Source organism: Callithrix jacchus, chromosome 10, assembly GCF_049354715.1.
Source record: "Callithrix jacchus isolate 240 chromosome 10, calJac240_pri, whole genome shotgun sequence".
Lineage (NCBI taxonomy): Eukaryota > Metazoa > Chordata > Mammalia > Primates > Cebidae > Callithrix > Callithrix jacchus.
In genome coordinates this window covers 29,609,515-29,885,358 of record NC_133511.1, presented here as the reverse complement: position 1 = coordinate 29,885,358, position 275,844 = coordinate 29,609,515, and the positions used below count along the sequence as shown (strand labels likewise).

The 275,844-nt window shown below is 42.6% G+C and overlaps 5 protein-coding genes and 2 pseudogenes across 43 annotated transcripts; 4 read left to right on the top strand and 3 right to left on the bottom strand.

The window, feature by feature from the left end:
* The first annotated feature begins 43,578 nt into the window (after positions 1–43,578).
* LOC100411096 (elongin-B pseudogene) lies at positions 43,579–44,561 on the top strand (annotated as a pseudogene).
* Positions 44,562–67,797: 23,236 nt separating this feature from the next.
* On the bottom strand, positions 67,798–73,175 carry LOC144578063 (putative uncharacterized protein encoded by LINC00167). Its single transcript, XM_078339823.1, has one exon. The coding sequence runs from the start codon at positions 73,046–73,048 to the stop codon at positions 72,629–72,631; it is 420 nt and encodes a 139-aa protein (XP_078195949.1). The 5' UTR covers positions 73,049–73,175; the 3' UTR covers positions 67,798–72,628.
* Positions 73,176–73,248: 73 nt separating this feature from the next.
* PRDM10 (PR/SET domain 10) lies at positions 73,249–171,428 on the top strand. Of its 8 annotated transcripts, none has more exons than XR_013523134.1 (22): positions 73,249–73,381; positions 112,326–112,511; positions 115,696–115,860; positions 117,720–117,779; positions 127,317–127,542; positions 129,566–129,807; positions 131,672–131,875; positions 136,589–136,661; positions 138,749–138,866; positions 142,082–142,211; positions 142,706–142,948; positions 148,696–149,043; positions 150,481–150,636; positions 154,785–154,964; positions 156,241–156,351; positions 157,947–158,147; positions 158,792–159,106; positions 161,267–161,368; positions 162,525–162,705; positions 165,436–165,539; positions 167,551–167,678; positions 168,282–171,428. XR_013523134.1 is itself a non-coding variant. In XM_035265087.3 (21 exons), the coding sequence occupies exons 2-21, from the start codon at positions 112,443–112,445 to the stop codon at positions 168,483–168,485; spliced, it is 3,432 nt and encodes a 1,143-aa protein (XP_035120978.3). In that variant the 5' UTR covers positions 73,249–73,381; positions 112,326–112,442; the 3' UTR covers positions 168,486–171,428. The 8 variants fall into 8 exon arrangements, 4 of the variants coding, with proteins under 4 accessions (XP_035120978.3, XP_002754628.4, XP_035120980.3 ...); XR_013523133.1 differs by having other exon boundaries at positions 161,267–161,407; XR_013523136.1 differs by lacking the exon at positions 148,696–149,043.
* Positions 73,594–74,722, top strand: LOC144578064 (uncharacterized). 3 transcript variants are annotated; one of them, XM_078339825.1, is made up of 2 exons: positions 73,594–73,916; positions 74,434–74,722. In XM_078339825.1, exons 1-2 carry the CDS (start codon positions 73,596–73,598, stop codon positions 74,494–74,496), a joined length of 384 nt encoding a protein of 127 aa, XP_078195951.1. In that variant the 5' UTR covers positions 73,594–73,595; the 3' UTR covers positions 74,497–74,722. The 3 variants fall into 3 exon arrangements, with proteins under 3 accessions (XP_078195951.1, XP_078195950.1, XP_078195952.1); XM_078339824.1 differs by having other exon boundaries at positions 73,594–73,946; XM_078339826.1 differs by having other exon boundaries at positions 73,594–73,908; positions 74,434–74,592.
* Positions 171,429–177,434: 6,006 nt separating the features above from the next.
* On the bottom strand, positions 177,435–178,017 carry LOC100410366 (small ribosomal subunit protein eS24 pseudogene; annotated as a pseudogene).
* A 5,040-nt stretch (positions 178,018–183,057) lies between these two features.
* On the top strand, positions 183,058–218,218 carry NFRKB (nuclear factor related to kappaB binding protein). 25 transcript variants are annotated; one of them, XM_035265085.3, is made up of 29 exons: positions 183,058–183,139; positions 184,172–184,251; positions 184,555–184,640; positions 186,021–186,176; positions 190,853–191,054; positions 193,332–193,459; positions 194,167–194,341; positions 194,915–195,016; positions 196,197–196,270; positions 197,125–197,209; positions 197,726–197,906; positions 198,156–198,264; positions 198,506–198,632; positions 198,881–198,946; positions 201,820–201,899; positions 202,008–202,054; positions 202,982–203,042; positions 203,459–203,633; positions 205,138–205,244; positions 205,684–205,807; positions 206,020–206,099; positions 206,264–206,484; positions 206,585–206,855; positions 207,517–207,729; positions 210,670–210,751; positions 211,019–211,437; positions 215,547–215,653; positions 216,438–216,573; positions 216,689–218,218. In XM_035265085.3, exons 4-29 carry the CDS (start codon positions 186,042–186,044, stop codon positions 216,812–216,814), a joined length of 3,633 nt encoding a protein of 1,210 aa, XP_035120976.1. In that variant the 5' UTR covers positions 183,058–183,139; positions 184,172–184,251; positions 184,555–184,640; positions 186,021–186,041; the 3' UTR covers positions 216,815–218,218. The 25 variants fall into 25 exon arrangements, with proteins under 25 accessions (XP_035120976.1, XP_078195945.1, XP_078195942.1 ...); XM_078339819.1 differs by having other exon boundaries at positions 184,546–184,640; XM_078339816.1 differs by having other exon boundaries at positions 184,546–184,640; positions 194,879–195,016.
* Positions 218,219–222,441: 4,223 nt separating this feature from the next.
* Positions 222,442–268,964, bottom strand: TMEM45B (transmembrane protein 45B). 6 transcript variants are annotated; one of them, XM_078339821.1, is made up of 7 exons: positions 268,686–268,736; positions 260,533–260,623; positions 228,000–228,188; positions 225,908–226,114; positions 224,827–225,011; positions 223,882–224,027; positions 222,442–222,799 (listed from the first exon to the last, which is right to left on the bottom strand). In XM_078339821.1, the coding sequence occupies exons 3-7, from the start codon at positions 228,178–228,180 to the stop codon at positions 222,694–222,696; spliced, it is 825 nt and encodes a 274-aa protein (XP_078195947.1). In that variant the 5' UTR covers positions 228,181–228,188; positions 260,533–260,623; positions 268,686–268,736; the 3' UTR covers positions 222,442–222,693. The 6 variants fall into 6 exon arrangements, with proteins under 6 accessions (XP_078195947.1, XP_078195948.1, XP_009005351.1 ...); XM_078339822.1 differs by lacking the exons at positions 260,533–260,623; positions 268,686–268,736 and adding an exon at positions 268,842–268,964; XM_009007103.5 differs by lacking the exon at positions 260,533–260,623 and having other exon boundaries at positions 268,579–268,736.
* Between the last annotated feature and the right edge of the window lie 6,880 nt (positions 268,965–275,844).

The following is a 275,844-nucleotide window of genomic DNA, read 5'->3' as shown; positions in this document are numbered from 1 at the left end:
CTCCGCCACCCGGCGCGGTTCTGTGTCCCCGCCGCGCTCGTCCATTAGCCTGCCGCCTCCCGATACCGGTACGCCCCGCTTCCCCGCGCATTCTTCAGACTCCTTTGGGTACCGCCCTCTTTTGGGTTCTGGAGATGGTTTTATTGAAAACAAAATGAATTAGGAGTCCGGGACAGTCTGCCAAGGGCCGTCCCCTAAGGCAGGGGAAGGACGACAGGAGGCAGCTGCCCTCCTCCCGCGAGCCCGGCGCAGGTCGCGCCTTTCCGGTGCTGCTCCGCCCAGCCCGCTAGGCCGGGTTCTCGCCACTGAGCCGGCCGCGCTCCTCAAGCTCGGACTCCGGTCCTTAGGCCTCTTCCCGACCCTTCCTTCCCAGCGGCCGCCCAGGTCAGGGATGGAGACCAGGGGTGCAAGGACCACGCCGGCCTCACAGCCCAGGCCCCCTTCTTCGTGTGTTTTAGGAAGATGTCACGCTGCTCCTTCTGTTGAGGCGCACTGGCGGGAGACCTGCTTCTCTGCCTTCCTGCTCCGCGGCATTTCCACTTCACTGGAGAAAAACGTCCTGCTGCCCCATTTAGCAATTGGCACAGCCTCGCCGCCGCCAGGGCTCCGCTGGCCTTGTTTCCTTTCAGTAGCCTGTGAGTTAGGTACCGCCTCTGAGAGACCAGGACTTGTCCCTTCAGGTTCCACTAAATACGTAGAGAACACAGTCCCTACTTCCAGGACGGTGACAATAGAAAGGAGGAGATGTCCATGGAGTAGACAGAGTGCGGCTGTAAGAAAAGCCCGGGATTTCCCAGCCTTAATCTGCACCACTCCTACGTGCCCAGTTCCCTGTGGGTAAACTGGCTCTGCCCCATTCCTCCAAGACGACACCTTTCCATTTCACAGCCCTTCCTGACACTGTTCCTGCGCCTGCAATGCCCTCTCCCCAACATCTACCTGTTGGAAGCATTTTCACTCTTCCTTGCTCAGTTGGCTGTAACATCATCGCTTTAGAAGGCTCAGAGGGCTGTCTCCCACTGTTGCACTTGCTCCCTAGTTATTTCCATACCTCTCTCAGGCGGCTGACAAGACTCAGGTGTGTCATGCTGCAGGGCCCCTCACAGTGCACTCCTCAATAAATGCTAGCCCGGTGTTATTGAACCCAGTTGTCTTGGGCGCTGATGCTAGTTCTGGAACCGGATGAAGTTGGCTCTTGCTATGGTCGGAATTTCGTCCCCACTCCTAACGTGTGTGCCGAAGCGCTGAACCCCAGTGTGATGGTATTTGTAAATGGGGCCTTTGGGAGCTAATCAGGTTTGGATGAGGTCGTGGGGGTAGAAGGTCATGACGGGATTAGTGCCTTTATAAGAAGAGACACCAGAGAGCTTGCTTTTCTCTCACACTCTCTGTCCCCTACCTCCAACCTCAGGGACTCTCTTCTCTGTCAAATGTGAATATTAAAACCTGTCTCACTTCACCACTTTGTGTGATTCAACTTACAATGAATGTACAATAGTGAAAAGCATGAAGTGACTTAAATGTAAGGGGCAGGAGGATAAAGTGATGTATTAGCAAATGCAGGTTCATCTGCAAGTATGTGGGAACGGTATCAAGTGACTACCTCGATCTCCTTTCTGTTGTGGAGCCTGGGGTGGGACATGTAGCCCCTCAGGGGCCGATTTCGTCACCTACAAATTCAGGGATCTCAAATTCTGTGAATCTAAATGCTCAGTGAAAAGCAAGTGAGACATCTGAGTTTTAGAGCAGTGGCGTGGATATTCATGCTTTGGAGACTATATCTTCAAGACTGAGCTCTAATATCATGGGGATAGTACAAGGAAATACAGGAACATGATCTAGAGGGTCTTCAATCTAAAATTAGATCTTGAAAGAAGTTTATTTGTATTTTCAAATTATGGAAGGATCATTACTGAGAGCTGATAGTCCCATTCATCAACATTCTGGACTTCAAAATGTTACTGTCTTTTTATTGAATGACACTGACAGGAGCATACCTGGTCTTGCAATTCTCAAACAATAATTTTTCATCCCAAATATGCTCATGTCAGTTACCAAGGCTTATGAGTAGTATGTTTTTATTTTATTTTATTTTGTGCATAAAAGCAAAAGGCCCCAAAATAACCTCCTGGCTGGACGCGGTGGCTCACACATGTAATCCCAGCACTTTGGGAGGCCAAGGCGGGCGGATCACGAGGTCAAGAGATCGAGACCATCCCGGCCAACATAGTAAAACCCCATCTCTACTGAAATACAAAAATTAGCTGGGCGTGGTGGCGCGTGCCTGTAGTCACAGCTAGTTGGGAGGCTGAGGCAGGAGAATTGCTTGAACCTGGGACTCGGAGGTTGCAGTGAGCCAAGATTTCGCCACTGCACTCCAGCCTGGTGCCTGGTGACAAAGAGAGACTGTCTCAAAAAAAAAAAAGAATCAGACTTTCTCCTAAATCAGCTCTCTTCTATGCACACTTAAGATGTGTGCATTTCCTTGTTGAAAAAAAAGCACAGTTAATTTTCCTAAATATATACTTAACATGAGCAGAACCCTCACATTAATTTCATGTTTATTTATCTAATATCTATTCAGGCTAGGTACACTTGGCTAGGATAATTGCTCCCAAATCAGGATACTTTTCAAAATAAACTAAGAAGTTTGTTTTTATTTTATTTTTGAGACAGTCTCACTCTGTCGCCCAAGCTGGAGTGCAGTGGCATAATTATGGCTCACTGAAGCTTTGACCTCTTAGTATCAAGCAATTCTCTCGCCACTTGGACCACTACACCCAGCTAATTTTTTTTTAGTTGATTTTTTTTTTTTCCACTATGTTGTTGCCCATGCTGATCTCAAACTTCTGACTTCAAGTGATCCTCTTGCCTTGACCACCCAAACATATTTGGATTAGAGGCATGAGCCACTGTGCCCGGCCAGGAGTTCATTTTTAACACACACATTTTGGCGGGGCATGGTGGCTCACACCCGTAATCCCAGCACTTTGGGAGGCCAAGATGGGCGGATAGCAAGGTCAGGAGATAGAGACCATCCTAACATGGTGAAACCCTGTCCCTTCTAAAAATACAAAAAATTAGCCCAGCATGGTGGCACATGCCTGTAGTCCCAGCTGCTCACTAGGCTGAGGCAGGAGAATTGCTTGAACCTGAGCTGAGATTGCGCCACAGTCCTCCAGCCTGGGCAACAGAGCAAGACTCTGTCTTTTTTAAAAAAAAAAAAAAGGCATATTTAAAAACCCAATGTCAGAAATTTTAAATCTCTAATGCTAGGGTGACCTAAGAAATTGGTGTACATTTTTCAGCCGGGCACGGTAGCTCATGCCTGTAACCCCAGCACTTTGGGAGGCCAAGGTGGGTGGATCACCTGAGGTCAGGGGTTCAAGACCAGACTGGCCAACATGGTGAAACCCCGTCTCTACTAAAAATACAAAAATTAGCCAGGCGTGGTGGTGGGCAGCTGTAATCCCAGCTACTCAGGAGGCTGAGGCAGGAGAATTGCTTGAACCCCGGAGGCGGAGGTTGCCATGACCAAGATCACACCATTGCACTCCAGCCTGGGCAACGAGAATGAAACTCTTAAAAAAAAAATACAAAAAGATAAAAAATAAATTGGCATACATTTTTAAAGCTCTCTAAATAATTCTAACCCACAAATATTCTTGAGAACTGATGCTCTAACATAGTGGTTACTTAATTCTTGAATATCATGACTGGGAAAAAACACTTTTTAAGTGGAATAATTAATTTTAAGTTACCAGGTTTTGTTTTGTTTTGTTTTCCAAATAAATGCGTTAAATTAAAACATAACGGTATTGGCACCACCATTTCACTAAAGAAAGAACATTTAACAACAACAAAGTTAGGATAGTCATTTTTTTTTTTTTTTTTTTTTTTTTGAGACGGAGTTTCACTCTTGTTACCCAGGCTGGAGTGCAATGGCGTGATCTCGGCTCACCGCAACCTCCGCCTCCTGGGTTCAGGCAATTCTCCTGCCTCAGCCTCCTGAGTAGCTGGGATTACAGGCACGCGCCACCATGCCCAGCTAATTTTTTGTATCTTTAGTAGAGACGGGGTTTCACCATGTTGACCAGGATGGTCTCGATATCTTGACCTCGTGATCCACCCGCCTCAGCCTCCCAAAGTGCTGGGATTACAGGCTTGAGCCACCGCGCCCGGCCGGATAGTCATCTTTGAAATTTAAAAATTGGATAACAACTTTCTGGCAACTTAATACGTTGCCTTTTTTTTTGTTTTTTTGAGATGGAATCTCACTCTGTCACCGAGGCTGGAGTGTAGTGGCCTGATCTTGGCTCACTGCAACCCCCATCTCCCAAGTTCAAGCAATTCTCCTGCCTCAGCCTCCCAAGTAGCTGGGACTACCGGCGCACACCACCACGCCTGGCTAATTTTTGTATTTTTAGTAAAGACAGGGGGTCTCACTATATTGGCCAGGCTGGCCTTGAACTCCTAGCCTTGTGATCCACCCACCTCAGCCTCCTAAAGTGCTGGGATCATAGGTGTGAGCCACCGTGCCCGTCCATTGCCGTTTTTTTTTTTCATTGCAAATCAGAATTGTGAATACTTAATAATGGAATGTCCCTCGTTTAGTACATGTGTTAGAACCCATGTGGTATGGGAAATAAGTATGAATCAATTCTATGCTTTGGCCTATAGCTGATAGCCTTTAAATATTTCCTTCCTTCTACCCAGATTGCCGTTCCCCGTCATCCACAGCTGACGCAGTATTTAAGACTTGGTTCAGATGTCACCTGCTCATGGAGGTTTTCTGCTCCTCCCTTTCTTCTTCTAAGCTGAGTTTGGTGCACCTCCTTTTTGCTCCCCTAACATTCTATATATACACAACTCTGTCACACTGTGTGTAAACTAAGCATTAATTGTTTATTTTCTTTTCAGTTTGCTTAATTATATCACAAGTCCCTTGAGGGGAAGAACCATGTCTTGTTCATGTCTGTACGTCCACAATCTAGCATAGTGATTGTACTTAACAGGTGTTCAAAAAGTATTTCCTGAATGAACACAGAACTGAGTGAAATTTACAATCTGTCAGAGAAGCTAAAACTTGGGCGTGCATAAGCATAGCAGGAGGTGGAAAGTCATAAGTGGCTTAAGAGAAGTGAAGTTTTTTAGGAAGAGCAGAGGAAGTTGGTTACATCTGTGTGAGGACACCAGGTGAGGATCATAGAGGAGAGGCTATCTGAGGTTTCCTGGGAATACATACAGGATGTGCTCATGCAGCATCAAGGAGAGGACAAGAAGCATGGAAGGAACAATGCAAGCAAAGGCATAGCACTGGAAAAACATGATAGAAGAGAACATGCCAGTCATATTTCACTTAATTGGAGCCCACGCTTTGCAATTCATAATTAAGGCAGGATGGTTGGTGGGTTTACCGAAAAGATATTGAGGAGCCATAGAAACCTTTGGACAAGAACATAATTAGAGTTGGCTTTTGGGCAAAAAAAAAAATTAGTGTGAGAGCTACAGGAGGGGTGCCGTAGAGCCTGGAGTCCAGGAGGCAGCTAGGAGCCCACTGTGATCTTGGGGAAAGAGAAAATGTGGGCAGAACTCAGGGAGATGGAGTGGAATTAGAAAGGAGATGGTTGGAAATGGTAAGGTGTATTGTCTTGGCCAGTCACTGGACAGGGGAGTCAGCGGAGTAGAGTGCAGGAGAAGGAAAGAGGGATAAAGAGAACTTTAACCTCGGAACATAGGCCTGGGAGAATATGGTGGTGATGATGATGATGCCATTGGCAGAAATAGGAAAAACAAGAAGATTATGGGGATGAGAGGAAGGTGGAGATGTGAAATGCTAGCAAAATCTTCAGCATGAGATGCACCAAAGTAAGAGGTTAAAATCAGAATTAGAATTTTGGTAGTTACCTTACCTTCCGAACGGTTATCAGTTAAATGTATGAGATAGCCAACAGGAAATGCAACAAGAGAGGTAGAAAGAAACCAGAAGGATACATTACTGTTCTGTTCAACCAGTATTTATCACCACGGCCTAGAGTCAAAAACTAGAAAAGGCCAAATAGAATGAGGACTAAGAAAGAACCACTGAACTTGGAGATCATTGAACTTGGTCATTGGTCATTTCTTTGAGAGGGTAAAAGCTATTTGCAGGATGTAAAGGTGTAAGTGGCTAGGAGGAAGGAGAGCTAACAAGTACAGTTGTCTCTTTCCAGATATTCCCTGTTGAAAGAGCAAAAACCAGGAGAGTAGCTCTTGTGGGGTGTGGGTGGAGAACTTTGTTGTTGCTCCTGTTTGTCACTGATAAGGAAGCGCTGGTGGAAGGGGAAAAATTGAAAATGAAAGAGACACAGGTGAGATTTGTAAAATGTGTATTAACCCCATTTTACAGATGAGGAAACTGAGGCTCGAAGAGGTTAAATAACTTGTCAAAACCAGTACTAGCAGAGAAGGAAACTGAATCCTGGTTTTACTGACTTAGAAATATATGGTCTCCTGATCACATCATGCTAACCAACTCCCCACCAAATATTGGAAAATATTAGTCTGAGACAGCCTTCAGTGGATACATGAAAATATATCAGTGGCTTGCCATTCTTTTTGCTTGCATTTTAAGATTTTGTGATATTCTGTAAAATCACATGCTTAACAATAAACAGAGTAGTCTCTGTAAAAATGTGACTCAAGAGGAGTCAAAGAGTTATTTAGCCATCACATCTTTCTCTCCTACTTAGAACACTTTTAAAAAAAATCAGCCTCAGGCTGAATTTTCTTTATGTTCTATTTTTTCTTCCCTGTTTTATTGTTGTTGTTGTTTTGTTTCATTTTGAGATAAGGTCTCACTCTGTCACCCAGGCTGGAGTGCAGTGGCAGAATCATGGCTCACTGCAGCCTCTATTTTCCCAGGCTAAGGTGATCCTCCCACCTCAGCCTCTGGGGTAACTGGGACTGCAGGCATGTGCCACCACATCCTGCTAATTTTTATATTTTTTAATATAAAACATGAGATTTTGCCGTGTTGCCCAGGCTGGTCTCAAACTCCTGGGTTCGAGAATCCACTAGCCTTGGCCTCCGAAAGTGCTGAGGTTACAGATGTGAAACACCATGCCCAGGCTTTTTTTTTTTTTTTTAAACTTATTAGGTATGGGGTCTCACTATGTTGCCCAGGCTAGAGTGCTGTGGCTATTCATTCACAGGCATAATCATGATGCAATACAGTATCGAACTCCTTGGACTTCAAGAATCCTCTTCATTCTCCAGAGTAGCTGGGATTACAGGTGCGTACCATCACACCCAGCTCTTTAGGGTACTTCTGTGTTCTGTTTGCCACCCATGCTGAGCAGGTGGAATCACTTCTCAGAGGGACGCAGTGCAGTTGCTTGAAGCAGAACAGGTTTAACTTTATACAATACACACGTTTACCACATTAACAGGTAATTAAGATTTAAATAGTTTATAATGCCTTTCTTCTACCTCCTACTGATCTAAACTAGAACAAGGATCTGATTTTATCAAATAAGTTAAATAGACAAAAATCTCAAGTACTTAAAATCAATCGAATTTGGGTCCCCAAATTTGATGCCAAAGCAGGGATATGGAAAAGAATCTGACCCAAGAGTAGCTTTTGGTTTCAAGGATAATATTAATTTAACTGATTACAATCTGGGTATGTGGACATGTCTAAAATTAAATGCTAGGAAAAAACCTTTAAACATCTTGTGCATATACTAAGTTTTGTTTTGCTCATAAACTGGTTTACAAGTTTGAAAACAGGTTTGGCAAGTCCTAAAACTTACACATGTCAGGTGCCTTCTTAAAGACAAACAATTTGAGATTGCTAGGGTCCCTACCACAGCTTTGGAAGAAACTGGGGCAAAGAGTGGCCTGGAAGCTTACTCTGCGTTAGTTCTGTGGAAAAATCACCTCTGGTTGTGAATCCCTCCTAGAGAAACTGTCCTTGTATACAGCCCTGCCTAGTTAGCTTCCTTCATTTCCTTCATTTATTGTTGTTCCTAAGTCTTTTTTTTTTTTGAGACAGAGTTTTGCTTTGTTGCCCAGGCTGGAGTGCAGTGGCGCAATCTTGGCTTGCTGCAACCTCTGCCTCCTGGATTCAAGCAATTCTCCTACCTCTGCCTCTGCCTCCTGAGTAGCTGGGATTACAGGAGCCCGCCATCAAGCCCAGTTGATTTTTTGTATTTTAGTAGAAATGGGGTTTCATCAGGTTGCCCAGGCTGGTCTCGAACACCTGAGCTCAGGCAATCCGCCCATCTCGGCCTCCCAAAATGCTGGAATTGAGGCGTGAGCCACTGCACATGCGCAGTCCTTAAGTCTTATCTGAAAGAAACCATCTCATTCCCTGTACTTCAGTCGGTTTGTTCTGCCTCTATGTTGTGGCTGTTTTCTCAGCTACCTGTAGTAATGCTACGTTGTTTGGTATTCTTGTTTGGTCCTTCTTTGAATGATTTCTTCACCTGCAGTGCAGAAAATACAAAATAATGGTGAAAAAAAAAACTCAGCACTGGGAGCTGCCTATGCAGAAAGTTACTGTTGGTGATTTTTTACATGGTACTTGCTTTTCAGAAAAGTTGATGTAAAATTGCTTCTTGAGATACCTCACATGAAAGAGTTCGAAGGTATTTGGGTCATCTTTCTGCTAGTGTGAAAGTCTTTTACTACAATGGAAAGATAGAGAAGTTCACAGCTCCATTGGCTAGACATTTTGTCTTTTTATTGAACTAATCTTCATCACATACTGAAAGATGACTGTTATGCCCCATTCTGCAGCCCCACCCCCGCCACTATCACCTGCAAAGTCCTTTCTTTTCTGTTCTGTTCTTTTTTTTCTTACAGAGTCTTGCTCTGTTGCCCAGGCTAGAGTGCAGTGGTGCTATCTCAGCTCACTGCAACCTCCGCCTCCTGGGTTCAAGTGATTCTTGTGCCTCAGCCTCCCAAGTAGCTAAGATTATAGGAACGCACCACCATGCCAGGTAATTTTTGTATTTTTAGCAGAGATGGGGTTTGGCCATGTTGGCCAGGTTGGTCTTAAACTCCTAACCTCAGGTGATCCACTCGCCTCAGCCTCCCAAAGTGCTGAGATTACAGGCATGAGCCACCACACCCGGCCATACAGAGTGTTTTCTTTAGTGTAAGTAGATTCACTTCTTTAACCACATTACTTGTAATACTGTTTCCATTCTTACCATCCTTATATCTCTGTATACATTCCAGTTTACCAATCAGCCTCTACAAGTGTATAATCCAAAACTGAACACAATATTTCACATACTAAACACACACTACCCAGAAAACCTGTTCTTTTTCTGGACAATGTGTATTTCAATAATGTAACCAACATTTCCAGATGAGATATCTACACCAAAATCATGTAATATTAATTCATCGAAGAGCCGGATGCGGTAGCACTCCTATAGCCTTAGCTACTCAGGAAGCTGAAGTGAGAGGATCTTGTGAGCATAGGAATGTGAGGATTTGAGGCCAGCCTGGGCAACACAGCAGACCCCGTCTCTTTAAAAAAAAAAAAAGAATTAATTCAATATTTATATGGCACCTACAATGTTCAATATAATTTGCTTGGGCTTCCTAATCTCAATTTGTTTAATAAAGGCTCTTCGTTTAGTGTTTAAAAGTGTTATGATAACAGGAAAAACTTCTCAAAGGAAAAAATGCTTTAACTGAGTTTGGAAAAGTGGGAGCCACCTGGACAAAGAAGTGGTTATGGTTAACAGGTGCTCAGCCGGGCAGAGGCATCTGTGTGGGTATTAACATGGAAGTAGCTTGATGCCATACAAGAATGACGAGAGAGAAGAGGATTCCTAAGGGACATTGATTTTGTCCTTGACAGCTATGGGATACCAGCTTTTTAGCAGGCATCTTAGAAAGACTAAGTGGAATAAATAAACAAATAAATAAAGTGCTTACATGTTTAGTTCAGCACACAGCATATAATAAGGGCTTGGTACAGAACAGTTGGTAGTTCTGGTTGGTTATTTACGGTTGTGGCGCAAGTTGAGGGAACGAGAAGCTCATGTTCATATAATGCTTTTGAATTTTCAAATTTCTTCTGTATCCATCACTTCATTTTGTATTTAAAAGAACTGCGCAAGACTCACTTATTTCATTTCTAGGACTCTATCCTAGGAAAATAATTCAAATGAGAATAAATTATGGGAAAATGTTTATAAGATAATAAAAATTTGAAAGTCATAGTAGAAATTACATATGTAGAATAATTTTTGTTATGCATTTAAAGTCAACTGAAAGAAAATGAACCAACATATTTTTGGGGCGATAATGGGATTATAAGTGATTGTTTTATTCTTTTAAAAATATTTCTATAATGGATATGTGTTTATAATGGAGGGAGTAATGTTTCACTTTTATTTTGTTTTTCTTGATTTTACCAACAATAACTTAGCCTGGGCAACAAAGCAAGACCCCATCTCTACTAAAAATAAAAATAGCAGCCAGGCATGGTGGTGCACGCTTGTACTCACAGATATTTCGGAGGCTGATTGGGAGAATCCCTTGAGCCTAGGAGTTCAAGGCTGCAGTGGCTCTATGATACCTGGGTGACGGACAAGACTCTGTCACATATGTATGTACATGCATACATACATATATACAACCTTGTTAAATAGACAGGGCAGTCGTTACTGTCTTCATTCTGTAACACTAACATTTGTATCGATAACAATAACTCTTATTAGCACTCATACATGCCAGGCATCGTCCTAAGCATCTTAGTAGATATTAACTCATTTAGAATGAATTAATGAGAATTATAGATAGTACTTGTCTCATCAGGATGTTTTTGGCTGTAAATAATAGAAATGTCTACTCAACCTGATCTAAAGAAAAAGTGATTATTGGCCCACATAACTGGAAAAGCCTAAAGGGGTAGGGATCAGGCATGGTTTCTGTTAGGACCTCAGCTGACGGCTCTGTGAAGTTCTTGCTCCTCCTGGGAAAGCTTCACCTACAGACTGATAGCAGATCATTCACAATAGTTGCAGGCCCCATCCTACATCTGCACAGGAAATTATCCAGAAGAAAAGACACCTTCTTGCCCAGTCTTCCCAACAAGAGTCCTGACATTCTCTGATTGAACAAGGTTACATAGTCACCCCTGAGTCAGTAACTAGGTAATGATGGTGGGAAGAGGGGGTGCAAACAAAATGTGCTGAGTGCCTTCAGTCAACTGGGACCTCCCAAGGAACTGAGGGTGGGAGCAGTGTGGGAAGGGTGGATAACAAAATCAAATAGGAAGGGGGACTTGGGGAAAGGGTGTCAAGTAGGCAGTGAGCAATGTTAATTACTGTATTTCCCAACACTAGTTTAGTTTAGATCTTACTGCCAGGCTAGCCACCAGTTAATCTTTCCCCCTCTTTCCTAAAAGTCCTTCATAGCATCTTTATTTTTGCTTCTCTATGGGTTATTCTGTGCGTTACTGAATATTTCCTTATTAAGTAGAGTTTATGAAACCCTTCAGATTTGAATTACTTTGAAATTAAATTTGAAAATCTTTGAGTTGAAGGTAAGATGCAGGTCAAACTAACACATCATATTATTTTTTCGTCTTTATTGATGGTGTTTGTTTAATTAAGAAATATAAGAAGGGCCAAGTGTGGTGGCTCACACCTGTAATCCCAGCCTTGGTAGGCCAAGGCTGGAGGATCACTTGTGTTAGAGACCAGCCTGGGTAACAATGCGACCCTGTTTCTGTTATTTTTTTTTAAATCAGCCAGGCATAGTGGTGCATCTGTGGTTCCAACTACTCGAGAGACTGAGATTTTGATCCTAGAAGGTGGAGGCTGCGGTGAGCCTAGATCACACCACTGCACTCCAGCCTTAGTGACAGAGTGAGGCCCCATCTTTAAAAAAAAGGAAAAGAAATGGCAGAGAGTGAGCCCAGCTTACTTCTCAGGCAGAGATTCATAAGGTAAATGGGGTTTGGGGAGACCCCAAGGTCTATTCCTGCTTTGTTGTTTGTTTTGTTTTGTTTTTTATATAGCAGCTTTATTGACATATACTATACATTTTTTTTTTTTTTTTGAGATGGAATCTCACTCTTGTTGCTCAGCCTTGAGCACAATTACACAATCTTGTCTCACTGCAACCTCTGCTTCCCAGGTTCAAGTGATTCTCCTGCCTCAGCCTCCTGAATAGCTGGGATTACAGGAGCCTGCCACCACGTCAAGCTAATTGTACTTTTAGTAGAGACGGGGTTTCACCATGTTGGCCAGGCTGGTCTCAAACTCCTGACCTCAGGTGATCCACCCACCTTGGCATATACCATACTTTGTTTACATATTCATACCATATGATTCACTCATTTAAGGTGTACAATTCAATGTTCAGAGTTATGCGGCCATCACCACAATCAATTTGAGAACATTTTCTTCACACCAAAAAGAAGAACTGTACCCATTAGGAACCACTCCCCATTTACCTCCAACCCTCCCTCCTCCAGCCTTAGTCAACCATGGATCTTACTCTCTGTATCTACAGATTTGCTTTTCTAGACATTTCATAAAAATGGAATCATGAAGTATGTGGCCTTTGTGACTGGCTTCTCTCACTAAGCATAATGTTTTCAAGGTTTAACTATGTTGTACAATGTATCACTATTTTATTCCTTATCACCAAATATTAATAATATTTCTTTTTTAAATATATGGCTAGACCGCATTTCTCTCTTTTTCTCTAAGATGGGGTGACCATCTGGAGTGCAGCAGCGCCATAATAGCTCACTGTAACCTCTAACTCTTGGGCTCAAATGATCCTCCAGCCTCCGTCTACTGAATAGCTAGGACTACAGGCATATGCCACTAAACCCAGCTATCCTGCCCTGGCTGGTCTCAAACTCTTGGCACATGAGCCACTGTGCCCAGCCTAGACAACATTTAATTTATCTGTTCAGATAAACATTTGAGTTGTTTCCACTTTTTGGCTATTAAGAATAATGCTGGCCGGACTCGGTGGCTCACACCTGTAATCCCAGCATTTTGGGAGGCTGAGGTGGGTGGATCACAAGGTCAGGAGTTCGAGATCAGCCTGGCCAATATAGTGAAACCCCCATCTCTACTAAAAATACAAAAAAAAAAAAAAAATTAGCCGGGCATGGTGGCAGGCGCCTGTAATCCCAAATACTTGGGAGGCTGGGGCAGAAGAATCGTTTGAACCTGGTAGGCAGAAGTTGCAGTGAGCCGAGATTACACCACTGCACTCCAGCTTGGGCAACAGAGTGAGACTCTGTCTCAAAAAAAAAAAAAGAAGAATGATTCTGGCTGGGTGTGGTGGCTGGTGCTTATAATTCCAGCACTTTGGAAGGCCAAGGCAGGAGGACTTCTTGAGCCAGGGAGTTCAAGACCAGCCTTCACAACATAGTGAGACCTTGTCTCTAAAAATAAATAAATATAATAATAATAATAATGCTTCTATGGACATTTGTGCACATGGGGTTTTTTTGAGACAATATCAGATCTGTCACCCAGGCTGGAGTGCAGTGGCATAATCTTGGTTTACTGCAACCTCCATCTCCTGGGCTCAAACAATTCTCCTGCCTCAGCCTCCTGCTGGGATTACAGGCATGTGCCACCACACCCAGCTAATATATATATATATATATATTTTTTTTTTTTTTTTAATAGAGGTGGGGTTTCACCAGGCCAGGCATGGTGGCTCATGCTTGTAATCCCTAAAAGTAAGTACTTTAGGAGGTCGAGGTGGGCAGATCACTTGAGGTCAGGAGTTTGAGATCAGCCTGGCCAACATGGTGAAACCCCAAATACAGTAATTAGCTGGGCTGGTGGCAGGCACCTATATTCCCAGCTAATTGAGGGGCGGAGGCAGGAGAACCAGGGAGGCAGAGGCTGCTGCGAGCCAAGATCATGCCACTGCACTCTAGCTTGGGCAAGAAAGCAAGACTTTGTCTCAAAAAAAAATAGAGATGAGGGTTCACCGTGTTGGCCAGGCTGGTCTCAAACTTCTGGCCTTAAGTATCTGCCTGCCTCAGCCTTTGTACACATGTTTTTGTGCAGGCGTATGTTTTCATTTATCTTGGGTATATACCTAAAAGTGGAAATTCTGAGCCATATGGTAGTCCTCTGTTTTGAAAGTCAGAAATCTGATCTCATGGGATCCCTTGAAGTACTATGTCAAGATAGTCAAAATCAAAAGAGATTGCCCTGTAGAACTAAAAGACATACATCAATTAACAATGTAGTTACACATTTTAAGAGACCAGAATATGGGGTCCAAAGTGGCTCCCGCCGGAGCTCATGGCGCTCGCAAAGGCGAGGTCATCAGTTCAAGGCTAACCTGAGCAACCTCATTAGCTCAAACTGATTGGCAAAAAAAAAAAAAAAAAAAAGAGACCAGAATATGCACACTAGCTATTTGGCAAACATCCTTTCCAATATCAAGGTATCTGAAAAAGTGAAAAATTAAATTACTTTACTTAATTAAATTTTTTATAGAGATGAGGTCTCGCTATATTGCCCAAGCTTGTCTCAAACTCCTAGGCTTAAGCAATTCTGTCACCTTGGCCACCCAAAATGCAGAGATTACAGGCATGAGCCACTGCACCAAGCCCTTAATTAAACTTTAATTTCATACTCACAATGACTTCCTAAGGCTTATTAAGACTAAATAATTTGTTTCACATTAAGTAGCAAATAGGTAGAAATAACAGCATTTGAACCCAGGTCTTCCTCTTTTCAGAACTGGCCCTCTAAGTACTAGACTAGACACATACTGCTTAAACATTACCACATACTTTACTGTTTATTTGTTGGAAATGACTGTTTCCCCAATTTTTACTACTACTTCTGTAGATGATTACTTGAAAAAAGTATATGTTAAGCCAGACATGGTGGCTCATGTCCGCAATCCCAGCACTTTGGGAGGCTGAGGCTGGAGGATTGCTTGAGCCCAGCAGTTTGAGACCAACCTGGGAAACATCTCTACAAAAAAATTTTAAAAGAATTAGCCGGGTGTGATGCTGCACACCTGTGGTCCCAGCTACGTGGGAGGCTGAGGTGGCAGGATTACTCGAGCCTGGGAGGTCAAGGCTATAGTGAGCCATGATTGCACCACTGTACTCCAGCCTGGGCAACAGAGCAAGAACCTGCCTGAAAAAAATTAAAATAAAAACATTAAAAAGTATATGCCAATTCTCAGCCATACTCTCAAAGACTGAGTTGGTATCCAGACTTGGTATCCAGCTACATGAAAGAAGGCCCTTTCATGTAGCTCTCTCTATCCTGACTTCTTATGAGAAGTTGTTCATGATCCCATTTCTGGTACATCTCCTTAAAAGCACAGTCAGCAGCATTCAAAGCTGCTCCTGGATGCCTGCCCTACAGGGACTTTTGATAATGTCTGTACTATTTTGAGATAAAAAGACTTCTGCATCCAGCAGTCCAGAAACATTCATCCCAACATCAGCTTTTAAATTCCTTGGTACATTTACATGATGGAGGCTGCTGAAGACTTGAGATGTTTCCAGATCTACTGTAGCAAGTGGCGTTTCACTCCTTTTTCAGATGAGTTGCAGATGAGGCAAGGCACTGATCACTACGTGGTGACTAACACCACCATCACGCCTTCAGATACTGCTAATTTTGGAATACCCAGATTTGCTTCACATCTTTTCAGAAAACCAGGGTTGTTGTCACCTGCGCTTGCTGGTATTCTCACACTAAATTACGTGGTCAAGGTAAAATATTATGGAATTTACATCATTGTTAGATGTAATTATGTGATAAAATATTCTTCTTTTTCCCTTTGAGATGCATACTAAGAAGCGTTTAGGGATGAAACTGAAGAGTAAGAGGTTGCCCCGAAAAGAAGAGACTATGAGAGGCAGACACAATTGAATATTTAACATAAGCAATTAAAAAATGCATGCCCATTACTCAAATAACTGAGATTTGTGCAACCTTTCAGATCTGAAAAATTATTTACACTAAAGTGCACAGAGAACAGCAAAGATAAACTATACAGCACATGTGTCAAGAAGTGACATATTAGGTGAGGATAAGTGATACTTGAATATCACCAGATCAAGTTAACATCACCAAATAAAAAGATTGTAACGGTTTCAAGTCATAAAGACTGATATATGGAGCAATAACCCATCCTTGCAAGGAGAAGTTATTCTTGCAGTGGTTGTTTTTAATCTTTGCTCTTGGCTGCTGCCCTAGATAAAGTAAGGTTGACGCTTTCGGGATGTATGAGGTTGAATCTACAGTGACAGAGGGTGCAGGGCATGCAGACCTAAAGATTGCTGCCTTCAAGAATAGGTAAAGGGCCGGGTGCAGTGGCTCAAGCACTTTGGGAGGCCGAGGGGGGCGGATCACGAGGTCAAGAGATCGAGACCATCCTGGTCAACATGGTGAAACCCCGTCTCTACTAAAAATACAAAAAATTAGCTGGGCATGGTGGTGTGTGCCTGTAATCCCAGCTACTCAGGAGGCTGAGGCAGGAGAATTGCCTGAACCCAGGAGGCGGAGGTTGCAGTGAGCCGAGATCGCACCATTGCACTCCAGCCTGGGTAACAAGAGCAAAACTCCGTCTCAAAAAAAAAAGAAAAAAGAATACCATCTGATTCTTTATCTAAATAACAGTTTGCTTAGTTCTTTATAAATTTTGGTCGGGAAGGGGTTCAATCATGAGTTCTGTTGTTTTCTATACTCAGCTATGTTATGTGTCAATTCTAATTTAAGTTCAGTGTCTTATGAAAACAACAACAACAAAAAATCAGCTCTCAACCATTCATCTACTTTATGTGTTATCCAGGACCTCTGCCTTGGTTTCTCAAACCGCTAACCGTCTTTTTTTGCCACTCCCTTGAGGAAATACAAGGACATATTTTTTTTAAGTCCCTTTTACCCCAGCTTGAGCAATCTAGCAAAAGGACATTTGGAAGTAAAGAAAGAAAACAAAAGACAGCTAAGACCTAGAAAAAATCTTGGTGACACAATTTTAGTAGTTTAAATGAAATTTGGAAGCTGTTCCTGGCTTTTTATGATTTATGCTTCACCTCTTTTCAAAAACAAACCCAGTGTAATTGGCTCGTGTATGTTCAGTAAATACCTCAAAATCTTACAGTTAGTAGTAATTTCTTTCTGCCACTAAGTCACTTTGACTCATTAGCACTAATCAACAATAAAGAAACTGGGAATTCTCAAGCAATTGAGAATATCTGACCCTCAAATGCTGATAGGCTATAGTTACCAAATTCCAGGGCCAAAAATATTCTGTATTTGTATGGTGATTGTATTTTCTAAAGTTAAAAGTGAGACATATGATCTGATAATGAGATGAAATATTTTAACTCACAACATTTTGCCACCATACACACTTGACAGTTAAAAAAATATTTTGGCCAGACTTGGTGGCTCATGCCTGTAATCCCAGCACTTTGGGAGGCTGAGGCAGGCAGATCACTTGAGGCCAGGAGCTACAGACCAGCCTGGCCAACATAGTGAAACCCCATTTTTATTATTATTTTTTTTTTGAGTCAGAGTCTCACTCTGTTGCCCAGGCTGGAGTGCAGTTGTGCCATCTCGGCTCGCTGCTACCTCCACCTCCCGCATTCAAGCAATTCTTCTGCCTCAGCCCCCTAGTAGCTGGAATTACAGGCACACACCACCATGCCCAGCTAATTTTTGTATTATCATTAGAGACAGGATTTCATCATGTTGGTCAGGCTGGTCTTGAACTCCTGACTTCATGATCCATCCACCTTGGCCTCTCAAAGTGCTGAGATTACAGGCGTGAGCCACCACGCCCGACCAAAAACCCAGTTTCTAACAAAAATATGAAAAAATTATCTGGGTGTGGTGGCGCACACCTACTCGGGAGGCTAAGCATGAGAATCACTTGAACCCGGGAGGCAGAAGCTGCAATCACACCATGCACTCCAGCCTGGTCTACACTCTGTTTTGGGAAAAAATTTATCTATTTTGCCATTCTACTCCCTATTCATAATTGCTTTCATTGCTGTATATTGGGCAGCCTTGATCTTAATCAAACCCTTTTGATATGGTTTGAATGTCCCCTCCAAAACTCATTACCAGTATACCAGTATTGGAAGGTAGGGCCTTTAAGAGGCGACTTGGCCCGGGACTTATAAATGGATTAATGTTTTTTGGGGGGAGTGGGTTAGTATCTCAGGAGTTGTTTCCTGACAAAGGATAAGTTCAGCCCCCTTTTGCTCTGTGTCTCACAAACCTACTTGCTCTCTTGCCTTCTGTCATGGAATGCCCCTCGCCCAATGCTGGTGCCATGCTCTAGGACTTCCCAACCTCCAGAATCAGAAGCCAAATAAGCTTATTTTTTACAAAATAAAATACCCAGTCTGTAGTATTCTATTGTAACTATAGAAAATGGACTAAGATGCATTACATTCCTTAAGATGGGAACCAAAACAAAGAACATGCATATTAAAGAGAAAAAAACCTAAAATGAAATAGAAGTAAAGTAACTGGAAATCCTGGTACTCAGATGTTTAATATTCAGCAATGTTAGATCATTATTTTTAATAAACTTATTTTCAGGAACAGTCATTAGGACATTTTTTAAAAGGGCTTACAATTCTGGCAGATCTGATTTGTAAGAACAAAAAGGGAGAAAAGCAATCCTGCTGTATTTAGCACTGGGCAGATTATACTTAGAGTATTGTGTACAAATTTGGTTTCTCTAGTTAAAGAAAGATGTGCACAACTTGGGAACTGTACCAAAAATTCAACCAAAACATTCAGAGGCTAGAAAATAATCCATATGGAATTTATCATACAGATATCTTCACACAAATGGAAGATAATGAATGTTCATGTTTACTCACTACACTATTTGTAATAGCAAAATATAGGACTCCATCTAGAAGTTCATTAATATGAGATTGGTTAAATGAATAATGGCACATCTATAAAGTGAAATTTACTATAGCTGTAAAATAGATTGAGAAAACTATGTTTTGTTGTGGAAAGATTTCTAAGATTCATCGTTAAGTGAAACAAGCAAGGTACACAACTATGTATGTAATACATGCTACTATCATGTTAAAGTAAAAAGAGGAATGATATATATATATATATATATTTTTTTTTTTTTTTTTTTTTTCTTTTTTGAGATGGAGTCTCACTCTGTCGCCCATGCTGGAGTGCTGGCAATCTCGGCTCATTGCAACCTCTGCCTCCCGGGTTCAAGCAATTCTTCTGCCTCAGCCTCCCAAGTAGCTGGGATTACAGGTGTGTGCCACCACGCCCAGCTAATGTTTTGTATTTTTTAGTAGAGATGGAGTTTCACTGTGTTAGCCAAGATGGTCTCAATCTCCTGACCTTGTGATCCACCTGCCTTGGCCTCCCACAGTGCTGGGATTACAGGTTTGAGCCACCATGCCTGGCCTAGTGATACGTATTTATATCTGCTTGTGTATAAATAAAAATAATCTCTGGAAGTACACACATGAAATCAATAACAGTGATTGCCTATAAAGGGTAGGCAGGAACTAGATGAACAGGTAATGGAAGGATAGAGAAACTTTTTATTGTGTAGCTTTGTTTTTTGATTCTTTCAAATGTATTACTTATTTAAGAACCCAAATAGATAATTTTAAATGAACAACAAAAGGGAAAGGAAGAGTTATGAAGAAGACTTGTCAGAGGGATGAGAACTTAATTGTGTCTGCAGTTATGAAGAACCCTAAGTAACACATCTTAGCTGAGTATCTCCACAATCAGTATTAATTACCCCATGGTTAAGTCAATTGCAAAGACAAAGAATAAATAAATTGATTGTACCATCATGTAGTTCACTCGTAATTGAAATACATGGCTGTAATTCACAAAAGAGAAGACCAAATTAGTAGCCGATTTTTCAAAAATGTCAAAGAACTAGTCAATAAAAGAGTAACACAATTCAGTACTTTCTACACTTAATAATGGTTGAAAGCACTTTATAGTTTGCAAATTGCTTTCACATGTATCATCTCATTTGCTCTCTTTTCTTTTTTTAAGAGACAGAGTCTCCCTCTGTCACCCAGGCTGGAGTGCAGTGGTGGCACAATCACAGCTTACTGCAGTCTTGAACTCCTGGGCTCAACTCCTGATCCTCCCACCTCAGCCTCCTGAATAGCTAGAACTACAGATGCACACCACCATACCTGGCTAATAAAAAAAAAATGTTTTTTGTAGGAATGGGGTCTCACTATGTTACTCAGGCTAGTCTTGAACTCCTGGCCTCAAGCAATCCTCCCATCTCAGCCTTCCCAAGGGCTGGTGTGAAAAGTGTGAGCCACCGTGCCTGGCCTGATCCATTTTTATAAAAACATTATGTGATATATAGGACAGAAATTTCTATTTTCATTTACAAATGAGAAATGGAAACAGAAGATGAATACTTGCTGATGGTCTCAACCACTAGAACATGTTATGTGAAATTGAGACTAGCTTGAAAAATGGGAGGCATATGATCACCAAGGGCTTGCCCAGTCACTGGTCTCCTTAGAAGTACTTATAGTGTTTAAATTCATCTACTTCTGCTTTTTGCCCTGATTTTATCTCTCAATTGTTAATTTTTCTCTACTCTGGCCCAGGGATTTAGCTGAATTTCTGGCTTACCTTCTTTTTTCATAGCAAAAGGCACAGAAATGAATTCTTTTTTCTTTTTTTTAGAGACGGGGTCTTGCTATGTTGCCCAGGCTGGAGTGCAGTGGCCATTCACAGGTGCGATCCCACTACTGATCAGCATGGGAGTTTTGACCTGCTCCATTTCTGACCTGGGCCAGCTCACTCCTCCTTAGGCAACCTGGTGATCCCCTGCTCCCGGGAGGCCACCATATTGATGCTGAACTTAGTGTGGACTCCCAATTGGCATAGCCACTATAGCCCAAAACTCCTGGACTCAAGGGATCCTCCCACCTCAGCCTCCCAAGTAGCTGGAACTACAGGCACGCGCCACCGTGCCCGGCAGAAGTTCTTTTTTATCCTCCATCCATTCTATCTTAAATATTATTGCACATAAGAATCACAAGCAAAGTTTATTAAAATGCAGATTCCTGGCACCTCTTTCCAAAGATCCTAGATCTTGACTCACTGGTCATCAGTGGAGCCCAGGAATATGCTTTTACATAAACATGTAACTGTCATACCAGCAGTCTGACCCTAAATAATATATTCAACAAGTGAGATTATTGTAACTAGTAACTCTGCATGGCTAATTTAAATCAAAGAGGTTTCACAGATCCCCTTGCAAACTCATTATTACTCCTACAAAGAGACAAAGATGAGGAGCTGGGAATGATGATTAGCCCCTAGTGAGTTAAATGAAGCCCATAAGGACAGCACACCATGCTAATATTTGCCTGGCATTCAGGAGAAGCCATAAAATTAAATTAAAATGAATCAGATTTATATCCTTTACCTCTGAAACTCTGAAAGTATAAGATTAAAGTTGTCTTAGGGGGCCTTCATAAGCTGCCTCTTTGCTTCTAAGGAGAATTTCAAGTATTGACTATGTCTACCAAAGACTTAAGTAGTTTGAGATTTGGTTACCCTAGTGACTGCCTTCTCCCTCTGCAGTGCTGCAGATACCTGAGATCTGGCTTGGGACATCTCCTTACAGTTCCTCAATTCCACTGATGGAAGAGGGACAGAAACAGCAGAGGCCTCTTCATGGCAATGCCTATTTACATAACTTTCTCCTCACTCCAACCCTGGGGAAGCCCCTAGTGTGCCTTTTTTGAGAATTTTGGCCTACATTTATCATTCTTCAGCTGCCCTCTCCATAAGAGATTATTTTGTGAAAGCTGCTTTAAAATTATTTAAAATGGCTTAATGCCTAAAGCACACATTTGTCATCTGCTAAAGGCTTTTATAGTTTTACATAACTTACTCAGTGTTTTTCACTTTGTACTTATGACCCAAGGCAATTATTCCAAAGGACATACTTTTATTAATTGAAATAATAAAATACTTTATAGGTGTTCCAATAAAATGTGGTGATTTAAAGTTTAAATGGTGTACTGAGTCTTTCTAGAATACCCGCAAAGCCTACCTTGGTAAAAGCCAAATGGAAAAATCTGGAGGGAGAATGAAGCTAATGAAGAATTCGATAATGGTGAGATCACAGAAACAATGGGGAGAATTGTAAGAGAAGTCTCGTGGGCTTTAGAAAGACATATTCACCAGAAATTTCATTTGCTAATTGCTTTTCCTTGATTCAAAGATTAGCAGGTGTCATCATAGCTCCTTACCCTGTCTTTCATTAGAACATGTCCTCTTCAAAAGTAGGAGTGGTTCTGAGCTGGACCACACACTGGCCTTAGGTAGTCACTTAATGCCTATTAGCTAATTTCTCACTTTCTGTACTCTGCATCTATTACTTGACCATTAGTCTTCTTTCCAAGAAGAAAACACGTAGATCCAGTAACTAGAAGTTTGTTTAAGGATGAAACTGCATTCTCTATGACATTCACCTCAAACCTCTAAACTTTCACAAATAAACATAACAAGAAGGCTTAGATTAGTGGATCTACTTCTGTCTCTTGGTAAGATCTTTATCTGAAGATTTTATAACATTCTTATTTGGGTGGATCATGGAAAAATAAGTAACAGATTTTATAACAGCTCAAAAGTGTAGGCCAGGACAGAGCCTGAGTGACTGACCAGAAAGAACGGTCTCCAGGAAAAAGCAGAGAGGTATCTAAAAAGTTCGGTCTTTATCATCCATGTGTTACCCAGTTTCCTTATCCAGAGTTGCATCACTAAGAGTTCTTTCTGTCCTTCCTTCCTTTCTTCCTCTCTTTCTTTCTTTCTTCCTCTCTTTCTTTCTTTCTTTCTTTTTCTTTCTCTCCTTTCTGGAGTTTCACTCTTACGGCCCAGGTTGGAGTGCAGTGGCGAGATCCCAGCTCACTGCAACCTCTGCCTCCGGGTTTCAAGCAATTCTCCTGCCCCAGCCTCCCGAGTAGCTGGGATTATAAGCATGTGCCACCATGCTCAGCTAATTTTGTATTTTTAGTAGAGACGGGGTTTCACCATGTTAGCCAGGCAGGTCTCAAACTCCTGACCCCAGGTGATCTGCCCACCTCTGCCTCCCAAAGTGCTGGGATTACAGGCATGAGCCGTTGTGCCATGCCTGTAGTTTTTTCAAAACTAGGAGATAGGTGGGAAATTTGGGAAGCTGTGACCGTAGCTGCTGCCACTTAATTATAAAACAGAACTACCAATCATGATTACCAAGGCAGAGACGTATTTTATATCTGTGCACCGAAACAGTAGCCACTAGTCACACGGGACTACTGAGCACTTGCTTGTGCCTTGCATGACTGATGATGTAAATTTTCTTTTCTTTTTTTCTTTTTTAATTATTGTAGGGGCGGGGTCTCAACATGTTGCCGAGGCTGGGCTCAAACTCCTGAGCTCAAGCAATCCTCCCACTTTGTCCTCACAAACTGCTGGGATTACTAGTGTGAGCCACCGTGCCTGGCCACGGAAGTGAATTTTAAATTTTATTTAGTTGTAATGAATTTGAACGTAAATAGCTACATGCAGCTAGTGGATACTGTGATGGACAGTGCCGTTCTAGACTTTCAGGTGACTTTTCTAGATAGTAGACGCCAAGTCCAGATTTCTAGACTGGTTGAGGCTTCACCTTAACCAACTCCTGAGCTTGGACCCAAAGTAAAAAAAATAGGTGGTTGAAAGTGAAAGAGTGGAGAGAAAAAAATTACCCTAATCTATTATTAAGGTGAAAGAATGACACGTATACAATTCTAAACCAAGTAGATAAAAAAGAAAAACGTAGTTGATCATCTCAACATTTAGTATCTACACGAGACCAACAAACAATTTTGCTTTTTTTTCTCCCTTAACTGAATGGAGAGAATTGGCAGATGAATTTGACATTCTGTAGTACAGTGAAATATCAATGAAACACAAACACCAGGCAGGCCTAAGTGGATGTGGATTGAATTAAATATTCACACGCTGTACAGCACATCTTTTGTAAAGAGCAAGTTTATAAACCAGAAGTTTCAATAATAAAAGGGGGTGTGAATGGTTTTATTTATATCAACCTGCTACTTGACACCTAGGCCACTGGCAATCTATCCCAGCCAGCAGGTGACTTAAGTATCACAAAACAAAGTTATTCAATTGCTTTTATTTTTTTGAGACGGAGTCTCGTTCTGTCGCCCAGGCTGGAGTGCAGTGGTGTGATCTTGACTCACTTGCAACCGCTGCCTCCTGGGTTCAAGTTCTTCTTTTGCCTCAGCCTCCCGAGTAGCTGGGACTACAGGCATGTGCCACAAAACCTGACTAATTTTTTTGTATTTTTAGTAGAGACGGGGTTTCACCACGTTGGTCAGCTCCCTCCTGACCTCAAATGATTTACCAGCCTCGGCCTCCCAAAGTGCTAGGATTACAGGTATGAGCCACCTTGCCCAGCCTTCAGTTGTTTTAAAACTGCACTTGTATGTACAAATAAACACAAAAGATGAGACGTATGTACACCAAAAAATGTTTACGGTGGTTATTTATATTATTTTAGTTAGGTTATTGTTATTATTGCCTTTAGACTTTTCTGTTTTCTCCATATTTTTAGCATTGAGCTGTAACAGGTTTTTGTTTTCATTGTTTTGTTCTACATTTATTTATTTTTTATTTATTTTTGTTTTTGTTTATTTATTTATTTTTTTTTTTGAGACGGAGTTTCACTCTTGTTACCCAGGCTGGAGTGCAGTGGCGCGATCTCGGCTCACCGCAACCTCCGCCTCCTGGTTTCAAGCAATTTTTCTGCCTTAGCCTCCCGAGTAGCTGGGACTACGGGCTCGTGCCACCATGCCCAGCTAATTTTTGTACTTTTAGTAGAGACAGGGTTTCAGCATGTTGACCAGGATGGTCTTGATCTGTTGACCTTGTGATCCACACACCTCGGCATCCCACAGTGCTAGGATTATAGGCATGAGCCACCACACCCAGCCTTATTTTTATTTTTTTATTGAGATGGGGTTTCACCATGTTGGTCAGACTGGTCTCGAACTCCTGACCTCAGGTAATCCACCTGCCTTGGCCTCCCAAAATACTGGGATTACAGGTGTGAGCCACCACACCCAGCCCCCCCCTCCTTTTTTTTTTAAGACAGGGTCTTGCTCTGTTACCCAAGCTGGAGTGCAGTGGCTTGATCATGGCTCATTGTAACGTTGAAGTCCTGGACTCAAGTGATACTCCTGCCTCAGCTTCCTGAACAACTAGGATGTCTGGCTAAAAAAAAAATTTTTTTTGTTTATAGAGACAAGAGTCTCACTACGTTGTCCAGGCTAGACTTGAACTTCCGACCTCAAGTGATCCCCCAGCCTTGGCCTCTCAAAGCCCTGAGATTATGGGCCACTGCAAATGCCCTAAAACATTTCTTAAGAACACATTTTTTTCAATAGAGGAAAGCACAGAAAATGATACAGTAAACACTCACATGCCTACCATCAAGGTTGAGCAGTTAGTTGTTCATAGTTTGTTATATTTGTTTTGCACATTGTTTTGAAGAAAGAAATAAAACACTATAACTATAGCTGGACCCTTTTGTGTACCTTTCCCCAGTGCCATTGCACTTTCTCCCCAAGAGCAACCTTTAACATGAATTTAGAATGTTTTCCTATCCCTTTTCCTATCCAGGCAGGAGATTTTGTAACCCAGTGCACTGCCTCTCTCAGTGCCTTAGATAGCCCTGGTCTTAGATTTTCATTCTGCCTCAAGAGCTGCCATTCTAAGTACTTTTCCTACACGTGTGTGTATTTATATACATGCATTTATTGTGCATTTTAAAACACACAAAGCATGTACATATGTAATACATAAGCAATAGAAGGATCCAAGGTGGCTGATTAGGAGCAGCTCAGGATTGCAGCTCCCAGTGAAAGCACGGAGGGTGAGTGGATGCCGCATTTCCAGATGGATTTTTATTGCCCACAGACCAGGAGATGCCTAGGCGGAGGAGCCCCACGGGTCGCCAGCGCAGCTGTTTTGGCCGGCAGCTGTTTTACTGGCACCCCAGCGTGGCGGTTCTCCGTACAAAATACATGGGTCTGGACACCATTTAGCTGGTGATTGGAGCTCCGGGAAGGAAGGCAGAGTCACCCATTCATCTGATTAAACAGAGGACTGAAACAGGGAGCCAGGCCAGGAGATTCCCGGGTAAAAAAGCACCACAAATCTCAGTGCCACTGTTTCAGCTGGCACAGTGGGTCCCCACACGGGAAATGACACAGATCCAAGCACCTTTTCAACAGGCAAATGGAACACCTGGGAGAGAGTCAACCATTCAACTAAAAAAATAAAAAGGCTCTGAGGCAGGGAGCCAGGTGATCAGGCTCAGCTGGTCCCACCCCCATAAAAAAACAGCAAGTGGAAATACTCTGGGTTGAGAGTTTCACAGCAAGCACAGCTGAATCCGGGAAGGTCCAGCTCTGTGGGGGAGGGGTGTCTGCCATTACCGAGGCACTTCACCACTACAGAGGTAGTCCACCATTGCTGAGGCAGCCCACTGTTGCTGAGGCAACCCGTGATTACAGAGAGATTCCGCCATTACAGAGGTGGGCCACCACTGCCAAGGCAGTTCTAACTACACCCATGTAAACAGGACTGCAGGGAAGTTCACATGGCAGCTGGGCAGAGCCCACAGCAGCTCAGCAAAGCCTCTTCAGGCAGACAGTGACTAGACTGTCTGCTTGCTGGGCAGGGAAGCCCTGAAAAAAAAGGCAGCAGCACAAAGGAAACTCATAAATAAAGCCCTAACTCCCCAGGACAGAGCACCTGGGGAAAAAAAGGGGGTTATGAGTTCAACTGCAGCAGACTTAAACATACCTGCCCAGAAGCTCTAAATTAACAACAGAGCTCATAGCTCAGCACTTGAGCTCCTATAAAGGACAGACTGTCTCCTCAAGCAGCTCCCTGACCCCTGTATATCCAAAGAGTCACCTCATAAAGGAGAGATCAGACTGACATTTGGTGGATATCCTTCTGGGACAAAGATAGCAGAAGAAGAAACTGGCAGCAACCCTTACTTTTCGGCAGCTGCTGCATGTGATCCCCAGGCAAGCAGGGCCTGGAGCGGATCTCAGCAGTCCTACAGCAGAGGGGCCAGACTGTTAGAAGAAAAACTAAGAAACAGAAAGAAATAACTTCATCATCAACAAACTGGACATCCACTCAGAGACCCAACCTGAAACTCAACAACTACAAAGACGACAAGCGGATATATCCACAAGATGGGAAGAAACCAGCACAAAAAGGATGAAAACACCCAAAACCAGAACACCTCTCCTCCTACAAGGGATCACAACTCCTCACCAGCGTGGGAACAAGGCTGGATGGAGAATGAGCGTGATGAATTGACAGAATCAGGCTTCAGAGGTGAGTAATAAGAAACTTCTGTGAGCTAAAAGAACATGTTCTGACCCAATGCAAAGAAACTAAGAACATTGAAAGAAGATTTGACGAAATGCTAATAAGAATAGACAATTTAGAGGAGAATGTAAGTAAATTGATGGAGCTGAAAAACACAACACAAGAACTTCGCGAAGCATCCACAAGTTTCAACAGCTGAATTGACCAAGCAAAAGAAAGGATATCAGAGGTCGAAGATCAACTGAATGAAAGAAAATGAGAAAGGAAGATTAGAGGAAAAAGGGTAAAAAGGAATGAACAAAGTCACCAAGAAATATGGGACTATGTGAAAAGACCTAATCTACGTTTGATAGGTATACCTGAATGTGACAGAGAGAATGAATCCAAGCTGGAAAATACTCTTCAGGATATTATCCAGGAAAACTTCCCCAACCTAAGAAGACAGGCCAATATTCAAGTCCAGGAAACACAGAGAACACCACAAAGATATTCCTCAAGAAGAGCAACCCCAAGGCACATAATCATCAGATTCACCAGGGTTGAAATGAAGGAGAAAATGTTAAGGGCAGCCAGAGAGAAAGGTCAGGTTACCAACAAAGGGAAGCCCATCAGACTCACAGCAGATCTCTCAGCAGAAACCCTACAACCCAGAAGAGAGTGGGGGCCAATATTCAACATCGTTAAGAAAAGCACTTTCAACCCAGAATTTCATATCCAGCCAAACTAAGCTTCGTAAGTAAAGGAAAAATAAAATCCTTTGCGAACAAGCAAATACTCAGAGATTTCATCATCACTAGGCCTGCTTTACAAGAGCTCCTGAAAGAGGCACTAAATGTAGAAAGGAACAACCAGTACCAGCTACTCCAAAAACATACCAAATGGTAAAGAGCATCAACACAAAGAAAGGTCAGAAACTGCATCAACTGATGGGCAAAACAGCCAGCTAGCATCAAAATGGCAGTATCAAATTCACACATAACAATATTAACCCTAAATGTAAATGAGCTAAATGCCACAATCAAAAGACACAGACTGGCAAATTGGATAAAAAGCCAAAACCCATTGGTGTGCTGTATCCAGGAAACCCATCTCACATGTAAGGACACACAAAGGCTCAAAATAAAGGGATGGAAGAAGATTTACCAAGCAAATGGAGAGCAAAAAAAAGCAGGAGTTGCAATTCTCGTCTCTGATAAAATTGACTTTAAAGCAAGAAAGATCAAAAGAGACAAAGAAGGACATTACATAACGGTAAAAGGATCAATGCAACAAGAAGAGCTAATGATCCTAAATACATACCCACCCAATACAGGAGCACCCAGATGCATAAAACAAGTTCTTAATGACTTACAAAGAGACATAGACTCCCACACAATAATAGTGGGAGACTTTAACACCTCATTGTCAATATTAGACAGATCAATGAGACAGAAAATTAACAAGGATATCCAAGACTTGAACTCAGACCTGGACCAAGCAAACTTAATAGACATTTACAGAACTCTCCACCCCAAATCCACAGAATATACATTCTTCTCAGCACCACATCACACCTACTCTAAAATTGACCACATACTTGGAAGTAAATCACTCCTCAGCAAATGCAAAACAACTGAAATCATAACAAACAGTCTCTCAGACCATAGTGCAATCATATTAGAACTCAGAATTCAAAAACTAACTCAGAACTGCAAGCTTCATGGAAACTGAACAACTGGCTCTTGAATGTTGACTGGACAAATAATGAAATGAAGGCAGAAATAAAGATGTTCTTTGAAACCAACAAGAATGAAGACACAACATACCAGAATCTCTGGGACACATTTAAAGCAGTCTCTAGAGGAAAATATATAGTAGTAAATGTCCACATGAGAAGCAAGGAGAGATCTAAAATTGACACCCTATCATCAAAATTGAAAGACTAGAGGAGCAAGATTAAAAAAAAAACTCAAAACCTAGCAGAAGACAAGAAATAACTAAGATCAGAGCAGAACTGAAGGAGATAGAGACACAAAAAACCCTTCAAAAAATCAATAAATCCAGGAGCTGGTTTTTTGAAAAGATCAACAAAATAGACCACTAGCCAGATTAATAAAAAAGAAAAGAGAGAATAATCAAAAGGATGCAATAAAAAACAATAAAGGGATATCACCACAGATTCCACAGAAATTCAAACCATTATCAGAGATTATTACAAACAATTCTATGCAAATAAACTAGTAAACCTGGAAGAAATGGATCAATTCCTGGGCACCTGCCTCCTCCCAAGCCTAAAAAAGGAAGAAGTAGAACCCCTGAATAGACCAATAACAAGGTCTGAAGTTGAGGCAGCAATTAAGATCCTACCACACAAAAAAAGCCCAGGTCCAGATGGGTTCACAGCCGAATTCTATCAGACATACAAAGAGGAGCTGGTACCATTCCTTCTGAAACTATTCCAAATAATCCAAAAAGAGAGAATCCTTCCCAAATCATTTTATGAGACCAACATCATCCTGATACCAAAACCTGGCAGAGACTCAACAAGAAAAGAAAACTTCATGCCAATATCCATGATGAACATAGATGCAAAAATCTTCAATAAAATACGAGCAAGCTGATTGCAACAGCACATCAAAAAGCTTATCCATCATGATCAAGTAGGATTCTTCCTGGGGATGCATGGCTGGTTGAACATACACAAGTCTATAAACATAATTCACCACACAAACAGAACCAAAGACAAAAACCACGTGATTATCTCAATTGATGCAGAGAAGACCTTTGACAAAACTCAACAGCCCTTTATGCTACAAACCCTCAATAAACTAGGTATTGACAGAACATATCTCAAAATAATATAATCTATTTATGACAAATCAACAGCCAATATCATACTGAATGGGCAAAAACTGGAAGCATTCCCTATGAAATCTGGCACCAGACAAGGATGCCCTCTCTCACCACTCCTATTCAATGTAGTACTGGAAGTTCTAGCCAGAGCAATCAGGCAAGAAAAAGAAATAAAGGGTATTCAAACAGGAAAGGAGGAAGTCAAATTGTCTCTATTTGCAGATGGCATGATTGTATATCTAGAAGACCCCATCGTCTCAGCCCCAAATCTCCTGAAAATAATAAGCAACTTCAGCAAAGTCTCAGGATACAAAATCAATTATGCAAAAATCACAATTATTCCTATACACCAATAACAGACTTAAAGACAGCCAAAACGAGAACGAACTGCCATTCACAATTGCTGCAAAGAGAATAAAATACGTAGGAATACAACTAATAAGGAACGTAAAGGACCTCTTCAAGGAGAACTACAAACCACTGCTCAACGAAATAAAAGAGGACACAAACAGATGGAGAAACATTTCATATTCATGGTTAGGAAGAATCAATATTGTGAAAATGACCATACTGCCCAAAGTAATTTACAGAATCAACACTATCCCCATCAAGCTACCAATGACCTTCTTCACAGAACTGAAAAAACCCTTAAACTTCATATGGAACCAAAAGAGAGCCTGCATAGCTAAGTCAGTTCTAAGCAAAAAGAACAAAGCGGGAGGTATCACACTACTGGACTTCAAACTATACTACATGGCTACAGTAATCAAAACAGCATGGTACTGGTACCAAAACAGAGATATAGACCAATGGAACAGAACAGAGGCCTCGGAGCCAACACAACATATTTACAACCATCCGATTTTTGACAAACCTGATAAAAACAAGCAATGGGGAAAGGATTCCCTGTTTAATAAACGGTGTGGAAACTGGCTAGCCACGTGCAGAAAGCAGAAACTGGACCCCTTCCTGACACCTTACACCAAAATTAACTCCAGATGGATTAAAGACTTAAACATAAGACCTAACACCATAAAAATCCTAGAAGAAAATCTAGGCAAACCATTTGGGACGTAGGCGTAAGCAAGGACTTCATGACCAAAACATCAAAAGCATTGGCAACAAAAGCCAAAATAGACAAATGGGACCTTATCAAACTCCACAGCTTCTGCACTGCAAAAGAAACAGTCATTAGAGTGAATCGGCAACCAACAGAATGGGAAAAAATTTTTGCAGTCTACCCATCTGACAAAGGGCTGATATCCAGAATTTACAAAGAACTCAAACAGATTTACAAGAAAAAAACAAACAAGCCCATTCAAAAGTGGGTGAAGGATATGAACAGACACTTTACAAAAGAAGACATACATGAGGCCAACAAACATATGAAAAAAATGCTCATCATCACTGGTCATTAGAGAAATGCAAATCAAAACTACATTGAGATACCAGTTAGAATGGCAATCATTAAAAAATCTGGAGACAACAGATGCTGGAGAGGATGTGGAGAAATAGGAACACTTTTACCCTGTTGGTGGGAGGGTAAATTAGTTCAACCATTGTGGAAGACAGTGTGGCGATTCCTCAAGGACCTAGAAATAGAAATTCCATTTGACACAGCAATCCCAATACTGGTTATGTATCCAAAGGATTATAAGTCATTCTACTATAAGGACACACGTACACGAATGTTCATTGCAGCACAGTTTACAGTAGCAAAGACCTGGAACCAACCCAAATGCCCATTGATGATAGACTGGACAGGGAAAATGTGGCACATATACACCATGGAATATCATGCAGCCATCAAAAACGGCGAGTTCGTGTCCTTTGTAGCGACATGGATGAACCTGGAAACCATCATTCTTAGCAAACTGACACAAGAACAGAAAATCAAACACCGCATGTTCTCACTCATAGGCGGGTACTGAACAATGAGAACATGTGGACACAGGGAGGGGAGCATCACACACTGGGGTCTGTTGGGGGGAAACAGGGGAGGGACAGCGGGGGGTGGGGAGTTGGGGAGAGATAGCATGGGGAGAAATACCAGATATAGGTGAAGGCAAGGAAGGCAGCAAATCACACTGCCATGTGTGTACCTATGTTCTTGCATGTTCTTCACATGTACTCCAAAACCTAAAACGCAATAAAAAAATAATTTAAAAATTAAAAAAAACATAAGCATATATGTTGCAAAGCATATAAATAACTATTATAGATAAGAAGCATGTGCTTTATGTTTTTATTTTATTTTTGAAGTGGAGTTTCTTTTTTTCTTTAATTATTTTTTATTTTTTTCAAGGCAGTGCTGAAGGAATGAAGTGGAGTTTAATTCTTGTCGCCCAGGCTGGGATGCAGTGGCTTGATCTCAGCTCACTGCAATGTAAAAATAGAATGAAAAGAGTAATTTGCAGAAGCACATGCAGTATAATTTATTGTGCATTTTGAACACACAAAGCATGACTACCTGATGGTCGTGTGTGTGTGTGTGTGTGTGTGTGTGTGTGTGTGTGTATAAACACTCAGGCCAGGCGCTGTTCATATCTATGTGTGTGTGTATATATCTATCTATCTATCATCTATATAGATATAGACATAGCTATATAAACAGTCAGGCCAGGTGCTGTTCACACCTGTGAGGCTGTGAGCACTTTGGGGGGCCGAGGTGGGTGGCTCACCTGAGGTCAGCAGTTCGAGACCAGCCTGGCCAATATGGCAAAACTCCCCTCAATACTAAACATAAAAAAAAAAAAAAATTGCCGGTGTGGTGACGGGCACCTGCCTGTAATCCCAGTTACTCCGGAGGCTGGGGCTGGAGAATTGCTTGAACCTGAGACTCTTTTCATTCAATTTTATGTTTCTGGAAGATGCTAAAACATAGACACATATCTTAATTAGAAAAATTATTTTTTGGCTGGGTGCAATGGCTCATGCCTGTAATCCCAGCACTTTGGGTGGCCAAGGCGGGTGAATTACCTGAGGTCAGGAGTTCAAGACCAGCATGGGAAACATGGTGAAACCCTGCCTCTACTAAAAATACAAAAATTAGCCAGGCATGGTGGTAGGTGCCTGTAATCCCAGCTACTTGGGTGGCAGAGGCAGGAGAATCGCTTGAGCCCGGGACACAGAGGTTGCAGTGAGCCAAGATCTCGCCATTGCACTCCAGCCTGAATGACAGAGTGAGACTCTGTCTCTAAAAAAAAAAGAAAGAAAGAAAGAAAGGAAAAAGAAAAATTATTTTTTAAAAGGTGTAACATCAAAAACCATCAACATGGCCAGGGACAGTGGCTCACACCTATAATCCCAGCACTTTTGGAGGCTAAGGCAGGAGGATTGCCTGAGCTCAGGTGTATGAGACCAGCCTGGGCAATATAGTGAAACCCCATCTTTACTAAAATGCCAAAAATTAGCCAACATGATGGCTCTCATCTGTAGTCTCAGCTACCTGGGAGGCTGAGGCAGGAGAATTGTTTGCCTGGAGACAGAGGTTGCAGTGAGCTGACATCTCACCACTGCACTCCAGCCTGGGTGACACAGCAAGACTCTGTCTCCCATAAAAAACAAAACAAAACAAAACAAAACAAAACGCAATAATAAAAGGAACACTTTTTTTTCTAGAACTCTGTGGTGTATCTTTTCATTTCACTTCATTTGGGCTTCCTAGCAAGTCTAGGAAGCAGGTATTATTATTAATCCCACCTAACAGATCAAGAAACATCATTCAGGAAGTTGAGACTTGCTCGAGGCTAAATAGGTAACAAGAGGCCAAACCTGAAATCGCACATGGCTTTCACCCCCTGGCTTTGTAGGCGAGAGATTGTGGACCCTGATGCACTGCCTCTTACCATGCCTTGGGGAGCTCCGGCCTGGGGTTTTCATTTTGCCCTAAGAACTGTCAATGGCGAGTAAAAGCTGTTGGGCAAACTTCTCCCTTGCTGACCAAAGAAAGGCAAGAGTCAAGAAATCAGAAAGAGGGAAGAGAAACAGAGTAAATGAGGAAAAGGAAGAGAAAATAACAAACTGGAACGTTGGTGGCTCCGTGGTAAAAAGAGAGGAAAAAATAAATAGAGAGATAATGGTTGTTTTGGTCAAGTATATGGGGTGACTAAATTTTGCCCTGGATGTTCACAGCTTGGAAAAGACGAACCAAGGTTGATGAAGGTGGAGAAGAGAAACAGGTTAGACACCATTCTGCCTCACATCTTTCAGTGCCTCTGCTGGCAACCCCAGGGCTGGAGGGTGGGGCTGAGAGCAACTCTTCACTTCCCCTGGAGCAGTTTCCCAAAGTATAGCAGACACCAAAGATAATGTTAGATATTACAGTAACAGGAATTAGTTGAATGGCAGAGTACAAAAATGAGATCTTTTGCAATTGTTTTAATCCCTGTCTCCCCAGTTGGCTGAACAGTCTGAATCAAGTGGAGTAGCAAAAGAAATATTTTGTTTTCTTTAATCACCACCTTTCACCACACCCAATCTCTCTCTCATTGTAGGGAAGAAAGTTTACTCCCTCTTTCCCAATATTTTCCATGTTCTCGGTAAGCCATTAACTTGAAGAAAGGAAAGTTTTCCTTAACTACCTCTTGGTCAGAGCCCATAAGGGCCTGATCAGTTTTAGTTACCAGAAAAAGCCAGTGTAATTTAAATTTTTAATTTCGTATCAAAATTAGTGTTGGCCTGGTACCCTCCTGCATCCCTCTAGGTTCCCTTCTCCTCCGGGGAAGGGAACACATGCCTTCCCTCCACAAGAGATGCCCTGTGGTCCTCTTGGCTGCATGGCCTCTCCCTGGCTACTGATGCCCACCTGTCCAGGAATCTGAGTTCTAACTCTCACAGAGGGTGAGGGTGAGTTCTTTGGTGAGCTGTGCAGTTCCCTGACATGGGAGGCTCGCCAGGCTTGACCACTTCCACTGTCCCTCAGCTCCCATTCCTTGGGGTCACAATTAGGGTGGCACACATCCAAACTCCACAGGGTGTACACTGGGCTTCCCAGATCTGCTCGCATTCCACCAGTTTCAGACTGCGCCCTTTCGACTATCCCAGTTTCAGCCATTGTCCCAGGCCCCTCACCACCTCAGGGGAGGGAGGCTCCTGAACCTCCACATTATGCTGCCTCCCACCCAACTCCAACCCCTCTCCCCAGCATCTCCAGTTCCACTTCCATGGAATCTGAGTGGATGATGATGAAGCCACAAGAGCGCGGCGATAAGCTCTGAGTAAGTGTCTGGTCTCAGTCTTTCAGCTCTGCAGAATAGCGGGGAGTGCAAAAGTACTCTTTCTCACCCATGGACCCCAGTCTCCAGTGTGATTACATCTAGTGTGGCTAAGCCGCCTCTCTCATGCTTAGTGTCCTTTCTATCCCTACTCTAGAGAGAGCAAGTCTTCTTTAGGCAATAGCATCTATCCACAAACTAAGACCATTTGGCATTCCTTGTGCTTATTTTCACTGTACAGTCATGCATTGCTGAACAACAGCATACGCCTGGGAAATGCATCATTAGGTGATCTCATCATTGTTCAAACATCCTAGAGTGCACTTACGCAAACCCGGATGGCACAGCCTACTACACATCAAGGCTGTATGATATAGCCTGTGGTTCCCAGGCTACAAACCTGGATGGCGGGTATACTGCACAGTGCTGAGTACTGCAGGCAATTGTAACACAATGGGAAGTATTTGTGTATCTAAACATAGAAAAGGTACAGTAAAAATACACTATGAAAGGTATTTTTATAAAGGAACACCTGTCTAGGCACTTTTAATGAATGGAGATTACAGGACTGGAATTTGGGTGAGTCATGAGTGAGCAGTGAGGCAATGTGAAGGCCTGGAACATTCTGTGCACTACACTTGTGCTACACTAAACTTATTTGAAAATTTTTTCTTTTTTCTTCTGTTTTTAGAGGGAGTCTCGTTCTGTCGCTTAGGCTGGAGTGTGCAGTGATGCGATCTTGGCTCACTGCAACCTCTACCTCCTGGATTCAAGCGATTCTCCTGCCTCAGCCTCCCAAGTAGCTGCGATTTCAGGCACACATCACCATGCCCAGCTAATTTTTTGTATTTTTAGTAGAGACAGGGTTTCACCATGTTGACCAGGCTGGTCTCAAACTCATGACCTCAGGTGATCCATCCGCCTCAGCCTCCCAAAGTGCTGGGATTGCAGGCCTGAGCTACCTTGCCCAGCCCTCTTTCTTCAATAATACATTAGCTTTTTAAAAATTTTTAAATTTTTAAAGTTTTTATTTTTTATTTGAGACAGTCTCTCTCTGTTGTCCAGACTGGAGTGCAGTGGCATGATCTTGGCTCACTGCAACCTCTTCCTCCCGCGTTCAAGTGATTCTCATGCCTCAGCCTCCCAAGCAACTGGTATTTCAGGTGCCCGCCACCATGCCCAGCTAATTTTTGTATTTTTAGTAGAGACGGGGTTTCACCATGTTGGCCAGGCTGGTCTAGAACTCCTGACGTCAAGTCATCCGCTGGTCTCAGCCTCCCAAAGTACTGGGATTACAGGCGTGAGTCACCGCGCCCGGCCTTTTTTTTTTTTTTTTTTTTTTTTTAACAGGAAGTTGGATTTGTTAATGGGCATTTGGAGGGGACAGCACAGTGGAAGCCCTCATGAGCCCAGAGTCCGCTACTTGCCTAAAAGGACGCGAGTATGTGAGGGGATGTATCGTACCCCACAGCCATCTGGGATAAGCCGCTTCTCAGCCACGTGTCTTCAAATTTATCCAAATCGAAAGTGGTAAAGCCCAGTCTCCCACACCTGGGTCTTCAGGCGCCGGGAGCCTGTTCTTGGCCCTGCGCAGTCAGTCACATGCTCCGTGTTCTGCGGATCGGTGCGCACGCACTTGACTACCCGGCCGCCCCTATGAACCCGGCCGCCCCTATGAACCCGGCCCGTGCAGCTGGGGCTTTCTATAAGACACCCGCAGGCCTGTCTGGAGCCTGCAGCCCTAGCGCAGGACCAGACCTCTACAGTCGCTGACGCGGACGGGGTGGGGCAGCGCTGGGAGGTGAAAGCGTCCCTGCCACCACTTTGACCGTGCGCTCCGCATAATTTGTGCGCAGCCTACCGGGATGTAGAGGGGAGCATCTCCCGTTCATCAGACACCAGGTGGCCGCAGAGGGGGATCTCACCACGTGGCCAGAGAGGGGGGAAAGCTTTTGCCTTCTTCTGTCGCAGGTAAAAGATACACATGTTGGCAAGGGGGACACCCCCAGCCCCCAGCAGAAGCAAGGCTTGGGGTGCAAGCGCGTTCTTGCAATTCCAGCAACACCAGAGGCGCGGCCCTTGGCAACGCCGTCATCTTATAGGGTGCAGAAGGGAAAGATCCCTCTATAATCTTATGTGACCACCATCGCATACACGGCCTGTAGTTGACTGAAACGTTATCTGGCGCCTGACTGTAGTAACTTTGCATTTACCATAGAGATCTGATTTTTATTTGTAAGGTGTTTTGTTTGTTGGTTTTCTGAGACAGGGCCTCACTCTGTCACCCAGGCTGGAGTGCAGTGGTGTGATCTTGGCTCACTGCAACCTCGATCTTTCGGGCTCAAGCAGTCCTCTCACCTCAACCTCCCAAGTAGCTGGGAACACAGGTGTGCGTGCACCGCAATCCGTGGCAAATTTTTGCATTTTTTTTAGAGATGGGGGTTTCGCCATGTTGCCCAGGCTGGTGTCAAACTTCTGAGCTCAAGTGATCTACCTGCCTCGGCCTCCCAAAGTTCTGGGATTCCAAGTGTGAGCCACAAGCACTTGGCCTCATTTATAAGTTTTTTTAAAACCAAGTTGGTTTTAATAAAAATATTAGCTTAATAATTAACTGTACAGGTGGTAAGAAGCCATTATGGAAAAATAGTGAAAGTGCCATTTGAAAGACTGAAGTTTCTGAAACACTGCTTAAGAATGAATTAAGGGCCGGGTGCGGCGGCTCACTCCTGTAATCCCAGCACTTTGGGAGGCCGAGGCCGGTGGATCGTGAGGTCAAGAGACGGAGACCATCCTGGTCAACATGGTGAAACCCCTGTCTCTACTAAAAATGCAAAAAATTAGCTGTGCATGGTGGCGCATGCCTGTAATCCCACCTACTCAGGAGGCTGAGGCAGGAGAATTGCCTGAATGCAGGAGGCGGGGGTTGTGGTGAGCCGAGATTGCCATTGTACTCCAGCCTGGGTAACAAGAGAGAAACACCGTCTCAAAAAAAAAAAAAAAAGAAAGAAATGAGTTAAATCCAGCAATGGGATGTGGCGTAAAGTAGTGCTTGCTTACCAGTAAGCACATACTAAATAGCTATTTGCTGCAGTACTGAGAGCCTCCTATGTGCTGGTGGGTTTTTAAAAACAGTTTTATTGGGGTATAATTTCTTTCTTTCTTTTTTTTTTTTGAGACTGAGTCTCACTCTTTCGCCTAGGCTGGAGTGCAGTGATACCATCTTGGCTCACTGCAAACTCTGCCTCGGTGGCTCAAGCAATTCTAATGTCTCAGCCTCCCAAGTAGCTGGGATGACAGGCTCATGCCACCATGCCCAGCTAATTTTTGTATTTTTAGTAGAGATGCGGGGAGGTTTACCGTGTTGGTCAGGCTGGTCTTGAACTCTTGACCTCAGGTGAGCCACCTGCCTTGCCCTCCCAAAATGCTGGGATTACAGGTGTGAGCCACCGTGCCCAGCTGAGATATAATTTCTACACCATAAAATGTCACTATTTTAAGTGTACTATTCAATAACTTTTAGTCCATCTACGGTTGTGCACCCCTCACCACAATCCAATTTTAGAATATTTTCATCACCCCAAAAAGATCTCTCATGCCCATTTGCTGTTCCTTTCCTATTCCCCAGCTCCAGACAAACCTAAGCTACTTTGAGTCTCTGTAGCTTTGCCTTTCCTCATGTAAATGGACTCATTCAATATGACATCTTTTTTATCTGGCTTCTTTCACTTAGCATAATGTTTTTGCAGTTCAGTTATGAATAATGCTGCTATGAACATTCACACACAAGTCTTTGTGTGGACATATGTTTTCATTCCTCTTGGGTAGATGCCCAGGCATAGAATTGCTGGGTTGTATGGTAAATTTATGTTTAACTTTTTAAGAAACTGCCAAACTGTTTTCGAAAGTGGCTGCACCATTTTACATTTCTACCAGCAAAGCATGAGAGTGCCAGGTGCTGTACATCTATTATTTTGAATACATGCGTGTAGGCATTTCATAACCACTGTTTTAGAGGTGAGAAACCTGTGGTTGCAAGAGGTTAACTAACTTGCAGAAGGCCATTCAGCCTGACAAAGCCCGTATTCAACCCTATCTAGTTCCAAATCCCATCCTTTTCTCCTGGGGACTAGCTCTGTGCTGGGTGTTTGTGCTTGTTGACAGGGTTGGGGGAGGGCACTGCGGTAACTTCCAGCTCACTCTGTGGAGCCATCCAACCAATCAGGTGAACCATGGCGACCGTGGCCATGGAAAAAGGAAGGAGGGCTAGTCTTCTTGGACCAGATACAAAGCCCCAACAACGATTTACATGACTCATTTATCTCTTTATGTATAGAATGAAACTTCAGTTCAGATTAACCAGTGACACAACAAAGAAACAAGCTGAGCACTATAAAGGGTCCCCATCACTGTGGACTTTGACAGCCTCGTAATCACTTGGCTGGCCACAGAACAGGGAGAAAAGATTTTTGCTTTCCTCTGTCTCTGAGTCAGCAAGTAGTTAGTTACTGAAATCACATCTGCTAACAAGTCCAGGCAACTGCTGACTGCATTGTTCCCGTTGCCTTGTTTTGTACGGTTAGCCACAACACAAACAGGAGGGTGCATAAATTGATTATATAAAGACATGGGAAATGGCATAGTCAAATTGAAAACATAAAGCAAAAATTATTGCTTTCTATAATCTTTATCTTCAGCAGGATTTTAATGTAAGCCTATCTTCTCCTATCCATATCTTTCTATATCACTGGCTCCAGAGGGACGATGTTAGGGTAAACAAGCATGGAGCTGGCATTTTCATTCATCCATCCTTGACAGCAGGGGTGTGTCTTGTTCAGCTTCCTATTCCCCACAGTGCACGACGTCATTTAACACCGACCTTCCTATCTTGCCTGGACTAGTGTCGTCTGTCTCCCACTAGCCATCCTTCATCCATAGCTCCTCTATCCAGGCCATTTTCTACACTTCTTTTTGAATCATCTTTCTAATATGCATTTTTTATTCAAGAAGAAATGACAACATTGCATTATTTTTATTTTTAGAGACAACCTTGCTGTGTTGCCCAGGATGGAGAGCAGTGGCGGGATCACAGTGCACTGCAGCCTAGACCTCTGTCGCAAGAGCCATCTCCCACTATCCCCCACTCCCACCTCCTAATAGCTGGAACTATAGGTGTGCACTACCACACCCAGCTAATTTAAAATTTAAAATTTAAATTTTTTTTTTTTTTTTGCAGAGACAGGGTCTCACTATGTTGCCCAGGCTGGTCTTAAAGTCCTGGCTCAAGTGATCCTCCTGCCTCAGCCACCTAAAACCCTGGGATTACAGGCATGAGCCACTGCACCTGGCTAATGACATTTTATTATTTGATTAGATTCATGGTGCTGCCAATATAACAAAAGTGATATCAAACATGTCCATGTATTTTAAAGAGGCCTATTGATCTATGGGATGGCCAAAATAAAAGAAAAAACAGTTTAAGTCTGTCAATTGCTATGAAACAAAGTCCATATTCTTTAGCAGATCATGAAAGATCATTATATAACCTGGCTTACCGACCTACAGCTCTGTTTCTCACCATACAATTCCCCCTTCTCTTTCTAGAAGGATCACTATTCATTCTTCCTGTATTTTTCAGCAACTGCCTCAGGCTTTAACATAGAACAAGTGTTCAATAAACATTTCTTGTTAGACTGAGAGGTGCTTTGACCCACTAAGAGCTATATTAATTCCATAAGTCTTCAAAGGAGACTTCTAATTCCTAGGACATTCTTCATAGCAGAGGAGGTGTGAGAATGGTGAATAAATGACTACCTATTTTTACTCTTCTTCTCAGAGTACAATCACTGATTCATTCAACCTAAGTCTTGAATGCTTTCAAAGGTCAAATCTTTATTTTGAAATTGTACAAATGGGCCAGGTTCAGTGGCTAATTCCTGTAATCTTAGCACTTTGAGAGGCCAAGGTGGGTGGATCACCTGAGGTCAGAAGTTTGAGACCAGCCTGACCAACATGGAGAAACCCTGTCTCTATTAAAAATACAAAATTAGCTGGGTCTGGTGGCATGCCAGTATTCCCAGCTACTTGAGAGGGTGAGGCAGGAGAATTGCTTGAACCTGGGAGGCAGAGGTTGCAGTGAGCCGAGATTGCACCATTGCACTCCAGCCTGGGCAATAAGAGTGAAAGAATAAACAAAAATAGTACAAATGGCTGTTCCTCAAATTAGAAGAAATTCATAAAGAAATAGCAACTGAGTGTTAATTTTCCTAACATTAGACAATTTAGTGAAATGTAATTTGAAAGGTTTTAATGGTCGTTTAAACTCAAACTGCTAATTATTTCCTTAAGAGAACATAATAATAAATGAAGGAAAGAAAACATAAATGAAAGATCTCCACAGGCTATTAAAGGCTGTCTATTCTTTACAAATATCATGGAGGTTAACATTTAGCAGTTCTGTCAATGCTATTCTGGGAATTGGATGAGTCAAAACTATCTAGAGAATCAAAAAATGTAGCCAATTTCAAATTAACATATCCATTTGTAAATTTAATGATATATTAATGATTTTACAATCATACTGTTCTATGCTATTATATGTATCCCAGCCATATAAGGAAGTTGACATAACAGAATTACTTATCAGACCCTTTAATTATATACATATAGACATTATTTTAAAACTAAACCAGGTACCAAAAAAAAAAAAAAAGCTAGGAAAAGTATCTGTAGCTACTTTAACAAGAGTTAGTATAGTGTTACATATAAAAGCTATTAAGATAAAACACTGTCTCCAACAGTACTGATGGGCAAAAGGTATGAAACAACAAAGGAGTTAATATGATTAACAGATAACATGGAAAAATTTTTCAATTTCAACTTCACCAGAAATCAGTAGACCAGTTTTCGCTAAGCAAATTAGCCAAAGTTGAAGAAAGAACTAGTGATATCTAGCTGCTAAGTATGTGATAAAACAAGGAACTGATATATGATTGGTGGCAATATAAAATTTGTACAATCCTCCAGTGTGGCAATAAGTATGTGCAAGGGCCTTAAAAATGTTCATGCTTTTTGGTAATTTAATACCAGGGAATTATCCTGTGAGAAAAATGTATGTATTATGCAGAAAGACATTTGTTAAAACATTATTTATGGCTGCAAACCACCTGAATATTGAACAGTAGGAGAACACAAGAGAAATTATTATATATTTATTTGAGGATATATTTATATAAATATATACATGTTTATTAAATATTAGAGCAAATATGAATCAACACGGGCAACTTCCATAATCATAATGTTGAGCAGGAAATAAAAGCGAGTTGTAGAATACTTTATACATTTCATGATACTAATTATATAAAGTTCAAAACATGCAAATATTGTATATTACTTAGCAAGACATATATATGTGGTAAAAGCATAAAGAAATGTATGAGCTGAATAATCACTAAATTTCAGAAAGTGGTTACATATGTTACACTGGAGGGAGCTGCAAATGAGGATGATTACACAGAGGGTATCAATTGCATTGATAATGTTTGTTTGTTTTTGAGAAGTTGCTTCTCTCGTTGCCCAGGTTGGAATGCACTGGAGCTATCTTGGGTCACTGCAACTTCCGCTTCCCGGGTTGAAGCAATTATCCTGTCCCAGCCTCCGAGTGGCTGGGATTATAGCCCTGCACCACCACGCCTGGCTAATTTTTTTTGTATTTTAGTAAAGATGGGGTTTCTTCATGTTGATCAGGCATGTCTCGAACTCCTGACCTCAGGTGACACGCCCACCTCGGCCTCTCAAAGTGCTAGGATTACAGGTGAGTGAGCCACAGCGCCTGGCCTGATAATGTTTTATTTCTTAAGCTCTGTGAGATACATCGATGTTCATTCCATTATTCTTTTTATCTTCTTGTATGTCTTAAATCTTTCATGGTAAATTTACAATATTATGCAGCTATAAAATAGTTTCATAGAAAGCCAATATGATAACATGGAAAAAAGGGCCTTCGCTAGAGGAGGCGGGCAGCGCGGGGTCCGCCAGGCCGCGCGCGGGCTGCCGGGAAAGGGGCGGAGCGCGACTGCGCCGGCGCATTGACGGGAGAGTCTGCCGCGGCGATGGACGTGTTTCTCATGATCCGGCGCCACAAGACCACCATCTTCACTAACGCCAAGGAGTCCAGCACGGTGTTCGAGCTGAAGCGCTTCGTAGAGAGAATCCTCAAGCGGCCACCCGACGAGCAGCGGCTGTACAAGGACGACCAACTCTTGGATGATGGCAAGACACTGGGCGAGTGCGGCTTCACCAGCCAAACAGCACGACCACAGGCCCCAGCCACGGTGGGACTGACCTTCCGGGTAGATGATACCTTTGAAGCCCTGTGCATCGAGCCGTTCTCTAGTCCGCCCGATCTCCTCGACATGATGAAGCCCCAGGACTCGGGAAGCGGTGCTAATGACAAGCTGTGCAGTGAGGGCCCCCCAGAGGCCCATGCCCCCCAATAAAAGAGTTTTGGGAGTCTGAAAAAAAATAACCTGGGAAAGGTTTGTACTATGACATTAAGTTAAACAAATTACATATTCAAAATGATTACAACGACTTGAAAGCCATAAAAAAATCTTACAAAGAACCCCCAAAGTTAACTATTTTTCACATTGGAAGATGATGTTATTACCTCCTTATTCCTTTAAAACTTTTCCTCTTTGTTCTCTTACGATTGACGTTACAAACATAATTGAAAACCAATAAACCTACTTTAAAAAAAGCATGGCGTATTTATTAGTTATTAAGCCATTTGTACTGTTATGTCACATTTGATTTGTAAATTACTGTTCCGCTTAGCTTTGAGTCTAGCATTATGTGTAAGATGTGGAAGGATGGAAAAGACCGGAAAGAGTGGAGGTTGGCCGGGACCTGAGTTAGTTGATGAAGGGGTATGAAGGCAGGATGGGGCCGGGCGCAGTGGCTCATCCCTGTTTTCTTAGCACTTTGGGAAGCTGAGTAGGGAGGATCACTTGAGCCAACATTTGAGACCAGCTTGGGCAGGGTAATGGGAGCCTGTCTCTACAAAAAAAAAAAAAAAATTAGTTGGGCATGGTATGGTGTGCCTATAGGCCTAGCTACTCAGGAGGCTGAGGCGAGACAATTGCTTGGGTACAGGAGTTTGAGGCGGTGGTGAGCTATGATTGCACCATTGCACTCAAGCCTGGGTGACACAGTGAGACCCTGTCTTAAAAAAAAAAAAAAGAAAAAGAAAGCAGGGTGGGTCAAGGCTTGCTGTTCCAAATTCCTGAAGTGTTTGAGGAAGATTATTCTGATTGTTATGGTAAGGTTGGCTTCCAAAATGAGACTTGAAGTGGCAGCAAGGTTCTTTATATGAAAGTAAGCAACGTAAAATGAATTCACTCTGTTGAGAGAAAGAATAAATGAATGGAAGAATAAGTCAGAGCTAATATTAATTGAGGCTCTTAATTCTTAGATACTGTTCATTAGATACTGTTATTTCAATGATTTCCCATGGATCTTAGAATTTTAGAACTGGCATGGGTCTTTGAGAGCATTTAACTTCTTTATGTTGTAGTCAAACAAACTAATTTCCAGAGAAGCTGAATAACACTACCAAGTAAGTAAAAGAGAGTATTTGGACTTTTCTTTCATCCTACTATTTCCTTTTTTAAAAGAAAGGTGGGCCGGGCACAGTGGCTCATGCCTGTAATCTCAGCACATTGGGAGGCCTAGGTGGGTGGAGTTCGTGGCCAGCCTGGCCAACATGAAACCTGGTCTCTACTAAAAATACAAAAATCAGCCAGGCGTGGTGGCAGGCGCCTTTAGTCCCATCTACTCAGGAGGCTGGCCTGAGTCCCAGGTACTTGGGAGGCTGAGGCAGGAGAATCACTTGAGCCTGGGAGGCAGAGGTTGCAATGAGCTGAGATTGCACCACTGCACTCCAGCCTGGGAGACAGCACGAGACTCCACCTCAAAAATAAAAATAAAACTAAGCAAGTGGGGGCCTAATCTTTTAACAAGAAAATGTACTACAAATTCCTTGGCCTGCTCTTTGCCACTTACAGAAAACCCCTGACAATCTAGCTCCAACCTATCTCCCACTAATCCTCCAGAACAAGCATGGGATTTTTGGCATACTCACCAGTAAGACCCTCCACCCTTCTCTCTGCCTATGTAAAACAATTCATCTTTCAAGGCACAACTAGAATACTTTGTGGGTTGATTATAACCAAGAGTGTAATCCAGAGGTAATATCATGAGAGCCCGAATTGGAAGTGTGTGGAAATGAAGTAGAATAGAAAAAACTTGCACGTAAGAAAGAGGAGAACAAAGAAGGCAGGGAGAATAATAATAATAACAGTACTACTAATAATGGCAGTGATAACTACTAACATTAATGCATGTTTATGATATGCTAAACCCTGCGTTAACCATTTTTATGTTCATTATCACACTTAATAATGTTCTCAGTAACTCTGAAATGGTAATCAGGATTGTGTTACGTGTAACAGAAAATCCTATTGGCCCAGGCGCGGTGGCTCACGCCTGTAATCTCAGCACTTTGGGAGGCCGAGGCGGGCGAATCACCTGAGGTCAGGAGTTCAAGACCAGCCTGGCCAACATGGTGAAACCCTGTCTATAAAAAAAAAAAAAAAGAAAAAAGAAAATCCTATTATAAGAAGTGAGGTTTTTATTTCCCTTCCATTCAATAAGGAGGCCAGTCCAGTTTTGTGTGACTTCATGAGGAGTCACCAAGAACCCAGAGTCATTCTATCTTCTTTCTCCACTATTCTTAGCATATGTCTTTAATTTTCAAGATCATAATATAACTTTTCAAGACATTACAACTGCCTTCCAGAGAGAAATGCAGTGGGTATTTCTTTTTTTTTTTACGATATTTTGGATATGTTGAGTTAATTAAATTGTTATAATCCATTTTACCTGTTCTTTGTTGTTTTTTTTTTAATGAAAGAAAGAAAGAGAGAAAGGGGGAGAGAGAACAGGAGTCTTGCTCTATTGCCCAGGCTGGAATGCAATCTAAAAATAGGTATTAAAAACCTCTTTTGGGCCGGGCGCAGTGGCTCAAGCCTGTAATCCCAGCACTTTGGGAGGCCAAGGTGGGTGTGGATCACGAGGTCAAGAGATCGAGACCATCCTGGTCAACATGGTGAAACCCCGTCTCTACTAAAAATACAAAAAATTAGCTGGGCACAGTGGCGCGTGCCTGTAATCCCAGCTACTCAGGAGGCTGAGGCAGGAGAATTGCCTGAACCCAGGAGGCGGAGGTTGCGGTGAGCCGAGATCATGCCATTGCACTCCAGCCTGGGTAACAAGTGAAACTCCATCTCAAAAAATAAATAAATAAATAAATAAATAAAACCTCTTTTATGCCAATAATTGTGCTTAACAGCAGAGCAGGAAGGAATAAGGAAAGAAAATAACAAACAGCCAACCAATATTTCATTTAAATCTGTGAAATGCTATGCAAATGCTGAAGAGTGATTTGCTTCCATTTATGGGGTCACTTTCAAAATAGGTGTAATGTGATACTGAAAAAAATGTATGTTCTGTGGACCTGGGGTGAAGAATTCTATAAATATTCACTGAGTTTACTTGTTCCAGGTCTGAGTTCAAATCATAAATGTCCCTGTTAATTTTCTATCTCATTGATCCGTTGAATATTAACAATGTGGTGTCAAACTATCCCTGTATTATTGTGCGGGAGTCCAAGTCTCTTTATAAGTCATTGAGAACTTGTCTTATGTATCTGGGTGTTCCTATACTGGGTGTATGTATATTTATGATCATTGACTCCTGTTGTTGCATTGATCCTTTTACCATTATGTAATGTCCTTTATTTCTTTTAGTCTTTGTTACTATTAAAGTCTATTTTGTCAGAGACGAAAGTTATAACTCCTGTTTTTTTTTTTCTCTCTCCATTTGATTGGTCTATCCTTTTGAGTCTTTGTGTGTCCTTGCTTATGAGATGGATCTGGATACAGCGAACCGATGGGTGTTGACTTTTTATTCAGTTGCGTGTCTGTGTCTTTGATTGGGGTGTTTAATCCATTTAAATTTAGGATTAATATTGATATTTGTGAGTTTAATGTTGTCATTTAATGCTAGCTGGCTATTTTGCCCATTAGTTGATATAGATTCTTCATTATGAAGATACTCTTTGGTAAGTTTTTGGGATGACTGATACTGGTTGTTCCTTTCTGTGTGTAGTGCTTCTTTCAGAAGCTCTTGTAAAGCAGGCCTGGTGGTGGTGAAATCTCTGAGTGCTTGCTTGTTCATGAAAAATTTTATTTTTCATTCATTTATGAATCTTAATTTGGCTGGATATGAGATTCTGGGTTGAAAATTCTTTTCTTTGAGGATATTGAATATTGACTCCCACTCTCTTCTAGTTTGTAGGGTTTCTGCTGAGAGATCTGCTGTACGTCTAATAGGCTTCCTTTTATGGGTAACCTGACCTTTCTCTCTAGCTGCCCCTAGAATTTTCTCCTTTATTTCAACCCTGGTGAATCTAACGATTATGTGTCTTGGGGTTGCTCTGCTTGAGGAATATCTTTGTGGTGTTCTCTGTATTATCTGGAGCTGAGTATTGTCTTGCCTTACTAGGTTAGGAAAGTTTTCCTGAATAATATACTGAAGAATATTTTCCAGCTTGGATTCATTCTCTTCATGACATTCAGGTACACCTATCAAATGTAAATTAGGTCTTTTCACATTGTCCCATATTTCTTGGAGGCTTTGCTCATTCCTTTTTACTTTTTCTTCTCTAATCTTGTCTTCTCATTTCATTTCATTAAGTTGGTCTTCGACCTCTGATTTCCTTTCTTCTGCTTGATCAATTCAAGTGTTAAAACCTGTGCATACTTCGCAGAGTTCTCCTATTGTATTCTTCAGTTCCATTAATTCACTTATATTCCTCTCTTAAATTGTCTATGCTTGTTAGGATTTCGTCAAACCTTTTTTCAAGGTTCTTAGTTTCTTTACATTGGGCTAGAACATGTTCTTTTAACTCACAGAAGTTTCTTATTATCCATCTTCTGAAGCCTAATTCTGTTATTGGAACACACTTGTTCTCCATCAGCCTTGTTCCCTTGTTGATGAGGAATTGTGATCCTCTGTAGAGGGAGAGGCATTCTGATTTTGAGTATTCTCAGCCTTTTTGTGCTGGTTTCTTCCCATCATTGTAAATTTATCCACCTGTCGTCTTTATGATTACCGACTTTCAAATTAGGTCTCTGAGTGGACGTCCAACTTGTTGATTCCCAGCACCAAAATCTGAGCAACCCACTGTGCCAGCTAAAACAGCGGAGTCAAAATTCTTGGTGCTTTTCTGCCCGGGAATCTCCCATCTGGCTTCCCTCCTGAATCCCTTCTTCAGTCAGCTGAATGGGCAACTCTGCTTTTCTGGACCTCCAAACGTCGACCAAAAGGGGACCCAGTCCCATTTACTCTGCACTGAGAACCGCTGCGCTGGCCACAAGAGTTGCGCTGGTGTCCCGTGGGGCTCCTCTGCTGGGAATCTCCTGGTCCCTGAGCAACAAAAATTTGTCTGAAAGTGATTGGCCATCTTGGATCTCTCCAGTGGGTATTTCTTTTGAAGGACTTCTGTCAACATCTCTTTGGTCAGAGCTATGTTACCAGGCCACTGCTGGTAAGGAGTTGTGAGGGAGGCTGGGAGACCACCAAATGAAATTCTGTTAATAAAGAGGAAGGAGAGAGGGATATTTAGGTAGGCAGCCTGCAGTGTTATGTGATTGTTTTATAGATGAGGAAAAATGGGGCATAAGAAGGCTAAGAGCTGGGCGTGTGGTTCAAGCCTATAATCCCAGCACACTGGGTGGCTGAGGCGGGTGGACCACCTGAGGTCAGGAGTTTCAGACCATCCTAAACAATATGGTGAAAAGCTGTCTCTACTAAAAATACAAAAATAGCCAGGCGTGGTAGTGTGTGACTGTAGTCCCAGCTACTAAGGAGGCTGAAACAGGAGAGTTGCTTGAACCCAGGAGGCAGAGGTTGCAGTGAGCCATGTTCGCACCACTGCACTCCAGCCTGGGTGACAGAGGGAGACCCCATCTCAATTAAAAAAAAAAAAAAAGCCAAGAAACAGGCCAGGCATGGTGGCTCATACCTGTAATCCCCCAGCACTTCGGGAGGGCGAGGCAGGTGGGGGAGTTTGAGACCAGCCTGGCCAAATGGCAAAACCCCATCTCTACTAAAAATAGAAAAATTAGCTGGGTGTGGTGCCACATGCCTATAATTCCAAATACTCTGGAGGCTGAGGCAGGAGAATCGCTTGAACCTTGAATGCGGAAGTTGCTATGAGCCAATATGCCACTGCACTCCAGCCTGGGTGACAGAGTGAGATTGGGTCTCAAAAAAAAAAAAAAAAATGCTAAGAAATAGTGGGACAAGTAGATCTGAGAGCATTGCCTAAGTCCCTAGTCCCTAACAGTTTGCATTATATGGTGCAATTGTTTGTTTGTTTTGAGACGGAGCCTTGCTCTGTCGCCTAGGCTGGAATGCAGTGGCACGATCTTGGCTTACTGCACCCTTCACCTCCTGGGTTGAAGTGATTCTCCTGTATATGGCATAATTTTTTAAATGGTTTAGTCCTACTCTCTACTTAAGATGTGGTTTAAACAATATCAGAATACGTTTTATACTACTGTTTCCCTTCTTTGGTAGCTTCTCTTCCTCTTTCCTGCTGTCTTTTCCTTTCAGATCTCAGAGGAGAGGCTGCGGGGTTTGGTTAAAGCTGGAAGGAAGCTAGTGTTATTCTTTTGTTTCCCATTTGAAATTGTGGCTAACTCTAGGAAACAATAGACAGGATGGTTTAATAAGATTTGGTAAATGATTAAGTGTGGAGCTTGACGTAGAGTCAAACAAAATCTTAAGGTTTTGACCACAAGGTTTTCACGTGGACAATGGTATTAGTAAAAGAGGAGAATTGTTGGTTTACTTTTCTGCATTAAGTTTCAGATGTTGGCAAAAATTCCTGATAGGTATCAATAAATCTTGTGTAAATCAACCATAATGAGCAAGGGAGAAGAAAAATAAGGTAAACGTACTTAAAAAAAAAGACATGATGATCCTGTCCTTAGTGGAATAATAAAATGTGTTTGTTTTACCTATTTTGATACCTGTTTATAATAAGATGCTATGGGCCGGGCGCAGTGGCTCACGCCTGTAATCCCAGCACTTTGGGAGGCCGAGGCGGGTGGATCACGAGGTCAAGAGATCAAGACCATCCTGGTCAACATGGTGAAACCCCGTCTCTACTAAAAATACAAAAAATTAGCTGGGCATGGTGGTGCGTGCCTGTAATCCCAGTTACTCAGGAGGCTGAGGCAGGAGAATTGCCTGAACCCAGGAGGCAGAGATTGCGGTGAGCCCAGATTGCGCCATTGCACTCCAGCCTCGGTAACAAGAGCGAAACTCCGTCTCAAAAAAAAAAAGATGCTATATGCCTAAAGATGAAAGAAAAGTATTTCACAGTTTTGAAGATAAGGCAACAATGACATTTTTAAAAACATGACCAGGAGCATATTCAGCTTCTATTTATGTCTGCACTTGGAGGACAGATGGCATTTTATTAAATTCCTACAAACCAGGTCTATAATTTGGGTAGATGGAATAAACATTTAAAAATTGGGAATTCAGTGCCTCTGTGACATATGACATTGGCAAAAATCAGCTTCAGACATCTCAATAGTGGTGAGTGCTATTACTTTTCATCTCATGGATACACTGTTAATTCTAAGTGTGGCAAAGGCCAATGCCAGATAATGTTTAGTCTTTTCTTTGCTGAACATCAAGGTGTATTGGCAAATTTGGTATTAGAATCTTCTTAATGGGTGAAATTTTCTGAACTCTGCACACCCTCCTTGGATGTGTTATATATTTTTTGCTCTGACTTAAAGTGTGGTCCATGGACCAGTAGCAACATCACCTTGGAATCTGTTAGAAATAGAGCGTCTCCGGTTGGTTGCGGTGGCTCACGCCTGTAATCCCAGCACTTTGGGAGGCTGAAGTGGGTGGATCACGTGAGGTCAAGAGTTCAAGACCAGCCTGACCAACATAGAGAAACTCCGTCTCTACTGAAAGTACAAAATTAGCCTGGTGTGGCAGCACATGCCTATAATCCCAGCTACTTGGGAGGCTGAGGCAGGAGAATCATGTGAACCCAGGAGACAGAGGTTGCAGTGAGCTGAGAACGCACCATTGCACTCCAGCTTGGGCAAAAAGATCAAAATTCCACCTCAAAAAAGAAAAAAAAAAAAAAGAAGAAATGATCTCTCCTCAGAAGAAATGCACATATAAATTTGAACACAGTACTTTGCATACATTTTAGAGGAATTCAAGGTTAAAAACCAGGGTCTTATTTTCGTCTCTAACCTGGGGGAACACTTTTAAACAAATCACATGTGGTCATGAACAAGTAGGTCATGAACACAGCATGAATAGGTGAAATGTTCACATGTCTGTGTGACTTTTGTGTGAAGAAACAAACAAAATTTTAAAATATTTCTTCTAGAAACCTAGTCACCAGCAATGATTGCATTTTTAGGTATCAGTGATTAATGCTTCTTCCTGGTGAGGAAATAAAAAAATTAAACCTAGAAAATTTGATTGTATCTTGACTACAATGAAAAGCATATTGGAATTTGAAGAGAAGACTTGAAAGGGAAGATTCTTAGTTCTCAAACTCTCTGTTGTTTTTTTTTAATATGATAAGAAAGAGCAGTTAAGAGAATATTTGCGTTCGTGACCACATGAGTAGAGTAAATAAAAAACACTGCTAAGGAGGAGAAAAGGTCTTACTTAAGAAGAAATCCATACAGAACCAGTCTGTCTCTTGCTGTTTGCTGAGAGGGAGCAACAAGCTCGAGCAACTTACAGTCTAAACATGAAGTATCTGCCAGGCACGGTGGCTCATGCCTGTAATCCCAGCACTTTGGGAGGCCAAGGTGGGCAGATCACCTGAGGTCAGGAGTTCGAAACCAGCCTGGCCAACATGGCAAAACACTGTCTCTACTGAAAATACAAAAATTAGCCAGGCGTGGTGGCAGGTGCCTGTAATCCCAGCTACTTGGGAGGCTGAGGCACGAGAATCGCTTGAACCCAGGAAGTGGAGGTTGCAGTGAGCTGAGATCATGACACTGCACTCTAGCCTGGGTGACAGAGTGAGACTGTGTCTCAAAAAAAAAACAACCAAAAAACGAAAAACAAAACCATGAAGTATCATGGTAGGTTATCGGGGTACAGTGGAGTTTCTCCTCATTTCTTGCTGTCTCTTTTAATGAAATGTGGTCTTTACTAACAGAGAAGGATTATTTCTCTAACCAATAGCACTTAGTTTCCTCTTAGTCTTTAAAACTTTGGATCCATGGCCCTAAAGAATGTCACTGTTGGCTAGGCATTGTGGCTCACACCTGTAATCCCAGCACTTTAGGAGTTGGCGGCAGGCGGATAACCTGAGGTGAGGAGTTTGAGCCCAGCCTGGCCAACATGGTGAAACCCCATTTCTACTAAAAATACAAAAATTAGCTGGGCGTGGTGGTAGGTGCTACTTGGGAGGCTGAGGCAGGAGAATCTTTTGAACCCAGGAGGCAGAGTTTGCAGTGAGCTGAGATCCAGACACCATACTCCAGCCTGGGTGACAGAGTAAGACTCTGTCTCAAAAAAAAAAAAAAAGAATATCACTGTCTCTTTAGTCTTCTCATAGGCTTTATTGCCATATGTGCTGGAAAAATCCATCCAAATTTTTTTCATCTGATTTGCATGAGCAATATCTATTTCTGAGGATTATTCATGGATTACCCATAAATATTCAGAACAATGTTCCTGTATATCTTAATCTTTGCTATATTTGGCTTAGGGTTTTGTTTTCTAAAAAATTTTCCATTTACTTTATCCCATTCAGCATAATATTCCCCCTAGTTTACCATTTGGTCAACCACGATATTTGCGATCTCACTTGAATCAAATGGGACTATCTGTATGAAAGGCTCTGTGTGTTTTAGAACACTACACAATAAGAAGAGTTTTACTTAAGATAGAAATATTTTGCCCTATATTGAGTTTTCTAAATTAAGCTTTAAGTAAACAACAGAAAAAGATGTCTGAATGTTTTTTCAGTGAAAATTCTTAGAAAGTATTTTCTATAATGTTTTCTGGGAGCTGTCATTTAAAACACGAGTCATTCATCTATCTTCTGAGACTACTCTACTAAAGGTTTTGTGCTTTTTTTTGTTTTTCTCTTTCCATGTTGCTTCCCAGTAGTACTTCTCTGCTCTTGTTTGTAAGAAAAGCGAGCAAACCACTGGCTCAAAGTCTACAACTGTTTTTCTCTTCCATCCCTATTATGTTCTTTTGTCATTTCCCCTATTATTCATCAGCTAGCCAAATCATACACAGAGGAGAAGAAGATGGCAAAAGGCCATAGTTTGTTTAAAATGGGCTGGAAAGCGGCCTTCTCTAACAAACAGGTATCAGTCCAGCACAGGTGAATGCACACAGAGGGGCCACTGGGCTTCGACCCACGCACGCCCTTGGGACCAACTGGTGTGATCAGAGGAAGGAGAATCACAGATTGCTCAGCTGTGTTTCCTGCTGTCAGTGAGTAGAGAGAATGAAAACTAGGCTTGGTGAGTGAACAGACCACAGGCAAAGTGATGGAGTCAGTCAATGTGTTTGGGGAAGAAACCTTGACGCCAGGCATTCCAGAAATCATTTCTAATAATTGAGTCATATCACACATCTTTTTTTTTTTTTTTTTTTTTTGAGATGGAGTCTTGCTCTGTAGCCCAGGCAGAAGTGCAGCAGTGTGATCTTGGCTCACTGCAACCTCCACCTCCCAGGTCCTGGTTCAAGCCATTCTCCTACCTCAGCCTCCCAAGTAGCTGGGATTACAGGCACAAGCCACCATGCCCAGCTAATTTTTGTATTTTTTAGTAGAAATGGGGTTTCACCATGTTGGCCAGTCTGGTCTTGAACTCCTGACCTCGTGATTCTCCTGCCTTGGCCTCCCAAAGTGCTGGGATTGGGGCGTGAGCCACCACACACATCTCAGTTTTTGAAGGATCAAGTTAAGTACATAGTAGCCTTACCATAAACTTGTATTTTTCTATGGTGTTTCCTATAATTATTGTTACTATTTAGGTAAAACTGTTAATCTGTATTTATTTTATGTCTGGTCACCAAACTCTCTTGTAGACTTAATTGTATACCAATAATGGCCCCCACTCTCTTCTGGCTTGTAGGGTTTCTGCTGAGAGATCTGCTGTAAGTCTAATAGGCTTCCCTTTGTGGGTAACCTGACCTTTCTCTCTGGCTGCCCTTAGTATTTTCTCCTTCGTTTCAACCCTGGTGAATCTAACGATTATGTGCCTTGGGGTTGCTCTTCTTGAGGAATATCTTTGTGGTGTTCTCTGTATTACCTGGGGTTGAATAGTGTCCTGCTTTGCTAGATTGGGAAAATTTTCCTGGATAATATCCTGAAAAGTATTTTATCAAAAAAAGTGGGGACCATTATTCAACATCCTTAAAGAACAGAACTTTCAGCCCAGAATTTCATATCCTGCCAAACTAAGCTTCACAATTGAAGGAAAAATAAAATCTTTTATGAACAAGCAAGTACTCAGAGATTTTATTACCACCAGGCCTGCTTTACAAGAACTTCTGAAAGAAGCATTACACACAGAAAGGAACAACCAGTATTAGCCTTTCTAAAAATATACCAAAAAGTAAAGAACATCAACATAAAGAAGAATTTACATCAACGAATGGATAAAATAGCCAGTTAACATCAAATGGCAGTAACCCTAAATTTAAATTGACTAAATCCCCCAATCAAAAGATACAGCCAAAACCTAATGGTATACTACATCCAGACCCATTTTATATCCAAAGATACACAAAGACTCAAAACAAAGGGTTGGAGAAAGATTTAACAACCAAATGGAGAGCAAAAATAAATAAATAATCAAAAAGCAGGAGTTGCAATTCTCGCATTTGATAAAATAGATTTCAAAGCAACAAAGATACAGTGGTAAAAGGATCAATGCAACAATAAGAGCTAACGATCCTAACACCCAGATACATAAGACCCATAAAGAGATTTAGACTCAATGAGACAGAAAATAAATGAGGATATCCAGGACTTGAACTCAGATCTGGAACAAGTAAACTTAATAAATATTTATAGAGCTCTCCACTTTAAATACACAAAATATACATTCTCCACTTTAAATACACAAAATATTGATCAGCCATTATTAATACCCATTTTTAGAATAAAGCAATATTCCTGTTCTCTCTCCCTCTTTTTCTTCCTCTCCTTCTCTCCTTTCTTTTCTTTAAAAAAAAAATTGTATACCAATGCATCTCCTTTGGATTTCTGCATGTAACGATAATTTGGTTTTCTCTTTTCTAATAATTATCTCTTATTTTTGTTCTATATTCTATTGCATTGATTTGAACTTCCAAGGCAGTGCTGTTCATTTGTTTGTTTGTGAGACAGGGTTTCACTCTGTTGCCCAGGCTGAATGCAGTGGCATAACCATACCTAACTGCAATCTCACACTCATGAGCTCAAGCGATCATGGCCTCAGTCTCCAGAGTAGCTACTACCACAGGCATGTGCTACCACGCCTGGCTAATTTTTCAATGTTCTGTAGAGAGTGGGGTGTAGCTATGTTGCCCAGGCTGGTCTCCAACTCTTGGGTCTCAATCAATACTCTTACCTTAGTCTCCCAAAGTGTTGGGATTACAAGCATGTGCCTCGAGGCAGTGTTAAATAATTGCAATACATGGGGCATCGTTGTCACCTCCTTTAAAAAAAAAAATAGAGACAAGGTCTCACTATGTTGCCTAGGCTGGTCTTCAACACCTGTACTCAAGTGATCCTCCTGCCTCAACTTACCACAGTGCTGGGATTACAGATGTGAGCCACCATGCTTGGCTCTATTTTCCTTTTTATCATGTCCTTTTTATAGGAATGCTTCAGTTGATTATCCTAAGTAGGATATTGTAGGGGGTTGAATTTTATCCCCCTAAAAATATATTCAAGGTCTAACCCCCCTACTCATACCTGTGAATGCAACCTTCTTCAGGAATAGGGCCTTTGTAGCTTTAATAAGTTAAGGTGAGGTTATACTTGATAAGAGTGGACCTTAAGTACAATGATCATTGTCCTTGTACGGAGAGGGAGATTTGGAAATGAATACAGTCCAGGGAAGACAGGCAGGTGAAGGCATAAGCAGAAAGTGAACTGATGAAAACTGCAAGCCAAGGAATTCTAAGGATTGCTGGCGAACACAGGAATTTAGGAAGAAGCAAGAAAAAATTCCATCCCAGAGACTTCTGAGGGAATACAGCCTTGCCAACAGCTTATTTCAGACTTCCAGATTTAGAGCTAGGAGAGAATGAATGTCTATTGTTTCAATCTTCCAGCTTATGGTAGTTTGTTTCTAGGAAACTAATACATATATTCTTTATGTTTGAAAATAAATATTTAAGAACATTTCTACTTCTCTTTGACTAGGATAGTTTGTAAAATTAATAGGGAATGAGCACTCTTTAATCAAATGAGTTGTTAGCATCTTGCTTGCTAAAATGTATGCATTTTTTAAAAAAGTATTTTCATTTAAAAATTGTCCATATATGCATATGCACATAAATTTCATATTTCATATAAATCCATAAATGCAATCATGTCATATATCTTGGATTTTATGTTTTTCTTTTTGTTTTATGACGGAGTTTCGCTCTTGTTGCCCAGGTTGGAGTGCAGTAGTGAAATCTCGGCTCACCGCAACCTCCGCCTCCTGGGTCCAAGCCATTCTCCTGCCTCAACTTCCCGAGTAGCTGGAACTACAGGCACACAGCACCATGCCCAGCTAATTTTTATATTTTTAGTAGAGACAGGGTTTCACCATGTTGACCAGGATGGTCTCGATCTCTTCAATTGTGTAACTGAATTTTCTTCAACAAATCCTTTATGATGTCTCCTGCTGTTTCTGTCTTCCTACTTGAGCCCTGAATGATAGAACAGACTTTTTCTCATTTTGCCTTTTTCATTTTCAGCAATATATCTTGGAAATTATTCCTAGTCCACTGACATAGCTATTGTTCATCCACTTTAATTGCTGTATACTATTTTATGGTGTAGATGTGCCATTATTTTTTCACTGTCTCCAGTTTCATGCCATTATGGAAAATGCTGAATTAAATGCCTTATATTGGTTCTTTTATTTCCTCAAGATAGAATCCCAGAATGGAAACTTTTGAGTTAAACAATTACACAAATATCTCCTATAATATATAATTTCCCCCCTTGGTATCCTTGAGGATAGGTTCCAGGACACCTGTGGGTACCAAAACCCACAGATGTTCAAGTCCCTTATATAAAATGACATAGTATTAGCATATAACCTACACATATTCTGCCATATACATTAAAGTCTTCTAGATTACATATTACAATGCCACATAAAAGTGATCGTCAATTTTATGTGTCAACTGATTATTCCATTGACTACTAATCTAGGTGTTTCTGTGATTAAAATACATAATCAATGACTTTTAGTAAAGGAGGATATCTTAGATATTCTGGGCAGGCCTCATCCAGTCAGTTGAAAGGCCCAAAGAGCAGAACTGAGATTTCTGGGAAGAAGTTCCACCTGTGGAGAGTAACCTCAGCCCATCAGCCTCAACAGCAATAGAGTGTAAATGCTATGTAAATGGCTGTTATATTGTGTTGATTCTATTTATTTTTTTTTTTTTTTGAGACAGAGTCTCACTCTGTCATCCAGACTGAAGTGCAGTGGAACAATCTCGGCTCATTGCAACCTCCACCTCCAGGGTTCAAGCGATTCTCTTGTCTAAAGATCTGGAGTAGCTGGGATTACAGGTGTGCACCACCACAGCCAGCTAATTTTTGTATTTTTAGTAGAGATGGGGTTTCACCATGTTGGCCAGGCTGGTCTCGATTTCCTGACCTCAAGTGATCTGCCAGCTTCACCCTCCCAAAGGGCTGGGGTTACAGGCATGAGCCACCACGCCCGGCCTTGATTCTTAGTTGTATTATTTTTATTGTAGTATTATTATTTTTAATTGCTTTTTTCCAAATCTTTCAAATCTATGCTTGGTTAAATCCATGGATGGGGAAACTACAGATGCAGAGGGTCCACTGTATACCTTTATACATAGTTAATTTTAACTGATGTTACTGCCTTCCTTCCTAAAGAGCTGGAACAATTCATAACACCGCTAATATTATATGAAAATACAAAATCATAGGTGCTACAGTTCTTTTTAACTTTTTTCTGTATGATAAATGTAAACCGATATCTGTAATAATAATTAATTTCCATGTCCCTAATATGTAAAGTTTGAGCATTTTTAATACGACATTTGTATTTGTTTTCCCCAAATTTTTCTTTATATTCTGTGTCTATTTTATCATTGGGTTGTTTGCCTCTCCTTCTTTTTTTATTTTTATTTTTTGAAATAGAGTCTTGCTCTGTCACCAGGCTGGAGTGCAGTGGCGTGATCTCTGCTCACTGCAACCTCCGTCTCCTGGGTTCAAGCAATTCTCCTGCCTCAGCCTCCCCAGTAGCTTGGACTACAGGCGCCACGTCCAGCTAATTTTCATATTTTTAGTAGAGACAGGGTTTCACCGTTTCTCCTGACCTTGCGATCTACCCGCCTCGGCCTCCCAAAGTGCTGGAACTACAGGCGTGAGCCACCATGCCTGGCCTGTTTGTCTCTTCTTATAAATTTGTAAGAAATTCCTCTCTTTTCTCTATCCTTGCTCGGTGGCTCCTGCCTATAATCCCAGTATATTGGGAGGCCAAGACTGGTGTATTGCTTGAGCCCAGGAGATAGAGACCAGCCTGGGCAACATAGCAAAACCCTGTCTCTACAAAAAATAGTCCTGGCTCAGTGGCTCATGCCTGCAATCTCAGCAATTGGTAGGCCATGGCAGGTGTATCACTGTTTCGTTTGGCAAGTGCCAAAGCAAAACTTTTGTTTTGCCCAGGAGTTCCAGACTAGCCTGGGCAATATGGTAAAACCCTACAAAATAAAAAATGGTAACAGCATGCACCTGTAGTCCCAGTTACTTGGGAGGCTGAGGTGGGAGGTTTGCTTGAGCCTGGGAGGTCAAGATTACAATGAGCTGTGATTATGCTACTACACTCTAGCCTGAATGGTAGAATGAGACCTTGTCTCAATTTTAAAAATAAATAAAAAAAAAGAAATTACTCTTTGTTCTCTCTGTAGCAAAAATTGTAATGTACTATTTATTGAATTTGTTTATGGTATGTATAGCTAACATACATCTGTTTAAATGTATGTAAATATGCTTACTGTCTTCATTATAGCTTTTTTTTTCAGTTACAGCTTCTTGGTTTCAAAACTTGGGTAAAGAAGGTCATCCATGTCCCTAGAAAAGATGGTCTAGGTGGTATTTTAGATTGTCCTGCAAGATGTTTATTGCTTTCTTGTTGTATTTGTCTTTAATTTAGTCTTTTTGTTTATGATATATTCACCTAAAAAAAATCCCAAGAGGCTGTAATAAATCTTAGTCATATTATAAACAAAGGGAGAAGTAAATTCTTCTTTTCAAATTCTTAGCCAATTTAAAAATGTTCTTGGCTTATTATAATTTTCAGAAATTCCAAAGCAATTTTAATAGCACATTGACTTATAATTTACATATAATTTCAAAATGTTTCCTTTGGAACTTTTGTAATCCCTCTCCTGCCAACCTCTCTTCACTCCCCAGGCAACCCCTGATCTGCTTCCTATCACTACAGATTAGTTTGCATTTTCTAGGATTTTTTACAGATGGAATCATGCAGTGAATACTCTTTTGGGGAGTCTGGTTTGTTTTACTTAGGATAATTATTTTGAGATTGTGTTGTTGCACATATAACTAGATCATTTCTTTTTATTGCTGAACAGTACTAGATTTTATGGATATACCTCTTGTTTTGGTCTGTTTTCATGCTGCTGATAAAGACATACCCAAGACTGGGAATTTTAAAAAAAAAAAGAGGTTTTATTGGACTCAACAGTTCCACACAGCTGGGGAAGCCTCCGATCATGGTGGAAGGCAAGGAGGAGCAAGTCTGGTCTTACATGGATGGCAGCAGGCGAAGAGAGGGAGAGCTTATGCAGGGAAACTCCCCCTTAGAATACCATCAGATCTCGTGAGACCCAACCACCACTGCAAGAACACCATGGGAAAGACCTGCCCCCATGATCCAGTTACCTCCTGCCAGGTCTCTCCCACAATACGTGGGAATTCAAGATGAGATTTGGGTTGGGACACAGCCAAACCATATCACCGCTATACACTTACCCATTCAAATGCTAATGAACATTCTAGTTTTTGGCTATTACCAAATACAAACATTCATATACAAGGTGGGTTTTTTTTTGTTCGTCTGTTTGTTTTGAGATAGGTTCTTGTTCAGTCATCTAGGCTGGAGTGCAGTGGCACAATCATGACTCACTGCAGCCTCAACATCCTGGGCTCAAGCAATCCTCCCAACTTAGCTTCCTGAGTAGCTGGGACTACAGATGCATACCTCTATGCCTGGTTGATTTTGTATTTCTTTGTAGAGATGGGGTTTTACCATGTTGCCTAGGCTGGTCTTGAACCCCTGGGCTTAAGGAATCCACCTGCCTCAGCCTCCCAAATTGTTGGGATAACAGGCATGAGTCACCACGCCCAGCCTCATATACAAATTTTTCTATGGACATATGCTTTCATTTTCTCTTTGGTAAATACCTAGGAGTAGAAAGATAGGCATATCAATACCAAGGCATGTGATAGGTCTGTTTAATATTTTAAGAAACTGCCAAGCTTTTCCCAAATTGCTCATACCATTTATATTCCCACTAACAGTTATGACAGTTCCAGTTGCTCCACATTGGTCAATACCTAATGTAGTCAGGCTTTTTATTTTTGGACATTCTATTAATAATAGGTACACACCCATTAGGGGTACTGCATGTGGTTTTTTATTTGTTTGTTTATTTGTTTCGAGATGGAGTTTCGCTCTGTTGCCCAGGCTGAAGTTCAGTGGCACAATCTCAGCTCACTGCAATCTTCGCCTCCCAGGTACAAGCAATTCTCCTGCCTCAGCCCCTTCTGAGTAGCTGGATTACAGGCATCGGCCACCATGCCCGGCTAATTTTGTATTTTTAGTAGAGTCAGGGTTTCACCATGTTGGCCAAGCTGATCTTGAACTCCTAACTTCAGGTAATCCACCCTCCTCGGCCTCCCAAAGTGCCAGATTACAGGCGTGAGCCACTGTGCCCAGCCTGCATGTGGCTTCAATTTGCATTTCTCTAGTGACTGATGATGTCCAGCATCTTTTCATGTGATTATTCATCATGCATATATCTCCTTTGGTGGAAGGTCTGTTTATTTGTGTTGCTTCCAGTGAGAAGCCTGCTGTGGTTCTTACTTTGGTCCTCTTATACATAGTTTGATCACTACTCTGCTGAAGATTTAAGGGGGCCTTCTGTACCTCTCCAGGGCTCTCTTTCTCTTTGTGTAGCTCTCTTCTGACACTGAGCCCTGCAAACTCCAGCCACCCTGGAAGCCCAGATGTGTCTCCTCAATTCAGAGAAATTGCTGAGCTCCTGCACAGGTTTTAACCCTGCACTGCAGCCTGTCATTTTCTGCAGCAAGCTTACTAGAGTTTCTAGAGCTTACTGCAGAGAGCAAAGCATATTGCAATGCTTGTTAGCTGGAGCAATTGTGGTGCACGTCTCCTCTTTTTTGGTTTCTGTCCTTTGTTCCCTTATGTTCACTTTTTTAAACACTGTAATTTTAAATACTTTGTCTGATTTTTTTTCTTAGTTGTTTTAGGTGAGAGAATAAATACAGTCCCATTTTTCCATCTTGGCTGGAAGCAGAAGTTCTTTACCAAAATGTTTCTGAATTTACCTAAAAATAGAACAAAACAGTGTATATGTTTTCTCATGAATTAAAAACTTTTTTATCTTTCTGTAGTGGCTCGATTTATCTCCGGCAGCACTTTCTGTCTTAAGATCTATTTTGTCTGACATGAATTCTGGTTTTCCTTCAGTTAATGTTCCCTGATGCCTTTTTCTATATTTTGACTTTCAGCCCTTGCTGTGTCTTTTTTCTTTTCCTTTTTTAAAGTTTCAGTTTTTGTTTGTTTGTTTTGTTTTTGAGACAGAGTCTCACTCTGTCACCCAGGCTGGAGTGCAACGGCATGGTCTCTGCTCACTGCAGGCTCCGCCTCTGGGGTCCAGTCGATTCTCCTGCCTTAGCCTTCCGTAGTTGGGACTACAGCATGCCACCACATCTGGCTAATTTTTGTATTTTTAGTAGAGACGGGGTTTCACTATGTTGGCCAGACTGGTCTTGAACTCCTGACCTCGTGATTTGCCCACCTCAGCCTCCCAAAGTGCTGGGATTACAGGAGTGAACTACACCGCACCTGGCCTTTTGAAAGTTTTTTTCCCCATGACACATGCCCAGGAGGTCCTGAGAACATGTATCCCTGTGTCTTTATTTTTTAGGTGTCTTTTCAAAAACAGCTTGTAGATGTGTGTGTATTTGTATATATATTATTTGTGACAATCTTTTTATTTTTGTTGTATTCTTTAGTTGCTTTATATTTATTATGATCTGGATTTATTATTATTATTATTATTATTATTATTTTGAGACAAAGTCTAACTCTGTTGCCCAGGCTGGAGTGCAGTGGTGCCATCTCGGCTCACTGCAACCTTTGCCTCCTGGGTTCAAGTGATTCTCCTGCCTCAGCCTCCCAAGTAGCTGGGATTACAGGGTGTGTGCCACCATGCCCGGCTATTCTGTATTTTTAATAGAGATGGGGTTTCACAATGTTGGCCAGGCTGGTCTCAAACTCCTGACCTCAAGAGATCCGCCCACCTCAGCCTCCCAAAATGCTGGGATGATAGTTGTGAGCCACCACACCCAGCTTCTATTATTATTATTATTAGACATAGTTTCACTTCTATCACCTGGGCTGGAGTGCAGTGGCGTGATCTCGGCTTATTGCAGTCTCTGCTTTCTGGGCTCAGGTGATTCTTCCACCTCAGCCTCCTGAGTAGCTGAGCCTACAGGCACATGCCACCACGCCCAGCTAATTTTTGAATTTTTTGCAGAGACGAGGTTTCACCATGTTGCTTGGGCTGCTCTTGGACTCTTGAGCTCAAGTGATCTGCCTGCCTTGGCCTCGCAAAGTATTGGGATTTCAGGCTTGAGCCACCATGCCTGGCCTCTAATATACTTTTTAATTTAATTTTTTAATATAAAAATTGTTTTAGAGACAGGATCTCACTGTGTTGCTCAGGCTGGAGTACGGTGGCTATTTACTGGCATAATCACAGTGCACCGTGGCCTTGAACTTCTGGGTTCAAGTGATCCTTCTGCCTCAGATTCCTGAGAAGATGGGACTGCAAGTGTGAGCCACCACACCTGGATAGTTCTACAATTACATGCTGATCCTTTGCTCTACGTTTTTTTCTCGTCCCTGTCTTGCCTTTTTTGCATTATTTTTAATTTTTCTCTTCAATTCTACTTTTACTGTGCTGTATTGGAAATTATGCCTGTTTATTTGCTTCCTAGTATCTCAATTAAACATGTATTACTAATAAAATAGACAATGAAATATTTACCTTTCTCTCAAATACTTCAAGACTTTTAAGATACTCTACCTCTGATCATCCCCCTCTATAAGTGTGTGCTATGCTGTCTAGTACCTTAGTTCTATCTTGTCATTTTATTAATGCTCCAGATAGACATTATTATTTTATAAATTCAGTATTGGTTTAGAATTACCTACATATTTTCTAATGTTCTGCCTTACAATTCATATATATATATATATATATATATACACACATATATACATATATATACGTATATATATGTATATACACATATATACATATATATACGTATATATATATATATATTTTTTTTTTTTTGGTGGAGTCTCATTCTGTCACCCAGGCTGGAATGCAGTGGTGCCATCTGCCTCACTGCAACCTCCACCTCCTGGGTTGAAGTGATTCTTATGCCACAACCTCCCAAGCTGCTGGGACTACAGGTGTGCACCACCATACCTGGCTAATATTTTTGTATTTTTAGCAGAGATGAAGTTTCGCCATGTTGGCCCAGCTGGTCTTAAACTCCTGGCCTCAAGTGATCCTCCTGCCTCCGCCTCCCAAAGTATTGGGATTACTGGCATGAGCCACTGCACTCAGTTTAAAATGATAATCTTTTTAAAAATTTAGGCTGGGCGCAGTGGCTCACACCTGTAATCCCAGCACTTTAGGAGGCTGAGGTGGGTGGATCACCTGAAGTCAGCAGTTTGAGACCAGCTTGGCCAACATGGTGAAGCCCTGTCTCTAGAAAAAATACAAAAATTAGGTGGGTGTGGTGGTATGTGCCTGTAATCCCAGCTACTTGGGAGGCTGAGGCAGGAGGATCACTTGAGCCCAGGAGGCAGAGATTGCAGTGAGCCGAGATCTTGCCACTCCAGGCTGAGAGACACAGTGAGACTCCATATCAAAAAGAAAATTGTGTTAATTTTGGTAAAACACACATAGAATTTACTATTTTAACCATTTTGAAAGGTCTCACTTAGTGGCATTAGTATATTTACATTGTGTAGCCATCACCACCACCTATCCTCAGAACTTGTCTTAAAAAGCTGAAATCACAATTCCTCCTTGCATTCTAAATCTTCTACCTGTGACTGTATTTGTTCTGCCTCATTTAGCACTAACTCTAGAGTAAAACATTTTGGTAGTCAATTCTTGTAACTCTCATTTGTCTGAAAATGTTTGTATTTTACGCTTGGTCAAGAGAAGCAAGTTTCTCTGATGGATCTCTCTTCGGGGCCAGTTTACTTTTTATTCACCCAGACACTCATTACATAATTCAACGTGATGAAAGTATCTTCTCTTAGGCTTTATTATTTTGAGTGGGCCCAAGACTCTATCACCTGTCTCCTACCTACACCCTGTATATCCTTAAAATAGAAACTCAAGGCGTTAGCGTTCTGCAGCATCCCTTGATGAAAGCCAACTTTGATGCAGGTTCATCTCTTAGGAGTTCCACTTTGACTTTAAATTTTTTAATGATCGTAGATATATAATATTTGTTAGCAGATTGTATCCTCAGAAACCTGCAAGTTTGTTTCTTCTTTCCTAATCCTTGTCTTCTTGCATTGGTTAATCTCTCAGGACCGTGTTAATTAGAAGTAGGGTAACAGCATTCATCACTTGTTCCTGACATTCAATTGGAATGCTTTTAAAAGTTTAGCATTAATTATATTTGCTGTGATGGCTTTTTGGACCCAGTCGCTTTTGAGGCAGGCTCTCACTCTGTCGCTCAGGCTGGAGTGTAGTGGTGCTATCTCTGCTCACTGCAACCTCCGCCTCCCAGGCTCAAGTGATTCTCGTGCCTCAACCTCCTGAGTAGCTGGTATTGCAGGTGTGTGCCACCAGACCTGGCTAATATTTGTATTTTAAGTAGAGATGGGGTTTTGCCATGTTGGCCAAGCTGGCCTTGAACTCCTGACCTGAAGTGATCTTCCTGCCTTGGCCTCCCAAATTGCTGGGATTACAGACATGATCCACCATGCCTGGCCTTTGGACCCAATTTCTATTATACTGATGAAACATCTTCTTGTTAAGAATCTCTAATATTATAAAATTTGGGCTTCTGCTTAAGGCTTTCTCATATTAATTGAATTTTACTCTAAAATTAAGTATCTGATGTGCTATGAAATATGAATTCCTGCTAACGCCTTTCCTAAATCCAAGGTATTGATAAGGTTTTAATGAGTATGGATTCACTGGTTTTTTCATTGGTATTGATTCTCTTATGTAGAGCACTGCCTAAAAATGGAAAGAAGGCTTTGTCACACATTTTACATTCATACTGTTTACTACCCGTATGGGTTCCTACCTGTGCAATAAGCAGCATGATTAAGAGAAAGCTTTTCCGCCCTTAGTATATTCATAGGGTGTCTCCCCTGTCATGAATGCTGTAATATTTAATAATGAATAGCTTCTGCCTGAAGATTTTTGCACTTTCTTTTGTTTCTTTGTTTGTTTTTTTGATAACAGAGTCTCGCTCTGTTGCCCAGAGTGGAGTGCAGTGGAACAGTCTCCACTCACTGCAACCTCTGCCTCCCAGGCTCAAGCGATTTTCATGCCTCAGCCTCTTAAATAGCTGGGATTATAGGCACCCGCCACCATGCCTGGCTAATTTTTGTATTTTTATTAGAGGCAGGGTTTCACCATATTGGCCAGGCTGGTCTCGAACTCCTGACCTCAGGTGACGCACCCACCTAGGCCTCCCAAAATGCTGGGATTACAGGTGTAAGCCACTGTGCCAGCCAATTTTTTTTTTTTGCTATATGGATGAGAGGTTTCTATGTTGCTCAGGCTGGCCTTGAACGCCTAGCCTTGCCTCCTTGTTCCGCCAGAACAACACTCCTGAGCCACTGCGGCTCCCTGCACTTCATTATCTTTACGGGGCACAACTCAGATCTGAATTTTCTTTTCTTCCCCCTCCCATTTTTTTTGAGAGACGATGTCACTCTGTCACCTAGAGTGCAGTGGCATGATCATGGGCTCACTGCAGTCTTGGCCTCCCAGGTTCGGGTGATCCTCTCACCTCAGTTTTTGTATTTTATTTTTAGTAGAGATGGGGTTTTGCCACGTTGGCCAGACTGGTCTTGAACTCCTGTGCTCAAATGATCCACCCATCTTGGCCTCTCAAAGTACAGGGATTATGGGCGTGTCTGGTCTCAAATCTGAATTTTCTCTTGCCCAGTGAAATTTGATTTGCCACTGAATGCTTTCTCACCTTCCCCCCTTGCATAGGATTTAGCTCCGATATGACCTCTTTGGTATGAAGTTTGACTTCTGAATAAAAGCTTTTTCATATCTACTACATTCGTAAGATTTATTTTTTATATGGATTATCTGATGAATAATGAAGATTTCCTTTTGGCTAAAGATTTTCCACATCTCTTCTTTTTTTTTCTTTTCTTTTTTTTTTTTTTTTTTTATTTTGAGATGGAGTCTCATTCTGTCTCCATCTCGGCTCACTGCAACCTCCACCTCCCAGGTTCAAGTAGCTGTGACTATAGGCGCCCACCACCACACCCAGCTAATTTTGTCTGCAGCCTATCCAGTCCCCATATCAGACCTTCGCTTCTGTCATCTCCTTTCTTCACGGTGCAGATCTGAAGACAAATGACTGACGCTTTTTGGTTTTGTTTTGACTACTATCTTGTTTTATTATTTTGAACTTACAGAAAAGTTCCAAAAAATAGTACAAAAATTCCCATATACTGCAACATAGAATCCCCATATATTAATATTTTAACAATTTTTTTTCTTTTCTTTATCCTACAGATAGGCTTTTGTGAACTTGATAATGTTTGGTTTTTCATTTTCTCTCTTTGCATGTATGTGTGTATACATACTTCTTTCTTTTTCTGAAAGGTCTGACTGTAAATTGCAGATCTATATCCCCTTTGCTCAGTGTGTTTTTTCCTAAAAGCAGATATATTTCTATATATTCATATTACAATGACCATAATCAGGAAATGAACATTTATACATTATTCCAGCATCCTTTAATCCACAGACCTTATTCCAATGTGACCAGTTAGTTGATCTACTAACATCCTTTATATCTATAAGAAATGCTTTTTCCTGATCTAGGATCCAATCCAGGGCATATCTTTCATTTAGGTGTTTTTTTTGTTTTGTTTTTTATTTTCTTGAGACAGGGTCTTGCTCTGTCACCCAGGTGGTAGTGAAGGGTGCAAACATGGCTCACCACAGCCTCCAACTCCCAGATGCAAATAATCCTCCCACCTCAGCCTCCCAAGGAGCTAGGATTACAGGTACATGCCAGCACACCTGGCTAATTTTAAATTATTTTTGTACAGGCAGGGTCTCACCATGTTGCCCAGGCTGGTCTCCAACTCCTGATCTCAAGCTATCCTCCTTCTTCAGCCTCCCAAAGTGCTGGGATTATAGGCGTGAGCCACCATGTCTGGCCTAGTGCTGTCTTTTTATTTTCCTTTAAGCTGGAACAGTTTTTTGGGCTTTCTTTGTGTTTCATGACATAATTTTTTTTCTTTTGGAGGCGGGGTCTTGCTCTGTCATCTGGGCTGCAGTGAAATGGTGTGATCATAGCTGGCTGCAGCATATTAGCTGTTTTTGTTGGCCTCTCTTATCTGCTATACTATTGGCAACAGATGTGACTCTTCACCTCCCATGCTTTCTTCAGGCAACTCCCAGTAAGCTTCCTCGTTCTCCCTTGAAGGCACTATTGTCAAAGTTAGCAGGGATTTTCACCTCCATCTTTCCAGATCCACAGGTTAACTTGTTATCATCAGCTCTCAGCAACATTTGCTACAGCTGGCCACAACATCCTTCTTGAAACGCTGTCTTCCCTTGCCTTCTCAGCCATCCTCTCCAGGTTCTCCTCCTGTGTTATTTCATTCTCAGACTTTTTGATGGCTGCCTTCCTGTTATCCACCTCTAAATTCAGCAGCTCCCAAGAGCTTAGTCCTGGATACACTTGTCTTCTCTATATACACACTCCTAATTAGAGGATCACATCTAATCCTGTGTATTTAAATACAATGTAGAATCTGATGAAGTGTATTTCTACAATTATATTTCCAGCCCTGTTCTCTCTTTTGGATTCCAGCTGCCAACGTGTTGTATCTAGTTGGATTTTCCAAAAGATATTTTAAATTTAACATGGCTACAATACAACTCTTGATTTTCTAACCATTTATCTCCCAGTGTTCCTAATCTCATTTTAGGCATCACCATTTATTAGCCACTCAATTTTCAACCTTATAAATCATTCTCGATGACTCCCTTGTCACGAGCAACTCCCATTCTGTTCCGTATCTTATCCGTTTGCAAGTTCTGTGGCTTCACCTCCAAAATATATCTGGTGTCCATACACTTCTCCCCATTTAAGCGACTTCTATTTTAGTCAGGATGGGCCGTTTCTTGTTTAGAGCATATTGCCACAGACTCCTTGTCTCTTGCCCTCTCCCCTAACAAAATCAGCACGCTAGAGCAGCCAGAGTTCTTTTGAAAGAAAAAGCTGTGTTACTCCCTTACTTAAAACCTCCAACAAGTTTAAGTTGCACTTTTTTCTTTTAATTCCCACACTTAGTCAATAATCCTATTAAACTGCACTTTAAATAATAATTCCAATACCATAGGCTTCAAAGCCTTATGTGGTCTGTCCCATACGTAGTTCCCCAAGTTTTCTTGTATCACTGGATCCTTGTAGCACTACACGCTTTCTTGTATCACTCTGTCCTGTGTTCCAGCACCTCTGGCCTGCTTGCTGTTTCTCAGTGTGTTAGTCTGAAAGCTCAGTCAAGGCATGGATTTCTGTGTTGTGTCTGTCCTTTTGTCTATAGCGTTAATTGACAAATCCCAGAGCATCTAAGACAGTGTCTGGCATTTGGCACACATTCAATGAATATCTCTTCAATAGAATAATAAATATGTGCATGCCATACTAAATTTTTTGTTTTTGACCTCACAGTCTTTACTTTTGCCATTCTCTTAGACTGGAATGTTCTCCAAGATCTTAACATGGCTGGCTCCCCCACTCCCTTCAGCCCCATAACTCAAGGATCAGCTCAAATGTTGGTATCTTAGAAAAAAACGTCCTTGGCACCGTATTTAAACTGCCAGCGTTCTCTGCCTTTGCCTTTTCCTAGTTTACTTTCTTTACAGCACTTATCACTACTTGGAGTTATTAATTTTCTTTTTGTTACCTACACTAGAATGAAGCCACATGAGAGCAGGGCCTTTTTTTGTTGCTGTTGTTCCCTATTCTATTTTTTTTTGTTTAGAACAGTGAGGGGCACACAGTATGTATTCAAAAAATACTTCTTGTACACCCCAATGAGTGAATTTTACAGTGCAAACTTTAAAAATCATTTAAAAATCCACATAACAAGCAAATTCCTGAGGTTCACTCCAGACCCTCTGAATAAAAACTCTGTAGGGTGGAATCTCCCTGCACATATTTATGTACTGGGAAGTTTGGGAACATTTCTGTAAAGCCATGAGGGTAACTCAGGCTTTCCAGTTTGAATAGCCCCATTCCTCATGGTGCGTTCTCTTTTGGGTTCTGTAATGTTGTTTCTGGTCAGCAGACCAGTTGAGACCATCTCAGTTCATCAGCAAGGATGTAATAATGTTAAATCTAACAGGGAGCAGTTCTCACTGAGGCCAAGGAATATGGGGAGTGGCAGCTTTTGCAAGGCCACCGAAGGACCTGCCAACCAGTGGCATTGTCCTTCCACTCACAGCACTAAAAGAGAATGAACATTCAAGTGACTCTCTCAGCCAATATGACCTAGGCAGCTGACTTCCATGTCTATATACCCAGAGAAGAGCTACTGGCATCTCTCATTAGCTGTGTCAAGGTCAGCCTCATCTAAGTCCAGTGCTATCTATAAAGGGGTTTAAGGAAGAACAAGACATGGCCCAGACATGAAGTTGTTTACAAGGTAGTTAACTGTCTGAAGTTGTTGTTTTGTTTTCTAAAGTCTGGGGCTTGCTCTGTCACCCAGGTTGTAGTGCAGTGGCACGATCACAGCTCACTGCAGCCTGACCTCCAGAGCTCAAGCAACCCTCCTGCGCAGCCTGCCAGTAACTGGAACCCAGAAATGTACTGCCATGCCTGGCTAATTTTTTTTTTTTTTTTTAATGTACAGAGTTTCACTATTGCCCAGGCTGGTCTCAAACTCCTTAGCTCAAGCGACCCACCCACCTCTGTCTCCCAAAGTGTTGGGATTACAGGCATGAGCCACCCTCCCCTGCCACGAAGTTACCAAAAAAAAAAAAAAAAAAAGGCTCTCTTCCACATTGTTTCCAACTTTTCTTTCTTTTTCTTTTTCTTCTTTTTTTTTGACATGGAGTCTCACTCTTGTCACCCAGGCTGGAGTGCAGTGGCATGATCTCGGCCCACTGTAACCGCTGCCTCTCAGGTTCAAGAGACTCTCCTGTCTCAGCCTCCTGAGTAGCTGGGATTACAGGTGCGCACCACCACCCTCCGCTAATTTTTGTATTTTTAGTAGAGACGGGTTTCACCATGTTGGTCAGGCTGGTCTCGAACTCCTGACCCAGTGATCTGCCAGCCTAGGCCTCCCAAGGTGCTGGGATTACAGGAATGAGCCATTGCGTCTGGCTGTTTGCAGCTATTTAAATAACAAAGTGGTAGACTAGGCACGGTGGCTCACGCCTGTAATCTCAGCGCTTTGGAAGGCTGAGGCGGGAGGATCACTTGAGGTTAGAATTTGAGAGGACATGGTGATGGGCGCCCGTAGTCCCACCTACTCGGGAGGCTGAGGCAGGAGAATCGCTTGAAACCGAGAGGCTGAGATGGCAGTGAGCCCAGATCTCACCACTGCGCTCCAGCCTGGGCGACTGAGCGAGACTTCGTTATCAAAAACAAAAAGCAAAAACAAACCAGTGAAGAGAATACTATTGAGTTAATTTTACAGTTTTTCCTGCTATGGGTGTTTTCTATTTCCGTCTTTTGCTTAGTTGTCCTGTCTCCCTCTTTTTCTCCGTTAGGCAATCGTTTAGGCTTTTTGTAGCTAATTTCGTCAGTCCTTCTCATTTAAGTTCCAGACAGTGTGCTAAGCAAAGCACTTTACTCGGTACTTTAAAGAACTCATTTAATCTTCAAAATAACGTAGCAAGGTAGGTATCATGGAAGGGAGGGTCGCTCCCTGAAGGTCCGAAGATCCAAGGGCTCTCTGCCATCTAGCTGCCATGCGTACTGCCTACCAGTGGGTACACACCCACTGGAGAGCTGGGTGTCTCTCCAAAGCTGGGCTCTTGGCTGCCCTTTGAGAAGGCAATTTTAAGGGACAGCAGGATGTGGAAGCCAACGGTTAAGGAGTGAGCTGAGTCACTGGGTAACCAGTGTTGAATAATAGTTCTCAGTGTCTGAAATGACAATCACTTCCTTTCCAGAGTGGTAGAGGGGAAAGGAGAGGCGCAGTGAAAGCGCTCTCAAGGTGCGGTGGGTCAGGGTGATTGGCGGCGGTGAGCCGCTCCTTGGGGGTTCTGAGGGCGAGACCCCGGCAGTCGTAACCCGGCCGCGCCGAGCCCGGGTTGCGCTGGACGAGAATTCGGTTTTCGCCGGCGCTCCGCGGCCAGGCCGCTTCTGACGCAACCCGTGATGGGGCGGACGGACGCGAGGGCCGCCTCACTCGCGCGCGCTTCCCAGGAACCCCAGGCCCTTGGGACCAGGAGGCGGGACCAGCCTCGCGGCAGCAGCGACAACAACTCCCGCGTCTGGCAACAGCAGGAGCTTGACCCCAATGCGAAGAGCCGGGCTTTCTGATTGGCTGAGAGTAGAAACGCAGGCGAGCGCCGCCTGAGACCCGCTCTGCGATTGGGTTTTACACGAACCGCAGAGTACGAAATAAAGAGACCTTCAGTCATTGGGCCATTCTGTGAATCTCCTTTTGGCTTCTCTGCACACTGAATAAGCGTCTCAGGATCTTCGTCATGACTCCTAAATCTGGGCCTGTCAGTTCGCCCCAGCGTTTCTCGTCTCTAGGCACGGCATGGGGCTTACAGAGTTTAACCAATCATATAACATCGAGATCAGGTTGCCAGGCAGATTATGCTAATAAGACCCCGCCTTTTCTGCTGCTCCCACTCTGCGGCGGGAAGAACCACCTGGAGGTGGCGGGGGGGGTTTGATTTCTATCACCCCTAGGGAGAGAGGATCGGGGACCCGCTGATCTTCCAGCTCCCCTCACCCAACGTCGTGTAAGTACCTAAAGGATTGAGGGAACCAGATAAGCCAGGGTCCAGAGTACCCCATAGACTGGGAGGGTGTTTCGTCTTTGCTTAGTCCCACCCAAAATGGCGCCCAGCTCTTTCCGCGTCTCAGAGCCCGGCCGGGGCCAACCGACCGCGGACCCGGGTGGGGGGGGAAATTGATGGTGGTGGTGGGGGGGAGAAATCCCGGCGGCACCGCCCGATGGTACAGTCCAGCCGGGGCTGGGACGAGGCACCTCACTCGGGGTGGGGGGTCAAACCATCTGCACCTTCCTACGGGAAAGGGGCAAAGCCCACACAAGCAGGCCCTCCTGGCGCCGCGTTCAGCGCCGGCCTCGGCGCCTCCTTGCCCCTGCCTCCGCCGCGCGCAGCCTCCCCCTGCGACCCCCGAGTGGCTCGCACGCTCCGTCGGCCGCGCGCACCTCTCCTCCCCTGCCCGCGTTGGTTGGGCCGGGACGGCGGTTGGACGGCCTGCGCGCTCCGGCGGCGGCGGTTGCGCTGGCGCTCCGGGCGCGGTGGGCAGGTCTTCGCCGGCCGGGGGCCGAGCAACGGGGTCCGGGGGCTGGGCGCCGGGCCGGGGGTGGCGGCGCGGGCCGGGCTCCGGGGCCGACCGGTTGCGGGCGCGTGGGGCATATGGTCTTGTCCTGTCTGCTGGGGTGCCTAGCTTTGTCTGCGGAGGCCGTGCCGCCCACCTGCCATTGATGGCTAGGCCCCCGGCCTGCCTCCCCAAGCTGGCGTCCGGGAATGGGGCGGGGGGCCGGCCCGCAGAGGTGTCGCCCGTAGGGCTGTGGGGTGGCCCTTGCGGGTCTGTCCGGTAACACCGCGTTGGGGTCGGCCTGGCGGAGGCTGGTGGCGGCCCTGCCCCTGTCCGCCTGCGCCCGGGGTGCAGCACAGAGGCGGGGCGAGGCCGATCGGCGCTCGGGAGAGGGCTGATGGTGTGCATCCAGTCCTCTGCCAGCTTTTGTTAAGCAGGTTTAAGCCTACAGCTAGGTGTTGGTACACTACTAAGTAAAATGGAATATTCCCCGTCTGCCCTCCAGCCACGCGAACGCAGCGCTGTTGAATTCCACGTGTGCGCGCCTTTAGCCTTGCTTGGTGGATGAGTTGGATTTCAGTACATTTTCAATCAATGTCCGTGTACACTCAAGCACAAGGAGGGGTGGCTTTGTGCTGTCATCGAGGATTAGAAGTGTAATGAGACCCACCCAGCTCTGCTCTGTGCCCTAATTCTGCTCTTTTGCCTGTTGAAATCTTCCCTGGCTTGTCACTCCAAATTCTTTAAAGGCAATAGTACTTAACCTTTATTAAAAACAGCAAAATCACTCATGACTGTTTTGTGGCCTCTGTTTATATCACTCCACCATTGCTGTAAGGAAAGAAGGTGTATTATTACATTGTATTTTTTTGTACCTTCCTACTCATTCCAGCACCGCAGTAGCTTCCACATTGATGAGCAGTACTTATTTGTTGCTCTAGAATAGAGAAAACAGGAGTTTTCTTTAAAAAAAAAATTGGATCGATTGGGGGTAAAGTAGTATTTAAACAGTGTTTATTCAATATGGGGTATTTAGAAAGTAACGTTGCTAGATTTATTTAGGACACAGGGTCTCAGTGGCTCGATCTAGGCTCACTGCAGCCTCTGCCTCGCTCAAGCGATCCTCCTGCTTCAGCCTCCCTAGTAGCTGGGACTACAGGCGTGCACCACTACGCCTGGCTAATTTTTCTACTTTTTGTAGAAATGGGGTTTCACCATGTTGCCCAGGCTGATTTCTAACTCCTGAACTCAAGCGATCCTACCGCTGTGGCATCCCAAAGTGCTGGGATTGTAGGTGTGAGTCCCTCGCCCGGCCTTTAGGTTTACTTTTATAATTAATTAATTGAAGTGAAATTGACATAGAATGAACTATTTTTAAAGTGAACAGTGGTGTTTAGTGGAAGACTTACAGTTTTTGTTTTGGATCAAGACAAATGTCTTGTGCCTTCTCTTATTCCGTGAGCCCCCACTCATAGCTGTTACTTGTTTTGCAAGGGTACAAAATTGTTCTGCTTTTTCAAAGAAGACATATTAATGTGTGCATCATATATTATTGTATATCTGAATGTAATCGAGTATGTATTTTAGAAAAGCCAAGGTTCCTTTCTTCAAGGGCTCTGAATGGTTTTTCCTTAGAGGTTATGGATGAAGGATAGCACAATTCAATATAATCCCAAACTGATTGGTACTACCTCAGTTCCTGCTTGCCTGTTTTGTTTTTCCTTCTAGTTTTAAGAATAATGTGTGATCATTGCAGAAAACATTAAAGTTAAGTCAGGCTAGTTGGCTCATGCCTGTAATCCCAGCACTTTCGGAGGCGGAGGCGGGCAGATCCTCTGAGGTCAGGAGTTTGAGACTAGCCTGGCCAACTTGGTGAAACCATGTGTTTACTAAAAATGCAAAAACTGGACGGATGTGGTGGCAGTCGCCTGTAATCCCAACTAGGAGGAAGGCTGAAGCAAGAAAATCAGGAACCCAGGAGGCGGAGTTTGCAGTGAGCCAATATCACACCATTGCACTCCAGCCTCGGTGGCAGGAAAAAAACTCTTGTCTCAAAAAAAAAAACAAAAACCATAATTACCTAGAGATAATCCTTGCTGTATTTCAAATTGGTTTTCTGTGTGTGTGTAAAATATTTGTACAAATGACATAATGTTGGTTTAGTATCTAATTTTTAAAACGTAAATAGGTGTCAAAAGACTTCACTGATGATTTGCCACTTTAATTACTTTCATTATTTGAAGTGGCCATCATGAAGTCCACTGAACTAAAAGAATTATAATATTTTGATTTCTTTTTAACTTTTTAAAAGTGTAATCTAATTGATAGGGATAGGTTTCTGGGTAACAAACATAACTCATCAAAGGGCTGAGAACTACTGAGCTGTAATTTTGGTTTCCTCAATTTTTCATTTTAAGCAATGGTAAACACTTTGTAACCGCGTAATTATATTTGGCAAAAAGAAAGTGTTAAACATCCTGTTGTTGCAGTGTTTGAGTTGTTGAGTTTGTTTTAAACTTGAACCCTGATGTACTTTGACTTCTTTCGACTAAAATACATAGTCTTCTCCCATCACACTCCACCCCAGATAGTGTAGCCACACGCAGTTCAGCAGTTTGTTTTTTCACAGGCAGAATTTATTGTCTGGTATTTTAACTTATTAGGTACTTTAATAGATTAACGAAGGAGAATTTGGTCTGGTGTCTAGAAAGAGCCAGTCAGTTAAAGGAAATACTTGGCTATAATCAAATCTTTGGAGAATGATCCTACTCAAATTCTCCTGAGGGATGGGGTAGAGAGGCAGGAGGGTGAGAGGGGAGCTTTTCGTGACTTATTTTGGCCCGCTTTCCTCTTCCCTATTCTAGCATTAAGCTGTTTGCATGGTTTAGTTGAATCACGGCTTAAGAATATCTGGCCTCTGTTCTTTTTTATTAATGTTATAACACAGCTGGGTGTGGTAGCTCACACCTGTAATCCCAGTACTCTGGGAGGCTAAGGCAGGTAGATTGCTTGAGTCCAGGAGTTTGAGAACAGCCTGACCAACATAGCAAAACTCTGCCTCTACTGAAAAAAGTTAGCTAGGTTTGGTGGCCCACACCTGTAGTCCCAGCTACTCAGGAGGATGAGATGGAAGAATCACCTGAGCCCAGGAGGTCGAGGATGCAGTGAGCCAAGATTGCGCCACTGCACTCCAGCCTGGGCAACCAGAGTGAGACCCTGTCTCAGAAAAAAAAAAGTTATTTTACCATTTCAAGACTTGTGTGGAATTCTCTGGACATTTCTGTCCACCTTCCAGAATTTTTCTGTGCCTTACCATTGACCCTCCCTGTGTCAATTTTAAATATGTGTTGTAGAAAGCACCACCTGAAGGTAGGTTCTTTTTCCGTAACTTGAAATAATTTAGGGAAGGGGAGCGGGTGAGGAAGTGGAGTGGAAAAGGGAGGGTATGGGTAACCCCAAGTACCATTACAGCTACACTAGTTAAAATGTGGTGAAAACGATCATAAACTCAAAAGTGCACAATACTTTTAGAATCCTAAACATGTAGATTACTAAAAGGTTATTATTGTCTGCTAACATAGCCTGTTACTCTTTGCTATTCATTTAAACTATTGTTTATTGCAAACATGAGAATACTGGAGACAAATGCTCGTCCCCCTCCCTGTGGCTTTGAGCATTTGAAATGTGGCCAGTGCTGTGAAGTGTGAAATACAGATACTCAGATTTTGAGATTTAGTAGAAAAAAATTTCAATGTATAGAATATTGATTAAATGTTGAAATGACAATATGTTGGATAGACTGGGTAAAATAAAATATATTATTACAATTAATTTTACTTGTTTCTACTTTAAAAAAAAATGTAGCCAGGCATGGTGGCTCATACCTGTAATCCCAGCACTTTGGGAGACTGAGGTGGGTGGATCACCTGAGGTCAGGAATTCAAGACCAGCCTGACCAACATGGAGAAACCCCTTCTCTACTAATAATACCAAATTAGCCGGGCATGGTGGTGCATGCCTGTAATCCCAGCTACTTGGGAGGCTGAGGTAGGAGAATCACTTGAACCTGGAAGGTGGAGGTTGTGGTGAGCTGAGATCCCACCATTGCACTGCTGAGTGAAACTCTGTCTCAAAAAAAAAAATGTATATACTAGAACATTTTAAATTGTGTATGTGGCTTGCATGTTTCTTTGAACAATGCAGCCTTAGTCTGCTAGGGATAGGGTGTTTCTGGGTGACATTAAGATGTATTGTTTTTGGTTTCTATAATTTGAATGAATAGATACTGCTAGTATGTAGATGGCTGTTTTTTTAGTGCTTATGATAGCTCTCACAAAAGCATGATTATTATTTTGAAGAATATCTTAATCTCAAAACCACTTCCAGATAATTGAGTTAACTGTTATTGAATTAATGTATTCAGTGGATCACTAGAATTTGAAATAATAAAATGACATCGGTAAACACATAATTCATTAAAAAAAGTTGAGCTAAGCATAATCAGCTAAATTTTCCCAAACTTGGCCTGTTACACACTGATTTTTATAATTCACCATTTTTCAAATGTTTAAGAGAAACCTGAAATTGAGAACACTGAACTTACATTTTTTTCTCCTGTGATTTAGAAAAATACCATAATACTTTGATTCTAAAGGTGGAGGAAACCCTTTGGACCAGCTCATGGAAGAACTGTCTTTTTTTTTTTTTTTTTTGAGATAGGCCCACATTCTGTCACCCATGCTGGAGTGCAGTGGTGCTATCACAGCTCACTGCAGCCTTGACTTCCCATGCTCAAATAATCCTCCAACCTTGGCCTCTGGAGTAGCTGGGAGTACAGGTGTGCACCACCATGCCTGGCTAATTTTTGTATTTTTTGTAGAGATGGGGTTTGCCACATTGCCCAGGCTAGTCTGGAACTCCCGTGGCTCAAGCGACCCACCAGTCTCTGCCTCCCAAAGTGCTGGGATTACAGATGTGAGCCACCACACCCAGTTGGAAGAACTGCCCTTTTTAAAACACATTTGGAAAAAACCTACATATAAAATCCATATATTTTTTTACTTCCACGTTTGTAAACATTGACAGTTTGGCCCTAACCTGCCTTTGTTGATGCCTTTCCTTTTACTGCCCTGTGTGGAGATTTGATATGGTGTAGTATTCACAGCATGGCCTCAGGGGCAAAGAGATTCGCTGCTGTGTTCAGCTTGCTGTCTGTGATCTTGGGCGATTTACTTCTGTAAGCCTTGGTTTTCTTATCAAAACTAGTTTCTTAATATTACTAGGGATAGTGATAGTATTCAACCTCATAGATTCTGAGGGAGGATGCCTGTTAATCACTCAGCACAATTGTATAAATGGCTCAATAACAAAGCACGCAGTGCTAAATGTTCAAAAATTGTTTATCTCTTTTGGAACCCCCATTTCAGCCAAACTGGTCTTCCCACTGTTCCTTAAATATTTGGGATTTTCTCTCTGTGCTGTCACGCCTTCCTTTCCCAAGTGGAATGTTTGTTCCTCTCTCTCTTCCCTCCCCTCCTCTCCTAGTTCTGCCTGCCAGAATCCTGTCCATCCTGCTAAAGAGCAGTGGCTGGAAAACTTTTTTTTTAAAGGACCAGGTAGTAAATGTTTTTGGCTTTGTGGGCCCTATGGCCTCTGTCAAAACGATTCCCCTTTGCCATGGAGTGTGAAAGCATGGCTCTATTCCTAGCAAACTATTTTGGACCTTGAAGTTTCAATTAATATAACTTTCCTGTGTCAGGAAATATTATTATTATTTTGAGTCTTTTCAAATATTTTAAAATGTGAAAACCATTCTTAGTGCATAGGCTGCACAAAAACAGGTGTTGGCCATCCACGGGCTAGGGCTCACTATCACCTGTGCCAGAGCACGCTGACTCCACACTGCCCTGTTGGAGCCTTGAGACCATCTCATTTGAAAGAAAGCCTTTTTGTCCCTGAAGATCCTGCAGGATTTCTGTACTGCTGTGTAGTAACAGTAATGTTTACTGAATGCTTACTTTGTATTGTACTGCAATTATTTGTGCTTGTTTCTTGCTTCCTAAACAGATTTTAAATTTCTGGAAGCTACAGGTGATTTTTAGCCCCCTTATGTAGAATGCAGCATAAATGCGTGCCTTTTACCTACTGGATTCTAAAATGTTTTGAGGGATAACTGAGTGAATTAAAATACTTGAAGTTGTTTGTAAAGTTTTTCTCCCTTTTAAAATTTTTTTTTTATTTTTACTTTTTTTTTTTTTTTTTTTGAAACGGAGTCTCACCCTGTTGCCCAGGCTGGAGTGCTGTGGTGCGATCTCGGCTCAGCAACCTCTGCCTCCTGGGTTCAAGGGATTCTCCTACCTCAGCCTCCTGAGTAGCTGGGATTACAGGAGCCACCACACCCAGCTAATTTTTGTATTTTTAGTAGAGACGGGGTTTCACCATGTTGGCCAGGCTGGTCTCAAATTCCTGACCTCAGATGATCTGCCTGCCTCGGCCTCCCAAAGTGCTGGAATTACTGCTCCCATCCCCTCCCTCCCTTTTTTTTTCTCCCAAGATTCTTATTTTTGTATGCAAATTCTACCATTGTTCTTAGGATTGCTTGAAGATTTTGAGGCCAGTTTATTGGGGGTTTTTTCAGTCCTTCCACAAACCATGATTACAGGCTGTCTTAATAGAGTGCCCTTCTAATGGGGACTAGCTATTACTCTTAATTATTGCTCTTTGTTTGACTTTTTAACTGTCCTCTCCAAGACACTTGTTTACATTTAGTCCTTAACACAGAACACTGACAGGACCATGTCCAATTTTGCAAAGGAGAGAAAGTAGGTAGAGAGGGTTAGGGAATTACACAAGTAGGAGACAGGGCTCAGAGCGAATGGGAGAAGGGTCTGGATCCTCAGCCCCAGGCAGGGGGATGTATATTAATAAGGTTTCAGTGTCTCCCATCATTTCTTCTTCTTCTTTATTCTTTTTCTCTTGAAGTTGATGAATTGAAAATTATTCTGGATCGTGTAAGTATTTCATCACTTGATAAATATAAGGACCCATGAATGGTTAATATTTAGGACGCCATTTTATGTGACATGCAAGTTCTCTCAAGTACTTTAGTCCTGTGGAAGTGAGATATTACATAACTACAAAACAGTAATTCTAGAAGTAAAATGAAATTATGTAGTAGTAATTGGACTTTGATGAACTTTGTTTCACTTAAACATTTTAAGAAAGTTTATGTTAACTTTTTTTTTTTGAGATGGAGTTTCACTCTTGTTGCTCCACCTCCTGGGTTCAAGCGATTCTCCTGCCTCAGCCTCCTGAGCAGCTGGGATCACAGGCATGTGCCACCATGCCTGTCTAATTTTGTATTTTTAGTAGAGACAGGGTTTCTCCATGTTGATCAGATTGGTCTTGAACTCCTGACCTCAGGTGATCTGCCTGCCTTGTTCTCCCAAAGTGCTGGGATTACAGGAGTGAGCCACTGTGCCCGGCCCTATGTTAACTTTTTAATATTCTTAATATTTTTTTAGAGACAGTGTCTCACTGTGTTGCTCAAGCTGGTCTCTAACTTCTGTGCTCAAGCAGTCCTCCCGTCTCAGCCTACCAAGTAGCTGGTGTTACAGGTGCAAACCACCACCACCAGTTTATTTTCTTTCTTTTTTTTTTTTCTTGAGATGGAGTCACTCTCTGTCACCCAGGCTGGAGTGAAGTGGTGCGAACTTGGCTCATTGCAACCTCCGCCTCCTGAGTTCAAGCAGTTCTTTCTGCCTCAGCCTCCTGAGTAGCTGGGATTACAGGTGTCCACCACCACGCCTGGCTAATTTTTGTATTTTTTTAGTAGAGACAGGGTTTTTCCATGTTGGCTAGGCTGGTCTCAAATTTCTGACCTCGGGTCTTGTGACCACGCTGGTCTCGAACTTCTGACCTCCCACCTTGGCTTCCCAATGTAGTAGGATGACAGGCGTGAGCCACCACGCCCAGCAGCTTATTTTCACACTTATGTATACTTATCCCAAGTTCTAGGTATCTCACGAAAAATTATGGCATGTGTTATTTTTAAAATATACTTTTTTCAGATTCATGATTTTAAATAAACTGTAGCAGATATAGAAAATTCTAAAACTTTATTGAGGGGCTTTAAAGAAAAACTAAATAAATGGAGAGCACAGTGGCTCAAGGAGTGGAAGATTGAATATTGTAAATATGTCAATTCTCTGGAAACTGATTTATAGCTCTAATGTAATCCCACATTAAAAAAAATTAGACAAGTTGATTCTAAAACATTTGTGAAGGCCCCAGAAAAGGCAAAATACTCTTGAAAAAGAAAAGTTAGGAAAACTTCTCTACTAGAGATCAAGAAGAGATATAATAATTAAGGTAGTGTAATATTGGCACTGGACAGACTAATAATGATAGACCATTAGAACACCATATAGAGTCCAGATATAGTATCATGCATAGCCAGACACTTGATTTATGACCTGGAGGTACAGCAGAAAGGCAGGCAAAACAATAACACTTTTAGAATTAATACAGGAGAAGATACGCATGACCTCAGTGTACAGAGGCATTTCTTAAACAAGATGCTACAGGCACTAACAGAATAATGGGCAAAAGTCTTGAACAGGCACTTCAGAAAAGGAGAAATCCAAATGTCTAACAAACATGAAAAGGTGTTCAACCTTGTTAATAATCAAGGAAATGCAAATTTCAGCCACAGTGCCAGAACACTGTACACCTCAATTAAAGTTGGATGTTGAACAGTAGAGACTTTCATAGATGGCTGGTACAGATACAAATTCACATGACTACTTTGGAAAACAGTTTTATCAAGAAAGTCCAAAATATGCATACTCCAGTGCCCAGCAATGTCAATATCAGAAACGCATATGCCTGAGAGAACTAGAAAAAATATTTGGAGTGATTTGTTTTTATGGTGTTGATTCAAGTAATATTTCAGGATTGCTATGTCATGTTCTGAACACACAGGGAACTTTGTTTCTGGAACAACAGTGAATAAATGTTATTTATATTTTCCTTCTCTGTTGAATATTTAAATACTCCATCCAATGTCTTCCTCAATTTTTAAAACAATGCTGGAAACAGAATAGGCAATTAATGAGTATTCTTGTGTTTTAAAAACTATTTGAATTCTTATAATGCGAACCCTTCATCATGGCTTTGTAGTTACCTCAACTCTCGCTGTTGAGTAATTTGCTCAATTAAATCTGTTTGTGGGTGTAGTGAATTACAACTTCCTCTGGTTCTCTTGAGATCAAGTCTAACCTGGTGGGAGACTATGGCGACAGCAGCAGGTGGAAACCATGCTCGGGTCCTGGCCACTTTGCCTAGGATGAAAGCTGTTGTGGCAGAGAGGTGAAAGAGCTTCAAGCTTCCTAGTAAAAGGAACCTGGGCTTAAATTCCACTTATCAGCCCTGTGACCTTGGAGAAGTAACCATTCTTGGTTGTGGTGAGGATTAATTGAGATCAGGTATTTAAAGGACATCTGCCAGTGCCTGACATGGGACAGGTGCTCGGTAAATGGCTGTAGCTGTAATTATTACTGTTCTATTAGCTGTTTACTTAAGTAACATTGAATTTCCACAGAATGCATTTTGAATCAGGTGGAATATGATTATGCTGGTTTTGAAAATAAAGAGCTGCATCTGTTAAAGGGTTCTATTTTTGTGGTCTTTAATTCCTTCAGGGAATTTGCAAATGAAGCTAACATATTGTAGGTACACCTGAGTGAAAACGTTTACAAAGAATTATGGCAAAGATTTCAAAACAGGAATGCTTCTATTTTGTGTCTCCTGTGGAAAAAAATCCTAATCACATAGTTTTTATTTCTGCATTTTTTTTGAGACGGAGTTTCGCTCTTGTTACCCAGGCTGGAGTGCAATGGCGCGATCTCGGCTCACCACAACCTCCGCCTCCTGGGTTCAGACAATTTTCCTGCCTCAGCCTCCTGAGTAGCTGGGATTACAGGCACGCACCACCGTGCCCAGCTGATTTTTTGTATTTTTAGTAGAGACGGGGTTTCACCATGTTGATCAGGATGGTCTCGATCTCTTGACCTCGTGATCCACCTGCCTCAGCCTCCCAAAGTGCTGGGATTACAGGCGTGAGCCACCGCACCCGGCTGCTTTTTTTTTTTTTTTTTTTTTGAGATGGAGTCTCACTCTGTCACCCAGGCCAGAGTGCAATGGCACAATCTTGGCTCACTGCAACCTCCACCTCCTGGGTTCAAGCAATTCTGTTTCAGCCTCCGGAGGAGCTAGGATTACAAGCATGCACCACCATGCCCAGCTAATTTTTGTATTTTTAGTAGAGACAAGGTTTCACCATGTTAATCAGGCTGGTCTTGAACTCCTAACCTCAGGTGATCTGCCTGCCTTGTTCTCCCAAAGTGCCGGAATTACAGGAGTGAGCCACCATGCCTGGCCTCAGTTTTCTTCTTACTCTTGTGTCTGAGTCATGGTTCAGTCTATTTTTACTAAAAACTATGTGTTTCAGGAGTTGCAGAGTGAACAAGTAGTTATTACACTGTTTTATATTACATACTGTAGTGTTAAATTATGAAAATTATTCTCTAGAATGATTTTCCTCTAAGTAATTTTAATAAGTTAAAAAGTTTTCCCTAGTTAAAACATTTTAAAGCACATGGGTTTATTGAGAAAACAGCTCACTACTTGAGACTGTGCCTTATACATTAACCAGGAGTTTATCCTAACAACTTGGGTTTGTGATTTGTTGAGTCATAGATACCACCCAGAACCATCTGTAAGGAAGGCTTTTCAGGCTGAAAAAGAACCACCTGAAAGTCTCCTAATTACTGCTCTGGCTGATTCGACCAAAGAGCTTGCGATATGGGGACCAGTTAGTGTTGGGTGCATGGGTGAAACAGGGCCTTACATTGTATCTGTACCTTCCACCAGCTGTCTTGTGACCAAATACCGCTGTTCAGAAGGGAACTGGAGGATGTGTGCTGGGAGCTTTCTAAATTCATTATTCATAGCTGAGAAACATAGATGCTTAATGATTCCCACTCCCCCCCACACCCCCAACACCCCATCTCAGAAACCCAGAGACAGAGTCTGGATGTTGCCCAGGTGGAGTGCAGTGGCATGATCACAGCTCACTGCAACCTCGAACTCCTGGGCTTAAGCGATCCTTCCACTTCCGCGTCTCAAAGTGCTGGGATTGCAGATGTGAGTCACTGTGCCAGCCTGGAATTTGTCTTTCACCTAGCTTTCTTTGTTACTCTGGTACAACCAGTTCATGAACTGTGGGAACTTTAGACCAATTAAATAAAGTTTAAATTCTTCCATTCCTCTGTGGTCTTTTATAGTCCCATCCTTATTACTGTTAGAGGCTTGTCTCTCTCATAGTTACTTGTCCCTAAGCATGGCCTCAATTTCTCTTGCCTCTGGAATTTTCTAGAAAGTTTGCCTCGACTTAACTTCCATCTTTTTTTTTCTAAGAACAGCTTTATTGAAGTAAAATTTACATATCATACAATTCACATATTTAAAATGTACATGATTCAGCCAAGTGCGGTGGTTCACGCCTGTCATCCTAGCACTTCAGGATGCTGAGGCAGGTGAATTGCTCGAGACCAGCCTGGGCAACATGGTGAAACCCATCTCTACCTGTAATACAAAAATTAACCAATCTTATAACCTGGTCTCAAAATAAATAAATAGATAGATAAAAAATTTCTTTTAATTTAAAAGTGAAGTGTACAATTCAGTGGCTTTAATACATTCACGGAGTTGTGCAGCTGTCGCTGTCACCACAGTCAATTTTAGGACATTTTTATAACCTCCAAAAGAAACCTAGGACATTTTTATAACCTCCAAAAGAAACCCTGAACCATATAGTTGTCACCATTGATTATTCTATCTCCTCCTAAGCCCTAGGCAACCACTGTTTATTTTTTGTGTCTATTAATTTGCTTATTCTGCAAATTAATATTTCATGTAATATTTTGCATAAATGGAATCATTCAGTGTGTATTCCTTTGCGACTAGCTTCTTTCGCTTAGTGTAATGTTCTCAGGATTCATCCATGTTGTGGCATGTATCAGTTCTTCATTCCTTTTTATGGTCAAATAATATCTTGTTATATGGATATACCACATTTTATTTATCTGTTCTTCAGTCGATGGATATTTGGATCATTTCCATTTCTTAGCTGTTATGAATAATGTCACTGTAAACCTTCATGTACAAGTTTTTTTAGGGATATATGCTTTTATTTCTCTTGGGTTTATTACACCTTGATGAGGAATTGCTGAGTCATTTGGTGTGTCTGTGTTTAGCCTTCTGTGGAATTGCTGGGCTGTTTTCCCTATTGGTAGCAGTGTTTTACATTTTCACCAGTAGTGCATGAGGGTTCCAGTTTCTGCTCATCCTCACCCACACTGGTTATTATCTGTTGCCGTATTAGAATTTTGAATGAAATTGAGAAAATGAAAATGCACTACAAAAGTAAGCATAATAGAAACCAGAGTATCATTAATAAAGGCAGTTTTGTGTAGTTTGTTGACATGGCATGAAAGCTGTTACCTCGTGTTGGGTTTGGAGCTCTCCAAACAATAAAGGAGACAGATTAATACTGTGCTGAAATTGAGGCCATAAAAGTATGATTCTGAAGCTATAATACATTGTAACTTTTCTTAGCTGGACAAACCTTTTCTATTAGTGGAGAGTTTATAATCTGTGTGATTTGAATTTCAGGTATATTTTGCCTACACAATAGCAGATGTGAAGCTGAGGTGCTTATTTTCATTCTTTTTAACCCTGGGAATGAACATGAACTGTTAGGGTGAATTAATAAGGATATATTAATAAATACAAAAACCACAACAATGAGCATTTTTGAGTGTTCTGCGGGCCAGGTGTGGTGTCAAGCACTTTCCATGGGTTTTCATTTGCACGCGGATTTTATTTATTTCATAGTTCTACCCTAGGGAATTGGAACTATTGATACAGCTGTAACCATGTTATAGATGAAGTCATGACACCTTGAGAAGTAACTTCACTCACCTGGGTCATAGAGCTTTAGCTGGCCCCTGAGGAGTCTCAATCCAGGCCCCCGACCCTAGAGCTCTGTTGTCCTCCACTCAAAGTGATGCAGCAGGCTTGACGCAGTGGCTCATGCCTACAATCCCAGCACTTTGGGAGACCTAGGCAGGTGGATCCCTTAAGGCCAGGAGTTCGAGACCAGCCCAGCCAACATGGCAAAACCCCATCTCTACTAAAAATACAAAAAAATTAGCTGGGTATGGTGGCGCACACCTGTGGTCCCAGCTACTTGTGTGTCTGAGGTTCAGTTGTTTGAACCTGGGAGGCAGAGGTTCCAAGTGAGCCAAGATTGTGCCACTGCTCTCCAGCCTGGGTGACAGAGCAAGACCCTGTCTCAAAAAAAAAAAAAAAAAAAGCAAACCAAATTCAGGCAACATCATTAGAGGTGGGGAGAAGTCTGGTCAGTAGCAGGCTGCTAGAAGGTCACATTAAGACACCAGCTATGACATAAGGACTTGTCACAGCCCGCCACACAAGGGAGCACTATGTGTGATTTCCAACCATTCTCGTTGCCTTCCTAAGCCTCCGCCCCCTCCATTAGTTAATACAGTTTGGAGGCACAGGGTGAGGAGAAGATCTACATTCTGGTCCCAGAACCACACTCCCCAGACTATGCCATGCCACCTTGAGCCTGCTGTTACCCACCAGGAGCCCAACACCTCTGTGTACACAGGAAATGGAAGCATTGGGACTGATCTTGCAGTGCTGGTGTGGGAGGGTCACAGCTCATAAATAGAAAAATATTCAGACAGTGTATACAAACCTCAGGATCTATAGCTAGGGTTATAAGAATTGGACTTCTTAAAGAATTTCTTTTATTACTCTATTTTATTGATTGATTGATTGATTGATTGAGTCAGGGTTTGGCTCTGTCACCCAGGCTGGAGTGCAGTGGTACAATCTCAGCTCACTGGGAAACTTCCTCCCAAGCTCAAGTGATCCTCTCACCTCAATCTCCAAAGTAGCTGGAACAGACACATGCCACCATGCCTGGTTAATTTTTTGTAGAGACGGGGTTTTGCCCTTTTGCCCAGGCTGGTCTGAAACTTTTGAATTCAAGCAATCCTCCCGCTTCGACCTCCCAAAGTGCTAGGGTTACAGGCATGAGCCACCATGCCTGGCCCAATAGCATATTTCACTTACAGTGTATTCTTTGCTTTCAAAAAGACTTATTTTGATTTTGTATGGCTTTGGAGCAGCTGGGTTCTATGTACCTTGACAGCTGTATTGTACCAGATCATGTCATCTATCAATTGCATATTCCCCCAATAGTGTTTTTTCTTTTCAGCTCATTAAAATTCAGTTATAGGCCGGGTGCGGTGGCTCACACCTGTAATCCCAGCACTTTGGGAGGCCTAGGTGGGTGGATCACGAGGTCAAGAGATTGAGACCATCCTGGCCAAGATGGTGAAAATTAGCTGGGCATGGTGGCACGCGCCTGTAGTCACAGCTACTTGGGCGGCTGAGGCAGGAGAATCTCTTGAACCCAGGAGGTGGAGGTTGCAGTGAGCTGAGATCATGTCACTGTGCTCCAGCCTGCTGATAAAGTGAGACTCCATCTCAAAAAAAAATTTGGTTATAAACATTTATACACACACACACACACACACACACACACACACGTTTTAATACACACACAGACACTTTCTTAGCAGTGGAAGAAGCAGTTAAATACCATTATATTTAATGGCAATGCTTTTTTTTTGTTTGTTTATAAGAATTCATCCTAAGAGGGTTTTTGGGAAGTAACAAATTGCCTCCTAAGCAGAAGACTGCACTACATTCGTTCCAGAAGATCTCCTGGGCCAGTTATGGCTTCAGGTGCTGGGGACACTCCCTCATCAGCTCCAGTGAGGTGATGCTCCTGCAGCTGCCTTCCAGTGGGAGGACAGGTAGTACACACATCCTGAATTTGCCTAACTGATGGTAAATGCTTTGCAGAGCATTACAACAGAATCCCATGAGAAAGGATGATCAAAAAAGCCTACTGAGGGGTAGCATTGACCCTGAGATCTAGAGATTGAGAAGGAGATAAGTGGTGGACAGTGGCGGAGAAAGCATCCCAGCAGAGGAGACAGCTGTTGCCACCCTAAAGGCTGGATGAGCGGAAGGAGAGTATGAAGCCAAAAACAAGAAGGAGGACCCAAGGGAGCCCAGCAGCACAGCCTGTGGAGGTCCAGCCACCAGAGGAGTTTGCAGAGGCGTTGCTAGGGAAAAATCAGGAAGGCGTAGTATCAGGAACTGAAGGGAAGAGATTTGCAGAGGCTGTGAGTGCCATGTGAGGTCAGGGAGGGTGGGAGCTGTGGGGGAACCCTGGATTTTGCAGTTGACACTCTAGAACGTGCTGTCTCAGGGAGTGGTGGGGATAGAAGCCTGAGTAGGGTGGACCGAGGCTGAGGCAGGGAGCGGGTGAGGCCATGGGGCTAGACTGCAGGCCTCACTGCAAAGTCTCAGTGCATGCAGGGAAGAGCAGAAAGGTGGCGGGTAGGTGAGCGGGAACTCGGGCTCAAGGGAAGGTTTCATTTAATGTAAAGATTTCTTTGAAATATAAGTCTAGAAAAGTGCACACTTTTTTATTTTAATTAAGATAGGAGATTCTAGCACATGTTATCTGGTGCGCAGAGAAGGCCCGGAGGGTCCCAGAAGTCCTGGCACCAGCCGCCCAGGTGGAAAGCCCACCTCCATTGTCCCGGGAGGAGCAGTGAGTGCAGTGAGGGCGGGGCGCTGGTGTGGGAGCTGAGAGAATACCTGCCTGAGTGGCTCCCTTTTCCCAGGGAAGCCTGAGGCATCAGCTGGAGTCAGGATAGTTAGTGGAGGGAAGCCTAAGAGAAATGGGAAGGGAAAGGAGTAGCCCTTTTTGGAGATGAAAATCCAAAGTTAATTCCAAGGCAGAATAGGCGTGGGAGCCAATGTTCAATGCTCCTTTGAAATCAGTGGTTCTGAATTTAAAGGGAGACCCAGCAGCACCCACGTAGGGTTCCCTCTGATGTCAGTGGGAGGAAAGTGGTCACAGGAGGGTCACATAATGATGGGCTTCAGAAGCTAATTCAGTAACAATGTTTATGTTGCTTTACTCTAGGCTACCTTGAGGATTATGTTCTTCTCGTAGTTTAGTCTAGTGCCATACTCAGAAAGTGGGAATGAAGGTCTCTTCAGTTTCACTCGGAGGAATGCATTAATCTATTCCATCTGAAACCTTCTCCTCCCCTATATACACTAAGCGAACTCTGGAAAGATTAGATCACTAGGAATGAATAATTACAGTATAATATTTTGTCAAAATAAAAATATATTTTCAGACCAGGTACAGTGCCTCACACTTGTAATCCCAGCCCTTTGGGAGGCAGAGGTGGGTGGATCACCTGAAGTCAGAAGTTTGAGACCAGTCTGGCCAACATGGTGAAACTTTGACTCTACTAAAAATACAAAAAATTAGCCAAGTGAGGTGGTGAGCACCTGAAATCCCAGCTACTCGGGAGACTGAGGCAGGAGAATCACTTGAACCTGGGGGGCAGAGGTTGCAGTGAGCAGAGATGAGGCCACTGCACTCCCACCTGGGTGACACAGTGAGACTCTGTGTCAAAAATTAAAAGAAATGCAAAAACTTTAATTGGACTGTTTCTTCCCTGCTTCCCATCACGCTTATGTTAAAAGATAAAGTGCTTAACTTCCCCCACCTCCCCAAGGCCCGCAGGACCTGCCCAACCTGGTGTCCTTCCCTCCTCCCTCTCTCCCACTCCTCACTCTGCTCAAGCCACAGGGACCCCCTCACTGTTCCTCCAACATGCCAGACACAGTCCTACCCCAGCCTCCTGAGTGGGAGAATCCCATTGCTATGTTGCCCAGCCTGATCTCAAACTCCTGAGCTCGAGTGATCTTCCCACCTAAGCCTCCCAAAGTTCTGGGATTACAGGCATGAGCCACCTCTCCTGGCTAAAAATAGCTTTTTGATTATTAAAAAAATACAACTTGAATACTATTGAAAAGTATTCAGAAAACATCAAAAGTTAAAAAGATGTAAAGTTACTCAGATTTAACTTTTCAGAGGTAACCATGGTTAACACTTTGGTGACTCTTTCCTAAGACATTTCTTTATGTGTGAATGTATAGGTATCTATCTACATCATAAATAATTAAATACATGTCTATATATATATATAGTTGAATGCAGCCAGCCCACCAGGTTCTACATCTGGTGGAAATAAGAAAATACTGTATTTTTCATCTGTGATTGGTTGAATCTGTGGGTTTGGAACTCATGGAAACAAGGGCTGACTGTAATTACATTTGCAAAAACATCTCTGAAGGAAAGGTATAGGGTGATGTGCAAACAAGCAACAGGGAGACATAAATCAAAGTGCAGATGCAGTCAAGGCTTCCTGTATATATATATATACACACACACACACACACACATTTTTTTGAGACAGGGTTTTGCTCTGTTGCTTAGGCTAAGTGCAGAGGCACCATCACAGCTCACTGCAACCTTGACCTCCCAGGTTCAAGCAATCCTCCCACCTCAGCCTCCAGAGTAGCTGGAATCACAGGCACATGCCACCACAGCCAGCTAAACTTCTGTATTTTTTGTAGAGATGGGGTTTCGTTATCTTGCTCAATCTGGTTTTGAATTCCTAAACTCAAGTGATTCACCAGCCTTGGCCTCCCAAAGTGCTGGAATTGCAGCTGTGAGCCACCACACCTGGCCATATTTTATAATTTTTTTAATGAGGATAAAAAATAAAATTTCTCTCAGGGGAATATTTATTTATTATATGTTTTTTGAGACGGAATTTTGCTCTTGTTGCCTAGGCTGGAGTGCAGTGGGGCAATCTTGGCTCACTGCAACCTCTGCCTCCCAGGTTCAAGCTATTCTTCTGTCTCAGCCTCCTGAATAGCTGGGATTACAGGTGCCCACCACCACGCCCAGCCAATTTTTGTATTTCTGGTAGAGATGGGGTTTTGCCATGTTGACCAGGCTGGTCTTGAACTCCTGATGTCCAGTGATCCACCCACCTCCCAAAGTGCTGAGATTGCTGGCGTGAGCCACTACAGCTGGCCCATCAAGGGAATATTTAAATAAATGACTGGCACATCTATCACATTGAAAGCAATTAAATTACTGCAGATACTTTCAGTGTCTGAAAAGGTGTCCGCAGCTTATTGTTAAGTTAAAGTATATTTCTACATATAAGATAATGGAGAAAAAGTATGGTTACATTTCTGCATGAGTACATGTATGTGTAAAGACAGCTAGTTTATATGTGTTGTGTTTCTATGTGATAGAACGGTGGAAAGACAGACACTAAAACATCAGCAATGGCAATATCTAGGGAATGGGTTGGGGTGGGAGAGAGTAACTTTTACTTTTTATTTCAAATAATTCTGTAATGTCAGAATTTTTCCCCGATTCACCGGTTTTTAGCATACTTAGAGATATGTACAACCATCATCACAAACAATTCTGAAACATTTTCATCACCTCAAAAAGAAACATCACAGGCCGGGCACAGTGGCTCACGCCTATAATCCCGGCACTTTGGAAGGCCCAGGCAGGTGGATCTCCTGAGGTCAGCAGTTTGAGACCAGCCTGACCAACATGGTGAAACCCCATCTGCACTAAAAATACAAAACTAGATGGGCGTGGTGGGCATGTCTGTAATCCCAGCTGCTTGGGAGGCTGAGGCAGGAGAATCACTTGAACCCAGGAGGTGGAGGTTGCAGTGAGCCAAGATGGCACCATTGCACTCCAGCCTGGGCAACAAGAGTGAAACTCTGTTCTGAAAAAAAGAAACATCATACCTCTTAGCTATCTCTCCATCTTCCCCTCCTCTCCTGACCCTAAGAAATCACTAATCTTCGAGTCTTTATAGATTTTCCTCTTTTGGACTTAAAAAATATAACACGTGGTCTTTTATGACTGGCTTCTTTCACTTAGCATAATATTTCAAAGTTCAGTTACGTTGGAGTATGAATTAATACTTTGTTCCTTTATTGTGGTCAAATAATAAATATTCCATTGTATGGATATACCACATTTTGTTTATTAATGCAGTGGTCCCCAACTGGGGGCTTGTTTTGTGGGAGACAGTTTTTCCATGGACAAGGGGTTGGGGGTGGTTTTGGGATGAAGCTGAGACTCTAATGCCTCAGGTCATCAGACATTAGTTAGATTCTCAAAAGGAGTGAGCACCTTGATCCCTCACACACACAGTTCGTAGCAGGGTTCCTGCTCCTGTGAGAATCTAATGCTGCTGTTGTACTAACAGGCCGTAGGACTGGTACCTGTGTGCGGTCCGGGGCTTGGACAGTCCTGCATTAATGTGCATTTGGGTTGTTTCCGCGTTTTGGCTATGATGAATAACACTAATATAAATTTTGTGTTTAAGTGTTTGTGTGGATACATGTTTTTCTTGCTCTAGGGTCTGTATCTAGCAGTGGAATTGCTTGGTTATACAGTAACTCTATGATGTTTAATTGTTCCAGAAACTGCCAGATCGTTTTCCAAAGTGGTTGCACCCTTTACATTCCCACCAGCAGCCTGTGAGGCTCTGATCTCAGCACATCCTGGCCACATTTATCTGACTTACTGATTCAAGCCAGCCTACTATGCCTAAAGTGGCATCTCATTGTGGCTTTAATTTACATTTCCCTGGGAATGGAATTCCACTAGGAAGTAAAATCAACAGTTTTAGTTAGGGGTCATGTGCCTAAGAAATTGAAGGTTGGAAGGGGCTGCTGAGAGGCAGAGAAGCCTGCAGAGTTCCAGGCAATCTCCTGGGGCAGAGGAGGTAAAGGATGGGGCGTGAAGGGCTGGGAAGGCAGTCAGCACAGGAGGGGTGGAGTCCGAGGTGGGGAAGGGACGGGAATGGGAGCCTCAAGTCCAGCACTGGTTTCTCCTCGAGGGCTCTGCTTACGAGGCTGTGGTGGTCAAAAAAAGAAGTCAAACACAGCGGGATAGAAGAACAGAGTTTTTGGTAGTTTCAAGTTGCTGGGGAGATAGAAACTGGAGTAGAAGACCCACCAAGGAGGAGGAGCTCTAGGATGTCTTCCTTGCAACCCTGGAGCCGACTGACAGAGAGTATTACAGAAAGACTGCAAAGCAGCCTCGGGTGAGCCCTGGACTGCGCTGCTTGCCCTCTGCAGCCCACCAGAGGCTAAGTGGATCCTGGGGAGGATGGTGGGTACCCTGGGGAGAGGGCACAGGAGCTTCCGGGTGTCAGCAGAGTTCTGCTCCTCGAGCTAGAGGCATTTCCTCTGAGAGCTCCTCTCAGGTCAGACACTTAGGATTTGTACCCTTTTTTGCAGGCACGTGATGCACGCTGGTGCTTTGAGGTTCCCGCCTACTATCTCATGAGGGTATAACAGAGGACCCCTGGCAGATTTCTCTGTGAAATTGCCTTCACATTTACCAGCCAACCAGCTGCTATTCTTTATAAAAAGAAAAAGGCAAACATCAAGGTTTATAATTCTTTAGAACTCACACTGAATGTTGGTTCCTTTTGAACTTGCAAGGATTTTCATGTAGGATTGTCGGGCTAGGACCCCCAGCAAGTGTCTCAGCCTCGTGTTTCCTCTGTCTAAGTGAATGGCAGGAGCCCCTTTGAAGCACCTGCTGGTGCCCTGACTGACAAACTCTGAGATGGGATGGGAGGATCAGTCTTTGTTTTTTTGGTACATGGAAAGTTCTTAATTGAATTAGGAAAAAGTCCACATTTCTTGGGTGGAAATGAAGAAAGATTTGCTTGCATGCCTCTTTGGGGCAGGAAGAATGGTATGTCACAACCTGATGGGAAACCTTGAGCTGATAGTCTCTGCAGCCCTTTGTCTACAAGGAAAGTAGGAGGCATTATTGCCTGGTGTGAAGATTTCTACATGGGAAGTGGCAGGGCAAAGGGACACCTCATGGAGAGGGAGAAGCTGGCGGAGGTCACCGTCTCATACCTGCCCACGGGCTCCACTGCTGGGCTTGTTTCTGTCATCCTGTTTTCTCACCCGGTTGGTTTGTTTTGAAGCCTCAAAACCTTAGTTCAGTTCTCTTCTGGTTATACAGTATCTTCCTTGATGCCAACCAGAGACAAGTCAGGAACATTTCTTTAGGACATGCTACATACTAGGTTTTAGATTGTAACAGATAGCTCTGTCTCATAATATCAGAAGCATGACTTTCTCTGAAATGTACCTGCCATTGCTCGCCCAGTCTCTGAAGGCTTCTCTGGAGTTTTAACTCAATGGCATAAGCTCACATCATCTGGAGGAGGAGTCCTGCACCTTGGAGCTTCCAGAGCTCCATCGCATGCCTCACGGTCCACATTTGCAACAGCTGGTCAATGTGAGTGGCCCCTAGACACGCCTGGAGTGCCCCAGCATCATCATAGCCTCGTTTCTTTCATCTTTACCTCCAGACTTCTCTGTTTATGTAGAAATATCCCACATCCATAATGGCTTAACTGAAAAGTGAACCAATTTTATTTGGAACCTAATCAAAGGCTTACTGGCTTTTCTTTTTTTTTTTGAGACGGAGTTTCGCTCTTGTTACCCAGGCTGGAGTGCAATGGTGCGATCTCGGCTCACTGCAACCTCCGCCTCCTGGGTTCAGGCAATTCTCCTGCCTCAGCCTCCTGAGTAGCCGGGATTACAGGCACGCACCACCATGCCCAGCTAATTTTTTTGTATTTTTAGTAGAGACGGGGTTTCACCATGGTGACCAGGATGGTCTCGATCTCTTGACCTCGTGATCCACCCGCCTCGGCCTCCCAAAGTGCTGGGATTACAGGCTTGAGCCACCGCGCCCGGTCGGCTTTTCTTTTTAAAAAAAAATTTTGAAATCCTTTATGAAAGCCTGGTTTCCCTGCTTTCTTTTTTTCTTTCTTTTTTTGAGATGGAGTTTCGCTCTTTTTGCCCAGGCTGAAGTGCAATGGCATAATTACAGCTCACTGCAACCTCCGCCTCCTGGGTTCAAGCGATTCTCTTGCCTTAGCCTCCTGAGTAGCTGAGACTACAGGCATGTATCACAACGTCCGGCTAATTTTTTGTATTTTTAGTAGAGACAGGATTTCTCCATGTTGGTCAGGCTGGTGTCGAACTCCTGACCTCAGGTGATCTGCCTGCCTCAGCCTCCTAAAGTGCTGGGATTGCAGGCGTGAGCCACTGCTCCTAGCCTTCTTTTTTTTTTTGAGACAGAATTTCCCTCTTGTTGCCCCTGGTGGAGTGCAATGGTGCAATCTCGGTTCACTGCAACCTCCACCTCCTGGGTTCAAGTGATTCTCCTGCCTCAGCCTCCTGAGTAGCTGAGATTACAGGCATGTACCACCATGCCCAGCTAATTTTATATTTTTAGTAGAGAGGGGATTTCACCATGTTGGTCAGGCTGGTCTTGAACTCCCAACCTCAGATGATCCACCTGCCTTGGCCTCCCAAAGTGCTGGGATTACAGTTGTGAGCCACTGTGCCCGGTCTGCACCACCCTGTCCTACCCCCTTTTTTTTTTTAAAGACAGGGTCTCTTGCTCTGTCACCCAGGCTAGAGTGCAGTGGTGCAATCTCACTGCACACACTGCAACCTCAACCTTGCAGTTCAGCCTCCTGACTTAGCTGGGACCACAAGTGCACACCACCATGCCTGCCTAGTTTTTTGTATTTTTTTTTTTGTAGAAATGGGGTTTCTCCATGTTGTCCAGGCTGGTTTTGAACTCCTGGGCTCAAGCCATCTGCCCTCCTCATGCTCCCAAAGTGCTGGGATTATGGGCATGAGCAACTGTGCCCAGCTTACCTGCTTCTTTACTTCAGTTCCTTAGGCATATTTCCCCTAACTAAAGGTGTGTTTAGTTTATTTCCTAGTGGAATTAAAATATATATATTTTAGTCATGTTACTCTGCTCAGTTTCTAGGTTTCAGGAGCTCTTTAGTTGGGGTCAGAGTGGTGCAATGAGAGGAGCACTGTGCTCTTTGCTGGAGGGGCTCAGGCTGGCCAGACCCTGGACAGTGGAATTGGCAGGTGACATCCCCTGTCTTCCTCCTCTCTAAGCTGTAGAGAAGAAGACCACCTTGGCTCCATCACACGGTGGGGGTGAGGGGCACGTGAGACAGCACGTGGGGGGGCTCTTGGAACGAACTTTCCTAGGCAAGGTGAAGGGAGTCGTGTTTTTCGTAACTACTCATTTCTGTTTTTTCTAAGGAGTGCTCATGGTTTGTTAATATTTTAAAATTTGAGAAACACGTGATGGAGGATTTGGGCTTCCCCTTCTCATATGGGGAATTTGTGCTGGAATTTGTATTATTTTGTTATTTGTTCATCACTAGTTCTGCTGCCAGCTTCTATTCACCATTTAGAACTAAGTCCATTATTTTTTCTTTTCTTCTGAGTTCTAAAATTATTTGTTCCAGAAATCAGTTAAATGGAAAATCTCTCTCTATTATGTTCATTCCAAGTGAATGAACATAATAGAAGTGCTTTATTTTCATTCTTCTTGGTCTGATTTTGTAGCTCTGAGATTTAATGTGACACCTCTCAGTCATGTGGTCGTCAGCAGCCGCTGGGAGTAGAGCACGATTTTATTGTTCTGTACTGTCATTTCTTTCGTGAACATAAGTTTTAAACAAACTCATTCAATTGTTGTATGCATTAAGTGGACTGAACTGATGAATGTTAGCTCTGAGACCAGGGTCTAGCGCGTGGTAAGCACTCAGTTTGTGTTGGCTGTCCTCACATCCTATCCCTGTGATGGGAACTGTACCCACTGTCCTCCCCTTGGCTGTGCTTGGGGCGCAGTGCCAGAGTGACAGCCTGTGCTTAATGATGGTGGCCACTAGGGTATGGAGTTTCACAAATCTTGTATAAAAAGCATGGAGTGACACCCAAGGTGAATCAGGGGTCAGAGATCCAAGAAATAAACCTAGAATCAGAGCCTCAGAGTTTATGGCTTAGGAAACCAGGGGGTCTGGAAAAAGAGAAGCAGCTGGAATAGGCCCACAAGATGGCCTGTGCTGATCAGGCCTTTAACAGGAAGGGACCTATCAGTGAACAGGACAGAACCTTCCTTGTAACCCTCTAGTTGCTCTGCTTCTCTTCACCCTGAGAAACCTTAGAGGTCCCATGTGTGGATGAAGTACTATAGGAGACCAAATATCATTGCCTTTTCCCCATGACCCTACCTCTAGTACAACTAAATATACCAGCTTACGAGTGGGAGAGTGAGGCGGGTTTGATAGCACATTGGCAATAACAGCAGTCACTGCTATTGATTGTTCACTTCCTGTGTGCCAGGCACCTTGGAAGGGACTTGGTGTAGCCACCCTGCTCCAGGAGCTGTGATTGGCTCTCAGCAATTCCAGAAAGGGGTGGGTTGGAAACCAGCTCTGCTGACCTGAGCTTGGAGAGACTGCAGTGGTGGCAGGAAGGGAATGGTGTCAGTGCGGCTGGGCAGAGGAAGGGCCAGTGGGAGGCAGGGTTTGCCTTGAATGTCAGCAGTAGAGGCCCTGGGGTGGCAAGGGTTTATTCATTATCATGATGGAAAGGGATCAGTGAAGTCCCATTCCCACCATGGTGGGTTGGGGTGGTGATTACTACCAGGGCCATCTCCAGCAGTTTTTATTTTAATTTTTTATAGCAGTAAAAGATACACATAAAGTAAAATTTACCATTTAACCATTTATAGCTGTAAATTTTTTTTTTTCGAGATGGAGTTTTGCTCCTTTTGCCCAGACTGGAGTGCAATGGCTCAGTCTCCGCTCACTGCAGCCTCTGCCTCCCGGGTTCAAGCGATTCTTCTGCCTCAGCATCCCAAGTAGCTGGGACTACAGGCGCCTGCCACCATGCCCAGCTAATTTTTGTATTTTTAGTAGAGATGGGTTTCACTGTGTTGGCCAGGCTGGTCTCAAACTCTTGACCTCAGGTGATCCACCTGCCTCAGCCTCCCAACATGCTGGGATTACAGGTGTGAGCCACTATGCCCCGCCTAGGTGTAAAATTTAGCGGCATTAAGTACATTCACATTGTTGTGCACCCATCATCATCCATTTTCTGAAATCTTTCACTCCATGGAAACTCCATCCCCATTAAACAGTAACTCCCTGTTCCCCTGCCCAGCCCCTGGTAACCACTGTTCTACGTTCTGTCTCTGGAGTTGCCTATTCCAGGTACCTCATATAAGTGGAGCCATACAATATTTGCCCTTTTGCGTCTGGCTTATCTCACTTTGCTTAATGTGCTTAAGGTTCCTCCCTGTTGAAGCATGTGCCAGAATTCCCTTCCTTTTTAAGGCTAAATAACATTCCACTGTATGTACAGACCACATTTTGTTGACCCATTCCTCAGTGGATGGGCACTGTTGGCATTTTTAAGAGCAGCATATTGGGCACTTTATCGAGGTGCCGTTCCTATATTCAGGCATCAGAGAATGGTGGGCGCCCAACAAGAGTCCCCATATTCTTGTCCTCAGATGTAACTGTGGAGTGGATTTCAACTCAGGAGATCTTTCTCATGGGAATGGTCTTTTTTATACTGTTTCGCTTTCACTTCTAATTCCTATCTGGTTAGCTCAGAACAATCTGATTCCTATTTTCTCTTTTCTTACGTTTTTCTTTCTCTCCCTCCCCATCCCCCGCTACCTATTCTGTTTATCTGGTTATCTCTTTCTTAGACTTTTCTGCACTCTCACTCCATGTATTCCTCTTGTCCTGTCATGTCATTTCCCCTAAATGTTATTGCTCACTTCTGGAATACTCTCTTTTCCTTCTGTTTTTCCATTGCTTTCCTCTCTTTTCTTCTCTTCCCTTTTGTATTCCCTTCTTTCCCCTAGTTAGTTTCTACTTGCTCTACTATTTAAAATTTGTGTCTCCGAAATGATCCTGGTCATTATTTCTTTCATGTAACATATATGTGTGTGTGTACGTGTGTGTGCACACACACACGCGCTTACTAGAGTGTAGCCTCTGTTCTCAGTACTTTGCAAATAATTTATCATTTAGCCCTGTTTACACCTCTGAGCGAGATACCGTTCCTGTCTCCATATTACAGGTGATAGAGCTGAGTCACCGAGAGGTTGGGCAGTTTGTACCAGGTCAGCTGCTGGTGAGCTGGAGGCAGGGCTGGAAGCCAGGCTGGGTGGCTCCAGCGGGCTCCTGGCCCCTCCACTCTGCACTGCTGAGCACACTGGGAATGCAGGATGCCCGAATGCCTTGCACTGGGCTCAAGGCAAAAAAATGTTGTAGTTCAAAGTCCAATTAAACATGGTGAGTTCTTGTCCCACCTGGCTCTAAAATGTTTAGAATTTTGGATGCGAGTCTTCTGTATACAAGTCTCATCTTTATATCTACATAAGTCTTCACTGATGTTTTTATCTTATACTCTTTAGTCTTTTGTTTCTTCAAGTACCATGATTTTTTTTAAAAGTCATTTTATCTCAATTATAGAGCTAAAAAGGTACTCTCAGCTCATTTCACAAAAAGGTAACTGGTTTGTCTAAACGCATTTAGTTTTGTTTCCTTACTTTTTAAAATCACTGATATTGTAACAGATGGTTGCTTAAATTTTTATTTTATTTCAACTTAATTATGAGTAAATATGCTGTTCCATTATTCTGGGAATCAAAACATGCTGTGTAACATAGTTTTAAAGGGAATATACATTCAAAATGTCATCAAATAAATTAAACTCTGCGTTTGGAATTTAATCCATATCTAAGTTGTCTTTTGTCTTGTACCAGCTCTTGCTGGGAAGGCCTCTTACCTCATTGGTTTCCTTAGCTGGGCTATGAAGGTTCTCATTCATTGCCAACTAGCTTAACTGAATTCACTGGTTTTGGTTCACAGAGCTTACACATTTGCATAGAACTGTTAAGAGACATTGCTTAATTTTTGCCACTTTTTACCCCAGCAGGTTGCTAATTTGGGCCTTCCTGTGACACTGCTTTTCTCCTTCATTACTCTGCATCAAGATTTTCTTTGATGTACAGTTGTTATTCGGAGATTTTGTAATCTCACAGGATTACTCTAAAATTTTCAACGTGGGTATTTTGTAATGAGCTAATTTGTATCCCAGAACTTTTAGACCAAAAGAAAGAGAAAATAGAAATAAGGGAACAAAGAGAGAAAGGCCCTAAAAAAAGTGAAAAAAATTTTTGTAACAAGGAGGGAGGGCTTGTTTCTTGCCAAAGGACCACCCTTCAGAGGCCTTGCACGAGCTTTATGTCCAGATCACTGCCCTCTTGAATCTCATTAGCTCTTAAGCAGGGGTTGCTGATTTTGCTGGACTATTGTGATGGCTGGTAAAGCACTTTCCTTGACTTGGGCTACAGAGTACAAGACTGTTTCTGTAAGCAGACAGTCAAGGGCCACAAGCTTGAAGAAATAAAGACAAAGCTAAGATAAACAGTGTTATACAGAATGAGGAATCTCTTGTTGAAGACTCCCCTAAATCCTTTCCATCATCAGTCCTGTGGCCACAGTGTGACCTAGGGTAAGAGTGTTGGAAGTCTCAGGCTCTGATTCTGGTGTTGCCTTTTGCTTGCTGTAGACCTGATGTGATCCTATAAAATAGGAGTTGCTCTTGATGATCTGTCCTCAAACAATACTCCCTAAAACACTAGTGTTCTAGAGCTGGACAAAGTCGTCATTCATTTCATGGAAATCAAGGACAGAATTTAATTTCGAATTTTCAGTCTCACAAAATTTTGTTAACTCTTTGTTGTTATTGCTACCAATTATTTTAGCCAGCATTAGGATGTGACAAGTGAACAAGTGGCAAAAAAGTTGGTGGAAAACTTAGGAATACCTAATCTTCCTTCATTTAACAGTTTTTAAAAAATTTTTTAATTAAAAAGAAAAAGTGGACCAGGTGCAGTGATTCATGCATGTAATCCCAGCACTTTGGGAGGCCAAGGTGGGTGGATCATCTGAGGTCAGGAGTTCGAGCCAGCCTGGCCAACATGGTGAAACCCCATCTTACTAAAAATACAAAAAATTAGCTGAGTGTGGTGGCAGGCAGCTGTAGTCCCAGCTACTCAGGAGTCTGAGGTAGGAGAATCACTTGAACCCAGAAGGCAGAGGTTGTAGTGAGCCAAGATCATGCCACTGCACTCCAGCCTGGGCAACAAGAGCAAAACTTGATCTCAAAAAAAAAAAAAGAAAAAGAAAAGTAAAGTGAGGTTGCATGTGATTGTTATATGGCTCATTAGTGGAGTCATTTATACTGGAATCATCATGCAGGTCCAGTGTTCTTACTTTGTGGGATGAGAAGCAATATAGAATTGTGGCTGAGTATGTGGGCTAGGCAGCCTCATGCCCAGGTTGTATTGCAGCTCCACTGCTTCCTAGCTCTGTTACCCTGGGCAAGTCACTTTGCCTCTCTCTGTCTCCATCCATCACCTCTAAAGTAGAGATATAATGTACCTACTTCATAGGTTATTGTGAGGATTAAATGAACCAATATGTGTGGTTAGTGTAATGTTCTCAAGATTCCTCCCTGTTGAAGCATGTGCCAGAATTCCCTTCCTTCCTAGGGAATGTGCCTGGTTCATAACAAATGCTATACATATCAGCTATTAATATTTCATGGTGCTGTGTCTTCAGGGGCCCTGTCATCTGAACATATTTCAGAATCGTGGGCCTGGAATTTCTCTTCTAATTCTGAAATTCCTTCTGTTATTCTATGCCATAGAATTTGATTTCCTATTATCTTTCTTTCCCCCTTTTTATAACTCAGTATCTTAAAGATGTGTTTTCTCTGTACATAGAGTGAAATCACTTATTTTTTCAGTTACCAAGTGGAATCTAATCTTAAGTATGAGTTTAGAAGGGTGTATTTTCTGTTTCTTGACATACAGATGTTTTGTGTTACACACAATTCACCATTGTTTTCTATTTTTTTTTTTTTTTTTTCTTGAGACAGAGTCTCACTCTGTCACCCAGACTGGAGTAGAGGCACAATCTCAGTTTACTGCAACCTCCACCTCCTGAGTTCAAGCGATGCTTGTGTCTCAGCCTCCTGGGATTAGCTAGGATTACAGGCATCTGCCACCATGCCCGGCTAATTTTGTTTGTATTTTTAGTAGAGATGGGATTTCATTATGTTTGCCAGGCTGGTCTTGAACTCTTGACCTCAAGTTATCCGCCCACCTCAGCCTCCCAAAGTGCTGGGATTACAGGTGTGAGCCAATGCGCCCAGCTTTCCTATTTGTTAAATACCTAACATTCTTAGTTCTTTATCCTTATGTATGAAGAAGGTGGAGCTCAGAGAGATTAAACAAATTGCCAAAAGTGTAAGTGGCAAATCCAAGCTTTGAAGCTCCGCTATCTGATTCCAAAGATGACAGTAATACAAATATGTGTAAATCCAGCCCAAGACCTGTAGTACTTATGGTAACTCAGTTAAACCAAGCCCAAGTGTCATTTCTTTAAATGGAGACTAATTGCTATATAAATATTCCTGAAGAATGCTCTTTTTATGCTTGGGTCAGCAAAAATTACCACATAGCTAGTGCATATTCATTGAAAGAAAGATGAAATATTCAGTTTCTAAAAAATTAGCAATTGCTTGTATATCAGGCCGGAATCTCTGGGCCCAGCCACTCCTTTTTCCCTAGAGGAAGCTTCCTGCCTGAACATATGTTTTTCCTAGCTTTGTAGCAGGGGAGTTGTGGGCAGGAGAGTGCCCAGCCCTTTGCCAGCCTCCTGGCACCTGCTATCTACACCCTACCCAGCCTTTGTGCTGCCTTGAGGTTTTCCCACTGCCAGGCAGCACAGGGCTGGCTGCTGTGTTAATTTTTATTGTTATGATTTGATTTTTTGCACTTATGCTATGTTTCTATATTGCAGTGTTGATGGGTGCATCAGCAGACATTGCTTAATTTTTGCCACACTTTACCCCAGCAGGATGCTAATTTGGGCTCCTGAGTCCTACGTCCTGGGGCATTCTGGATGTTGGCTTTAGCTGAGAAGGGCTCAGTGATGTGGGGAATGAGGCTGGTGGATAGTGAGGGGGTAGGGCTTCAGGGTGGGCGGCGGGAGCTCAGGCTAATGTCAGAGAGAGAACAACAGAAAAATTCTGCTTCCCCCCAGCCCCTGCTGACCTCTTCTGTGGTGCCTGGTCCCCATCGGCCTGGGCTGCTTCCTGGGCCCATCCACAACTCCCTCCCCAGATTAGCACTCACCCTCCTCCATTTTTGCCCTCACAGTTTTCATGTTCATCTTGCATGCTCATCAATCTCCCTATAACTTCTTTCTGTGGCATGTCTAGGGTTGGATTTCACAGAGAGAGCCCACAGTTTGTGCTAGTTAGTTCGTAATGAGCTGGAAAAGTTTATTTGTAAGTTCATTGTCTGGAATGCAGTACACTTCTTTCCTTATCAATAATGACGCGCCTGGCATTTAAGGTGCAAGGCCAGCACAGAAACCTTTGTTGCTTCTTCATGTGTCTGAGGTTAATAATGTATCAATAGTCCTGTAGAACTTAATCACTGTGTGTCACAACATTTTCAGTGAAATCGCATTTGTAGTTCAGCCTGGGATTCCAGGTACTCATCTACCTTTGAAGATGAATCCAGGGCCTCTTTCTTCACCTTTGTGTGCAAGTGATGAAGACAGGGGCGCCTGAGTCCTAAGTCCTGGGGAGTTCTGGATAGAGAAGGGCTTAGTGATGTCGGGAGCGAGGCTGGTGGATGGTAAGCGGGTAGGGCTGTAGGGTGAACGGCACAATGGGAACTGAGGACTCTTAGGAGGGCAGGTGATGATGGAGGCTGGCGCACTAGGCTACTCTATTGTCTGGTGCCTGCCCAGCCTTATGCTGAACTAGCTGGAAAAGTAGGGGTTTATTTTTCCTTCCTACTTCCTCTCACTCTTCATCACTGTCACTCTCACCCTGCAAGTGTCGCCATGGGGTGAGCTGCAAAGTGGGCTGTCATCTCTCCAACTAGATTGTGAGTTCTCAGGAAACAGAGTGTTTTGCCCACCTTTTTCTCCCCAGTGCTTGCCAGGTACTAAAAAATGTGTTTGATGTTCACCAAGCATGAAACAAATTGCTACCCTTTCCTGATTGTTCATCATTGTTATGTGACCACAAATACTGCCATGTTTTATTGAGTCTAAGATGTTGATGGTAAGATACACAGTGATTTTACATATTAGTAAGAAAGAAAAAACATCTTCCCAACTATACTCTGACACACGTGCTTTTTGTCATTTAGCGTTTTAATTATATACTTATTGAAAAAGCTCGTCTAGGTTTGTTTAGACATTGATTTTTATCATATCACTCGTTTGCATATATAAGAGTGAAAATATAAAGGGAAATAAATTGACTAAGATATTCCTAAAATTTCTCCAAGAGTCTGATTCTTCAGAATCTTTTTTGACTCGGAGTTCTTGATATGGGTGGTTTTCCACACACTAGCATTCTCTGTGCCAACAAGAGCGTTGGTGATGTGGCCTTTCTTAAAGGAGGGCACACACCCTCTGCAGGAATCTCCTCTAAGCATCTATTACCTGTTCTGCAAGTTTTAATCCTGCTGTTGTCTCACTCAGCCTCAGGCCATTTTTTTCCTGTGAATCTCAGTAATAACATCAGCAGCTTCATCCACACAGGCTGTCTCTTATACCCAGGTTCTCTAAGGGCCTCCCTGGATATTTGCTTCTCTAATAAAATTTATGCCCTGCTACTGTTTCCATGTCTTTTGGTTTTAATACCAACGTATAGTGTAATGTTTCTGAAAACATTTAAAGTAGCAGTTAGGCTCAGTATGTCAACAGTGCACATGACTCAGTCGAAGTGAGATCATGCATGAGTGCGCAGTGCCACCTGGATGACAGTAAGATGCCATTGATTGTAAAATAGATCTTTATTTCAGAAATGTTAAAATGTGAGGAGAAAGTGCTTTATAGACGCGATGAAATACGTAACATGTAGTTACTTTTTACAGCAACTATGCAGGGCAGATAATTTGGATTTATTTTATTTTATTTTTTTTTTTTTGAGGCAGAGTCTCACTCTTGTTGCCCAGGCTGGAGTGCAGTGGCTCAGTCTCAGCTTGCTGCAACATCCTCCCAGTTTCAGGTGATTCTCCTGCCTCAGCCTCCTAAGCAGCTGGGGTTACGGGCACATGCCACCGTGCCTGGCTGATTTTTGTAATTTTAGTAGAGATGGGGTTTCACCATGTTGCCCAGGCTGGTCTCAAACTCCTGACCTCAAGTGATTTGCCAACCTTGGCCTCCCAAAGTGCTGGGATTACAGGTGTGAGCCACTGCGCCCGGCTGGTAATTTGGATTTTTAAGTGAGGATACTGAGGATCAGAGTGTTTGGCTTACTGATGCCCCAACTAAGTATGTGGAAGATGTGGGAGCTCAGAACCCAGACTTGTCTGATTGTAAAGTTCACACTTTAAACACTATACAACACTGTTCAGGAAAAAAACAACTAGACTGGAAGCTTCACGAAGCCAGGAAGCCTTCATTCCTTCCCTCCCTCCCTCTCTCTTTCTCTCCTTTTCTCTTTCTTTCTTTCCTTCCCTCCCTCCCTCTCTCCCTCTCTTTCTCTCCTTTCTCTCTTTCCTTCCCTCCCTCCCTCCCTCTCTCTGTCTGTCTCTCTCTCTTTCTTTCCTTCCCTCCTTCACTCTCTCTCTCTCTTTCTCTTTTCCCTTCTTGCTTTCTTTCTTTCTTTTCTGATAAACATGTTTCTTAAGGACCTAGAACAGTGCCTGGCACGTATGAAGTACTAATAAATACTTGTTGAATGAAGTCAATCATTAGCAAATAGAACAACCATATCATTCTCTTCCTGGAAATGAAGTCTCTAACTGTTTTGGGACAAGGGAAAAAAAACAGATGATAGCTACTGTTTTTTAGACAAGGTAAGTTGTGACTGTCTGTTCCCGCAGGTCTGTAGGAGAGGCAAGAAGGTGAGGGGTGAAAGTCTATCCCTGGTTACCAGAGCCTGTCAGCACTTGCTGGCTGGACAGCGAGAACATGGCTCCTGCCTGGGATTCTTCTACTGTCTCCTGTAAATCAAGATCAACAGGGATGTAAACATTGTGCATATAAAAAAGAAAATTAATGAAAATCAATATGATAAGCCTTACTATCAAAGATATTTGTATACAGGGAATGTATTAATAAATTGTTAGATTTCTTTTCTTTTCTTTTCTTTTTTTGAAACAGGGTCTTGCTCTGTTGCCCAGGTTGGAGTGCAGTGACACAATCTGGGCTCTCTGCAACCTCTGTCTTTTAGGTTCAAGCGATTCTCTTGCCTCAGCCTCCTGAGTAGCTGGCAATATAGGTGCATACCACCATGTCTGGCTAATTTTTGTATTTTTAGTAGAAACGGGGTTTCACCATGTTGCCCAGGCTGGTCTTGAACTCCTGACTTCAAATAATCCACCCACCTTGGCTTCCCAAGATACTTCGATTACAGGTGTGTGCCACCTTGCCTGGCCAAATTATTAGATTTTCAAAGAGTATAAAATGTTTTGAAAATTCTGAAGTTCTGAATAGCTTGTCTGTGAAATATGAAAATTGATACATTTCATCACCTCTATGTACCATACCTTGTGCCTAGAGTTGTCACATACATCGTTTAACCCTCACACTAAAATCATTTCCATTTTACATATGATAATCACTTTAACTGCTCCAGTATCTTCCCTCAGACATTCTAAAACAATGCAAGATACTAACACATAAAATTCAAGATACATTGTAAAACAGGATATGTCCAAAGTTCTCATCATATGTAATAGCAAAATATTAGAAATAACCTGTGTTTATGAACGCAAGATTGAAAATATACAGCTGTAATAAAGAACGAGGAATGTCTGTATAGATATGGAACAATATACAAGGTAGGATAATACATGGGGCAAACAAGTTGTAGAAGAAATGCTACCTTGTATGGAATCAATAGTATGCCTCCGGTTGTGGTTGGAGAGGGAGAGTGTATATATGCTTGCATGTATGTACACAAAATAATTTTTGGAAGAAAATACAATAAATTGATAATATAGGTTGCTTCTGAGGAATGGCTAGGGGATTCCAGGTAGGGAGATTATCCACTGTGTACCTTTTTGTGCCTTTTGAATTTTGAGCCAACTGCATTTACTATCTATTAAAAGAGATGCAAACCCAATTAAAATAAAAGAAACAAAGTATACTTTTCTAGAAATGAAAACAAAGACAAAAAGGTGCTCTGGGCTGTGTGCATTTTGTGAGGACATGGGCTGTCCCTGCCGATCCCCGCAGCACCCCAGAGCCTAGCATAGAATACACCTGAGCATTTGTGCAGTCAGTGAGCCAAGCTAAAAAACCACTCGAATTCCTCTATAGGAAGGACACAACATCTCTTCTGTGGTGTCCCTGCTAAAAATATGTATCCTGAATCTAAGCATGAAGAAACATCAGACAAACTTAAATTGAGGAACATTCTGAAAAATAAATGGCCTGTGCATTTCACAAATGTCAAGGTTATGGCAGACAGACCAAGAAAGAGCAGGGAACCCTTTGGGATTGAAGGAGGCTGAAGGGCGGGACAACTCAGCGTGCTGTGTGCAATACCAGATTGCATCCCAGGCCGGAAGAAAGAATGTTGTATTCTTTAAAGGACATTCATTAGAGTTGACAATACTTGAATAAGGTCTGTGAATGAGGTAATAGTACTGTTTCAGTGTCAACATTATCATTTTGATAATAGTACTGTGGTTATAAGAAAATCTTCTTGGTTGGGCGCAGTGGCTCACACCTGTAATCCCAGCACTTTGGGAGGCCAAGGCAGATGGATCACCTGAGGTCAGGAGTTCAAGAGCAGCCTGACCAACATGGTGAAATCCCATCTCTACTAAAAATGCAAAAAATTAGCTGGGTGTGGTGGCAGGTGCCTATAATCTCAGCTACTTGGGAGGCTGAGGCAGGAGAGTTGCTTGAACCTGGGAGGTTGAGGTTGTGTGAGCCAAGATCATACCATTACACTCCAGCCTGGGTGACAGAATGACTCCATCTAAAAAAAAAAAAGAAAAGCTCTTTTTTTTTTAGGAATCAGGCACTTAGGAATTTTAGAGTAAAGGGGCATTGTGTTGGCAACTTACTCTCAAAGGGTTCAGGTGAAAATAAAAGAAAAAAGGGGGAATAATAAAGTAAACATGGCAAAATATTAACATTCAGAGAATTTGAGTGAAGAAATACAGGAATTCTTTGTACTATTTTGACAACTTTCATGTCTGAAGTTATTTCAAAATAAACAACTTTTTAAAAAGTTTCCTATACAGAACATGTTATGACTTATTTTATTTATTTATTTATTAAAGCAGGGTCTCTCTGTGTTGCCCTAGCTGGCTTTGAACTCCTGAGCTCAAGGGATCCTCTGCCTCAGTCTCTTAAGCAGCTGAGACCACAGCTGTGCATGACCATGGCTGGCTCTGATTTTGTTATTACTGAGCCTTTAATGTCCTTTATACAGTTTTTTAAATTTTCTTCATATAGATCTTTAGATGATTGGTAACAACTAGCTTTCTTTCTCTTTCTCTTTCTTTTCTTTCTTTCTTTCTTTCTTTCTTTCTTTCTTTCTTTTTCTTTCTTTCTTCTTTCTTTCTTTCTTTCTTTCTTTCTTTCTTTCTTTCTTTCTTTCTTTCTTTCTTTCCTCTCTCTCTCTCTCTCTTTCTTTCTTCATTTTTCTTTTCTGAGACAGTCTCACTCTGTCACCCGAGGTGGCGTGCAATGGCGTGATCATCTCAGCTCACTGTAACCTCCACCTCCAGGCGCAAGCGATCCTTTTACCTCAGACTCACAGCTACTTGAGTAGCTGGGGCCACAGGTGCACACCACCACACCTGGCTAATTTTTGTATTTTTGGTAGAGATGGGTTTCACCGTTTAGCCCAGGCTGATCTTGTACTCCTGGCCTCAAGTGATCCGTCCTCCTTGGCCTCCCAAAGTGCTGGGATGATGGGTGTGAGCCACTGTGCCCAGCTTATTCCTTTCTTAATACTTTTTGTTTCTTTAAATAATGGCTTGATTGAGATATAATTTACATACCATATGAAACTCACCCTGAATATCTTTGTGTATATTTTTAAATACTGCTGGTATATGAGGAAGGTATGCTTTAAAAAAAAATCAACTTTATTAGGGTATAATTTAAATGTAATAAAATTCACTTCTTAATTTAATAGGTTGATGACTTTTCACACACATATTCCTTATGTAATTACTACTCCAATTCAGATACGAGATACAGGATATTCCCATTTCTCCATAAAGTTCCTTTGTGCTTTCTTTTTACATTCACCAGTTGGACGTGTCATTCTTTCAAGTCCCCCCAAATGGGGATTGGAAGAGTAGGGTGCATGCAGGGTGAATGAGTGTGGTGGGGGCGCTGTAGGGTGGGGATGAGAATGATAATGTTGAGGCGAAGCAGGACCAGGCACCTGGATGGCTCAGAAGAGGGACATGGCATCCTCTGTTTTCCAGAGATGAGCACAGACTTTGGCAGTTTGTATACCTTCTCTTTTTCTTCTTTGGTCTTTATTCTGGTGTTGTGGGTGCTGCCCTGTTAACACAGCAAATGTCAAGTGGACTTTTAAAATACCAACATTTTATCATCATCAAAAGGAAAGACTGACTACCTTAAGCCTATTTGGGGAAGGAATAAGGCTTTAACATGCAGATATTGTGCACGTTGAAGTTTAGTAAGGCTTTTGATTTGGCCGCTAATTACCCCAGCACTGACCGTGTGAGAAAAAAAATGTGTATTTGCATTCACCGAATTTTTTACATGGAAAATGTAGCTCCCTCCACTTGCCACTTTTCCCTCATTTTGAGACTTATTGTTTAGCTGTTCATTCTGAGTAAAGGTGGTATGGGAAGTTAGTGTCCACAAGGAAAGAGCCCGCATTTGGCATCTGAGAAACTCATTCTCCTCATGAGAACTAAGATAATCTTCAGTATTTTTAATGAGGATTGCATTATACAAACATACACATATATGTATACACAAATGTATATGCAAAATATATAATTTTATAAGATATATATACACACACACACACCCAATAAGTGTTTAGAACATAGTAAGCATGTAATACATTATATCATTACTGTTATTATTACTTTTTGAGATGGAGTCTCTCTCTGTCACCCCAGGCTGGAGTATAGTGGCTCGATCTTGGCTCACTGCAACCTCCGCCGCCCAGGTTCAAGTGATTCTTCTGCCTCAGTCTCCCAAGTAGCTGGGATTACAGGTGCCCACCACCATACTCGGCTAATTTTTTTTGTAGTTTTAGTAGAGACGGGGTTTCACTGTGTTGGTCAGGCTAGTCTTGAACTCCTGACATCGTGATCCACCCGCCTCGGCCTCCCAAAGTCCTGCGATTACAGGCGTGAGCCACTGTACCTGGCCTGTTGTTATTTATTTATTTTTTTTTGAGACAGAGTTTCGCTCTTGTTACCCAGGCTGGAGTGCAATGGCATGATCTCGGCTCACCACAACCTCTGTCTCCTGGGTTCAAGCAATTCTCCTGCCTCAGCCTCCCGAGTAGCTGGGACTACAGGCATGCACCACCATGCCCAGCTAATTTTTTGTATTTTTAGTAGAGACGGGGTTTCACCATGTTGACCAGGTTGGTCTCAATCTCTTGTCCTCGTGATCCACCCACCTCGGCCTCCCAAAGTGCTGGGATTACAGGCTTGAGCCACCGTGCCCGGCCGTTATTTTTTTTTTAATTTCTTTTTTTTTAAATAGAGATGGGGTCTCACCATGTTGACCAGACTGGTTTCAAACTCCCGGCCTCAAGCAATCCTCTTATTTCGGCCTCCCAATGAGCTGGGATTGTGTGAGTGTGATGGCTCATGCCTATGATCCCAGCACTTTGGGAGGCCAAGGCAGGCAGGTCACTTGAGCTTAGGAGTCTGAGACCAGCCTGGCCAATGTGGTGAAACCACGTCTCTACCAAAAATACAAAAAATTAGCTGGGCATGGTTGCTCGTGCCTGTAGTCCCAGCTACTTGGGAGGCTGAGGCAGAATAATCGATTGAACCTGGGAAGCAGCGGTTGCAGTGAGCCTAGATCTTGCCACTACACTCCAGCCCGGTGACAGAGTGAGACTCCATCTCGAAAACAAAAACAACCCGCTTCCCCCAAAACCCCCAGAGAGCTGTGATTATAGGCTTGAGTCACTGTACCTGGCCTATATTGTTATTACAAATAATTTCTTCATTTTTACTTTTTTTGCACAGGTGTGTTGCTTTTCGACAAAGCTTTCTTTTACTCTTTGTGATTGAAACTGTAATCTATTAAAATGTATTTATCTACTGAAAGTCTTGGTTCCTTTTCTGTGTTTTCTCAGGCACGCTGCAGACAGACCTTTCTGTCCTCATGAACACACATGTGGTAGACAGATGACTGGGCTCCACCTGGTGCTGCTCTAGGTGTGCCAGACGTGGAGCTGTCCAGCTGGGAGAAGATGGATTCCAAAGATGAAAGCTCGCATGTGTGGCCTTCGCCTGCAGACCATGAACAGAATGCTACACAGGTGAAGACTGGTCTTTTCCAGCTTGGTATCAACAGGTTTTCAGCTGGACACAGTTTGCTACAGTAAAGAAATACAGCTAATACCTAGTAATGAATAGTTGGGAGGAGCTGACGTGAAGCACTCATACACAAGGAATAGGAACTCTTTTGGCACCTTGAATGCTCCATTGACATGGCTCACCATGAGTTAGGAGAGCTGGACCACCACCTACAGGCTTCTCTGTCTTGTCGGCAATTTACAAAAATTTTACAAAACTCTGTTTTACAACCCTGCTTTATTTATGTTATTGGTGCTGAAAACCCCAAACTATAGTTTGTTTCTTTTTTTCTTTTTTAACGGAGTTTTGCTCTTGTTGCCCAAGCTGGAGGGCAATGGTGTGATCTCAGCTCACTGTAACCTCCGCCTCCCAGGTTCAAGTGATTCTCCTGCCTCAGCCTCCTGAGTATCTGGGATTACAAGCATGTGCCACCACGCCTGGCTAATTTGGTATTTTTAGTAGAGACAGAGTTTCTACATGTTGGTCAGGCTGGTCTTGGGCTCCCAAAGTGCTGGGATCACAGGCATGAGCCACTGCACCCAGCCTGTTTCTTTTATGATATCCATAGGATTTGGGTCTTATGTGTGTAATGAGTACAGATATGTCTGTAAAGTGAGTGGCCTTTTCTTTTCTTTTTAAATTCAGAACGTAAGCCTCTAAGTGAAAGTTGTTCCATTATGAGTCAGCCGTTTAGAGGTTAGTCACTTAATCAAATGCTGCTGTCATCGATGATCACTGCCTTTCAGGTTGCTGCTAGAACCAGCCACATGTTATTTTGACTATTCTTAGTGAAGGCAAATCTCTGCATTTTTGGTATGGAATTGAATGTTGGGATGATCAGCAGTCATATGGAGCCATGTTTTATATGTGACTGAGTATAAAACTTAATTTTTAAACATTAAATATGCAAATTTAATGTTTTATTAGATTACATAACCACAGTATTAGTGTCAAAATCAAGAAGTTACACTGAAACATTTAAGTATGCAGATTCTATTTAATATCAGCAGTATAATCATACAATAAATAAAATTGGTCCTCTGGTATGATTAAAAAGTCTCAGTATGGGCCGAATATGGTGGCCCATGCCTTTCCCTGAAGTTTGGGAGGCCAAGGCAGGAGAATCGATTCAGGCCAGGATTTTGAGACCAGCCTGGGCAACAAAGCGAGGCCCTGATTCTAGACACACACACACACACACACACACACACACACACAGTCATAGCTCCAGGAAGTGGCGGCTGCAGTGAACCATAACTGCACTACTACACTCTAGCCTGGGTGACACAATGAGGCCCTGTCTCTAAAAATAAAAATAAGTAAAGTCTTAGGCTGATTGCTTAAAAATAAAAAAGTTCCACAGATATTTTCAGCAGAGTAAATGAGAATTTTGTTTTGTTTCCCCTGGAAACCATTTTGAGGCTACTTCCTTGCAGCTATGTATTTTAGTATATTTTGTTTATAAACAAAATTGTAGTTCTTCGAAAAGCAAAACAAAAGAAAATCTGCTTGTGATGCTGCATGACCAGGGCCCTGTCTGTGGGTAATGAGACAGTAGATAGCCAAGGTCAGGGTCCCTGTGGCACTCATTCCTCCCAAATGGTTCTGCCAACCGGGAATTCTGATTTAATGAGTGATGAAGACCAAGCTTGGATAGCTTGTCTGAAGGAAACATGTTTTCCCTTTTTAAGCACTGAAACTAGTTCAAGGCTTTGATGTTAATGAACAAATCTAAAGTCATAAAATTATCTTATAGCAATTAAGACTGTTCAAATATGAGCCTACTTTTTCTAATGGACAAACTTTATTTTCTTGGACAAATCAAATTTATGTAGAAGCCAGACTAATCATTTAGTGTAGATGTGGAAGTTTGTTGTATTTCTGTGGTGTTTGATTACATTTTGCCTCTTAGGTTTCCTTCCGGGGATTAAATTAGTACGTATTATCTTTGGGATCTACTATCCTTCACTGGGGAAAACTGACATAAAGAAGTCAGGCCCAAAGCCAAGGCAGTATAAGAGCAAGGATCCCACTCTAAGAGTGTCTGACTTCGACAGCAACACGTAAATTATCCTCCCAAATGTGTGCTTTGGCCATCTGCTTCCAGACCTTCAATAGCAGACATCAGGCCATGTGCCAAGCTCGAGCCGTCAGTAATTCAGTCCTCCAAACTTGACCACTCAGAAAATATTTTACAAAACTCGCTATCTGTTTTAGTTCCTTAAGTCCTGGGAGAAAATTGTTTACCCCAGTGACAGCTGAAATAGTTGTCCAGAACCCCTTAAAAGTACTTATGTGTCTTCACCTACCTGGCAAGGAAGAGTTCTAGTCTGTTCATTGATTCAGCAAGCATTTACTGATACACCTCCAGTATGTCTTTTGTATACAAAACAACTTGCAGGAAAGAAAGTGACCTTATTTATTTATTTTTTGAGACAGAGTTTCACTCTTGTCACCCAGGCTGGAGTGCAATGGTGCGATCTCAACTTACTGCAACCTCCGCTTCCTGGGTTCAAGCAATTCTCTTGTTTCCGCCTCCCAAGTAACTGGGATTACAGGCTAATTTTTACATTTGTTTAGTACAGATGGAGTTTCACCACGTTGGCCAAGCTGGTCCTGAACTCCTGACCTCAGATAATTCACCTGCCTCGGTCTCCCAAAGTCCTGGGATTATAGGCATGAGCTACCGCACCTGACCAAAAGTGACTTTATTTTAAGGTGTTCACTGAAAGGCACTATTAGTTGTAAAGTAGAATTCTTACAATGTGTTGAGAGCAATTGGCTTTTGAGTCTTGACATATTTTTTCACATTGCAAAGTAATTGTATTTTTTATTCTGGTACTGTTGTCAAGCAGGAATCCTCAGTGTCATTTCCAGGATCAATTAAGCACGCCCTTATTACTCCTCAAAAGAGTTATCTGCATTAGACATTTGAGGCAACGGGGAATATAAGTTGGTTGCCTAACATTTAGCAGTAAATCAATGACCAGGTCCTTGGGTTCTCCTCTAGTCACCAGCTCACTGAACATGAAGGTGTATCTATCCCCATTCTCCTTTCATCGGGAATTAGAAGCCCAGGTGTGCTTGTTGATCACTTACCTTGTGAGACTGACTTGGTTCTACGTCCTTGCCTGCTTTTTACACCAGGTGCACTTTGTTCCGGACACAGGAACAGTGGCTCAGATCGTCTACACTGATGACCAGGTTCGCCCACCCCAGCAGGTGGTGTACACGGCAGATGGTGCCTCCTACACATCAGTGGATGGTCCAGAGCACACGCTGGTGTACATCCATCCGGTGGAAGCCGCGCAGGCATGTGAAAGATTATTTGTTTATAATTCGTTAAGTAACTAATTAGCCAATTACTTGTGTTTACTTTCTGTCAGTCATTGTGCTAGGTACTGGTGTGCAGAACATATTCAGATAAGATTTGTGCTCTCAAGGAGCTTGTAACCCCAACTTGGCAGAGGAAGATGTGATTTGTGTCTCCACACTAAATGCAATACGGAGTTAGAGCATGGGTTTGCGTATAGCTCTTCTTTCTGGTGACTGTTGACTAGGTAATGAGTTTGTTATTATACCTAAGCATCAAGAACCAGGCCAAAATGGTTTGATTCTTTCAGCTAAATGTGTAAGAAAGGGTCCTGCTAAGCTCATCAAGTACCACTTCTTAGTAACTTACTGATTTGCAAGCCTGTAATAGAAGCAAAGGTGTTTACTGGTAAAAGCCTTACAATTACATCTGCTTTTATTTTTTGCCAGTGACTTGCAGTATAGCTTCCAAATGAGTGACACCAATATCCCCCAACATGTAAATGTTAATTTACATTATTAGCACTTTACAACGTATAAAGTACTTTGAAATGGATAGCTTTACATCTATACTTTTATAGTAGCATTTTGGTAATAAAAATTTGCCCTTATTTGATATTTCATAAAGAGGCTCAGCTCACTTCCAAAAAGAAGTGAGGCTTGCCTAATCAGTGCCTTTCAAATCTACATATAGAATCACTGAATACTTAGTGGTACTTTTGGAATATCTCTGCTTAAGTTTCAGTCCCCTGCCTATATTGAAAAAGATTAGTTTATGTAAGAATGTCCTTTGAGCAACTTTTACTTTGTTGCAGTGTTACTAAATGTCTGAGTTTGGATAATTTTTATTTTATTACTTATTTTTATTTTTTTGAGACAGAGTCTTGCTGTGTCTCCTAGGCTGGAGTACAGTACTGCAATCTCAGCTCACTGCAACCTCTACCTCCTGGGTTCAAGTGATTCTTCTGTCTCAGCCTCCCAAGCAGCTGAGACTACAGGCGCCCACCACCACAATAATTTTTGTATTTTTAATAGAGATGGGATTTTGCCATGTTGGCCAGACTGGTCTCGAACTCCTGACCTCAGGTGATCCTCCTGCCTTGGCCTCCCAAAGTGCTGGGATTACAGGCATGAGTCATTGCACCCGGCCAGATTTTTAAAAACTTTAGAAGAAAGGACATTTTTCTGGATTAGAGATATTAATTAACTGTGGTGCCCTGGCTATAATAGTTTTTAAGCATTTTCTCTAGTTAGCTTTGCTGCATCATGACCCAACTTACTGCATCTTTCTGATGATTAGTATTTTTCTTTTAATTATGACTTTACTGACTATCCAAAAAGGAACCCATGGAACGTTCAGTTCAATTTATTTTCCTTCTCTTCTGATAACAAACATGCACTTACATTTGAAATAGCTGTAATCCTTGGGTATGTAATCCTCTTCTGTATACCTGTCTGTCTCCATCAATTTTCATTTAATCACAAGTCTACTCCTGTGAGTAGTGTTATATGTGAACGTGTAAACCCTTGTTCATGTCATGTCTCTTTTGTTTTCATGAGATGCCTTTTTAACTGTGACATTCAACCCCAAGAGGGGCTTTGCTTCAGAGTAAAATTGTGAAGTAGGTTAGCCATCGGGATTGTTAGCTTATGCGGTCTCTTTGGAGCCATCTGAATGAAAGGCTTTCACTAAATTTAAGATTACTATCTTTATTTTCTTTATTAAAGAAAGATTGTTACTAGCTAAAATGGGAGTTAACTTTTCTAAAAATCGGTACTTAGTTTAGCAGTAGAATAATCTTTCTGTGTAGGCAGGCTAGCTAAAGATCTACTGATAATTTTTTTTTTTTTTTTTTTAGACTCTGTTTACAGACCCAGGCCAGGTAGCTTACGTCCAGCAGGATGCTACAGCTCAGCAGGTAATGAATTGCCTTTTTTTTTTTGTTTGGGGATAACTGTGAATGCCACTGTGGCCTGGAATGTCCCCATCCCTTTGCACTGTGCCATCTCTGGATGTTTGTTTCTTATGTACGAAGAATGTTCTCCAGCTCCTTTAATGAAAACAAAACAAAATGTTACATAATACTAACATACTTCAGTAAGTATATATTGGAATAATCTGGTAGCAGAAAGTGATTTATCAGATACATTTTTTAAAATAAGAATATAAACAGGGTATTGGTTCAAGTACCAAAGAATAATCATGAGGTTTAAAAGTGCCTTTTTTTTTTGAAATTGGGATAGTTTTTGTACTTGCTCTATTTTTAGAAAAATGCTGAAAAAAATCCTGCTTAAATCACATATAAATTTGGTCCAATTTTCCTCATGCCAGCTTCTGAAAAGTTGAGTTCTTCTTGGTTTTCTTTTAAAACACTTCTTTACCATTACTTGCATTCCTAATACATTCTATTTGGCTTTGACGACTTCCTCCTTACTTTCTGCAAGAATGTGAAAGTGATAAAGAAGGTGTGGGAGCAGCTGAGCACAGAGGCTTATGCCTGTAATCCAGCACTTTGGGAAGCTAAAGTGGGAGAACTGTTTGAGACCAGACTGGGCAACATAGTGAGACCCCATCTCTGCAAAAATTTAAAAATTAGCCTGTGCACTCCTGTGGTCCCAGACACTTAGGAGGCTGAGGTGGGAGGATCCCTTAAACCCGGAAGTTTGAGGCTGCAGTGAGCTTTGATTGCACCACTGCACTTCAGCGTGGGTGGCAGAGTAAGACCTTGTCTCAAAAAACCAAATAAGTTTACTTTCATGTCAGGTAATGTGGCTGTAATTTGTCTGTATTACTGAGTGCCATGACTTACTAATAATTAAATTATTCTCATTAAGAAGCACTTTCTGGCTGGGAGTGGTGGCTCACGAGTGTAATCCCAGCACTTGCTGAGGCCAAGGCAGACAGAACACTTGATTGAGGTCAGGTGTTCGAGACCTGTCTGGCCAACATGAAACCCTGTCTCTACTAAAAATACAAAAAAATTAGCCGGGCATGGTGGCAGGCACCTGTAATCCCAGCTACTTGGGAGGCTGAGGCACAAGAATCACTTGAACCTGGGAGGTGGAAGTTGTAGTGAGCCAAGATCGTGCCACTGCACTCCAGCCTGGCTGGAGACTCTGTCTCAAAAAAAAAATTTTAAGTTAAATTTTAAAAGAAGCACTTTCTGCTTTTTTATTTCTTGGTAGAAGATTTGTATGCTTCTATTTTAAAATTTAGAAAATGAACACTAGTTATATTAATATCATCTGAAATATAGAGAGGGTTGTTAGGAACCTCTGTTATATAAATTGGAGTTAAATTCATTCATAACTGGCAGTGAACTGTTAATATAGTGGGGTCTTTGAACTTAAATGAGAATTATTCTTTATTTTAATAATTTTTTGTAGTAATTAGGTATATTCTTGACCAAAACCTTATTTCTGTAAATATTCATTGATTCTATCAAGCAATGGATCATATATATATATATATGGATTATATACATATATATATAATCCTGTATTACAGAGTGCCATGACTGATTAATAATTAAATATATATTAGGATATACTATTGTATATATTCTTCATTTATTATTTTACATGTAGATTACTTCCTTTTTCTTTTTTGCTATTATAGAAAATGCTGTCACGGATATTGTATCAGATTATTTCCTTAGGATAAATACCCCAAAGATAAATGGTAGAGACAGAAGTTATTTATATTTTAAGTTAAGAACCAAGCTTTTTGTAAAAGTGAAAAAAGATACAAATATAAAAATCAAACCAATGAAATAAAAACCCAGAATCCTAAATTTGAATTGGAATATGAACACGGACTTGAAATATGCTTTCTCTTAAAAAACGTGTTTTCTGGCCAGGCGCCTGTCATGCCAGCACTTTGGGAGGCCGAGGTGGTGGATCACCTGAGGTCAGGAGTTCAAGACTAGCCTGGCCAGCATGGTGAAACCCTGTCTCTACTAAAAAAAAAATTAACAAATTAGGCAGGCATGGTGGCAAATGCCTGTAATTCCAGCTACTCTGGAGGCTGAGTTGGGAGAATCACTTGAGCCTGGGAGGCAGAGATTGCATTGAGCTGAGATTGTGCCACTGTACTCCAGCCTGGGTGACAGAGCAAGACTCTGTCTCAAAAAAAAAGCAAAAAAAAGGCGGGTGTGATGGCTCACGCCTGTAATCCTAGCACTTTGGGAGGCTAAGGCAGGTGGATCACCTGAGGTCAGGCGTTCGAGACTATCCTGGCCAATATGGTAAAACCCCCATCTCTACTAAAAATACAAAAATTAGCCGGGCATGGTGGCTCATGCCTATAATCCCAGCTACTTGGGATACTGAGGCAGGAGAATCGCTTGAACCCAGGAGGTGGAGGTTGCAGTGAGCTGACATTGGGCTGCTGTACTTCAGCCTGGGTAACAGAGTGAGACTGTGTCTCAAAAACAAAACAAAAAATGAAAAAAAAACGTGTGTTTTCTAGTTCTGGCCATTGAAGTAGTTTAGACACAGTGATCAGCCCAGTAGCAGTGAGTATCCCTAATGCTACGATGTGCTCTCTTAAATACAATTCACCAGCAAAAGGAATTAGGGCTTCTTGGAGAAATGGCAGATTCCAACTCCGGGGCAGGGAATGTACCGATGAACTTGGAGCATCGTGTCGTCTTTGAATGCAGGGCTGCTATTAAAAACTTCTGGTTTCCTATGGCAAGAACTTGAAGGGGACAAAATGGGTCAAATTGACTTGTAAAAAAGGATAACATCTGCAATAGATTGAAGTACTTACATATACGTAGTCTACAAGTTCATACTGATGCTAAAAGAAGTAACTCATTGGTCACTTTTTGAGGATGCTAGAATTTACATTATTCTAAAAACTGGTAAATGGAGAAAAAGAATCCTGCCTTTCTCCTTGAAGGTACTCAGGTAACCAATTGCTTCCTGAGGGAATTTTCTTTATAGAAACATTCTTACTAATAAACAAAGAGGGGATGATTGACTTAGAATATCACCATTTTGCAGCCCCTAATGACACAATTTAGGCAATGATTATCAACGGTAGTCTGAAACCATCAGGAAAAAGCTAGGGAATAGTATAATGGATAGATCCGAGTTTTAACAACTTAATCTTCTGACCATTCTTAATGTCACCAACAGAGACACAGCCATTCATGATATGCCTCCTGGTATTATCTACTTCCTATTGCATTATACCACATATGAAGTATTCTTCCCCAAAAAACCGGAATCTGATTGTCTAGATTCAAGTACCAGCTAGGAAGCATGGTAGACAAAATGGAACAAATTAAAAGATACACACAAATGCAGTCAGCAAAACCAGCCTGTGGGAGATTCTCTAGGACAAATGGTTTGGTTTCTTTTACAAATAAATTGCAAGAGAAAAGAACAGGAAGGGGAGCTTACGTATTAAAGGAGACGTCAGAGGCATATCAGTTAGATGCAATATGTGGACCTCGTTTGGATTCTGATTTGAACAAGCTAACTGTAAAACAATATATCAGGCAATTGGGGAAATCATAACACTAAGTCAATATTTGATAGATTAAGAAATGACAGCCGGGTGCAGTAGATCGCACCTGAATTCCATCACTTTGGGAGACTGAGGCAGGCGGATCACCTGAGGTCAGGAACTGGAGACTAGCCTGGCCAACATGGTAAAACCCCGTCTCTACTAAAAGTACAAAAATTAGCTGGGCATGGTGGTGGGTGCCTGTAATCCTAGCTATTCAGAAGGTTGAAGCAGGAGAATCGCTTGAACCTGGCAGGCGGAGGTTGCAGTGAGCCAAGATCACGCCATTGCGCTCCAGCCTGGAGAACAAGAGTGAGACTCTAAAAGTCATTTCATTTTAGAGATATATGCTCAACTATTTACAGATAAAAACATAAAATGTCTTGGTTTTGCTTCAAAATAATCCAGTGAGAGAGAAAGAAGGTGGGAGATTAGTTGAAATAAGATTGGCCGTGAATTAGCCAGGCACGGTGAATTACATCTATAATCCCAGCACATTGTGAGCCCCGAGACAGGAGGACCACTTGAAACCAGGAGTTAAAGACAAGCATGAAGGTGAGCTGGTTTTATAAAAAAGAAAAAAAAAAAAAAAAGGCCAGTCTAGGCAACATAGTGAGACCCCTGTCTTTACAAAAACTTAAAAAATTAGTCAGGCATGGTGGTATGTGTCTGTAATCCCAGCTACTTGGGAGGCTGAGATGGGAGGATCACTTGCACCTGGGAGGTTGAGGCTGCAGTGAGCTGTGATTAAGCCACTCTGCACTCCAGATACTTTGTCTTTAAAAAAAAAAAAAAGTTGATTGGCCATGAGTTAATTGTTGAGCTGAGTTATAGATACATGAGGTTTATTATACTGTTCTATTTGATATTTGTTTGAAATTATTTTGAGAATTGATTTTCTTAATTGCTTTTCAGACACTGAAAATTCTTGTATTCCTGCTAACAATGTAGTGTACAAGAGTGCCCCATTTCCACATACTCTTGCCACACTGAGTATTTGCATTCTTTTCAAATTTTGCCAATCTGATAGACACATTTTTGTTGTGTTAATATTAAGGGATAGTTTTAATTAGAGGGTTCATTGCCATTTGCACTTCAAAGAGCCCTTCATCTTTTCCAATCTCCAAAAGCAATCTGCTTGTTTCATGTTTTGTTCAAAAGGGAAGTTGTACTCAGCTCCGCGAATCCTGACGTTACAAGGCAGTGTAACTGTTGGCTTAGCATCTTTCTTCACGGCAGTTTTCTTTCAACCAGCACAGTTTTTATTTCTGGTTATAACACCTCAGCGTTTGTCAGTTTATTTGGTGACCTGGATAAATTCTGGATAGAAAGTTAGGTTGAGGGTTTAACACAGATGACGGTTGTTTTTTTGTTTTTGTTGTTTCTTTCTTAGTCAAAAGGTTCCTATTATATTTTCAGTTGTTTTTAGTGGGGGCAAAATGTGCTTGAAGCCTTTTTCATGTATGCATTCCCTCGTCCTTAACAAAGGCATCGGTGGTCTCCAGGCATAGTCTCCTCTTTGTTTTTGAAAACAAACATGTGTGACTCCCCACACACTGAGAAGAAAATATGCCGCACTGATAATTGGTCTCAGTAGGAATCAAGAAGCATTCTGTTGTGTGTGCTGCTGTCCAGAGTCGTTTCATCTTTCACCTCTCAAATAAATTGTATCCTGAAATGCATTATGTCCTTTCAGAAATAATTACAGAGAGTGGTATTAAGTGAGAAGGAGAAAGTATACCATAAGTTTATAGATCCCTTTTTCTTTTACTGTGTTTCATTGTACATGACAAAATGCAGAGGATTAAATGGTTTTGTTTCATATTCTTCCTCTAAGTGAACCTGACACACACTGCTTGCCAGCCTACTGCCTGGATATGACCTTAGGAGCATGTGTGGTTACCTTGTTGCCCAGGTATTCAAAGTGTGGGTGATGTTTACCTCTTCTGCTGCCCTCCTTGAATAGACTGAATTCCCTAGGGCCATTGTGATGTAGTGGAAAAAGCAGTGCAGAGTCAGAATTTAAATTTCATCTTTGCCACTTAGGAGCATTGTAATATCACCCGACCTCAAAGGAGTTCAAATATATGCCTAGCACTGAGTAAACACCAGCTGAATTTGAATTTGTGATTCATTAAACAAATTTGTAATGCATGCCTGCTGTGTGTTAAGCTCTGTGTTGTCTAGAAATGTATAGTTCTTACCTAGAAATGATTGTCACCAGCTCTTTCTATTCCTTTTCAACAGTAGTTTGCACGTTTCTGGTAAATATCCAAACTCTGCTTTTAGCATCAGCTCTTAAAGATAAAGGTAATGTTTAAGTGTTTCCTTTTGCCGTAGTCTGTTAGGAGAGATGTCCAGCATGGGGAGGTGAAGGTTGTTGGTTTTATCTTGATGTCAGCTTTCTCAGCAGTGGCAAGCAGCCAGTCACCATGCCAAATCAGAGTCTATAACAGCATCTGTTGGGAAAAAATGCATCGTGGTTTCACTAGATTAACTGAATTGCTGAATCCATTCTTTCATGTTGGCTCTGCAGAATGAATTTATGAGGGGTAGAGGTGCATATATGCTTTGGTTTGTTCAATGTATGATAACATTTATCACTGACTCTGGCATAATGCTTAAGTGCTTAGGACAAGGGCCGTTATTGTAAGCTGTACTCTGATGGGGAGCAGGAATACAGTCACTTCCTTGCAGGTTCTGGTGAGGAGGTAGAGGGGGAGGTGGCCACAGCAGCTGCACCACCAGAAGTTCCCTGTGGAGTCCTCACCTTTACAGGGCATTTTATGCTGTTTTTATTGAAGCTGAGGCAGACGCATCTTCCAGAATTTTGGCCTCCCGTATAAAACTTTCTAAAAGATGCTGACTTACAGAAGTGGAATGTCAGGCAAAAGTTAAATGAACACCTGTTAAGTGTGTGGATGCAGTATGAGATAGCCAGTTTGATGTGCTTTCTGGACTCTGATTGTTTCAAGTGTTGGGCGACGCTCCCACATTGCCAGTGCAAGTCAGGCCCTCAGTAAACACACTCAGTGCCATTGCTCTATGTAGAGTTCTTTATTATTATTATTATTTGAGAGAGGGCCTCACTCTGTCACCCAGGCTGGAGTGCAGTGGCCCCATCACAGCTCATTGCAGCCTCAACCTCTTGGGCTCAAACAGTTCTCCCATGTCAGTCTCCTGAGTAGCTGGGTCCACAGGAGGCATGTGCCACAACTGCCCAGCTAAATTTTGTATTTTTTGTAGAGACAGGGTTTCACCATGTTGCCCAGGCTGGTCTCAACTCCTGGGCTTAAGTGATCCTCCTACCTCAGCCTCCCAGAGTGCTGGGATTACAGGCATGAGCCATCATGCCTGGCCTCTTTTTGTTGGTTTTTTTTTTTTTTGAGATGGAGTCTGGCTCTGTCACCTAGGCCTAAGTGCAGTGGTGTGATCTCGGCTCACTGCAACCTCCTCCTCCTTGGTTCAAGTGATTCTCCTGCCTCAGCCTCCTGAGTAGCTGGGATTACAGGCGCCTGCTGCTATGCCCAGCTAATTTTTATATTTTTAATAGAGACAGGGTTTCACCAGTTAGTCAGGCTGGTCTTGAACTCCTGACCTCAGATGATCCACTTGCCTCAGCCTCCCAAAGTGCTGGGATTACAGTTGTGAGCCACAGTGCCTGGCCGTGGTCTCTTTTAGAGTTTGATAAGTTCCGACTGAGATGCACAGCAGGAAAAGGATGTTTCTGTGAATAGCCACAAAGACTTCTCTAGATGCCTGAAGGGATTAATGTCATTTCCCAAAAGGCCAAGTATCTCTCAACAAATTAATCTTCATTGAGTACCTACTTTATGCTCATCAATCTTTTAAATTTGAAGAGGAAGTATATAATGTCATCATGGTCCTTAAAGAACTTAGGATAATAATAAATAGTACTAAGCACGTACTAAATGCTACACACTCTGCTACTGGCCTTCTATACATATTGTTTCACTTAACCCTTACAACAACCAGAGGCGTGTATTACTGTGTCCATTTTACAGACAAAGAAACTGAGGTTCAGAGAAGTGTAGGAACTTGCTAAGTGGCGGGGCAAGGATTTTACTCAAAATGCCCGACTCCGAAGCCCATAGTCTACTTCCCTGAGGTGCAACTGGAGAGGCAAGATGGACTTGTGAAAATGCATACTCATCACCAAAATAGATGGTGTTTGGCAATGGATGCAAAGCTGTAGGGATAATGTGTGAGATGTCTGGATCTAGAGTCTAAAGATCTTGGCAGATGGGAAAAACAGATGAAAGTAGTGAAAGGAAATTTACTGGAGATAAATGTGAAATCCCCCATTTAAGTAAAAATCAGCTCTTAAAGTCCTGAGGAGGGGAAAAATGGTTTAATAGCACTCTATGAGGGTAAAAGAGGACTTAGGGATTTTAGTTAACTGCAAGTTCAAGATGGGTCTGCAGGAGAACAGTGTGGCCAACGTAAACACTAGTGCACCCTGTTGTATTAATAAAAATATGGAATCCACTGAGAACTATATGATGATCGGGAAGATGGCAAGACGATCAGGAAGCTGGGAGTTTGGTCAGGTGAGAAATGACTGAATGAATTAGGGTATTTGGGCCTTCAAATATTTGATTCTTGTGGCAGAAGGGTTACACTTTTTCTACCTACCTCCAGAGGAAAGTCCCGGGCCCCAACCAAAGTGTGGAAGATCTGGACGTCACAGAAGTTGTCATAGAACTATTCCAGAATGATGCAGGCTGCCTGGCAAGGTCAAGAAGTGTGGAAGCAGAAGCGGAGTGCTGTTTTGGAGTGGGATTTTACGGTTCCAAGGGCTGCAGTTGAGAGCAAAGGAGACTCAGGGAGGGCTGGATGCGTCAGAGGCGGTTCATTGGGAAACTGGAATGTGCTAGGGTTTAGGAGGCAGATGAGGAAACAGCATTCTAGGTGAGGAAAACAACATATGAGAAGATAAAGGGAGTGCTTTTTTTTTTTTTCAGCCATAGTCTTGCTTGGTCGCCTAGCCAGGCTGGAGTACAGTGGCACGATCTCGGCTCACTGCAACCTCCACCTCCCGGGTTCAACCGATTCTCCTGCCTCAGCCTCCTGAGTACCTGGGATTACAGGTGTGCGCCACCACGCCCGGCTAATTTTTATATTTTTAGAAGAGACGCGATTTCACCATGTTGGTCAGGCTGGCCTTGAACTCCTGATCTCGTGATCCACCTGCCTTGGCCTCCCAAATGCTGGGATTACAGGCGTGTGCCACCACACCTGGTATCTTTCATTTTTACTTAAACACTTCAGCCTGTCTGAGCTGTTTAAAAGGAGAGCTGTCAGCTCTTGAACTTTGTCAATCATATGTTGCACGACATGTTAATTTTAAAAGAGAATCGGTTGAGGATAGGTCAACTCATTCCCCCTGCAACTGTGGTGTGGCTACTCTGGAAAGGCAACAGGGACCCCCTCCCCAGGTTTAGTTCAGAGGTGGAAGCTGACAATCTCTCATGTGCACACATTGAAATGGTCTGTTGCTTACCTATTTGAAGTCTCTGGGAGACAGGGCAGGCCTCTTGAACAGTGTGAGTGAGCAAGAAAGAGACCAGGTTTTGTTGAGTTGAAAGGGGTGGGGTCAGGATGCAGGTGGTCAGGGCCTTGCCAGTTTTGAATCTCCCACTGCTGCCAAATGAGGGAGCACCTGAGCCTTCTTAGCCTGCCCAGGTGTGGGACAGAAGGGGCAGAGGAAGGGTGGAGGCTTGAAAACTGTGAGCAGTCAGACATCAAAAATGAAGCTGGCTCCTCCTCACAGCCTGTAGATGGAAGTCATTTTTCCAAGGCCCGATATGAAGACTAGATTCCACCCAGCCCTTGTGTCCTGTTTGTGCCAGCCGGCACCAGCCAACTGAAACAGGTGTCTGTGTCCACTTACTCTGTGCCTTCATCTTTTGCCCAGGCCTCATTGCCAGTGCATAACCAGGTGCTGCCTTCAATCGAGAGTGTGGATGGGTCCGATCCTTTGGCAACTCTGCAGACCCCTCTAGGTAGACTGGAGGCGAAAGAGGAAGAGGATGAGGATGAGGACGACGACACTGAGGAAGAAGAGGAAGAAGACGGTGAGGACACAGATCTGGATGACTGGGAGCCAGACCCACCCCGGCCCTTTGACCCACATGACTTATGTAAGTATGGGCACTCGACTCCCCCAGGGAAGCTATGTCCATCTTGTGTGTGTGTGTGAACATAGCTCCCATAAACCAGGTCTTTCTGTGTGCAGCCACTGGGCTACATTCTCTGCCTGCATCATCTTACCTGGCCTTCACTGCAGCCCTTTGAGGAACACTGTCATTTGTGTTCCAATTTTACTGATGGGTAAACTGAAGCTCAGAAGATTGGGCAGCTCGCTTGAGGTCACATAGGGACGAATGAGCATCAGGCAGCTGAGCCCAGGTCTCTCACACCAGAGCTTCAGCCACCAAACCACCATGGTAGATTTGCCCGATCCTGAGCCACTTCATCGTTAAGAAGTTTGCCTTGCTGCTTTGCCTTTGCCATGATAGCCTGTTAAGAATGTTGTTCTATCCCAGGTGGGTAGCTTTCCCAGGGCGGTGCCAATAATTTGAGGGTCAGGACTCCAGCTCAGGCAGTCTGGCCCCTCAGCAGCACCCTTCGTCAGCTACCCCACCCTACTGCCTGCTGGGGGTTCAGATTCCAAATCATTGTTTCTTTTGATTTTCTTGCTCATATGGCAAAGTGCTTACTCATTGATTTGCATTACTGAGGCTCTTCAGAGCTTTGTGGTTTCATCCATCCTTCTGTATGGTGGTGCTAAAATGTGTCTGCTTCAGCTCAGTGTTCAAGCTCCTCATCTAATCCCAATCCAAGAGAGAACTTGCTTATTTTGGTTTTCCTTGAATTCATACATTTTCTTTCCTCTTTTTTTTTTTTTTTTTTTTTTGAGACAAGTGCTCACTGTCTCCCAGGCTGGAGTGCACAAGCTCAGCTCATTGTGGCTCTCTACTTCCCAGGTTCAATCAATTCTCATGCCTCAGCCTGCAGGGTAGAGTAGTTGGGACTACAGGTGTATACCACCAGGCCCAGCTAATTTTTTTTTTTTTTTTTTTTTTTTAGTAAAGACGGGTTTTACCATGTTGGCCAGACTGGTCTCAAACTCCAGACCTCAAGTGATCCGCCTGCCTCAGCCTGCTAAAGTGCTGGGAGTACAGGCTGAGCGACTTGCCCGGCCAAATTAATACATTTTCAAGGCAACTCCTAAGTCAAATGCACAGAAAATCATTTTATTTTAAAAATAATACAATGCAGCTGTGTTATTTGATAATTGTAGAAATTAAAAATACCTGTTTCCTAAACCAGGTCACCGTGTAGCCAGAGTAGGGTAAAGCATGTTAAGTGTGTTAAGGGTCATGGGCATGGGCTGTGTGGTTCATTTGCTCTTCTCCATTTTGGGGCTGTACCTGTCTCATTCTGGCAGTTTGCTTACAAATGGATGCTCATGGCAAAGAGGCAGTGGGTGTGGCCGGACTGGTGCAAACTGAGTGCTCTTGGAATGATCTGAAAATGTCCATCTTGTCAGGGCTAAGCTAGTTGTGTCATCCCAGTGAATGAAGGAAGGGGATTTGTTCCTTTTAACGTTATCTAATCGGACAGTACGCACTGAACTTTCAGACTGCACAGCCCTTTTCCCGTTCAGTTAGACAGGCTGAGATAGACTTCTGCAACTCCCTTTGAGAAAATTGATTCAACAGTATCGTCAAGGTTCCTCCCTGGCCCCTGAATAGTTTTATTGAGATAATTTGCATACTATAAAATTCGCCAATTTTGTCTCCTCTGATAGTGCAACATTTAGCCTGGTAAGCTCTTTTTACTCTTCAGACATGTAGTTGATTTGTAACTTTAGTGGTCACTATTCAAAGTACTCTCTGGCAGAGAAGTAAGTCATGGCCTGCAAATTGTTTTTGGCAGGCATAAGCAAATTCTGCCTAATTTTAGAGGAGAATTACAGGATTTTTACTGGTCTACCAGAGAGAATGTATTACCATTGAGTGGGTAGTGCCATTAGGAGTTAATTGAATTTTGACTTGAAAACATAGACTTGGGGATTTTTCAGGTCGGAATTTTTTTGCCTCACATCAAGTCATACTGAGGAATAGGACTTTTCTTCAAGACTCTCTCTCTCTTTTGCAGGGTGTGAGGAGTGCAATAACGCGCATTCTTCAGTGTGCCCAAAGCATGGCCCCTTACACCCGATCCCCAACCGGCCGGTGCTCACCCGTGCGAGGGCGAGCCTCCCCCTGGTACTCTACATAGACAGGTTTCTGGGTGGGGTGTTCTCCAAGCGGCGCATCCCTAAGCGCACCCAGTTTGGGCCCGTGGAGGGGCCTCTCGTCAGGGGCTCGGAGCTGAAAGACTGTTACATTCATCTCAAGGTAATTTATGCTTTATCACACTTTACTCCTGCTCTTCAGCAGTGTTTCAGGGAGCACTGTATTGTCTACTGGACCCCTTATTTCTGTTTCTTGGCAGTTGTTTGCTAGTATTCTCTTTATCTTAACTTGGTTAAATGAAAACTCACTAATAAGATGGAGATTATAATTTTATTCCCTGAAAGTGTTATATGAATTATTCGGAGAGGGGTAGTTCTTAGGGGCCACAGTAGTTTTCTAGGACTGCCATAGTAAAATACCACAGGCCAGGAGGCTGAAACGATAGACACTTGTTTTCTCACTGTTCTGGAAGCTGGAAGTTTGAGATCATGGTGTTGGCAGGGTTGATTTTTTCTGAGGTCTCTCTCCTTGGCTTGAAGAAAGCCACCTTCTCACTGTGTCCTCACAGGGTCTTTCCTCAGTGCTTGTGTGTGTCCATGTCATAATCTCCCTTTCTTATTTATTTACTTATTTAAATAATTTTTGTATTTTGATTTTTTTGAGATGGAGTCTTGCTCTGTCACCAGGCTGGAGTGCAGTGGCTCTCTCTTGGTTCATTGCAACTTCTGCCTTCTGGGTTCAAGCAGTTCTCTTGCCTCAGCTTCCCGAGTAGCTGGGACTACAGGCACATGCCACCACACTCAGCTAATTTTTATATTGTTAGTAGAGATGGGATTTTACCATGTTGGCCAGGATGATCTCTATCTCTTGATCTTGTGATCCGCCTGCCTTGGCCTCCCAAAGTACTAGGATTACAGGCAAGAGCCACTGCGCCCGGCTAATTTTTGTATTTTTTATGGAGACAGGGTCTTGCCATGTTGCCCAGGTTGGTCTTAAACTCCTGAGCTCAAGTGATTCTCCTGCCTTGGCCTCTCAAAGTGCTAGAATTACAGGTGTGAGCCACCTCGCCTGGCCCATCTTCCCTTCTCATAAGGACCAGTCCTGTTGGATTAGGACCCGCTGTAATGACCTCATTTTAAATTAATTACTCCTTTAAAAGTCCTGTCTCCAAATGCAGTCACAGTCTGTAGGGCTTCACCATGGATTTTGAGGAAGACACAGTTTAGCCCATAACAGGAGCTTGCTTTCTTTATTTAAAAAAATTTTGACTGAAATGCAAAGAGAATTATGTAGGCTTAATGTAATCTGCTATGTGCTAGTAATGTTTGCGAGAAAACCACTTTCCAGTTTTGAAACAAGTCTGACCTATAGACTCTGGTTAAAGAATAGCTTCCTGTGTTGTAAAGTATGTTTATATTCATCTGTTTACAACTGACCCTTTTGCTTCTGTCCAGCCCTCTCTGCTGTCCACTTTTTAGATAACGGCTCCAGAGAACTAGGAAAGGGCAGTGGGAAGGGGTGAATATTTGGGATGTGTTTTTTGACAAATCAGCTGCTGTCATGGGGAGGTTTTCTTCGAGTTCTCAAAATCTCCATGCAAGAATATTACTTTGTAAAGAGAAATTCCTATCCCTGGGCTGCCTATTATAAATGAATGCAATGAAACCCCAACAGGAGGCAAATTGTAATAAACTAGAGAGTATTTTGCTTGCATTTTCTGGCAAACTTGTAGCATTTTTTGTCATGTTCGTTTTGTGAAATATTAACTAAAGCTATGCAATTAGATTAACTTTTACATTTTGCCAGGTAATTTTCTTACAGGTGAGGCTTCAGAAAGTATCTTTTCCCTTTGGCATTTGGCAAGTTGTAAGTTATAGGTCCAGGATTTTTCCAGATACAAAGAGAAGAGCCAGGATATATGGTTAATTTTAGGAGCAATACTTTGTGTATTGTGACATTACAAAATGCGTCACATATTGAAGGTTTTGTTTTGTTTTTGGTGTGGCTTTTTACTTTTTTCGTGCAGGTTTCTCTTGATAAAGGGGACAGAAAAGACAGGGATTTGCATGAAGACCTGTGGTTTGAGTTGTCTGATGAGACACTTTGTAACTGGATGATGTTTGTACGGCCAGCCCAGAATCACCTGGAGCAGAACCTTGTGGCTTACCAGTATGGACACCATGTGTATTATACAACCATAAAAAATGTGGAGCCCAAGCAGGAACTGAAGGTACAGTGCTGCCAGACCCTGCTGCTATTTGCTAGCAAGAGTGATTTTTTTAGGGCTTTTTGCAATTTTATTTCTTTAAAGTGGGATTGTTAAAAAAAACGTCATTTCCTTGTAATTCACATACTTTTTGAGTAGCTACCATGTAGTGTACACATACACTATGTACACTACATAATCCTGTAAATAGAATGATAAGTATATGGCTTTTATGCTTACCAAAGGGCCTATGTAAGGCCGTACATGGTGGTCATGCCTGTAATCCCAGCACCTTGGGAAGCCCAGGTGGGTGGATCACTTCAGGTCTAGAGTTCAAGACCAGCCTGCTCAACATGACGAAACCCCATCTCTACTAAATATACAAAAATTAGCTGGGTGTGGCAGGTGCCTGTAATCCCAGTTACTCATGAGGCTGAGGCAGGAGAACCACTTGACCCAGGAGATTGTGTAGAGCCAGACTCCATCTCAAAAAAAAAAGCCTACGTGAAAGCACTAGGTCCGTGGGGTAAGGAGGTAGTTGTTTTGGGGAGCAGACCAGTCTAGATGCTTCTCTACCTGTGACGGAATTATATCCCAATAAGCCTCATTGCAAACTGAAAACATTGTAAACTGAAAGTGTACTTACTACGCTCAACCTACGAACATCATACCTCAGCCTCGCCTGCCTTAAATGTGATAAGAACACTTACATTAGTCTACAGTTGGGCAAAATTAACACAGTGCCTATTTTATAATAAAGTGTTGACTATCCCATGTAATTTATTGAATACTGTACTGAAAGTGAAAAGCAGAATGGTGTATGGGCACGCAGAAGATTTCTACTGAAGGTATCTCACTTTCGCACTATCGTTACATCAGAAAATTGTAAGTCACACCATTGACAGGAACGTATCTGCTTCTGTGGTGGAGTGATTAAAGATTTTGGTTAACTTTTTTTACACACTGCATAGTTGGGAAACTGATTTTTAGATGTATGGGCAAGATGTTTAGCTGTATGAGCAATAATTTTTTCTTTATATGAATATTTTACTCAAAGAATTATGTGCATTTCAGAAATATATTTTTGGGTGATAACTATTGAAATTTATCTAAATAGTCATTCTTGACATAATAAAATTTTGCTATGATTCTAAATGAAAATTCCTTTTTAAAAATAAAGTTTATATTAAAAACATGCCAAAAGAGGAGATCAAAATAGTCTTTAGCTTCCTGATATAAATGAAAAATAGGCAATAAATGCTCATATAAGTAAGTACATGAACATTGAATTGCACAGTGCCTCCATATGGTACAAATCAGAAATGGATACCTCTCTTGAGGGAGAAAGAATCCTGGATTTTGTGCAAAACCTCTGTTTTTGAAACCATCAGCTAGAGAATCCATAAACCCTGAAGAAAATATGCAAAAGGAAATTCGTATCTCATACCATGTATTCCAATAAATTCCTGATTAGAAAAAAAAAAAGGAGGTGAATTTTTTTAACTGTGAAGGGGAGATTTTTTCTTTTAAACCAGTAGATGGGACTATAAAGATGGACAGAAACAAATATGAATATAATAGTTCAGTGTAATGAACAACCATAAAACAAAAAGGAAACAATAGAATGGGGGAAATATTTGTAATACACATGAAAATGTTCAACTATGAAGACTGACAGGCTTCACTACACCCAGATGGACAAATGAAAAAATGTCAGGAATTGACTTTATCTGGAGGAGGAAACAAATAGTAAGAAAATGTTTAAAAACAGAAAAAAGAGCGAATGCATTTTGGGCTTAATACCTAGATGATGGGTCCAGCAAATCACCATGCACATGTTTACCTATGTAAACATCCTGCATGTGTACCCTGGAACTTAAACAACTTAAAATTTTCAACATTAACCATTTAAAAAACCCTCAAAATAACTATGACTACTATTTACATTAATTTAAGTTGGCAAAAATAAATGGATACAGTACAATGAATGAATGTTTTTTAAAAAAATAGGAATGTTAATGGTAGAACTGCATTATTTCATAAAATAATTCTGGAAGTATATAGCAAAAATGTTCTTGGCTGAGTAAATCTAATCCTTCAAAGTTAAGCAGAGGAAATAGTTACAAAAAGAAGACAGAACTGGACTACTGTATTTTACAAACCCTAAGATACCAATGACTTTAGGGTGCACTATTATTTTATGCACCATTAAGAAAAAAATGCTACCTATTAAATTATTATACTTTTTAAAAATAAAAAATGTTTAGAAGGAGCTATTTTAGACTTATTTTGACTTAATTTTAAAATTCCATCATACTTGTGCATGCATAAAAAGGCATGCTGAAGCAAAATAAATTGGTTGCGGTATAAACCACTTTGTGTGCAGAGTCTGACTTCTTTTTCCTCCATCACTGTTTGACTTCATCGTGGACGTTTGTGCCGTTTTCTATGCTGTCATCTTCTGGGCCATTGACAGCGTGGATGCAGCTGCAATATTTTAAAAATAAGTGTTCTGCTATTGCCCCTGGGATGTTTCCCCGAGCCACTGATCACCTGCCTGCAAGTTTTGATACGGTGCTTTCCCATTTGTCTGAACTCATCTGTGTCTTTTTCCTCAATTGAATCACGTATCCTCGGAACTGGAGAGGCTTTGGATCAAGTCTGTAGGAAGTTTCTGACAGCCGATGCCTTACTGAGAAGCCCTGCAGGATGCATGCCAACCTTACATGGCTTTCAGATTTTTTGTGTTCTGAGGGAAATGGCAAATCTTTTTGGCATTTGCGTTGCTTGGCAAGTGTTCACTCATGGAGTGTCATTGGGCTCATAACTGAATGGGGTGAGAACAGTACAAAGAGCTTGGCCAGGTTTGTGCAGGAGCAGTGAGCAGGTAGCAGGAGCTCCACTGTGGCCATGACTGTGGAAGGCCCTAGAGTGTGAGACACGTCCTGACTTCTGACATGTTAAAATATTTAAAAATATACCTTGGAATTGATAGATTAGGGTATACTTTGTAATAGTAAAATGATAATCCATCTAAAAGTACAACTACAGGGGCGTAGTTAATTAAATTATAGAATACAGACTATGTAGACGATTATTCCATGGTAAAGTGTCTTTATGAATGTTTTCATATATCTTAATATTCCATAACAATATATGATTAATTCATTTAGTAATTGGATATATTGAAATCCTACTATGTTTGAGACCCTAGAAAACATAGACTGGCTCCCTGTGTTCTGGGAACCTGTATGCTAGAGCAGAAATGGACAGAAAGATGTAAAGAAGCAAAGAATATCTCATGGGATAAGTTCCATGAAGGAAACAGTTGGTGCAGAAAGAGCAGGTAACAAGAAAGGGACCGATTTTGATGTGATGGTTAGGAAAGGCCTTGCCGATGAGGCACTGTTGAGGCTGAGAACTATGGAATGGGGCCAGCACTACTGAGGGTGAGGGCAGGGTTGAGGGCAAAGAGCCCAGGACTTGTGGAGGTGAAACAGCAGAGCTGAAGGCTTGGGGTGGGGAAGCGCTTGGCATATTTGAGCAGCTGAAAGCAGGCTCCGTTGACTGAAGCATGGGTCAGGGAGACTGATAAGAGCTGAGGTTGCTTTTCCAAGTTGGGGAGATCGTGGAGCCCTTTGGAGATTATCATCAAGCATTTCAGGTTTACTATGAGATGAGAAGCCATTGCCTGCCTGACAAGATCTGATTGTGTTCTTTTTATTGATACATGTGATATTTTGATGCCTTTTATATGATGTATAATGATCCAGTTAGGGAAACTGGGATTTAAGGAGACCACCCTGGCTCCTGTGTAGATTGCAGAGAAAAGGAGAGGCTAGTCAGAAGGCCAGGTGTTTATCCAGGCAAGAAATGGTCTTGGCACGCATCAGGGTGGCAAAAGCAGAGATGGAGAACATCTGAGGGAGAGTAGTCCTTGCTAAAGGTATATAGAAGCAAGCAGAGAAATCAAAGGCACCTTTCAGGTTTGAAATCTGAGCAACTGGGCGGAAGGTATTCATCAAGATGGGAAAGATGGGTGGGAGTGGGAGTTGGAAAGCATTGAGAATTCCATTCTGGACATGGTAAATTTGATCTGTTTGTGAGACATACGAAATATCTAGTTGAACACACTCAGAGGGAACAGAGAAAGAGCATCTGGGATAGAGATATTAATTTGGGAGTCATTAACATAGAGTTGGTTGGAAATGGTTGTGGTCACTTGAGGTCAAAATAAGAAGGCCCTACACTCGGACTAAGCTTTGAGCTACACCAATATTTAGAAGTTAGGGAGAAAGAAAAAGAGGCAAACAGAGTGAGCAGAAGTAGCCACTGGGTGGGCGGGAGAAGGTGGTTGCCTTTGAAGTTGTCATTGGTGATCCCAATAAGGCTGTTTGGTGGCAGCCACTATAGCTACAGCCCTGTAAAAACCAGTGTTTAAATATAGATAAGAAATCAGAGGAGGCTGTTTTATTTAGATGAAGAGACTATGATTATAATTCTAGTAACCACTTTCTGAAAAAGAAAAGCCATGCAGTATGTCTTGGCAAATGAACTTCCTGACTGATCTGCTGGAAAGGTATTGCAAGGGGAGCTCACAGCATGATCTTTTTTTTTCTTTGTTAATGGGCTGTGGGAAAGCCTGAATTGTTTCCTGTAAGCAGGGGAAATAATTTAAGCATGCAAAGAACATCTGGTGATGTCCCCAGTTCTTGATGATATACTTGCTTCTTGCAGGTGTGGTACGCCGCATCCTATGCAGAGTTCGTGAACCAGAAAATTCATGACATTTCTGAGGAAGAAAGGAAAGGTGGTTAGACGTTTATGTTTTACATTTTCTATATGAATTCTAAATTGTATATCATCACATCTTTATGAAACGTTAATTGTTTTGTCTCAATATATTTCAGAAGCTATTCCAGTAGGTTTCTTAGAGACACACATCTCCATCTAATTCAGGGTCAAATTACAATGACATATTTACATTTCTCTCATCTGTGCTGGAAAATAATATTTAATATAATGAAAACTTCCACATACCAAATTAGAACCTAGATTAGAGGACAATTCCTATCCAGATTTTATCGTCTCTGAGGATATACCAAGACAGGCATTGACTTTGTTTTTAATGCAAATGTCACTGAAGTATAATCTACATACAGAAAGCTGTACACATCGTAAGTATACATCTTAAATTTTCACAAAATAAACACACCCATGTAACCTGCACCCAGATTAAGAAACAGAGCATTACCGTGCCCCAGACGTTTCTTTGTGCTGCCTTCTAATTCCTACTCACTCCCAAGTGTAACTCTTTCCTGACTTCCAGCACCACACATAAGATGCGCTTATTATCGAATTGTGCATAATAGAATTATGTGACATGTACCCTTTTGGTGCCTGGGTATCTTTTGCTCAACATGGTATTTATGAGATTCATCCACATCAGTGTATATAATTATAATTTATTCATTCTCATTGTTATTTGGTATTCGAGTATATGAATGTAAAACAAGTGATTTATCCATTATGTTGTAGATTTGGTTGTGAAATGTACTTTTGTCACTAACTCTCCAGAGTTAGATCAAGTTTCACAGGTTCATGGCAGTCATCCGCAAGACACTCCTGACTTCAGACACCAGCTGCAGGCTCTGGGGCTTGGGAATCTGCAAGTTAGGAGGTTCCCAGTAGCTCCTCAGGTTTGATAATTCACAAGAATAAATCACAGAACTCGGAAAAGCACTCTTCTTAAAGATGGCCATTTTGTTACAAAAGATATAATAAATCCTTTTGTTTATTATAATATATAAATAGATATCTAATATATAAAAATACATGGTTTTTATATATTAGGGCCAGCCAAATGAAGAGATACATATGGTGAGGTCTGGGAGATCACAAAATGTCCTCAGGACGTGCCACCCTCCTGGCACATTGATGTATGAGTCCCAACCATAGAGGCTCACCTGAGCTTCAGTATGCAGTGTTTTTATTAAGACATCATTACATAGGCATGACTGATCCAATCATTGGCCAGGTGATCAAGCTTGATTGCCAGCTTCCCCACCTCCTGCTTCTTCCATGAGGCCAGGCTGATAACCCCTGGCTCCAAGCCCCACATTTCTAATTACATTGTTGAGCTTTCCTGCGTGGCCTGTCCCCACTCTGAAGCATCTCATTAGAATAAATTTGGGTATGCTTATGGGATGGGGCACCATGAATAACAAAGACACTCCTATTGCCCAGGAAATTCCAGTGACTTAAAGGTTACCAACTAGGGACAAAGACCAGCCAGATTCTTCATTACACAATAAGATCATTTCTAGTTTTTGGCTATTTTGAAGAGTGCTGCTGTGACCATTCTTACATGTCTTTTCGTGAACGTATGTGCACATTTCTGCCAGTGTGTATCTAGGAGTGGAGTTGCTGGGTCATGGAGTATGCCCATATTCAGCTTAGTGGATACATCTGAACATTCTGCTAAAGTCATTATACTGAGCATTGATGTTTAAGTTATTTGTGCTAAAATATACCCTCAGATTATGAAACTTGGTTCTGAATCTCTAGGTTATCTGCATACAGATGTTTGCAACATCTTTTGTGTTTTCAGTATGGTGAGGTCATGTGTGTGTGTTGAGGGCTGTGAGAGGGTGATGTGAGGATATTTGTTCCTTTGATGTCTTGCACGGACACATTAGAAAATAAGATCCTAAAAACCAACTCTGCCAAATTTTAGCTTTCGATTTGATAACAAAACGGTAATGCAAATAGAAGATACTGTACAATCATGAACCCTTTGGGCTGCAATAAGATAAGAACGGTGGGGATTGCAGGCATTTGAGTTTTGTCAGTGTCTGTTGATCATCAGCCCTTATGATTTCTCTCCTGTGACTGTAGTTCTTCGAGAGCAAGAGAAGAATTGGCCCTGCTATGAATGTAACCGCCGATTTATAAGCTCAGAACAGTTACAACAGCACCTCAATTCTCATGATGAGAAACTAGATGTGTTTAGCAGGTATGTATGAGGGAGAAAGGCTCACAGACTGAGTTTATAAAGGCTCAGAATCATTTCTGTATTGTCCACTAGCTAATGAGTGTCTCTGAGTGTCATGTGTAGGTAAGTAACCAGGTGGGCTACTGAGGGAAGGGTGTTACCTGTCATATCCTTTTCCCTCTGCTCCTCGTTTACCATTATCCATCTTTTCCAGCATAACCAATACCCAGCAATGGGACGTCCTTTCACTTTAGTTAAATCTCCCTTAATTGGAGATTCTGAAATAGGAAATTTTGAGATAGCATATACCTTCAAAATAATCTGCATCTTTGATTTTCAGACTTTCTGCAGCAGTACAATTACTTAATCAAACTAAGTCATATGTTTAATTCCACTATACAAATAAGACAGATGAGGGGAGAGTTATATAGGATGAAGTGGGCAGGGGCCAGATCAGGTAGAGCCCTGTGGGACATGGCAAGGAATTTAGATTTTATTCTAAGTGTGATGAGAAGTCTTTAGAGGGTTTTGGTCAGAGAGTATTGTGATGTTGATTGTATTTTTTGAAAACCATTTTGGATAAAAATAACACCTGGATAAAATTACCTCTAGCTTATATTGGAGTAAGGTGGAGGCAGGGAATCCCGTTAGCGCTATCGCAACAGTTTGGGGGAGGAACGTGGGTGGTGTGGGATAGGGTCATGCCAGGGGGACCGTGTAGGGTTGCCGGTTTTTCCAGGGTTTGGAAAGAGAGGAGATGTGTGATATGGTAGTCAGGTAAGTGGGAAAGTGAATGTTTTAGGGAAGTGCCATACAATGGCCTGTTATATTAAGTGCCCACTTGGAGTTCATGGTTATAAAATGAAAGTGAGCCCACTAGCATGGCTGTGCATTGTTCGCCAGCTTCATACAGCTTCAGGGGTGCTGGTGCAGAGCAGGCAGGGAATTGGATTACACAGGGTTGTGGCTTTGCTAAGTGCTTATAACACACATCAAGAAAACAGAACAGCGTGGGATGGGAATTGAGAGCACCCACAAGGGAGTGGTTCCAATGAAGGACCTGGAAGTGTATGCTGTGGAAGAAGGGGAGCGAACTCAAAGCAACTCAGGGCTGCACAGAAGAGCCAGAAGGATTGGATTGAAGATGCTTGCATGGCTGAAGGGTTGTTGAGTGCAGGGACTAGAGGAAGTAAACTACAGAGCCAGGGTAGTGTCCTAGTGGGCAGTGTACGGGATTGTCATGAAGAGACTTACAAGCATGACAGGGTCTAGGATGTGACCACAGGGATCAGAGCCAGGGTAGTGTCCGAGTGGGCAGTGCACGGGATTGTCATGAAGAGACAAGCGTGACAGGTTCTAGGATGTGACCACAGGGATGAATGTCTAAGCAGGGTAGACACAGTGAGATTTGAGTCACTCTCTTCTGGGTATCTCTAAAACTCTGTTCATGGCTCTCTTGTAGCAATTTTTGTATTATATTTGTAATTTTTGGTTTATATGCCAGCTCCCTCTACTAGTGCCAGCTTCCTCTACTAGACCCCTGAGGGTAAAATCTATTGCATGTAACCTGATGTCCTTAGTGCCAGCATAGTACGTGACACGTAGTAGATAATACCTTTGTTAGCCAACTGTTAAGAGAAACTTGGGACAACTAGGAAGATTTGAACTTTGACTAGATACAATAATACCAGCAACTATCAGGTATTTCTTAGGTAATAGTGGAATTATGGTCATATACATATAAAGAGTCCTATGAGTCAGAGAGACATGCCAAAATATCAAGAGATGAAAAGATATATGGGATTTGCTTCAAAATCATCGAGTGGGTATGTGTGTGGGCAGGTGGTAGGGGTGCAGATGGAAAAAGTTGGCCATGGGTTGAAAAATGCTGGAATTGGGTTATGGGCACATTGGGCTCATTGTACTATTTTCTACATTAATTGGTTCAGAATTTTCCAACATGGAAAGTCTTTTAAAAGTTCCTGAAAAAAATATATAGTATTTGTTAAATTATTAAATAGATGAGTGGAAGAATAAAATTTTGATCTGATTGACATTGTATGTTTCCTACATACATATCTTCTAAAAGAAGCTTCCATAACCTACTTTTTGAGCCTTTTTTTTTTGAGACAGAGTCTCTCTCTGTCACCAGGCTGGAGGGCAGTGGTGTAATCTTGGCTCACTGCAACCTCTGCCTCCTGGGTTCAAGTGATTCTGCTGCTTTAGCCTCCCGAGTAGCTGGAACTACAGGTGTGCACCACCATGCCCAGCCAATTTTTGTATTTTTAGTAGAGAAAGGGTTTCACCATGTTGGCCAGGATAGTCTTGATCTCTCAACCTCATGATCTGCCTGCCTCAGCCTTCCAAAATGCTGGGATTACAGGTGTGAGCCACTTTTATTAAGGAATTTATGTTTGTTAGCAATTCATGCCAGGCATGGTGGCTCATGCCTCTAATCCCAACACTTTGGGAGGCCCAAGAAGGATTGCTTGTGTTCTAGACCAGCCTGGGCAACATGGCAAAACCCTGTCTCTACAAAAAATTAAACAAAATTAGCCAGGCATGGTGGTACATGCCTGTATTCGCAGCTACCTGGGATGCTAATGTGAGACAATCACTTAAGCCCATGTGGTTGAGGCTGCAGTGAGCCATAATTACATCACTGCACTTTAATCTGGGTAGCAGAGCAAGATCTAGTCTCAGAAAGAAAAAAAAAACCCATTAAGGGGAATATAAAATTTAATTGATGTTTACTAGGCATGCTATGAAACAATTGAATTCTGACCTTCCAGAAGCTTGTAGTAAAACAAGAAAGTTGTTTGAATTTGGCTACATTTCTTGGAAGGAATATGAGGTGAGGCTAGGGGAAAAGAGAGAAATAATGGGAATCTTGTCTCAGATGACATCTCCTGGGAACACACTCGAAGGCTTAGCATGTTCTGTCCTGTCTGCCTTTTTCACATCATTTCAGAAGCAAAATATTGTCAGTGCTTTGAATTTTTATAGCTCTTTTCTTCAGAAGAATTGAAGACATATCTTTAAGCTATAATAGAGGGCAAGGATGAGATGTTCAGAAAGTGTATATTAGTAAAACAGTTGTTTCCATTAAGAAAATCCTGGAAAGTAATAAGGTGAGAGGCATCAAAATCTGGGGTTAGTAAGGATCATTTAGGTCATGATTTGTTATGGAGTATTATGTAACCATGACGACCCATAACCCAATCTCTTGTCCCCAGAACAAGAGGCAGAGGAAGGGGACGAGGCAAGAGGCGATTTGGTCCAGGTCGACGACCGGGGCGTCCTCCAAAATTTATCCGCCTGGAAATCACCAGTGAAAATGGGGAAAAGAGTGATGATGGGACACAGGTACCTGGGGATGGGAAGGAACCCTCCTTAGATGCTTGTGTGGAGGACTCACCAGATCCCTGATGAGATGTGAATACAGGGACCTTCCCAATGTTTGTAGACCTTTCCTATCAGACCTTGCTGCCTGTTAATTAAAGTATGATTAGAGAATGGCAGAAAAGTGTATTATCAAGGGTTACCTACAACAAAAACCCAACTTTGCTGCTCTAAAGATTTGAAATTGACCAGGGTTAGTAGAGATAGACTTTGTTTAATTAAACTATTAAAATTATTGATATTCCAGAAAAGTCATATCACAGTCTTTTCTTTGTTAAGTGCTCTGGAATCTCTGCTGCTTTGCCTTCTGTGCATAGTTACCTAATTAACTTTCCCAGAGGGAGAATATTTTTTCTGAGTATTATGAATCTAGTCATTCTGAAATAAGCAGCAATTCTAAATCTGAGCCGACAGACCCTCCAGCACTGATCTCTATTCCTGCTTATTGCAAATTTCAGGACTTGCTACATTTTCCCACAAAGGAGCAATTTGATGAGGCTGAACCAGCCACTTTGAATGGGCTGGATCAACCAGAACAGACCACTATCCCAATCCCTCAGCTGCCACAAGAAACCCAGTCTCCCCTGGAACATGAACCAGAAACTCACACCCTGCATCTGCAGCCGCAGCACGAAGAGAGCATGGTGCCCACCCAGAGCACGCTGACAGCCGATGACATGCGCAGAGCCAAGCGCATTCGAGTAAGTGGGGAAAGCCGGTAGCTCCTTGCGCCAGCCAGTGATCTTCCTCTCACCACCAGCTTTCTGGTGGTTTTCCAACCTATTCACCTTCCACTCTGAAATCTTGCATCTAGCCCATCACATGTGCAATCCCCTTATTTTGAAAGAAGGTATTCACTATTTCTCAATGTCTCTGTGTCCTGTGGCAGGCTATCATGGCTGGTCCTAGGTTTGACCCATTTAGTAATGACACAGAGGCCTGGAGGTTGGCAGCTCCTGGACTAGCTCTCTGCATCCCTCAATTCACAGATTGGAACTGGAGAAATAAGTACATTTAGTTATAATAATCATTTGTGTTTTAAACCAGGCTAATTTGTGCCTAATCATAGTTCTCAAGTTAATTTTGGGTAACTAAATTTGCTTATCTACTGCTTCCCAGGGGAGAATGGCAAATGTCATTACTCATCACTGTAAAGTGACCTGTGTCCAAGTTGAGATGGCAGGTACAATTCACACACCTGGGGATAGCTCGAGCCAAAGCTGTCAGTTCAAGAGTTAGTCAGTGTCCCAGTCACTTGACCTGTGTCTTGGCCTCAGACCATGCGGCTGCAGAGCTTTCATGACTTGCAATTCAGATGTGTTTTGTTATTTCACAAATAGCATTTGAGTCTGAGTTAGGAACTGCAGGGGATTTGTGTGGAAAACAATATGGCTTTGTGGGATAAGTGTCTGTGCTGATAAAAAAACAATGACTTAAAGCCCTGTTTGTGGCAGCTGAGTGCTTAAAGACTTACTGGTACTTTCCGGGAGATGAAAGAGACATTTTGTATAACTTCCCAGGCTTTACAATTTCTACCTGCATGATCGTTTCAGCATATGTTTCTCATGGTCTTCTTATTTGCCCGTAGGCTAGAAGGGACCTTGAAAAATAGTCTAGTCCATGCCTTCATGTAAAAACACATTTAAACATTTGTAGCCATATGATAGCTTTGAAGGGCTCCAAGAACTCTGAGGCTAAACACCCTTTATGAGGGCCCTGTATCAAAACATAAAACTCTCAACTCACTGTATGTTATTTCACAAGGGTATAACGAACATACAGAAACATAGGCCAGGAAAAAAAAGCTATGAATTAGTATCTTCCCACCCATTATTCTCCTTTAGTTCCTAATCTGCACTTCTTTCTCATGCTTAATTACTATATTTTCTGCTTTGGCCATTTTGATTTTTTTTACTAAGTCCAGAGAAATGCTTGCTAGATTTTTGTTTTTTTGAAAAACCGAAGCCCACACATGCAGTGAAGTTGTGGATGCACAAACACAGTCCAGCCGTCATTGTACATGCATTCTTGAATGAGCAGGGGTGCTGGTTTTGGTACAAGGTTCCTTGTGTCAAAGCAAAAGCCATATGTCTCTGGCTTTTGGAGGTCAGTCTTAGTTGAGCTAGTTTGGTTTTTTTCTCTCACACATTCTAAAAAGTAGGGCTATGTATTTTTTCATCTTTTCTATCCAGATTGGTAATGACCAACTGAAGGGAAGTCTTCCAATCCAATTGGTAATGTAACTATTTTTCTCTCCTCTAATGCTGCCTGCTCAGTTGGAGCTGCAGGTAGGTTTGTTTCCTGTGTTTCACATAACAGAATGTTACTTAAGTGTTTGCCTGACCTGCTGTTCTTTGCAACCTGTACTTACTAAATCCTGGTGGAAACCACAATTTGGTTGCTACAGTAAATGAAAATTAATGAATAATGATAACTTATTTGAAAATAGATCAGTGAATACATTGTGGGCTGCAGGTTCCTCATATACAAAATGAAGGGTAGGACTAAGTGATCTCCAAGGTCCCTTCCAGCACTGAAACCACTGGAATGACTTATGCAATGGTGTTGAGATCTAACTGTATATTTGGCCACTGTGCTGGGTACACAATAGAATTTTCACCTGAGCTTACAGTCTAAATAGGGAATCATACTAATGTAGGGGAGTTTACAGTTAGGTGTTCAGTGTGAAAGTATAACTTGGAAAAGTGAAAGGTCAAAGTAAAATAGAGGAGTCAGAATAATTCATGATGAGGTGAGACTTAGACTAGCCCATGAAAGGGAGAGGGGAGGAAGGTAGACTGTTACAGAGAATGGCAGCCATGGGATCAGAGGCCCAGACACAGGAGGTTCTTGCTGTGGTTCGGGACAGTGTAGACATGAGCCTGGCCGTAGCAGGGGTGCCGTGGAACGATGGTGCAGAGTAAGCTGTGTTGAGCAGGGCTGGCCAACCAGAGGAGTTGAAAGTGGGCAGAAAATTGTCCAAAGGAAAGTGGTTTAAAAGACCCCAAAACTGCCAGGCACAGTGGCTCATGCCTGTAATCTCAGCACTTTGGGGGACTGAGGAAAGCGGATTGCTTGAGCCCAGGATTTCAAGACCAACGTGGGCAATGTGGTGAAACCCTGTCTCTACTAAAAACATGCAAAAAATTAGCTGGACATGGTGGCACACACCTGTAGTCCCAGCTGCTCTGAGCGTGGAAAGTCAAGGCTGCAGTGAGCTGTGATTGTGCCACTGTACTCCAGCCTGGGTGATGGAGTGAGGCCCTGTCTCAAAAAAAGCCCCCCAAACTCCAAATCAACAAACATGATTTCCTTTTTGTGTCAGAATTAAAATAGTATGAAAATTGATCAGTAATTTAGGTTCTTGTCGCTATTAATATCAAACTTTAGGAACATTTTAGTCAGGCGTGGTGGTATGTATTTACAAGTCCCTGCTACCCTGGTGGCTAAGGTGGGAGGATTGCTCGAGTCCGGGAGGTCGAGGCTGCAGTTAGCTATGATCGTGCCACTGCACTCCAGTCTGGGTGATGGAGCAAGACTCCATCTCTAAAAAACAAACAAACAAAAATCCCCTAAACTTTAGAAACATTTTATGATCTTTGTCCACAAGTAATCTGTTGTCTCAGAATTCATTGCAATGTGAGTTGAATCCCAAACCACAGAACTTGGCAACAATATGATTTTGGTGTCCCTAGAGTAGCTGATATATATGTATAGTGTGGTGGATTGCCTGATGAACTCAGGGAGCAGAAGAGCTAGAGTGGATCTGTGTGCTTTCTCTGACATTTTTCATAATTTTTTCTATAAATGAGTACAGGTGGTGGCTCTGATCTACAGAAGACCCCTTAGAACAGAACTGGCCTGCAAGTGGGTCAAGGGGTGGGAACCATTTCAGCACTTTTACAACCTTGTAATGTGAGGATCCCATTAGTATCATTAGATCAGAGAAATACAGTCTAGTTCTTGAATACAATGTTCAGGGCTCCATGGAAATTGAAAAGATGATAAGGTTTGTTAGTAGAACCAAGAAAGTGGAGCCAGGTGGTGGCTCAGTTTAAATCAACTGTCTGGAGGTACTCACACTAATCAGAAATGACAGAAGACTGATTAGCATAATGGACCAAAACAAAACTGAGTTCTGGATTTTGGCACCCAAGGAGAAATGGCATCCTCAATGGGACCACAGTCAGTGTGCATTATGTCTGTCCTTGGACACTTCACTGAGCTTGGATAAAGGAAAAGATTTCTATGTGGCAAAATTTAAATCTTGCATCTCTGAATCTCAGAATAGCATTGGTTCATCTGCAATATTTTCATAAAGTTTTGAAAGTAGACAAAATAGTAAAGCTTTGATGTAAAATTAATATCCAGACAGAGTAAAAAGATGCGGTGGCTGCCGAACTGTGCACAGAAGTGAAAGCAAGCCCTATGGCTGATTTGAGAAAAACCTACTATTATTATTGTTATTATTATTATTTTGGAGACAGAGTCTCACTGCAACCTCCACCTCCTGGGTTCAAGCGATTCTCCTGCCTCAGCCTCCCAAGTAGCTAGGATTTTAGCCCAGGGGTTACCTGCCACCATGCCTGGCTAATTTTTGTATTTTTAGTAGAGAGGGGTTTTACTATGTTGGCCAGACTGGTCTCGAACTTCTGACTTTAGGTGATCCGCCCACCTCAGCTACCCAAAGTGCTGGGATTATAGGTGTGGGCCACCATGCCCAACCAAGAAAGATCTATTCTTAGAAATCTCTGCAGATGCTCTAGAAAAATCCTCGAAATAGTTCTTTTGAGTTTCATATGAAATATATTTCACTGATTTTCAAACTGCTTTTGAAGACTTTCTATAAGCTAAGCAACTTATTAAGGGGTCTGGATACAAAAAAAAGAATAAAGTCTGATACATCCCCTGAAGCAGCCCCATTGGCTGAAGAAGATAACAGAATTGCTGTTTATTTACTCAAGATAAGTGAATAGGTAGCAGCTTAAAAATCTTTCTCCTAAGCCCCATTAGAGAAGCCCTGAGAAAGAAATTTTCTGCTACACAGTAATTATGTCTAGAAATTTCACTAAATCTAAAATAATTATTTTGTTTTCCTCACATGATAATTTCACATTAAATTTAGTTTAATAATTGATGCTTACAAGTAATTTGAAGGGTTTAAGCATTGTTCACTGCACTTTCTTCATTACACAAATCATGCATGAAGATCTCCATTAATCCTTCAATTACCGTTCATTTATAGCTACATAGGCACAGCCATTCACAGATATACTTGAAAGATTTCCCCCCCTTGTAGCAATCTAGAGCTTTCCTGCAGTGTTTTGAGGAACTTATGAATGAGTCTTCATTATAAGCATAACTGAAAGATTGATTCTGCATTCTCTGTGTGAGAGATGATTTTGTTGATCTGCTCTCAGTAGAGCATGCATAGTTTTTCCAGAGGTGGTGATGGGTTTGCACTGAGTACCCATACTATCCCACTTGGATTCCCTATAACAATTGCATGAATTTACAAGATGGCTAATCAGCATTGCAAGTGCAATCTGTGCCTGAAAACAAAGAGCAGAATTGCCTGGTCTAGGAACAGTGTGATGAGCTTAACTTTGTTAGCATGGCATTCTAACCAGTAGAACTAACCATGCTGGGACCCTGTCTTCTGTTTTCTAAGAAGGAAGTGATAAAATACATACGTTCCATTTATGATGTGTGCTTATGTCTCATTCACATAAATCTGAATCCTTTTCAGTTCTTTTTCTTGAATTGAGATCTGTAATTCTCATGACATAAAACTTACCCTTTAAAGTGGTTTTTAGAACATTCTGAAGTTGTGCAATCTTCACCACTCTCTAATTCCAGAACACTTTTATCACCCCCAAAAGAAACCTGGTATCCATTTCCTCCTCCACCCTGACACTGGCAAGGACCACTTGCCACTGAAGAATAGGGAATTCTTCAGTTCTTTTTATTGTCTTTTTTTTGCTAAGCGTTTTCATCAAGCTTCAAATTCATTTTCTCACGGATTTCAACAAATAACATTTGGCTGACTTGCTCCAGCCTGGTTCTTGCATGTGTGACTTACTCTTAAGACTTTTCCTCCAGATCTTCCATTTTCATCCTGTTCCAGTTTGGGATTTGTTTTATTATACAAGTTTTCTATTGGGAACGCTTTTTTGTGTTACTTAAACCCTTTCTAAAGAAAACCCACATACATAGATGTAAAACAAAACACACACAAAATTCGTCTTTTCAAGAGGAACTCCTTTGAGGACAGCTTCATTTTCAGTCTTCACCAGAAACATCTCCTTTCAACTGTGTGTGTCCTAGAGTTGAACTTCTGTTGCAAGTCTGTGATTGAGGAGATCATCCTCTCTTTCGCTATAAAAGTGTGATCCATTTGCATTCTTGATTTCATCACTAAATGATCACATTTGTGTATGTCTTTCAGAATGCAGCTCTTCAGCATCTGTTTATTCGGAAGTCCTTCCGGCCTTTTAAATGCTTGCAGTGTGGGAAGGCCTTCCGGGAAAAGGACAAACTGGACCAGCACTTGCGTTTCCATGGGCGGGAGGGGAACTGCCCATTGACCTGTGATCTCTGTAACAAGGGCTTCATCAGCAGCGCATCCTTGGAGAGCCACATGAAGCTCCACTCAGACCAGAAGACTTACTCTTGCATTTTTTGCCCAGAATCCTTTGACCGCCTTGATTTGTTGAAAGATCATGTAGCCATTCATATCAATGATGGCTACTTCACCTGCCCAACTTGTAAGAAACGGTTCCCAGATTTTATCCAGGTGAGTGTCTACTACTGCGATTCCTGTCTGCTTCCTTCTTTTGGTAAAAGAAACTTCGATTTTTGGAAAACTGAGACTGCCTAGCACCTGCATTTTCATCCCTTCTTTGAAACAACTTTACAATTGAGAACAATATTTCTTCAATCAAACTACGTTTCTAAACAAAAGATTATTATGACCCTTAATTGTCCAGATCAGACATTGACATTGAAGTGTTTAAGTTATATTACGGGTAATAAACACCCAGATCTGTTATAATTTTTAAAAAGTCTTTCATAATCTTTATCAATATCTATTACTTATAAGATACACAGAGCCTGTAGAAGACATACTCCCATTTCCGAGGCTGGGAACATCTCCTCCCTACTACTGTGGTTTCCTGTCTTGCTTTACCAAGGCCATGCATTTTGGAAGGAAACAAAGAGAAAGTTGGTATATAATATACTTTTGTGTCAAGCAACGACCGCCTTCTCCCCTGTAGTGTATTCTTTGTTCGAGCAAAATGGATGAAGATAAATTTCAGAATATTCATAATTTCATTTGGACTTTAAGTGATAAGATTTTCCTATGCTAGTCAGTGAATAATGAAGCATTTTGTAAAAAGACTCTTTTTCAATTACCAAAGGAAAAGAAGACTAGGATTTAATTTTAGTTCTGCTCATGTTGAGAGTCTTGGAAATTTTCTCACTTCACGCAAACTAGGAGGAAGGTTGCTTTAAGGCATAATTTAATGGCAAAAGAAACTCCAAAAATAGTGAAGCAAACTGTCTTATGGGAATAGTTTGCTAGGACTCACTACTTAGCTTCCATCCTTAGCTCTTCTTCATTGGATATGTGTGGCTGGGAGAGTTCAGAAGCCCTATTCCTTTATTTATCTAAAAGTAAGGGAAGTAAGTCCTAGTTGAGAAATGACACCAGCTTCATATTGCTCTCATAAACCAGTAATGTCTCCTGTATCTTCTCATTCATGTCTTTAATTCTTCAGAACTTGATTTTATAAGATGTAAAAGGATCAAAAGGGGCTAAAGTGCTTCTATGCAGATTAAAGACGGAGAAAAGTAAGGAAGAATTGGTTTTTGTCTTCCTATCAATCCTTTTTAGCAAGATTCATTTAAACCCAAAGGAACTTTTGCTTTTTATCTTTGAAAAATGGGTTGCAAGTGATCAGGGTTTGACCAAGCGAGCACTCTGTCTCCCACATTTCAAGTCCTCTGGGAGGTTAGGATTTCTAAGGCTTTCTGGCTACTTGTTTTGTTTCTTTGTGACAGGGACAGTATGTGTTATTGAGGCCAATTATCACATCTGATTGGATTCCTCCGCGGGGTTGATGAAAACCCATGGTAATGCATTTGGCTCCCTCTAGCGTTGACAAGCTGCCTTTGGTCATTTCCTTTGGTGCCTGTGTCCCCTGAGTTTTTCCATGGTTTTTACTACCAGGTGAAAAAACACGTGCGCAGCTTCCACTCAGAAAAGATCTACCAGTGCACAGAGTGCGACAAGGCCTTCTGTCGCCCGGACAAACTGCGACTCCACATGCTCCGGCATTCGGACCGCAAAGACTTCCTGTGTTCCACCTGTGGGAAGCAATTTAAGGTATGACACGAAGACCCAGCCCAAGGTGGTTCTCGTGGCTGCTAGAATTATCGCAAGCTGAGGGTAAATGCCTGTTCATTTCATCGGTTTATCACCCAGTTCTGATGAACTGGACCTGAGATGCACTTTGGGCCTTGTGTTTGACTTAGTTATAAAATTAAGGGGGAAACTCACTTAATTCCTCAAAATAGTTAATTCAAATCCCCAAACAAGTAGAGTAAAAATGCATCTCCTAAAAGAATCCAAATGTATAATGACATTATAACTAAATTGCTGTTGAGATTTCCTAAGATACCAGTACCTTTACTTACCATTCAGATCAAGAGGTTTTTATTGAGCACTGGTTAAGAGCCAGTAATTGAGGTTCGCAGGCAGCAGGACTCTGATCTGATACAGGTGGGAAATCTGAAGAATGCTGAGAAGGCTTAGACTACTTTGGAGAATGTTAATGACCTCCAAGATTAAAGTAAAATGTAGTAAGTATCAGTAACCCACCTGGAACTGAAAAGAAGCCAAGCAAAACCCTGCAGGGGACCCAGAAATAAGAGTTAAATAAATAAATGTAAAAACAATGAAATATGCTTCATTGGAAAATCAGGTGATTCTGCAAAAATGTCATTGGAAGCCATTCTGCTGAATATGATTGTAGGTCACACTCTCATAGAAATTGGAAAAGAATCAAATGGATTTAGCAGAGGAAAATTAAGGGTATATTTATAACAAATGGAAAGAAATTAAAGAGAAATAGAATTTTCAAAGCTTGCTTTATGTTGAAGTGTGTTACAGAATATAATCTAATGGCTTTTAATGTATAGTAGCACAATTTAGAATTCTGTAGAGAACTCCAGTGTGAAAAGTATAAATAGGTCTGGGGTTTTTCTGTTCTTAAATTTAAAAAAAAATTATATCTAAAAATATTCCTGTTTTGTGATACTGTTTGGCCATCCATCCATCCCATCCAGCCAATATTTTTTTGATTTTTCATTTTGTGCCAGATACCATATTTTAACACCTTGGAATTCTTTTTTTAATGTCTCTGCTTGCTTTCATTTTCTCCCTTACTTTCACCCAGTACTTTCATCACAGTTCAATCAGAGAAGCAGAGCCACTATGAGTGTTAAAGAAGATGATTTTCTTATAGGACTAAGAATGTAATTTTAGAAGATGGAGAAGTAAGGGTCAGAAGGGAGAAGCTGGGAGGTTGGAACTCGGCAGTATGCCCACAGAAGCATTGGTCTGGGTGGTCAAATCGGAACTTACCTGGGACTCTGGGAACCAGGCACCTCCACCTGCAGGGGGGCCCAGGAAGGAGAGCTGGTGCAGTTTGTGGAAGACCGTGTCACTGCAGCTGGTGGCAGATGTGGAGCTGGCCAGCAGGGCTGGCAGTAAGGGAGACAACTTGTGGCTGGGTGGGAAAGAGAGGAAAAGTAGGGACCCACAGGTACTCTACTTGACACCATCTAGAGCAGCATGGGGCTGCGCTTCCTTTCCACCTTCCAGGCTGGTGTGAGTTTCTCTTTGGCTAACCCCCAACTCCGCACCATTTTGGGAAGGAGATTCTCTTCAAATGTAGTTCCTCTTAGCCAAGTTGACACAGCACAAAACCACTACCTTCCTAGCATATTTTCAAACTAGAATCAGAGTAGTTTTTCTGGAGAACAGCTCTGATGCCATGTCCTTTCCAAAAGGAAATAGCTCGTCATGCAAATAAATCTCTAAGTTCTTGTTACTTCTAAGATGCTACAAGACCTGCCTCCTGGCAGCCTCTCTGGTTCCCGCCTCCCTGTGCACTCAGGGTGACCTGCCTGAACTATAGTTTCATCCGTGTGGCATACTCTCTCTCCTTGGGCCTTTGTACTTTTTCTCCCTTTTACTCCTCACTCGAAACATACTTTCAAACTGTCGTATTCCGTCACCTGGCTAACGTCACTTCATATGTGGCATTTCCTGATCGCTGGATTAAGTGCTGCTTCTCCCATGAATTTCCACAGGGCTTTTCCTGGTGACCGTGTCATAGCATTTGTGTATAGCAGTTGCCCATCCTGCTAAGTGTAAGCTCCATTGAGGGCAGCATTAGAGTCAAGGTGGGACTTTCTGACTTTAGGGAGCTCACACTAGCATAGAGAAAAGAATAAAGTGCTGTGAGAGGTTTCACTGGTTTGGGATGTAGGGGAGATGTCATAGATACAGTGACACTTCTGAATCTACTCATGGATGGGAAAGAGTTTGCCAGCTAGGGAAAGGGAAAGGTGAGGAGTGAGGGAGGGATATCAGCATCTCAAGCAGAGGGAGCAGCAGGGATGTGGCAATGCCATGATCAGGAGGATAGGGGGAGTAATGGAGGGCATGGCAAGAGGAAGCCAAGGAAGCAAGTTAAGCCAACACGCTGTGCTAAGTAATTAGACTTACCAGGAAGTGAGCCCTAGGCATTTCAGAGCTGGGCTAATTCAGGCCGAGGCAGTGGGTGTGGAGAAGAGGGGCCATGTTCAAGACAGGCATTGTGGGAGGCTAACAAGACCTTGCACTTGGATGAAAGAGAAGGGTGGACAGCAAGGAATGGAGATTTGCCACTTGAGAGGCTGGATGTTTGGGACACCACCGGTACCAAAAAGCATGATTTAAGCAGAAGGAGTGGGGGCAGATAGCAGATTTGGTTTGGGGGCTGTTAGGATGGAAAGACCTCATGGAGATTTGGCATCCAACAAATGTGTGCTTGTCACGATGTGCATGGTGTGATATTTGAGTTAGGCTTTGCAATTTACGTGGTGATTCAGATAAGGTAAACTGGTTGTTTAAAGGGAATAGATGGGGGAACTAGTGGATGTTGAGGCTTGGAAAAAAGTGGAAATTTGGGAGGATTGGAGGAGGAGGAAGAGGAAAAGAAAAATAAAGTGGCAACGCAACAGTGTTTCATCGCTGTATCTACACTAAAGAAAGATACCGTCATTTGGCAGTGTCCTTAACCCAAATCCCACTGCAGTCTACGAAGCTCTGAACATTCCCTCCTGGGCTTTCCAGAAATGAAGGCAGGTGGGTTAGGAAGAAAGAGGAGTTGGATCATATGCATTGCAGCAGAAGAGGGAGGGAAGCCTGGCACTGGAGCTTGATACTTAGTAGGCATTCAAGGAATATTTGTTGAGTAAATGCGCTGAAAAAGGAAGTCCTTAAAAAAGCCCCTGTGCCAAAAGGTGGGAAGGGCTGGGTTTGTAGAAAGGCTCAGAATCTTTACAGGACTAATAACAGTTTATTCATATGTCCTAGAGCAGAAAGCCTCACTGGATCAGGGAGCTGGCACTGTGTTTTTATTTGGGATGGGCTCTGTCTAATTCTCTCCACAGACTCACATGAGCATGCATCACTAGATAGTGAAACCAGGAGCTGAGCTCTGGGTCCCATGCTCCATCCATAGTACACAATGGATTTGTTTACTTAAAATTCTAATTCTGTAAGGTGAGAGGTTCTAAATCCATAAGATAAGAGATTCTTAAATTCTTTTGGGATTTAGAAAAATATGTTTGCTAAAATGTGTGGGAATTGAGTGTATACATGACTTTTTTTTTTTTTTTTAAGACAGAGCCTTGCTCTGTCAGCTTCCTAAGTAGCAGGGATTGCAGGTACCAGCCACACACCCAGCTAATTTTTGTATTTTTAGTAGAGACAGGGTTTTGCCATGTTGGCCAGGCCGGTCTCAAACTCCTGACCTCAGGTGATCCGCCTGCCTCTGCCTCCCAATGTGCTGGGATTACAGGAGTGAGCCACTGCATCCGGACTACATATGGCTTCCAAAATCCGGTGTTACCTTTTATTCATTATCGATTTGTCTTTAGTTCTTTTATACCAGGCTTATTCCATGTTCTCTTTGATCTTCTCTACGTAAGTGCAGTCTTATTCTCAAAAGTCAGTATGTACTTTCCTATTTAATGGTCATTTTAAACCAAGGCTCATTGGAATGCACACATTTGCTAGTGAACAGAGTAACTCCCAGCCACTTTTAACATGTCTTCCTATGTCCTAGTGTTCCAGTAACTCAGATGTCTCTTGGAGGCTTGTGGTGACTGCTAATTTGTATTGATTTTTAAAATTATCCCTTCAGTTAAAATTTTTCTACCCCCACGTCTACCCCATTTAAAAAAATTCTCTCTAAATAGCGAAAAGACAAACTACGGGAACACATGCAGAGGATGCATAATCCTGAGAGGGAGGCCAAGAAAGCCGACCGCATCAGCCGCTCCAAGACGTTCAAGCCTCGCATCACATCCACAGACTACGACAGCTTCACGTTCAAGTGCCGCCTGTGCATGATGGGTTTCCGGCGGCGCGGCATGCTGGTCAGTGTCAAGTGGCTGTGGGTTCCTGTCTTCCCTGCACACCTCATTTCTGTCGATGATGGTCACTTTTGTGTTGTATTCTGTGCTAAGTTATGTTGATCAATGGTTTTGTCAATGTCCAGGGGAAGAAACAGAGGGAAACAATTCCCAATTTGGAGTTCTCTCTTTTCTAGTTTCCCTTTGCCCTTTCTTGCTGCTTTTTGGGTCAATCCTTGCAAGAGGTCTTTTTCCATCATTTTTCATTACTAGTTTTGTTTTTCTTTTCCCATCTCAATCTCTGCGCTCACCCTATTTTATTTCCTTCTTTTGTGTTCCTGTATGTATTTTATTTTGGGATATTTGCCTTCTCCCCAGCTGTTCCCTTTTATTTTATTTATTTTTGAGATGGAATTTCACTTTTGTTGCCCAGGCTGGAGTACAATGGTGAGATTTTAGCTCACTGCAACCTCCCCCTCCCAGGTTCAAGTGATTCTCTTGCCTCAGCCTCCTGAGTAGCTGGCATTACAGGCGCCTGCCACCATCCCTGGCTAATTTTTTAATTTTCAGTAGGGATGGGATTTCACCATGTTGGCCAAGCTGGTCTCAAACTCCTGACCTCAGGTGATCCACCTGTCTCGGCCTTCCAAAGTGCTGGGATTACAGGTATGAGCCACTGTACCTGGCCCCCAGCTATTCCTTTTTAATGCCTCTCTTTTCCAGATAGTAAACAGCAGTAGAAGGAAGCTTTCCATCAAAGCAGGGTATGTGCATCCAGGTTAGCTGAAGGATTAAGACAGCCTGTGCTCTGCTCTCAACTCATTTTGACCTTGTTACAGGTGCAGAATGTATTTCTGCCAGGAGCTGGAAAGTCATAGAGCAATATTTAAAATTCAGAACCTTAGTCTGTATCTCATTCCATGTTCTTAGTAAGGATAGGACGTTAAATAATGAAAGACAGGTTTGCATGAGGAGAATTCACCAAAGAAATTCATACCAGTGTAATTTTCCTTTTTCTAACAGTAGTTCTTTCAGCCAAAGACTGTTGATGGCTGAATTCACCACATTGAATTCACCTTCGATTGTTTGGTGAATTATTGTTAACTCCTGTTAATCACGACTGTGAGTGCTTTGGTGTCAGTTGGGTCTGGTGGTGCTGGTTCTGGGCAAATGCCTTATTATTTGGGAGCTTTGCTTCAGAGAATGTCAGCTTCTGGCGGTCATTATCAGAGGCATTTGTGCAGCTTCTGTTTGGTTAATGGGGTCCCTTTTTCTCATTTGCTCTTTGTTTTCACTTCAGGTAAATCACTTATCAAAGAGACATCCAGACATGAAGATAGAAGAGGTGCCAGAGTTAACTCTACCCATCATAAAACCCAATCGTGATTACTTTTGTCAGTATTGCGATAAGGTAAAAGGGAAATATTCATGCCTCTGGGGTTGCTGAGAGCTGACTTGTCTACATTTATGAATACGTACTACGATTTTTTTTGTTATTCTTACCAGATGGTTCCCTGTCTCTCAGTAGTCTCCATTCAGACAAGAAAGGACTAAAATTGGTCTTATTTTAAGCCAATTTTTTTTTCTTAAGAAATAATTGGCCGGGCGCGGTGGCTCAAGCCTGTAATCCCAGCACTTTGGGAGGCCGAAGCGGGTGGATCACGAGGTCAAGAGATCGAGACCATCCTGGTCAACATGGTGAAACCCCGTCTCTACTAAAAATACAAAAAATTAGCTGGGCATGGTGGCGCGTGCCCAGCTACTCAGGAGGCTGAGGCAGGAGAATTGCTTGAACCCAGGAGGTGGAGGTTGCGGTGAGTCAAGATCGCACCATTGCACTCCAGCCTGGGTAACAAGAGCGAAACTCCGTCTCAAAAAAAAAAGAAGAAAAAATAATTGACTTCATTTTTCTTACTGTCCCTTCTCTCTGTGATTTTTGTTACACAAGAAGAGGCTTATTACATTACTAAGTGCCTACCGTGTGAATTAATTTCAAATTCCTAGGCTCTAAAACAAGAGTGTTTATCATATGGCCTATAAAATATATTGTAGATTTGGGGTTTCTATAAGGTGGAAGAGGTTGGGAAAGCTTTGTGGTGGAGTACTCTACTTATACTATTCTGTTATTTTTGTGTAGTTACAGAAAAGACAGAGAATATGTATTTATTGTTTCACTGTAATATTGTTTACCCCCCTCTTTTTTTTTTTTTGAGACAGAATCTTGTTCTGTCTCCCAGGCTGGAGTGCAGTGGCATGATCTCAGCTCACTGCAAACCTCCACCTCCTGGGTTTGAGTGATTCTCCTGCCTTAGCCTCTTGAGTAGCTGGGATTACAGACCCCTACCACCACACCTGGCTGATTTTTGTATTTTTAATAGAGACGGGGGTTCACCATGTTGGCCAGGCTGGTCTTGAACTCCCGACCTCAGGTGATTCCCCCCACCTTGGCCTCCCAAAGTGCTGGAATTACACACATGAGCCACCACGCCCAGCCATCCTTTCCTTATATAATGTAGCTATATCAGTTTAAAAGTGAGAAACATTTTTGAACATAGATTCCCCACTAAAGATAGCAGTTGCTATTGACATTGCCATTTGGAAGATTCTCTGGCTCCTGGTCTTCAGCTGCATATATCATGAGAGCTTTCACAGGCAGCTCTCGTGAAGTAGTTGGGCCTTAAAAACAGTTCTCTTCCCGTGTCTGTGTATCATATCCAAATTTTAAACTTGAGGATAAAGGTATTTTTACAGTTATTATCTTAGATTTATAAATCAAAGGAAGAAACCTAGCATATCTACATTATGTTCTTGTTTTATTCTAATTTATAGTATATCCTTGTTGTCCTTCAATAGATCTGTTTATATATATGTGCTGGACATATATATAGTTTCTTTGGGGCTACATGAATACTTTTCCTCATTTTCTTATAACGAAATTGTTAGTTTGCTTCAAGCAAGAAAGTGGAACTGTACACTGCTTTCATAGCCAGGCATTTGCATTTGCAGGTTTATAAAAGTGCCAGCAAGCGCAAAGCCCACATTCTGAAGAACCACCCAGGAGCAGAGCTGCCACCGAGCATTCGGAAACTCCGGCCCGCTGGTCCTGGAGAGCCAGACCCCATGCTGAGCACACACACCCAGCTGACAGGCACCATCGCCACCCCTCCCGTCTGCTGTCCCCACTGCTCCAAGCAGTACAGTAGCAAGGTAGGGAGAGTTTCTGAGGTCAAACCCGCCGTGTAAGGACTCTTAAGGGAAGATGGCTTCTCATCCACATGGCCTGGATGGCTCCTTCTGAGTTGACAGAGCACTGAAAGAGACGTTGTCCTAGTCCCTGTAAACAGGGACCACAGCAGAGAATGGAAAGAGAATACTGCAGGACCTTCCCCAGAATTAGTGTTGAACAACAGCTCAAGCAGCTGACTGTTTTTCTTTTCCCTTGGCCTGCAGAGGGCCTCATATTTGAATATTCTGTGCTCATATTTGGTGAGTTTAGGCTTATGGAAGCACCACATAGAAAGTTAAGTGATGGTTTTAGAAAGGAGGCCATTTTGGCTGGGGGCATTATGATTGATTGCTGCAGGTACTAGTTACGGGGGGTATTCGGGTATTCGGACCTTGCTCATGCTGTGGGGTCAAGTGAGGCTTTGCTTCTTCCCCACCCTCTTTCCTGCTTCTATAGCATTATATTACCCCAGGAAGTACAAGCATAGCATCAGTGTTGCTTTGATATTTCTTTTTTTAAGACATAAGATAACGGACTTTAGGAATCTTTGGAGGATTTACATATGAGAAAAATGGAAAATCACAAATTCTAATAATTATTCTTGTTTTTTGCCTTTCTTTTTCAGACCAAAATGGTCCAGCACATTCGAAAGAAGCATCCAGAGTTCGCCCAGCTCTCCAACACCATACACACACCACTGACGACAGCTGTGATCAGTGCCACCCCAGCAGTTTTAACTACAGACAGCGCCACTGGAGAGACCGTGGTGACGACGGACCTGCTCACCCAAGCAATGACAGAACTGTCCCAGACCTTAACGACAGACTACCGAACGCCACAGGGGGATTACCAGAGAATTCAGTACATCCCTGTGTCGCAGTCAGCATCTGGCCTCCAGCAGCCTCAGCACATACAGCTTCAAGTGGTGCAAGTGGCCCCGGTACTATGTGCCTCGGTTTCCCTTTTCCTTATGAATGCCGTATTGCCACCAGCACCTCATTCTCAGAGCTGGGGCTGGGATCTATGTAATGTTCTTCTGCGTGGAAGTTCTGAGCCTTGGGCATTTGTAAAATGCCCCTTCCCCTTTCAGGCTAATGAGGCCTCTGGCCTTAGCAGTGTAAGAGATTTCTGTCTATAGTAGTCAGGAGATTTTAGGCTCCAGCACTTACAAGCCTCCTGTGCTGTGGCAGGACAGTAGCCACAGCACCTGTTTCTGAGCCTCTTCTGAATCCTTATCTTTTACCATCCTGGCTGGCTACTTGGTAATGAGCCAGTTTGATAAATCACAACCTGCGTATCAAATGTCTTATATCAAAGAGAGGTTATAAAGAACAATATTGATGGCCGGGCACAGTGGCTCAGGCCTGTAATTCCCGCACTTTGGGAGGCCGAGGTGGGCAGATCTCTTGAGGTCAGGAGTTCAAGACCAGCCTGGCCAACATGGCAAAAACCTGTCTGTACTGAAAATACAAAAATTAGCCAGGTGTGGTGGCAGGTGCTTGTAATCCCAGCTACTCAGGAGGCTGGGGCAGGAGAATTGCTTGAACTTGGGAGGCAGAGGTTGCAGTGAGCTGAGATCACACCATTGCACTCCAGTCCAGGCAATAGAGTGAAACTTTGTGTCGAAAAAAAAAAGGAATAATATTCAATCTCTGAGTATCAGTCAGTGCCTTCTTAGTAAAGAAGTAAAACTGTGTTTCTTCTACCAGATAATGAAGAACTGATTCTTATTGACTAAGGAGCTAAATGAAAGAATTCTCCCAAAACTATTGTTTCATTTAATTACACTGAGGAGAAGTGTCCCCAGGGCACAAATGAACAAACTTGTTGCTTTGAAATCATTTGGTCTCTGAAAATTTAAAACTAACATGGGAACAGGACATTGGAAGTTGCCACTGTCATTGACTGTTCTTTATCTTGTTTTTCTTGTGGAGGGTTTTTAACTTTAGGCTTTGGAGGAACTTCGGAGTCCCTCAAGCTGTCTGTAAAGTATGATGTATAGGTACATCGTTCTAGAAAAAGGGCCTGCACTTTAGCCACTGTTTCAAAGATGTTCTTGGTACATAAAAGGTTAAGGACCACTGTTCTAGTGGGTTAATAGTGACAAACTAAAAGCAAATTCTCTTCTTTGGTCTCTTTTAATTGATAAAGGGTAGATCATTAAATGCAACTGAAATTTTTGATTCCCGACAACTTTTTCAGCTTATTTTCAGAACTATCTTCCCTCTGTCCTTCTCTTCCAGAATCTAATAACATTAGTGGCTTATGTGTTAGAAGCATAGTTCTTTAAACAATATTTTTCTATCCTGTTGTCTGGTTTGGCCTAGGTGTGGCCTCTCCGGGAGTGCAGCATTGGAACTGAAATTCCTTCCATTCTTCTATTTCTGTTGGCGTATATTGGGATATTGGTTTTGCTTTTTTTTTTTTTTTTTTCTGAAACAGGGTCTCACTCTGAAGTGCGGTGGCACAATCATGGTTCACTGCAACCTCAACCTCCCAGAGTCAGATATTCCTCCCACCTCTGCCTCATCAGTAGCTGGGACTATAGGCATGCCATCATGCCTGGCTAATGTTTTTATGAGATGGAGTCTCTCTGTTGCCCAGGCTGGAGTGCAGTGGCATGATTTCAGCTCACTGTAACCTCTGCCTCCCATGTTCAAGTGATTCTTCTGCCTCAGCCTCCCAAGTAGCTGGGATTACAGGCACACCCACCGCTATACCCAGCTAATTTTTTTATTTTTAGAGGAGACATTTCACTATGATGGTCAGGCTGGTCTCGAACTCCTGACCTGAAGTGATCCCTCCGCCTCAGCCTCCCAAAGTGCTGGGATTATAGGCATGAACCACCACGCCCAGCTACCTGGCTAATTTTTGTATTTTTTTGTAGAGACAGGGTTTTGCCATGTTGCTCAGGCTGGTCTCGAAATCATGGGTTCAAGTGATCCACCTGCCTTGGCCTCCCAAAGTGCTGGGATTATAGGCCATGAGCCACTGCCCCCAGCCAGGATATTGTTTTTAACTGAACCTTTTCTCTAGAAGGATTTCCCTTAACCTCAATCAATATATATCTGGTTTCTGGGCCTGTTTTTTCTCCGTCCAGGCCACCTCCCCTCACCAGTCGCAGCAGTCCACTGTGGATGTCGGCCAGCTCCACGATCCTCAGCCCTACCCCCAGCATGCCATCCAGGTGCAGCACATCCAGGTCAGCGAGCCCACCGCCTCAGCCTCATCCTCGGCCCAGGTACCCTGTTCCACAGACTATTTGGAGGCATTAGCATGGCCTCAGGGACTATCGTAGTTAATGAGAGGGAGGACTTTCTCTTTAGACCTTGGCTACTGAGATACTGTTGTTTCTGGATTTTGTATTAAAGGATCTTACCTTTACCTCCAATTTTTATATTGGTATTGTGGACACATATTAAGCTATTGGCTGCTTCTGCCCACTTGGAGCCCTGTGATATGACATCCTAGAAACAACAGTGGCCTTTGCTTTCCATTCTAAATGCAATGATTTGGAATAGTGGCTTTGTGGAGTATTATGGTATATTGTATGTTACTGTGTTTGTATGCTTGAGTATGGTATTAGATACATAGATACATTCTCGGAGTTCAGAGAGGAGAGATTAGATTTAGGAGATAATCCAGGGCATTTTTGTAGAAGAAGCTGTCTTTGAAAGAGTTTTGAAGGAGGGGTACAGTTTCGACATAATAGTTGGGGAAGGCATTCTGATCTGAATAAGCTCATGCTGTGATGGAAAACGTACATTAATGTGGTATAAATGTACATTTATAGCAAAGAGTTATTCTGTTTAGATTACTAACAGGAAATGGTGTCTGGAAAGGAAGATGGGAGCATAGTTTGGAGCGAGATTGCAGTGTGGCAGCTGGAGAGCACCGGCCTCAGCCTGTTGTCAGGAGTTCACTGACCTGTGCCAAACTCCGCGAGCCAGGCGGGATTAGCCAGTGCTGGTTAATGGAAGTGATGAACTCTGGGTTCTGTTTCATTTTGTGTTCCAGATTAGCTTTGTGACACAGGCAAGCTATTTCGTCTCCCATTATTTTTAACCTTATATAATGTAGGTAATTATATATTTTTTCATTCATCTTTGTAACAACTTGATTGAAATTAATTTTTTGCACACTCTGGTAGAGAATCCTTTGAAAACAAATTAGAATTTCATAGTCATGCTTGCTTTTCATTGATTTTATTCTTATTTAAAATATTATTTTCAATAATGGCAATGATAGTTTCAGTATTATAACTCATATTAGTCTGATTTACTTCCTTCAGTTATTTGTAAGTCTTCTATATATTAGAAGTTTGTAATTCCCTACCATTGCTTTCTGTTTCTCCCCAGGTATCTGGGCAGCCACTGAGTCCCTCAGCCCAGCAGGCTCAGCAGGGACTCAGCCCCTCCCACATCCAGGGCAGTTCTTCCACACAGGGCCAGGCTATGCATCAGCAGCAGCAGCAGCAGCAGAATTCCTCTGTGCAGCACACGTACCTGCCCAGCACTTGGAATTCCTTCCGTGGCTATTGTAAGTAAGATGGGACAATGCCGTGTAGGTCAGAGGTGGTGTCAGAACTTCTTCAGCTTTATGATAAAATTTTAAAGTATCTATTGGCCATTTTTTACACTCTGTAGTGCATGTACTTCAGTGAGTTTCATGACGAAACTCAAGGTCTAGCATTCTGATTCAGGGAGCTACCCTGATATGACATTTTTGAAACGTCAGGTATATTGCTGGAGGAAATGCAGCTGTGTAATTTAAATAGTAAGATAGATGGATATACTCTATGTTGACGGTGCTGATTCATCCTTTCCACCAGTATTTGTAGAATGCCTGTATATCAATCACTGCACTAGGCCCTGGTATACCAAGATTAATATTCTCATTTATATCAGTAACACCACGCAATAATAATGTTAACCAACTTTCATTAAGCTCTTGCTATATTGCCCGGAATGATTCTGAACCATGTATAACACAGTCAGTATTCACAACAACCTATGAGGCAAGTGCAATTGTTATTTGCATTTTACAGATAAGACAGTTTTCACACTCTCACTTTTTCCAAGAGCTAGTAAACAGAGGTTTGGAACCCCAGCAGTCTGGCTTCAGAGTGTGGACTCTAAACCACCCCACTCTGCTGCTGCTCCAAAGAAAATAGTCTTTGGCTCAAAGAGACCATCATCTAGTAAGAGAGAGAGATAAGTAGTTGATTCCAAAACCCTGAGCTTCATCTATGGAAACAGTAACCGGCTGACTGACAGAGGTCAGAGAAGGTAAACACCTTGGTGGGGAAACAGCTTTGAGTGTAGGTCAGGAAGCATGAGACCTTTATCATGGAAGATACGGAAGGAATAGGAGTAGAGGAAACAGACCTCAGTAGTCGCAAGTAGGAGGAGTAGGTGCTGAGAAGGGAGAAAGGTCAGTGTTGATCTTTCTTCTGTTGATTTCTTTTTGGGTGGCCTGTCTTTGTCATGATTGAGCCTTGGCTATGTTATATAGATTTGCTGCAGAGTCAGGTTCAAACTCTACCATCTAGTTATTTTTACAATCTGTATTTTTTTTTTGAGACAGAGTCTTACTTTGTTGAACCAGGCTGGCGTGCAATGGTGCAATCTCGGCTCATTGCAACCTCTGCCTCCCGGGTTCAAGCAGTTCTCCTGCCCCAGCCTCCTGAGTAGCTGGGATTACAGGTGCACGCTACCACACCTGGCTAATATTTGTATTTTTAGTAGAGACAGGGTTTCACTGTGTTGGCTAGGCTGGTCTCGAACTCCTGACCTCAGGTGATCCACCCACCTCAGCCTCCGAAAGTGCTGAGATTACAGGTGTGAGCCACCATGCCTGGCCATAATCTATACTCTTAAACAAATTAGGGGTCACAACGAGGGCTGGGTCTAGTTTCCAGTCGGGGAAGGACTGTTTTACCTGTAGAATCTGGTGAACAGACTGACCTCTGTACTCAGTATAATTCCTGTGACAGAAAGTGGAGTGGGCCGGGCACGGTGGTTCACGCCTGTAATCCCAGCACTTTGGGAAACTGAGGCAGGCGGATCACTTGAGGTCAGGATTTCGAGACCAGCCTGACCATCATGGTGAAACCCCATCTATGTTAAAAATACAAAAAAAATTAGCCAGGTGTGTTGGTGGGCATCTGTAATCTCAGCTACTCAGAAGGCTGAGGCAGGAGAATTGCTTGAACCTGGGAGGTGAAGATCATGCCACTGCACTCTAGCCTGAGCAACAGAGCAAGACTCCATCTCAAAAAAGAAAAAAAGAAAAAGTGGAATGATGAAGATACTCATGGTAATAATAGGAGGAGTTGGGATTCTAATCTGTAGAAAAATTCTGGGACTGAATTTATTAGGAAAAAATATAAAAACATAAAAGTAGAGAGAGGGGTGTGATGAGCCATCCTATACCCATTGACCAGCCTCAGCAGTTACCAACTTACACCCAGGCTTGTCTCATATATGCGCCCATCATTATCTCCCATCCTCCAACTGAATAATGATTCTTCGTATCACCTCATCCGTAAATATTTTGGTATATATCTCTAAAAGAAAAAGACTATTTGAGACAGGGTTTTGCTCTGTTGTTCAGGCTGGAGAATGCAGTGGCATGATCATGGCTCACTGCAGCTCTGATCTGGGCTCAAGTGATCCACCCACCTTAGACTCCCCAAGTGCTGGGTTTACAGGTGTGGGCCACCACATGTGATCTAATTTTTAAAATTTTTTGTAGAGCCAGGGTCTTACTATATTGGCTAAGTTGGTCTCAAACTCCTGGGCTCAAGTGATTGTCCTGCCTTGGCTTCCCAAAGTGCTGGGATTACAGGCATGAGTCCCTGTGCCTGGCCATGATTCTAGCATCCATATTCATTAGCTAGAAAACTTTTATAAATAAAAAATTTTGCCTAACTACCCAGTTACTATCAGGTACACTTTGTACAAGAAAGGCAGGACAAATGCTTTAAATACGTGATTCATTTCCTTTGTTTACCAAATATCCTTTGTGGATATTGAGAAGCCACATTTGAAGGGGAATGCACTGACTGTCTCTGACACTGGGTAGCTGCATACCAGCCTGTTCTCAATTAGCAGAGATGCTTTCACTGTACCAAGAAATCACATCATTGTGAGACTCTCGTGGCAAGCAAATCAGTGGGGACTGTGGTGGCTACTGGTTCTGTTTTTGTTTCTAAAACTTGTGTTAAAATCTGAGACCACTGAACTTTGAATATTTCCTGTTTTTTAGCATCTGAGATTCAAATGATGACGCTTCCCCCAGGTCAGTTTGTGATTACAGACAGTGGTGTGGCAACTCCAGTTACTACTGGCCAGGTGAAGGCGGTTACTCCGGTAAGCTACGCTACTCAGTCGGGTTTTTCCTGTCTGACCTGTGGTGCCATACAATAACTCTTATCACCACTTATGTTTTAATGATTGGCTTTCTCTGTTTTCTCACAGTAGATGATGAATTCTTTGACAGCTGGGTCTTGGGCTTTATCACTTTATCCACAGTGCCCTGTTCAAGAGGTTAGGATATAGCAAATGCTCAATAAGTATCTGTTCAATTAATAACGGTAATGGTCCTAGCTCCATCCCTATGAGGGGTTTTTTTTTTTTTTTTTTTTTTTTGAGAAAGAGTCCTCTGTCGCCAGGCTGGAATGCAGTGGCATGATCCCAGCTCACTACAACCTCCACCTCCTGGGTTCAAATGATTCTTGTGCCTCAGCCTCCCAAGTAGCTGGGATTACAGGCGGGCACCACCATACCTGGCTAATTTTTGTATTTTTAGTAGAGATGGGTTTTCACTATATTGGCCAGGCTGGTCTCAGATTCTCTACCTCAGGTGATCCACCCACCTCTGCCTCCCAAAGTGCTGAGATTACAGTTGTGAGCCACTGCGCCCGGTCCTTATGGGTGCTTTTATGTGCTTCTTGGAAAGAATGAGTCCTCAAGACAATTGGCCCACAACTGGGTTGGGAGAGAATAATAAAATAAATCAATTATGGCTGTATTAAACATTTCACCCACCCGAAGGTGAAAAACATTGCCATAAGTTATCTAAGTTGGGCAGGTACAATGTTGATTGTATCTCCTTTTTCTGTTTTTACCTTCTCTGGTTTGTTCTGACCTGCCTCTAAGTTATTAGAAGACAGAATACATACATATGAATTTAGAAAAATTCTCTTGATTAGGCACAGTGGCTCATGCCTATAATTCTGACACTTTGGGAGGCCAAGGCAGGCAGATCACTTGAGGTCAGGAGTTCAAGACCAGACTGGCCAACATGGTGAAACCCTGTCTCTACTAAAAATATAAAAATTACCTGGGTGTGGTGGTGCACCCCTATAATCCCAGCTACTTGGGAGGCTGAGGCAAGAGAATTGCTTGAACCTGGGAGGTGGAGGTTGCGGTGAGCAGAGATCATACCACGGTGCTCTAGCTTGGACAACAGAGTGAGACTCTGTCTCAGAAAAGACAAAAAAGGGAAAATACTCCTGGATGGATAAGTTCTGGAGACCTAGGGTACAGCATACTAGCTGTGTTCTCAATAATGTATGGTATACTTGAAATCTGTTAACATAGTATAGATAATATTTTTCCACAAAAAAAAAAAGAAGGTAAGTGCATGAGTCGATGGATATGTAAATCAGGTTGATTTGTTTAATTATACCTTAATAAAGCTAGGTGAGAGGAAAAATGATCTTCAATGGCTGGGAATATTAAGATATTCCCAAGGGAAGACTTTCTTAGAGGTTTCAGAGGGTAGCTAGCTAGACTAGAGGCCTCAAAAACCTGATTTTTTTCTTTCTCTTTTTTTTTTTTTTAAAGTACACTGAGAGCTCACCTGTTTCTCAGCACACAAGGTCATATTAACTAGACTTAGGAGAGATATGCAAATCCATAGTAACACTATTAATTGTCAGTGAAAACAGTAACAAATGTAAAATGAAATAATTACATTGCCATGATCAGGGCATTTTTTTTTTTTTTGCTCCCTGTAGGACCCATTGACTTTGACCTTTTTCTGGCCTGGAACTCATTCGAGAACAGTTGTAGCCAAGGTTGTTTCTCTTTCCCTGCCACAGTTTACTTGCACACTAATTTAATGTACATTTTCAGGGGTTTGTGTATTCTCTGTAGCCCACCTATGGACCCCCTAGGAGTCAGTGGGGTTGAGAACTAGCCCCCTCCCCACATGGAAAAGCCAATCATAATCAGAACGTTGCTTGCTGGGGTGAACTCAGAACATCTGACCCTAGAGGAATCAAATGGGTATTTGATGATGGCTGTTTTCAGGGAAGTGCAAAGACGCTACTGCCTGAGAGTCTCTCTGTGACGTCTCTTTTCCTCTGTTCTGTAGCTGACCAACCCTCCTTCTGACTGACAGACACATTTCTTTAAAAATGTTAATGTAACAAAATAGCCAGCTACAGGTCTATGAAGATGTTTTCATGATGAGGGGAAAAAATAAGAAAACAAAGACAATGTGTAAGTTTTCATAAAGCTAAATTTCTTCAGTGTAAGGGATTTTATTCTGAGATACTGTTGTTTCTGTGCTCAGTGTTAAAATGTCTATTTGATGGTAGCATGTTTTAAATGACCTTACTTGACAAAATAAAATTTGGGGACCATTTATTATTTTTTAAGATTTTGCTGGTCTTTTGAAATTCTGAAGTCTGAGATCTTCACTACCAGTCTTCAGGGGCATTCTGCCTCTTCAGTGAGGCTTGAAATATCTCTTCTTTGATCCATTCTAGTGAACCGTCTTTTCTGGATTTGTGAATTCTCAGGAGCATTACAACAGCACGTTCTGTTTGCCTCTTATGTTGCCACCATGATGCAAATTACTGTACCTGAAGTTTTTCACTGTATCATTTGCTGAAACTGCTAAGGTGCTGCTTTAAGGCACTTACCTTTGTAGTCAGTTATTGTGACTGATCCGCCCTCTCTAAAGGACTTAGGTAAAGCATCTCTCATAGATGCCTATTTTGGGTCCCTTATGACATTTCTTCACATTTCTCTTCTTCTCCAATAGCTTCACCCTCCCTTTAAGGCCCCAGGTGTTTAAAGATCTTTTTCTTCCTCCTCTAGGGTCATTATGTGTTATCAGAAAGTCAACCAGAATTGGAAGAAAAGCAGACTTCTGCCCTTTCTGGTGGAGTCCAGGTCCAGCCACCTGCACACAGTGACTCCTTGGACCCCCAGACCACCAGCCAACAGCAGACCACACAGTACATCATCACCACCACCACCAATGGGAACGGAAGCAGTGAAGTGCACATCACCAAACCATAACTTCTACTCTGGAGGTCGAATCCAGCACCCACCTCATGTCTGTTCTCATTCATAAGTCTGAAAGCTCTAACACTTAGAACTCTTTTGTAAGATTTATTATTCACTCAAGAGTTTGGAAACAGCAGTTTCGTCTCTCATCCATACACTGAGGTTTATTTTGCCAAGGTCATCTTTATCAAACTCATTCTTTAAACCCTGTTTTTGCCACGGAATGGAGGTCTTTCAGGGGAAAGTAGATTACGAGATGGAGAGAATTGGACTTGCTCTTGGGTTGGTTTTTTAACACGCTGACAAGCCTTACTTTTCCTTTGTGGAAATATTGAGTGGCGTATTCATACCAAAGGTGAAGAAAGGATGTGCCAAGTCCATGGTTACCAGACTTCTTATTCCAAGCCATGGCACTGAAGGAGAAGGGGCATTTTGTGGGTGTGTATTAGGTCTGAACTGCTTTATCTTGTGAGTTTTAGTTTTCAGTAATTTCCAAAGGGAGCCTGTTGATAAGCAAATAAACATGATAAAATAAAAGTTTGACAGTGATGTTCTGAAGGAATAACTGTCATCTAAATTTTTCTTATTGCTGATTTTTTTTAACTTCCCTATTTTAGAAAACTATTGTTGGGCTGTTGTTAGTGCTTTCCACAGATGCTGGTCCTCAGCGGATTAGGTCAGAAGCTGACATTCTGATAGTTCTTCATTATTTCACAAAGGTGGACTCCCTGAAAGAGAAAAGGCTGCTTGAAGTCAGCAGAATCTAAACCCCTACATTCAAGCTTTGCCTCCCATTCTCTGGTTGTGGTGGTGGTAAGAAAGAGATATTGGTACCAAGAAAAATTACCAAAACGATTGAGAGAGAGAGAGAGTATTGAAATTTTGTTCTGCCTTGCAGGATTCATTTATCATTCATTGGTAAAGGATGCATTCCTTGTTCTTACCAGGTGTACATTTAATTCTTGCTGACAGTGTTCAGTGTATTTTAGTACTTTTAATGCTGTCTTAAAATGAACATTCTTTAAAGTTGGATGGAAAGGTGGCATTTCTTATTTCTTAACACTTTTAACAGTAAACATATTGTGACTCATCTGGACCTTTTAATAAAATGATCAACTTCACACTTAGAGAAAAATTATAATGTGGGGACTACTTATAATAATTAAGATAGTTACAAGGGATCTGGAAGAAATCCAGTCTTTATGAATATACTGTTAGTTGGGCATTAAAAAAACCAGTATATATTTTAACAACTTTTTTGTCACACAGTAACACATTTTTAGAATAATTATTGCATAGTAGAATTTATTACTCCAGAACAGAAAGACCTTACTTCATTTTAAATGAAGTTCACTAATTAATTTACATTTCCGGGTGAAAACTGTTTTTTGTTTTTGAGATGGAGTCTCACTCTGTTACCCAGGCAGGAATACAGTGGCACAATCTCGGCTTACTGCAACCTCCACCTCCTGGGTTCAAGCGATTCTCCTGCCTCAGCTTCCTGAGTAGCTAGAATTACAGGTGCAGGTCACCACGCCCAGCTAATTTTTGTATTTATTAAAATACAAAATTAGATGGAGTAGAGACGGGTTTTTACCATGTTGGTCAGACGGGTCTCAAACTCCTGACCTCATGATCCTCCCTCCTCGGCCTCCCAAAGTGCTGGGATTACAGGCGTGAGCCACCGCACCCCGCCCAAAACTGGTTATATAAATTAAGTAGAGTCGTTTCTTTATGATAAAGACACGTTTCTGAAAAGTGAACAGTTCTGTTTAAAGAAACTTATTAATATGTAGATTTTGCACTTTATTTCTGAGACCCCTTTCATATAGTTTTCCCCCAACGTTTGAGTACTAAGAGAACTTGAGAAAGTTACTTCATAAATATATGGAAACTGAAAATGGACTCTATCATTGTGACAAAGATATTCAACAGAAAATATTGACCCTGCATTACAAAATACAGACTTGGGTTCCCTAACTCCCACAGTGTAATGATTACAAATATCCTACTGTTCAGTCTAGAAAGACTTTGTAGGGGAAGAATGGTAGAATTCTCTAAAGGTCCAGTTTTAGCTTTTATAACTTACATTTGGTCCTGTTACGTTCTTTTTAATTTGAACCAGTGAGGTGTCTCCCTCCTCTCAGGAATAACTTACTGGAAAATTGAAAAGAATCACTGAATGGAATGTTCATTTTATGGCAGTTACATTTTTTAATTTATTTTTATTTTTTCTCCCCCCCTCAGTTATTTTAAGTTTTAAAATACACAGAGGAAAATATTATGGAAGGACCTCTTTGTCTCTCTCCCTTCTAAGTTCTCTTCTTCTTTGGTCCTTATGTGAAATAAAGACTCTAAAACTAATTTTTATATTATCAGCCAGAGAAGCGGATGGCAGTCGAGCCAAGTCATGTGGCTTTCAGATCAGGTGTTCTGCACATTCATTCCAAGGTCATAGATTTCTAAAAGGACCTGGATTTGAAGAGATGGCAAATGATGAGCCATCTGAAGACTCAATGTGGCAAACATGTATGTAGCCAGTGTGGATATTATGGCCTCTCTTAAGACACATTGACACTGTAGACTTCATTCAGTGCAGTGTGAGTATTTTGGAGTAGGTTGGATGTAGATTTTGTTTTTATTGTTGATTTGTACCAACAGAAATAGACATTTCATCATGTGAAATTCCTGTTATCCTGGGGAAAAAAAAAAAAAAACTTGTTTTGATCTTCTTGTTTTCTGACTTGGAAGTATCCTTTCAAAAAGCTCTTAAGATATCTAGGTCTAAAAAGCACTTCATGAGATGCTAAAGCTGACCCACTGGTTGAAAATATTGACCCTATCCTGTTATTTAAATGTGAACATTTATTGTACATTCAGTGAGTTATAGTGTTCATAGTCTTGTGCTATGCAGCAGGTGTAAAAATTAATAAATATTTTTTTTAATAAACAAAATATTTGTTTGTTTTTATGTGTGAAGCTACAAGAGCCATTTTTTTCTTTTAAGAATTGCACCTTCTGGCCGGGTGTGGTGGCTCACGCCTGTAATTCCAGCACTTTGGGAAGCTGAGGCTGGTGGATTACTTGAGGTCAGGAGTTTGAGACCAGCCTGGCCAACATGGTAAAACCCTGCCTCTACTAAAAATACAAAAATTAGCCCAGTGTGATGGTGGACACCTGTAATCTCAGCTACTTGGGAGGCTGAGGCAGGAGAATTGCTTGAACCTGGGAGGCAGAGGTTGCAGTGAGCTGAGATTGCATCATTGCACTCCAGCCTGGGTGACAGAGCAAGACTCAGTCTGAAAAAAAAAAAAAAAAGAATTGCAACTTCTGATTTCCAGTGTGGCATGCAGGAAGCTTGGAAGTGGTTTCCTCCATCTTAGCCATAAGTAAGAAGCTAAGCAAATGTAGAGATTGACATCTCTCCTTAGATCTGTCAGAAAGGTGAGCTCACAGGACAAACTGCTGTTCCCAAAATTGGAAAGACAAACAGGCAAATACAAAGAATCACAGCTTACAGAACAGAAACTGGTGAGAAAAAAACCAAACACAAAAAAACCCATGAGCAATAACCTCTGTGAGAACCAATGTCAGGGTAGGAAAACTTGAACTATATTTGATGCATTGCTACAGGCTCAGTGTGGACACATCTAGGAGACTCAGTCACTGAACAGGGATCAAGGGAGACCCACAATTTTGTGAGTTTAATCCCCAGGAGCTCGACTAGTTTCTTGCAGTGAAATCTGGAGAAAAATCCCCTCATGTTTCCAGCAGAGAAAGGGGAGAAGGAACCATTTTGAAATACTCCAGAACTTTCTGATCTTTCTATTATAATAAGCACCTAAACTGCTGAAGTTATAGAAGAACCTCCCCGGGAGGAAGAGAAATCCCCAGCTCCAGCCCATTCTCACCATCATCCCTCATCTAAAGGGGGATAACTGAGCACTTGTGAAGTTCACAGTCCAGAGGCACAGGCTCACCAGAAGACTGAGACCTCCTTCAGGAATGCAGAATGCTTCCCCTGCCCCAACACCCTACCATCACATTGTTAAAGGTCTACTTACAGAAATTCTCTCTACCTGGCACATCATGACCAGCTACCAAGAAAAACACTACAAGGCATACTAAGAGGCAAAAGACACAGATTTGAAGAATGAGAGCAAACAGACCCAGATTTAGATATGGCTGAGATGTTGGAATTTGCAGACTGGGAATTTAAAACAACTGTGATCAATATGAAAAGGGCTCTACTAGAGAAAGTAGCTAACAAGCAATAACAAACAATGTAAGGAGAGAGGTGGAAACCCTAAGAATGCACTAAAATGCTAGAGATCAAAAATGAAGAGTAGGCTGGGCACGGCTGCTCACACCTATAATCCCAGCACTTTGAGAGGCCGAGGTGGGTGGATAATTTGAGGTCAGGAGTTCAAGACCAGCCTGACCAACATGGTGAAACCCACCTCTATTAAAAATGCAAAAATTAGCCAGGCAGGGTGGCGGGCCCCTGTAATCCCAGCTACTCAGGTGGCTTGAAGCCAGGAGGTGGAGGTTGCAGTGAGCCGAGATTGCACCACTGCACTTCAGTCTGGGCTACAGAGCAAGACTACATCTCATAAATAAATAAATAAATAAAAGACAAAGAGTACCTCTGAGAAGCTAAATAGTAGACTAGACACATCTTAGAAAAGAATCACTGAGCTTGAGGATGTCTCAATAGAAACCTCTAAAACTGAAAGACAAACAGAATATCCAAAAACTGAGATGATGAAGAAAAGGTATTACTATGCCTCATGGGAATACTAGAAGACAGAGAAAGGAACAGAAGAAATATTTGAAGCAATAATGATTGATAATTCTCCCAAATCAATATGGAACATGAAACCACAGATCCAGGAAGCTCAAAGGACACACAGGATAGATGCAGAAAATCCTTCAAAACCAAGAAACAAATGAACAAAAAGTGATGTTTCTTTAGAAACTGTGCAAATCAGGAAAGAGTGGAATGAAATATTTAAATGTTGAGAGAAAAAAATGTGACTAACCTAGAATGCTGTACTCCATGAAATTATCCTCCAAAAGTGAAGTGGAAATTAGGACTTTCTCAGCAAACAAAAATTGAGGGAATTTGTTGCCAGTAGACCTGCCTTGGAAAGAATGTTAAGAGAAGTTTTACAGAGAGAAGGAAAATGATAAAAGTCAGAACCTCAAATCTACATAAAGAATGAGCATTGGGCGGGCGCGGTGGCTCACGCCTGTAATCCCAGCACTTTGGGAGGACGAGGCAGGCGGATCATGAGGTCAGGAGATCGAGACCATCCTGGCCAACACGGTGAAACCTCGTCTCTACTAAAATACAAAAAAATTAGCCAGGCATGGTAGCGCATGCCTGTACTCCCAGCTACTTGGGAGGCTGAGGCAGGAGAATTGCTTGAATCCAGGAGGTGGAGGTTGCAGTGAGCTGAGATTGTGCCACTGCACTCCAGCCTGGTGACAGACTGAGACTTGATCTCAAAAAAAAAAATCATTATTAACTTTAATAACTGAAAGTAAAAGAAGTCTTAATTTTTCTTACTCTTCATTGATTTATTTTTCTGAGACAGGTTTTCACTCTGTCACCCAGGCTGGAGTGCAGTGGTGCAATCACAGCTCAAGGCAACCTCCATTTCCCTGGCTCAAGTGATTCTCCCACCTCAGTCTCCTGAGTAGCTGGGACTACAGGCACATGTCACCACACCTGGTTAATGTTTTGTATTTATTTTAGTAGGATGGAGTTTTGCCATATTTCCCAGGCTAGTCTCGAATTCCTGGGCTCAAGCCCTTCACACACTTCAGTCTCTCAAAGTACTGGGATTACAGGTGTGAGCCACTGTGCCTGGCCTCTTCATTGGTCTAACACATGACAGTTTGTTCAAAATAATAGCAATGATATATTCTATTATATATACTAATATATGTGTCTATGTGTTCATATGTAAGTGAAATGAATGAAGCAATGATATAAGGATGGGAGGAAGGAATTAGGATTATTTTGTTATAAGATATGCACACTATGGCCAGGTGTGGTGGCTCACATCTGTAATCCCAGCACTTTAGGAGGCTGAGGCAGGTGGATCACCTGAGGTCGGGAGTTCAAGACCAGCCTGACCAACATGGAGAAAATGTCTCTACTAAAAATACAAAATTAGCTGGGCATGGTGGTGCATGCCTGTAACCCCAGCTACTTGGGAGGCTGAGGCAGGAGAATTGCCTGAGTCTGGGAGGCAGAGGTTGTGGTAAGCCAAGGTCACTCCATTGCACTCCAGCCTTGGCAACAAGGGCAAAACTTCCTCTCAAAAAAAAAAAAAAAATGCACACTATTGATGAAGTGCGATAGTGTTATGTGAAAATATACTTGCATTAATTGCAAATGTATATTGAAAACTCTACAGCAACCACTGAAAAGTAAAAAAAAAAAAAAGAATTGCTGATATTCTAAGAAAGTAAGGAAAATGGAATCATATAAAATGTTCAATTAGACCCACAGAGTCTGGGTATGGTGGCTCATACCTGTAATCCCAGCATTTTGGGAGGCTGAGGTGAGAGGATCACTTGAAGCCAGGAGTTCAAGACCAGCCTGGACAACGTAGTGAGACTGTCTCTAAGAAAATAAAAATATATATTAGCAGGGCATGGTGACATGTGCCTGTAATCCCAGCTACTTAGGAGGCTGAGCCAAGAAGATTGCTTGAGGCCCAAAGTTTGAGGCTGCAGTAAACTATATTGTGCCACTGCGCTCCAGCCTGGGTGACAGAGTGAGACCCCATCTCAAAAAAAAACGCACAAAAGGCAGAAAAGGAGTGGAAGACATATAGGAACAAAGAACCAGGGAACACATAGAAAACAGGAACAAATATAGTTAATATTAATCCAAATATATCAATAATCACTTTGAACATCAATGTTCCAATGCACTGGTTAAAAGAAATTGTCAGGCTGGATCAAAACATAAGACCCAACTATATGTTGTCTATGAGAAACCCACTTTAAATATAATGACATGTAGGTTAAAAACAAATGGATGGAGAAAGATACACCATGCTAACACTAATCAAAGAAGGTGGAAGTAGCTATATTAATTTCAGACAGCAGACTTCAGACAAGGAAAGTTATCAGGGATAAAGTGGGGGCGTTATGTAATGATAAAGAGGTCAGTTCTCCTAGAGAACATAACCCTTAATGTGTAAGTGCTTAGCAACAGAGCATCAAAACATGTAAGGCAAAAACAGAAGTACAGAGAGAAATGGAGGGGTATTGGTCTCTAACTATAATAGTGGAGTCATCTATCAGAAGTGTACAAATCGAGCAGACAGAAAATCAGTAATGACATTGTTATGCTCAACACCAAAGATCAATAAAAAATAATATCTATCTATAGACTGCTTCTAATAATAGAGTGCATATTGTTATCGAGCACATGGAACACCAACATAGGACACATTCTGGGGCAGAAAACATACTTAAGAAACTTAATAGATATCATAAAATATCTGTTCTTATACCACATGCTATTAAACTAGAAATAATAGAAAAACAGCTGGAAATTCTCAAAATATTTGGTGACTAAACACACTTCTTTATAACACATGAGTCAAAAAAGACATCTCATATTAAAAAATATTTTGGGCCAGACACAGTGGCTCATACTTATAATCCCAACACTCCGGGAGGCTGAGGCAGGAGGATCGCTTGAGCCCAGGAGTTTGAGACCAGGATGGGCAACATGGTGAGACCCTGTCTCTACAAAAAATAATTTTAAAAAATTAGCTGAGCACAGTGGTCTCAGCTACTTGGGAGGCTGAGGTGGGAGGACTGCTTGAGCGTGGGAGGTCAAGGTTTCAGTGAGCTGTGATTGTGCCACTGTACTCAAGCCTGGGTGACATGAGTGAGACTTTGTCTCCAGAAATTTCTTTTTTTTAACTTAATGAGAAAGAAACATAAAAATATTTGGATGTAGTACTGAGAGGGAAATTTTATGATTGAATGCAAATGGTAGAAAATAATGATCTAAAATCAATCATCTGAGCTTCCACCTTCAGAAACTAGAAAAAGAACAAATCCAAAATAAATAGAAGAAAATAAATAAAAATTAGAGCAGAAATCAGTGACGTTGAAAACAGGAAATCAATGAAGACAATAAATGAAACCAAAATCTGCTTCTTTGAGGAGATCAATAAAATTGATGTCACCAACCAGGCTAAAGGCCAGGTGCAGCGGCTCATGCCTACAATCCCAGCACTTTGGGAAGCTGAGGTGGGTGGATCACTTGAGGTTGGGAGTTTGAGACAAGTCTGACCAACATGGAGAAAACTCATCTCTACTAAAAATGCAAAATTAGTTAGGCATGGTGGCATGTGCCTGTAATCCAAGCTATGTGGGAGGCTGAGGCAGGAGAATAATTTGAACCCAGGAGGTGGAGGATGCAGTGAGCTGAGATCATGCCATTGCACTTGTGCCTGGGCAACAAGACCAAAACTCTGTCTCAAAGAAAAAAAAAGACTCAAATTGCTAATATCAGAAATATATAAGGGGACATCACTACAGATCCCATGGACGTGAAAAGGCTAATAAAGGAATACTATTCAAACTGTATGCATGCAAATTTGACAACCTAGATGAAATGGACCAATTTCTTAAAAGACATAGTCTGCCAAAACTCATAGAAGAAGAAATAAACAGGCGTATATATATATATATATATGTGTGAAATAAATTGAATTAATTAATAACCTTTCCAAACACAAAGTACCAGGCCAGATGTGTTCACTGGTGAATTCTAACAAACATTAAAGAAGAAATCATACCAATTATCTACAATCTCTTTCAAAAGACAGAAGCAGAGAGAATACATCTTTTAAAAAAGTTTTTAGTTTATTAATCTTGTGAAAAATCCACAATGGCTGCAGATAGCATTATTGCACACCTTTACTCCTTTGGCTTTTTGCCAGCACCAACACTGGCCTTTGCAATTCCCTAACTTCCTTCATTCTGTTCTCGCATTCCTTCTGTTACATTCTTGAGGTCTTTTTCTTCTCATACAGCCATGTCTTGCAAGTCTATGTTTGAGTTCATTTTTCTTTGCATAATCCAAGGAATCATAGAGCATGCCAAAGCCAGTTGTTTTGCTACCACCAAAATGAGTTCTAAATCCAAATACGAAGATGACATCCGGTGTGGTCTTGCACATTTTGGCTGGTTTCTCCCGAATGTCTGTCTTAGGCACTGTTGCCTTCACCAGGTGAAGGACATCAGTGACCATTTGTTTCCTTGGAAGTAGTTGGTTGGTCATAAACTTTCTTTTTCGGACAGTTACTGTGTCATTCATGATGGCGGTCTATCCTCAAACAGCCAGGGAGGAAGAGAGGATCTTAACTCATTCTATGAAGGCAGCTTCATCCTAATACTAAAATCAGACAAAGACATTACAAGAAAAAGAACAGACCTATATAGCTCAAGAACATTAATGCAAAAGTCCTCAATGTATAAAAACAATTATATAGCACAACCACATGGGATTTATCCCAGGTATGTGAGGCTGGTTCAACATTTGAAAACAATTTAATATAAAACATCATACCAACATCATACCACATGATCATATCAACGGACACAGAAAAAGCATTTGACAAAAATCTCAAACCCACCTATGATAAAAACTCTCAGTAAACTAAGAATAGAGGGGCACTTTTTCTACTTGGTAAAGAAAATCCACAAAAACCCTACAACAAACATCATACTTAATGGTGAGAAACTCAAAGCTTTCCTGCTAATATTGAGAACCAGGCAAGGATGTTTCTTCTCACCACTGCTTTTCACCATTGTATAGGTAGTCCTGGCTAATGCAATGAGACAGGAAAACAAAAAAACACACAAAACCCCACAGTTATACAAATTGGCCAGAAAAAATAAAACTGTCGCTGTTTACAGGTGACAAAAACCCAAAAGAATAAAAAAAATACTGAACTAATAAGCAATTATAGCACAGTTGCAGGTATAAAGTTAATTAAATTTAATTTTTGGAGACAAGAGTCTTGTTCTGTCACCCAGGCTGGAAAGCAGTGGTTCAGTCTTGGCTCACAGAAAGCTCCGCCTTCTGGATTCAGTAATTCTCCTGCCTCAGCCTCCTGAGTAGCTGGGATTTCAGGCACCCGCCATAAAGCCTGGCTAATTTTTGTATTTTTAGTAGAGACAGGGTTTCACCATGTTAGCCAGGCTGATCTTGAACTCCTGACCTCAAGTGATCCACCTGCCTTCACTTCCCAAAGTGCTGGGATTACAGGTATGAGCCACCATGCCAGGCCAAGCATTTTTTTTAAATCCTAGAACTAATAAGCAATTATAGCAAAGTTGCAGGGTATAAAGTTAATTTTTCCTGCTGAGCAGTCTAGACCAAAAAAAAAAAAAAAAAGAAAAAAAAAGAAAGTTAATTTAAAAAAGTAAATCACATTCCTGTATACCAGCAATGTACAGGTGGAAATTGAAATGAAAAAACACAATACCATTCACATTGGCACACCCAAAAATGAAATACTTAGGTGTACCTCTAACAAAATATGCACAATATGTATAGGATGAAAACTGCAAATATGATCGATGAGAGAAATCAGTGAAGCACTAAATAAATGACAGTATTCATGGATAGGAGGACTTAATATTGTCAAGATGTCAGTTCTTCCCAATTTAATCTACAGATTCAATGTAATCCCAATCAAAATCCCAGCAAGTTATTTAGTGGATATCAACAGACTGACTCTAGAGTTTATATGGAGAGGCAAAAGACCCTGAATAGCCAACACATTATTAAAGGAAAACCACAAAGTTAGAAGACTGGCAGTACCGTACTTCAAGACAATATAAAGTTACAATAATCAATACAATGTGGTCTCCCATCCAAGTACTAACTAGGCCCGACCCTGCTTTGCTTCTAAGAACTGAGGAGATCGGGCGCATTCAGGGTGGTATGGCCATACACAATATGGTACTGGTGAAAGAATAGACAAGTAGAACAACGCAACAGTACAGAGAGCCCAGAAGTAGACCCACATAGAGTCACATGATCTTTGATAAAGGAGCAAAGGCAATGTAGAAATGATAGTCTTTTTAAGAAATGGTGCTGGAGGTCAGGCACAGTGGCTCATGCCTGTAATCCGAGCACTTTGGGAGATCAAGATGGAGTTTGAGTTTGAGATCACCTTGGGCAACACAGGAAAACCCCGTCTCTACAACAACAACAACAACAACAAAATTAGCCAAGCTTGGTGGTGCATGCCCATAATGCTAGCGACCTGGGAGGTGGAGGCAGGAGGATTGCTTGAGTCTGGGAGGCAGAGGGTGCAGTAAGTTGAGATTGCACCACTGCACTCTAGCCCTGGTGACAGAATGAGACCCTGTCTCAAAAATAAATAAATAAATAAAAGGTACTGGAACACACGGAGATCCACATGCAAAAAATAAATCTAGACACAGACCTTACACCCTTCACAAAAAAGTAACTCAAAACAGATTACAGGACTAAATGTAAAATGCAAAACTATAAAACTAGACAACGCAGGAGACAACCTAGATGACCTTGGGTTTTGTGATGATTTTTTAGATATAACACCAAAGGCATGAAGAAATAATTGGTAGCCTGGACTTCATTAACATTTAAAAGTCCTGCCCTGAGAGAGAGACTGTTCGGAGAATAAAAAGATAAGCCACAAACTAGGAAAAAATATTTGCAGAAGACATACTCAATAAAGGACTATTATTTAAAATATACAAAGAACAATGAAAACTTAACAATAAGAAAACCAAAAAATGGGCAAGTCCTTCAGAGACACCTCAGCAAAAAAAAAAAAAAATATATACACACACACATATGTAGAGAGAGAGAGAGAGAGAGAGAGAGAGAGATGGTAAATAAGCATGTGAAAGAGGCTCCACATCTTATGTTATCAGGGAAATGCAAATTAAAACAATATGGGGCCAGGTGCAGTGGCTCATGCCTGTAATCCCAGTGCTTTGGGAGGGTGAGGTGGGTGGATTGCATGAGCCCAGGAGTTGGGGACCAGCCTGGGCAACATGGCGAAACCCCATCTCTACAAAAAATAAAAATTAAAAGGAAAAACAAAAAAAATATGAGATACCACTACAGAGCTATTGGAATGGCCAAAATTCAGAATGCTGACAACGCCAAGTGCTAGTGAGGATGTGAAGCAACAGGAACTCCCATTCATGGCTGGTGGGAATGCAAAATGGTACAGCTGCTTTGGAAGGCACTTTGGCAATTGGCTTGATTCATAATTGCCAAAACCTGGAAACAATGAAGATGTCCTTCAGTAAGTGAACAGATAAAACTGTGGTATATTGAAACAATGGAATATTATTCAGCCCTAAAAAGAAATAGAAGCTATCAAGCCATGAAAAGACATGGAGGAAACTTCAATGCATATTACTAAGTGAAAGAAGCCAATCTAAAAAGGCTACATACTATTTAATTTCAACTAGATGACTTTCTGGAAAAAGGCAAAACTATGGAGACAATAAAAAGATCAGTGGTTGCCAGAGGTAGAGGAGAGGGAGAGAATGAATAGGCAAAGCACAGACGATTTTTAAAAAAATATATTTTAAAATTATACTTTAATTTCTGGGGTACATGTGCAGATCTCGCAGGATTGTTACATAGGTATATACTTGCCCTGGTGTTTTGCTGCCTCCATCCCACCCCTCCTGTCCCCTGTATTAGGTATTTCTCCCAATGCTATCCCTTCCCAATCTCCCTATCCACCTCTATCCCTCCCCTAGCCCTCCACCCCCCAACAGACCCCATTGAGTGATGTTCCCCTCCCTGTGTCCATGGGTTCTCATTGTTCAACATCTGCCTGTGAGTGAGAACATGCGGTGTTTGGTTTTCTGTTCTTGTGTCAGTTTGCTGAGAATGATGGTTTCCAGATTCATCCATGTCTCTGTAAAGGACATGAACTCATCCTTTTTTATGGCTGCATAGTATTCCATAGTGTATATGTGCCACATTTTCTTTATCCAGTCTATCATTGTTGGGCATTTGGGTTGGTTCCAGGTCTTTGCTATTATAAACAGTGCTATTATAAGCAATGAACATACCAGGAGCACAGATGATTTTTAAGGCAGTGAAATTACTCTGCATTACACTGTGATGGTCCGTAATGATGTATCAATGTAGGTTCATCAGTTCTTTTTGTTTGTTCGTTTGTTTGTTTGAGATGGAGTCTCTCTCTGTCGCCAGGCTGGAGTACAATGGTGCGATTTGTGCTCACTGCAACCTCCGTCTCCTGTTAGATTCTCCTGCCTAAGCCTCCCGAGTAGCTGGGACTACAGGCGTGCGACACCATACCCAGCTAATTTTTGTATTTTTAGTAGAGACGGGGTTTCACCATTTGGCCAGGATGGTCTCGATCTCTTAACCTCGTGATCCACCCGCCTCGGCCTCCCAAAGTGCTGGGATTCCAGGCGTGAGCCACCGCGCCTGGCCGGCCGGGTTCACTAGTTCTAAGAAGCATACTACTCTGGTAGGCGAGGTTGATAAACGGCAGGCGTTGCATGTGGGAGGGGAGCGGGGAGTATCCTTCTGCTTAGTTTTTTGGTTAACTTTAAACTGCTCTAAAAACCAAAGTGTATCAAAAATTATAGTTTACAGTGTTTTTACTCTTTTTCTGGTCTCGTCACTGTCCCAAGGTAAGGGAAATATCGGTAACAACTATGGAGTGATGTTCCACTGCCATTTATACTTGGTCGTTTCTAATTCAAGAGCCTCTCAACAGTGTAACAGGAACTTAGGGCATTTGTGGAGCCAGTAGAGGAACAGAGATTGGGTTGTTTGGAAACCATTCTTTTCTAGGCAGGGAGGAACATTAGCTCAGCCGGCCGGCTCTTCCCGTTCCATCCACACAGTGAACTAAGAATGGTCTCTGCGTAACTGCCGGTAGTACCTGGAATAAGTAGTGTGAAGCCCTTCTAAGCAAAACCCAGTGGATAAGAGGAATATGACGGAGTTTGACTTAAAATGTGATCCTTCGATGTGTGTACTTTCTTTCTGGATATTGACGGCCCGGGGACGGGAAGGAGGAATGAGGGAACTCCAGGGCACAAGCCTAGGTCGCGTTCTGTCCTCAACTGTAAAATGGGCTCTAAAAGCTCACGGTGCTGCAGCACAAAGACGGTGGATATAAAGTGCTTCATATCGGTCCTGAGGCAGGGTATGCTCTCTGCAAACGTCAGCTAATAGACTTGCCTTCCCTCATGGGCTATGGAACTTTGATTCGCGGTCAGGCAAAGACAGGTACTGTCTAGGACTTCTGGGAGCTCCTAAATCAGGTGAGACCTGGAAGCTCCTAAATCAAGTGAGACGCGCAAACTGGCTGGAACCTGCACTCCCAGGCCCAGCCGCTCGCAGGGACCCTAGCCAGCCCACTTGCTCGCCCGCGCCGATCCTGGCCCCGCCCGCTGTGGCACGCCCCGGCATTCTCCAGACCCCGCCCCGCGCTGCCCCGCCCCTTCCGCCGCCCGGGCCCGGAGCGTGCGCGCACCCAGACGCCTTGCGGGAGCGAGCGCGTCCGGGAGCCCGCGGCCGTAGAAGGGCAGCAGGTTAGGGGACCGCGCCCGCGGTTCAGGTGAGGGCCGGCAAAGGGCGGCTAAAGGGATAAAGTATTTCCGGGCAGCGGGCGGCTGGGTCCGCGAGGTCGCAGTCCCTGTGGGCGTGGGGAGCGAAAGCGGGGCGTGGGGAGCGGGGCGACGCGGGAGGCGGGGGGTTAGGGTTAGGCTCGGCGTGGGGGAGGGGCGGGGCCGAATCGTGCGATTCTGAGGACTGGACCCCGGGATTGAGCCGGCCGTGCTGGTGCGGGAGGGGGATTTGCTGCAGAGTTGACGGGTTTGGAACCGGCGATTGCTCCCGAAGGACCCAAGGGTTTATCTTCTGCATTGGGCAGGGTCCGGGGGAAATTTAGACCAGGTGCAGAGGAAAAGTCAGTGGGGAGAGGCCTTCCTGCTCTAGTAAAGAGGTTCAGGACGCCCCAAGATCTGGAAATCCTTGGCTTCCGGGGTCCGACTCCCTGGCAACTGCCTGGTTTTGATATTTTGAGATCCTGTTCAGAATAGTGGCAGTGCAAAGGTTGTCACTGGACTAGATGAAATTTAGCTAGACACGGACTGTCATTGAAGAAAGTTGTGAGCAAGTTGTATAAATAGAGATAGACCTCCTAAGAGACAGGTAGGACCCTGACTTTGCAGCTGATAGTCTGTTCTATGTCAGTTCTGTTAAGGTTTTATTCTGAGCATCAGGTTGCTTCTGCAGTTATTTTTGGTATTTTATAGTTTTGTTAAACTCATATGCTATGTGCTCTCTCCTCCGCTTCACTTATTTAGGCACAGGCATGATCAGGATGTCATTTCATCATGTGCTGAAGGGGGATGATGGGGCACAGTTGCTTGGGGACCACCCAGTTGCCTTGACCCAACACTAAAGTTTCTGCTATATCTTTACATGGATCTGAAATCTCTTCAAGGGAACTTGAAATAATTTAGTGGAACATGCTTCATTTGACATGTAGTTATTTTAGATTTGTTCTTTATCGTTTGAGAATTTTTGAAAAGTACCTGTAGTAAGTAATATACACTGTTCCTCATCTAGAGATTATTCATTGCAGGATTCCAGAATTGGAAATAACGGGAGGGAGGATCTGGACCAGCTCCTTTTCATCAAATAAGGAAATTGACACCTGCTGTGGTAAGATTTGTGGAATGTTAGTGGGAATTAGTGACAGACCTTGGCTGGAATTCTGGTGTTTTGACTGTTAACATCCTTTTTTCTTTTCATTTTAGTGTGCTTTTTAGCCCACTTTGTAGGAATAGGAGCTGGAAAGGATGGATTTAGTACATATTAGTAGAGTGATTGAATTTAAGCTCCCTGGGGTCCTGTTGGCATTGTGTAGTCCTTGCTGTCAACTTTACACCTGATCCCAGCCATCAGTCTGATAATGTTGTAATATGTAGTTTCCTAAAGGTGATCAGCAGTGTTCAGTTATTACAGGAAGGAGAAAAATAACATGATTATATGGATCAGATGGACCAACTAAAGGCAGATTGGCTATTGACTTTGCTGGTTGTCATGGTCAGGTATGTGGAACCTTAGGAATTTATGTGGACTAATAAAGTCGTATCAGTAACTTTCCTTTTCATTATTTAAATGTTGCGAGATGATGCAACAGGTATTGTGTGTAGTATTAAGCACATGGGTTTGCAGGCAGACCTGAGTTTCAGTATTGCCTCCGGGGTTGGGCAAGTTATTGACCTACTCTGATTTTCAGTTTTAATTCTGGTGTAATAACCCCCATAACCCTACTTTACACAATTGTAGGAATTAAATAAGATATGAGAAAGGCCCGGCTCTTAATAGCCCCTCATAAAGTGACCGTTAGCATTTGCGTTTTACTAGTTTATGTGAATTTTCAGCAAATTTTCTTTTTTTTTTTTTTTTGAGACGGAGTTTCACTCTTGTTACCCAGGCTGGAGTGCAATGGCGCAATCTCGGCTTACTGCAACCTCCGCCTCCTGGGTTCAGGCAATTCTCCCGCCTCAGCCTCCTAAGTGGCTGGGATTACAGGCACGTGCCACCATGCCCAGCTAATTTTTTGTATTTGTAGTAGAGACGGGGTTTCACCATGTTGACCAGGATGGTCTCAATCTCTTGACCTCGTGATCCACCCACCTCGGCCTCCCAAAGTGCTGGGATTACAGGCTTGAGCCACCGCGCCCAGCCTTCAGCAAATTTTCTTTTGTGAAAGAATGACAAATAATATTCTTTCTCTTTTTCTTTTCTTTCTTTTTGAGACAGGGTTTCTGTCGCCCAGGCTGGAGTGCACAGTAGTGTGATCACGGCTCATTGCACCCTCTGCCTCTTGTGTTGAAGCAATCCTCCCACCTCAGCCTCCTGAGTAGCTGGGACTACAGGCATGCACCACTGTGCCTGGCTGATATTTTTGTATTTTTTGCAGAGAAGGAGTTTTGCCATGTTCTCTAGGCTGGTCTTGAACCCTTGGACTCAAGGGGTCTGCCTGCCTTGACGTCTCAAAGTGCTGGGATTGTAGGGGTGAGTTGCTGCACCCAGCCAACAACAGAGAATTAATTGCTAAAAAACAGTTATTAAAGAAATTGGGAGAGTGATTATTGGTCTGGGAAGTCTAACTTACAGATGATGTTTGTCATTTAATGTCAGTCTTATTTTACTCATCTGTAAAATGCAGGCATATGAAATTTGTGAATTTAGGAGTTGCTGTAGGAGCATTCTGAGAAAAGAGCTCTTCCAGATAAGACTTGAAAATTCCAGTGGGAATGCTGTGGTGGAAGGGAGGGAGAAGAGCTGTTTAGCTGTAATTAGGTGCAAGGATAAGGTGTAAGAACAGGCTGGAGGTTGAATGTTTTTCTGGAGGAGTGTTAGCATCAACTATATCCCTGGAATTTCTGCCTTTCTGTCTCAAGATGCATGTCTTTGTCCAGAGTACCTGTGGAGAAGAAACAATGGATTCCTTAGACCATATGCTGACAGATCCCCTGGAACTTGGTCCATGTGGAGACGGCCATGGCACGCGCATCATGGAGGATTGCCTCCTGGGAGGAACCAGAGTTAGTCTGCCTGAGGACCTTCTGGAGGATGTGAGTAATAACATGGTTGTGACCTTTTCCTGTCAGCTTCCTTTTAACAGTTACGGGAAACCCTTTCCACTCCACATTTCCAGTCTTTTATGCTCCCTTTTGTTCATTTTCTACCTTGTAGGCAGCCTGACCTCTTACCTTTTTTTTTTTTTTTAAGTCTAGAGTCTATTTAATATTCTGATTAAGGAGGAAAACATAAGCTATGTTCTGCATGTTTAATAACATGTTGGCTGGGTGCTTGGCTCACGCCTGTAATTCCAGCCTTTTGGGAGGCTGAGGTGGGCGGTTCACAAGGTCAGGAGTTTGAGACCAGACTGGCTAACATAGCAAAACTCCGTCTCTACTAAAAATATAAAAATTAGCCAGGTTTGGTGGTCAGCGCCTGTAATCCCAGCTACTTAGGAAGCTGAGGCAGGAGAATCGCTTGAACGTGGGAGGTGGAGGTTTCAGTAAGCTGAGATTGTGCTGCTACACTCCAGCCTGGGCAACAAGAGCAAGACTCTGTCTCAAAAAAAAAAAAACAAAAAAACAAAAAAACAAAGATGGGATAACACCAGGAGAAATGCCTGATGTAGGCAATGGGATGGGGGTGTGGGGGTGGTTGGGATGGAGACAGCAAACCACCATGGCATGTATGTACCTATGCAACAATCCTGCAGGATGCAGGATGTGCACATGTACCCCAGAGCCCAAATACAATTAAAAAAAAAAAAGGATGTGAAAATCATAAGTTTAAGGCTGGGTGAGGTGGCTCACACCTATAATCCCAGCACTTTGGGAGGCCAAGGCAGTTGGATCACCTGAGGTCAGGAGTTTGAGACCAGCCTGGACAACATAGTGAAACCCTGTCTCTATTAAAAATACAAAAATTAGCCAGGTGTGGTCGTGGGTGCCTATAATCCCAGCCAGTTGGGAGGCTGAGGAAGGAGAATTGCTTGAACCCAGGAGGAGGAGTTTGCAGTGAGCTGGTATCATACCACTGCACTCCAGTGTAGATGACAGAGCGAGACTCCATCTCAAAAAAAAAAAGAAACCATGTCAAAATAACGTGATAATGTGATATAAACCCTATTATTATTTTTAATGTGATATAAACCCTATTATTATTATTTTCTTTTTGAGAGAGAGTCTTGCTCTGTTACTCACACTGGAGTGCAGTGGCATGATATCATCTCACTGCAACCTCTGTCTCCTGTGTTCAAGCAATTCTCCTGCCTCAGCCTCCCAAGTAGTTGTGATTACAGGCGCATGCCACCATGCCCAGATAATTTTTGTATTTTTAGTAGAGACAGGGTTTCACCATGTTGGTCAGGCTGGTCTTGAATGCCTGACCTGGTGATCCACCAGCCTCGGCCTCCCAAAATGCTGGGATTATAGGCGTGAGCCACTGCGCCCAGCCCCTATTTTTAATAAGATAATTTTCATCCATTTAAAAAAGTTTTCTATTTTAACCATGGAATACTAATCAGCCATAAAAAGGAATGAAATAATGACATTTGCAGCAAACTGGATGAAGTTGGAGGTCATTATTCTAAGTAAAGTAACTCAGGAGTGGAAAACCAAATATCGTACTTTCTCACTTGTAAGTGGGAGCTAAGTTTTGAGGACGCAAAGGCATAAGAGTGATAATGGACTTGGGACTCCAGGGGCAAGGATGGGAGTGTTGTGAGGGGTAAAAGACTACACATTGGGTATGATGTACACTGCTTGAGTGATGGGTGCACCAGAATCTCAGAAATAACCACTGAAGAACCTACGCATGTAACCAGATACGACCTGTTCCCCCAATAATACTGAAGTAATAATTAAAAACAGAAAAAAATGTAGTAGAGGGGAAGAAATAATGGAAAACAAATATGAGAAAGTACGTAAGTGGGATATCTTTTCTACTAAAACCAGAAGAGCGTTATGAGTACTTAATCCTCACTGTGAAATATTTGGCATTTAATCCCTCCCTGACCCAGTGTCTTACTATGTTATTAAATCTTTTAGTTAATAGTTTCAGTATTTCTTTTAAATGTTTTTGTTTTAAACTTAGGGTTAGGTCCCTTTATTTGTTTGGTTCTTTTCAACTATTTGAGACACTTCATTCCCTGATATTTATAAAGTACATGTTTATCACTAAATGTAGTTTGGTTCATGTTAATAATTTGATATGTGGTCTAAAAATGCAGTCACGAAGAGGGTGTACACTGTGGTTATGGATTGATTGGCAGAAGAGTATGATGGAGGCCACTACAATAGTGCTAATAAGGCTGGCAGTGGAATTTCTGTTTAGGGCCTTAAGCCCCTGAGTGTCCTGGTGACTCAGGGAATTCATCATAGCCTGGGGTTGTTCACCCCAGTTCACTCCTTTTCTGTTTGGCCTAGATTGCCCATGCTTGCTCTTATCCCAACAACTGAGTAGGGACCCAGGAATCTGAATGAGCTGTTTGTTGTTTATGTTTGGATGAGTAACTGTCCAGACCCTTTAAGCTGTAGCTGCTTTTCTGACAGTGTTATCTGTGGAGCCCAAACTTAATGGACCACAGGAAATAGACTGTCATTCTTAGTTTGCTGCCAGGGCTTATTTAGATTCAGAGCATATTGGTACATGGGAGAGGTAGTGGTGTTTGCTCTTATTTTCAACCAGTGGGCTATCTAGCATCTTTTGTGCTCCTGGCTTTTTTCAGTCATAGCACGATTGTATCTGTTAGCTGTTTCTTTTGCCCAGCAGGATAATATTGAGTCCCATTGCAGGCATGGACAAGGCCTCTGGTTCTGGTCACCACCACCTTTTCAAACATAGAACATTATTGGAAATGCTTAATGCCTAGATCTGTGTTCTACTGAAAACAGTTTCATTGGGAAGTCTTTCAGTGGGAAACTAATCAATGTCATACATTGTTATGTTCAATTCTGTCAATAAAGCCATGTACTAATAGAAAATAAACGTTAAAAAAAAGGTATATTTTAAAAGCAGAATTATATATGTGCGATTAACATTAAATAGTTACCATGTTGTGGAACATTAGATGAAATCAACACATATTTCTGAATCCATAAGGTAACCTACTCAATAATAGCACATGTCCTGGGTTAGGATGGCAGCTTGTTTTTGACCACTTTCATAGGCACGATGTATAATCATTATTAAGGTGGCTACTGTTTATTAAGTGCTTATTATCTGCAAGCCACTATATACATGAAAGCATTCATTTAATTCTGTATTTCTTTTGTTTTGCCGTATTTTGAACATACACGTTTGGAGCATGATATAGCACACGGTCATCTGTGCGTCATCCAGTTATAAGGGATGATTTAGTTTATTCGTTTCACATTCTTCTTTCGTAGTATGTCAAACATTATGGATAAAATGAAAGCCACCACCAGTGTGCTGTTCTGTGATCCTACCTCCTCGCTGTAGTAACAACTGTATCACAGTTGGTGTACATACTTCACATCCATGTTTTCTTGGCATACACTTTCAGAGCAGTCCCTTTATGTTACTCATGTAGTCAGCAAACACTTGTTCCATTAGGCACCTGTATGCCAGACACTGAGCTAGAAGCTAGGAATAAAATGGTATGCAAAAATGCAGGGGAAGATTCTGGCATTGGGACTGAGGTGTTTTTGATACATTTATACAAAGATACCTGGGGTAGGTGGTTGGATTTCTGGGTTGTTTGCTGCTGAAACCCTTCAGTGGCTCTTCATTGTCCTTAGGATAAAGTCACAACTACTTAAAATGTTTACAGTCCTTTGTATCTTTCTTCTGTCTGCTGCCTCTACCTCCCTCCCTGTCCTTGCTCTAGCCAAATAATGCCTGAACTGTTTAAAAAAAAAAAAAAGTGAAATGTATTACACTTAAGAGTCTATAAAATGCATATATACACACAGGTAAAACAATAATAAAACGTGCATGTAGCCTTCAGTTAGGGTGGGAACACTACCGAGACCACTAAAACCCGCCGTGTACCCCTTCCTGTCTTCTCCCTCTCTGTTCCCCCACAGGTACCTTCCCCGCCATCTTTTTTGTCTTTCTTTTTCCCTCGTCTTAAACGTTTTTTGGTGAGTGTTCTTGGACATTGTAAATGCGGGATGTTTGCTTCTATACACATCAGCACTTCTTAACTACTTTGTAACTGCATATTTAATTGTTCCCCACCGCAGACCATACATATTCCAGGCCAAGTTAGTATTTTGCTCATGGAAGATATCCATATAACTTCTGAGTTGAAAATGAACTCTATCCTGTTTCCATTCACTCTTAGCTGGTGACTTTAGTTCCTCAAGTTCATTCCTTTTGTGTTAAACTTTTCCTGCCACCCAGTTGAAGCTGAATTTAGATGTCTACCCTCAAACCCTTGTTGGCAGAGAAGGCTTCTAAGTGGGATTCTCTAGTAAAATAGTTTTCCTCTGGATTGTTATTTACTGTTGGATGTAAGAAAGACTGTGTCTCATATGTAGTCTAATAATCTCAAGAGCATTGGAATTTTAGTTTATTTAAAAAACGTAAAAACTTGGTAGTGATAGTCGCACAGCAAATGTGAATGCACTTAAAGCCACTGATTTCTACACTTAAAAATGATTAAATTGGTAAATGTTGTATATATTATGTAATGTGTCGTGTATACACACATGTAAAAAGCTTACAAATATATTTTTCTTTTGTTTACTTTTTCTGTTTCTCCTAGCCTGAGATCTTCTTTGATGTTGTCAGCCTTTCCACATGGCAGGAAGTATTAAGTGACTCTCAACGCGAACACCTCCAGCAGTTTCTGCCTCACTTTCCCGAAGACAGTGTTGAGCAGCAGAATGAACTCATCTTAGCCCTGTTCAGTGGGGAGAACTTCCGCTTTGGAAACCCTCTGCACATTGCCCAGAAGCTTTTCCGAGGTTTGTAGCTCGATATTCTTTCTTTGACAGGGGCAGTGGATGGGCAAACATTATGTGGGTATTCCTTTTTTCCTTTTCTTCTCTTTATTTTCATATACAGACACTGAGCCAGCAGAGAGTGGCTTTTTGTAACACTTTGCTGTCTAGGCTGTGTTTTAAAAAATAAAAATGTGTTGATTCACATGGAAAATACATAATATGAACTCAGCTGTGTAACCAGCACCTACGCCAAAAAATAAAACATTTCCAGCCTACTAGAGGTGCCCTTTATGCCTGGTCTTTAAAAAAATTTTAGAAACAGCTTGCCATTTGCTTTCTTGCACGTATCTGTGTGTGTTTAGGTACACGTCCACTTTTTGCTGCAGAAAATGTGGCACTTCACTGCCAAGCACTTCAGCATGTACATGTCTCTTAGACACTCTCCCATATCATCACAGAGCCTTCCTATACAGAAAGGCTCTGTATAGGACCTTTCATAATGGTAGCACTGTCTCTTGTGTGGGCATGTTTCCCTCGAAACAGTCTGGTAAGGATACAAGTAAGGAATGTCAAGGTGGGACTTCCTGCCTATTCCACTCTGACCCATGCCGTGTATCAGTTCGAGTGTTGCCGAAGACAGTATGTTACTGTGGCTGTTATGGTCGTAAGCCTGTTACCACACTCAAGGAATTTTATACTGAGCAGATAATATCATAGGTTATTTCACGTTCAAATTTTCTGAATTTTTCCTGCAATGTTCTTTTTTGTTTTTTTTGAGATGGAGTTTCGCTTTTGTTGCCCAGGCTGGAGTGCAATGGTGCCATCTTGGCTCACTGCAACCTCTGCCTCCTGGATTCAGGTGATTCTCCTGCCTCAGCCTCCTCAGTAGCTGGGATTATAGGCATTGCCACCACACCCAGCTAATTGTGCTTTTTTTAGTAGAGATGAGGTTTCTCCATGTTGGTCAGGCTGGTCTTGAACTCCTGACCTCAGGTGATCCACCCTCCTTGGCCTCCCAAAGTGCTGGGATTATGTGCATGAGCCACCGTGCCTGGCCTACAATGTCTTTTATAGTGGCTGTTTAAATCCAGGATCTGTTCAGGGTTCATGGATTGTGCTTGGGCCTTATGTCTCCTTAGCTTTTTGAATCTAGGGCCCTTTGCCCCTTGGTTTTTGTCTTTTAGTACACTGACATTCTTGAAGAGCCAGGACACTTGAATCATACAATGTCCTGCTTCCAGGGATATTTGTCATTTTGTTTTCTCGTGGTTAGATTGGGTTCAAGGCTTTTGGTAAGAATACGGTGCAGGAGATGTGGTCTTTCCCATTGCATCACCTCAAGAAGCACATAGTGTCAATGTTTCCATTTTGGTAAAGCCACATTTGATCACTTAAGTGGTGTCTGCCATACCTCTTGCTTGTAAGGGTACTTTTTTCCACTTTATAATTAAGAAGCAGTGTGGGATGATACTTTGGGATCATGTGATAGTCTCATTTTCCAAAAGCGTTTGTTTTACCCAGTGGTTTTTGCTTCCATGGCTGAATTCTCAGTTGCATCAGTTATTATATTGGGGGTTGCAGAATGGTTTGGACTACTCTTTAAGCTCCAGTTTGCTCTCTGTACCATGGAGAGGAGCAAAGGAAGCCTCTTCCCCTTCCTTTCCAGGGTGACTTTCTTCTGGCATGAGGCCCTGAATGGGCAGCATCTCTCCTTGAGTTCTATGAAACTCGACAACTTGACAGCTGATAGTGACCAGAGAGAGCAGGCTTATCATCTTAAATCTCATTATTGTAAGCGTTCAAAATAAAATGAGCATTCTTTCCTTTGGTGAGTTATTAGTGTACCAAGGAATTCCCCTTCACTATAGATGAGGGTGCACTGTCTCCTCTGATAGAGCAAAAGACAGGGAGACCCACTTGGCTTTATAGGGGCTCTGTATAGGACCTTTCATAATGGTAGCATTGTCTCTTGTGTGGGCATGTTTCCCTCGAAACAGTCTGGTAAGGATACAAGTGAGGAATGTCAAGGTGGGACTTCCTGCCTATTCCACTCTGACCCATGCCGTGTATCAGTTCGAGTGTTGCCGAAGACAGTACGTTACTGTGGCTGTTATGGTCGTAAGCCTTAAATGAGCTGTCATTGCTTCTCAGCATGCTTTTACTTTTGGTTCCCTTTCCTGATTCTCTTAAATGTTTACTTTTCCTTTAAGTTTTGTGATACAAAGTTTACCATTTTAAGCATTCATTAAATAGATTTGTTGACTGATTTATATATGGTTGTACCTCTGGTTTTTTAAGATGGACACTTTAACCCCGAGGTGGTCAAGTACCGGCAGCTATGCTTCAAGTCACAGTACAAGCGCTACCTCAACTCCCAGCAGCAGTATTTCCATCGGCTGCTGAAGCAAATACTTGCTTCCCGGAGTGTAAGTAGTACTGGCAACTGGATATAAAATGTGGGCAGTGAACTCACAGGTATCATGACTTAAAGAAGCAATTCAGGTGTAAAATGCAAAAATTGCCACTAAGAAAAAATGCTACCGGTTAATCTATGACACATTTAAGCTATGCCATCCTTTCTTATGATAAACTTTAGATGTGTCCTGATTTCACAGATGTTAATACTTGAAAAAAATGTGCTTCTTAAAATTGATGAAATTATAGTAGTTTCAGTATTTACGCAGATAAAAGATGGATTTTGGATCCATCATGGGTTGTTAAGGGAAAGCAGGATTCCTGGGAATGAACGTGAAGGTACACATGGGCTTCTGAATGCTGTGATGGATGGTAGCATAACAAGCCCAATGGTCCCTGGTCTGAACCAACCTGAAAATTCTTAGAGGCAAAGGTTTAGATTTTAAGTGATTCTTTAAGTTTTGGTATAGAAATACTTGGGTGTCTAGTATAGAAAAGTATTCCTGGTGGAGAACTTCATCACTTGGGATTTTTTTTATCATGTAGACAATATAGATACTTCTTTGGATGTATTAATGTATGTGCATCTTTCTTTGTGATCTGGAGGGAGGGAATTGGGCTTAACCCTGAAGAGAAGAAAATGTAGACTTGTAGAGTGTTCATTGTTCCATACCAGGGCTTGGATGATGGTGTGCACCCTCACCTGATCTCTTCCTAGGATCTGCTGGAGATGGCGCGGAGGAGCGGCCCTGCCCTTCCCTTCCGGCAGAAACGCCCTTCACCATCCCGCTCACCTGAGGAACGTGAGTGGCGGACCCAGCAGCGCTACTTGAAGGTCTTGAGGGAAGTGAAAGAGGAGTGTGGTGACACAGCCCTGTCATCTGATGAAGAGGGTGAGTGTCCTTGGGCGCTTGAGGTAGCTGGGGTGTTGGATTGATACCGGCTGCTTGTCCGGTTGGAGCCAGTGGTAGCCATTTATCTCCCCAGCAAAGAAACCCTCTGGGGTGGATAGCAGGACTTAGAAAGCCTTAGTCTTTGGGTTGCTGAGACATTGCCATCAGATGGAGAGTGACTATATGGCCTTTTTCACCCTCATGGCCATGTGGCATTTGAGCTTAGATGAGAGCCCACTGGACAACTCCCTGCATGGCAGGGCTCTCCACAGTGGGCCTGACTGGTCCCATCTGCCACTTGAGAGAACTGTTTTCCCCTTACAGGAGAGTAGTAGTGGCTCTTGGCCTGCTATAGTGTGACCCTAGCACTCTGTTGAAGTCTGTCTTCCTGGAACAGCCATTAGATGGCCTGAGTGTGCTGCAGCTCCACTGGGGAAGGGTCAGAAAGGAGTATGGCACCCTGGCCTCCATGTTGTTGGCTTAGCCTTGTTGAACCCAAATGGCCACTTACCCAATCTCCCCTATTGGAGTCCACAGCCACGTTGGATTTACAAGAACAATTTTCTTTTGAAGATCTCAGCTCATGGCTTCCGAGCTCTCCGGCGCGTTCTCCTAGTCCTGCGGTGCCCCTGAGGGTGGTGCCCACGCTTTCAACCATGGATATGAAAACTGCAGGTAAGAACCGAGCTGCCGCTGTCACCATTCTGGGACCTTCTGGTGGAGACCTGAGATCCTTTAGAGGGAGGTGGAGGCAGATTCCTACCTGCCAGGAAAACAAAGCTCCCTAGAATTAGGTGATTTTTTTTTTTTTTAAGTAAAGTTTTTGTACCATTTTTTAAATATCCAGAGATAGGGCTGACTTTTTTCCTTTTTTTTCTCTTTTTTAAATGGGGTCTCGCCCTGTTACCCAGGCTGGAGCACAGTGGTGCGATCTCCGCTCACTGCAACTCTGCCTCCCAGGTTCAAGTGATTATCCTGCCTCAGCCTCCCAAGTAACTGGGACTACAGGCGTGTGCCACCATTCCCAACTAATATTTTGTGTTAGCCAGGATGGTCTCGATCTCCTGACCTTGTAATCTGCCTGCCTTGGCCTCCCAAAGTGCCGGGATTACAGGCGTGAGTCACCGTGTTGGGCCTTTTTCCTTTGTTTTAAAAAATTTCCTCAGAAGCCAATATTTTGAGCTAAAGAAAGCAGAATCTTTTTTGTTTTGGGACAGTTTCACTCTTTATGCCCAGGCTGGAGTGCGGTGGCATGATGTTAGCTCACCACAACCTCCACCTCCTGGTTTCAAGCAGTTCTTTTGCCTCAGCCTCCCTAGTAGCTGGGATTACAGGCGTGCACCATCACGCCTGGCTAATTTTGTTTTTAGTAGAGACAGGGTTATCCATGTTGGCCGGGCTGGTTTTGAACTCCTGATCTCAGGTGATCCACTTGCCTTGCCTCCCAGAGTGCTGGGATTACAGGCGTGAGCCACTGTGCCCAGCAGAAAGCAGAATCTTGAAACAGCAGTACAAAGGGACAGTTGAGTAAGAGGACAAAGGGATAACCAGAGCCAGGGAATTATCCAGAGTGTCTGTGAGTTTGGAGAAGATTTTTATTCGGAATAGGAAGCAAAGAAGAATGTTAAGAACTTTAAGTGTGTTTTAGGACCAGCTGAGTCACTGAAGTCATTTATTACCAATGTATGGAAAAGTGGAAGCATTGATCCTGTGACTTTAAAGATTTTTGGAACTTGTAGTTCACATGCGCCAGAAGGGAAACTCAGAAGTACCTTACTTTTGAATGTCACAAGTAACCAGAAAGATGTAAATTGGAGAATTATGGCAGTGAATGTGGTTTGTTTTATTTTCTCAGATAAAATAGAACTAGGGGACAGTGACCTGAAGATAATGTTAAAGAAGCACCACGAGAAGCGGAAACATCAGCCAGTAAGATGGGAAGGGCGTGTGGCCGTGTGATTTTCAGCCTGATGTCTCAGGATTGGCTGTCCTGAGAGAGACATGAGGTGTTACTGCCTCCTCTCTGTGCCCTCCTTACCGTTGTGAGCACAGGAGCAGTTGGTGAGGCTAGCTAACGTCAACAATGTGAGGTGCGGTGGCTTTGACTTCCCAAGGTCTGCTGAATGTAGTGTCTGCCTTAATTGTTACAGTGACATTGTCAAGTATAGGAATCATTGTCTCCACCTCAGCGGTGCTCGAGAGGTTAGGGAGCCAGGAGTCGGGCCTGGGCTTGTCCCACTTTTTACTGTTTGCATTATTCCATGCTACCAAGTTGAGGTAGCTAGCAGCAAGCCAGAGAGTTTAGTGGAGAAAAGATGATACCTTTTTGGTAAGAAAAGACAGTCCTTCTAAGGCTAGGGGGTGAAATGGGAAGAACCCCACATTGGAAGTCAGTACTGAGTTCTTTCTCTTTTCTAGTTACTGTGATACTTCTCTAAACCCTGTTTCCAACTTCTCTAAGCCCCGTTTCCACACTTTGTAAACCATAATACTTAACAAGACTATTTGCAAAGCACATGAGACAAGGAATGCAGAAGAGCTTTGTAATAAACACTGTATGGTAGAAAGATTGAAACTGGGTTCTGTGTACCAGCATCAAGTTTTTTTAGTTAGATGGGGATAGGATATGGAAAAAATGAATAGTTTTATCTCTCTGAATTTTTAATTCAATGTGATTTCCCCAAATATGCCTAACATCTAATTGTTACATAAATTGGCAAAGTCACCTCAGTTTTTGCTCTTTTTTGGGCCTCTATGACCAAATTTCTGGGTATCACATCTAGGATCACCCGGACCTTTTGACAGGGGACCTGACCCTCAGTGACATCATGACTCGAGTAAATGCTGGCAGGAAGGGCTCTCTCGCAGGTAAATGACTGGGACCTCTTTAGGAGCCTTTACCTGACTGGTGTTAAGTTGCATGAGCCTATCACATGTGGCAAAAATAAATGAAACTGTGGCTGCCTTCATGCTAGTAACCTTTATTATTACCTCTTATGGGCTTACAGGTGAGAAATGAATTTAAAATCAGTACAACCGAGCATCAACTCTTTAATAAATATTTAAACTAAGCTGTGTACTTGGAAGGCTGAGGCGGGAGGCTTGCTTGAGCCAGGGAGGCTGAGGTTATAGTGAGCTATGATTGCACCACTGCATTCCAGCCTGGGCAACAGAGTGAGATCTTGTCTCCCCCCAAAAAACCCAAAAGAACAAACAAAAAAACAAAACCTGTAAATCACTCATTGAATTTGGTTTCGTTGAGTGTTTTATTACTGAGACTTTTCGGTCTTTGGTGGGCCTTGGGAAAAGAATATGCAGATAAGACCTCTCACTTCCCTGTGTAGGAGATATATTTCTGTGACTTGTGTTACTTTTCCTTCTCAGCCTTATATGACTTGGCTGTCCTTAAAAAAAAGGTTAAGGAAAAAGAGGAAAAGAAGAAGAAGAAAATAAAAACGATCAAATCAGAGGCAGATGATCTGACTGAGCCTCTAAGCAATACTGATGGGGTTGCACCTCTTTCACAGGCCCCCTCTCCACTGGCAATTCCTTCTATCAAGGAAGAGTAAGTGAGCAACAAAGATAATGTAATTCTCAGGGTGAATGGTTAAGCTGTAGGCTGTGCCCTGGCCCCTAGGGCTTGTTGTAGCTGTGTGTTGGACTTGTGTACCTGGAGTCCCAGGGATTCTGCTAAGAAAATGTGGTGTTTGCTTTCTTGAACTCTTTTATGACTGGTAGGAGGCTTGGAGGCCTGAACCAGTCTAGGGATGTGTACTTGGTCTTTTTGGTTCTTACAGTTTTCTTTCCTCATTAGGCCCCTTGAAGACCTCAAGCCTTGCCTTGGAATCAATGAAATATCTTCCAGCTTTTTTTCTCTTCTATTAGAGATCTTGCTGCTGGAGAGTCAGGCTAGCCTTGCCATGGTAAGAGTTTTGGAAAAGTTGGATGTACATCAGAGTTTACAAAGTGCCCAAATCCTGAATGATCTAAATGATCTATAGCTTGAGAAGGAGAGCTCTGGGTTCCTCTCAGAGCTCTGTAGTTAACTTGCTTTGTGACCTGGACAAACTCTGGATGCATGTGCACCAGCTTGCTGTGGCACTTCTGTGGAATTGCTAGTATAGAAGAGAAGTCTGACTGGGTTCTGCCTTTGCTTTCCCTCAGCTAGAGGAGCGAGTTTTGGATTGGCAGTCATCGCCAGCCAGCTCCCTCAACAGCTGGTTCTCTGTGGCCCCCAACTGGGCTGAGTTGGTACTACCAGCCTTGCAGTATCTTGCTGGAGAAAGTCGAGGTAAGGTTCTCTTTTCTGTAGGGTCAGTATTCCCCCCCACTTTTGTCTAATTAATTCTTAGAATAATCTGCAGCTTTGCTCATGTAATCCATTATGCCTCTGCATAATGTAGTGCCTCGAACGTTCCTGCATTTTTGATGTACTGTGGAACACTCAAAAGCTGTGTCAGAGCTCAGGGATGCTAATTGTTAGGAGTTTAGCCCTCTTTCTGACTTGTATGGCTTGTTTATGTGGTCCATTTCTTACAGCTGTTCCTTCCAGTTTTTCTCCATTTGTTGAGTTCAAAGAGAAAACCCAGCAGTGGAAGTTGCTTGGTAAGTAATCAGTATTACCTACTTCTATCAGGCTTTCGTTCTCTCATTCCTTCCCCTAAGCCTCTTTGCCTTCCAGTCAATATAGTCCTGCAGATTGGTTAAAAAAAAAAAAAAAAGCAATATTAGAGCTGATTTTGCTCTGTGAAGGAACCCTTTAAGACCCTTTTTGTACTCTCAAGATGGGTTAACTCCCTTCATTGGACAAAAGCTGAGATGGAAGGAATAGCTTCTTCTGTATGATGCAGTCTGGTGATGGCTAGATTTAAATCTGCAAGGGTATTTTTAATAGCATCAACATTTATATTAATCATAGCAATGACTTTGGATTAATTTGTAATATAAATATTTTTCTTTCCTAAAAATGGGCTTTGCTATTGAGGAGAATGTGCAATAGCCCCGAATAAGTTATTTATAAAGAACGGCGTCCTTATGTTTAAGTTTATAAAGCCCACTTAGTGTGTAAGTTGTCATAACGTGCATCTGAAGTCACTTGGAGGCTGTTGCCTGGTGATGGTGATAAGAGAGAAATCTAGTGTTGGTTTCCTATTGAAATTGATAAATCTTTCTCTGTGCTCTTTGAGTGGTCTGTGGAGGGGTGTATGGAGAGCAGTTTATGAAAAACAGTAGACCTATTCATTAATTGTGTATTACATTTATTCAGATTCTAGGTGTCAGGCACTGTTGTTAAGTGCTTGGGGAAACCATGGCTTCTGAGACAGTGCACGCCTCTCATGGGGCCTAAGGTCTGTTTGGGGAACATACTCATTTAGATTAGATGACAAACTGATGCTTTCTGTAAAGGAAAAGTAACAGAGAAGGTGGGAGTTTATTATAATAGGAAATGATGTGGTTTGCAGAGTTGGGAGGACCTTCCTGAGGAAGCAGCATCTGAGCAGAGCTGTATGATGAATAGGACCGAGCCAGGCAGGCAGAAGGGAGGCAGCAGCATTTGAGGCGGAGGAGGTGGAACCTTTTCCTGGGGAAGATTTGATCTAAAACAGTCACAACCCACGGGCTATGAGAGCTGATGGTAATTTAGACGCGGGGCGAGAGGATGGATACGTTTAAGAAAGATTTAGGTGGACTTAGTTGTGGCTTGGCTGTGGGGAGTGAGAATGGTGTGAGGCATGGCTCCTGCTTGATTGTAGCTGGTGGAGAAAGATGCTGTTCATGCAGGAGCAGCTGTAGAGGACTGGATTTGGAGGGTGGAGATCCTGAGTTTAGTTTATTTCTTTATTTATTGAGATAGAGTCTTGCTGTGTCCCCCATGCTGGAGTGCAGTGGCACAATCTCGGCTCACTGCGACCTCTGCCTCCTTCGGCTCAAGCGATTCTCCTGCCTCAGCCTCCGAAGTAGCTGGGACTGCAGGCGCATGCCACCACACCTGGCTAATTTTTGTATTTTTAGTAGAGATGGGGTTTCCCCATGTTGCCTGGGTTGGTCTAGAACTCCTGAGCTCAGGTAATCCACCTGCCTTGGCCTCCCAAAGTGCTGGGATTATAGGTGTGAGCCACCGCTCCCAGCCTGAGTTTAGTTTTAGAACTACCTTTGAGGTATTTCAGTGGAGTTGTTGAATAGACTAGGATGTGTGGGTTTAGAATTCAGACCAGAAAGTTAAGGGGGAGAGTGTTGGCATGTGTGTGGTGCAGGGCACAGATGGTGCTGTGACCTGGGGAGGAAGCACAGAGTGAGGAGAGAGGGCTGAGGAGGGCTCTTCATGGCAGAGGGGCTGAGTGAGAGTGTGAGGATGGGAGGTGACTGTAGAGGTGGGGGAAGGCTGGGACAGGGTTTTCCTTTCCTGGAAGCCAGGAGACAGGAGTGCCTGAGAAGTGGGGAGTGGTCATTTGCCTCCATAGTGTCTACAAGATTCGGTAAGATAAAGACTAAAGATTAGTGAACATGGAGGAAGTTGTGAATTTTTCAGTGGGCGTGATTCCCTAGTGGAATGGTGGAGGTGAAGCCACTGTGAGCTGAAAGTAATGATGGTAGCTGACTGCAAGCACCCCCCCTCCCCTGTCATCAGGCTGTGGGCTGCAGTATCCATGGAGGGAGCATGTATATGTGGGCTTGGCGGACTTTCTTGTAAGGCAGATAATAAGCATTTGAAGCTTGTGGGGCAGATGCTTTATCTGAAGCCATCTGCCATTGTAGAGAGCTTTCTGCAAATGGTGGTAATGTGTATTGACTATGAAAACAAGGATAAACAGCCTCTTTGAGAAGGGTAGCTGTATTCTTTACATAAGCAGACCTGGCCGATGATGGACCTGTGGCTTCTAGCCTGGGTAGGAGACACAGGTGCCATCAGTGTCTCAGGCAGTCTGAACAGAGTAGCCTGAGAGGAGGGCACAGGAGATAGGTTTATCTCTTTCTAGGCAGGACATGGAAAGTCAAGCTTTTACCTACCCCAGGATCTTAACTGCTATGCCAGTGAATAGAATTCTTCTGTGCCCCACTAGCCAGAAGCCTTTCTTACCTACAAAAATAGAATAATTCCCTTGGTATAAGCTCTCATTACATCCTTTGTGATGCCTACCACTTTTGAATTTGTTTAATGTGTGCTCTTTCCTCACTTGACTGTAAACTCCATGAGAGTGGAGACTGAATTCACTGAGTAACCTTAGCCTCACATGCAATGCCTGGCACCGTGGGTACTCAGTGAATGCCTATGGAGTGAATGATTTGATTAGATGGCATCCAAGCACAGTGGTCCAGGCTGACTTCTACCAGCTGGAAGGCAGTGGATGTGCGAAGGATCGTTGCTATAGCTCCTGATATAATCTCTCTGTGGTGTAGATACAGCTAGTAAAGAGATAGCAGGATTCTCAGTAATTCCTTAGATCTTATGATTTTTTGTCTCTTTATTCCTCTAATAGGTCAGTCCCAAGATAATGAAAAGGAATTAGCTGCCCTCTTCCAGCTATGGCTAGAGACCAAAGATCAGGCCTTCTGTAAGGTATGGTTTTTAAAGAAATACCAGATCCTTCTCATTAGGTTTTTCAGAGCTCTTAAGTTTGCCCCATTTCTTTAGTCCATTTAGCTGTCAACGTTTTTTTTTCTCCAGCAAGAAAATGAAGACAGCTCAGAGGCCACGACACCTGTCCCTCGGGTGTGAGTACTATACTATAGTGGTGGGTGGTGTCCTGGGAACCTGTAGTTCAAGTACTGCCTTGGTTGTACTGATACTTCTTGCTATGCTAGAGCTGTAATGGGCTTCAGAGCTCTGAGGAGTCCACTGGTTCTTCCTGACTCGGCATACTGAGGAAGGCCACAGCCCCTGAGTGAGCGGTACTCCCTGTGGAAGGGGCTTGGGTGGAGCGAGGAGCTGGGGGGAGAGCCTCTGAGGGGCATATGATCTGCCTTGTGGGTGAAAACACTTCGTTAATGTGTACTCTTTTCTTGGCTCCTACTTGAGAATTACTCTTCCAAGCCACCATTCTCAGTCCAATAAATGGAAACATGACATTAAGTGACTTGCTGAAGGTTAGCGGCAGGACCCCAGCTAGAACTTAGATCTCTTGACTCTCAGTAGGCTCTTTTTATCTCATTGTCCCGTGTTTCTGTTTCTGTCCTGGCATGGTTCTGTAGTTTTCTCACAGCAGCACAGAGGCCCAGTCTAAGTGGCAGAACTGTTGCTTCATATAATGGGCTGTAGAACTCAAGCCCTGGGTACTTTCCCTGGAAGTAGAAAAACAACCCATATCTAACACACCTGAAGCCCTTTGTTCCTCTAAGGCCGAATTGTTTGTTGCCATTAGAATGGACCTACTTAGCAGCAGTATTGAAAACAGTAGGTACAGATGTCAGCCTGTTTACCATCTACCCAGTACCTTTCTGGATTTCTAAGAAGTGATTTTGGAAATTCTGACAGGAGTTACTTTATAGGAGCTGGAAAGTGGGCTCTTTACCTTTGTAAGAGTTGAGTGCTTATGGAGGGACATCTTTCTATGTCACAGTGGGAATAGTTCTGAAGCAGGGGCAATGGATCTGACACGCATGTCAGCTCTCAGGGTTGATACAGAATTCTTTATATTCCAGAAGAACTGACTATGTGGTGCGGCCTAGCACCGGGGAGGAGAAACGGGTTTTTCAGGAGCAGGTAAGAAGTACCTAAGAGCGGTGTAAGTCTCTGCCTCTGTGAGCCATGCAGAGAGAAGCTCTGAGCCTGACTCTCCTGCATCCTCCTTCTTGCAGGAAACTCATACCGTCCCCCTTAGAGCTTCTGTTGGCTGAGATTGCGTGTTGGGGGTGAAAACAGTGTGGGGAAAGGGAGTAAGAAATAAATAGTTGGATGATCTTATCTTCCAGGTAGTTAAGTGCCTTTGTATTATCTCCTTGACCCTCTGCTCAGTGATGGCTCTGAAAACCATCCTTTTCCTACTGTGGCTGGCTAAGGAATCACTTCTTTCCTTCCTGTTTTAATTGTTCCATGTAGATCTGCTTATATTGCAAGGAAGCCTGAGAGAGAACCCCAATAATTCTGACCTAGGAGCCTTGTCCCTTGTCTCTTGGTAGGAGCGTTACAGGTATAGCCAACCCCATAAGGCGTTCACCTTTCGCATGCATGGCTTTGAGTCTGTGGTGGGGCCAGTGAAGGGCGTGTTTGACAAGGAGACCTCGCTCAACAAGGCTCGGGAGCACTCCCTGCTGCGCTCTGACCGGCCTGCCTACGTCACCATTCTGTCTCTTGGTAGGTGGTACATGTTGATTATGACAGATCCCTTTCTTCACCCCACAGCTTTTCTCTAGTCACATCTGAACTCTGTCCTCCCTTTAACCCTCCACCCAGGGAAGGTTTTGAGAACAGGTATAGTTTTTCTAAGCATTGGAGTTTGGGCCTGAGGGAAATCTTCAGCTCCCAGTCTTCCTGAAGTCTGGGCTCATTAATGTTAGGAGTTGCTCCCAGACCAGTTAAAAAAGTTAAATAGAGGGATTTGCTTCCTCCAGGCTATGCTTCATTTAACAGTGAGGATTCTTACCTTTTTGAATGCCAGGAATCCCTTTGGCACTCTGGTAGAACTTATGGATCCCCTTCTCAGAATTATGCTTTTTTTTTTTTTTTTTTGAGATAGAGTTTCTCTCTTCTTGCCCTGGCTGGAGTGCAATGGCGCGATCTCAGCCCACTGCAACCTCCACCTGCAGGGTTCAAGTGATTCTCCTGCCTTAGGCTCCCAAGAAGCCAAGTGCCTTTGTATTACAGGCATGCTCCACCATGCCTGAATAATTTTGTATTTTTAGTAGAGACAGGGTTTCTTCTTGTTGGTCAGGCTGTCTCAAACTCCCAACCTCAGGTGATGATCCACCTGCCTCAGCCTCCCACAGTGCTGGGATTACAGGCATGAGCCACCGTCTGGCCAGAATTATGCTTTTAAATGCATAAAATAAGATATAGTTACAAAAGAAACCAGTTGTTTTGCAATAGTTTTCAAAATGTTAAAACAAGTTTATGGTGCAGAAATATGTGTTATTGTTATGATGTTATATGACAAGATCTAGCAGCAGGTTTGATATTTTTGCAATTTCCAAGTAGTGATGAGTATAAATGATATTCTTAGCTGTCTGCAGTAGCTGTATATGAAAATGTATGATTTCTGTTACACATCACAGCACTGCCAATATGTGGTTTGTTCCCTTTGTTCATAATTGAAGGAAATGCTTAGTTTCAGTTTAAGATGTAATTTTGCTTCCCACCTGAGTTCATGGTCCCTCTGAATTCTAAGGTGTCACCTAGAAGTGACTCTTACAGGGGCTGGGCACGGTGGCTCACGTATGTAATCCTGGCATTTTGGGAGGCCAAGGCAGGCGGATCACCTGAGCCCAGGAATTCAAGACCAACCTGGTCAACATGGTGAAACCCTGTCTCTACTAAAAATACAAAAATTAGCCATACATGGCGGTGCATGGCTGTAATCTCAGCTGCTCAGGAGGCTGAGGCAGAAGAATCACTTGAACCTGGGAGGTGGAGGTTGCAGTGAGCTGAGATGGTGAGCAAAACTGTCTCAAAAAAAAATGTATAGGAAACTCCAGTGGGTGAGCTTCCAGCCGCTAGAGGGCAGAGTGCACCTATCTGGAGTCAGTGAAGGTAAAGGAGCAGGAATCCCAGGGAGCTTTGCCCACCGAAGCTGATCGGGGAGGCTGTACCTCTGTAGGAACCCTGCCTGACTTGTGGACTGTGTGCTTTCTCATGTCATCAGTTCGGGACGCTGCGGCCCGACTGCCTAATGGAGAAGGTACACGGGCAGAGATCTGTGAACTGCTTAAGGATTCCCAGTTTCTCGCGCCAGATGTCACGAGCACTCAGGTAGGATGGAGAGGAGATTACTTTTGCTTTGTTTCAGAATGAATTTCAGAAAACTTATTAGGAAATGTAAAATACAACAAATTTTAAAAAATCTGAATGAAGTGAGAAAAGACACCTTGAAAAATGCCTAGTGATGAAAGCCTTTGCTGTTAGTCAAACACAAATTTTGGCTCTCGGCTTTCTTTTAGCTTATGGTAAATGGCAGCTGGTCACTTACTTACTTCACACTATCCTTACAGTAACAATAGATCAATATCTCTGTAGTCTTACAGCATTTATTGTTTTGGCAAACGATTTGGTGATCTATTGGTAATATGCAGGTAGGCTGAGATAGGATCTGTGTTATCAGCTGTGATTTAGATCTAATGACTTTTTTTTCTAGAGTCCAAATAACTTCTGTTCTCTGAACTTTTTCTTATTTCCCTCTGTCGATTTGTAGGTAAATACGGTAGTGAGTGGTGCACTGGATCGGCTGCATTATGAAAAAGATCCTTGTGTGAAATACGACATTGGACGAAAGCTGTGGATCTACCTGCATCGCGACCGGAGCGAAGAAGAGTTTGGTGTGTGAGGCCTCTGGGCACTGTGTCCAACTAGACTGGGCATACTTTTTGACTTTCTGCCCCAATTCCATTATTCTCTTCATTGGCATATAGGTAGGACAGGATTGTAGAGGCAGAATTCAGTCCACCAGCAAGGTGTTGGTTTTTAACAAAGCCCCTCTTTTTAGTTTGCTAAGGTTAAACTGGCTGAAGCTTACCCGTCTTGTTCACAGAGCGGATTCACCAAGCACAAGCAGCTGCAGCTAAAGCCAGAAAAGCTCTTCAGCAAAAACCCAAGCCCCCATCCAAGGTGGTAAGTGACCTCAGGAGAGTGTCTGCCTTAGAGATTCTGGATGGAGGCAACTAAGAGTAGCTGGTCAGCTTTCACTCCCGGCATCAGGAGCCTCAGGGGCATTCCTTCCTTTAGGGGAATCTTCACGACACCTGCAGGTGAGTTTTCTTTGTCTTCCATTCTAGAAGTCCAGCAGCAAGGAGAGCTCCATAAAGGTCCTTAGCAGTGGCCCTTCTGAGCAGAGCCAGATGAGCCTCAGTGACTCCAGTATGCCACCCACCCCAGTCACACCTGTAACCCCCACCACACCAGCACTGCCTGCCACTCCCATCTCCCCTCCACCTGTATCGGCGGTGAACAAAAGCGGCCCTACCACAGTCTCAGAACCAGCTAAGTCTAGCTCAGGGTAAGCTCCTCCTTTTCTTCTTCAGCTTTTTCCTTCTGGAGTCCTTCTGTATGCATGTCCTAAGTTTTTGTTTTTTGTCTTTCCCTGATGTTCCTCATAGTGTTCTTCTAGTGTCTTCACCAACAATGCCACATCTGGGAACAATGCTTTCCCCAGCTTCTAGCCAGACTACACCCAGTTCTCAGGCTGCTGCCCGGGTCATGAGCCACTCTGGTTCTGCCGGACTGTCCCAAGTGCGAGTGGTGGCTCAGCCTAGCCTTTCTACTGTTCCTCAGCAGTCGACAGGGCCAGCACAGACACTGCCACAGATGCCAGCAGGACCGCAGATCCGTGTTCCAGCCACTGCCACACAGACCAAAGTAGTGCCCCAGGTAAACAGGGAAGCTGTGGCCACAGGGAAGCAGGGATGGCAGACCCAGAGGTGGGCTGATGAGTCAAATGGGCAGAGTCTGGCTAAGGACTGGGGAGCCGTAGATTATTGCTACTGGTGATGACATTCATCAGAGCAAGCCACTTAATGTTCAAAGCTGTGTAAGCATTTTTAGATAGTGTGTTTATGTGTTGGGAATCAGATCTTCAGAGCAGCTGAGTGATTTCCCCAGGACCCTAACCTCAGGCAGGATCTTGGTAGAGGTGGGTTGTAAATTTGGACCTTGTGAGTCTACATCTCAGGCTCCTTCTATGTGCCTCTAGTCTTAGCCACACCACAAACTAGTTGTGCAAGTTGAGAGAAGACTTGTATTCTCTTTGTCTCAGTTTCCTTTGTTATAAAAGGGGTAAAATAGTATTTGTCCTCAGTATGTAGGAATAAAATGAGATGTTAAATGTAAGCGCATTCTGAAAAGTTAGATGTTGTATACAGATAAGACGTTTATACAGTGTCCATTTTAGAGAGTGGTGTGCCTTAAGGACTGTGGGATTAGAAGCACTTGGAGAGGATTGCTTCCTGGGTGTGATGTGGGCGACTGTGCTTAGAGTGCTGCTCTGCATCTTAGTGTCTAATTAAGCTCTCGGCCTCATGCCCCAAACTAGACAGTAATGGCCACTGTGCCAGTCAAAGCACAGACTACAGCAGCCACTGTGCAGCGGCCTGGACCTGGGCAGACAGGGCTCACGGTGACAAGTCTCCCTGCCACAGCCAGCCCTGTGAGTAAGCCGGCCACGAGTTCTCCTGGGACCTCTGCTCCCAGTGCCTCCACAGCTGCCGTCATTCAAAACGTCACAGGACAGAACATCATCAAGCAGGTAGGTGGGGCCCTTTCCAGGTGGATCTCAGTCCTTCATCCTGGAGCAGGGACCACTAGAGCTGGAGGTTCTTGGCCAGACTGCACGCTCATGGGAAGATTTGTCATCTTTGACTTGCAGCTTATAGGTACTTAGGCATGAGTTCCCACCAAAGGCAGTGCAGCCTTCATGGATGCTGAAGAGATTTCTTCTGTTTATTCCATTTAATTCAGCATGTAGCAGCTGAGTTTCTGGATTTAGAGTCGACTGTCCATGAATTTGTGTAGTTAAATTCCCATGGCCAAATTTTATTGGCTTCTCAGTTTACCACTCATAAAAGAAGAATATGCTTGTACTTTCTTGGTTGTGAATATAAAAGAATAATTATCAAACTTCAAAGAATTGTTAAGCAGTATAGCAACTAATACTGATAGGAGTGCCTCCTGTGCACCTGGACTGCGTTAAGCATTTTATGCCTGTTGTTAAATAGTCTCATCTTCTAGCTCTATGGGGTAGGCACTCTTACTATGTACAGATGAAGACATGGAACCTCATAATGATAAAGCAACATTTTTTTTAAATGGAACCACATAACAATAAAGCAAATATTAAGCCAGACACTATTCTAAGTATATTGGGGATTTAGTGGTATATTAAACAGACTAAGTCCTTGCCCTCATGGAATTCATATTTTCATAGAGCTAAGAGACAAGTACCTCAGTGTCAGATAGTATGAAATGCTATGCAAATATATAGTCAGGCTAAGGGGTGGAGACCAGTAGTAGTGTGTTATTTTACCTGGAGTAATTGGAGAAGGCCTCTCTGGGGAGATGACATTTCAAAGAGATGAATGAAATTAGAGTGTGCCATGTAGTGATGATGGGAGATAAAACATTCCAGGCCTAGGAATGGCAAGTGCAGATGTTTCGTGTCAGGAATGCAATTGAGGAACGAGAGGAAAATCATTGTGGCTGAAGCGTTGTAAGTGTGAGGGTGTTAGAAGATGAGGATGGGAGAGGTTGCCAGTGGTTAGATTATGTGGGACATCGAGGTTAATTTAAATGTGGGGGGAACCACTGGAATATAGTGAGCAAGGGTGACTTGATCTGGTTTGCATTTAAAGAAACAATCAGCTGCTGGATAGAATGAACAGTATGGGACAAGAATGGAAATGGGGAACCCATGTAGGAGGCAGTGGCAGTTGTCCAGGTGAGAGGTAAGGCTGGTGTAGATTGGAGTGACCGTTCATCGGAGGTGGAGGGGAATGGTGGGGTCTGGATATGGTTGAAGGGAGAGCCAGTGGAGTTTGCTGGTGGCTTGAGTAGGGGTCTGAGAGGAGGAAGCTGAGATTTACCCCATCCATGGCTTTGGCTAGGGTGCCTGGATAGATGGTAGCATCATTTACTGAAGTAGAAGAAAATTGAGGTGTGGAGACTGCAAGACAGAGAAAAGTGTGGTCAGGAAGGAGGGAGCAGCACCTGGGTGAGATGTAATGGCAGCGTGAGATGAGGTTCTGTGAATCAGGATGATTCATGGGCTTGACTGAGCCAGTGGATTGTGACTTTTGGGAAATGGGTTCAAAAGAGAAGGTAAGCTGGATGCATGGCTCACTCCTGTAATCCCAGCAATGGGATGTTGAGGCAGGCAGATCACCTGAGGTCAGGAGTTCGAGACCAGCCTGACTAACATGGAGAAATGCCGTTTCTACTAAAAATACAAAATTAGCCGGGTGTGGTGGCACATGCCTGTAACCCCAGCTACTCAGGAGGTTGAGGCAGGGAATCGCTTGAACCCAGGAGACAGGGGTTGCGGTGAGCCGAGATCATGTCATTGCACTTCAGCCTGGGCAACAAGAGCAAAACTCTGTCTCAAAAAAAAAAGAGGAGAGAAGGTAAGGCGAGGAAGTGGGGACAGTGAGTACAGTTGGCTTCTTTACCCGTGGGTTCCACATTCTCAGATTAGCTAACCATGGATTGAGTATTTGGAAAAAAAAAACCCTAATAAGAAATAGCAATAAAGGTTAAAAAAAAACCCAATGCAGTATGGAAGCTATTTACACAGGAATTACAATGTATTAGATATTGTAAGTAATCTAGAGATGATTTTAACTACATGGGAGCTTGTTTGTAGGTTATTTGGAGATAGTGCATTTTGTGTATGGGCCTTGAGCATCTTTGGATGTTAGTATCTACCTGGGGGCATCCTTCGCACATACCAAGGGGTGATTGTATAGGTAATTTTTGGAGGAATTTTGCTTCTGAAGAGAGCAGAGAACTGAAGTTGAATGTGGAGTGGATTAGGTGGAGGGAGGTGTAGAGTTAGCCAGGATTGGTTGTTTTTTAGGATGGGAAGTATTACAGCATGTTTACATTCTGATGGCTGTGGTCCAGTAGAAGAGAGAAAATTGATCACACCACAGAGAGAGGAAGTCCCTGAATAAGACTAAAAGGCTTGCATCTGTTACACATGAGGGAATTGGCCTCAGGAGGTGGGAAGCAAGGCTTAGTGGTACACCTGTAGTCCCAGCTACTCAGGAGACTAAGGCAGGAGGAACATTTAAGCCCAGGAGTTTGAGGCTTTAGTGAGTTCTGATTGTACCACTGCACTCTAGCCTAGGTGACATAGCAAGACTCCATCTCAAAAAGTCCTTTTCTAGGTTATAGATGTGTACTAGAGGTATTGATCAGTAAAATAATAGATCTTGGATTTACTTTAAAATTCTAATTCCTTCCTCACCCCCACCACAGTGAGGAGGGATAGCTAAAACAAAGTAGTAATTTTTGAAGCTGGGTGAAAGGGCATAAGGTTTGTTATACTGTTCTTTACTTCTGTGAATGTTAGCAAAATAAAAAGTTAAAAAATTACAAAACATCTACCCATGAAATGGAAGTTGGTCAAATTGAATTTTGTAACTAGTTTACTCCTGTGAATCCCTCAGCAGTGCCACTTCTCTCCATCCAGGTGGCAATCACTGGGCAGCTTGGTGTGAAGCCCCAGACAGGCAACAGCATTCCACTCACAGCCACTAACTTCCGCATCCAGGGTAAGGATGTATTACGTCTGCCACCCTCTTCCATCACCACAGATGCCAAGGGCCAGACGGTTCTGCGAATCACTCCGGACATGATGGCCACATTGGCCAAGTCCCAGGTTACCACAGTCAAATTGACCCAGGACCTCTTCGGGACAGGAGGCAACACTACAGGCAAAGGCATCTCTGCCACCTTACACGTCACTTCCAATCCAGTCCATGCAGCTGATAGCCCTGCCAAGGCCAGTTCAGCCAGTGCCCCTTCATCCACTCCAACAGGTACCACTGTGGTCAAAGTGACTCCTGACCTCAAGCCAGCAGAAGCCTCAAGTTCAGCTTTTCGCTTGATGCCAGCTCTGGGTGTGAGTGTGGCTGACCAGAAGGGAAAAAGCACAGTAGCCTCTTCAGAAGCAAAACCAGCTGCCACGATCCGCATCGTGCAGGGACTGGGAGTGATGCCTCCCAAAGCAGGCCAGACCATCACTGTTGCAACCCATGCCAAGCAAGGAGCCTCGGTAGCCAGTGGGTCTGGAACTGTCCATACTTCAGCGGTGTCCTTGTCCAGTATGAATGCTGCCGTGTCTAAGACTGTAGCTGTGGCTTCTGGCGCTGCAAGCACCCCCATCAGCATTGGCACAGGTGCCCCCACTGTGCGGCAGGTTCCTGTCAGCACCACAGTTGTGTCCACATCCCAGGCTGTGAGTAACTAGCGGTAAAGCTTAGGCCTTCTTTTTAGGAAACTTAGTCAAGGCTCTTAACTGCCCATCACGCGAGAGACTCCCTAAAAACTAGGAAACTGCTTTTTAGGAGTGGAAATTTTTTTTTTTCTTTTGACATGCAGTTTCACTCTTGTTACCCAGGCTGGAGTGCAATGGCGCGATCTCGGCTCACCGCAACCTCCGCGTCCTGGGTTCAGGCAATTCTCCCGCCTCAGCCTCCTGAGTAGCTGGGATTACAGGCACACGCCACCGTGCCAGTCTAATTTGTTTTTGTATTTTTAGTAGAGACTGGGTTTCACCATGTTGACCAGATGGTCTCGATCTTTTGACCTCGTGATCCACCCGCTTCGGCCTCCCAAAGTGCTGGGATTACAGGCGTGAGCCACCGCGCCCGGCCCAGGAGTGGAAATTAAAGGTCCTGTTTATATCACCTCATTTACCCCAAATAAATTTATTTACTGATAGACTTTTGTTTTCCCTTGAAACACAATTTATTTAAGTATAGTACATGCATACATTCTTTTCTTCTTTTTTTTTTTTTTTTGAGATGGAGTCTTGCTCTGTCACCGGGCTGGAGTGCAGTGGCACTATCCTGGCTCACTGCAAACTTTGCCTCCTGGTTTAAGCGATTCCGCTGCCTCAGCCTCCTGAGTAGCTGGGACTGCAGGTATACACTGCTATGCCCGCTAATTTTTTGTATTTTAGTAGAGATGGCGTTTAACCATCTTGGCCAGGATAGTCTCGATCTCCTGACCTCGTGATCCACATGCCTCGGCCTCCCAGAGTGGTGCTGGGATTACAGGTGTCAGCCACCATGCCCAGCCCATTCTTTTCAAATAGTAAAGAACAGTGCAGACGAAGTAAAATTTGCCTGTGTTCCAGTTCTTCTGTCATGAACACTAATTGCTATTGGTAGTTTGGTATTTATCTTTCTAGTCCTTTTCTTGAGCATTTTCATACATGTACATGTAGTTTAAAAAAAACACTCATGAGAGAGACTTTATATATTCTCCGATTTGTTTTATTTATTTTTTTAGAAATGCCTTGATGATCATTCTAGGCTATACACAGATATTGACTGGGGTCCTTTTAATGTATCATAGTAACTGGTAGAAGGTGCTCTACTAAAGGATGCGTTTCCACTCTTAGCCACTCTGTGGCGAATGTTCCTGTGCTTACGTGTGAACGTGCATGATGTTTCTGAAATGGAGAGTTCTAGCACGCACCATGGAGGTGCACACATGGAGAACTGCAGTACTCCAGTGGTGCCTCCTTAGAGGCCATAGATACATGCATGCCTTTCAGCAAGCCTCCTGTTTCCCCTAGACCTTAACCAGTGCTGATACCACGTCTTTTTAGCCTCACATACGTGTCTTACTGGTGAAAAGGGGATTCTTTTTTAATTTCATTTCCCTGATGTCAGCGAAGTTGAGTATTCATTCATTTGGAGGCTGGCATGTGCTCCCTGGTGAGTAAATCTTTGCCATTGTTCTTTTGAAGTACTTGGCATTTTCATATTGTTTGAGGTAGCTTTTTATAACATCCAGAAGCTGCAGAATCTGTTGATGTGAATTCTTTATATACATAGAAAATATTTTATTCCAGTCATCTTTTAACCTTGCATATGGAGTCTTTGGCTCTACAGGTATTTATAAGTTTATCTCATTAGATCTGTCAGCATTTTCTTTAATGGTTTCTAGGTTTTGTGTCTGTGCCTTCCTTACCCCAGGGTTATAAATGTTAACCTTTATTTTCATAAAATATCTTGAGTTAAAAAAAAAGTATTTGTTAGTGCATTTGAAATATATTTTTGTAAATAGGATGAAGTGGAAATCTCATTTTCTAGTTTCCAAATTTGACAAAATAACTATTGCTTCCCCTACTAGCTTGAAAGTCTATATTATCATAAATCAAATCCACATATCCACACAGGTGTTAGTGGATGCATGTAGCTTTACTCTTTAACCTCTTGGTTAGGAGCATTGTTCAGAAGAGGGGCATGTATAGACAGTATAAAATACAGTTTCACTTTACTGAGCAAGCTATGTAGGGAAACCTTCATAAATTGGGATAAAAGCCAGAGCAATGAAGAAGAATGTAAACATAAGTCAAATGAACACCCAAAAACAGAAAACCCCTACGAAGGGTGGTTAAAAAAGAAATAGTTGGTTGGGCACAGTGGCTCACATATGTAAGCCCAGCATTTTGGGAGGCCGAGGTGGGCAGATTGCCAGGTCAGGAGTTAGAGACCAGCCTGGGCAACATGGTGAAACCCTGTCTCTACCAAAAATGCAAAAATTAGCCAGGCATGTTAGTAGGCACCTGTAATCCCAGACACTCAGGAGGCTGAGGCAGGAGAACCTCTTGAACCCAGGAGGCAGAAGTTGCGGTCAGCTGGGATCATTCCAGCCTGGGTGGCAGAGTGAGACTCTATCTCAAAAAAAAAAAAAAAAAAATAGGTACTTAGGTTTCTACATCATAGAAGTTGAAATAAGGAAGCGGGGAAACTGCACTTAACTTGATCCACTTCTGTTTTTGTTGAATCCCTCTAACATAGGAAGGTCCTATCAAGTGTCTTCTGTCCTGTTACAATCAACCTGGGTAGATGCAACTGGAGAGCAGTTGGTGGGGTAGGAAGCATTGGTGGTGCTTTTTTCCCCCTGTCTAGTCAGCTTGTTTTTTGTTTGTTTGTTTATTTGTATTTTTGAGAAGGAATCTTGCTCTGTCACCAGGCTGGAGTACAGTGGCATGATCTGGACTCACTGCAACCCCTGCCTCCTGGGTTCAAGCAATTCTCCTGCCTCTCAGCCTCCCGAGTAGCTGGGACTGCAGGCGAGCACCACATCCCACTAATTTTTGTATTTTTAGTAGACACAGGGTTTCAATCTCTTAACCTCGTGATCCACCCACCTCGGCCTTCCAAAGTGCTGGGATTACAGGCATGAGCCACTGTGCCTGGCCCCACTCAGCTTTTTAGATAGTTTCTGAAGGGGTCATTCTAGTCGGTGCACTGGTTTGAGATGTTTTAAGCAATAAAGGCATTTTGAGGAAGAAAAAAACCGTAAGTAAATGTATCTGGAGGTACTATCTCAAGGTACTCGGTTGCCTGTCACCCTCTTTGCATGCTTTTTAGCAGGCTCGAGGCTGTGAGTGAGCCCACGGAGGTGGGCATAGGGACCTGCAGGGCAGTTTTGCAGGTCCCTGTGCCCTGCAAACTCTTTAGAGTTAGCCTGCCTTTGTGGAATGCTGATGCCCTCTCCCAGCATCCTGTCAGCCAGCCCTCTTCAGTTGTTTTTTAAAACTCAGATTTAACGTACATAAGATTTTACTTCATATAAATTTTATTACTAGTCAAGCATTAAAATCAAGGCAGTCTGAAAACAGGTAATGCAGTGACCTATCTTAACCAACCTGACGTCCCATCCTGAAGGGCCTCTAGGCCTTCTCAGTTTCTAAAGAAATTCTTCTGAGGCTTTATTAGCTTGAGAGTTGGACTTTTCACTTGATTGAGTTTATTATTAGTGTCCCCTAGCTAACCTCTCTTATCTCCGGGAGAAATGGAAAGCACCGGAGAGTGTGACCTCTCTCTAATCTAGCACTCCCTGCTGTTTGTTCCCCACCAGTGGCCCTGGACTCCAGTGAGTAGTTGTGTGCTCTCAGTATTGACTCTTGAGCTCCTCTGTCCTTCCTCAAATTTATTTCACCAAATAGTGATTGCTTGCCAGTACTGTGCCATGTACTGAGAGATACAGAGATAAGCCTCTGTCCTCCAAGGAACTCAGAATCTAGGACTGTGCTAAAGTGAGTATACACCTGCCTTTGTGATTTAGATGCAGATAGTTAGGATTGCTGCTGTTTTGGTAGCATGAAAGAGGATGATAAAAGATCAGATTTCACCTGACTGTGGTATGTAAGTAGTTTTGTTAGGGCTCTCTGGGCCCAAACCTCAGGATTCTTGAGACTCTGGTGGGTACTGGGGATGACAACATCTGTAGTGCTTACTGCTCAGTTCCTGACGCCTTGGAGGTGATGCTTGCTGGTTTTCCTTTCCTCCTGTCTTACAAAACCTGACTGCCTTTTCTTTCTAGGGGAAGTTGCCTACACGGATCACAGTTCCCCTCTCTGTGATCAGTCAGCCAATGAAGGGCAAGAGCGTGGTCACAGCCCCCATCATCAAAGGCAACCTTGGAGCCAAGTAAGTACTGTGTCATGGTGAAGGAACCAGTTTGGGGATGGAGGTGGCAGGCAGGGCTTACCAGTCCTTTTCACCAAATGGCAAAGTGGCTGGTGTTTCTGGAGTCCTCCTTTGACACCTCTCATTTGCTGTGCTCATCAACAGTATCTTTTGAGCACCTAGTACTGTTTTAGGTGCAGTGATTAAAACAGATGACAATTCATGCTGTTCTCCAAGCATACATTGTAAAGGAGAGAGAGAAATAATAAAGCAGTATGTGCATACTGGAGAGAAAAGGGAGTGGGAAGTGCTAGGATGGGGCTCAGGCAGGTGTGAGGAAAGCCTCCCTTTGACAGTTGAGCTCTGAACCCAAACAGTTCAGGGAATGAAGGCTACCTGTGGTCTTGATTTAAAACAGGGATAAAGGCACAATGAAATCAGTCTGGCCATCTCAGGCCGGCTTGTGAGACGTAGCTATTAGTGGGAGAGTTTCTTGCAGAAGTACACACCTCTCTGGGGCCCTGTCCATTATTCCTGCTGGTCAGGCCCAGGAGCCAGGAGCTGTTTTATCCAGAAACCACCTTTTATCCAGAGCACTGCTGGCTTCTGGAATTACTATCTTCTGCCATGGGAAGTGGAGAAGCTGGAAGAAAAGTGGTCTCAGCAGTTGGTGTCCATTTCAGTCTGAAATGCTGGGATTTTCACTGGCACAGACCTCCCTGTTGTCCTTCAATGCATGGCTTAAATCTGGGCTGGAGAATACCTGCTGATATCCTTATACCTCACTCCTGCTTTCCCTCCACAGCCTCAGTGGGTTGGGCCGCAACATCATCCTCACAACTATGCCAGCGGGCACTAAGCTCATTGCTGGCAATAAGCCTGTTAGTTTCCTCACTGCTCAGCAGTTGCAGCAGCTTCAGCAGCAAGGTCAGGCCACACAGGTAAGGCCCAGGGAAAATTCTTGGCCATATCGGGCTCCTCTCTGACTCCACTGCTGTTTTTAACTGGTGAACCCACTTGCAATTCACTGACCTGACGTTCTCTCTTTGCAAACAGGTGCGCATCCAGACTGTCCCTGCATCCCATCTCCAACAGGGAACAGCTTCTGGCTCCTCCAAAGCAGTCTCCACTGTTGTTGTGACTACAGCTCCATCTCCTAAACAGGCACCTGAGCAACAGTGATGATGAGAGTCTGGCTTCCATGCAAGACCGTGCCTGGTCTGTCCTGGCTGAGAAGAAGGGAGCAGGGAGTTTGCATCATTCTTTTAAGCTTGCCTGTTGAAGGCAGCCAGGCGGGGGATGATGGCAACAGTGGCCTGGGTTCTGCTGCCACGTGCCATAGTGGAGCACCCTGAGGCAGGTTCACTCCAGGGTTCCGAGGTCTGCTCTCTACCAATCCAGGGGAATGTTCTGTTGGAATTGCAGGAGGTACCAGTTTTGTCATACATGCCAGAGTTCTGAGAGTAAGACCCCCAGGGAAGGCTTACCAGTCGCAGAGTGCACAGACAACGAATAAGCCGGTTCTTCATGAGGATTGTACTTTTTGGCTTCTGGTCTTCTCCATGACTAGTGGTCTGGATAGGAGTTTTGTGTTCAGAAAACTTTATGTAGTTTATTTTTTTAAAGAACCCATCGTACATCTTTATCAAATAGAAACTTGGGCTTCAGCTGCCTCCTCCACTAAAACGGACTTATGCTTTAGACTAGAATGAGAGAATGGCAAAAATCTTAGTAAGTTGGTGGCCGACTTGGTAACTGCATAGTAATCGAGAGGCTGTAAAGTGGGAAGACACTGTAGGCAGCAAGATAAGAGTGGGTCCCCTGAAAGGGGATTTGTTTGGTGCTGCCTGTTAAACAAGGTGGGGGGAGGGGGTTGGGATCTTGGTTTTGTCCCCTCCCAGCTTCACCTGCCCACTTTGCCCTTCTGGCAAACCTGTTCACATGGAAGTCCAGAGCCAGTGGACAGAAAGGAGGGGAATGACTACAGAGGTGCTGCTTTTGTGGCACAAACTTTGTTGCAGTTCAGAGAGTATACATTCTGCTCTGCTCCAGAGCAAGAGTTGCAAACCAGGCTCTTGGGGCTGGCCATTCGTTTTTGTAAATAAAGTTTTATTGGAACACAGCCCAGACCAATTTGTGTTTGTATTAATCTGTGTGGCTGCTTTCAGATTCGAAGGCAGAATTGAGTAGTTGACATAGAGACTGGCTGGCCCTGAAGCCTAAACTATCTCCTATATGGCCTTTTAAGAAAAAGGTTTTTGACCCTTGCTCCAGAGTCAAGATGATGGAGGACAGCGGGGTTGCAAGGGATGGGCATCTGCCTGCCTGGCAGTACCAGCCTCAAAAGCAGTTAGTCTAGATTTGCAGGTCATTTAATCCTGGCTACTTCACGCTTCTCAGCTGCTGTCAGCTACAGGCAGACCTTGGGATGATATTTTATAATGTAATAAGTAATTCAAACACTGGTTGTCAACAATATATACTTCTCTTGTTTTGGGGCAGCAGTAGGAGGTAAAGGCTTTCTGAGGTGATAGGGCTTCCCTGTCTCTCTTGAAAGTGCCCAAATTATTAAAAATGTATCTTTAATTTTTGGAGTGTATTGAAGCTCTTTTGTGGGTTCTGGGTGAAGAAGTAGAGCTAGAGCCATAGGATGTGGGATGGAAGCAGCCTAACTTAGTTGTTGGGTGGTTAGGCGGGTTGTGGAGAAGTGGAGGGTCTGGAAGGCTTGCTGGCTCCACAGCTGTTTCACAGGCATTTTGTTTAATTCTTAGAGCAATTCTGTAAAATCAGTGTCATCATTCCCCCTTTAACTCTGGGAAGACATGAGTCTGAGTTGAAGTTAGAAGCAGTCTTCTGATTCTAAGTCAAGTCCCTTTTTTTTGCCTTCCTCTGGGCAGGATGCTTCTGTTGTATCCTGGTGAGTCTAGGGGCAATCCAGTCTTAGGAGGTGGGAAGCCTGCATTGCAGAGAGCAGAGGCAAATGGGCTTCCCAGGTTGAGCTTGTGATGGGCAAGTAGACTGGCACTGGATGAGGCTGGCAGTGAGGAGATGTAGGGTACAATATGGGAAAATGGGTCTTTCCACCGGAGTAAAGGTGAGTGTGTCTGCATTTGATAATTCTTTGATATTTGTGTGTCTTCGTTATTTTGTAGAGTCACATTTCACTTAGAAAGCCATGTGACAGTTTTTAAATGGAAAAAAAAAAGGTACAAATTCCAGAGATCCTCTCTTAGGTATTTATTGCCAGCTACAAACAAACCCCTTCTGAATTTACTTAACAAGGAATTTCATAAAAGTAGCTCTGGCATTCAGTCCCAGCCCTGCTCACATTCCTGCGTGCTCATGCCACCTGACTGTCATCTTTGCGAATGCAGATGTATGCATTCTGGAGAGCAGGGAGTGAGTTTAAAGTTCCGGTTGCTTCAGGATGCCAGTGGGAGCTGACTCCTCAGAAGTGAAACTTTGGCACTATCCAGTCTGTGGATGGAACAGCAATAGCATAGAATGGAAACTCCCTACTGGAGCTGTTTATGGTGACAGCCCCAGGATATGTACCACACCTGCTTCCTTCATATGCTGGCTTCAGTTTCTGATAGATGAGTGGCGCAACTATGGTAAGTGTTTTGTTTTTGTTTTTGAGATGGAGTCTCACTCTGTGGCTGAGGCTGGAGTGCAGTAGTGAGATATCAGCTCACTGCAACCTCCACCTTCTGAGCTCAAGCGATTCTCCTGCCTCAGCCTCCCAAATAGTTGGTATCACAGGCATGTGCCACCATGCCCTGCTTATTTTTGTATTTTTGGTAGAGATGGGGTTTCACCACGTTGGCCAGGCTGTTTTCCAACTCCTCACCTTAGGTGATCTGCCTACTTCAGCCTCCCAAAGTGCTGGGATTACAGGCATGAGCCACTGCACCTGGCCATGGAGAGTGTTTTGTATGGAACAATTCCAAAAGGACTCTTGGCTGTAGCCATTGAGCTTCTGGTTGACCGAGATTGGTAAAATTATTCAGAAAACACATCAAAGACTGGATGTGGAGAATAGTATTGTAATCGGTTTATACTTTAATACCACATCTAACAATGTATGATAGGGTTAATCACTTCCCTGAAGGCATCATAAGCCTTGCTGTGTGAAGGGCATATAAATACATTTTAATATTTTATATGTTTTTCACAACTCAGCCCCTCACTCTGAATAACTACAGTTCCTTAAAATACTGTACACGTAAAAAAACCTCAAATGTGGATCTTTTCTTTGAAAGTAAAACTGAATAGGTCCTTCTGCCCACCTCCAGTCCCTAAGGAAATAACACATTTTATATTGATTGCCAATAATAGGTTCGAATGTTTGTGTTTCTTCTCCATTGGCCAACAAGGGGGGGTCCTGACAGTGGACCCAGGAGTTCTCTGATAACTAAATTAATGTTTTTACTAGCTCATTTGTAATCTGTGAGTGGTGACTTCTACTCTGAAAGGCTGGCTAACTCTGGGAGGTTACCTTCACTTAATCAAGTACAGCATTTCTTCCAAAGTACATGCAGTGCTTCATGTAAATTCTCTCTTGGATTTGCGTGACATAGCAGGGTGGAACGGTGAGAGAGATGCTGAGCTTTGGAGTCCTACTGAAGACTGGCTTTGCCATGTGGTAGCTGTGTGGCCTTAGGCCAGCCAGCTTTTCTGAAGGATCTTAGACTCTTACACATTACAAGTGGTTGTGAGAACCAGATGAGATAGGACACATGTCAGAATCTGAAAAATCCTATGTACGTGGAAAGTATTACTTGGTCTCTAAGGCCCTTCGACTTAACCCACTTTTTTTTTTTTTTTTTAATTTAAAATCTTTTTTTTATTTTTGAGTTGGAGTTTTGCTCTTGTTGCCCAGGTTGGAGTGCAGTGGCGCGATCTTGGCTCACCACAACCTCTGCCTCCTGGGTTCAAGCGATTCTCCTGCCTCACCCTTGAGTAGCTGGGATTACAGGCATGTACCACCACGTTTAGCTAGTTTTTTGTAGTTTTAGTAGAGACAGGGTTTGACCATGTTGGTCAGGCTGGTCTTGAACTTCTGACCTCGTGCTCCACCTGCCTCGGCCTCCCAAAGTGTTGAGATTACAGGTGTGAGCCACCAAGCCCAGCCGGTCCTAACTCACTTTTAACAGTTTGTAGAACGTAATCTTTTTAAGTTCTCTGTGCTCTTATTATGCTCTTTTTCTGTTGTTGTTTTTGAGATGAAGTCTCACTCTATTGCCAGGCTGGAGTGCAAGGGCACAGTCTCAGCCCACTGCAATCTCTGCCTCCCAGGTTCAAGTGATTCCTCTGCTTCAGCTTCTCAAGTAGCTAGGACTGCAGGTGTGCACCACCATGCCTGGCTAATTTTTTTTGTATTTTAGTGGAGACGGGTTTCACCATGTTGGCCAGGATGGTCTTGATTTCCTGTCCTCGTGATCCACCTGCCTCGGCCTCCCAAAGTGCTGGGATGACAGGCGTGAGCCGCTGCGCCTGGCCTATGCTTTCATTTTTTAATGTGCTACACTCTGCATGGGATGTGCCTTTTCTACAGGGCAAACTGTCCACGTTTCCCTCTCCTTTTTCTCATCGTGGTTTGTACGTGCCTCTCATTTATTTACTTACTTACTTACATAAAGGAGTTGGTGGATGCACTTGCCTCTCCTAGCACCCATCACAATGGATGTAGCTACTAGCATGTCTCTCCTGTTCGACTGAACTCCTTACTGGACACTTACCGCAGGAGTCCTTACAGCCATGTCAGTGCTGTTGCAGAGTGGATGTTTAATAAATATTTGTTGAAGGAAGTTTTTAAAAAAGAAAAAAGAACAGATCCAGAAACAAGATTAGGGTATCAAGACTTCACATTACTAATTCAAAATTCATGTCCTTTGATTTCAGCTGTATTAAAATTGAAGGCCTTCCATACCTGACATTTTTCTACCTCATTAGACAGCTTTTCTTTTCTTTTTTTTTTCCTTCATTTTTCTCACCTGGATTACTGTGGCAGTATACAGCTTTTTTTTTAATCAGATCTTGTATTAGGGTGACTTTGAGGAATCAGAACATCAGGGCTCCATCTCTCAGTGGAGCTGGTAACTAGCTTCCTGATTAAAAAAATCACCTTTGGAGGGAGGGCAGGAGTTAAAAAATAAATCACCTTTGGCCTAATTTTGTCACTTACAAATAGTGAAGTGTTGCAGTACTCTGGTATGTTTTTTTCTTTTCCTGAATTTCGCTCTTGTTGCCCAGGCTGGAGTGCAATGGCATGATCTCGGCTCACTGCAACCTCTGCCTCCTGGGTTCAAGTGATTCTCCTGCCTTAGCCTACCGAGGAGCTGGGACTACAGGCATGCGCCACCACGCCTAGCTAATTGTGTCTTTTTAGTAGAGACAGGGTTTCACCTGTTGGTCAGGCTGTCTTGAACTCCCGACCTCAGGTGACCCACCTGCCTCAGCCTCCTAAAGTGCTGGGATTACAGGCATGAGCCACCATGCCCAGCTCAGTTATGATACGTTTAATAAGTAATATTTTTAAAATACCAAAGCCTGTGGATTATTTTACTTATAAAAAATATGTAAGTTAGACCTGCAACTCGAAAGGCACTGTCATTTGTTTACACATTCTAACATATTTCTGATAAGAAAGTACCTGCTTTCTTAAGAGAAAAAGGGGTAAGTTACCAAAAGCAACAAGTTCTCCTGCTGAGCTCATATCCTGGATTCATCCATAGGGCCGCTTGGGTTGTAAAGCTTTTAGCATCTCTTGATTTCTCTTTACACTGAGACACAAGGGCCTGCTGCTCAGAGGCATTACTTCATTTTTCTTTATGAAGGGTACTGTACCAACATAGACTTTACATTATATTTAAAAATTGTAACTGCAAGATATATAGGATGCTGTAGGCCTGATTTCCTGTTTTAGAACCTTCAGCCTTGTGTTGAATGAGGAGTGCAAATACATAGACTCTTAAAATCAGACCACAGCAGGCATTCAGGGGATAAACTCCATTCACTCCAGCTGTTCAGTGGGATGTCTACGCCCTCCACATGCCGGCTTATTCCTCATCTGAGCCACTCAGGAGGGCTGTCGTGTGATCTGAATTCAGCTTCTGAATTCCAATGATTTCTCCTCCTCCATGCCTCTTCATCCGAGTCAAAAAGCTTTAACAGAGAAACAGTAAGAGCCAATTAGCCAGAGATTCCCTTAATCCAGTACCCAAGGATGCAAAGGCATCTACTGGTTCTTAAAGTATTTTCTATATATTTCTATCAAATACTGTGATTATGTCTATGAACCAGACTTAGAAAATACTCATCAGTAGATAAAGGGACTGATGGTGGAAACCACTGAATGTCAATGGAGGCGAAGGTCTACCTCTCTTGGTTTGCTGTTTCAGTGGCTGGGCAGCAGAACTAAAAGAATATGACTTGAGCTCCCTTCTCTTTGGTCTGTGTGGGACTCTGTGGATGAAATACTGGCAAAAACTGTAATTATTTTTGCACCAATTTAATAATCTTGGGATCTAGAGAAATGACCTAGGAGAAAAGGTAGGGGCAGCTGAACAGCAAATAGAACTGGTAATAACATTTGCTAAAAGTCACCCTTGTACTGAGAGGCTCTGCCATTTATTAGTGGGGTGACCTTGGTCAAGTTACTCAGCTTTTTGAAGCCTTGTCTTCATCCATAAAAAATAATGGGGCATACTTCATAAAGCAGTGAAGATTGATGGGATAATAGAGTGTAGCTGCTTTCCACTGGGCCTGGGGCACAGCAAGGAGTCCGTAGCTGTTATGATCTGTATACCTCTAAAGAGCACTTTAGTGAGGGGTAGAGGGCAGTTTGTCTTAACATTCTGCTCTGGTTTATTTTTTGATTGTCACATCATCTTTAGGAAACAGGCAGGGCAGTTCCCGAAATAAGATGATGGGCCCAGAATGAACCTGTTATAGCAGGGTCTCCCATCCAGTACTGATTCCCATTTCAGTTTTCCCCACCACACCATAGGCTTAAAATCTGAGACCTGCATTTGAAACCTGGGTCCTTCAGGTTACTGTGACAGGTCATTTAACCTTGAAAAGCCTCATTCCCCTTGTTTGCAAATAAGGGTAGTGATACCTTCCCTGCATGAGAATACCTTGCACAGGATCTGGGATGTAGTTGGCACTCATCAGATCGTGCAAGTTAATCACATCAGTCCTGCTTAGGGTTAGGAGGAAAAGCTTCACTGAAGTCTTAGACATACCAGTAAACAAGAAAATAGTTGATGGCCACGATGCTGAGGGCAGCCAGGTAGTGCCAGCAGAAGCACATGGTGATGAACATGAGGTTGGCCTCATCCTTCTGGTCCCATTCGGGTGTTCCAAAAGGTGGGAATAGCACAAACCCAATCTGGGGGATTACACAGAGAAGTTGGTCTTAAGATTGGTTGTCCTGAGAAGCAACCAGGCCATCCTGTGGTCACCAAAGTGGCCCATATGTTCCCATGCTTTGTTAGTATAGAAAGGCCTTTTCACATAGGAAAATGGCTCTAACTTAATTTTGGTTTTAGTATAGGCTTACTTAAAAACAAGTCCAGGTGCAGTGGCTCATGCCTATAATCCCAGCACTTTGGGAGGCCACGGTGGGCGGATCACTTTAGGTCAGGAGTTCAGGACCAGCCTGGCCAATGTGGCAAAACCCCGTCTCTACTGAAAATAACAAAACTTAGTCAGGCATGGTGGCGGGCGCCTGTATCTCCAGATACTCAGGAGGCTGAGGCGTGAGAATCGCTTGAACCTGGAAGATGGAGGTTGCAGTGAGCTGAGATTGTGCCACTGCACTCTAGCCTGGGCGGCAGAGTGAGACTCTGTCTCAAAACACAACAAAAAAACAGAACTTCAGGGCCCACATTTCCAGTGTACAGTTTAGCAAGCAAAGCCTGTGAAAGGCATCAGCCCATCCTCTGGGAGGACAGCTGAACCTCACTGTGCATGCTCTAGATTTTGGATTGCTAATGCATCCGCTGGATATTAATTGGATAAAACCAGAAGTCCAAGGGTGGGCATGGGGGAAAAGGGCCATCTAAACTTGTTTGCATGGCACATCAGTGCTGCATTTTTCAGACTCCATGTTTTCGTCAGGGATTTCTCCTGGATGTGCTTGGTGGGGTTCCTCCATCTAGAGCAGCAAGGTGCCTGTGGAAAATCACCTGCCAGAACCAGGTTCCTTGAAGAATGAGGAGACTGGTTCGGAAAAGTTCCAGCACAATGTGGTCCCGGAAGATCATCTCTAGAGAGATACTGACACACGCTCCAAAGAGAGCATACAGCAGCAGTGAGTGGATGTGTTGGTCCAGCGGAGGCCGGTTATGGACGTGGTAGTAGAAGAGGAAACCTGCCACAAACCAGATGGCAGCCATCAGTGCTACTCTTGGCTTTCCCCATTACCGAAGTTTCTTCCTACACGTGCCTCAGCTAGATTTGTCAGCATTTAGGAAGTTAATTTACATAACATTACAGGTAGCAAACAGATTTGAGTAAGTGTATTCCTTGAGTATTGTAGGAGTATAAAGCAGCAAGGGATGTGTCTTTTAAAATCTCTACGGAGCCCGTGGTGGGGTCAGTACAGGGTAGACTGGCTGAAGCATGTTGCTGATTTCTAACAGACCGTGTGTGTGTGTGTACTGGAAATTCAGTTTTGCCCTCAACCTTTTTCAACTCTTGCTGAGGTACAGAAGTGAGGTTGTTAGATGACAAAATGCATTTTCATACCCCAGTCAGTGTGAGTCATATTGGGAGCACTCCCCTCGCAGCGGGGTGGGTCTCCTGAGACTTGTGATGGAGGCAAGATGGTACCTCCCTGGGTGAGGGGAGGCGTGCGGTTTTGCTTAACCAAAGAGATATGTCCTGAGTGGTGGCATTCAACCAGCTGGGGCAGCGTGTGTCCATGCATGTGTATGCACACACATACATCCACACCGAGGAATATGCACATTCGGGAGCAGGGACTGCTGGGGGCAGTGGGAAGGCAAGGAGGACTCTTCAGGGTTAAGGGGGGGCTTTGGGAACTGCCTGCAAGCCTCAAAGCTTTCATGGACTGCTTTAGGGAATATGTCATCTGGCCCATCCAGAGCATAGCACTAAGTCCTATGCAGGTTTTGGAAGTCCAGAGATGTGGATTTTCTGGAGAAGATTATATTGGTAACATTTCTGGTCTTTTGTGCTCTGATCCTTCATAAATATGACTTGTCAGGCTCTCCTTCCTCTTTTCCATCCATTCCACAAAGTTACCTTCCATGAATACTGCCACAGCCATAACCAGTCTGTCCACCCCCAAGGGAACGTGGCTGACCAGATAGGTGAGCATGTCAACAATTCCTGAGACTGCAAAGAATAGGTACATGGTGCTGTGCTGCCAATTCATTAACTTTATCCAGTGGGTCTCATGGTAGAGGTGCAGGTGGGGCCCGTCTGGAACAAACTGCTCTGCCAGGATCCCTGTGGGGAAATGAGAGTGAATGTTTTAGAGGGAAGAATAGCTCCAAGACACACAGGAGCAAGAAACAGCCCAAAGGCTTGACCAAAGCAGAGAGGGGGTGAAGGTGGCCTACGGGTCAGCAGACCTACTTTGCTGCCTCAGGTGCAGCTCCTTCATTATAAACTAGGGTGTGTGCTGAGTAATCTGTGTAGACGTCTTGCCATCATTATTCCTTTAGGGGTTTGGGGTTGAGGGAAGAAGATCAATGAACACAGCCACACACAGATCCCCAGGAGGTTTGTCCAGGAGCGGAGATGAGCAAGGCGCCATCACTTAAGTTGGAGTGTGGCTGATACAATAATCTCTGGGCTTTGCTGCCAAGTAAGCAGTGAAATAAATCTCAGACAGAAACAATTAGGTTGAAAACAGAATCTGAGCAGAGACACACTGGTAGAGAAGATACCTGTACACGCCAAAGGAGAGAAGCGGCTTCCAGTTGTGTGTCTTCCCAGGCACGGAGCTGGCTCTGCAAGCCCTGCGCCTCCTCCCAGCTCTGTGTTAAAACTCTGGGTGAACAAGGCAGAGGCCCCATGATGTGGGCCAGAAAACTGATGAAGCTGCACCACAGGACAGCTCTTAGTTCTTATCCCTTCTGCTTGTATCACCTAATTTGAAAGGCTAAAGATTCGTCTTTATGCCTGGTACCCAAAATGTTCTTGGGGAAGCCTAGAAAAAAATCCTCCATGACAACGTTCTGGACTCTGTTCCTTAGACATTTGTTTCTCAAACCAGACCCTTTTTGAATTCCCACACAAAGGGTCAGGGAGTTGTGGAAATGACTCAGGAAAAGTCCCAGTGACACTAGAACAGAAGCCCTATGAGAGCGGAGACTGTGTGGTTCCCCTGTGTATCTCCCACGCCTGGCATGTGGTACAAGTGCCAGAGCTGTTGAATGAGTGCCATTTTCACCCAGTCAAGGGGCCAAATATTGTAATCGTCCTAGCTTTATTTAGGCAAGGTTGATGCTGTCCTGATCATTTAAGCCATAGGTCCCTGTCACTTCTCATGGGAGGCCTCTCTGATGCCTGAATGTCTGGTGCGTGGGGAAATTCAGCAGGATGAAGCCAGCAAAGCTCTGTAAAGCATCGCTTCCTCCAAGAGAAGACCCAGTGTTGCTTCACTCTCTCCAAGAAACCACAGGCCACTGATGACAAGTGGCAGTTGTCAGTTACAGAATTAGACCCTCATTCTCCATGTGGGGCTGGTTCTGAGGGAGAACACTTGTTACTGTCATCACTGCTTGTTCCTGGAGAGCCCCAGTGGAGCCAAGTGGATGAAAAGGAACAGTGGGAGTGGGTGAGTCTTGTTGGAATGGGGCAGAGTAAAGGAAAATCCCTCTTCATCAGGCATCTGCTGCTTTTTCTCTCGACTGGCTAACTTATTAATCTACATAAACTCCCTCTCTATAAGCGCTTGAGACTTGAGGATAAGCCAATGACTTGGGTGTTAACTACTGTAAGGCTCTGGAGGGAGAAACAATTGAGGAAAAAAGGTGATTTTTCTGCTTTATCACAACTCATGTACATGAGCCTAATCTATTCTTTTCTTTTTTTATTTGTGTCATATCTTTTTCAAACAGTTTTGCTCCTGCAACTTTCTATACCTGTGTCCTTGTTGATTTGATAGTTTTTCACAGTGACCCATGGTGTGAGAGCTGTCAACTGTTAGTATTATAAAGCTGTACACATAATGGATGTTATGATAAAATAGTCTAGTGGCCATCTGGAAATTCTTGCCCTGTTACCTCCACCAGTGGAAACATCCATTTCACAGGGCTCAGAAAATGAATTAAAGGTTCTTGGTATGATGAGGACATTCTCTGGACCAAATGACCCCTGCTCTTACCAGTGATGGAAAACAAGGTCCTGACTGCGGCTTCGAAGATCTCGACACGCTGATAATAGCAATGCAGTAGGCTGTTCTTCTGCTTGTGATTGAAGTACTTCAGAGGGTGCTTCACTGACCACCACAGCCCAATGATCAGGAAGAAACTCCCTGGGAGTGCATGGCCCTTGAAATTTGCCATCAGGACACCTAAAAAGTGAGGGGAAGGCTGTTAGGTGGCTAATGAAGAAGGCATATAAATGTATATTTTGGCAGGAAATACCATACGTGCCTGAGATTGCAAATTATAAGCCACGTTAAGAAGGTCAACACATTCTCTTTTTTTTAGTATATGTGCTGCCGAGGCAAGCACGGATCAACACATTCTCATAAAACAACCCTTTATGTTTTTGTCACTGAACTCTCATCTGAAAAGTGAGTTGCGTGACAAACTGGGCTCCACTGTCTAATGCTTTAAACGTGGGTAAAATAAGAGGATGAGGGTGGGAAAAGAGGAGGATAGGTAAATATTTATTGATCTCAGGTAGAGAAACCTTTCAAAGCATAAACATAAAGCGGGAGAACTAGAAAAATGTTCAGTTCTATAAGCATCTTTTAATATCAAGAACATCAGAAGTAAACAACAAATCAGAAACATGCTTATAGCAGCTGTATGGTAAATGGCTATTACATTAGAGTCTTTACAAATTAATAGGAGAAAGACCATAGGAGAATGGGCAGAAGCCATGAACAGATGATTCACAAAATAACACAAATGGATTATAAATCTCCCAGAAATTAGAGATGTACAAATGAAAGCACAACTTAGTCTTTCACCTAATTGGAAAATAATTTTAAAAAGTTCTGGGCTGGGTGCGGTGGCTCATGCCTGTAATCCCAGCATTTTGGGAGGCCAAGGCCGGCGAATCACCTGAGGTTGCGAGTTTGAGACCAGCCTGACCAACATGGAGAAACCCTATCTCTACTAAAAACACAAAATTAGCCAGGTGTGGTAGCGCAGTCCTGTAATCCTGGCTACTTGGGAGGCTGAGGTAGGAGAATCCCTGGAGCCCGGGAGGTAGAGGTTGCAGTGAGCCAAGACTGCACCATTGCATGCCAGCCTGGGCAACAAGAGTGAAACTCCATCTCAAAAAAAAAAAAAAAAAAAAGAATATGTGGCATGGGAGAAAAATACCAGTTGTTGGAGATTGCTATGGTTTGAATGTGTCCCCTCCAAAATCCAGGTGTTGCCAAGGTGATATCATTAAGAGAATGGGACTTTTTTTTTTTTTGAGACAGAGTTTCACTGTGTTGCCCAGGCTGGCATGCAGTGGCATGATCTCGACTCACTGCAACCTCCACCTCCTGGGTTCAAGCAGTTCTCCTGCCTCAGCTTCCTGAGTAGCTAGGATTACAGGCATCTGCCACCACATCTGGCTAATTTTTGTATTTTTAGTAGAGATGGGGTTTCACCCTGTTGGCCAGGCTAGTCTAGAACTCCTGACCTCAGGTGATCCACCCGCCTCGGCCTCCAAAAGTGCAGGGATTAGAGGCGTGAGCCACGCACCCGGCCGAGAAGAGGACTTTTAATAAGGGACGAGGCCATAAGGGCTCCTCCCTCCTGAACTAGAAGTGGGTGTGCTCATACAGGGGCTGGCTTTTTATCCTCCTGCACATGGGGATGGGATGCAGCCCTCAGCAGACACCAGATGCTGGTGCCTTGATCTTGGACTACCCAGCTTTCAGAACAGTGAGAAATACATTTTTATTCTTTATAAATTACCCAGTCAGTGGCATTCTGTGATATCAGCACAACATGGACTAAGACAGAAACTGGTACCAGAGAAGTTTGTAACATCTGTTAAAACAAATATAAAGATGTGGGCGTGGCTTTGGAATTGGATAATGAATAGAAGCTGGAACAGCTTTGAAGTGAATGCTGAAAAAAGCCTGTACTGCCATGAATGGAGCATTAAGGATGATTCTGATGAGGTTTCAGAAGAACAGAGCTGTAGGGAAAGCCTCGTTCTTCTTAGAGATTGCCTAAGTGGTCATGAACAGAATGTTAATAGAAATATGGATGGTAAGGGAAATTTTGATGAGGTCTTAGACGAAATAAAGAACGAGGTATTGGAAACTGGAAGAAAGGTTATCCTTGTGAAATAGCATCTGAACTGAATTACGCCCATGTTCTAGGACTTCATGGAGGGCAGAACTTAAGAATAATGATGACCCAGGATATTTGGCAGAAGAGATCTCGAAGCAGCCAAGTGTTCAGGATGCTGTGTGGCCTCTCTTAACTGCTTATAGAAAAACGTGAGAGTTTTTAAAATAATACACTCTCATGCTACTGTATATGGGGATAAAAGCAAATCACATGGGTGCAGTGGCTAACACCTGTAATCCCAGCACGTTGGGAGGCGAGGCCAGTGGATCATCTCAGGTCAGGAGTTCATTGGACTCCAGCCTGGGTGACAAGAGCAAGCCTCTGTCTCAAAAAAAAAAAAAAGAGAGAAAAATATGAGAAAAGAGAAATGACTTGAAGGTGGAATTTATCATCAGAAGAAAAGCTGAACGTCAATATTTGTTAGCCTAGGTATGTACAAGATAAAAACGTGTGTTTAGGAGACAGAACCACGGGTATGGCCGCCTGACTGATAAAGAACTTAGTATGTGTAGAAGAAAGCCAGGTGCTAGTCATCAAGAAAATGGGAAAATGGCCCCAAAGGCATTTCGGAGATCTTTGGGGCTGCCTTGCTCGCTACAGGCGCAGAAGGTTAGGGTTTTGGAGCAGAACAGATTCAGGGGAAGGACTCAGGTGCCTGTGGGGTCTCAGAGATCACTGCTGAGGCCCACCTCGGGTCTCTGCTCACACAGACCGCCACAGGAATGCCCACATTCCAGCAGAGCATTCATCAGTTACCCTCGCTGTGGCTCAAGCAGGACCAGGTGTAGTGCGCAAGTTATAAATCTTGGTGGCATCCGTGTGGTGCCAACTCTGTAGGTACACACACTGTAGGAGCTGTAGGAACATACACTGTAGGAACATGGCCGCCTCCACCTAGATGGAAAGGATGTCTTGGATCTCAGGGCCCAAGCAGAGATTTGTCACTGGGGTGCAGCCACTGCAGAGAGCCCCCAGTAGGCCAGTACTTAGGGAAGCCTTGGAGGTGGTATCACCTGGAGTGTTGGGGGCCCAACCCCCACCCCAGTGTGTCCAGAAGGTGAGACGTGGAGTCAGATAATATTATTCTCAAGCCTAAGATCTAATGTTGAGTTTTGGACTTGAGACCTGTTGTTACTCCTTTCTTTCTTGTTTCTCCCTTTTGGACTAGAAACATGTCTTGTATTTGAAAGTATGGACTCATTTGAATTCATAGGCTCATAGCTGGAGAGAAATTTGCCTCAGGATGAAATTTACCTCAAAGTGAATTAGTCTCCCTTAGACATGATTTAGATGAGACTTTGGACTTAGACTTTAAAGTTCATGTTGGAATGATTTAAGGCTTTTGAGGGCAATTGTGATGGAATGAATGTATTTTGTATGTGAGAAGTACGTGAATTTTGGGGGGCTGAGTGGAATGCTATGGTCTGAAGGGGGTCCCCTCCAAAATTCAGGTGTTGTCAGTGTGATAGTATTAAATGTGGGGCCTTTAAGAGATGACTAAGCCATAAAGGTTCCTCCTTTGTGGATGGGATTAAGCACCCATATAAAGGGCTGAACGTAGGGAGTTGGTTCCCTTTTTTGCCCTTTCTGCCATATGAGGCTACAGCCTTCACCAGATGCCACATGCCAGTGTCTTGATCTTGGACCTCCAAATCTTCAGAACTGTGAGAAATAAATTTGTTCTTTACGAATTACCCAGTTTGTGGTATTCTGTATAGCAGCACCAGCAGACTAACACAGAGATCTAGAAAAGACTACCCCAGAACATAAAGCATCCCTGGTCTGCATAGCATATTCCAACCCTGGATACAGGCCCGAATCTAGCACCAGTTACACTGTCAGGGCTGTTTCACATCTTACACATTGACAGTTGGGGGTCCCACCCATCATCAAGAACTTTCCCAAGCTTTAAAAAAAAAAGCTTACAGTTTTCAAAAACTCAAATAGTATTAAAGGCTTCTAGTGAAAAGCAACAGCCTCATGTTCTATCCCTCCTCACCCCCAGCAAAGCCACTTTCACCTCTTTCATCTGTTTCCTCTAGTATTGACTCCTGCCATTCTAGTTACTGGGTTGATGCAAAAGTAATGGCAAAGACCACAACTACTTTTGCACTGACCTAATACTTGGCGCATGCAGCCATTTGTTAATTCATCATTGTCAGGCATCATCTACCAACTTCCTGGAGCTCTCTCACAGCCACTCCCTCCTCCCCATCCTGTATTTTCATAGCAGTTGCACTATACTCATTTGTTGAAATCATTAGTTTCATTATCATGGCTCTGTAAATCCGAAGTCCTTACCCGGGCCAGTAAGGCCATATATGATCCTGGGCCATCTCTTTGCTTTCTCCCAGCACTCATCCCCTGCCGCACTGGGTTCCTTCCATTCCCTTAAACAGCTGAGAACAATCCAGTCCTGCTTCAGGCCTTGCACTGTCTGTGCCTTCTAGAACAGTGTTCCCGCGGGAAGGCAACAGTTGTCTCCTTCACTTTACTCCAGTCTCTCGTCAAATGCCACTTTATTCACTGACTTCTGCATGTAAAATACAGGCCTGCCCCACTTTTCACTTTATGTAGACTTGTAACTTTTCTGTAAAGCACAAATCACAATCCAATATTGCAGACTGATTTTTTTTTAGCATCTGTCTTTATCCACTAAAATGTGGCCTCTGGAAAGCAGAGATTTGATCTATTTGGTTATTGTGGTTAGCCCACAGCTTACCGCAGGGCCAGACATATAGTGAGCACTCAGTAAATAGTTGTGGAATGAATGAATGTGGATCCAAGTAGCGTATTGTGGGTTATGTTTTCTCTAACACTTTTTTTTTTTGTTGAGACAGTCTTGCTCTGTCGCTCAGGCTGGAGTGCAGTGGCATGATCTTGGCTCACTGCAATCTCCACCTCCCAGATTCAAGCGATTCTCCTCAGCCTCCTGAGTAGCTGGGATTACGGGTGGGCACTGCCACGCCTGGCTAATTTTTGTATTTTTAGTAGAGACAGGGTTTCACCATGTTGATCAGGCTGTTCTCCAACTCTTGACCTCAGGTGATCCGCCCGTCTCCCAAAGTGCTGGGATTACAGGTGTGAGCCATGGTGCCTAACACTTTCGTTTTATTCTGGGGTTAATAATTGCCTTTTTAAAAAAAACGTATTTATCTTCCTAAATATTGATCACTATGTTTTCCCACAAAAGGGTTAAAAGATCTGTCAAATGTTGACCAAATTAAATTCTAGACATTTTAACCTCAGATAACTTATTTCTGTTTTATTCTTAGAGAACTTTTTTTTGAGAATCTTCTCTTCAAAATTGAACTGGTTGTCTGTCCCGGAGCATTGTGCATCTTACAAATTCCCTTTGCCTTTTTCTTGTTTCCCCCTAACCCTCCCCTTTTGCTGCAGCTTCCAGAAGACCCTTTCCCTTGTTTTGGATCCTGTTTCTTGGATGCCATTTATTTTCCTTTCTTGGCTTACTTCCATTAACGTAAGTCTAGCATTCCTCAAAATATGCATAGAAGGGAGATTCCTTGAGAATTTGCAGGGTTGACAATCTCTGCCTTTTTATTGGGATGGTTTATTTAGTCCATTTGTATTAATGTAATTATGGGTGTGGTTATATTTACAATTGTCATTTTGCTATTTTCTGTCTCTCATACATTTTTTGTTCCTCTGTGCCTCATTTCCTGCTGTAATTTATGCCTGACAAGTAATTTTAGTATATTATTTTAATTTTTTCACATTTTAAGCAATTTTTTTCCTGCTGTATGCTCTAGTCTACGGATTATAGTATGCATCTTTAAGTTGCTATGGTCTATTTTAACACTAATTTAATTCTGATAAAATATAGGGACTTTGTTCCACTATATAATAGCGCTATTTCCTAACCCCTCCTTTATGTATGTATATATTATATATATATAGTAAATAAGCCATTAATATTGGATATATATAATCCATAATACTGGATAATAAGGGATATATATGAATGGACGAAATAAGCCATTCCAATAAAAAGGCAGAGATATGTGTGTGTGTATACACATATATGTACGTATCATATTTATGTCTGGGCTTGTTATATAGTTTTAACATTTAAGAATATACGAAGTCTAGGTTAAAAACCAACAATGTGGCAATAATTTTTTAAGCAATTTTATATTTTTTAAAGAATTAATATATATATTCTTTGATATTTAATCATGTATTTACCATGAAGTGCTCTTCATTTCTTTCTGTCTTAATAACTCTAAAATCTCATTTTCTTTCAACGTGAAGGATGTCCTTTAATATTTTTTCAGCTTTACTGAGGTATAATTGACAAATAAAAATTGCATATACTCAGAGTATATAACATGATGATTTGATATATGTATACACTGTGAAATGATTGCTGTGATAAAGCTAATAAATATATTTATCACGTTACCTGGTTACCTTTTCCTTTCTTTTGTAATGCGAATCCTTAAGATTTACTCTCTTAGTAACTTTCAAGTATACAGTTTATTATTACTATTGTTATTATTTTTAGAGACAGGGTCTCACTCTGGCACCCAGGATAGAGTGCAGTGGTATAATCATAGCTCACTGCAGCCTTGAACTCACTGGGCTCAAGTGATCCTCCTGCCTCAGCCTCCTAAGTAGTTAGGACTATAGCTGTGTGCTACCACGCCTGGCTAATTAAAAAAAAATTTTGTAGAGACAAGGTCTCACTATGTTGCCCAGATTGGTCTTGAACTCTTGGGCTCAGGCAGTTCTCTTGCCTCAACCCCGCAAAATGCTATGATACAGACATAAGCCACTGTGCCTGGCCAGTATATTATTATTAATGATGGTCATCCTCTTGTACATTAGGTCTCTAAAATTTACTCCTAACTGCAAGTTTGTACCTTTTAACCAGCATCTCCCTATTTCCCCCACTGCCCCAGGCCCTGGTAACAGGCATTCTATTCTGTTTATATCAGTTTATTTTAGATTCCACATATAAGTGAGATCATACAGTGTTTGTCTTTCTATGTGTGGTTTATTTCACTTAGTATAGTGTCTTCCTGGTTCATCCATGTTGTTGCAAATAGCAGGATTTCCTTCTTTTTTAAGGCTGAATAATATCCCATTCTCTGTATATATACACCACATTTTCTTTTTGTCCATTAATCAATGAATACTTAGATTGTTTCTATATCTTGGCTATTGTGAATAAAGCTGCAATGAACATGGGAAAGAAGATATCTTTTCAAGATAGTGAGTTAATTTCCTTTGGATATATACACAGAAGTGAAATTGCTGGATCATAAGGTAGTTCTATTTCTAATTTTTAAAGAAACCTCCACACTATTTTTCATAATAGGTGTACCAATGCACATTCCCACCAACAGTATGTAAAGCTTCCCTTTTTCCACATCCACACCAATCTTGTTTTGCTTTTTGTTTTGACTTTTTGACAACAGCCATGCCAACAGGTGTAAGGTCATATCTCATTGTGACTTTAATTTGCATTTCCCTGATGATTAGTGATGTTGAACATCTTTTTATAAACCAGTTGGCCATTTATATGTCTTCTTTAGAGAAATGTTTATTCAGGTCCTTTGCCCACTTTTTTTTTTTTCCTCAAAGCAGAAATTTTATTGCCCTCATTCTTAGACTACAATGCTATAACAAAATAAATATTTTCTTTTACAAAAATCTCAATCACCTTAAAGATTTTTAAAGTCACCAAATAACTTTTGGTCAAAGAAGAAATCAAAACTGCAAATAAATAAAAGCAAGCATCAATCGGCATTGTATACAGTAGAACATATGAAATAGATTATAGTAAAAAATTCTTAAAACACAAAGAATCCAGGATATGGAAAGCTGGTATGACAGCAACAATAGCCAGATAAACTACAAAATTATAACTTTTCCTAAACTCATTAGAGATCTGAGATCATAGGGCAATCAAAAAGCCTAAAATGGGACAGGCACAGTGGCTCATGCCTGTAATCCTAGCACTTTGGGAGAACGAGGCAGGTGGATTACCTAAGGTCAGTCAAGGGGGAAAAAAGCAGTAAGTAGAAGCAGAATCTAAGTGGGCTTAGATGTTATCTTTAATACACGGAGAGTTCAAAGCAGTTATTACAAATATGTTCAGAAAATTAAAGAAAACTATTCAAGGAATTAAAAGAAAATATGATTTAAATTGACCCAACAAATAGGGAATCTAAATAGAGAAATACAAACTATAAAAATTAAATGGAAATTCTGGAGTTGAAAGGTACTATTACCAAAATTAAGAATTCACTAGATGGGTTCAATAGCAGATTTTGAGACAGGGGAAGAAAGAGTCAATGAACATGAAAATAGACCAATAGAAATGATCCAATTTGAAAAACAGAGAGAAAAAAAATGAAGACAAATGAACAGAGCCTCAGACACACATGGGATGATGTTCAATGTCCCCACATACATGTAATGGGAGCCCTGAAAGGGGAGAGAGAAAAAAAATAAAGAAGTAATGGCTGAAAGCTTCCCAGGTTTCATGAAAAATATTGAATTGCATATTTAAAAAAAAGCTCAACCAACACTGAATTTTAAAAATCAGAAGCACACAGGAAGGACAAAGCCAGAGGCATCATACTTCCTATGTTCAAACTATATTTTAAAGCTGTAGTAATCAAAATAGTACAGTACTGGCATAAAAACACACATAGAGCAAGGGAACAGAATTGAAAGCACAGAAATAAACCCACTCATATAAGGTTAACTGATCTACCAAGGCGTCAAGAACAAGTATGAGGAAAGAACAGTATCTTCAACAAATGGTATTGGAAAAACTGGTTATCCACATGCAAAACACAAACAAACAAACAAAAAAAGAAATTGGATCTTTATCTTCCACCATAAACAAAAATCAACTAAAAGTGGATTAAAGATTTAAATGTAAGACCTAAAATGGTAAAACTCCTAGAAGAAAACATACAGGGAAAGGTACATGACATTGGTCTTAGTACTGATTTCTTTTCTGAAGTGACAACAAAAGCAAGAATAAAGGAGTACGACTGGATCACACTAAAAAGCTCTGCATAGCAAAGAAAACCATCAGCATAGCAAAGAAAACCATCAACAGAGTAAAGAGACCCACAGATGGGACAAAATATTTGCAAACCATATATGTGGTAAGGCGTTAATATCCAAAATATACAAGGAACTCTTACTCCATAGTAAAAAACAAATAACCCTATTAAAATGTGGGCAACAGGCTGGAGTGCAGTGGCACAATCTCAGCTCACTGCAACCTCCGCCTCCTGGGTTCAGGCGATTCTCCTGCCTCAGCCTCCTGAGTAGCTGGACTACAGGCATGCGCCACCGCATCAGGCTAATTTTTTGTATTTTTAGTAGAGACAGGGTTTCGCCATGTTGGCCAGGCTGTTCTTGAACTGTATTAGTCTGCTCTTGCACTGCTATAAAGAAATACCTGAGACTGGGTAATTTACAAAGAAAAGAGGTTTAATTAGCTCACGGTTCTACAGGCTGTGTAGGTAGCATGGCTAGGGAGGCCTCAGGAAACTTACAATCATGGTGGAAGGAGAAGGGGAAGCAGGCATTCCTTACATGACTTGAGCAGGAGGAAGAAGGGGAGGTGCTACACACTTTTAAATAACCAGATCTCATGAGAACTGATGATCATGAGAACAGCAAGGGGAAATCCACCACAGTGATCCAGTCACCTCCCATCAGGCCTTTCCTCCAATATTAGGGATTACAATTTGACATGAGATGTGGGCAGGGACACAAATCTAAACCATATCAGTCTTGACTGTATCTTTCTATGTCTTATAAAATTTTTGGTTGAAAATCAAACATTTTAGATGATTATGCTGTAACAAGTCTGGATTCTGTTTGATTTTTCCAAGGGTGTTTTTCCCCCTTTTTAGTAACGTGCTTAGACTACGAAATCTGTCTTTTACATCATGTGAAGATACCGATGCCTCTGCTCAGTTTTATTATTTTTGTTTTTTATTTATTATCTTGCTTTCCTAGAGGTCACTCATTTGCCTGCATAGCCAGTTATTTATAGTAGTCAGCCAATTATTTGGGAAGAGGTTTGCTTAAATAAATACTTCAAGTCCATTACACTTCGGTGTGGGGGCTGGGGAAGGCCAGTTTTCAAGTCTCCCTTGTCTTTCACTTTTTGCTGAGTTCTCTCAGGTCTTCTCCATATATACATAGTTTTTTCCGTCAGCCAGGGACGTGTGAGGGGCTCATCTCAACACCTCTATGATTCTCACTTCCAGAATCTCCCTGTTAAATTCCTGATTGGCCTGCTGCTTGCCCTAAGTGGGGCTGCAACCTCAAGATAGCAAAGTTGTGCATTTTCCCTGCTCATTTCCAAGTGTTTATTCCCATGGTAAGCCAGCAAATGCAAGGATTTTCAACCCCCCAACCACTGCTCTGAATTGAATCTGTTGTGGCAGCAAAGCTACTAGTTTTCATGGCTGGCTCCATCTTACTTTAAAGTCATTGGCTGAGCTGGGGGATGACAGGAGCAGCCACAGGCAAAAAAGCCACAATCTCCTACTTGCCTGAAGATCTAGTATTTTTTCAAGAACAAATGCTGCTCAATTTCTTGCCTGTATTTTGTCAATTTCCATTTGCCTAAAATGGATGATTTCGATAAATAATTTTGTCTAGTTTTATATATTTTTTGTTTTTTTATTGCTTTTTTTAAAAACAGAAGTGAACTGCCTACCTCTTTGTACTGCCATAACTGGAAGGCCTTCTCCTCATTATTATAATTTTTTGATATGGAGTTTTGCTCTTGTTGCCCAGGCTGGAGTGCAATGCACAATCTTGGCTCACTGCAACCTCTGCCTCCTGGATTCAAGCAATTCTCCTGCCTCAGCCTCCCAAGTAGCTGGGATTACAGGCATGTGCCACCATGCCTGGCTAACTTTTTTGTATTTTTAGTAGAGAGAGGGTTTCACCATGTTGGTCAGGCTGGTCTCAAACTCCTGACCCTCAAGTGATCCACCTGCCTCGGCCTCTCAAAGTGCTGGGATTATAGGCTGGTGAGCCACCGTACCTGGCCCTCCATTTTTTTAAACCCTTCTTTGAACATAAAAAATTTCCATTTTTGTTTAATGTTTAACATAGGTCCCTTTCAGTATCAAACTTGTTATACTTCATTTTCCTAGGCAAAGGTACAGAAAAACCAGCTTTGCAATTTTATGTCAAAACTACACACTGATTAACCAACTTCCCTCCTCCCTGCCCTTCCTCATTTTTCTCAAAAGCAGTACCTGAAATAAAGGCAGACTCCTGTTTGCCTCTAGGTACTTGATACTGGCTTTTCAAGACACACTCTTCCCTTTTACCTCATCTAAAATTCACACCAGTGGACTGCAGGGCCTGCAGCATGTCTGTAGAAATTTCTTTAAACTTATGTATGATTCATAGAAGGCTGAGTACTTTGATTTGATGGGGATAGGCTATATTTATTCCATTATCAAATTAATGAATTAGTTCATTAGATTAGCTACTATTTTTTTTTTGAGATGGAGTTTTGCTGTTACCCAGACTGGAGTGTAATGGCACGATCTCAGCTCACCACAACCTCCGCCTTCTGGGTTCAAGCAATTCTCCTGCTTCAGCCTCCCGAGTAGCTGGGACTACAGGCAGGCACCACCATGCCCAGCTAATTTTTGTATTTTTAGTAGAGACAGGGTTTCACCTTGTGGACTAGGATGGTCTCAATCTCTTGACCTCGTGATCCATCCGCCTCAGCCTCCCAAAGTGCTGGGATTATAGGCGTGAGCCACCGCACCCTAGATTAGCTACATTATGGGGCCGGGCGCGGTGGTTCATGCCTGTAATTCCAGCACTTCAGGAGGCTGAGGTGCGCAGATTATGAGGTCAGGAGTTGGAGACCAGCCTGATCAACGCAGTGAAACCCCATCTCTACTAAAAAATACAAAAATTAGCTGGGTGTGGTGGCAGGTGCCTGTAATCCTACTACTCAGGAGGCTGAGGCAGAAGAATTGCTTGAACTTGGGAGGCGGAGGCTGCAGTAAGCAGAGATTGCACCATTGTACTCCAGCCTGGGCAACAGAGAAGACTCCATCTTAAAACAAAACAAAAACAAACAAACAAAAAAACCCAAAACGTATTAGCTACATTTTGGAACACGTGGAGGAGATGAAGGATGGATCAATTTTAGAGGAGGAACAAGGTAATAATTAAGTAGAACAATAAAAATTTGGACTTCTAAATAATTTGGATAACCCATTATCCAAATACAGGTTAAGCCCTTGGTGTGACTTAGCATTAAAAAATTTTAAATAAAATAAATGTTAAATTAAAAAACACTTAAGGAATGTGTTTCCTAATATACCCAACTGAGGTGGGCATTATACAATAAAACCTTTCACTCACTCTAAGGACAAACATACAAACAGAAAAACAAATATCAGATAGGGCTTTTAGGCCAGGTGTGGTGGCTCACACCTGTGATCCCAGCATTTTGGAAGGCTGAGGTGGGAGGATTGCTTGAGCCCAGGAGTTGAAGACCAGCCTAGGCAACATAGTGCAATCCCAGTCTCTATTAAAATAAAAAATTTGCTGGGCATGTAGGGGCACGGCTGTAGCCCCAGCTACTTGGGAGGCTGAGGTGGGAAGATTGCTTGAGCTTGTGAGATTGAAGCTGCAGTGAGCTTTGATGGTGCTGCTGTACTCCAGCTTGGGTGACAGAGTGAGCTCCTGTCTCCAAAGGAAAAAAATAAGTGCTTTCACAAAGGCAAATCCCCCAACTTTCTTATTTCAATATATTTACTCTTCTTTAATTTCACATGAGATATGACGGGAGCTTGAGGGGAGGATTGAATGTTTTGGACAGGTAGTAACTTTGCCTTTCACTTTCTGCTGGGCTCTCTCAGGTCTTCTCCATAGATGCATCCCCATAGATGCTTTTTCATTTGGCCAGGATGTGTGAAGAGCTCATCTCAGCACTTCCACAACTCTCATTTCCAGAATCTCCCTGTTAAATCCCTGGTTGGTCTGCTGCTATGGCCTAGCGTTAAAAATAAGAACCAAGCTAGCTGGAGGATTGGGCAACTTTCCTTTTTATTTCATATCTAGGGAGATCATTAGAAAAAGAACACAATCTGAGTAAGAGATTTGACCTTATTTTCCTTGTACTTCTTGTTTTTAAACAATTTTCCCCAATCTACATTTCATCCCTGCTTTCTTCCCCTCCCTCCTTCTCTCTCTCCATTGCTCCCCCCCCTCCTTCTTTCTTTCTCTCTCTCATTTGAGATAAGTAAAATAGAAGACAAGGTAGGAGTCAGAAAGAGAAAATGGCGGCACAAGTAAGGGAGACTGAGGAGCAAGGAAGCAAAAGGGAAGCAGAGTCACAGAAGAGAGAGGAAATGGTGCCGAGGAAATGGTGCCAAGGAAAGGAGAAATTATGGTTGATGTCATTTGGCTGTAGTTAAAAGTAAAACTTGATATGGTGCTTTAAAAAAATAAAGCAGGCATTTCCCCTTATTTTAGAGGGGGCAAAGCATGAATGGTGAAGGAAGAGATGTCCAGATAAATGGAAGAATCGGAAAAGGGGGAAAGTGAATTTTGTTTTTCTCAAGTGCGTAGGTTTGGCAGCCAGCACTCTCTAACATTACTTTGCTCCCACAGGTGGAGAGTTAAAGCAAATGTCTCCCAGTTTGTGGTTGCAGATACAAAATATATAGATCCCCAAATATCACAGAGAGCTTGGGCCTCTACTCAGTTCCAATCATGTGTTTCACTGAATAAATTGCATTTTATTGTTACTATGAAATATTGTATAACCATTAAAAAGCATGAATTGGAGGTATGCCAGCTGTCCTAGAAGGGTTTTCATGAGATGTTGGCTGAGACAAGCAAGAAGAAAAAGAATGCTTATAATGTGAAGCCATTTTGAGGAACAATGATAATGTCCCTCAAACGTGTATACATATATATGATACATAGTTATATGAACATGAAAGCAATATGGAAGAGTACTTTGAGATACTTCAATTCATTAAGAATTTCTCAACATCACTGATCATTAGAGAAATGGAATCAAAACCGATACCATCTAATACCAGTCAGAATGGCTATAATTAAAAAGTCAAAAAATAAATACTTGTGAGGTTGTGGAGAAAAAGGAAGGTTTATACACTGTTAGTGGGAGTGTAAATTAGTTCAGTCATTGAGGAAGACAGTATGGCGATTCCTCAAAGACCTAAAGACAGAAATATCATTTGATCCAGCAATCTCATTACTGGGTATATCCCCAAAGGATAGAAATTATTCCAGTATAAAGACAAGACACATGCACGTGTATGTTCATTGCAGGACTGTTCACAACAGCAGAAACCTGTAATCAACCTAAATGCCCATCAATGATAGATTGGATAAATAAAATGTGGTACATATACACCATGGAATACTACATAGCCATAAAAAAGTGAGATTATGTCCTTTGCAGAACGTGGATGGAGCTGGGGGCCATTATCCTTAGAAAACTCAAATAGGAACAGAAAAGCAAATTTGGCATGCTGTCACATATATGTGGGAGCTAAATGATGAGAACATATAGACAAATAGAGGGGAACAACACACACTGGGGGCTTTCAGAGTGTGGAGGGTGGGAGTAGGGAGAAGATCAGGAAAAATAATGAATGGGTACTAGGCTTAATATACCTGGGTGGATTGTGGGACTCAAGATGGCGCTGTGAGAACAACCCAGGATTGGAGCCCGCGTTGAATTCGCAAACGGTGAGTCAGTGCTGCATTTCCAGACTGATCTTTGTTGCCCACAGAACGGGGAAACTCCCAAGTATAAAAAGACACGGGACGCCAGGCAGTAGGTCTGCCTGGCGAAGCCGGCAGCCAGGGCGGCGGCGGCCGGCCCTACCCAGCAATCCCCACAGGGCGCGCTTGTCCGGGTGCCTTGTAGAACCGGCAACCTGAGACTTGAGAGGGCTGGACTTGAGACTGAACGAGACTTGCACAGTAGCCCAGCCCAGGGGATTGCAGGGACAGATCGTTTGGGATACCCAGTGGGACGAACAAAACCGCGATTTCAAACTATCCCAGGCAGACGGTCCGAGACGCTCTGTGTGGGAGGGGCGTCCACCACTACGGAGGCAACCTGCCCCAACTGTTATACACGCCCACTGCTGAGGCAGCCAGCCGTTGCCGAGGCAACCCGCCCCAACTGAGATACACGCCCACTGCTGACGCAGCCAGCCGTTGCCGAGGCAACCCGTCCCTACTGAGATACACGCCCACTGCTGACGCAGCCTGCCGTTGCTGAGGCAACACGCTACAACGAAGAGACTCCGCCGCAGGGCGTGGCGGAGACCACAGCAGAGCCGGCAGGAACAGCGCGAATCACACAACAGCAGGGCGGAGCCTCGGCAGCCAAACAGTGGCTAGTCTGCCTTCGAGCTGGGCAGGACACCTGATCGGACATCCAAAAATAAAGCCCAAACCCCTCAACACAGAGCATTTGAGAAAAAAAAAAGGGTTGTTTAATGAGCTGTGTTGCAGCAGAATCAAACATAGCAGCCTAACAGCCCTGAATGAACAACAGAGTGCACAGCTCAGCAATTAAACCCCTATAAAGTACAAACTGTCTCCTCAAGCAGCTCCCTGACCCCTCTATATCCAAAAGACTGTCATTAGGCAGGCATCATCCTGGGACAAAGAGAGCAGAAAAAGAAACTGGTAGCATCCCTCGCTGTGCCACGGCTACTAGAGGTGCACCCCAGACAAGCAGGGTCTGGAGCGGGCCTCAACAGTCGTACAGCGAAGGGGCTAGACTGGTGGAAGGAAAACCAAGCAACAGAAATACTTCATCATCAACATTCTGGGTGTCCACTCAGAGACCCAAACGAAAAGTCAGCAACTACGCAGACGACCAGCGGACAAATCCACAAAGATGGGAAGAAACCAGCGCAAAAAGGAGGAAAACACCCGAAACCAGAACACATCGCCTCCTAGAAAGGACCAAAACTCCTCACCAGCAAGGGAACAAAGCTGGACGGAGAATGACTGTGACGAAATGACGGAATTAGACTTCAGAAGATGAATAATGAGAAACTTTTGTGAGCTAAAAGATCATGTATTAAATCAATGCAAAGAAACTAAGAACCTTGAAAAAAGATTTGAAAAAAGATTCGAGGAAATGATAACAAGAATGGATACCTTAGAGAGGAATATGAATGAATTAAAGGAGCTGAAAAAACACAATACGAGAACTTCGCGAAGCAAACGCAAGTTTCAATAGCCGAATTGACCAAGCAGAAGAAAGAATATCTGAAGTTGAAGACCAACTCAATGAAATAAAACGAGAAACCAAGATCAGAGAAAAAAGCGCAAAAAGGAATGAACAAAGTCTCCAAGAAATGTGGGACTATGTGAAAAGACCTAACCTACCTTTGATAGGTGTACCAGAAGGGGACGAAGAGAATGAATCCCAGCTGGAAAATACTCTTCAGGACATCATCCAGGAAAATTTCCCCCACCTAGCAAGACAAGCCAACACTCAATTGCAGGAAATACAGAGAACACCACAAAGATATTCCGCAAGAAGAGCAACCCCAAGGCACATAATCGTCAGATTCAACAGGGTTGAAATAAAGGAGAGAATACTAAGGGCAGCCAGAGAGAAAGGTCGGGTCACCCACAAAGGGAAGCCCATCAGACTCACAGCAGATCTCTCGGCAGAAACACTACAAGCCAGAAGAGAGTGGGGGCCAATATTCAACATTCTTAAAGAAAAGAACTTTCAACCCAGAATTTCATATCCAGCCAAACTGAGCTTCAGAAGTGAAGGAAGAATAAAATCCTTTGCGAACAAGCAAGTACTCAGAGATTTTGTCACCACCAGGCCTGCTTTACAAGAGCTCCTAAAAGAGGCACTACACATAGAAAGGATCAATCAGTACCAGCCATTCCAAAATCACACTGAATGCTAAAGAGCTTCAACATAATGAAGAATCTACAACAACTAACAGGCAAAACAGCCACTTAGAATCAAAATGGCAGTATCAAATTCACACATAACAATATTAACCCTAAATGTAAATGGACTAAATGCACCAATCAAAAGACACAGACTGGCAAATTGGATAAAAATCCAAAACCCATCAGTGTGCTGTATCCAGGAAACCCATCTCACATGCAAGGATACACAAAGGCTCAAAATAAAGGGATGGAAGAAGATTTACCAAGCTAATGGAAAGCAAAAAAAAGCAGGAGTTGCAATTCTCATCTCTGATAAAATAGACTTTAAAGCAACAAAGATCAAAAGAGACAAAGAAGGCCATTACGTAATGGTAAAAGGATCGATACAACAAGAAGAGCTAACGATCCTAAACATATATGGACCCAACACAGGAGCACCCAGATACATAAGGCAAGTTCTTAATGACTTACAGAAGGACTTAGACTCCCACACAATAATAGTGGGAGACTTTAACACTCCACTGTCAATACTAGACAGATCAACCAGACAGAAAATCAACAAGGATACCCAGGGCTTGAACTCAGACCTGGAGCAAGCAAACCTGGTGGACATTTACAGAACTCTCCACCCCAAATCCACAGAATACACATTCTTCTCAGCACCACATCACACCTACTCTAAAATTGACCACATAATTGGAAGTAAAGCACTGCTCAACAAATGCAAAACAACTGAAATCATAACAAACAGCCTCTCAGGCCATAGTGGAATCAAGTTAGAACTCAGAATTCAGAAACCGACCCAGAACCGCACAGCTTCATGGAAACTGAACAACTGGCTCTTGAATGTTGACTGGGTAAACAACGAAATGAAGGCAGAAATAAAGAAGTTCTTTGAAACCAATGAGAATGAAGACACAACGTGCCAGAACCTCTGGGACACATTTAAAGCAGTCTCTAGAGGAAAGTATATAGCAATAAGTGCCCATATGAGGAGAATGGAGAGATCCAAAATTGACACCCTATCGTCAAAATTGAAAGAGCTAGAGGAGCAAGATCAAAAAAACTCAAAACCCAGCAGAAGACAAGAAATTACTAAGATCAGAGCTGAGCTGAAGGAGATTGAGACACGAAAAACCCTTCAAAAAATCAATAAATCCAAGAGCTGGTTTTTTGAAAAGATCAACAAAATAGACAGACCACTAGCCAGATTGATTAAAAATAAAAGAGAGAACAACCAAATAGATGCAATAAAAAATGATAAAGGGGAAGTCACCACAGATTCCACAGAAATTCAAACCATCATCAGAGAATATTACAAACAACTCTATGCACATAAACTAGTAAACCTGGAAGAAATGGATAAATTCCTGGACTCCTGTGTCCTCCCAAGCCTAAACCAGGAGGAAGCTGAAACTATGAATAGACCAATAACAAGGTCTGAAGTTGAGGCAGCAATTAAGAGCCTACCTCACAAAAAAAGCCCAGGTCCAGATGGGTTCACAGCCGAATTCTACCAGACACACAAGGAGGAGCTGGTACCATTCCTTCTAAAACTATTTCAAACAATCCAAAAAGAGGGAATCCTTCCCAAATCATTTTATGAGACCAACATCATCCTGATACCAAAACCCGGCAGAGACCCAACGAGAAAAGAAAACTTCAGGCCAATATCCATGATGAACATAGATGCAAAAATCTTCAATAAAATATTGGCAAGCCGATTGCAACAGCAAATCAAAAAACTTATTCATCATGATCAAGTAGGATTCATCCCAGGGATGCAAGGCTGGTTCAACATACACAAGTCTATCAACGTAATTCACCACATAAACAGAACCAAAAACAAAAACCACATGATTATCTCAATTGACGCAGAGAAGGCATTTGACAAAATTCAACAGCCCTTTATGCTAAAAACCCTCAATAAACTCGGTATCGATGGAACGTATCTCAAAGTAATAAAAGCTATTTATGACAAACCAACAGCCAATATCATACTGAATGGGCAAAAACTGGAAGCATTCCCTTTGAAATCTGGTACTAGACAAGGATGCCCTCTCTCACCACTCCTATTCAATATAGTACTGGAAGTTCTAGCCAGAGCAATCAGGCAAGAAAAAGAAATAAAGGGTATTCAAATAGGAAAGGTGGAAGCCAAATTGTCTCTATTTGCAGACGACATGACAGTATACCTAGAAGACCCCATCGCCTCAGCCCAAAAACTCCTGAAACTGATAAACAACTTCAGCAAAGTCTCAGGATATAAAATCAATGTGCAAAAATCACAAGCATTCGTCTACACCAATAACAGACTTAAAGAAAGCCAAATCAAGAGCGAACTGCCATTCGCAATTGCTACAAAAAGAATAAAATACCTTGGAATACAACTCACAAGGAACGTAAGGGACCTCTTCAAGGAGAACTACAAACCACTGCTCAACAAAATCAGAGAGGACACAAACAGATGGAGAAACATTCCATGTTCATGGTTAGGAAGAATTAATATCGTGAAAATGGCTATACTGCCCAAAGTAATTTACAGAATCAACGCTATCCCCATCAAGCTACCATTGACTTTCTTCACAGAACTGGAAAAAGCCACCATGAACTTCATATGGAACCAAAAGAGAGCCCGCATAGCCAAGTCAATTCTAAGCAAAAAGAACACAGCGGGGGGCATCACACTACCAGATTTCAAACTATACTACAAGGCTACAGTAATCAAAACAGCATGGTACTGGTACCAAAACAGAGATATAGACCAATGGAACAAAACAGAGGCACCGGAGGCAACACAACATATCTACAACTATACAATCTTTGATAAACCTGACAAAAACAAGCAATGGGGAAAATATTCCCTGTTTAACAAATGGTGTTGGGAAGACTGGCTAGCCATGTGCAGAAAGCAGAAACTGGACCCCTTCCTGACACCTTACACTAAAATTAACTCCAGATGGATTAAAGACTTAAACATAAGACCTGGCACGATAAAAACCCTTGACGGAAATCTAGGCAAAACTATCCAGGACATAGGAGTAGGCAAGGACTTCATGAACAAAACACCAAAAGCATTGGCAACAAAAGCCAAAATAGATAAATGGGACCTAATCAAACTCCACAGCTTCTGCACGGCAAAAGAAGCAGTCACTAGAGTGGATCGGCAACCAACAGAATGGGAAAAAATTTTTGCAGTTTACCCATCTGACAAAGGGCTGATATCCAGAATTTACAAAGAACTCAAACAGATTTACAGGAAAAAAACAAACAAGCCCATTCAAAAGTGGGCAAAGGATATGAACGGACACTTTACAAAAGAAGACATATATGAGGCCAACAGTCATATGAAAAAATGCTCATCATCACTGGTCATCAGAGAGGTGCACATCAAAACCACATTGAGATACCATCTCACGCCAGTTAGAATGGCGATCATTAAAAAATCTGGAGACAACAGATGCTGGAGAGGATGTGGAGAAAAAGGAACACTTTTACACTGTTGGTGGGAGTGTAAATTAGTTCAACCATTGTGGAAGACAGTGTGGTGATTCCTCAAGGCCTTAGAAATGGAAATTCCATTTGACCCAGCAATCCCATTACTGGGTATATATCCAAAGGACTATAAATCATTCTACTATAAGGACACATGTACACGAATGTTCATTGCAGCACTGTTTACAATAGCAAAGATCTGGAATCAACCCAAATGCCCATTGATAATAGACTGGATTGGAAAAATGTGGCACATATACACCATGGAATATTATGCAGCAATCAGAAATGATGAGTTTGTGTCGTTTGTGGGGACATGGATGAATCTGGAGAACATCATCCTCAGCAAACTAACACAAGAACAGAAAATGAAACACTGTGTATTCTCACTCATGGGCGGGTGATGAAAAATTAGAACACATGGACACAGGGAGGGGAGTACTAAACACTGGGGTCGATTGGGGGGAAAAGGGGAGGGCCAGTGGGAGGGAGAGGTGGGGAGGGATAGCCTGGGGAGAAATGCCAAATGTGGGTGAAGGGGAGAAGAAAAGCAAAGCACACTGCCATGTGTGTACCTACGCAACTGTCTTGCATGCTCTGCTCATGTACCCCAAAACCTATAATCCAATAAAAAATTAAAAAAAAAAAATATATATATATATACCTGGGTGATGAAATAATCTGTATAACAGATGCCCATGGCACAAGCTTACCTATGTAACAAACCTGCACTTGTACCTCTGAACTTAAAAGTTAAAAATAGAAAAATAGAAATAAATTAGATGTTTTTTTTAAAAATAAGAATTTCTGCCCCTCTGTGTTCCAGGCACATGGTGTGATTACTCTTTCTGGCTCCCTGGTGGTTGGATCTCACAAAAATCAGCTGGGTATGGTGGCGCATGCCTGTATATCAGCTACTTGGGAGGCTGAGGCAGGAGAATCACTTGAACCCAGGAGGCGTAGGTTGCAGTGAGTGGAGACCGCACCATTGCACTCCAGTCTGGGCGACAAGAGTGAAATTCTGTCTCAAGATAAAATAAAATAAAATAAAATTAGCATAACCAAAATTCTTTATATCATTAAAATTCAGGCAACTCGGGCTCTGTCACAGTACAAGGTAATCCATTAAGTCATTCTCGAGTCCAGTGGCTCACAACGGGGACTGGTGGTAGCACTCTGACTCCTATGGGTAGAGAACAGGGACATTGCTGAATATCCTGCAATGGACAGGGCAGCCCCACAGCTAACATACTTGTGGCCCAGAGCATCAGCCATGCCGAGGCTGTGAGATCCTGCTCTCACCCAGGCCTGCTTCCCAAAGCCCTTTAGTCCTGAAGAGAGAAGAGAGCAGGCTGCCTTCTTTCCTTGTCATTCAAATCCCACTTACCCCCCCTTAGAGCAAGTTCTTCTCCTTTTAAGACTAGCCTGGTGGCCAGGCATGGTGGCTCATGAGGGTAATCCTAGCTCTTTGGGAGGCTGAGGTGGGTGGATCACTTAAAGACAGGAGTTCTAGACCAGCCTGGCCAACATAGTGAAATCCCGTCTTTACTAAAAATGCAAAAATTAGCTGGTCATGATGGTGGGCATCTGTAGTCCCAGCTACTCGGGAGCCTGAGGCTTGAGAATAGCTCAAACCCAGGAGGCAGAGGTTACAGTGAGCTGAGATTGTACCATTACACTCCAGCCTAGGTGACAGAGCAAGATTCAAACTCCAAAAAAAAAAAAACAATAAAACCCCAAAACTAGCCTGGGTGTGACTCCATTTCTATCACACACACAGAAAAATTAGCCAGGTGTGGTGGAGCGTGCCTGTAGTCCTGGCTACTTGGGAGGTTGAAGGTGCAGTGAGCCACGATTGTGCCACTGCACTCCAGCCTGGGTGACAGAGCAAGGCTCTGTCTAAAAAAAAGAGAGCGAGAGAGAGAAACACCCTCACCTATGATCAGTCTCCATTTTCATCAATCCTCTCCTTCCCCAGCCCTATCTACCTACTTGGTAGAGACCAGCCCAGGCTGGTCTTAAAGGGAGAACATGCTCTAAGAGGGAGTAAGTGGGATTTAAATAACAAAGAAGACGGCCTGCTCTCTTCTCCTTTCAGGACTAAAGGGCTTTGGGAAGCAGGCTTGGGTGAGAGCAGGATCTCACAACCTTGACATTGCCAATACTCCGGGCCACAGGGATCTTGGTTGTGGGGCTGTCCTGCACATTGCAGGGTGTCCAGCAGGCAGCCAACAGTTGACTTTATATTTCTACAGGTTTGTATTTCAATTCATAAGTTGAATTATAGAGCATATGGCCTGTCGTGTACTGGCCCTTTCTGTTGGCACGACGTTTCCCAGGTTCTTCATGTAGCACGGATCATCAGGGACTCTTTTTGTTGGCTGAATGGTATTTCATTGCGTGGGTAGACCATAGGTACTGGTTGCCAGGGCTAGTAACACAGCACCACAGACTGGGCAGCTTAAACAGCCATTCACACTCTCAGTTCTGGAGTCCTCTCTCCTTGGCTTGGAGATGGCTGTCTTCTCTCTGTGTCCTCACTTGGTCTTCCTCTTGTGTGTGTCTGTGACATTACCTATATTGAATTTGTGCCCCACCCTAATGATCTCATTTTAATTTAATTAATTCTTTAAAGATCTCATCTCAAAAGAGTCACGTAAGACTTCCACATCTGAATTTAGAGACAGCACAGTTCAGCCCGTAGCACCCTGCCCTTCGCTCCCTGAAAATCGATGTCCTCACATGCAAAATACACTCACCCACCATCCCAACAGGGCCAAACGACTTAACCCAGACCAGCAGGAATGTTAAGTCCAAAATCTCACGTGAGTATCATCTAAACCAGGTCTGGGTGAGATCTGAGGTATGGTTCATCCTGAGGCAAAACGCTTCTCCAGCTATGAACCTTTATGACCAGACAAGAAATTATCTGCTTCCCAAACAGGACAGGCATAGCATCGACATTTCCATTTTAAAAGGGAGACACTGGAAAGAGGAAAGGGGTCACGGATCTCCTGTCCTGGAACCTGGCTGGACAAATCCCATTCCATTTTTATTTATTTATTTATTTTCAGAGTTTCACTCTTGTTGCCCAGGCTGGACGTTGTTGTGCAGCAGTGCGATCATGGCTCACTGCACTCTCTACCTCCTGAGTTCAAGTGATTCTCCTGCCTCAGCCTCCCAAGTAGTTGGTATTACAGGCATGCACCACCATGCCTGATTAATTTTTGTATTTTTGGTAGTGACAGGGTTTTGCCATGTTGCCCAAGCTGGTATCCAACTCCTGATCTCAGGTGACCTGCCCGCCTCGGCATCCCAAAGTGCTGGGATTACAGGCATGAGCCACTGTACCTGGCCCAATTCTATTCAATTTTAAGGCTTGAGAATAATCTTCTTTGGCTCAATGCTCTGTTGCCTGGGTCCACAGGATGGCCATGCCTTCCAGGACCACTGTCCTGACCCTCTACCCTAAGTGGCGGCCCTGCCCCTTGGTCTTGGGCTGGGGCATCCTGGCCTGCTGAAACCAAGGAAATGGTACCAGTCTTGGACCCTGAATCTGTGTGCTCTGGGGCCAAGGTGGCAGTAGCAGCCTGGCGGATCTCTGAACTGCCCTCATAGTCACTCTTCTCTTTCCTTTAAGGGTAACTCATGATCATCACCATATCGCTGTATTGGCTGGTTCTGCAGAATTCCAGAAGTCTTACAATCTTCCTTCATTTCTCCCCATTTCGGTCTTCTTTGGTCCAAACTGGCAATGTCTGCTGGCATACATTCTCAAAAACCTTGTTGGTCTCCTATGTAATCCACAGGGCGCGAGGCCATTTGACAAGAGGGCTCTCCACAGATGTTCCTGGGTAGCCACATCTCTGTTCCTGCCTTGCTGAGCTGTATCCATGCATGACAGTATCCATGCCTCACATTAGCCATCTTTTAGATGGGAGTCCAGCCACACCCTTGGTCTTTTCTCCAAAATGTGCGTTCTCATTTTTTGTAATCTTGATAGGTTGAGAATTTTCCGAATCTTCAAGTTTTGGTTCCTTTTGTTTTCTTAAAAAGTCCTTTTTTAGTTTATCCCTCTCCTCTCATATTTTACCACGAGCAGCAAGAAGAAATCAGACCACCTTCAGAACTTTGCTTAGAAATCTCCTCAGCTAAATAGCCAAGTTCATCATTTATAAGTTCTGCTTTCCATGAAACATGAGCATCCAATTCAACAAATTTCTTTGCCACTTTATAACAAGGTCCATTTTTCTTCTAGTTTCTAATACCATGTTCTTCATTTCTGTACAAGATCTCACCTTTATCATTCATATTTCAACCAGAATGCCATTCCTGATGTCTGTGTTCTTGAAGATGATTGACACTTTCTCTACAGCTCTCGTCTTTTCTTTCTCAGTCCTCACCGGAATCACCTCCAATGTCCACATTTCTATCTACAGTCCCCTTAAGGCAATTTAGGCCTATTCCAACATGCACCTCCAAACTCTTCCAGCCCTTACTCACGGTCTAGTTCCAAAGCTGCGTCCACTCAGCAGCACCCTATTTCTTGGTACTGAAATCTGTAATGTTGCCAGGGCTGCTATGACAAGGTCCCACAGACTGGGGAGCTTAAACAACAGCCATTTGTCTTCTAACAGTTCTGGAAGCTAGAAGTCCAAGACCAATGCCTTGGCAGATGGGTTTCTTCTGAGACCTCTCTCTTGGGCTGTAGATGCCCACCTTTGCCCTGTGTCTTCATTCAGATGGTCTTCTTTCTATGTGTGTCTGTGTCTAAAAAGTTCCTTTTTTTTTTTTTTTGAGATGAAGTTTTGCTCTTATTGCCCAGGCTGGAGTGCAATGGCATAATCTCACTGCAACCTCCGTCTCCCGGGTTCAAGCAATTCTCCTGCTTCAGCCTCCTGACTAGCTGGGATTACAGGCACCTGCCACCATCCCCAATAAAGTTTTTGTATTTTTGGTAGAGAAATAATTTCACCATATTGGCCAGGCTGGTCTTGAACTCCTGACCTCAGGTGATCCACCCACTTCAGCCTCCCAAAGTGCTGGGATTATGGGTGTGAGCCACTGAGCCTGTTCCTAAAGTTCCTCTTTTTTTTTTTTTTTAAATTTAGAACCTAGTTTTAGCCAACCTAAATTCCTCTTATACGGATACCAGTCATATTGGATTAGTGTCCTAATGACTTCATTTTAACTTTATTACTTCTATAAAGACCCTGTCTCCAAACAGACATATTCTGAGGCACTGGAGGTGAGGACTTCAACATACACCCTTGGAGGTGGAGGTGGGACACAGTTCTGCCCATAACACCATATGTTATTTATCTATCAACTCACATTTTCATTTCCTTTTATTTTTTTTTTTTCTGTTTCTTTTTTGAGACAGAGTCTCCCTCTGTTACCCAGGCTGAGGTGCAGTGGCACGACCTCAACTCACTGCAGCCTCCACCTCCCGGGTTCAAGCAACTCTCCTGCCTCAGCCTCCTAAGTAGCTGGGACTAAGTGCACCACCACACTGGCTAATTTCTGTATTTTTAGCAGAGACAGGGTTTCACCATCTTGGCCAGGCTGGTCTCAAACTCCTGACCTCAGGTGATCTGCCTGCCTCATCCTCCCAAAGTGCTGGGATTACAGGTGTGAGCCACTGTGCCCGGCCAATTAACACTTACATTTCCTTTTATAAATTTAATTACTAAAACACTATGAAAAATAACTCTCAGGTGTATAACAAAGAAACCACAAAGATTTCAACAACCTTACTCAGTTGTTTTACTTTTTATTTCTGTGACGGTTTTTTCTGATGGCTCTGAAAGTCTCCCAAGATAGTTCTCTGTACTTTCTGGCCATTACTCTTTTACTTAAAAAAACCCCACTCTTACTGACATATAATTTACATACTATAAAGTTCACCTTTTAAAGTGTTCAATTTGGTGTTTTGTAGTTTACTAACAGTTGTGCAACCATTGTTGCTATCTAATTTTAGATAAAATTACAACGATTCAATTTTAGAATGTTTTTATCAACCCTCATTGGTAGTCACTCCCATTTCCCACCAGCCCCCCAGCCCCTGGCAATCACTAATATGCTTTCTGTTTCTGTGGATTTGCCTACTTTAGACAGTTTATATAAATCAGATCATACAAGATGCAGCCTCTTTCCCTTAGCATAATGTTTTCGAGGTTCATCCATGATACAGCATATATCAGCATTTCATTCCTTTTTTTTTTTTGAGATGGGAGTTTCACTCTGTCATCCAGGACGGAGTGCAGTGGCGTGATCTCGGCTCACTGCAACCTCTGCCTCCCAGGTTCAAGCGATTCTCCTCCCTCAGCCTCCCAAGTAGCTGGGATTACAGGCAACTGCCACCATGCCCGGCTAATTTTTGTATTTTTAGTAGAGATGGGTTTCACCATGTTGGCCAGGCTGGTCTCGAACTCCTGACCTCCTGATCTGCCCACCTTGTCCTCCCAAAGTGCTGGCATTACAGGCATGAGCCACTGCACCCGGCCTACATCATTTCTTTTTTTGGCTAAATAATATTCCACTGTACGAATATGTCACATCTTGTTTATTCACCTGTTAGTGAATGGACATTAGAATGGTTATGAATAACGACGCAGCGAACAATTGCATGTTTTTGAGTGTATAGAGGTTTTCATTTCTCTTGCATTTGGAGTAGTCTCCCTTATCCATGGATTTGCTTTCTGCAGTTTCAGTTACCAGCAATCAACTTGGTCCAAAAATATTAAATGGAAAATTCAAAAAACAAATAATTTAGAAATTTTAAGTCGCACACCATTCTGAGTAGCATAAGGAAATCTCATGCCATCCCACCCTGGATATGAGTCATTGCTTTCTCCAGCATAAGCACACTGTACACACAATCTGCCCATTAGTCACTTAGTAGCTGTCTGGATTATCAGGTTGACTGTCACGGTATCACAGGGCTTGTATTCATGTAACCCTTATTTTACCTAATGGCTCCACAATGAAGAAGTAGTGATGCTGGCAGTTCGAATATACCAAAGAGAAGTTGTCAAGTGTTCTGTTTAAGTGGAACATGGAAGTTCTTAACTTAATAAGGAAAGAAAAAAATAGTATGCTGAGGTTGCTAAGACCTGCAATAAAAATGATTCTTGATCCATTAAACTGTGAGCAGTATATTGTAATTGTTCTACTACACATATAGTTCTCATATAGTCCTATTATTAATTATTATTGTTAGTCTCTTACTATACCTAATCTATATAAGCTTTATCATAGGTATATATGTCTAGGAAAAAACACAGTGTATATAAGGTTTGGAACTAACTATTCATGGTTTTAGCATCCACTGGGGATCTTGGACTTTTCAAAAGCAGCTGCACCCTTGGCACTGTTTACAGGAAAGGCCTGGAACCAACCCAAATATCCATTGGTGATAGACTGGACAAGGAAAATGTGGTACACATACACTATGGAATACTATGCAGCCATAAGAAACGATGAGTTTGTGTCCTTTGTAGGGACATGGATGAATCTGGAAACCATCATTCTCAGCAAACTGACACAAGAACAGAAAATCAAACATTGAATGTTCTCACTCATAGGAAGGTGTTTAACAAGGAGAACACATGGACACAGGGAGGGGAGCATCACACACTGGGGTCTATTGGTGGGGGTCGGGGAGGGACAGTGGGGAGTGGGGAGGTTGGGAAGGGATAACATAGGGAGAAATGCCAGATATAGGTGACGTGGCGGGGGGATGGAGGCAGCAAACCACATTGCCATGTATGTCCCTATGCAACAATCCTGCATGTTCTGCCATGTACCCCAGAACCTAAAGTACAATTAAAAACAGAGTGGCTGCACCCTTTCACAATCCCACCAGCAATGTATTAGCGTTCCAATTTCTTCACATCTTTGCCAACACTTGTTATGTCTTTTCATTTAGCCATCCTAGTGGGTATGAAGTGGTATTTTGTTGTTCTGTTTCCCTAATGATTAGTGATGTTGAGCATCTTTTTATGTGCTTATTGGGCATTTGTAAATCTATAGAGAAATGCTGACTCAAATACATTGCCCGGTTTAATTGGATTATTTGTCATGTATTATTGTTGTAATAGTTCTTTATTCTAGATACAGGTTTCTTACCAAATATATCATTTGCAAATATCTTCTCCCGTTCTGTGAGTTGTCTTTTCTTGATTGTGTCCTTGAAGCACAGAAGTTTGTAATTTTGATTAAGTCCAATTTATCTGTTTTTTTTTCTTTTGTTTGTGCTTTTGATGTTATATCCAAAAAACAGGTGCTTAACCAAAGGTCAGAAAACTCACTTCTATGTTTTCTTCTAAGAATTGCATAGTTTTAGCTCATATTTATGTCTCTGTCTCTGATATATATATATATATTTTTTTGAGATGGAATTTTGCTCCTCTCCCAGGCTGGAGTGAAATGGCACAATCTCAGTTCACTGCAACTTCGCCTCCCGGGATCAAGTGATTCTCTTGCCTTAGCCTCCTGAGTAGCTGGGATTACAGGCATGTGCCACCACAACTGGCTAATACTGTATTTTTCATAGAGACAGGGTTTTACCATGTTGGCCAGGCTGGTCTTGAACCCCTGACCTTAGGTGATCTGCCCGGCTCGGCCTCCCAAAGTGCTGGGATTACAGGTGTGAGCCACAGTGCCTGATAGCTGATCTATTTTGAATTTCGTTTTGTATATTGTGGAGGTAGGGCTCCAGCTTTATTCTTTCACATGTGAATATCCGAGCGCTCCAGCCACTTGTTAATAAAACTATTCTTTTCCCCTATTAAATTATCTTGGTATCTTGTCTATCCTTCTACTCTTAAAAGTAGATTTCATCAACTTTTTATTTATGGAAGGAACTTGCCTATAACCAGCTGAAACTGTGAATCAGAAGATTGATTAATTAAACTATTATGATACAAATTAAAAACACTTTACTAGAGTATACAGAGAACACCCATAAAAATGAAAGCAAAGGGAGGATTCCTATTCAGCCTGGAGGAAACAGGAAAAAGATTATGCAAGTTAGTGTCATGAAAGCTTCCTGGAAAAACACACAGGGATTAGTCAGGTAGTGTGGGTGGAGTTCTAGGCAGAGCAAATAGCACATGTAAAGGCTGAGAGGCAGTTGCAGCCAATTCTCCATATGGTGGGAGTGAACTAGCTAATGTCACTCTCTTTACCTTGTACCATTTCCACCTTCTTTACCAAGCAAAAGCATGTGTAATTCTCTGGCATGGATGGAATGCATTAAATCTTAAACTTTTATTAAACTGGGACTGACCAAAATAATATACTTAAGAGTCAAATCATGGCACATATACACCATGGAATACTATGCAGCCATAAAAAAAGATGAGTTCATGTCCTTTGCAGGGACATGGGTGCATCCGGAAACCATCATTCTCAGCAAACTGACACAAGAATAGAAAATCAAACACCGCATGTTCTTACTTATAGGTGGGTGTTGAACAATGAGAACACATGGACACAGGGAGAGGAACATCACACACTGGGGTCTGTTGTGGGGTGGGGACCTACAGGAGGGCTAGCAGAGGGTAGGGAAATTGGGGAGGGATAACATTAGGAGAGATACCTAATGTAGGGGATGGGGATGGAGGCACACACCACCATGGCATGTGTATACCTATGTAACTGTTCTGCAAGATCTGTACATGAACCCCAGAACTTAAAGTAAAATAAATAATAAAAAAGGAAAAAAAATACAGCATACGTTCATTAAAAAAAAAAAAGTCAAATCAAACAGACATTATGGTCCTATGTGCCCAAGAGTCTCAGGGAAAGCACAGAAACCAACTCACACATGGGCTTCAGGAAGGCTGAGTTAGAAAAGACTTAAGTCAACTTTACATTAGTTTGAGTAATTCTATTTCCTACATTTTCCTAAAGGAAACAGAATTCCTAAATTTTCCTCTGAGGAGGAATACAATCACATAATAGAATATGAAATACGTAGTGTCAGACCTAAGTTCAATCGTGGTTTTGCCCCTTCTACTGATAAGACCCTGGACAAGTCCTCCAATGTCTCTGAATCTCAGCCCTCCTCCTTCTAAAACAGGGACATTAATACCACCTTGGAGGGATCCTGTGAGACTTACCTGAAAATGTCTAGCAGCTGACTAGGATATGTGTTTAATAACTGTTAGCTTCCTCTCTAGTCTGGTGCTTGTACACTATTCCTGCAATAATAGGGGAGAGGCTTGGGCTGCTCTCCTAGGAGAATATACTTATGAACTAAAGCTGCTGTTTTTTTGCTTTTGAGTAGCTTACCCTAAATGGGCAAAATTACCGCTTAACATCACATAATCCTAGAGAGGGCAGTGGCTGAGTATAACTTTTTAATGGGAATGAGATATATGTTTGGTCAGCAAGGAAGCAGGTTATAGGGTGATCTTGGCATATTGGTTTCATTGTTTTTATACATTCTGAACCTGTCTTTGCTAGCAGGAACTCTCAGATGGCTTCTGGTCTGGGTTTGGTTTGGAATGTAGCCAAACCTACCTGACTCAGCTTTTTGTAACCCTGCAAATAACAAGGTTAATACCTCTTCGTGTTCTATGAACTGCTTAGTAATAGAATGCAGGGGAAGAAGAGGGTTCAGTGTTGAAAGTATTTCATTGCTCACAGGTGGGTGGGACGGTGGCCATAGTCCTGAGCTTCACTAAGTCATGTCCCTGCCCTACAGTGGCCTCAGGGACCTGAAGAGGTCTGGAATCTCTCCCCATTTTTAGCATTTGACAGCTACTGCCATCATTATTTCCTGTATGAGAGGTTCTTTGGAACAGCAAGGTCAGAAGGAGTAAGGCCAGAAAGAGTCTGAAGCTTGTTCTGGCACAATTCCACCATGATATAGAATTATCACGAAATATGATAATTCTATATGAAATTAGTATGGAAAAGAACTCTGTTACTTCCCAGCTTGGTTTGGTTCCTAAGCAGCAGATAGTCTCAGCCCTGCTGTCTGTCTCTTTCTAAAATTTTCCATATAAGCCATTTAAATACAGGATTCTTCTGGGTGCTAAGGAAATAATATAATGAATAATGATAAAATGAATAGTTTTATCTGCAAGGAGTTTATAATCTAGTAGAAAGCTGTATACAGTCAGGTGCTGCATAGTGATGTCTTGGTTCATGATGAATGGCATGTATGATAGTGGCCCCATAAGATTATAATACCTTTTTTTTTCTGAGACAAGGTCTCACTCTGTCACCCAGGCTGGAGTGCAGTGGACCATCTTAGCTCACTGCAACCTCCGCCCTCAGGGTTCAAGTGATCCTCCTGCCTCAGCTTCCTGAATAGCGGGGGCCACAGGTGTGCACAACCATACCCGGCTAATTATTTTTGTATTTTTAATAGAGACAGGGTTTTGATTATTGCCCAGGCTGGTCTTGAACTCCTGAGCTCAAGTGATCTGCCCTAAGGCCTTAGCCTCCCAAAGTGCTGGGATTACAGGTGTGAGCCACTGTGCCTCGCCATAGTACTGAATTTTTAATGCATGTTTTCCATGTTTAGATCTACACATTCTTGTCACTGTGCGATAACTGCCTGCAGTGTGTGTTACGGTAACATGCTGTACAGGTTTGGAGTGAATTTTTGGAAAAGCTGCTCATGCCTACAGTCTCCTTGTTTCACTATCTGCCAAGAGAGTGTTTGCTCAGCACTGAGCATGTGAGGGTGTGAGCACACCACCACATAGCCTAGATGTGTGGTAGGCTATGACATCGGGTTTGTGCAAGTACACCCTAGGATATCTGCACGACAAAATCATCTAATGATACATTTCTCAGAACATGTCCCCATTGTTAAGTGTCACGTGACAATACTTGTGAAAGAAAGATTGTTCTGGGACATACTGGAAGCAGTCCTAGCACATAGAATACAAAGTGGGTAGCTCTCACCTGAGAAGCTGGGCAGGCCTCACAGGGGAGGTGGCATTTGATCTGGGCCTTTCTTCAAACTGTCATGAAAATTAGGCAGTTTTGCTGGATCCTGAATTCAAGATTGAAAAACAAATCTGGACTAAATTCTATTTTCTCGACATCTAACAAGAACACTGGCTACCAAGTCAGAAACCTGGATTCCAGCCTTAATTCTGCTATGAATTCACTCTGTGACCTTGAGCAAGACACATAACCTCTCAGGGTCATAACTTTATTTGTTAAATAGGTAGTTCGGAAGAGGGATGGCTTCCAAACTCCATGGCTCTTAATTCTGAAATCCCTTTATGTCTTTGCCCCTCATTAATACATCATGAAAACAAAATGCAGAAGTTTGAGCAAGTTTTAATCATGGAGAAGGGAGAATGAAACTAAGGCTATGGATATTACCTACGAAGAAGCAGTTACCAGTTGCCACATCAGCATACATTAGAGTGAAAGAGCATTTCTGGACTTCAAAGTTTGGCTTAGTTTTCAAACAACCAAAAAAAAAAAAAAAAAACCTTACATGTATTTCAATCATTAACACTATCCTTAATTCACCCATGTGAAAGAGTACATTTAGTTCAGAATTTTCTTTCTGGGTGGTCAAGGAAAATAACAATGGAAAGATCTCTCTGACATCATGGAGTCAAATTTCCAAGATGGCAGGCCACTAAGGAACATTTCTCCAAGGCTTGGGCTCTCTGCTTTCTCCAACTCTTAGAAAAATGCTCAAGCCTACAGATAGACTCCTTCTCTCCTTCCCTCAGTATCCACTACCAGTGAGCTTGTTCAGCCCTGGCATTAGTGAATTAGGTGGAGGCTGGGACTTCCACTTCACTCAACAGTCCTCCTTGCGCAAGCCCTTACTTAATTTCCTCTTCCCCTTGCAAGAACTCTCATGCACACCCATGGGTTAATCACCACTTGCATACTGATGACTCCCATACCTTCATCTCCAGCCCTGACCTTGTCTGTAAGTCTCAGACTCACAGATCCAACAACCTGCTGAATAGACGGACATGCACATAAACATATAGATGTTTCTTAGTAAGTCTAAGCCTGAATTCACCATCTTCTTTCCCCACCAAATCGGCTTCTCTTCTCATATCCCAAACTTGGGTAATGGCTTAACGTACAGTCGCCCAGAAAGCCAGAATCCTGGGAGTCATTCTGGACTCTCTTCTTCCCTCACCATTCCCCACAAAGACACCAAAATTCAGCTACGTTTGCTTCCCCTAGTATTCTGATATTTTCTCTTTCCCTTCCGGGCCTGGAGCAATGATCTCATTTGGGTTCTCACTGTCTTTTTCCTAAATGACTGGGAGGCCTCTAGTCCTGCTGTCCATGAATCCTTCCACTCTGCAGCCAGAGTCATCTACCTTCTGTGTAAATCTGACTATACTACTAGAGAATGAAAAATATTCCATTGGGTAACCAGCACCCTGTGGAGGAGTCCACACCCCATTGCATTGGGTATACCTGGATGTGGCTCCTCTCCAGCGTCACCTCCCATTTCTCCCCGCCCTGAACCTGACAGTGTCCCCTTTGCTCATGTTGTCCCCTCTGCATTGCATGTCCTTTTCATTCCTCTTATTTGGCTCACCTTGACTCTAATTTCCATATTTAGGCCTTATCTCCTTCAGAAGCCTCTGTGAATCTTCAGGCTGGGCTAAGTGCCCCACCTCTGTGTTTTCAAAGGACCTTATTCATACCTTGATTTTTTATCACTTACCATGTCATATTAAAATTATAGTGACATATGTCTTGCCCATTAGTCTACAGAATCTTCAAGAGCAGGCACCTTATCATCTCTATCATAAACTAGCACAAGCTTGATATATAATAATAGGTCTTGAACTGAACTGAATGGATGCAGCTTAGCCTTAATCTTGAGTCACGAGGACATCGTCTCCTAAATCTAGTCATTAGTAAAGTTTCTGGTACGATCACTGCTTTCATACAATTCTTAGAGCTAGATAAGTCCTCTGATTTCTAGTACTGTGTCTCACAGACTGGTGTATGTGTGAATCCTCTCCCCACAAATGATATCTGCAATCACAGGACAAACATGGCTCATAATCCTGGAGTATCAATTTCACCTACACATTCTGGAAAAATGATTTTCATTTTGAAACAGATATAGACATACTTTAGGGTGGCATACATTTTTTAGTATTAAGAGAGACTGCAGCTTATGTGAGGCTGTTCTCAGCCAAGACTCCAGGTCCCTGGGAGTTTAGGTTCTATTGTTGGTGCAGATGACTGAGAAACACTAATCTACAGATCACTGTTTTGCACTGTAGTTTAGTTACTGTTCTAGAGCCTCCTATAGATAAATAAACAGCCTCAGTGAGACCAAAGCAGGAGTTATCTCAGTAACGGCCAGAAGAGAGAGACTTTCATCGTGGGTCTGAGTTAGGTTTGAAAAGGTATTTTGAAATTAGCACAACACAGTGCTTTGTATAATCTATAAAATACGCCAGATGATAGATCAATGTAGGGGAGAAGGCAGAAAAATGACCATTAGGACAGATCAAAGAGAAGGTCTGGATCAAAGTGGAGGCTGATCAAAGACACTGGAAGGAAGGGAAGAGCACTACAGTCAAAGGATGGAACATGAGGAAAAAATAATCCAAATTGAACTGTGGCTCAAGAGGGACTTGATGTAGGGTGGTTGGTGATAATCTAAGAGATAATTAGACATTTAATAAGGTGGTTTGGGGAGTTTTCAATCCTGGAAATTCTACTTAGAGTCCTAGCAGTTAGAGATCTTCCAACTTTGTTTCCTCATAGCTATTCCAAACCATCAGACTTGAGAATGAGGTAGCATCATCCAAGTGATAGTGACATAAAAAGATGTAAGAGAAACAGAGGAAATAGCAAGGGGACAGGTAGGAAAGTCTAGTTTAAAACAGATAATAAGGTCAATTTAAGTCCACTAACATTTGTCAAGTGCCTACTATGCATAAGGCACTGCTCTGGGTGATAGAGAAGCAGAGGTAACAAGCCTGGGCCCGTGCTGTCAGGGAATCTGCAGTCTTTTTTAAAGGCGCCTAAGAAGGAAAAAATCCAAGGTCAAATGCGCAGGCTTTCCAAGTGAGAAGTCTTAGGAAGCTAAAGCAGGAACTATTCCTATCATACATATTATCTGTTCCCTTCACGTGCTCTAAATCTTTCCCAGAAAAAAGTTTTGATGAACACTGTCAGGCTGCACAAGGGAAAACTTGCATGGATTTAGAGGGTGACCTTCAAGGGCAGAAAATTGGTCCCAAATTCTATAACCAAAACATACTATAGAGGTACTAGAAACATGTTTACCAATGTAGCCACCCTACAATGAAGCCTGCCAACCTACAAGCCACACTCACAGATGACGCACACCATTCCTAAACATGTACACGTGAATGAAGCTTTCAACATGAAAGGCAAGCCAAAAGCAACTTTGAAAACCACTTTGAAAATAGACACAGACATTGTAGGTAGCTGAAGAAAACTTTTTTGTTTTTTTGAGATGGAGTCTCACTCTGTCACCTGGGCTGGAGTGCAATGGTGAGATCTTGGCTCACTGCAACCTCCACCTCCTAGGTTCAAGAGATTCTCCTGTCTCAGCCTCCTGAGTGACTGGGATTACAGGTGCGTGCCACCATGCCCAACTAATTTTTTTATTTTTAATAGAGATGGGGTTTCACTATGTTGGCCAGGCTGGTCTCAAACTCCTGACCTCAGGCAATCTGCCTGCCTCGACCTCCCAAAGTGCTGAAATTACAGGTCTGAGCCACTGTGCCCAGCTGAAAACTTTTAAAATGTAGAAAAAGTACTGAGTTGATATTCTCAGTGAAATAAGATACTTCACTCATGAAATGAGAACAGGATACTGTAAAAACCATTTAGAGGACCGATAAAAGCTCCTGAGAATTAAAAATATAATGGTAGGAATGTAAACATTTAATAGCAGTGTTGGACAATTTATTAGAACTAAATATCATGGGACATTTTTAAAATAAAAAAGATAAAATTACAGAACAGATCCAAGAGATTCCATTTTCAGATTCAGTCTAAGTAATTTAAGTTTCAGAAAGAAAGAACGAGAAAATTACATAACAGAAGAAAATCACTCAATTGAAGAATGTAATTTTTGGATTGAAAAGGTCTATAAAATACCTAGGACAGTGATTGACAGTCCCCTGTATCCCCCACCAAAAAGCCCCTCCCCAACATTAAATAACAGCATCATGAAATATCAGAATATGAGCAATAAAGAAAAGAAAACCCTACAAACACCTAGAGATTAAAACAAAATACAAGGGATCAGGAATTAGAATGGTATCAGCTTCTCATCAGCACTGTAAGAAAGTAGAAGAAAATAGAGCAATGTTTTCAAAATTCAGACAGGAAATGATTTCTGATTAATATCCCATACCTAGCCAAACGGCAATCAAGTGTGAAGGAAGAAAGGTGACATCTTAAATGGGTACAAGCCCAAAAAGCAACCGTGTCTTATGGGGCCTGAATCTTACACACTTTTGGGAGTCTTCTTTAAGAAAAAGGCATAAAATTACAAAAAATGTACATAATTGGGTATGAAAGTGTATATGTATTCCACAAGAGATGGCCTGGATAGAAAAAAAGAAAGTGGGTATGTATTTAGAATGAGAAAAATCACAACAGACAGGCGCCGTGAATGTTCTAGACTCTTTGTTTCCGGATGTGCTTAGAAAATTTAGCCCAAATGCTTCTTGATGGCAGCCTGGCTTTTCCTCCCCACTCAACAGCTCACAATGCAATTAGCAGCACTCAGAGGGGCTCCATGAGGTTCCTCGGCTTCAGGAAATGACTCCTTGCTGATGAGTTCTCAAACAACTAAATAAACTAAAGAAAATGTAGCAATTCCTAACTCCAGGAGGTGGGGTGGAAAGACTGGTCAAGAAGGGAAATGTAAAGATCATGGTATATCACCTGCCTTAGTTGGAAATAATATATACAAGGTCATAATAATGTAAACACCAAACATTGACTTATCAAAAATTTAGGATATAACCATATTGGAAACTTACAAGAAAGGGATGTGAAGATAAGATAGAGGGTTGGGGTGTAAAGGAGCTAAACCCTCATCCTTCTAGGTAGGATGTCAATAGATGTCATCCAGAATTGAAAAAGAGAAGAAGAAATGGCCAGTATCTGCATGCTATTTAGGATATGGTAGTATCAGAAAAACACAACCGAAAGCATTGAAAGTAATTGCAGCTAGGGTTATATACTCGGTACAAACGCAGTAAAATCTTCTACAACGAACGACTTCTAAGACTATACATTGATTTGTGTTAACCAAAGTAGAAAATTAAAAATAAAGTAATACCCTCAAGGAGAGTGAGGCAAAAAGCTAATGGAAATAAAATAAAGGCACAGATTCTCAAGGGACAGACCACATGCCAGAAGGAGCAAGAATCTGAACATTGTACTTAGAGAATTTAGTAATTCTCCAATGAAGTAGAGTTACGGACGCAACTTGAGGTACTTGCTTTATTTTTCCTGAATCCAGTTCTCTTCTTTGAAAAACTGTAAGATTGGACTTGACAATCTTTAGGGTTATACCCAGCTTTAAGATAGCTTTGTAATTACGTAGAACAAAGATGGGCATGAAATATACCAAACGAGAGAGTTTCTAAATTTAGATTCTAACAGTTTAAGTCAGAAAATAAGTGTTCAGGAAAAACAAATCACAATCTTCCATCACAAAATTCAGCTGTGATATTCTGGAAGGAATGCTGGTTTGAATTCTTTCTGGCTCTGCCATTTAATTACTGGGTAACCCCGGGTCACATACACAATATCTCTGTTTCTATCTCCTCATTTAAAAAATACGATTCTAATCTTAACTCAGCGTGCTGGTTACAAACATCGCCTTGTGCTCTGTAAAGCCCCATTATGATTTCAACAACCAGCAAGGTAATGGCTTATGATATCTAAGTTCTGGTAAGGAGAACAACGCGGCTGTGTGCCTTGCTGTCTTCAGCTGAACTCTGCATCACATACAGCAGGCTGATAGACCTTTTGACTTTCCTTTTTCCTCCAGTAGTGTAGCTAGTGGCCATTTAACTTTTACACAAGAGAACAGAAAAGAAAGACAGAGTTAGCTAAAATTCAGTCTCTTTGTGTTTGTTTCTAGCTTCAGTGAAGGTTTCAGGGAGAGGGCTGGCTGGTTAAAAAGGTAGAAGCTTAAGAGTTCAAAGAAAGTGTGAGGAGGACAACCAGCACTCACCTGAGGCCTCTAATTGTTCATATTCAGTTATGGTCTCATTTTGGTCTCATATAGTTTAGTGTTTGTCTTATGACCTGTCTATGGAAACAAATATGGAATGTGTCTGCAAGATCCCATTATCTGATGACACTCTAGTGACTTCACTTCTCTTACAATAAAAGTTTAGCAATAGCAGGGACTTTGGCTAGGGGAGTGACTCTATGTGTGGTGAAACTGTCCTCACCCATTTTACGTTTGAGGCAAAGAGATAATCTTTTGATTACACCCAACACAGGTAACATCTGTACTTTGAACAGTTAAGTATGGCAGCCAATGTCTAACTGAACATAGGGGGAGATAAGAAACAGACATAACCGGTGCCAAATGTGAGTTTTAATAGCTTTGCTTACGCCATCAAACCATCGACCAGAAGGGTAAGTGAGGAACTCACAGAATAAATGGGAACAGGTGTGGCCTGAGGATAAGTAAGTGGGGATACTGTTTCCATCGTCATGAAGATTCCAGAGGAAATCAAAGCTCTTTAAAAAGAAGGAAATGGAGTGCTTGCTCCTGTAATATCAGAACAAATAATGCACAGCCAGAGGTCATGCCTCACCTTCTGCTTATCTCAAGCACTTCTGCTTGTAAAATCAGTGGGCCATATTCAATAATACGTTCATATCAGCTTCATATCTTTTTCCAGAAACCCCAGGAACAGAGGGTGCCAATATCCTTATTCAACCAAGAAGCTCGCAGTCACGAAAAGCTAAGTCTGAAGCCACTGGGCCCCTACCTCACCATGTGTCCAGAGTCTTTCCATAGTTCCCCATTACGCAATACCCGGGTTATACTGAAGATATTGCATGTCTGGTTAAAAACAGTACACGTTTCTCATGAACAATAAGCCATCCTTCCCATTAAAATGAGTGTAAAATTGCAGGAAAAATGCTGTAGGCAGGCCTGTTTGGAAAGCTATTCGACCCTATGAGACAAAAAGGAAAAGGCAGACACCGCAGAATACGGTCGAAGAAAACGTGAAAGGGTGGCCATTTCTGCAACTTTTAGGAGAGCTACCTGTCCTCAAATTTTGAAAGGGTTTCTATTTCTTAAAATGCTAGGTTTCCCTGGCTGAAACTCACATCTTTCTTCCATCTAGGGCTGGATCAAAGCTTCAGAGGTTGTTACTCTGGTCCTAGACAGGGTCACCCTCCGCAAATTTCTCCCCCACGGCGCCTGACATCCGCTTCCATCCATGAGTCTATTATCGGAACCTAAGCTCTGGCTCAGGGGACTTTATCCACCGCTCAGTGTTATTAGATTCCAGGCTTCCTGGCCTAAGGAAAGGATCTGGCTCGTGTTTTCGTGGATCGCAGCTAACCGGGAGAGGCAGTCGGGGTACCAGTGCCCAGAGCTATGTGAGCTGTGACTGGACACAGCCCAGGGGCCAGATGGAGCCATCGCCGCGGGCGCGCGTCCCCGGACCCACGGGCCAGACGGAGGCCCGGGGCTTCACACCTTCCCTTCACCCGGTGGCATACCTGACTCGCTGGGAACTGAGCAATATTCATTCCAGGGCCGCTGCCAGCCAGACAGAGGCGCTCGCGGGCAGTGGGAGTAGTGGGCGCATCCGTTCCGCAGCCCGGAGGGGGCCCCAGGTGGGCTTCCGAGACACCAGGGCCCTCCTCCCCCGACCCGCCCTCCTCTAGAGAAGCCTCCATCCCTGTCCAAGAGCCCCTCCCTGTGCGTATCTCCTTCCTGTCCGCGACCCCTCCGCCGCAGGTCACCTGCGAGCCGGAGCCCCCTCTCCATCACAGCCCAGCTCCTCGGCGGGCCACCCATCCCTTCGAGCCCTCCTCCAAGTTCCAGCCCCCTACGGGTACCGACGTCTGACCTGTGCCCAGCGCCTCGCAGCCGTCTGCAGCCCGCCCTGCGTGCCAAGTGCGACCGCCCAGGAGCAGGTGCAGCTCCAGGCCCGCCCCGCCCCGCTGCGCCCCGCCCCGCCCCGCTCCTTTCCGCCCGGCCAGGCAGCAGCCAGTCCCTTTCCAACCTTGACCGCCTTTCCCGGTCCAGGCCAGCGTGCCGGGCCTCTGTCGTCCGGCCCGCACTTCCTCCACGCCCTTGATCTTCCCTTGGAGATGTCTCTGGTCCCGGGAACTCCCTAAAGCTGTGTGCTTCAGGAGAGGCTTGTTCCTGGGTTACCAGGAGGATTGCAACCAACCGTGACCTCCTGGGATGCAAAGCGATGGCAGGGCCTGGGAAGCGGCGAGGACCCCGAGCAGAGGCTGTGGCTCTGGAAGAGTGTTTGTTACCAAGCCAGGCAACCAGTGAGAACATACAGGAGAAACAGCCACGGATCCGGGAGAAACGGATCACCCACCAGCAAAGGAAGAAGGCTCCAACGTACATCAGAGACCACAATCCAGGTTTTCTAGTTTAAGTTTGGTGGCTAAGTTTGAGTGTCACATAGTTCATTCATTCATTCAACAAATCTGCCGTGTGCTCATCTGATGACAGATCTGACAGGTAGGCATAGTTATTTATAGGTGCTGGCGATAGAGCTGAGAAGGAGACAAAGTCCCTGTCCTGGAGAAGGGGGCTTCCTTCTGAAGAGCGCGTGACTTTCTTTGTGATATTGTGCTGTCACAGCAGCGTCCTCTTCTGTAAGCTACAGAAGAGGCCCCGTGGAATGGTTCTGCACTCTGTTGCCCATCAACCCTGTGAACAATATGAAATGAACACAAGCTCTAAGGCGCCATCTCAGACCTACTGTTAAGAATCCAGGGGAGGAGTGCTGGCTGATGCCCTATTAAAAGCTTCTCAGGAGGCCTGGGGAAGTCAGGATTGAGAACCATGGGTCTAGATCTCTAAGATGCCTGGCAGCTTATTCCCCACTGTTGAGGGCACTGGCAATCAGGAAAGGATTCGTGGAAGTGATGTTTGTATTTGGGCTTTAAAGCAGGGCCATAGATACACATTAGCAGTGCAGAAGGACGCAGGATCCAATGGGCAGCCTCTTGACCAAATAGCTCTTCCTTTCTATAACGTCAGAGAAAATCACTTTGAAGGATAAGACGTTAACTGGAGTAGGTCTTTCCCTGGTAAAATAGAGTGAATGAGATCTGGTGGGAGGTGGTAATGGCCAAGAGGCAGTGCCATGAGTTAAAAGGATAATGGAGTCTTGCACCCTATTAGATGGAGGATGTACCACAGCCAGGAGCTGGGAGGGTATCTTTTAAATTTGTCTTCGGCTCGGGAACTTTAACACACGTCTTATCCTAGCACTTGCTCACACCCATTGCTTTTGAAATTGTTGGTAGAGTGACGTCCTGGATATCTGTTACCCTGGGAGAGGCTGTCGTCTGTCACCAGATCTTTTTTATGGACAGATGTTTTCTCTAGTAATATTTACTTTGCCTACAATGATGAAACAAAGGTGTGATCTCTTACCTGTATAGTTATTGGTTGGTAGGTAGAGATGCTTCATAATATTAAAAAATCTAAACAAAGAAAAGTATTTCTGCCTCAAAGTATAATAACCAGGTGCCAGGACAAAACCGATTTTCTGTGTGTGTGTGTGTGTGTGTGTGTGTGTGTATTTGAGACAGGGTCTCACTTTGTTGCCCAGGATAGAGTCCAGTGGTGCAATCATGGCTCACTGCACCCTTGACCTTCTAGGCTCAAGAGATAATCCTGCCACAGCTTCCTAAGTAGCTGGGACTAGAGGTGTGCACCAACACCTTGGCTAATGTTTAAAAATTTTTTTAAAATTTCAATAGTTTTCGGGGAAGAGGTAATTTTTTGTTACATGGATAAGTTCTTTAGTGGTGATTTCTGAGATTTTTATATATTCATCACCTGAGCAGTGTACCCTGTACCTAGCATATACTTTTTTATCCCTCCCCCTCCTCCCTCTTTCCACTGAGTCTCCAAAGTCCATTGTATCATTCTTATGCCTTTGCATCCTCATAGCTTAGCTCCTCCTTATAAGTGAGAACATTGATGTTTGGTTTCCCATTCCTGATTTACTTCACTTGGAATAATGGTCTCCAACTCCATACAGATTGCTGCAAATGCCACTACTTCATTCCTTTCCATGACTGAGTAGAATTCTATGGTGTAAATATACCACATTTTATTTATTTTTTTCTTTATTCACTTGTTGGTCGAGGGGCATTTAGACCGGTTCCATGTTTTTGCAATTGTGAATTCTGCCGCTATAAACACGAATATGCAAGTGGCTTTTTCATAAAATGACTTCTTTTCCTCTGGGTAGATACTCAGTAGTGGGACTGCTGGATCAAATGGTAGTTTTACCTTTAGTTCTGTAAGGAATTTCCATACTGTTTTCCATCATGGTTGTATTAGTTTATATTCCCACCAGCAGTGCCAAAGTGTTTCCCTTTTCACCTCATCCACATCAACATCTACTATTTTTTTAATTTTGAAAAGTATGGCCAGTCTTGCAGAAGTAAGGTGGTATCTCATCGTGGTTTTTAAATTTGGATTTCCCTGATAATTAGTGATGTTGAGCATTTTTTCATGTGTGTGTTGGTCATTTGTATATCTTCCTTAGAAAACTGTCTATTCATGTTCTTTGCCCACTTTTTGATGGGATTCTTTTTTTTTCCTTGCTGATTTGTTTGAGTTCCTTGTAGATTCTAGATATTAGTCCTTTGTCAGATGCCTAGTTTGTGAATATTTTCTCCCATTCTGTGGGGGTGTCTGATTACTCTGCTCATTATTTCTTTCACTGTGCAGAAGTGTTTTAATTTAATTAAGTCATATATATTTATTTTTGTTTTTGTTGCATTTGCTTTTGGGTTCTTGGTCTTGAACTCTTTGCCTAAGCCAATGTCTAGAAGAGTTTTTCCAATGTTATCTTCTAAAGTTTTTATGGTTTCAGGTCTTACATTTAAGTCTTCCATCCATCTTGAGTTGATGTTTGTATAAGGTGAGAGATGAGGATCCAGTTTCATTCTTCTACATGTGGCTTGCCAATTATCCCAGCACCATTTGTTGAATAGGGTGTCCTTTCCCCACTGTATTTTTTGCTTTCTTCGTAGAAGGGCATTTGGCTGTAAGTGTTCGGCTTTATTTCTGGGTTCTCTATTCTGTTCCATTGGCCTATGTGCCTATTTTTATATTGGTACGGTACTGTTTTGGAACAGTATAAACCTTGTAGGATGATTTGAAGTCAGTTAATGTGATTCCTCCAGATGTTTTTTTCTTAGTCTTGCTTTGGCTATGTGGGGTCTTTTTTGGTTTCATATGAATTTTAGAATTTTTTTTTCTAGTTATGTGAAGAATGATGATGGTACTTTGATATGAATTGCATTGAATCTGTAGACTGTTTTTGGCAGTACGGTCAATTTCACAATATTGATTCTATCCATCCATGAGCATGGGATGTGTTTGCATTTGTTTGTGTCATCAGTGATTTCTTTCAGCAGTGTTTTGTAGTTTTCCTTGCAGAGGCTTTTATCTGCTTGGTTAAGTATATTCCTAAGTATTTTTTCCTTCAGCGGTTGTAAAAGGGATTGAGTTCTTTCTTTGTTTCTCAGCTTGGTCATTGTTGATATATAGTAGTGTTACTGATTTGTGAACATTGATTTTGTATCCTGAAACCTTACTGATTTTTTTAAATCAATCTTGGAGCTTTTTGGGTCAATCTTTAGGGTTTTCTAGGTATACAATCTTATCATCAGTGAACAGCAACAGTTTGACTTCCTCTTTACTGATTTGGATGTCCTTTATTTCTTTCTTATGTCTGATTGCTCTGGCTAGGACTTCTATTCAAACTATGTTGACTAGAAGTGGTGAAAGTGGATATCCCTGTCTGGTTCGAGTTCTCAGGGTGAATGCTTTCAACTTTTCCCTGTTCAGTATAATGTTGGCTGTGGGTTTGTCATTTTATTACCTTGAGGTATGTCCCTTCCATGCCAATTTTGTTGAGGGTTTTAATCATAAAGCGATGCTGGATTTTGTCAAATGCTTTTTCTGCATTGATTGAGATAATCATATGATTTTTGTTTTTAATTCTGTTTACTGGATATGTCACATTTATTGACTTGTATATCCCAGCATCCCAATGGAACCCACTTGGCCATTGCTGTATTATCTTTCAAAGAAGTTTTTTTCATAAGTTATTGGGGTACTGGTGGTATTTGGTTACATGAGTAAGTTATTTGGTGGTGATTGGCGAGATTTTGGGGCACCCATTACCTGAGCAGTATACACTGCACCATATGTATAGTCTTTTATCTCTTTCCCCCTCCTAGTCTTCCCCTCAAGCTCCCAAAGTCCATTGTATCATTCTTATGCCTTTATGTCCTCATAGCTTAGCTCCCACATATCAGTGAGAACATACAATGTTTGTTTTTCCATTCTTGAGTTATTTCACTTAGAATAATAATCTCCAGTCCCATTCAGGTCACTGCAAATGCTGTCATTCCTTTTTATGGCTGTGCAGTATTCCATTGTGTGTGTGTGTGTATATTCCACAGTTTCTTTAACCACTCATTGATTGATGGGCATTTGGGTTGGTTCCACAATTTTGCAATTGTAAATTGTGCTGCTATAAACATGCCTGTGCAAGTATCTTTTTCAAATAATGACTTCTTTTCCTCTGGGTAGATACTCAGCAGTGGGATTGGTGGATCAAATGGTAGTTCTACTTTTAGTTCTTTAAGGAATCTCCACACTGTTTTCCATAGTGGCTATACTAGTTTCCATTCCCACCAGCAGTGTAGAAGTGTTTCTGGTTCACTGCATCCACACCAACATCTACTATTTCTTGATTTTTTAATTATGGCCATCCTTGCAGGATTAAGGTGGTGTCTCATTGTGGTTTTGATTTGCATTTCCCTGATCATTAGTGATGCTGAGCATTTTTTCATACGTTTGTTGGCCATTTGTATATCTTCTTTTGAGAATTGTCTATTCATGTTCTTAGCCCACTTTTTGATAGGACTGTTTTTTTCTTTTTTTTTTTAAATTTTTTATTGCATTTTAGGTTTTGGGGTACATGTGCAGAACATGCAAGACATTTGCATAGCTACACACATGGCAGTGTGTTTTGCTTCCTTTCTCCCCTTCACCCACATTTGGCATTTCTCCCCAGGCTATCCCTCTCCAGCTCCCCCCCCGCTGGCCTTCCCCTTTCCCCCCAATAGACCCCAGTGTTTAGTACTCCCCTTTCTGTGTCCATGTGTTCTCATTTTTCATCACCCGCCTATGAGTGAGAATATGCGGTATTTCATTTTCTGTTCTTGTGTCAGTTTGCTGAGAATGACGTTCTTCAGATTCATCCATGTCCCCACAAACGACACAAACTCATCATTTCTGATTGCTGCATAATATTCCATGGTGTATATGTGCCATATTTTCCCAATCCAGTCTATCGTCAATGGGCATTTGGGTGGATTCCAGGTCTTTGCTATTGTAAACAGTGCTGCAATGAACATTCGTGTGCATGTGTCCTTATAGTAGAACGATTTATAGTCCTTTGGATATATACCCAGTAATGGGATTGCTGGGTCAAGTGGAATTTCTATTTCTAAAGACTTGAGGAATCGCCACACTGTCTTCCACAATGGTTGAACTAATTTACACTCCCACCAACAGTGTAAAAGTGTTCCTTTTTCTCCACATCCTCTCCAGCATCTGTTGTCTCCAGATTTTTTAATGATCGCCATTCTAACTGGCGTGAGATGGTATCTCAATGTGGTTTTGATGTGCACCTCTCTGATGACCAGTGATGATGAGCATTTTTTCATATGACTGTTGGCCTCATATATGTCTTCTTTTGTAAAGTGTCTGTTCATATCCTTTGCCCACTTTTGAATGGGCTTGTTTGTTTTTTTCCTGTAAATCTGTTTGAGTTCTTTGTAAATTCTGGATATCAGCCCTTTGTCAGATGGGTAAACTGCAAAATTTTTTTCCCATTCTGTTGGTTGCCGATCCACTCTAGTGACTGTTTCTTTTGCCGTGCAGAAGCTGTGGAGTTTCATTAGGTCCCATTTGTCTATTTTGGCTTTTGTTGCCAATGCTTTTGGTGTTTTGTTCATGAAGTCCTTGCCTACTCCTATGTCCTGGATGGTTTTGCCTAGATTTTCTTCTAGGGTTTTTACGGTGCCAGGTCTTATGTTTAAGTCTTTAATCCATCTGGAGTTAATTTTAGTGTAAGGTGTCAGGAAGGGGTCCAGTTTCTGCTTTCTGCACATGGCTAGCCAGTTTTCCCAACACCATTTATTAAACAGGGAATATTTTCCCCATTGCTTGTTTTTGTCAGGTTTATCAAAGATTGTATAGTTGTAGATATGCTGTGTTGCCTCTGATGCCTCTGTTTTGTTCCATTGGTCTATATCTCTGTTTTGGTACCAGTACCATGCTGTTTTGATTACTGTAGCCTTGTAGTATAGTTTGAAATCCGGTAGTGTGATGCCCACCGCTGTGTTCTTTCTGCTTAGAATTGACTTGGCTATGCGGGCTCTCTTTTGGTTCCATATGAAGTTCATGGTGGCTTTTTCCAGTTCTGTGAAGAAAGTCAATGGTAGCTTGATGGGGATAGCGTTGATTCTGTAAATTACTTTGGGCAGTATAGCCATTTTCACAATATTAATTCTTCCTAACCATGAACATGGAATGTTTCTCCATTTGTTTGTGTCCTCTCTTATTTCGTTGAGCAGTGGTTTGTAGTTTTCCTTGAAGAGGTCCCTTACGTTCCTTGTGAGTTGTATTGCTAGGTATTTTATTCTTTTTGTAGCAGTTGTGAATGGCAGTTCGTTCTTGATTTGGCTTTCTTTAAGTCTGTTATTGGTGTAGAGGAATGCTTGTGATTTTTGCACATTGATTTTATATCCTGAGACTTTGCTGAAGTTGCTTATCAGTTTCAGGAGTTTTTGGGCTGAGGCGATGGGGTCTTCTAGGTATACTATCATGTCGTCTGCAAATAGAGACAATCTGCCTTCCATCTTTCCTATTTGAATACCCTTTATTTCTTTGCTTGACTGATTGCTCTTGCTAAAACTTCCAGTACTCTATTGAATAGG

What these genes read in the sequence shown, in the direction of transcription:
- LOC144578063 (XM_078339823.1), bottom strand. Translation starts at nt 73,048, where the DNA reads ATGACTGAAGGTCTCTTTATTTCGTACTCTGCGGTTCGTGTAAAACCC.
- LOC144578064 (XM_078339824.1), top strand. Translation starts at nt 73,596, where the DNA reads ATGGTACAGTCCAGCCGGGGCTGGGACGAGGCACCTCACTCGGGGTGG. An exon ending in GCCGGGGGCCGAGCAACGGG is followed by an intron (nt 73,947 to 74,433) that starts GTCCGGGGGCTG and finishes TCTGCCCTCCAG; the next exon opens with CCACGCGAACGCAGCGCTGT.
- PRDM10 (XM_002754582.6), top strand. Translation starts at nt 112,443, where the DNA reads ATGGATTCCAAAGATGAAAGCTCGCATGTGTGGCCTTCGCCTGCAGAC. An exon ending in ACTGTTACATTCATCTCAAG is followed by an intron (nt 129,808 to 131,671) that starts GTAATTTATGCT and finishes TTTTTCGTGCAG; the next exon opens with GTTTCTCTTGATAAAGGGGA. An exon ending in AGAGTGATGATGGGACACAG is followed by an intron (nt 142,212 to 142,705) that starts GTACCTGGGGAT and finishes TGCAAATTTCAG; the next exon opens with GACTTGCTACATTTTCCCAC.
- NFRKB (XM_009007105.5), top strand. Translation starts at nt 186,003, where the DNA reads ATGCATGTCTTTGTCCAGAGTACCTGTGGAGAAGAAACAATGGATTCC. An exon ending in TCTTGCTGGAGAAAGTCGAG is followed by an intron (nt 198,633 to 198,880) that starts GTAAGGTTCTCT and finishes CATTTCTTACAG; the next exon opens with CTGTTCCTTCCAGTTTTTCT. An exon ending in CAGATGTCACGAGCACTCAG is followed by an intron (nt 205,245 to 205,683) that starts GTAGGATGGAGA and finishes GTCGATTTGTAG; the next exon opens with GTAAATACGGTAGTGAGTGG.
- TMEM45B (XM_009007103.5), bottom strand. Translation starts at nt 268,633, where the DNA reads ATGGGTGGCCCGCCGAGGAGCTGGGCTGTGATGGAGAGGGGGCTCCGG. An exon ending in TGTGGCAGTATTCATGGAAG is followed by an intron (nt 225,012 to 225,907) that starts GTAACTTTGTGG and finishes GGTTTGTGGCAG; the next exon opens with GTTTCCTCTTCTACTACCAC. An exon ending in AAGGAACCTGGTTCTGGCAG is followed by an intron (nt 224,028 to 224,826) that starts GTGATTTTCCAC and finishes GTAATCCCCCAG; the next exon opens with ATTGGGTTTGTGCTATTCCC.